This window comes from Acomys minous (genome assembly GCF_964271855.1).
Source record: "Acomys minous genome assembly, chromosome: 2".
Classification (NCBI taxonomy): domain Eukaryota; kingdom Metazoa; phylum Chordata; class Mammalia; order Rodentia; family Muridae; genus Acomys; species Acomys minous.
Genome location: NC_140484.1, coordinates 132943391 through 133230270, shown reverse-complemented (window position 1 = coordinate 133230270; position 286880 = coordinate 132943391). Strand labels below are relative to the sequence as shown.

Genomic DNA, 286880 nt, shown 5'->3' with positions numbered 1-286880 from the left:
CTCAGCAGTCAAGAGTGCCCGCTGTTATTGCAGAGGCCCCAGGTTCAGGCACCCACATCAGGCAGGTCACCATTTGCCTATAACCTTAGCTCCAAGGGATCCAATGCTATCTTCTGTTCCCCTCAGGCGCGCGCGCACGCGCGCACACACACACACACACACACACACACACACACACACACACACACACCCTATTTTTTAAAAGCAACCCTTAGGCTAGAGAAATGGCTGAGGGGATTAAAGCACTGGCTGTTCTTCTAGAGGACCCAGGTTCAATTTCCAGTACCCACATGGTGGCTCACAACCATCTGTAAATCCAGTTTTGGGGTCTGTTTCCAGATCCAGGATCTTCTGGCTTCTACAGGCACTGCACACAAGTACACAGACACACATGTAGGCAAAAAGACTCATACACATAAAATAATAAAATACATTTTAAGCTGGGCAGTGGTGGCGCACACTTATAGTCCCAGCACTCAGGAGACAGAGGCAAGCGATCTCTGAGTTCAGTGCCATCTTGGTCTACAGAATGAGTTTCAGGAAAGCCAGAGCTACACAGAGAAACTTTATCTCAAAAACAGACAAACAAAATAATAAATAAATTTTGTTTTTTGTTTTGTTTTGTTTTGCTTTGCTTTGAGAAACAGGGTTTCTCTGTGTGGTCCTGGCTATCCTGGAACTTGGTCTGTAGACCAGGTTAGCCTTGAACTTAGAGATCCACCTGCCTCTGGCTCCCTAGTTATGGGATTAAAGGTGTGCACCACCAAACCAAGCCACTTTGTTTTGTTTTTTAAAAGATTTATTTATTTTATGTATATGAGTGCTCTATCTGAATGCACACCTGCAGGCCAAAAGAGGGCATCAGATGCCAGTATAGATGGTTGTGAGCCACCGTGCGGTTGCTGAGAATTGAACTCAGGACCTCTGGAAGAGCAGATAATGCTTTTAACCACTGAGTCATGTCTCTTGCCCCCAAGCCAATTTTTAAACTTGTTTATACAGATGTTCATAACAGCACTATTCATAGTAGCCAAAAGTAGAAGTAATCTAAATATCCACAAATTGATAAGTGAATAACAAAATATAGCATGTCCATATGATGGAATATTATTCACCAATGAGACTGAAAGTCTGATCTAGTTACATGAATGAACCTTGAAGACACTGTGTTACGTAAATAAGCTAGACAAAAAGAGACACATGTATGATTTCAGTGACATGAATATCCAGAAACAATACATCCATAAACACACAATAAAAGCTTACTGGTTTGGAGGGGAAGGGAGAAAACAAAATAGGGAGTAACTTATAATGGACACAGGGTTTCTTTTAGGGCAGTGGTTCTTAACCTTCCTAATGCTGAGACCCTTTAATACAGTTCCTCATGTTGTGCTGACCCCTAATCATAAAGGTATTTTGTTGCTACTTCATAACTATAATTTTGCTACTGTTACCAATTGCAATGTTAATATCTGATAGTCAGGATATCTGATATGTGACCTCTGTGGGGGTCACAACTCACAGGTTGAGAACCAATGGAGCTGTTTACCCATGGTCACTTGGTCCTGCTGCCTTTAGGCCTGTGGTACGACAGAGCACCAGGGCAGGAATGCATGGTGGAGCAGATGTCAAAAGAGAGACAGAAGCTGGGCTTGGTGGTACACGCTTTTAACCCCAGCCCTCAGGGAGGCAGAGGCAGGTGGATTGCTGTGAGTTCAAGACCAGCCAGGTCTACAAAATGAGTCCAGGACAGCCAAGGCTACAGAGAGAAACCCTGTCTCAAATAACAACACACACACACACACACACACACAGAGAGAGAGAGAGAGAGAGAGAGAGAGAGAGAGAGAGAGAGAGAGAGTGTGTGTGTATGGGGTCCCCAGTAACTCCTCTGAAGGCACTCCCCTTTCCCTGTGATCTGCTTTCACCAACTAGACCCCATCTCAGGAAGCTTTCACCACCTCCCATTAGTGCCATCAACTAGGGGTCAAGCCTTCAAAATACAAACATTTAAGACCCAGACTGTCACACAGAAGGCTGAGACAGCCTCTAACCATAAGACAGGCAGCTTGGAGCTTCCTGGCAACTGCCATGAAAAGGGAGAAACAGCCTCCAGGGGGAGGATCGTGATGGGTCCTTTCAGATACTGACCTTTCAGGGGCGAAGAGTCCTAAAACTTGAGTTGGGCCACTGCATCATAAAAACATGTTCTGCTGTCGAAAAGATCAAGACCTGTGAGGGGCCTATATGTTACCACACACGTAAGCCACCATGCTAGCCTGCTCCTGTTCTGTGAATGCTGGCCAAAGACATAAAGCTGGTAGTTAGAGGTCAAGAACTTTGCTCTTCACAGCAACAGGGATGGACAGACTATCAGCCCTTGGGCCAGCTCTCAAGTTCCCACAGGCCAAGACAAAGATGGTGGCCAAAAATACCTGTGTGTGTCATGGGCTGAGGGGCAAAAAAAGGAACCGGAAGCTTAGGCGCTGTGTCTTTTGTGATGGGCAGTCAACTTGCCTGAATTCTGTCTCAGAGGAGGAAGACACTGTACTGTTCCAGACAGTCAACAGACACGACGCTAGCATTATCTTCCAAGGCTGTTTGCTCAAAGACAGCCGTCTCTGCTCATCAGCTCTGCCAGGCTCTGCTGAATCGATGGACGGCTTCCCCAGAGCACAGATGTGCTATGCTGGGCTAGTAGCCTTTCCCCCTTTCTCTGTTTAATTTGTTGGGAATCCGTTTACAACTATATACAACAAAATGTGTGCTGCAACAAAATATAAGCCTTATTAGCATTTTGTCTGTTTTTGTTTTGTTTTGAGACACGGTCTCACAACATAGGCTCAGCTGGCTAGAACTTGCTAAACAGATCAGGTTAGCCTTGAGTCTGCAGTAATCCTCCTGCACTGACTGCCCAATTTTACGAGATTACCCAGGCCACCACACCCAGCTTAACCCCTTTTAAATTAAAAAAAAATTAGATTGTATTTATTTTGTTTTCTGTGTGAGTGTTTTGTTTGCACATAAGTATATGCATTACATGTGTGCCTGGTGCTTGCAGAGGTCAGAAGAGGGCATCAGATCCCCTGGAACTGGGTTCATGGGTGTTTGTAATCCACCATGTGGGTGCTGGGAACTGAACCCAGCTCCTCTACAAGAGCAGCAAATGCTTACTGCTGAGCCATCTCTCCACGCCTTCTTGGCAGTGCACAGCTAAGGTCACATTCAGAACATATGTGTTACTGCTTAGTAACTGCCAACAGCCATCTCTAGAATCCTATCAACCAAATGGCAACCAACCAAGCTGGGCCACAAGCCTGAGACCAGCCTATCCACACAGTGAGACTCGGTCTCAGGCACAAAATACTCTGTTCCCCACCCCCACCCCCACCCCCACCCAGCCCCTGCACCTCTGTTCTATCTCTGGATAAGCCCTTCCTGTAAGTACGAGTGCCCATTGTTTTACTTGGCACAGTATGTTCAAGGTTCACCCGTGTTACTTGTCACTCTCAGAACTTCCTCTCCTCTTCAGGGCTTTGGATTCTAGAGGTGGGGCCACTAGACGATCTGCTAATTCTGGGGTGTGTGTTTACTTATTCTAAGAAACCTCCATAGTGCTTTTCACAGTGGCTGTACCATCTTACATCCATGTCGGTAATGCAGAGAATTTGGACATCTCTATCTCCTCACCAACCCTTGCTATTTTCTAGCTTGTGGTTTGGGCTTTAAAAATGATCTAGTTATTCACTTACCCCCGTGTGTATGTGTGTGTGTGTGTGTGTGTGTGTGTGTGTGTGTGTCTGCACACACGTGTACAGGTGGGTGGAGGTGATCCTGTACCACAGCACACGTAACTCTGTGGGAGTCAGTTCTCTCCTCCCACCATGCTTTGAGGCAGAGTCTCTCTTGTTTCTGCTGCTGTGCTGCACAGAAATGACCTTCCCGCCCATTCTCCTGTCTTCCATAGGAGTGCCGGGACTACAGGTGCATGCCACCACATCTGGCTCTTTATATGGAGTCTAGAAACAAGCACTTTGACCCACGGAGTCATTTCCCTGGAGCCCATCCCCTTTATTAGTAGTCTCTGCGATGGGCATCTCTTGGCCATAATTCTCATGTCTCTGATGGTTAGTGGGGCTGAGCACCCTTTCAGAGTGCACTGGCCATTTGCTTTACTTCTTTGGAGAAATGATTTTTGTTTTGTTCGTGTGTGTGTGTGTGTGTGTGTGTGTGTGTGTGTGTGTGTGTGTGTTGTGTATTGAGAGAGGGTCTCTCCCATGGACCCCTGGCTGGCCTGGCACTCATTAGTCATCCTGCAGACCGGGCTGGCCTTGAACTTGTATTAACTCCTAACCAGACTAGATTTCCAAATACTTTCATTGGAGGGTGTGGGGTGTGGGGGGCTTTCGACTCTGATGATAATGTCCCTTTTTACACACAAAGACTTTTAGCTTTGATGAAATCAAATTAATTCATTTACCGCCATTGCCTGTGCATTTGGTGTCATGGTGGTGAGGATTGTTTTAGTTGCAAATATCCAATCCATTTAATTCCAAATGTATCCAATTTCTTTCTTGAACAAAGAAAAGTTTATCAACTCATGTAAAAAAAAAAAAAAAAAAAAAAAAGGTCGGGCCTGACACAGCTAGACCCATCACTTACATCATATTCTTTTTATGTTCTTTCTCTGGGTTCCTACACACTCACTTAAATTCTTAAATTCTTTCTAGACGTGCCAAGCCTTCACAGTCCTCACTGCTGATAACTAGGAGAAAGGAGGGAAAACCTTCCGTGCTGGTCACATTAAAAAAAAAAAATCCTGAGGCACAATCTAATTGGTTAGCTCCCAAAGCAATTACTAATGACAGGTTTGGATGCGTGCTCTGATTGGTCAGCTCTGGGCCACGTGGAGTAAGATTACCACTGGATAGGCAGAGCCAGAACAGGCAGCTATTCCTCGCCAAAAGGTGTGCAGGAAGCTCTGCTTCAGAAGACGTCCTGCACATCGGGCTTCCCATGGGTTTCCCTTTTGTTAGTTCTGAAGACTCCCCGGAGGAGGCGGCTGCTGTGGAGATCTGTAACTGATAGAGGGCAAGCCCCCGGATGCTTTCTCTGCCACCCCAGATCCTCCCTAGCCCAGCCGTGCTGCTGTTGTGATGTGGACTCGAGTTCACAGCCAGTAGCCCTTCCTCTGTCTACACTACCTCGGGCTAACCTCGCGATGTCTTGTTTTCTCATCCTGAGGAGGTAGTGCCAAACCAGTCCTGTCTCACAGGGTCTTTAGGAGGCTTGAATGGTGACACATAGGCCTATCGCTTGTCTCATGATCCTCACCAGCTCTGCCTTTTCTAACCATACACTGGCACCTCCCGCTCTCCTCACGACCTTCAAGGGCCTCGCCTGGCCTCTGCTCTGCCCTCTCTGTTGACGCTGCCTGAAATACCCTTGGCCTCCAGATTCCCATGGCGGTTTTCCTTACCGCTTGCTCCTTCTCTGCCTGCAGAATCCCTTCCTGCTTAAGTCTCCCGGAGGACTCAGACACTGACATCTCCTTAGGATTATGGAAAGTGTCCCTGTCCACATTGAGCTCCTGAGGGCGCGGGACCTGCTTGTCCTGTCAATGCCTTTTTCTTTCAGTGGGAGTGGGCCAGCTACCGGTATGAGAAGAGGACAGGCTAGGGACCGAAGCAGCACTGGCCAGGGAACAAAAGAAAACACAGCTGGTCCCAGAAACGGAGGGCAGATCCGGTGCATGCGTGCGTGCGTGCGTGCAAGAGGCAGGGTGGGTCCTACGAAGAGAGAAGTCAGCAGGCCTAGCTTCTGTGGAGCGGGACTCTAGGAAGCTACAAAGGCCAGGGAAGACAAATGAGGATGTGGGGTTGTTTTTGCTGAGCCAGCTCTGCTAGCTCATGGAAAGAGGATGAGCTGACAACTGAAAACACAAAGGACTAGCAGAGCTTGGGGGCTGCTGTGGAGCAGGGCTTCAAGCCTCCCAACAACATAAAGACAATGAACAGGCTTTTTATTGGTAGTATTGGTAGCATTGAAGGCTGTCCCTGCTTTGTTTGTTTGTTTGTTTGTTTGTTTTGTTTTGTTTGTTTTTAATAGGGTATCATGTAATCCAGGCTGGCTTCAATCTCACTGGGTTGCTGGCGGTAATGCTGAGCTCTGGATACTCCTGCGTCTACCTCTTAAGTGTTAGGATCGCAGCTGTGCACCACCACACACAGTTTATGCAGTGCTAGGGAGCGAATACTTTACCAGCTGAGCTGCTGGCATCTAAACAGTAACCGTCTTTCACACCAGAGTCTCTCTCAACCTTCTCTCCACCCTGCGTAGGGTCCAGATCAAGTGAGGACCTGAATATATTCGGGGGACTCAGTCAGGTCTGTAGTCTCTAAAACCAGGGCACACATCCTCACCCCAGGAGAGCTGAGGGACGCAGGACCAGGACAGAGTATAGCTGAGCAGTGTTGATGAGACATATCCCATGCCAATGGGCTGGGTGTGACCCTGAGCTCCACCACCCAAGAAGAAGAAGCAGACCAGGTCCACCGCATTCCAGAACAGACGGCACATGGTGCTCGTGTTTTGCCCTGTCCAGCCTGGTGTTGCTGAGACACAGTCCATCATGGGAGGAAAGTGCCCCTTGGGGAGCCATGCTGGATACTACAGCCAGGCTGGGGGCAGAAGTTCGTACTGTTCAAACTCTGCCCTGACCAAGATGAATGTCTTTGGGACTCATGAGCCAGCTCCCCAACAACCAGATGACAGTGCTGTCCCAGAGCCAAATGCCTCTCCTCTCTTGGACTCAGCTTCCTGTCCTGCAAAAGTGGGTGTAAGGAGAACTCACGAGTTCTAAGGGCATCCGTCTGCTGTCACAGATGGGACAACCTATATGGGCTTGAAGGGGGACCAAGTTCTAGAAGCCTCGCAGTTCCCGGAAACCTGGGCCAGAGCCTTGCGTTTCCAGAAACAGGGAGCCAGACCAAAGTAAGACAGTCCCTGCAGGTTGACCAGAGGGTACTACAGAGTCACCTAGTCCCATAGGTCCTGCTGCACCTCTCTCTCTCTCTCTCTCTCTCTCTCTCTCTCTCTCTCTCTCTCTCATTAATGTTGTTTGGCTTTTTTGGTAGTTTTGTTGTTATTTTGTTTCGTTTGAGACAGGGTTTTTCTGTGCAGCCCTGGCTGTTCTGGAACTCACTCTGTAGACCACAAATCTCACAGAAATCCACCTACCTCTGCCTCTCTAAGTTTCCTTTTCCCTCCTATGCCATCCAGGCAGGGGTCAGGTCCTTTCCTGGAAGTCGCCGAATCAGTCCTCCTCCCCTGGCCCTGCATCAGCTTCAAGTGGTTCTGGGATGGATGTCAAACCACAGTCACCTGCAGTCCCCAAGTCCCTCGACCCTCCGGGGTTATTTGTCAGATCATTTCGGAGGTTTCTTTATGAGGTCCTCAGTCTTGTCTTGCCAGCCTCATCTAGATCTAGGATATTGGGGTGCCTGCTGCTCCTCCTCACTCTGCCCTGTGCTTAACCACAGGGTGTGAGAAGTGGGTGCAGACGGGAAGTGGTGGGCTCGCCCGCAAGTCTGACTATGAGGGAGGAAGAGGCACAGCTGGGGAGACATGTGAGGTCAAGGGAGAGTTTTTGCTGAGAGAAAAGTGATGGGTGAGGGTAGGGAGCCAGCATAGGGGAGCTAAGGAGAGGAAGGATAAGAGGAAATGTGTCCCTATAGGACTGCTGGGGGGAGGTGGGGAGGAAAGAAAGGAGCAGGTGGCTCTTTAGGCAGCAGGAAGTAGACGCCGATCCATCTGAGGGCTGCTGGGATTGAAGATGTACAAGTGAGGACAGAGATAATGTAGGCTTAGAAGAGAGGGGAGTGAGGCCATGCCAGGTCAAGCAAAAGGTAGGAGAGCCAGCACAGGGAGGGATACCAACTCCAGAGGTGTTTATACATAGGCCTGGGCCCTGGGGTGGGTTGCGGGGCGGGGGGGGGGGGGGCGGGGCGGGGCGGGGGACAGAGAAGCCAGAGTGCTCCTGCACCAGAGCCTGGGTCAGAGGCCCCACACAGAAGAGGCAATCATGCAAAGCCGGAAGCTGGCCAAGCAGACGGAAGCCAGTGTGGATGCCCAAAAGAGATTCAGATCAGAGAGGACAGCGGCCAGGAGGCAGCACAGCACAGCACAGAGCAGGGAAGCGAGCCAGGCAGGCAGCCTCTTCCACATTTCAGCCAGGGCTATTCACACCGAACCACTCAGAGAGAAACAGCTCCAGGAACATCCTGTTCATACATTCATCTCTGCTGCTCCTGATCCCTTCAAACCACATGCTGGAAGTCAAATGGAGGCTCGCCATACAAAGTTCAAGCCAAAGTCCCTTGTCCCCCATCTGGTTTCTGCTCCTAACGCCAGTGTAGACGTGCTTGAGCTGCTCCTGGAATTCAATCCTCCCACAAATATTTACCGAGCATCTACTGTGTGCCAGGCACCATCCTAGGACTGTGGATACGGCAAAGGACAGGTGAAAAACCTGGTCATCTCACCAACAACAAAGAAGTGGGACAGTTGTTCAAAGATGGTGCGTGCAGACAAACACAGCAAGGCACACCTGGAACCCAAGCCCTTGAAAGGCTGAGCCAGGAGGATTGCCATGCCTTACCCCGTGTGGCTACCCAGCAGCTTACCTCTCCATCCAGCCTTAAGCTGGCTTCCTGATGCCAGCCTCTGGCACGTGGAGGACAGTGGACAGAGGACAGAATCCCTACCTGGACAGTTCTGGGCTACAGAGTATAGCTCTGCCTTAAAAACACAGACAAAATGGGCCTGGTGTGTAGCTTAGTCGGTAGAGTGCTTATCTAGTGTGCACAGACCCCTGGGTTCATCCTCAGACTCTGTAAGCTAGGTGTGGTGGCACATGCCTATGATCCCAGAACCTGGGAGGTGGGGGCAGGAGGATTTGAAGTTCAGGATCGTCTTCAGCCACATAGTGAGTTTGAGGCTAGCCTGGGCTACAAGAGAGAGGAAGGGGTTGCTGATGAGATGGCTCAGCAGGTCATGGTGCTTGCCCTAAAACCCGACCTGAGTTTGGTGTCTGGGACACACATACTGGGAGAAGAAGGAGAGCACTGACTCCTCTGAGTTGTTCCCTGACCTCCGACGCTTGCCCCATGACTCTCAAACATGTGTGTGCACACACGGAAACAAATATTAGAAAGCACACATGTAAATAAACGAATGCAGTAATTTAAAAAAATGTAAGGTGCTGAGGAGAAAAATCTAACAGATCAGGGGAAATCCCACACGTATGTAGGAGGTTGTGGTTTTAGCTAGGGTGGCAGAGGAAGGACTCTCAGGGAGGGTGTCCTTTTAGTGACACAAGGAAGAGAGGTCTGTGTTCCTCATTCATGTCACATATGTCCATCCCAGCAGCCACCTGTCGCCCTCCAGCCTCCCGCACTCTGCTCACGTTGATGCCCTTCTAACGTCCCTCCCAGCCAACCTCAGACACCTATAGAAACCCTTGCCCACCTCCATGGGTGGGCCCCAGTCCCACAAGGCTCATCTTGTGGGTGAGTTGTTTAATGGAAATGCAGCGCTGCAGGGCCTCTCTGGTGCTGGGACGCCAAGTATGTACCACACAGGGCTACAGGCGCCGTCGTGGCATTTTGCTGTCATACCATATGTGGTCCAGCTTTCCCTGGATCTGGATGTGAGCTCAGGAATCGGGCGGTGGGAATGAAGAACAGTTGATGAACGGTCTCAGGATGATCCCCCACGGGGTGTCTCAGGTCCTAGAGGCAGGCTGCACTAGGGCAGAGTCAGTAACCGGAAGTGCATCTTGGGGCTGTGACGAAGCCATCACCAGGGGAGCTTTCCTCGAGGTAGGCAATGGCACCCCTGGGAGGAGTGAGCTCCCCGTCAAGGGAAGTATGCAAACAGGGGCCAGACTAGCCACTGGGGAGGCCTCAAATTCTCCTCTTTGGGGAGAGGAGGAGCTCCGAGTCATGTGATGTTAAGGTCTGTCTGGTTCAGTAGGCCCAGAACCCAGAGTCCTGCCACAGACCCCTGGCTCAGGGGAGGGGGGTCAGAGGGATGTCTTCTCTCCATCAGATGGACTCAGGCCTCAGGAGATGCTAGGGATGGTTAGAGCAGGACCCATGGCAGGGGTCTGCTTCTTATGATGTGAGGAGTCCTCTGAGGCTCCCCATAGCCCAGCCTTAGACGTAGAACAGTGCACAGAGCCAGGTACCTTCGGTGTCTTGTCTCTAAAACAGTCAATAAACACTCAGATGAGCAGGTCTTCCTAAGGTTGAGGCGGGGGCCAGGCCCACAGCACCCAACAAATACATCATGGGTCAAGATGGCTCAGTGGGTAGTGGTGATTGCCACCAGGCAACCTCAGCTCAATCTCCAGTCCCCACATGGTGCTAGCAGGAAACTGACACCCACAAGTAGTCCTCTGGCCTCCACATACATGCTGCGGGGCACACACACACACACACACACACACACACACACACACACACACACACACACACACACGGCAACTGGTTGAACTCAATAGCACCGTGTAGCTTGTCTTCACGGACTGGATTCACACCTAACCTTTCCCAGGGTTAACAGGGAACTGGAGACCTAAAAGCAAAATAGATGTTGTCGTCAGTGTCTCTCGGAGTTAGAAGAGGGAGGGACTTAGTCTGATCCGGACCCTTGGGCCCTGCCTCTTAACTCCATTGTTTTAACCTATTCCTAGGAACTGGTGCGGTGCTGGCTCTATTGTGTACACTGGCAAACTCTTAACCTCTCTGGCTTCAGGTTTCTGGTAGGGAAATGTCACCCGACTTCCCAGCACAGGCTTTATCACTACTCAGATCTTGGGCATTCAGCTCCCAACCAGCCACTGGCTCCCTGTCACCTTGGACAAATCACCACTGTGTCTGAGCCTAGTCATCCCCGGTGAGAAAAATCTGTGAGACAGTCATTTAAGCGTTTGTTTTTGGTTCATGATTTCAAAGATTTCCATCTCTCAGCCTCAGAGCTATGGGCCTGCAGCAATGCGGGAACACCAATCACAGTGAAAGGCACGGTGGGACAAAGCAGCTTGCGGCAGCTGGAAGTTGAGAGGGGGGAGGAGGAAGAGGAGAACAAGACACACCCTTCCAAGTCTCGCCCTCCTGACCCACTTCCTTCAACCGGGCTCTACCTCCTAACATCCCAACCAACGGGAACTATGCACGAGCGGATTCACTGGAATCAATGGCCCGATGATTCAGTCACCACCTGTCCCATAGTGTTGCCTGCTGGGGACAAAGCTTTTAACATATGACCTTTTGAGGGAGACCTTTTAACATATGACCTTTTGGGGGTATTGCTACACCCAAGCAATAGCCACCTGACTCTCTGCAGTGGGACAGTGCTGCCCTTTTCATGTAAGGCCCTAGTGCCAGAACCCTGAGCCCAGCGCCATCTTCTACTGAGCAGCCAAGAGGTTAGCAGTGAGTATCGGAGAAGATGGGGCCTCATGGATGTAAAGTAACCTCTCTAGGACCCTCGGCACATGGAACCCAGATTCTACTGGGTTGACACGAGCTACTGGGATAGCAGTGGTCACTCTGAGAATCTCCCTGGCTGTCACCACTCCACCAGACAGCCCCTCTGTCCCCACCTGCCCTCTAATTCCCCATGCAGAGATGGAATTCTGGACCAAATCTGTACGAGAGGCTGTTCTGGTCCTACTACAGACCAGAACTACAGGCAGATGGCTGGTTAAAAAATATATATATTTAGGGCTGGAAAGATGGCTCAGAGGTTAAGAGTACTGTCTGTTCTTCCAGAGGTCCTGAGTTCAATTCCCAGCAACCATATGGTGGCTCACAACCATCTATAATGAGATCTGGTGCCCTCTTCTGTCATGCAGGCACACATGGGGGCAGAATACCGCACAAATAATAATTAATAAAATCATATATGTGTACACACACACACACATTTAAAGCCGAACGGTGGAGTTGCACACCTTTAATCCCTGCAGTGAGGTGGTAGAGGCAGGTGGATCTTTGTGAGTTTGAGGCCAGCATGGTCTACAGAGTGAGTTCCAGGACAGCCAGAGATACACAAGAAAATCCATCTAGAAGTGTGTGCGTGCGTGTGTGTGTGTGTGTGTGTGTGTGTGTGTGTGTGTGTGTAATTTGAAACTATGTTTATATGTGTGGCTACGTGCTTCTGAGTGTGGGTACCTGTGGAGGTCAGAGGCGTCAGGTTTCCTGGAGTTAGAATTCCAGGCAGTTGTGAGATACCTGATATGGAGTCTGGGAACCGAACTCTGGTCCTTGGGGGGGGGGGGTAGGGGGGGAGAAACAGCATAAGCACTTAACCACCAAGCAATCTCTCCAGCCCCTTCTTTTCATTCTTTCTTTCTTTCTTTCCTTCCTTCTTTCTTTTTTCTTTTTGTTTTTCAAGACAGAGTTTCTCTGTGTAGCTGTGGCTGTCCTGAACTCACTTTGTAGACCAGGCTGGCCTTGAACTCACAGAGATCCACCTGTCTCTGCCTCCTGAGTGCTGGGATTAAAGGTGTGCATCACCACGCCCAGCTTCTTTCTTTTCTTTTCTTTTCTTTTCTTTTCTTTTTCTTTCTTTCTTTCTTTCTTTTTTTTTTTTTTTTTTTTTGTTTGTTTGTTTAGGGTTAGGGATAGGGTTTTTGTTTTTTGGGTTTTTTTTTTTTTTGAGATTTCATGAATACCAAGCTGCTTTAAATTCACATAGCTGAGGATGACCTTAAACTTCAGAACTTCCTGCTTCCATCTCCCTGAGGCTGGGTTATGCAGTACTGGGGACCAGACCCAGGGTTTTGTAAGCATCAAGCAAGTGTTCTGCTAACAGCTACATCCCAGCTCCTCTTTCCAATTTGCTATGAAGCTGAGGATGACCTTGAACTCCTCATACCCCTGATTCTACCTTCCAAGTGTAGGGATTACAGACCTACACCACCATGCCTGGCTTTGGAGGGTTGACATCACGGAATAGAAACACAGGTCTAATGAACTGAGGCAAAACAAGAATATGTCAGCTTGGACCACCAGAATCCAGGGGGAGGTTAAAGCCTCAGGCAGAGCTGGATCCAGAATTCCATAGTTCTCAGGGGCCTGTGTCTCTCTACTCTGCCACTCTTGGACTGTGACAGTGCCTCCCTCGTGGTTGTATCTCCAAGACGTAGGGCTATGCCTGGCACTCAGTCCAGACAGCTGTGGCAACTCCAGCCCCACTCCTCCCGCTTTGCAAGCCCAACAAAACAAAAAAACAAAAACACAAAAGAAAAACAAACAAACAAAACCCCTCTCCTCCTCAGCCATCTAGCAAAACTCCAGTCTGGACTTGTTGATGTCCGGTAGGGGATGCTCACCACCCCTGAGGTGGTCAAAGAGCCGGAGGACGCCCTCCTCTCAATGGTTGGGTCACTCTTCCACATCCGCAGGGCTCTGAAATGAGGGTCCTCGAGATCCCCCTGTATGGCAGGCCGCGTGCTAGGCCTGGCCCATCTCTTCCCAGCAGCACCTAGAGCCTGGTTATTGGAGGACAGACAGTTCTGGGCACCAGTGCTCTGCAGCCAACTGAAGTCCACGCAGCCGAGCAGCGGGCAGTTATGGGAGCCCGAGTAGCCAGGTCCACAGGGAGGGGAGGAGCTGGAAGAGCCTGGGGTCCAGGGCCAGGCTTTATTGGCCACTCTGGGTGGAGGCAGTGGTCCCAGAAGGAGGGCTATGAAATTCCTACCCATGGAAGCAAAGGAAGGGGCCCCCAGGCCCAGGCTCCAGCTTCTCCTTCATACTCAAAATAGAGCTTTCGGTTCCACATAGTCTCTGCTGAGCAGGAGGGGTGAGGGGAAGTAAAAAGGGAGAAGAGAAAGCAGATCCCTGCCCTCCCTGCAGCCGTGTGCTGGGCTTTCCCTCTGTAGCCTGGTGGGACCAGAACGGTCCAGGTAGGGATTCTGTCCCCTGTCCACTGTCCTCCACGTGCCAGGGGCTGGCATCAGGAAGCCAGCCTAAGGAAGCTGCAGGGCACTCAGGCTGGACGCCACACAGGGTAAGGGCACAGTGGTTCCTGGAACGGAGGGCGTAATGTCTCTGTAAGGAAGGGAACACGGCTACCATAAGGTTCTCAGGATCAGAGAGGGTGGGTAGCTAGCCCTAAGGCACACGGCAGGCTGATGGTGAGTCTTAGCCTGATTCAGACGGAAGCCTTGACCCCTGCCATCCTGTACCTTTGCTGCTGAATTCACGGGCCAGGGGTGAAGGCAAGGGGCTTTCCCAGATCGGGTTCCTGGCAGGCCGGCAGCCCAACTTGGGAAGTTTCTCTCCAGGTCCAGCAGTGGCAGGGGACTGGTAAGTGGTGACTCAGGCTTCCAGCTCCTGCCTCTGTCCTACAGGCTTCCTCATCCCCGCTAGACATGAAGGGTCACGCAAAGGACACCCTGAGACCCCAAGATCTAAGTAGCACCAAGAGCATCGAGCCCGTTCTTCCTGATGCCTACATTCTGTTGAGATGATGATGCAGAGCTTGTCCCTTGGTGAGGTGAGGGGCTGCGGCACTTTTGCTGGTGGTATTGCCCAGGTAACTAGAGTAGAGCTGGGTGGAAGGGATGGTGATGCTCCTCGCCTGAAACTCAGATGACTGCTGTGAGCGTTATTGAGAGGGTGAGGATCAGACAGAGGCCTGAGCTTGTTGGGGTGGATAAATAGTTGGAAATCTGAGGGGAGCCAGAGGAATGGGGCTAGAGACACGTTCTGGGCTTGCTCAGTGCCAGCCTGGCAAGCATGGGCACCAGTCTTGCCCTCATCCAGGTCAGCTGTACACTGGCGCCATCTCATGGTTGCAGGCTCTCATTACAGGGAAGACTCTAGTCCGTGGAGAAGCCACAACCATTTAGAGGTCTGACCCAAGCCTTGCCCCAGGGCTAGCACCTCATCTTCCTTTAAGCCTTCAGAGTTGCCTCCATCCTAGGACTGACCCTGGTGCCACCGGAGACTGTCCTAGGAGAACTACAAGAAGCTAGCTACTGGAAGGTGGCCAGGTCACTGTGCTCGCTCGGATCTCCTGGCACATACCCAAATAAACTACAGATACCCAGTTTGTACACAGCTGGCCAAGCGTCTACGTGCAATTCTATCCTGACCTCACTTTGGTTCAAAGTTTCAGTTCCTCCTTGGTCCCTCAGTCCTGTAAAGCGGGCTTGGGAAGCCTTCTCTACAAGTGACAGAGTGAAAAAGAGTCCTCAGTGTTTATGGTATTTCAACATGCAGGTGGCAACTGGGACATTGTAGCCAGCAGCTAAGAGAGGCAGATGGGAGTGGGAGCAGAGGGAGGATATGAGCTTGGCCCTCACTTACCAGCTTGGCATTTATTCCCTGCGCTGCCCTACCCCCACTCACCCGCCTCAGGGACTTCCCACCAAAGCCCCCTGTATGCCGCCCCCACCCTGAAAAACACCTCTCATCCTTTCATTGTTCCAACAGCTACAAAGCCTCATTTCTGTGCCGAACCACCACACTCACCCTCACGAGCCTGGGTGTTTGCGTAGAAGGGACAGTGACTGCTAATGGGGGGAATATTAGGGGAGCTGATGGCATACAGTAGGTGCCTAATAAAGGCATGTGAAGAAAAGGATCCATGGGAAGGAAAGAGTGAGAAGTAGCTAGGTAAGGCAAGTACCTAAGTAGAATGTCACGTCCGAGGGAAGTGCAGACAGGCATGTCAGTAGATGACCTATCAAATGAGCGGAGGATGGGTACAGGAGTACAGGATCAGAGAAATGGATGGATTCCTGGTGGCTCAGGTGTTATAGTAAGGGAAGGACAGGGAATTCAGGTAACCCACCTGCCATGTAACAAAAGAGGAAACTGAGGGAGAGCTGGGTAGAGAGTGACCAGCTGGGTGTGTGAGGCTGGGTCTGCTCATCCCTATGCCTCTTTCTGTCCCCTTGCCCTGTCCCCTCCTCCCACAGCTGGAGAGGGAGTTCTGGGAAGGATGCCTTTTGTTCAGCTCCATGCTCCTTCAGACTGTTTCCGCCAGGCCAAGGTGTGGGGGTGGCAGGGAGGAGCACCCCCCCCCAGGGACTATTTCAGTCAGAGCCAGCAGGGCTAGGAAGCAGAGGAAGCTGTCCAAAGCCACACCAGAGATGCGGCAGTGTGGCTGAGGACAGGAGTGTGGGCAGCTCTGTGTCTGAGTGTCCTCTGCCCCAACACACTTGGTACCATCAACCCAAGACTGTGATGGGACGCTGCATGTGAGTGCCTGTGACTTAAGGAAATGGGCCAATATGGGGCAGGATAGGGGCGGTTGGACATTTTAGCAAGCTGATTGGAGTCTGTTCAGGATTCAAAGGAAGGTAAGATGGGCTCTTGAGCTTGAGGGCGGGGAGCTTATGTTCTGAGCTTGAGGGAGCTTAAGTTCTGGCTCATAAAAGGGGACCAAGAGCATGTCTGTGCAAAGGTCAGCAAGGATGGACAGGCCAGAGAGGGCACTGGGTCTCAGTTGCCAGTGGCTGTGCAATGTTGAGAACAGTGTGATGAGGGAGGAAGAGCAGGAATGAGGGGACTGTGGAGAGGACTTGGTGGCCTTCGGACAAAGCCAGAGGGCTGGACATGGGGCCTTGAAGGCCAGAAGAGGGGCTTAGGTGTTTCCCTGAGAGCAGAGGTCCCTCTTAAAGGATTCCTACTGATGGCGGCTTAGCTGGAGTCCAGAGATGAGCTGCCATTTGCGCTAGTCTAGGACTTAGGGTACAAGAGTGGATGGCAGATAAGATAGCCAACATCAGCTGCTACCCACAGTTGGGGTCAGAGGATTCCCTCCCCCCCTCTAGTCATCCCCTGCAGGAGTGGGAGCACTCCGCCTCCCTTGGTCCTCAGGGACAGAGTGGCTGGGGGGGAGGGGCAGATGATGCCTGAAATCTATTCAAAGTCCTTTTCTGTAGCTCTTGCTCCTTCCAAAGGGAAGATAGAGTCTTGGAAGGGCCTGTCTCCTCAGAGTGTTGGGTAAAGAGGAAACCATCGCAGTTTCATCCATGTGTTGCCAAACACTGTCTCTCTGGGAGTGTGGTCAGCCAGCCATAGGCCTCCCTAAGGAAAGATAGGGACATAGGTCCCTCCACCCATGCCTGCCCCATCTGTCCCCACTTGGGGTATCCTTCCTCCTTGCTCTACTGATGAAAAGTCTCCTCGGCCACCAGGATTGTCATTCTTCTCGGAGAGGTCTACTTATTTATGTATTTATGTATTTACCTTCTGACATTTATTTACTTATTTTGTGTGAGGACAGGGTTGCCGTGGTGAACCTATGACGGTCAGAGGACAGCTTGCTGGAGGGTCAGTTCTTTCCTTCCAGCATTTGGGTCCTAGGGCTTGAACTCAGGCTGTCGGCTCTAACCAGCAGACGCTGCTGAGTCCTTTGCATCCTGTGGGTCACTCTGGTCTCTTCCCTCAGACTAGCACAGTGTAGCTCTGCTTGCAGCACCGTCTCTGCTTACATGGTAGATCTCTGTGTACCTAACAAGACGTTAGTGAACTCCTGGTGGGTAAAAGTAAGAGAATGAATACAAAAAAAAAAGATCCTAATAGTGAATGTGATTTTGAATGAGCCAGCCCCTCCTGCCTGTCCTGACCTTGACTTCACAGTCACAGCGACTTTCCGTCCGTCTGTCCGTGCACACTCTGTCTCAGCTGAACTACAGGACTAGATCACAGACTGAAATCCACGAGTTTCCTTTAATAATCAAAGGCAATGAGGGAGGTGGGCTGTGGGTCAGAGACTCTAACACTACCATTTTGCCCAGAATGCAGGGGGAAAAACGTATTAATATCAAATTTCAAGTTAGAAAGAACAATTTGACTCTATACAGTGTTCTAACATACTATAAATTTATTTAGCAGGTCTGTTCACACTGACAGTTAATACACTCAGGCTAGTGACACATGCCTGTACTCCCAGCTGTTTGGGATGCAGAGGCAGGAGGACCATAATTCAAGGCCTGCTTGCATTACAGAGTGATGTCAAAGTCAGCCTGAGAAACGCAGTGAGACTCAAAATGCACGCCTTTAATCCCAGCACCCAGGAAGGCAGAGGCAGGCAGATCACTGTGAGTTCGAGGCCAGCATGGTCCAGGGACAGCAAGGCTACACACACACACACACACACACACACACACACACACACACACACACACACAAACCTTCTCTGGAAAAACCAAAAAGAAAGAGAAAAGTGTGTGTGCGTGTGCGCGCGCGCGTGCGTGTGTGTGTGTGTGTGTGTGTATGAAGCCTGGTGACCTGAGTTCAATACTCAGAGCCTGTGTAAAGGGAGAAGATAGCTGACTCCACAGAGCTGTCCTCTGACCCCACATGCATGCTGTGGCACTTGTGTTATATAGCATGGGCATGCGCGCATATGTGTGTGTGTGTGTATGTGTGTACACACACACACCCTGTTTTTAAGGCTGGAGGCCTCGTTCAGTGTAGAGTGCTCACCTAACCCATGGGAAGGCCCAGGTCTAACCCCTGGCCTCAATCCCTAAAACAAACAAACGAACAACAAAGCTAACCCCTGGGCCTGGGCCTCGAGCTGATCCAGGCCAAATATCAGATTACTCTTTACAAGTGGGGAAACTGAGGAACTAATGCTGAGTAATATTCCCAAGGTCACACATCTCATACATGTCAGGGCTGATAGGAGATGGGGCAATGATGTAGGATGTAAGGATACCATATTTATTGAGCACCTACTGCATTCCAGGCACATACACACACACACACACACACACACACACACACACACACACACACTTTACTCCCTAGGAAATGAGACTGAGAAGGCCAGTGTCATGGCCAGGGCCATGCAGTGTGGCAGCAGAGAAGGCACCATCAGAAACCAACTCTGTCCAGCTCCAAAGCTACCCTTGTAGCCTCTGTACTCAACGTCTGCGGATGGTAGGTTCTGGCTCTGCCTGTCTCTAATTCACTGATATTGATCGTGCCTGCCCCTCACCGCATCCAGTTTCCATCTCTGCAAAGCTTAGCCAGCTTGGTTCCTGATTGGTGGCCACCAGGGAGCACCTCTGGATTCTTCTTCTTCTCCTTCTTCTTCTTCTTCTTCTTCTTCTTCTTCTTCTTCTTCTTCTTCCCTTTCTTCTTCCTCTTCCTCCTTTCCCTCCTTCTTCTTCCTCTTCCTCCTCCTCCTCTTCCTCTTTCTCAGATTTATTTTTATTCTTCTTAATTCCGTATTTTGCCTGTTAGTATGTGTGTGTGGAGGGTATCAGATCCCCTGGAACTGGAGGTACAGGCAGTTGTTGAGCTTCTATGTAGGTGCTGGGAATTGAACCTGGGTCTTCTAGAAGACCAGCCAGGACTCTTAACTGCTCAGTCGTCGGCATGTGTGCTTGTGCGTGTTCATATGTGTGCAGACGCCGCTGGACAGCAGAGGCATCAGATCCCCTGAAGTTGGAGTTACAGGCAGTTGCGAGCCTCCCAACTTGAGTACAGGAGAGTTACCCGCCCTCCACAGCCTGACATCCACACAGCCCTCCATCCTCATCCGTACAACTCCACCCCCTCATGCCCTCATCCATGCAACCTCCCCCAACCCAGCCCCTAAGGCTAACTGGAAGGAAGCACCTGAGTCACCGCCCTGTTTTACAGATAAGCCGTGACTGAAGGAACGATGGCTTTGGAAGACGGAATGCAGACTGAAGACAACAGTGCTTCCTTCAGTGAGCTCTGGGTGTGTGCACTGTCCACAGCAGTAAACTAAGAGCTACCAAAGTTCTCTGTCCTGGACCCAACCTGCCTTGAAGACACGGAGGAACACCAAACCTGGCACTTCCTCAGAAAACATCTTTCCCCGGCACGAGACAGGTAAATACACCATTACTACATTCCTACCCCTCAGGGAGCGCGGGGGAAGCCCTGTGTGTGCTTCTAACCTACTGACAGCATCCCCTTACTGCTCAGATAGGGAGTCAGAAGGTAAATCCCTACCCCAAGTTCAAGCAGGCAGTAAGTAACTGATGTGAACACAAGCCCATCCCCCACTCTCACAGATGAGACATTTGACTAGGGTTCTGGGGGATGAACAGAAGTTCATGGGAGAAAGCTGAGAGGAAATGAACAGTAGCAAAAGAAATTGACTTGGTCCAGGCAGTGGTGGCATATGCCTTTAATCCCAGCACTTTGGGAGGCAGAGGCAGGGAGATCTTCTGTGAGTTCCAGGCCAGCCTGGTCTACAGAGTGAGTTCCAGGACAGACAGGTCTACACTGTGAAACCCTGTCTTGAAAACATTGATTTGGATTTCTCTCAAGCTTGAGCTTTACTGCAGTACACAGTATGAGATCTGTATGGATCTTTACGGGGTGACTAAGAGACGACAAAGTTAAGGACTTATTTGTTCAGACAGTGTATGGCCACTGATAGGGTGTGTGTTGCTTCCCAGATTCCCCAAGCATAGGAAAAGCAGTCGCCAGGGAGTTATGGAGCAAGACAATGGCACCACCCAGGCTCCAGGCTTGCCACCCACCTCCTGCGTCTACCATGAAGAATTCAAGCGACTGCTGCTACCCCCGGTATACTCAATGGTGTTGGTGGTCGGCCTGCCACTGAACATCTGTGTCATCGCCCAGATCTGCGCATCCCGCCGGACCCTAACCCGCTCAGCTGTATACACCCTGAACCTGGCACTGGCAGACCTGCTATATGCCTGTTCACTGCCCCTCCTTATTTATAACTATGCCAGAGGGGACCACTGGCCCTTTGGAGATCTCTCCTGCCGCCTTGTACGCTTCCTCTTCTATGCCAACCTACACGGCAGCATCCTGTTCCTCACCTGCATTAGCTTCCAGCGCTACCTGGGCATCTGCCACCCTCTGGCACCCTGGCACAAACGTGGAGGTCGCCGGGCTGCCTGGGTGGTGTGTGGAGTCGTGTGGCTGGCTGTGACAGCCCAGTGCCTGCCCACGGCAATCTTTGCCTCTACCGGCGTTCAGCGCAACCGCACTGTCTGCTACGACCTGAGCCCGCCCATCCTGTCAACTCGCTATCTGCCCTACGGCATGGCTCTCACAGTCATCGGCTTCTTACTGCCCTTCACGGCATTACTGGCCTGTTACTGTCTCATGGCCCGCCGCCTGTGCCGCCAGGATGGCCCAGCAGGACCTGTAGCCCAAGAGCGGCGCAGCAAGGCAGCCCGTATGGCTGTGGTGGTGGCGGCTGTCTTTGTCGTCAGCTTCCTGCCTTTCCACATCACCAAGACAGCCTACTTGGCTGTGCGCTCCACGCCAGGTGTGTCTTGCCCTGTACTGGAGACCTTCGCTGCTGCCTACAAAGGCACTCGGCCCTTCGCCAGTGCCAACAGTGTACTGGACCCCATCCTCTTCTACTTCACACAGCAGAAGTTCCGGCGGCAGCCGCACGAGCTCCTACAGAAGCTCACGGCCAAGTGGCAGAGGCAGAGAGTCTGAGGCTCCAGGGCTGGTCCTGAGGCACTGGCTGCAATGTGTTTGCCATTGGGGCCCATGGTGCCTGAAGCTTCCCCCCCCACCACCACCACCAACTCCAAACCATACAGAGAAGCAAAACTTGCCTCAACAGCCTGGGTCTTCCAGAAGTCCTATGTCAACCACAAAATTAAGACACCTATGTTTCAGGGACTGATCTGGTCATGTTTGTTATCCCAGACTCAGAATGCTGTGAGGGAGGGATAACAAGTTCCAGACCAGCCTGGTCTGCATGGTGAAACCATGTCTCAGACAATCACGGGTTGGGACTACAGCCCAGGAGCACATGCCTGGAGAATGCTGGGCCCTGGGAACCCCTAGCACTGTAAAGTCCAACAAAGGTCTTCTCCCCTGGCCCTTTTTGTGTTTACAATGTGGAAGGGACCAGTATCATGCCCGTGAGGGCAAGGTCTCTTCTGTATGGCAAGAAGCTGGAGAAGCTCACATTCCTATTCGTTTGCCAAGACTTTTTCATAAGAAAGAGAAATAAACATGTTTTTGTGGTTGTTGTTGTTGTTTTGCTTTTTATTTGTTTTTTAAGCCATTGCATGTATGCAGGTGTATACACACACACACACACACACACACACACGCACACGCACACGCACACACGCACACACACACACACATTGCCAAACCAAAATGAATTATTTAGTCAGATTCCATCATCTTCTAGGTGAAAACCAGGCAGTGATCTAGCTGGGATAGGGGTCAGGATGTAGGTGGAAACTAAAAGCCAGGGCTTGGAAACACCCAGGAGGCATCTTCAAGATGGCTGACCATGGGGGGAGGGTCAGCCCCAAGGTAGCTTCTGGCTGAGTCCATGTGTGTTATATAATAGAAAACCCAGATGACCCAAAACCACAGCAGGAATGTTCCGTCCTGGCTCTCACAGTCCTCCTAATGTTGAGCCCTTACACACTTCTGTCACAATCACTTTTGTTCATGAATCCAATGTCATGCAAAAGTTCATCAATACTGCCAATAGCTGAACACCCATTAAGACAATGGCTCGATACACTAAAATAGTTCATACATCTAGAATAAACACTTAAACCTTAGCAGTATTACATCAAGGAGCAAGAAGTCCCTCCAAATTATATGTCCGGTGGCACAGGTAGGCAGATCTCTGAGTTTGAGGCCAGCCTGGTCTATGGTGAGTTCCAGGACAGCCAGAGCTGTCACACAGAGAAACTTTGTTTCAAAAAACAAAACAAACAACTCAAAACAAAGTGAAAAACAAGGAAACAAACAAACAAAAATCCAATGCATGCCTATAATGATTCTAAGAAATCTACAGGCTGAGGCAGGCGAACAGGAAGGTGAGGTCAGCCTGGGCCATATAAACTAAGACCTTGTCTTAAAACAAAAGAAAACAAAAGCAACAACAACAAAACCAACAAAAATACTAAAATGAAAATAGTTTGGGGACTGTGTAGATGCAGAAAAAAAAAGCAGGAGTTGGAGAGATGGCTTAGCAGTTAGGAGCACTTACTGCTCTTGTAGAGGACCTAGGTTCGATTCCCAGGACCCACATGACAGCTCAAGTGAACTTCTCTTTTGGTCTCCTCAGGCAGTAAGTAGTCACACACATGGTGCATATACATACATGCAGGCAAAACACACACACACACACACACACACACACACACACACACACACACACTATTAAAACAGAAAAGCCAGGCACAGTGGTGCGTGCAATCCTAACACCTGGAAGAAAGGTCAGGAGTTCAAGGTCACCCTCAGTTATCCTCAGTTGAGGATACAGCTTTCTGTAACTCCAGCTCCAATACACGCAAGGCCAAAAAAAAAAAAAAAAAAAAAAAAAAAAACCACCCATACACATAAAACAAAATAAATAAAAAGAAAAGAGGCTGGAATGGATCTGCCTAGCCACGATCCTTAGACAGCCTCCCTCCTCACACGTGGGGCCAGAGGCCAGCAGGCTTACTTCAGCCAGGTATAGGTGACCTTGGGCCTCTTGGGCCTATGACTTTAGCCTCCGTACTGTCCCATCAATTTGCCCATTTGTGGTGTGAGAGAAAGACCTGTCTCAGAGTGATAGGAAGGCAAATTTTAACTCCCAGCACTCGGGAGGCAGAGGCAGGCAGATCTCTGTGAGTTCGAGGCCAGCTGCTGGTCTTCAAAGTGAGTTCAGGGCAGCCAGAGCTGTAACATAGAGAAACTCTGTCTCAGACCAAAAAAAAAAAAGCACACACTTTGGGGCTGGCACTGTCGAGTGACTGCCAAGCATGCCCAAAGCCCTAGGCTTGATTCTCCCACAAGAAAAGAACGCACCAAGCCTTAGGAGCCATCATTTTGGAGAGAGACAGACTGGATACACCTCTAAGCTTGCTTAGGGGAAGCCTGACTCACTCCTCATTTTTCAGACAAGGCAGCTGAGGCCCAAAGAAGCATAGAGGTTTGCTCAATGTCACCCAGCAAGGCAGAGCAGAGAGACACAAACCTGGCAGGGCTGTCTTCCCTTGCCCACTAACTTGCCAGCGGAGAGGGCAGGATTTACCTCTTACACCCTTTGAGGGAGGCAGAGCTAAGATACAATCGGGCCAGGGACTTAACGGGACTTACAAGAGGCTGGTCTCAATTCAGAAGGGCGATGTTTCACACCAACTAATGGGTGGACGAGAATGAGGAGAACCGGCTTCTTATCCTGGGGATTATGGAAGCAGTAAGGCAGCCTGCGGGGCTGCTAGAGCAATGGTTCTCAACGTGTGGGTCGCGACCCACTAGGTGGTTTGAATGATAGTTACATTATGGTTCATAATAGTAGCAAGTTTATAGTTAAGAAATAGCAACGAAAATAATTTTATGATCGGCGTCACCAGAAGAACTATTAAATTAAGGGTCGCAGCACTAGGAAGGTTGAGAACCACTGTGCTAGAGGCCGCCTTTCCTTATTCTGAAACTCAGCATTCTGTCCTCTCCCCATCTTGCTCCCCACATTGTTACTGGAGTTGAGTGTCTTTGGCTATGGCCGATATGGCCCTTGGGATTGCTTGGGTAAAGCATGCACCACTGATCGTAAGTGCTCACCAAGTGGGCATTGGAAGAACGGAAAAGGGGGCCTACACATAACAGAACTGAGAGAGTTTGAGGCTGACTGGACTGTCCTCTATTCCCAAGGAAGCTGAGTTCTGCACACCGCCCCCGACAAAGAAACAGGCTAGGGGGAGGCGGGGAGGGGAGGGCTTAAAGGAGATAGAGCCTTCTTCTTTATCAAGACCTGAAGCCAGAAATAGCTTTCTGAAGGAGCATGATGATTTACCACACTGAGAACTGCCCTTTTCCTCCGACTTCCGCAGTGGCCTTTGTTACTCTTCCAATAGGACCTATCCCCGAGGATGGCTGGTGGATCAGAAAACACTTAAGATATTTCCCGTACCTCCTAGGCAGTTCATACATATTCATTCATTTAGACGCAGAGTCCTACATTTAAACCGTCTGGGCAGAGGGACCTAACAGAAGCAGGTGAGGGGAGGAAGAAGTTGACGCCCCAGTAACCAGAACAACTTTAGACTTGCCAGACTGCGGTAAGGGGGGTGACGGGAAGGGGGGGGGATGGCGGGCGGTTGCTCTAGGGTAGATCATTGTTGCCGCAGGAAAGACTTAGGCCTTCCTGGTCTGAAGGGTGGAGCAGCCACAGGTAGGAGTTGGAGGTGGTGGAAAGTTGAGGGCGTTCCCGTGCGTGCAGCACCTTTTGTGCGGGAGGCCAAAGAAAGGGCAGAGTGTTTGGCAAAGCAAGCGGGGAGGAAACGCCAGTAAACTAGTAAAATCTTCCTAACTTACATGGTTGGTTGTGGGTGGATGGGTTTTTATTTCTACAGAGCTCGGGGACAGCGGGGAATCCGGCCCGCAGGGGGCGCAAGAGCCACGTACCCTGAACGCCCATACCCAAGAAGTGGGGGAGAGGAGTGCAGAAATGAGAGGTTGCCAGGACCTAGAGGGTAGGTGGGGGCGTGGCAAATAGGGAAATGACAGGGGGAGTAGTGTGTAATGATCTAGAGAGGTGAGATTTCTAGAGCAGCATGGGGGCGTGGCGGGAGGGGAGGCGGTTAGGGACAATCAGAGAGGGACAGGACACAGGGAGGTGGGATATAGGTGGAGCTTTTGGGAGAGTGAGGGGCGGGACATGGGCGTGGTACAGCGGGATTCGCCGCTGAAGGATGGGTAAAGGGCGTGGTCTGAGCAAGGTGGGGAGCCACAGGCGCTCGGGTGGGCCTGTCCCGCCCACGTCTCCCCAGGTCCCACCTCTTTTCCGGCCAGATGAGTTTGTGCGTGTACCTGAGTATCGGTGTGTACCTGAGTTGTGGGTCTTGGGTTGCCATGTTGGAGCCCCTGGTGGCAGAAGTCCCTGCGTGAAAGAGGCTGAACCGCGGTGGCTGCATTCTGTGAAGTTGTCCCCTCTCAGAGCTCCCGTGGGTCTGAATGAATCCCCGGAAAGGATCAGCCCGAGGCTTTCCCTACGGACTCCTTTAGAGGGTCGTTTCGGTCTACAAATGTTCAAGCATCTTGTTTCTCCTTCGGCTCCTCCCCAATCCCCCCCCCCCCTCCAGTGTTCCCAGCCTCGCGCGCTCTCGGAGCCCACCCCCTCTTTTGGGCGCCAGGCCCCGCCCCCCGCCCCCTTTCCTCTGCCTCAAAGTTTATTTGCAACAAAAGGGAGCAGAGAGTGAGCAGCTTAGGGGGAGGGAGAGAGATCCGGAGCGGGAGCTCAAGGTGGGGGCCAGTCGGCCGCTTTGCTTCTCAGGCGGACTTTGAGTACAGGAACCCAGCCTTGGGTGCCTCGCCCGCCGGGCTGCAATGCTCCTGGGCGCTCCCGCAGAGGCTAAAGCTGGGCCTGGGGTCGCCGCTGGGGCGAGAGGGGCCGCCCAGGATGGAGCTGCTGCGGCCCGCAGCCGCAGAAACTTGATCCTCGCTTGATTAATCTCCGTTCAGGACTCCGCACCCTCCCCCCCAGCCGCCGCACGCTGCGGGTGCAGGACCCAGGCCCTCGGACCGCGGCCACTGCGCGCCCTCGGAGCGAGGGTGCAGGGGGGGTTGGCCGCGGCGCCCCGAGGCCAGCCCCCCCGGAGTAACTACCGCCACCATGGCGGACGGGTCACCCCGGCCCCCACTTTATCGCAGCGTTTCGTTTAAACTGCTGGAGCGCTGGAGCGGCGGACCCGGGCCGAAGGAGGAGGACGCGGACACCCCTGGGTTGCGGCGCCGAGCTTCGTGCCGGCCAGCCGCGGCAGTCCCGGGCCAGCCCTCCCGGCGCGTGTCCAAGCTGGCGTCGGGGCCCCCGGCCGCCCCCGCGCAGCCGCGCCCGCTCCGCAGCCTCTCGCCATCGGTGCGCCAGCTCTCCCGACGCTTCGACGTCCCGCGTCTGGACGACGACTCCACTGGTGCCCGGGACGGGGGCTGCTCCCCAGGCACCCCAGAAGAAGCAGCGGAAGGCGCTGAGCGTGGGGCCTGGCCCAGCGTCACCGAGATGCGCAAACTCTTCGGCGGCCCGAGCTCCAGGCGACCCAGTGTGGACTCTGAGGCCCTAGGGACGATCAGCCCCGACGGAACTTCGTGGGAACCCCCAGTTCGCGAGTCCCGGCAGCCTCCGACGCCGCCTCCTCGAACGTGCTTTCCACTAGCAGGCCTGCGTTCGGCTCGGCCGCTGTCCGGGCCAGGGATCGAGGGGAGGCGACGGCAGCACCAGCAACAGGAGCGGGCGCAGCGTCCGGCGGATGGTTTACATTCTTGGCATAGCTTCTCCCAACCGCAGGCCGGGGCCCGGGCCTCCTCCTCCTCCTCCATTGCCTCCTCCTATCCTGTCAGCCGCAGCCGGGCTGCTAGTTCCAGCGAGGAGGAAGAGGAGGGACCGCAGCCGCAGCTTGGGCCTCAGAGTCCGGCCTTCCACAGCGGCCACTCTTCGGGCAGTGATGAGGACCCAGACGGTGAGGATGGCCATCGCTGGAGAGGGAAAGGGCTCAGGCCGGAAAGGTCTCTGTTGGTTCAAGGCTGCAGCCAGGACAGTGACGAGCTAAATCTTGGGGGCTTGGGATCAGCAGAGGGTGTCAGGAGTCCCGAACCTCCGACGTCTCCAAGAACCTCTATGGAGGAGGGACTCCGGGAATGGGGTCCTGGCACGCAGCCATGCGTCTCAGGTCCTCAAGAGAGCATAAGGCCTATGTCCGACACTGGGGGGGCACCTTTCCGTGTGGCTAAGGTGAGCTTTCCTGCCTACCTAGCCAGCCCGGCTGGCTCTCGAGGTAGCAGTCGCTATTCCAGCACTGAGACCCTCAAGGATGATGATCTATGGTCTAGCCGCGGTTCTGTGGGCTGGGGTGTATATCGCTCCCCAAGTTTTGGAACCGGAGATGGGCTCCTTCTGCGGCCCCAGACTAGGTCCCGCACTAAGGGACCTGTAGGCACCACCAGGCCTCTGAGGGATGGAGGATTGGAGCTCCACAAGAACCGACAACGCAAGTCCCTGTCAAATCCAGATATCGCGTCCGAGACCCTGACGCTGCTCAGTTTCCTGCGCTCAGACCTTTCAGAGCTGAGGGTCCGAAAGCCCAGTGGGGGCCATGGCAACAGCCTCCTAGATGGCAGAGACTCACCAACAGCAGGCAGCCCAGTGGAGCAACCTGCGTCTATGCCATCCCAAAGTCCAGCATCACCCACCACCCGACCCACCCTCAAGGACCTGACAGCCACCCTGCGCAGGGCAAAGTCATTTAGCTGCTCAGAGAAGCCTATGGCTCGGCGCCTGCTCCGCACCAATGCCTTGAAACCCAGTTCCTCTGAGCTGCTTCTGGCAGGCTCTGGGGCAGAGGACGATCCATTGCCACTCGTGGTCCAGGATCAGTATGTGCAGGAAGCCCGTCAGGTGTTTGAGAAAATACAGCGTATGGGTGCACAGCAGGATGATGGAAGTGATGTCTGCCCTAGAAGTCCCAACTGGGCAGGGGACATGACCCAAGGGCAACGGTCTCAGGAGGAGCTCTCTGGCCCAGAGTCCAGCCTGACAGATGAGGGCATTGGGGCAGACCCCGAGCCTCTTGGTGCTGCCTTTTGCAGCCTAGATCCTGCAGGAGTGTGGCGACCTCTTTCTTCAACCTCAGCTCAGACGAACCACCACCATGGGGCTGGGACAGAAGACAGTCTGGGTGGGAGGGTCCTTGTGTCTCCTGAGACCCCTCCAACACCAGGTGCCCTCCGCAGGAGACGAAAAATCCTGCCCTCGGGCCCTAGTGGAGCTGAACTGAGCAATGGGGAAGCAGGTGAGGCTTACAGATCTCTGAGTGACCCTATTCCACAGCGCCATCGGGCTGCCACCTCTGATGAGCCTTCTGGGTTCTCTGTAGACAGCAATCTTCTGGGCTCACTGAACTCTAAGACAGGGCTTCCAGCGACCCGAACTATGGATGAGGGCCTGACCAGTGGCCACAGTGACTGGTCTGTGGTCAGTGACGAGAACAAGGACTTTCAGGAAGTCATTCAGAGTATTGTTCAGGGACCTGGTGCCTTGGGGCGGATGGGAGAAGACAGGGTTGCCGGCAAGACCCCTAAGAAGAAATCTCTGAGTGACCCCAGTCGCCGTGGGGAGTTGGCTGGGCCTGGGTTTGAAGGCCCGGGAGGGGAGCCCATTCGAGAAGTGGAGCCCATGCTGCCTCCATCCAGCAGCGAACCCGTCCTTGCAGAGCAGTGGGCAGAACCAGAAGACCCTGGTCCTGCCAGGGGCAGGGCACAGTCCGAAAGGGTTCTTCCTGCCCCGCCTGCCTCCTCCACTGCCCACCATGACTTCCATCTTGACCCCAAGCTGGCCAATGTTCTCTCCCCTCGCCTCACCCGCCGAGGTTCCAAGAAGCGCCCAGCCCGGAGCAGTCACCAGGAGCTTCGGAGAGAGGATGGCAACCGGGACCAGACTGGTACCCTGACACAAGTCCGGTCCTCCTCCAAACATGTTCGCCATGCCAGTGTACCTGCCACCTTCACTCCTATTGTGCCTGAGCCTGGGACATCTGTGGAACCCACTGTAGCTGTGCCAGAGCCTGTGGGCTTTCCTGCTCGAGGCCATCCCACACTGCAGGCACCATCCCTTGAGGATGTCACTAAGCAGTACATGCTGACCCTTCACTCTGGTGACGTTCCTGCCCCAGGTCCTGTGGACCTTCCCTGCTTGCCTCCCCCTACACCAACCTCTGCTGAGACCAAGTCCCCTGGGCCTGCCAGGCCAGCTCCAGATGAGCCTGCCCCAGCGAGCAAGTGCTGTAGCAAGCCACAAGTGGTAAGTCCACTGGAGGGGAAATTTGGGGAAGGGGTCCTGAAAAGTCACAGGCACCAATCCGAGAGGCGCTTTTGTGTGTACTCAGTGGACTGGTGTCCAGGCCCAAAGGTGTTTATTTGTTCTGAAATAGCATTAATGCCACCAGGTTCCTGTTAACTCAGGACCTGAAGAGCCTTCAGGATGCTGCCAGGGTCAAAGGGTCTGTTTGCCCCAAGGTGTTCTGGTGGTGGTTGTAGAGGTCCTTGGGATGGTTCATTTGTTATAAATGCGCTGGAAGTGGGGGTGGTGACATTCAGCCAAGGCTCGGGCCTCAACATCCAGCTCTCTGCTGATCTGGTTTTCAGGTCACGGTTAACATGCTTTTGCCTTCTGGTCTTTTCCAAGGCCTGGGAGACTTACGAGTGGTACCGGCCTTGCTTTAAGGAGCAGCAGAGGCTCTCGGGGTTCCAATGCCAGTCTTGTCTAGTTTTCTGACATTGGCCCCTCTTGTGCCTTAACCTTCCCCATCTATAAAACTGGGGTGTGGGTGAGTTCCACCTAGGTGGTGGTGTGCAGAATTGGGAGAGCCTGTGTTGTGAACGTGGGTGGGCTACGGGACCAGCGCCAACACACCCCTCTTCAGTTAGAGGGACTTGAGGCTAGAGTCGCGAGGGAAGTGTGGTGACAGACAGGTTCTGCTGAGGCTAGGCAGCAACGGTCCTTCAGAGGGTTTGAGAGCAGTTCTGGTCCCTGTACACAGGCCTGCCTCCGTGAGTCAGGGTGATGCTCTGGCCCCTCATCCTGCCTGCCTGCATCTGTTCACCTTCCCACCTCCTGCTTCCTGTTAATACCAGGCCTGGAGTGGGGGAGTGTAGGGGGGGGAATGGATTCATTCTCATCCCCTACAAAGCTCTCACTTCTCTTATCTTGCCTCAGCTATGCCTGGGTTTTTGGCTATGGATTCAGACTGGCTCTAGGCAACATCTGTCAGCCCTGGCATGGAAGAGTTGCAGCTAGATTTGCCGCTCTGGGCTGGAAACTGAGCTTACGGATGGCCTGGGGTTATGTCAACTGCGGCCTGCCTCAGCTCCCACTGCGTTGCTGACTTCAGAAGCCGGGAAACCCTACACCCTGGACTAATTTGGTCACTTGGCTCCTCAGAGCTCTTAAGGGCCCCCTCCAGTTCCCTGTCTCAGACTTTCTCGCCTCCTTTCTATTCCCCAGGTCCCAGCTCGGCTCTCCCTCATGGAGGTGGCAGGGATGGGCAGACAGGGGGTGGGCAGGGGGGAACTTTTGGATCTGGCTTTCCTTCTGACACCCCATTAGGGCAGCCTGAGCACCAGAGCCAGCTCTGTGCTTGGAGGATGGGGGAAAGGAGTCCCGGATTTCTTTTCCCCGGATTTCTTTTCCGTGCGATGGTTTCCTATGGGAGTACAGTGGAATTGGAGCAGCATCCAGGAAATTAGGGAGTCTGAGGGACAGACACTGAGCACAAGGGGGAAGAGTGTCACAGGGCTGGCTTCTGTCTCCTCTCCCAACCCCCCCCCCCCCATTCTCCAGTGATCTCCCTGCCTGGGAGCTGTGATATGGAACAGTCCTCTGTATACAGGCTCCTCCTGGCCCTGCAAGAGGCCTTCTCTGACATTTCAGGTCCTCCCACTTCTCCAGGCCCAGCTGGGTGTCCCCTGTCACCTGTCAGAAGAGAGGAGGCTGGGCCTGTAATTAGAAGAACCAGACTAGGTAATCTATCCGCAGAACCTGTCCCATCCGTGTCATGTGGGTCACTCTCCTTTTCTGGAAAACGGGGATAATAGGCTATGCCCATAAGGCTCTGTAGGTGGGTGGTGGTGTGACCATTCTCAAACAGGCTTTGCTGCCCCAGCGGCTCCTCGGTGACCTCCTCCTTCCACTGCTGTCTAAGCACAGGTCTCAGTGTCACCTGGTGGACTTCATTAGGCTCAGGAAGCGTTTGGCGTGCTTCATCCCCCACCCCCTCGCGAAGCCTGGGAGTCCTCTCATCTGCTACCTTGAATCTCTTCTTGCTCTCCTTTCCTTCTGACGTCAGAATGATGGGGAGCAGATGTCCTCTCCCCGCCCCCCCTTCCTGCTGGCTTTTCTTGAGCAGACAATGTTCCCTTGTCTCGGTCTTGGGGCTCCAGTCACGATCCTTGCACTGTGGGTGGACATGGTGTGGCTTGGCCTTCAGAGTGAGAGGGGACAAGAGGAGTTGTCCTGTTCTGCTTACAGAGCATAAACCAATGTAAAGTGCTGAGAGGAGAGAACTGGGGTCTCAGAGAACCCCAGACTGGCTCTTGAGAAGGGGGGAGTCCCTCACACTCATGTCTTTCTCAGTTCAGAACCTCCCCCCCCCCCCATGTTGTAAGGAGGCAGGAAGCCTGGTTCTAGGCGGTACTTACCCTCTGGCTCTATGTAGACCTGGGCAGTCCACATAGGACTCAGTTTTTTCCCATTTTTGCCCTGGGGAATTGGACAACCTGATCTCCGCAGCTTTGTAGGCTCATTCTGCAGCCTGGCTAAGGGAATGGGGTTGGGAGAGTAACTAGCTAGCGGGAGAGAAGGCATGCTCTCTGTGTACTGAGAATGAAGGGCAGCTCCGCTATTGGCTCTCCAAGGCTGTGCTGCATGGGCCTTCTTCTGTGTCTTCGTTTTCTTCCAGTTAGGTCCATCGTTGCTGCTGCGTCGTCCATGGACCGCCCTTTGCACCTAGGCATTCCTCTCTGGGGCTTCAGAGTAACCTTAGATAGTTCTTTTCTTCTGCCTGGTACCCCTTTACACTTGGACTGTCTGTAGCCCAGAAGCTGGTGGTGACTTATGGCCAAATTCACGAGACTTTGCCATACTGCAATAGCTGTAACAGCGGCTCCTGCTCATCGCATGCTCGTTTTGTGGCCGACACCAATGGTTTGTTGTCCATGAAAGATTGCATATCTTACTGTTAGAGTCACCGAATCCTAGCTTTATCAGTGTCCTAAAAAGAAGGGATCGATCAAGGGGTCGTTCCCAGTTTCCGAGTGAGACTGGCCTGCTGTCTGAGGAGGGGCATTAGTGGGGAGCAGTTGGGGGGGGGGCATCACTGACACGATGTATTGTAAGCCTGAATGTGTTCGTAGGGCCTGGTGTTGGGTAGGAAGAACTCTGAGACCCAGAAAGAAAGAATGCTGAGCCCAAGGTCACACATACAACAAGACCAGGCAGAGCTGGACCCAAGCCCTAAAACCTCTGGCCTTGTCGCTCTCCCACTTAGCAGCAGCCCTGGCACCCCACCTCAGCCTGCCCAGCTGCCCCTGCCTTCTGCAGGCCTGGGCTGCCACCCTGCCCACCACTTCTGTCTAGCTGGCTCCCCTTTGGCAGGGACTTGTGAAGACAAGTTTCCCTCTTGCCCCTTCTTGGCTCTTTGCTGTAATTCCCCCCCCCCATGGAAACTGCTTCTGTGGGGGGGAGGGGGTGGGGTGATAAAGGACATTTGGAATTCTGAGCAGTACCAAATATCTATAATTAATGTCTTGTCACCCAGCAGGAGGGTGGGATGGGGGAGGACAGCAAAAGGGTTGTCCCTTTTCAGGGCTTATTTCCTGCCCCACCTTCTTTCCTAGGACTCTGTGGTATTGGGAGGGGTGGGGGGAAGGGGGTGCTCTCCAGGAATGAGTCTATCCAGCAGGGAAGGGTGGGGGGAGGGAGCAGAGTTGAGTGTGACATTTTCCAGCCCAACATTTCTGGGACCAGCTGGATCTGAGATGCTGCAGCTAATCCTGTCCCCAGCCCCCTCTCCTGATGTAGGGACTTATTCCTCCTGCTTTTCTCCACCCCACCCCACCCCCCATCTGATTGCTAGGGCGGCGCATGCTTCACAGCAGTGAAATGGCGCCATCCCCTGATCTTAGTCTGCGGGCTGGTAGAGGATGCTCCCTGGAGGCCACTCAGCCTGCTCTGAAGCCTTGGAAGCTGGGAGCAAAGACAGGGTTCTAGGAGGAGGCCATGGCATGAGCAGGGGCCAGGAGGAGGCTCTCCCAAGTCAGGCTGTTGCAGTAGAAGTTTGAGTTTAGCGTCATCCATGCACTGGAAAGATGACTTCCCAAACTGCTGGGTCAGGCACCGTTCTAGTGTAGGAAGGGCAGCAGCTGCCAAAGCAGAGGCTTTTATGGACCTTCCAGACTAGCAAGGACACGTGTCTGCAAAGGAGGACACTGTCAGGAAACAGAAGGTTTGGGGGAGAAAGATAAAACAGGGTAAAGATGTTGAAGATGACAGGCTGGGCTGCTATTTTAGATCATGGGGGGTCCAGAGAGGCCTGTGAGAGGAGGTGGTAATGTCTGAGGCCCAGGAGAAGTGAGAGAGTCAAGTAGTATTCTTGGCGTCAGGGTCACACACTGTGGGAAGAAAGGAACGGCAAACTCAAAGGTCCTGAGGAACTGACACTGCGTAGTGTGGAAAGAGTTGAGTAGTAAGAAGTCAGAGGTCAGTGAACAAAAGGTAGAGCTTGTAGGCCAAGTGGGAGGACTTGGCATCTACCTGAAGTGAAAGCCAGGCGGTGTCAGAGGGCTGTGAGTAAGATAATGACCCAAGCTGCTGTGTCACTAGATAGCAGGGTCCAGCGTGGAAGCAGTGAGACCATTCAGGAGGCCACAGAAGAAGTAAGCAATGATGCTAGCCTGGGCTAGCCAGCCATGTGGGAGGAGCCTGAAGCCCAAGCAGTGTAGACATCTAGAACACAAGAGAACAAGGCGCTACTATCTGCCAGGTGTAATGGTGCACGCCTTTTATCCCAGCACTCAGGAGGCACAGGAAGGCAGATAGATCTCTGCGAGTTCAAGAGCAGCCTACATAGTGAGTTCCAAACTAGACAGGGCTATCTAGCAAGACCCTATTTCAAAGGAGCAGGATGGGGGAGGTGGGGCAGGGGTAGCAGCCGGCTACTACCTTCTAGTCCAGCAGCCAGCTAAGTGTGAGACATGGATCACTGAAGAGGGCTGGATGACAAAGCTATCTGCCTGCTGCCCTGGGTAGGGGCGGGGCTTAGTTCAAAGACTAGGAGGGGCACCTCCTGGCCCCAGTGAGGCAGATGGTGGCACTGTGTATAGCAGGTGTTTCCCTCTGCAGCCACTGTCACCCCTACCCAGTTCTAACTTGTGTTAGCTTGTGCCAACCATCTAGTACCAAGCTGGGTGAACTACAGAAGCAGGCTTAGAGCCAGCAGAGGTTTGCCCAGGGCCCCACGGCTCCCTAGGAGTCCTGTCTCCAGGTCACACATCTGCCCCAGAATTCCCAGTGAGTCAAGTTGGCAGAGATGGTGGTAGCAGTCGCGGGGGAAGGGGGAGCCTGTGCTTCCCAGAAAGATTCGTAACCCTGGCACACTCATTGGGAAATGTGCCCAGGAAGCCTGGCGCCTTGCTGGCAGACCCTGAAATGGGGGCCCTGGGTCCCCCGGGAAGCACAAGCTAATCAGAGAGGATGTCCTCCCCACAGGGCCTGATACCCCCACCATTACTTCTCGGGCCTCTGGGGCCTCCCAGGGCTGCTGGGCTCTGAGCCCCAGTTCATGACATGCAGGCCGTTTGAGCCCCCAGATAGCCCTCCAGTAGCTCTAGGGTTCACTAGGGGTGACATGGAAGAGTATGAGGAGGTCTGCCCAAGGAGTTACGACGCTAGGCATGTAGCCAAGTCCCCCCTTTTCCTCCTGTCAGGCCTTAAAGAGTCCCATACCCCTGGAGCCACAAGTGCCTTCGTGGCCTTGAGCCCCAAGATTAAGCCTCCTCCTGGGGCTGCTGGGGCTGTAGCGGCAGTTCTGTGCAAGAACATCTCTTGCAGACCAGGAAGTGCTGTCAGGCTGGGCCTTAGGCTGCTGAGCGCTCTGCCCCACTCACTAGCTGCTTCCTTGTGGGTGTGCCAGGTTCACTCATGGCTTCCCCTACCACAAAAAAGGGCTTTTTTTCTTCCATGGGGCAAGCCATGTGCTCTCTCTGGGGCCTGTTCCTCGGCTAGTGATTCTTATGTATGCGGGGCATTACAGCTGCTAGCTCAGCTTGGGAAAAACACTGTTTTGTTTTTTTTTAAATAAGTTACTTATTTTATGTGCACCGATGTTTTGCCTGCTTGTATGTCTGTGTGAAGATGTCAGAGCTTGGAGTTACAGACAGTTGCGAGCTGTCATATGGGTGCTGGAAGTTGAACCAGGGTCCTCTGTAAGAGCAGCCAATGCTCTTGACTACTGAGCCATCCCCTTTAGCCTCCACTGTTTTGTTGTTTTGTTTTCTTTTTTAACCAAGGGTGCTGGGAACCGAACCTGAGTCCTCCACAAGAGCACTAAGTGCTGTTAACCACTGAGCTATCATTGGGCATGGTGGTGCACGCCTTTAATCCCAGCAGTTGGGAGGCAGAGGCAGGCGGATCTCTATGAGTTCAAGGCCAGCCTGATCTACAAAAAGAGTTCCAGGACAGCCAGGGCTACACAGAGAAAACCCTGTCTTGAGAAGTCGGAGCGGGGGGAAGCAAACCACTGAGCCACTGAGCTATCTCTCTGTCCCAAATCAGCAGACTTTTAAAAGGATCCATGGGCTGCAGAGAGACTTGAGGTGGGAAAAGCACAAACGGGCTGCTGTGGGACAGTGTATCAGTTTCCTGTTGCTTCAGTAACAGAGCACAGGGTCAGTGGCTTCAGACAACTTATTCAGAGTTCCTGAGGTTGGGAGTCTGATATGGGGTTCGTGGAGCTGAAATCCAGCTGCTGGCAAGGCTGTTTCCTTCTTGGGTTTAAGGTAAAAAATCGGTTCCCTCTCCTTTTTCTAGTTGCCAGTGGGTGCCGGTGTTCCTTGGTGTGGAGGACTCGGGTTCGGTTCCCAGCACCCTCATAGTGACTCGCAACAATTCATAACTTCAGTTCCAGAGCATCTTACACTGTCTTCTGCCTTCTTTGGGTACCAGGCATGAACATGGTGCATATGCATACATGCAGGCAAAACACTCATTCCCAGAGCCAGCAGCACAGCATCCTTACACCTCCTCCACCCAGATCTTCTGCCTTCCTCCTTAGGGACCCTGTGATTATGTCCGGCCCACCTGGGCAACCCAGGACACTCAGTGGCACTTGCGAAGTCCCCCTTGCCTTGTAAGATATCATGTTCACCAAGTTCTGGGGACTGGGACATGGGCATCTTGGGTGGAGGGGTGCGGGGGGGGGGGACTATTATCTTGCCTACCTCACAGTTAAATAAGGACCAGGCTGTCAGCTTCTGAAAGGGCCCCAGCAGGTGCTGGTCCTGGGGCTATCTCAGGCCTGAGTCATTCAATCCTACCTTCGCTCTTTCCATGTTTGTCATCTATTTATGAAGCAGTCAACACTGAACCCTTGATGGCCAGTGAGGACACACGGGGAAGGTTTGGATCCAGGGAGTTTTCAGCAAGTGTCCTAGTCCCTAAGGTAGGGTGGGATTCACAGGAAGGCTCAGCCTAGGCCCAGAAGGGCAGGGACAAATGTGTCAGTGAGTCCTTTGGGACTAGGCCTGGCCTCTTGAAGTGGCTATCGGGAGGTTTGCTGACTAGACGTTGAAATGCGGCATCTCCCAGGAGGGCAGTTTGCTGAAGAGCTCAGAGCCAGGGAAAGCAGGGAAAATGAGAGCCTTGGGCGGGAAGGCGGGGGGGGGGGGGGGGGGGGGGGGGGGGGGAGCCGGAGTGGAAGCCAGATGGAGCCAATCCCTCACCAAAGGCAGAGCTGGGCGCTGGGAGTGGGGGGTGGGGGGGTGGGAGTGCGGATGGGGGGGAAGGCAGATGAAAAACTGGGAACTACATGCTGGATATCTTTGCTTCATCCTGAAAGACAAGCACTTAACCACCACCATCACCCCCGCCAGCGCCCCCAGTGTACGAAATGGGGCGAGCTCCGCTCTGCAATGTCATATCGCTAAGATTAAGTGAAGTCATTCAAGAGGTTTGCTACCTAGTAATGCTTGAGAATTGTTAGTTCCACCCAGCTGGCAAGATAGCTCAGCAGGTAGAGGCGTTCGCCACCAAGCCTGACGGACCTGAGTTTGATCTCTAGACCTCCCACTGTAGAAGGAGAGAGCCAGCTCCCACAAGTTATATCCTCTGACCTGTATAGGTGGCTATGTGTCACGCGTGTGCACACAAATACCTCAACGCGATAATTTTTTAAAGACAATCCCAGCCCCTCCCTTTGTGTCTGAGATCCTAGGATATGAGTCTGAGATTCTGTGATTCAGCCATGTAACAGAGGACAAAGCACCAAATGGCTCAGTAGCCTGGACATTTGGAGTTGGGGAGGAGGGACAAGGGACTGCCCTGAAGAGTTGCCCACAGGCCCCCTCTCTCTCTGGTTCTCCCTCTTTTGTTCCCAGCAATCTCAACTACAGCTTGCCTGGGGTGCCTGAGCATCTTTGAGAGGCCAAGCTAAAGCCTTCCCTGGCTAAGAACTCCAGGCCCCCAAGGACTCTCTGCTTTCCTTTTCTGGGACCAGAGTCCGTATGCCTGGTGGGCCAGCTCTGCCTGGCTCGCTGGGTGATATTCAATAATGTTAATATTTAACATTGGGCCTCAGCCGTGAGCCTCAGGTGGAGTTATTGAGGAACTGTGAAAACAAAAAGATGATGTTCACAAAACCTTCAGCCAGGATCCCAGGACTAGACAGTTCACAGAGATGTGGCCGTTTGGTGTGTGCTTGGCGTTGTCACGCGCAGAGGCTGGAACCCTGTAGTCACAACATGAAGTGTCCTGACCACCACCGCCACCTCCCCTCCCCCCAAAGAACCCAGGCCTCTTAACTTGATTTTGTTGGTTAATTTGAGATTGACACCCTTTGTCTTGGGATTCTGGGGCCAGGGAGAGGCAGGCAGGTCTGGGCCAGTGGGAACACTGGGGGGGACCAAGGCAAGGGAGCAAGTGCAAGGTTGGTGTCGGTTTCCTGTTTATTGGTTCCCAGGGGGTGACAGGCCCTGCTCTTTACAGCACTGTGGAGCAGGGGAGAAGGAGACCATGCTCCTGGCTGCCAGCCAGCCCCAGAGCTGGGCCTCCTGGGACTGCCGAGACCCCGTTCCCCCACCCCTGGACAAACATTCAGTTCTTTCCCAGGACGGGGCACTGGAGGTTAAGGAACAGATGTGGAAGGGAAGGGAAGATGAGAAGGACCCTCCCCCCCACCTAATAAAAGTCCTGCGCACTCCATCTTTCTTGCCTGCTGGTTCTGGTTCTGGTTCTGGTTCTGGTTCTGGTTCTGGTTCTGGTTCTGGTACATCGTTGTCCCCCTGGGTAGGTGTGCTTCAACACCAAAGCCTTGGCACACCAGGAGGCCAGAAGGAAGAAAAGAAGGGCTAGGGCCTTGGGTGCCAGGGTTGCCCATCTGGAAAGACTCTAGACATCAGCTTTGTCTTCCTCCGCCCCCACCCCCATCCGCACCCCACCCCAAACCCCATCCGCACCCCACTCCCACCCCAAACCCATCCTTATCCCCCCCAACCCCCACCCTAAACCCCATCCTTTTCCCACCCCAACCCCAAACCCCATCCTCACCCCACCCCCACCCCAACCCCCATCCTCATCCCCACCCCCACCCCAAACCCCATCCTCTCCCCACCCCCACCCCTGCCCCAACCTCAACCCCCACCCCCACCCCCTGCTTTATTAAGAAAGTGAGACCCTTGACACCCTGTGGTAGTGAAACAAATTCAGGAACCCTCCCTATGGCTCTCACCATTGCACAACCCAGCCTGTGGATTGCCGTGTGTGTGTGTGTGTGTGTGTGTGTGTGTGTGTGTGTGTGTGCGCGCGCGAGCGCGTGCGTGTGTGTGTGTGTACAGTTACCGAGAATTCTGGAGGGGAAGTGATGGGGTCCACTGGCATTTGAGAGAATTGGTCAGAGCCAGGGCAGGAAAAGAAAGCCATTGTATGTCTCGGAGGCCAATGGAGCTCTCGTGTGACCAGCACATGGAGAGAGACTGTGTATATGTTAAGGCCAGCTTGAAGGCCTTGGGTTTCAGCCCCAGCCCGAGGCAGTAGGAGCCATGGAGGGTAAGGAGCTGAAGGCTGACTGCCAACTTTGCTTCCTGATGGTGCCCTGTGTGTGTGTGTGGGGGGGGGGGTGACAAGGCTGAGCCAAGGGGTACGGGGGATTGCCAAAAGAGGCCTGTGGAGAGAGAATTTGGAGGTCCAGTCTAAGGGTTTGAGTTCTGTGAAAAGCTGGAATGGGGAAGTGGCACCCCCCTTATGTACCTGAGTCAGGAAATGTGGCAGTGGGGTGAGATGCCCCTTCTCCCACGTAGAACTTCTCTCTGCATTCTGGGAGGGTGAGGGGCCTGAGTCCAGCGTACCCACCGCCCAGCTTCAGACTTCTGCTGGACAGGAGTCCCCTGCCACTCAAAGGGTTCCCAGGCTACACCTCCAATCCTAATGAAGGGAGTTATGGTGGGGAGCAGGCTGACTTGCCCTGTTGGCTCTGATCTAGGCTGTCACTCGCTTCAGTGTTCCGGTCTGTGAAGTGGGAATTCGAGGTATGGTTCCTGAATATTCAGGCTCTCAAGAGGTGGGGGGGGGGTGGAGTAAATTGTGTGGCGATTAGTAGGCGGCCTGGCAACACTATCCGCAGTGGGGTCACAGGTCAAAGCTAAGAACCCTTGTGAGATTTGTCCTTGGACCTCAGCAGTGCTGGGCTGTGGCCCTGAGGAGGTCTTGGGAGAGAGCCGGGTAGACGCTAAAGGGAGAAGAATGACTTAGATTTGCCGTGGGACCTGAGCCTGTTTCCCCATCAGAGGCCTGAGACCCCTGATAGCTCCTTGCTGCTCACAGAGCCTCCTCTCCACTCTTGCCTGAACCAGCCGCTTACAGGCCTCTCCCCAAGGCCAGCGGGGGCGTTGCCTGGGGCGGGTGCGGAATTTCCGAGGGAATGGCTAAATTCAGCCCCAGCTAAAAATAGTCCAGGGCCTGGCCCCAAAGCTGGAGGAGGAGGAAGGAGAGGAGGAGGAGGAGGAGGAGGAGGAGGAGGAGGAGGAGGAGGAGGAGGAGGAGGAGGCGGCGGCAGACCAAAGTAATTCCCAACTACCTTCTTGTTTTATCTATATCATCACCTGAGTCTGGGCCTCTTGTGGACTCCCAAGCTCCTCATCCCTTCCTCACACCACCTTCTCTTTTCTGGGGGTTCCTTCCCCGCCCTCCGTCCTTCACCTACTCTGGCTCCTGAGTTTGTGCCTTGTTTGTCTCTGACGAGACCCCTGTATAGGACGGCATCTCTCAGCTTCCCACCTCGGGGGGGACACACAGCTGCAGCACCTCTACCGAGCCAGCTGGGCCACACACTTGGAATGTTCTAGGGTACGAAGATGTGAGTGGGAGCCCCTGGGTCACCCAGTGACTCAGTGCTCAGCTCTGGTCAAGTGGCTGCCCATGCCAAACCTTCCTGTTCCTGGCACACAGTGAAATGTCAGTGTACATCTATTTATTAAATGAATGATGTGTACAGGCTCGAGGAAGCCAGCCCAGCCCAGCCCTGGGGATGCTTTGCCTCAAGCTTCCCTGAGCTCCCCTATACCTATGTCAGCCTTATATTCACTTTTTAGTGAACCAAGCTGGCACAAGGGCTGTAGGGGCATGATAGCAATCAAACCCTAGGGTTAGAGAAGGCAAGATGCCTGGCCCGGATCTCAGAGGCATGAGTAGTGGGATTTGGTCTAGGTCGAGGCTGGGGTCGATTCAAGGCTGGGGAGTTAGTTTCCTCAAGTCCACAGCAGCCGACTGTGGGCTCAGGTCAGGGTGAGAATGTCACAGCAGAAAAGCTTGCCAAGCGTTTGGCCAGACACAGGTCTGAGCACTTCTGTTCTTCCTAAATTAACTTATATTCAATGCTGGGGATCTAACCAGGGTCTCCTGCACGCTAGGCAAGTGCATTTTGTATGTACTTATTCACAACAGCCCTGTGGGCAACCAGGACTGCCGCTCTGCGTGTGGCTGAGCCTTAGCACAGCACGATGACTAGCCCACAGCTTGGGACAGCTGCGTAACTGGCCAAGAGGGAGCTCAGCCCTAGAGCTCTAGCATCTCAAGGTGTTCACTGGGTTCCTGACTTCTAGCACTGCTGTCGCCATGGTGAGCTCAGGATGGGGCAAGATGTGTCCACTGGAGCCCGTGGCCCCAGCTCCAAGGAGCTAGCAACACAGCAGCTGCTCCGTAAATATTAGCGACTGACTCCCCTGTCCTGACAGGCTGGCGACAGGCTGCAGAAGGAATGTGTGGGCCCAGGGACTCTTCTGTTGGTGCTGGGGCATCGCTGAGTGGTGTGGGGTTCCCTGCTGGCGGAGACAGCTCTGGCTCAGGAGGTTTTTGGGAAGGTGCTGAGATGAGATAGCCAGCTAGGGGAGAGAGCGGGTAGGCCCAGCAGGGCTGGCACAGTCCTGTCTGCAGTATCTGGAAAGCAGATCTCTTGGGCCATGGCCGGCGTGACTCAAATGGAGACCAAAAAAACCTTCCATATTTGGATAAAGAGCCCAGAGAGGCCCAGGCTGACTCCCCCACTCAGGCCTCCTGCCCGGCTTCTTTTGGGCCCCCAGGCCTGAGCCCTGTCTCTCACCACATACTCCCCTCCTCTCTGTCTTCATGCTACCTTCTGTGTGGCCAGGCCTAGGCTGCGGGGGCTGGGTCCCGTGCTAGGGCTGGACACGAAGAGAGGAGCCCCCCCCCCCCCGCCAGGAAGCCCAGGCTGGGAGGGTAAGCATGACCCCCAAACCGTTCCCTCACTGAGGGGTGCCTTGACAGCAGATCCCATTCCCTTCTTCAACACGAAGAAAGCCAGAGATAAACAGCATGTACACGCATCAAGTACACATTCTGTACACTCCTTTTAGGTCCCCAGCAGGTTCCCAGACCCACAACCTCTGTCAGAAGTAAGGATCCAGCCTGGTTCTCCTCAGATCTTCCTTCCAGCATGCTCAGACAGCAGCAATATTGGAATAACTAGACACCATGCAAGCACGTGACACATCCTTTTGGAGGGTACCTATGGAGTCATTTGTCCCTCTGCAGAAGTCTCTGGACACTGGACAGGGTACTGGGCTGGGCAGTAGACTCCAGAGCCAGGACAGCGTGGAAAGGGGCCCTCATTCCCACGGGGGAGCCCCGCTCGTTCCCCGTGATTGGTGGGCTGCCTCACTGCTCACTGCACTCCCACTCGTGACTTCTCTTTTTTTCTCTTTTTAAGTTTTTGAAATGAGAGCACACCATGTAGCCCTGGATGGCCGGCAACTCCGAGTAGACCAGGCTGGCCTCAAGCTTGCAGAGATCTACTTGTCTCTGCCACCAGAGTGCTGGGATTAAAGTCGTGGGGCCACCATGTCTGGTTTACTCCTAATTTTTCTAATCAGTCCTGGTAATTAACTCCTGGATCGGCTTCAGCCGCTGTCCACTGGGTTAGCCTGTGGCTACAGCTTGAACAGAAAAGGACTCCAGTCCCAAGGAACCTGAGAGGCCAAGGCAGTTAAAATAGGGGCAGCAGGGGCTACTTTGAAGGGCCAGCGGGTCTTGCAAGTCAAAGGGCCCTCAGAGCAGAAACAACTCTAAAGGCAGAGATCTAGGCTGGAGCAGCTCTGGTGTGTTTGAGGGCTATGCAAGCCAAGGTCCCTGCTCTGGAGACGGGGTCTGTAGGTCCCGCCGAGACTCATCGGCCAGGCCTGAATATCTGGACTTGATCCCGGGCCAGTATTCCTTAGTTTTCAAAAAGAATAAGACCCTTTCTCTAGTGGAGTCCTGGCACAGAGCTGGGAGACAGGCCAGCCATTGAGTTACATGAAGGGCGGGAGTGTGTCTTTTTCGCTGGACCACTTCTCCCCATGCAATGTCCCAGAACTGCCTTGGCTCAGTGGAAGGAAGAGGGAAGAAAGCCCTGGTTGGAGTGGAGAGAGCGAAGCAACCCTGAGCGCAAATCCATCCCTCCAGGTGCTCCAAGTAGGGAGCATGCGGGACTAGGTCCCCTGAGGAGCCTGGCAGAGTACTTCACTTGTTCTTGGGGCTCCTCTGAGCAGGCAATGTCCCCAACCCAGGCCCTTTTAGAGCTAACCTGAGCCAACATGGTCAGGAGGACTGCCCGTGAGAGGGATAAAAGGGTCTGTGTGAGACCCACCACCGCCACCTGGGAAGAAAGCCTTTGTGGGTGGCAGGTGTTGGGCAGCTATCCACACTTTCAGAGCAGGTAACCCGCCTCATTAGAGCTCAGGGGGCAGGCAGTGAGTGACAATATTCTTTAGAAGCCTCAGGAATCTTGGCTTCTTTCTCCTGAGGTGACTTAGGTCAGAAGCTGGAAGGACTTTGTCAGAGTTGAGAGTGAATGAAGTCTGTATGAATGAAGGTTTCTAGGAACCAGCCCTGGGTCTGGCAAGCATGTGGCCCTTTAGGATATGGGCTTTGCTGTCTCAGACGCCTGCCTACCCTACCCTGTTGCCACACAACCAGGCCCCTATTTCTTTAACATTTAACATTGGAAGAAGTTGAGTTAGTGATATAGTATTTTCTTTTAAGATTTGTTTGTTTGTTTGTTTATTATGTGAGCCAGCAGACCAGAAGAAGGCACCAGATCTCATTATAGATGGTTGTTCGGCACCATGTGGTTGCTGGGAATTGAACTCAGGACCTCTGGAAGAGCAGGCAGTGCTCTTAACCTCTGAGCCATCTCTCCAGCCCAGTGATGTAGTCTTGTTGTTGTTGTTGTTGTTGTTGTTGTTGTTGTTGTTGTTGTTTGAGACAGTTTCTCTGTGTAGTTTTGGCTGTCTTGGACTTGCTTGTAGACCAGGCTGGCTCGAACTCATAGCGATCCACCTGCCTCTGCTTCCCGAGTGCTGGCATTAAAGGCGTGCGCCACCACTGCCCGGCTGTGACGTAGTCTTATAATCCCAGAACTCTGAAGGTAGAAACAGAAGGATGAGGAATTCAAGGTCATCTTGGCCAGTAATATAAAGTTATTACTTCAAGGCCAGCCTGAGCACTAGAGACTCTGTGGAAAAGAAAAGAAAAGAAAAGAAAAGAAAAGAAAAGAAAAGAAAAATGCTGGAGCCAGGTGGCTTCCCCCCCTCCTTTTAAATTTTTTTTTTTCAGTCATGTTCATCTTCAGTGCATGAGTGTAAGTCCTTAACCTCACTGTGGTCCCATGTATGGCGTAGGTACACATAAAATGATGATAATGACAGCACCTATTACAGGGTTGCTAGGGGAATTAAATGTGATAATGTCTGGTGGCTGGGCTGGAGGTCAGTGGTAAGCCATAAAGCAAGCTGGACAAGGAAGAGAGTGGTGGCCTGGCCTGCCCAAGGAAGCATCACAGGGCTGGAGAGAAAGACTTTGAGATGGGGGTACTGACCGTGAGTGGCCTAGAGCCATTCGCTAGGGGGGTGAGCAGGGTTTGTGGAAGGCTCTGAAGTCCCCCATACAGCTGTTTCTAGGACAGGGGTTCAGAGCAGGGATGGGACCCTGTGGCCTTGGAGCACTGCCTGACTCTCACTGGTAGACATCCTCACTCTGCTGTGTAGTTACCCATTCCTACCTGGATTAGCTGGCCCACACTCCTTGCTCTGGGGGCCCACAGGAGGGGCATAACTGTCAGTGTCACCGCGTAAATTCTGACTCCAAGGCCTTCCTGCAGTCTGGAGACTCACCTCGAAGCACCAGCCAGTGCAAGCTCAGCCCTGAAGTAAATGGGGATGACCCTTTGGCCTGAAGAAGGCTTCTACCTGCTTCTGAAGAAAGGGCAGAGCCAAGCCTTTCTGCTTGCAAAGTGAACAGCTAGGCTTTCTGGAGAGACCGGGACTCTTAGAGAAGGGACCAGAGACACCAAAGACAGGCTGAGCCCTCAGGTCTGGTGCTATCATTGGTACTCAGTGGCAGCCACCATGGGACCTGGTTCTGTGTATAGGCTAGAGGCACAGCTCCATGCCAGGGATACAGGGGGTGGTGAGCCAGGACAGACATCCTTTAGACTGGGCATCCAAGCAGTCCCTGGCCAGGCGGAAGGAGTGTGAGCAGGAAGAGGCTGTTCACTGCGGAGACCAGACCTGAGCGGCCTTCCATATTCCTTTAGTGCTACACAGTGTTTTTACCATGTGATTACCCAACTGTGTGGTGCCACAGATTAAAGGATACGTAGCTGGGTGTGGTACAGTATGCCTGTAATTCCAGCGCTCAGGAGGCTGAGGCACGAGGATAGTCTTAAATTTGAGGCCAACCTGGGCTACGTAACAAAACACTGTCTGAAAAAACGAAAACAAAACCTGCATAAAGCTGGCCATGGTTGGTAAAGGCACTTGCTGCCAAGTCTGATGACCTAAGTTCAGTCCAGGAATCACATAGGAGAGAAATGTCCTGCAAGTCATCCTCTGACCAAGCATGCGCGCACACGCACGCGCACACGCACACACACACAGAGCAAAACAACAACATGGTAATAAGAATAATAATGTTTAAAAATACAGACTATTTTCAGGTCTTTTGCAAAGGATCTGTAATATATCCTGTTGTTGGAGGAGGAGAGTCCCTGGAGCATGGAATTGCTAAGACATATGTGGATATGGTTTGCATTTTGATGCTTCCTACATGCCACCAGCAGAGTGGAAGGGGCATGACCTTATGACCTTACTAATCTGACATCTGGGAGGTTGCCAGTCCAATAGGTACACATGACGTCACTCTATTCTGGCCCACATTTTTCTCATACTTTGCCTCTGTCTGTTTCTCTCTCTTAGTCGCTGGCGGCTGGCTTAGGCATCTCTAGGAACTTCTTAAACTCCGGAAGGGAGGGCTCTCGTTCTTTGAGTGATGAGTTGCAGATACCTTTTCCTGACTTCGCACCTGATTTTGGTTTTAATTTTTGTAAATTTTAAAAAGTTTTTATTAGTGTGTGTAAGCACATACCAGCGTGTGTGTGTGTGTGTGCGTGTGCGTGTGTGTACACATGTGGCAATCAGAGGGACAACCTTAGCATTAATTCTCCTTTGTCTCCTTTGAGTGGGCTCTGGGGATCAACAGGCTTTTGTCAAAAATTGACATTACCCATGGGGCCATCCTGCTAGCCGGGAAAAGCTTTTATTGTTGTTTTTAAATGTGGTCCAATTTATCAAGCCATTCGTTTTTTTGGCTGCTAGATTTGAAGCCATGGTTAGAAAGTGTCCCATTCCAAGGCTGCAAAACAGTTCTCAATGTTTCTCTGATGGTTCGTGGATTTATTGTTGTTGTTTGTTTGTTTGTTTTGCCTTGCTTTGCTTTGCTTTGCATCCCAGTCTTTGATCTACATGGATTTATCCCATTGTGCCGTGTATGTGAATCATGGCGCCCACTCTCATCTTTGCTTTCCCCCTGTGGCTGTCGTTTTAGCTGAGGAGTCGTAGTGGCTGCGTTATCTTTCTGAAGTGGGTGTGAAGGTCAGTGGGGGAGTGAGTGAGGCTGACTGCCCGAGGGCCAGGGACAAGAAAGATGAGGAAGGACCTGGGGTGGCAGGAGACTTTAGTGGCATTTGGAGGTAAGGGCACAGGTTGGCGGTGCAGCGTTCTCAGCTTCTTAAGTGCTGAATGGTTTTGGATGCATTCCAGCTCCTCTCAGAGCCTCCAGCCCTGTAGCTGGAAGCGGTGGGGGGGGGGGGACCCTGGATGCACCCAGACTGCTGGGCTGACTGTGAGGGAGGAGGTGGGGCACAGAGGGCGGCTTGCTGGGACTTGGCGCAAGTGCACAGGAGGCTGGCAGCTGAACTCATTGTGTTCCTGGGGTGGGCAGGTGGGAAGGCCAAGGGGCGGGCACCTGTTTAAAAATACCCACTGCAGCCTGGCACAGCAGGCCGGGAGGGGCAGGCCCTCTGCCCGCCCTTCAGATCCAGGAATGGCAAGAGTTACCAGGAGCAGACACATTATACTCTGTCTCAGGAGAGTGTGCTCCGTCCAGCCATAGCCATTTTTGGGGTGTCCTTTTGCCCCACCCTCAGTAGGCACCCTCATCTTCTCCAGTGATGCAGGGATGACAGTAGCTAACCCTGCCACTGCTCTGGACTTGGCTTTTGATTTCTAGTGAGTCCTTGTTCCTTGGAGTCCCTAGCTGTCTATCAAAGGGGACAACTGGCCTTGCCCTAGTTGTCTCCCCTATCCATCAGTTAGAATGAAAAAGGGGGATCCTAAGAACTGTTTCTCACTCCCTTTATAGATGGGGAAACTGAGGCCATGGAGGGGCTCTGGATTGCTATCTCCTACTTCTGGGCTGCTGGGCTCTCCTCTCTGCCCCCCAGGATGGCTTATACTAGCTCCCCACCCCCACCCCAGGGCCCCAGTGGTCAAATTCCAGGGCTGCCGTTGCCATGGCAACAACCAGCTCACAAGGCCTCTCCTCTGGGGTTTTCCACAAGGCCCTTGTCCAGAGAGGAGGCAGGAGGGCCTCCCTCCCCTAGGGACTAGGGAGTCAGGAGAGGGGTGGGGAGGAGGTCAGACCCAGCTGGTTTCTCATTTGTTTTCCAAACAAGAAAATGGAAAAGGCAGCTAGCACTGCCAGCAAATGGTTCTCTGTTGTGGCACCGAGTGGGATGGACAGAGGTGACCATCTAGGCAGGGGACTTGGGAGCCACCCAGAAAACCTCCTCCAACTTTACTTGGAGAATCACCCCATAGAGAAACCCTAGACTGGGACTGGAGAGATGGCTCAGCAGTTAAGAGCACTGTTTGCTCTCCCAGGGGTCCTGAGTTCAATTCCCGCAACCACATGGTGGCTCGCAACTATCTACAATGTGATCTGTTACCCTCTCTGGCCTGCAGTATACATGCAGGTGAAACACTGTATACATAATAAATAAATAAATCTTCCCCTGCGCCCCCTCCCCAAGACAGGGTTTCTCTGTGTAGCCTTGGCTGTCCTGGACTAACTTTGTAGACCAGGCTGGCCTCAAACTCACAGCGATCTGCTTGCCTCTGCCTCTGGAATGCTGGGATTAAAGGCATGTGCCACTACTGCCTGGCTATAAATAAATCTTTTAAAATGGGGGCGGGGGGCGGGAAGGAAGAAAAGAAAAACCCTAGACCAAAACCCTTTGGAATGGTAGGGGGAGGAAGATCCTCCTCCTGAGGTTCTATCTTCCAAGGGATAGACAGCCATCCCGTTGGCCTTGACAGTCTAAGCTGGTACCCAGAGACTGGAGGGTCCAGCGCCCCTTGACCTTTCTCCCAGGCAGAGTTCTCCGTAGGGTGAGATGTCCCTGTAGTACCAGTGTGAGCACTTGAGTTCTAGGGGTAGGCAAGCAGAGACTGCCAGAGACTGTCCTGGGGGAGCTGAGCTGGCCATTCTTAGACACCTGCTTTCCAAGAGTCTCTCAGAGCCTTCTTCCTGATGTGATGACACAGCTTATTTATAACAGCCAGTATTTGCTGAGCACCCTCTCGGTTCCTGGCTCTGTGCTACAGAAGTGCTTTCTGTTCTTTGCATTATGGATGAAAAAAACCTTAGTCTTCCTGAGGTCAATTAGCCATCAATAGGCGCCCCTGGCTGTATCTTCTTCTGCCCTGGGCCCTGCTCGCCATCGACACTCTGGTGTCTTCTTCTAGGTGCGCCCAATCTTTCTCTCTCTGTGTATCTCTGTCTCTCTCTCTTTTTTCGAATGACAGCATGACAGTGCTCTATGTGGCTACGAGTGCCTTTTACTTTCATTCGGTAACATAACAAGCCTCCTTCTCTATAGCATCTTCGGGCTCCTCGTAAGTGCCATGACTCAGGAACCCTCCCTGTGGTTGGACTTGACGCAGGCTGTGCGGGTGGAGTCCCTGTGCTGGGAGCCCAGGCTGGTACTCTCAGGCTTGCCCTCTGGCTGGAAGGAACCCTTCTCCTGGCACTCTGGACAGATACAGCTATCCCAGTGCTCCTCTCCTACCCAGGGTCCCCTGGGGATGGAGTCCTGTCTGCTTGAGAGAGCTTGAGTCCTGCCTTGTCCTCGGTGACACAAGATAATAGCAGGGCCCACCCAGGAGCTTATTTTGAGGTTAAAACCAACACCTGTGGAGTGCTTAGCAAGCAGAGAGAGGAACCCCTCCACAGATAGAACTGCTATTTTTAGATCTTTGCTGCCCTTCCTGTCCTCAGGCTTTGTAAAGTTAAGTGATTTTATCCAAAGTCCCAGCCATTTAGTGGTCAGTGGCAAAGGGAGGACGCCAGTCCCAGCCCACTGCCTAGTCTTGAGAACCCAGCAAGTTAGGACTTGCTGCCGAGTCTCGGTGTTGCCTCTGAGTCGGTGTGAAAGCCTAACGAGATTTGGTGCTGTGACTTTCTGTAAACTCAGTGGTACTCAACAGTGCCACTCGCTATCAACAACCATGACAGTGAAGCTGTCAGGATGGCTTGCTTCCTAGAGGTGGTGGGGTTTGGTCCTGGGGACATGAGGAGCAACCCCTCTCTCTCTGTCTGACACTGGCAGACCCGCTTCAGACAAGAGTCTCCTAAGAGCAACTGTCTGTCCAGCCTTAGGGCTGGTCACTAATTGGTAGGAAACGCACAGAAAGGGCTAGAAGCACACAGTGGTGGTCAAGCAGTGGTCACTTCTGCCAGTGTGGCTCAGGCCTCGTGATGGCCCTTGGCCTACAGGAATCTTTGAGCCCCGTCTGGGTAGGAAGTTTCTCAAGCTGGCCTGGTGTAGCGACAGAAACTGCTGTGGGTTCTGGCCTCAGCCAGGCACACCAGGGTTGATGTAGCCAGTAGTAGCAGTGTTCCCTGGAGTGCAGAATTGGCGTAAGTAAGGTGGAGCCACAGTACATCCTAGCTGCTTGAGTATGTATGTCCAGTAGAAAGAAACGTGCGTGGTGGTGCACACACCTTTAATCCTAGCATTTGAGAGGCCAAAGCAGGCAGCTCTCTGTGAGTTCGAGGCCTGGTCTACAAAGCAAGTCCCAGGACAGCCAGGGCTACCCAGAGAAACCCTTCCTTGAAAACCCAGAAAAGGAAAGAAAAGAAAAGAAAGAAACGGTCCTTCTGTTCCTTTGTTTCAGGATACGGACATCACGGTGTCACTGTGCCTATTCATGCCACTGAGTGTGCACCCTGTGGGGACTGGGCTCTGGGCCTTAGTGGTGCTTTCTCTACCCTCTGGAGCTCCCTCATCTCGTTCCTGTCCTCTGACACCAGGGGTAGCATCCTAGAGTGGCACCTCACAGGTTCATAGCGTAGTCAAAAGGATGGACTAGCTGGGGTGTCATCACAGAGCAGTTGGCTCTTGCCCTAGCCTGAGGTGGGGATGATCACCGAGGAACAAGAAGCTAGTGAGGGGGAAGATTTAAGGCTCCCAGGAAGAAGGAGAGCACTGTAGATAAGATGGGACTCAGCCCAGCCATGAGCAAGGAGCAGCTGACAGCAGCTGGGACAGACACCTGGTCCTGAGGAGAGAGAACCTAACACTGGAACTAGGAAAGACTGGCTGCTCACTGGGCTGGGAGGGCACACAGCGGCTGGCGGAACTAGTCCTCCTCATCTCTGGATTTCTGGTGTTATCGAAGTAGGGAAGATGGCCTCTTTTGACTGTTTGACTGTGGGGCTCTGAGAGTCCCTAGGATTTATACACAGCTCAGTCGGGCCCTGTCCTCTGCTCCCTGGGGCTCTAGCCTGAGGCTGGCTTGGCCTTTCCCAGGGTGCCGGGCTCATGGCCCAATGAGTCATCTTCCGCCCTCCAGGCAAGACACCCCATCTCTATCAACAGTGTACAAATGGAACCCCCCCCCATATGTGCCTGAGTCTGAAGGAAGGAGGGGATTGGAGGGGTTGGAATTAGACCCTGGAAACTTCCGTTCCCACGACCCCTCACCCCAGCCTCCCTGCATGCTACCGAGATGGGTGGAGAGATGGGAGGGAGCTCTCCTCTCCAGAGCAGCCACTGATCTGTAGTTCTGGGAAGTTCCAGGCAAGGAAACTGAGGTGGAGGTTCAGACCGCGTGGGCCCCTGCTGACCTGAGGAGTATTTTGAACAACCTTTGGAAACTTGAATGAATTTTTAGAGCCATTAAGGGAGGCCCTCTGGAGGTCATCACATCCAGGGGTTCTAAGCCAAGGCAGGGCACAGAGGGTATGTGCAGGGCTGGCAGGGATGTGTATATCTTAGGAGCCCCTAAAATTAAAACTTGGCAGATTTTCCAAGTCACACTCCCATTGCCAAGGTGTGGCCTCACCTGTTCCCTTCACCAAGGCCTCACACTCAGTTATGGCTGGCTCGTTACCTGGAAACTGGTGGGGAATGGGCAGGAAATGGGCAGAGAAGGTTGCTTTCAGTAGCTTATCAGATGCTTTTCACGTATATTTAGCTCTGACTTACCCATCCGGCTCCCATCTCCTGATTCTGACTATTATCTGGGACAAAAAAAAAAACAACAACAAAACTTTTCCTTCTCAGCTGCATCTTCGTGAAACTTAAAGGGGGCGGGGTGACAGAAAAACGAAAATGGGAGGGGGAAAAACACACTTAAAAAAATCACAGCAGTTAAATTCAAACCACATGCTCTACAATCCCAGTCCTGCAGGCCTCTGCTGCCATCTATGGGTACTTAGTGGAAGTGCAGCCTTGGAGCCCCAGCTTCTTCACTTGGGCTTCACTTCAGCTGTACTTTCCTTCTGGTACGACCTCATCATCGTCTAGGGAACAGAGTGGGGAATTTAAGAGCCCCCTCAGGAACAGTCATAGGGGAGGGGAATAAGGGGAAAATGGGAGGGAGGGAAGAAGGGGAGGATACAAGGGATGGGATAACCATTGAGATGTAACAAGAATAAATGAATTTTTAAAAAAAAGATAACAAATTTAAAAAAAGAGCCCACCTGAACCTTCCCGCCTCCCTTGTTTGTTTACAGATAGGGAAACGAAGTCAGAAAGCAAGAAGACCAGTCAATAGATACATGTTATGTACCTAGTGTGTCTATTAAATACTAGTCCCTGTTTTTATTATTTTTGTAGCCCTGGGGGCAGGCAGACATTGAGATCTCCCTTCAGTTTCCATCTATTCCTTAGCCATCCAGGAAGGGGAATACAGCCCTCGTCCCCACTTCCTGGCTGAGGGTGTCCCAGGCTCGGTCTGACTTCTCATTCGTGTCCTCTGCACGCTGGTGAAGTCACTCGACTGCTTTGATGAGCCATTTGCTTGGGGTCCTCTTTCCTCATCTGTAACACGGTGTCAACACACATGCTGTGGGAACTGGGCTCTTCTCTCGACCTTGGTGCCATCCCACCCCCCAGCCCCCGCCCCCCGGCCCCTCCCCGCCCCCCCTCCCCCGGCCAAGTCAGAGAGGTGCTCTGCATTCTCTTACTGTCCTGCAAGACTGCCAATGTGTAGATCGGTAACGTGTTGAAGAAGAACGGACCGGGGAGCTATCACGGGGCGCTCAAGAATAGTGTGAGGTCTGCACAGGGCGATAGAGAAAACCTGGACCTCCTTAAAACATTAGCTAGCTGTACAAGTCCCCACTGAGGACCCGGCAGGGTGTGCTATACTCTGCGGTCTGTGATGGGCCTGAAGTCTTGCGGCCAGGGGGTTTCTTCTAGGCTGAGAGATGGGCCTAATTGGTTTAGCCATCGGAAGGCAAGCTTGAACCCAGCCTAGGGAGGGGGGGACGACTTCGTGCGCCTCCTTACAGCCGGTAGGTCTCTGGTTTTCTATGAATGCCCATGCTGGGGTCCCAGGCTGACCCCTCTGGGCCAACAGGTGAAATGTGGGTTCATGCAGAAATCACCCTGGCTTCACTCCTCTGTCAGTCTATCGAGAACTCTGGGTTTGAGCTCCCCGGCCGCCCCCCCCCCGCCCCGCCCCCCCCCCCCGTACTGTGTGCGCATGCGCTCTGCCCCATACCGGCCGCAAGGCCCTGGCACTCTTGTCTGGTTCCCTGGTTCCTTTTCATTTTGAGTCTTTCATGGTGGTCGGATGATGCCTGGGCTGAAGTCCCCATGGAGAAGCACTCCTCTTAAGTTTGGCAGTTAAAATAAACAAATAAATAGGAGCTGGAGATATGGTTCAGTGGTTTAGAGCACTTACCGCTCTTGCAGAAGACTTGGATTTGGGTCCCAGCACCTACATGGAGGCTCCCACCCATCCATGCCTCTAGTTCCAAGGGACCCAACACCCTCTCCTGGTTCCGAGAGCACCAGATATGCATGTGATGCACATACTTACACACATACATACATACATGCAGACAAAACACTCACGTATGTATGAAACTTTAAAAATGAATAAATCAAATAAAAACAAAAGAACAGAGGCAGGGCTCACTGGTGGAGTGCTTGCTCAGCATGTGAGAAGCCCTGGTTTCAATCCCTACCACCACAAAAAGGGGGGCAAGTTTTAGGAGGCCTCACTTTTGCCAGCTTTCTGTGTCCAAGAGAATAGTAAAGGCCCGCCTAGTCCAAAGGGGAGGGGCCCTGGGCCTCACCCCTATATGAGAAGATTGTCAGCACCATATTGGAAGAAAAGCTGCCAGATGGACAATTTTGTGGACACCAGCTTTGACAAATATCACCTGCCACACACACCTGGGATGAGTGTGAGAAGAAGGTGACACAGTCATGGAAAGGACTCGGGTCACCTCTAATATGTAGTAATTCCTTGTGAGCGAGAGCTGGCTGGTTTGTTGTCATTTTCTATTTGTGATTGTTTTGAATGTGGCTTGTTTTTAACCTCTGCCACAGAACCATGTGGAAGGTCACCCCAGATTGCTGTGTGCAGTCATGTCTTGCGATGGCCACTGCCTGAGGAGCCACACAGACGGGACACTTCATGTCCCTCATAGTCCTGTGTCCTGTTGCACACAGACCCACGCGTGCAGGAGGACTTGCCTCTGAAACAAGAAGGTGCTTCTTAGGCTCCTTAGGACTCAACCTCCCATCCACAGAGCTCCTCCACCAGTCACAGAGCCGCACCCAGGGTAGCCGGTCCCCAGAGAGCGTTGTGGCTTGGACACTTCCCTTCCAGCTGCTGATGAGGCCTGGGAACTGGGAAACCTTAAGAGGCCTCTCCTTCTGGAAAGGAAGAGGAGAGAACAGGAAGTGACCTAGAAAAACAAGAAGAATGGATGGGTGATGTTGGGAAGGGGCGGGGCAGGGGCCCCAGGAAATGAAGTGTCTTGCCCAACCCACACACTAAGGAAGTAGCAGAGTGAGGATTTGAACTTAAAATTACCTGGCTCTGGAGACAGCCATCTTGGTCTCCATACCATGAGATCCTTTTGGAAACTTGTCTCCTTGGTGACTCAGGGTCAGAGGTAGCCACTGTGGATATAGATGGCCTGTTAGGTGGAGAACATGTTGTGCCAATTCCCGTTTCATGGAATCCCAGACAGCCCACGTGCGTTCCCAAGGATTGTTGTCATTGGTCCTGGCATAGCCTGTGGCAGTATTGTATTCACCTTCCTGACTCAGGGGAACCTGCTGACGTCGTTGACTTGGAAAAAAAGAGAAAGATGGCTCAGTGGGCCTGCGAAGTGCATGTGGGCTCAACCCCACAGGCAGCCAGTTGGGCTCTTAGCCCTTACCAGCAAGATGGCCTCTGTAAGCATTGCTTTCCTGGTTTATAAACTGGAGAGTTAGAAGAAATAGAGCCCTGAGGTAGGTTGGGGGTTGAGGAGCTAGCACGTGCAAGGCAGTGATGAGACCTGGCCCTGAAAGCGGCACACACAGCATCTGTGATGGTGAGAGGTCCTTCATCAGGCTCCCTGCTTCTCAGTGCGGACAGCTCTGGGATCCAGAGATCTCTTGAAGGGCAGGTCTGGAGACCCTTCCCATGCAGTCTGATGAGACCTGCTCTCCAGAACTGTGTCTCTCTCTCGGGAGCTGCCTTCAGCTCTTTTTGATAAAGGGTCTCATGTGTCCCTGGCTGGCCTCCACCTTGCTTACTGAGAATGACCTTGAATTCTGATCCTCCTGCCTCCACAGTGCTGAGCTTCCTACCCATGAGACTACTGTGTGTGGACATATACCCTTCCTCCGTCCTTCCCTCCCTCCCTTCCTTTTTTTATCTTTCTTCTGGTGGTCCGGTAGCATGTGCACATGACACAGCATGCATGTAATGGTCAGAGGACAAGTTTTTGGTTTTGGGGTTCGGTTTTGGGTTTGGTTTTCTTTGGGTTAGCTCTCTCTATTTTGGTTTTTTGAGACAGGGTTTTTCTGTGTAACCGAGCCCTGGCTGTTCTGGACTCGCTTTGTAGACCAGGCTGGCCTCGAACTCACAGTGATCCGCCTGCCTCTGCCTCCCGAGTGCTGGGGTTTAAAGGTGTGCGTCACCATGCCTGGCTTCCATCCACCTTCCTGAGGCATCGTCTCTTCTGTTCTGTTTACGCTGCACTGTGCATTCCGGGCTAGTTGACCTTTGAGCTTCTTTCTAGTGACTTCTCTTGTTCCTGCCTCCTATCTCACAGTAAGAATGCTGGGATCACAGAATCTGGCTTTTTGTGTGGGTTTTGGCAATGGAACTTAAGTCAGCAGGCTTCAGAGGCGAGCACCGTCACCTGCCCGGCTGTCTCCCCAGCCCAAATCCTTATTTTTAAATTCCAAGCACATGCGCAAGAGAGACTGGCTCATCAGTTAAGAGCACTAGCTGCTCTTCCAAAGGTTCCAAGTTCAATTCCCAACAACCGCATGGTAGCGCACAGCCATTTATAATGGGATCCGATGCCCTCTCCTTGCATGTAGGTGAACATGCAGACAGAACACTCATATTAAAACAAACAAAAAACATAAACAAAAAAATTCCTAGCACAGTGCTTGGCACCTGGTACTTGGTAAGTACCCAGTATTTATTCCACTAATCAAGTGGGTGATGTAAAACTCACAGCAGCTGCCCTGCCCATCCACCAAGTGCATCCACTCAGGTGTTTGTCTATCGCCAAGTCTGTCATCCATCCATTTATTCGTCTTTCATCAGTCGGCTACCCAGCTACTACCATCCGTCAGTCTTTCATCAGTCCATTCGAGGTCTAGCCTTTGTCACGGCTGGTCCTCTGATGGGTCCAGCATTAGCTGCAGGACCACAGGTAGGGTCTTGGTAGGTCTTAGGAGGCAGGTAGAGTGGGTGGCGTCTGTGAGCAGGATGCCAGGATTCCCTCAGAGATGAGGAAGTTGTCAGCAGACTTGGTGGAGGTCGGAGGGCCAGGGTAGCCTCAGAGCCAGGGTGCCCAGTCGTCTACCCTGCAGTGAGTGTTGGTCTGGTGGAACTGGGCCCTTTCCTGCCCACTGTCTCTTGCCTTTTCCAACCAAGGAGGGAGCGGGCAGCTCTACAGTGGGGAAGGTAGATGTCTGAGGCGAGCTATAGATGCAGTATGGGAAACAGGACAGGGCTTCACGATTACAAAAACTTCTCGGGGAGGGCAAGATGGCTCCGGTGGTTTAAAAAAAAAAAAATCTCTTGCTTCCAAGCCTAAAGACCCGAGTTCAATCTCCAGGATCCATGTAGTGAAAGGAGAGCATCTGATCTCTACACACGGACTATGGCGCATGTGCCCACCCACCCCCACACACATATAATTGACAAATAAATACATGTAAATTAAAGAACAAAACTGTTCTGTGACCTACTCCAAACATCTACAGAGCTCTAATAGGGGGATTAAACCAGCACCCCAGATTGACTCTCATAGGAAACACAGAACCATACCACCACTGGGTGCTGGGTACGTGACGCCCTCTGGTTCACCCTAGCTGACCCTGTCCTGGCAGGCCTCTAATGATTCGGTGCCTCAGCCCCTGTGCTCTGAGCCCCACGCTCCTTTCACAGTCTCTGCTCCACCAGCATCTCCAGTGCTATGGCAACAGGCTTGGATCTAACCAGCCATCCCCAGTGAAACCTCCTGGCACTCACTGCCTTTGGCTCTAAGTCCCACCTGTAAGGGGGCAGAAGCCTCGAGGGACCCTCTCTCCCTACACCCATGTCCTCCTGTGTCTCTAGACCCCCAGGCCAAGCCTGGAGTGAAATCATTCTCAGAATTCGGTCCTGCAGCAACTAGTGAGGGATGGGTGAGTTGAACCTTTGCCAAGACCCCCAAACTAAATACTGCCCCCCCCACTCCCGGCAGCCACTAAGAAGAAATGAGGCCACAATCAGGTTGTTTTAAGAAAAAGCCAGGTATGGTTGGTACACACCTTTAATCCCAGCATTCAGGAGGCAGAGGCAGAGGCAGGCAGATCACTGTGAGTTCAAGGCCAGCCTGGTCTACAAAGCGAGTCCAGGACAGCCAAGGCTACACAGAGAAACCGTATCTCGAAAAGCCAAAAAAAAAAAAAAAAGCCAATAGGAGGAGATACTCTGATAACCGAAGGTGGCTTACAGTGACCAGGAAGTCAGCCCTCAGGCCATGGGCCTGTGTGTTCACGAGAATTTACCTGTGAGCCCTGGCTGCCCACCCTGAACGTGGGCATACTCTTGCTGTCCTCCCCCAACGTGTCCACCCTGATGAGGAAGAGGAGGAAGTACGGGCAAGGCAGTCCCTTGGGAAGGGAGAAGGCAAATGGATTCAGCTGGTTTCCGGTTTCTCTCCAACCTTGGGGAGAGTCTGAGATCCCTTGGAGGAGGGGTGAAAGTGCTTTTCAGCACATTCCTCGGAGGTGCTGGGCTCTCAGGGCAGAGGCCAGTAAAGAGCCTGCCACACTCGCTGCTGTATTCCTTTCTTCCATCCAACAGACTGAATGAATGGTTATTCTGATCCAGCGGGACATGGCGGGCACAGCCGAGTCCACAGATTGTTCATTCACTGACCAATACAAATTTATTAAGCGCTGCCTGGTATTGGCTCTGACCCATCTGTGTTGTACCTGCTGCCCTGGGATCTGAGCCCCATGGCCTGCTCTTTTTGGGAGTAATTGAGGTAGTTGTTTGTGCCAGGCACAGGGGTGCATGCTTGTAATGCCAACACTCAGGAGGAGGCAGGAGAATCACAAGGCTTTTTGTGTGCTGAAACCTAGGGCCTTATCCCCCAGGGCTGAAACTTGGGGCCTTATATCCCAGGCAAGAGCTCTACCAAATGAACTATATTCTCAGACCTGTTTTGTTTCTGAGACAGGGCCTCTTGTAGCCCAGGCTAGCCTTGAACTTATTATATAGCTGGGTATGACCGTGAATTGCTGAGCCTCCTGCGTTCACTTCCTAAGTGTCGGGATTATAGGTGTATAATCTATAGGTGTGTACCATCTTGCCTAGCCAAAAGTTATAAGCACTTAAAAGAGGGGGCATGGTAGCGCCTGCCTTTAATTCTACCACTCAGAGAGGCAGAGGCAAGTGGATTGCTGTGAGTTCAAGGCTGGCCTGGTCTACAAATCAAGTCCAGAACAGCCAAGGCTACACACAGAGAAACCCTGTCTCAAAACAAACAAACAAACAAACAAACAAACAAACAAAACCAAAGTTCTAAGGCTTTTTCTCAGTTTCCACACGAGCTGGGCAAGCCCTCTGCCACTAAGCTACATCCCTAGCAGGATCATAAGTTTGAGGCTAGCCTGAGCTGCAAAGGAAGACCCGGGCTTAAACAGCAATATCACAGAAAGAAAGGAAGCTCATCCGCCCCCCTGCTTGGCATTCAGGAGGTCCCGAGTTTAATCTTCAGTACCGGTAGCAAAACTTAGAGGTGCTATCGATGAAAACTAAGTTGGTGGAGTGCTTGCATGGCACCAACCAGGGGGATGGGCCGGGCGTGGTGGAGCACGCCTTTAATCCCAGTACTCTGGAGGCAGAGGCCGGTGGATCTCTGTGAGTTCGAGACCACCCTGATATACAAAGCTAGTCCAGGACAGCCAAGGCTACACAGAGAAACTCTTTCTCAACAACAACAACAACAACAACAACAAAAACAAACAAACAAACAAACAAAAAACAAAAAAAAAAAATCAACCAGAAGCATGATACAAACCGGGCATGGTAGTGCATGCCTGTAATCCCAGAACTGGGGCAGTGTTTACAGAGGAGTCAGAGGTTCAAGACCATCCCCCATTACATAGCCAGTTTAATGCCACAAGGAGGAGGGTGTTAAAATCCAGTTCCTGGATTGGAGAGATGGCTCAGCTGCTTTTACATGGGTCCCTGGTGCAGGTGCCAGGATCCAGTACCCTCCTCTGGTCTCCGTGGGCACCAGGCAGGCAAAACACTCATCACATAAAGTGAAAATAAGTAAGCGTTAAAAATTTTTTTATCTTAGCATGGGGTATGGAGTGGGGGCTAAGGAAGCAGGACTGGCTAGAGGGATGCAGAGGCCTCCATGCTAAATGGGTGCCAGGAAACAAGTCTCATCTGGACTTCCTGTATCCTCTTTCTCTGTGGCCTGGTAAGGCCTCCCTGCCAGGGGGAAGTGACCAATGAGTGGGCCCCAGAGTCCCTGCCAGAAGTAGCCCCTGCTCTCCATATTAGGGGGACCCACAAGGAGACTGTCCGCTACATCTGAGCAGGAGGTTCAGGTCCTCAACTATGCGTGGTCCTTGATTGGTGCAGCAGCCTCTGCAGCAGCAGCACCACCATCCCACCCTCTGCCCAGATTTGTTGGCTCCTTTGGTCTCTTTGTGGAGCTCCCGTCCCATCCAGGTCCTTCTATCCCTCAACTCTTCCATAAGAGTCCCTGCGCTCCACACCAAAGTCTGGCATCTGCTTCGACCCTCTGCTCAGTGGAGTCTTTCAGGGGACATCTATGGTAGGCTCCGTCCTGTTCCTTCTCTTCAGCCGCTACCCGTGTCTATTCTGTTTGCCCTTATGAATGAGAATTAAGCATTTTCCCTAGGGTCCTCCTTGTTATTTAGCTTCTTCCTTCTTCTTTTAAATATTTATTTTTTTGTTACATATACAGTGTTTTGTTGTTGTTGTTTTTTATTTGTTTGCCTGCATGTGTGCCTGCAGGCCAGAAGAGGGCAGCAGATCTCATTATAGATGGTTGTGAGCCACCATGTGGTTGCTGGGAATTGAACTCAGGACCTTTGGAAGAACAGACAGTGCTCTTAACCTCTGAGCCATCTCTCCAGCCCCCGTGGTTTAGCTTCTTTAGGTCTGTGTATTGTAGTGTGGTTATCCTGTATTATGTGGCTAATATCCACTTCTGAGTAAGTATATACCATGCATGTCTTTCTGGGTCTGCAAGTGTAAAACAGTCTTAAAGGAAAAGAAAAGGCATCGATTGCTAGGGGAGGGGGAAAAGCTTAGGTCAAGGCTCTGAGGCACAGAGAGTTGGCGAGGGTGCAACAAAATAGGGTGGGTGTGGGTAACAAGGTAAGCCTGGCTTGCTGATGGAGGGCCATTACCCCATTGCTCAGGAAATCCAGAGAGAGCAGCTTGGAGAGAGCGAGCTGGGAGCTTTGTGAGTGTGAGAACCGCCAGTGTTCAAGGAGATGGAGCTAGCCTGGGGTTTGGCACAGCTGCCGGGTGTATGGACCTCCTTCCTAGTGCCCAGTAGGAGCTGGAGTCCAAGTTGCTTCTCCCCGCACCCCAGTCTTATCTAAGTGGGTCCTGGGGTAGGTCCTGGCCTTGTCCTGAGATTTGAGGAAGGGGCCTGCGGATCAAGGTCAAACACCAGAGTATTGGGTGGAGGGAGGGCAGATGGGAGGTAGTCGGAGCCCCTCCCCAGTGGGGATTATGGGGAGAGGCGTTGGAAGGGAATACTGACTAAGCCGGGTGAGATGGTGGTAGAGATGGGGTGACTCAGTGTGAGTGCTTGGGGTGATAGCCCCTCTCTATCACACCCAAGTTCCCCTCCCAGAGCTGGGGCCAGTGAGGCTTCCGGCAATCCGCACTTGATGCCCCGCATGGGTGGGTGACTGCTTCTGTCATGCTGTAGTTGTTGAACAAGGAAGTCCGCATCATTGTGAGGAGTGGTGGGTCAGGCCTCCTGAGTGTCAGATTTTGGGATCTGTATGGTAACACTGTTAGTGCAAACGCACATGACCCTGAACTACTCTGATCTACCCTGCAGCTGGGCCTGCTCTGGCTCCTGGATGTCAATCTGTGCGTCTGCGCGCTAGATGTAGCAGTGGGCGCGTCTTTATCCGCGGGTGTGTGTGACTTGTGTCCTGAGGCGGGGGTGCGAGGTCCCGCGGCGCTGGGCTTATTGCGGGAGAAGGGGCGGGCGGCGCGCAGAGGGCGGGACTCATCCCCCTGCGACGCCGCGCGCACTCACTCCCTGCGCGGAGGAGGCCGCAGCGCCACCGCCGGCTGCGCTCACACCGGCGGCGCTGCTACGAACGCCGCCTCCGCCACCGCGGCGGGGCTGAGGCCCCCTGAGGAGCGCGAGTGGGAGGGGGCCCTCCCGACTCTGCGCAAGTCCCCGCCCCGGCGGCGACCCGGCCGCATGCTTCAGATGGTGAAGACCCTGGCCCAGTTCACTATCGCGCTGGAAGACATGCGCGATCTGGGCCCGGCCGCCGCCTCCGGGGAGTCCGCCGGGGGCGGGGGCTCTGACACCGCGGAGGAGCCGGGGGAGGCTCAGGTATGGGGAAGGGGTGGGGCAGCCGGGAACCTGGGTCTTGGCCTAGGATGCTGCAGACCCAGGAGACCTGGGAAAGCGTGGGCAGATGCTGGAGAGCAGGGCCCGGAACTTGGATCAGGCTTCGGGAGCCTGCCTGCCTGCCAACCCTGGGCTTGGGGAGGGTTGACCTCAGATGAAGGCAGAAAGGTTAATGATGAGGGGCCTTGGCCACGCTCCTGGGGTTGGTCAAGGCTCAGTACAGTACTCTTGTCAAGTGGGTCAGGTAAAAGCAGATTTGTTCCCGGGGCACACTGGGTCTCCAGGAAAGCCAATTTTCCAGCCTCCTTCAGGGTTGATGGGCCCCAGCTGTATGTATGTGCTGGGGGGTAGTCAGCGTTGCTTCCCCTTTGCCATCACCCCCCTGGAACTACGGGGCCTAGCGATGTCACACTGTGGTGCTGTGGGAAAGGTGGTGTCCCCATTCCTGCCTCCAGCTGCCTGTCTGGAGGGGGCAGCGACAGGGTCCAGGGATGCTGCCTTGTTTTTGTGTGTTTGTCTGGGCCCGGACTCTGTTCCATGCTCTAGGCACAATGGGGACTCTGCCCTGATCCGGGTACTGTACTGTGTCCCCAGCTTTCTTGGGCAGGAGGGCCTAGCTCACAGCGGGATAAACTCGGCAACGTTTTTTGTCTTGATCCAGGGCATCTTGCCTTCACGGCTTCTCTGTGTGTCTTTCTTCATGCCTGGTACATCAGGGTCTCAGTTTTGGGGGCTAATGATAGGAAAGTCCCTCTCACCGTCTTCCTGCAGTGACCACCTCCCCACAGGTTCCCCCTGGTCCCCATACCAGGGGCCTGTCTGTGGCTATTGAAGGGGAAGGGGATCTGGAGGGAAGCAGGCTGAAGGGCCGGTCAGCCTGGAACAGGTGGGCCTGCTGATCTGGTTGACAGCTGCCTCGTCCCTCCATCTCCTGTTTCCCCTGCCCCCCCTTTCCCGCCCCCCCCCCTTCCCCTGCACTGCTCCCGTGTCTGGACACGTGCAGAGGGTGCTCCATGCCGTGACAAGGAGCCGGCCTTGTTTTCTGTGCTTTTACCTGACAGCTGAATGACAGCCCACTGTGCTCTGCAGCAGGGAGGGGGCTGGGAGAGGCGGCGGCATTGGCATTGCAGCGTCAGCTCCCTCTACCACTCCAGCCACCCGCCAGCAGGCCCAATGCCAGCCCCGCCTCACGGGGAACTTCTCTGACCATGACCCAGGTTGGGGCTGGCTGGCCAGTATGAATGTGGGCAGGGGACAGTAGCAGTGAGGCCCAGAGCCTGATCTCGCTGTCCCACAGTCAGTCAGAAACAACTTCCCCATGAAGTCTCAGTGAAGTGGAATGTGAAGGGACAGCGAGGACCACCGTGCGTGCTTGCGGGCAGGCGGGCGGGCATGCGGGTGGGACCATCACCGAGCTTGTGTGGTACCAGGAGCAAAGGGTTTTGTTTTGTTTTGTTTTGTTTTAATTCCAGTTCCTAAAGGAGAATGGAAGCAGGGTCACAAATAAACATCACAGAGCCAGGAAGAGCAGAGCTGGGGAGCCCTGTGTCCCGAGGATGCTGGGGAAAGGGAGCATAGGGTGCTGGCACCCTAAGGCTCTTCTGCATGAAGCATGTAAAGAGGCTCTGGGCCTCGTTTTGTCTCTCACTGGCCATACGATCTTGGTCAAGTCATGTCACTTCTCTGACTTGACTCATCTGTATAGTGGGTGACCAACACCTGTGTCTTAGAGCTCTGTAAGGTTGAAATGAGTTGCACATACTTATGAGGTGCTGGAGTGTTCTGGTTGCTGCCAGCACCGGAGTGGACATGGGGGACCCAGAAGCACCCAGTGTAAGTGGCCTGCTCGTAGTTGAGGGGGTCTCTGAGGTAGGGCCCAAAGAACACATCACCACACAGAGCCTGCAGAGACAGAGTGAGCTAGCCTCCTGTGTTCCAGGGAGATAGTGCCCATGCCTCAGTAGAGCTTAGCGTGGGAGTCCACTTTCTGAGTGTGCCTCCCTGTCAGTTATTGAGGGACAAGACTGATTCCTCCATTCCAGGGTCAGAGGAACAGCACCTGAGCTTATCACAGCCAGAAAAGTGAGACATAAACTGGCCATGGTGGGAATGCTTGCAGCATAAGGGAAGCCCAGTTATCCAGAGCCACAGCACACGGTCTAGTCTCAACAAACAAACAGTCCTCAAGCAGTCCAGGGACCCTGGGCAGAGCGTCTTGAGGCTGCAGGCCTTGATGGCTGGAGCCCCAGGCATGGCCCAGCCAGATGTGTGGGCCCCACACCTTGCATAGGGCCAGTCTAGAGTCTGTTAGAATGAAGTCGCTGCCAGGGCAGAGGCTGATGGGACAGGTGCTCCCTGGGAGGGTTTCCTGCATGAGGCTGGGGACTATTGAACTCTGCCTTGGGTAGCAGCCAAGCCCGGCCATTCCCAAGCTTGTGTCTAACGAATTCTTCCCTTGACAGAGGCAGGAAGCTAATTCCTCGTGATGTGGGTACAGATGCTGACCAACCCCTAGGGAACTCTCGGGTCCTCTGTATGTAGGTGTCAGTGTGTTCTGAAAACAAGGAGACTAGGCTGAGGAGACTAGGCAGGGTTGTAGCTCAGTAGCCTAGCATGTGCACAAAGCCCTGGGTTCCTCTCCAGTAGTGCATGAGCCAGATGTGGTAGTGAGTCCCTGTAACCCCTAGCACTAGGGAAGTGGAGGCAGGAGGATCAGGATGTTTGCATTCCCAGAATTGTAAAAGCTGGGCACAGTGGTGTGCGTCTGTGACCCCAGCTGTGTGTGTCTGTGACCCTAGTGGTATGCGTCTGTGACCCCAACTGTGTGCGTCTGTGATCCCAGCGGTGTATGTCTGGGACCCAACAGTGTTGCCTGGGACCCCAGCAGTGTATACATCTGTGACCCCAGCAGCGTATGCATCTGTGACCCCAACAGTGTCGTCTGTGACCCCAGCAGTGTGCATCTGTGACCCCAGTGCTAGAGAGCAGAGACAGGCAGATCTCTGAGCTCCCTTGCCAGTGAGCCTAGCTGAAAGAGTGAGTTCCAGGTTCAGTGAGAAACTCTATGTCAAAAAATAAATTAATTAAATAATAAAATAATGTGGAAGACACGTAACATTGACCTCTTGTGTCCATACATACATGCCTGGGTGAGCGGACCTGAGCACATGTGCACACAGATCCATATCTATCTCTCTCTCTTACACACACACACACACACACACACACACACACACACACACACACTCGATATGGATCTGAGGGGGGGGGAACGGAGAGACTGTGTACCACACTGGTGGTCAGGAGGGGGCCTGGGAAAATTAAGTGCCCAGAACTGGGTCTGAGTCTGGTGCAAGCGAGAGCTGTCCAACCTTTTCATTGAGAATTGGGATCAAGCCCTGTTGGATCTGTGACATTTCTAGCTCTGCAGCTTCTAGATCCAACTCTTTTTCCCTGGGCTGCAGTGAATTCTTCTATAGCAGGAAGTGACAACGTCACTCTGAGGGATGCTGTGACACACAGCCAGGTTGGGCACACATGTCCTCATAGCAGCAAGCCGGAACTTGGCATTTTCAGAGTCAGTCTCTAGAGTGGGCGTAGCCGGGAGGCATCTTCCTTTGTAAATACGGGGGTTTATTGTTGTTAGCTTTTTGTCTGTCTCCAGAACCTGTTGGGGTGGGAGAGCAGAGATCGACCTGGAGGGGAGTGTGTTTGAGACTCAGGGGAGCGTTCCCAGCACAGAATGCCAGGCAGAAAGGAGGTCCGAGGTGCTTTGGGAAGCTGTCTCGCACAGAGAGGAAGCCAGCAAAGAAAAAGGATCAGGTGGACTCTGTGTGCGCAGATGAGCCTCCATATAGCTGCAGGTGACAGAGACTAACTGACCTTCTACCTCTGTCCCCACAGGACATGCGAAAGCACGTGACCATGACCCTGCTGGACACGGAGCAGTCGTATGTGGAGTCACTGCGCACCCTCATGCAGGTGAGGCCCGTGCCTAGGCCTGAGAGCAGACTTCCGTGTGTGGGCGGCAGACAGGTGGGATGGCTCATATGGTCAGGGACAGAGACCAAAGAGCTGTGACCCTGGATGTAGCCACCCCAAAGGTCGCCTCCTGCAGGATAGGTGAGTAAAGAGAGGGTCCTGGGAAGAGCAGGAGTCTCTACACTATAATTTTCATGTCCCCTCAGTAGCCCTGAATGCCAGTTTTGAGCTGTGCATCTCCTTGAACACGCCCTTTCTGTGACTGGAATTAAATGCTGAGTATATGCTACGGGCAGGTCCCGGTCCAGATACAGCAAGCCCAAGGATGAGGGAACGAAGAACCGTGCTGAACACACGGCTCCTCTAGAGCAGCTGTCCTCAACCTTCCTAACGCTGCGACCCTCTCACACAGTTCCTCGTGCTGTGGTGACCGCCCCCCACCATAAAATTATTTCGTTGCTACTTCATAACTGTAATTTTGCTGCTGTTACGAATCACCAAGCAAAAATCTGGTGTGCAGGATATCTGCTGTGAGATCCTGTGGGGGTCATGACCCACAGATTGAGAGTCACTGCTCTAGAGCCCCGGAAGATGCCTAACAGTGTGCCATCAGGGAAAGGTCCCTAGAGAGGGCGCAGTGGGGACGGCTTCTGCAGAGGGCTCGGCACTTAACGTTTAAAGAGCCGTGTGGTACAGAGTATGAGGGGCTGGGGCTGGTTCTTGGGTGATGTTGCAGGAGCCAGCAGGGGTCATGCCATGGGGTCCTCGATCCCCGGGAGAAGGATTTGGACCACAGTGGGGTTCCTGGAGAGTCATCAGAGGGTTTTGAGACAAGTAGGCATGTGGTTGGTCTCCTGCTTTTGGGAAGTCAACGCGTCTGCTGAAAAGACGGATGGCAGAAGAAGGAGGCTGGGCCAGGGCCACAAAGTTCTAGTAAGGGTACAGGCTACGGGAGGGACAGAAGGGGACAGATATTTAAGAGGTGAGCTGCTCAGGTCAGGTGGGCTTTAAGAACTGGGCGAGGTGGGGGGTGGGGGCGGGGGCGGGGGGGGGGGGGATGAGTTGGGAAGACAGGGCTATCTATGCCAGGCCCCTGGCCTGGGAGAGGTGGAGCACAGCGCAGGGAGAGGCACATCTATGGCAGGATAACGAGCCGAGCTCGGCTCAGCTCTGTGGGTACTGCAGAGGCCAGAGCCTGGATGTATGTGCTGAAATGGCGCCCATGAACACAATTAAAGATAAGCTTACACATCCCAGGAAATATCCAGAACCAGTCAACCTTCCTTCCTCCCTCCCTCTACCTCTTCCATAAATCTGCACAGGGCCCTTGTGTAGACCAAACACTATCCTCTGGGCAGTGCAGGGGTTGTCATTCAGCAGAGAGCCCGAGGGACATGAATGTGTGCCCTGCAGCTCATGGGCTATTCCAGAGAGCAGCAGTCACCAGCCAGACAGGTCACAGCGGATGACACATGGTGACACAGAACTCACGGGTGTATGTACATATACGGGTAGTACTCCTCTTGAAAAGGGGGGTGGTTCTGGCACACGCTACAACACAGACGAGCCCAGAGGATGCTGTGGTAAGTGAAACAAGCCACTCACCTAACAACTGATGCCGTGCGTTCTGAGGGGCCTTGCAGTACTTACGCTTTCGGAGATAGAAAGTGGAGTGGTTGGTGGCAGGGTCCCGGGGAGGCTGAGGCTGGAAAGGAGGTTTGTGTGGAGTTAGTAATCAGTGGTCCAGAGTTGTCATCTGGAAGGTGAAGCTGGTATTCACACAACAGTAGCAATGTGTGTGTACTCATCTGAACACTTAAAACTGATTAAAATGGGGCTAGGGATGTAGCTCAAAAGAGGGCTTGTCTGGTGTGCAAGAAGCCCCGGGTTTGATTTCCAGGACTGCATAAACCAGGTGTGGTGGGATATACAGACCCGTAAGCCCGGCACTCAGGAGGCAGGGACAAGAGGACCAAAAATACAAAGTCACCTTTGGCTAATAGACAATTCAAGGGAATTCATATTTTGAAAAACAAATACAAGAAACTAGCTAAAGTGACAAGTTATATCCGCTGTCTATTTTGCCACAAAGAGTACATTGCCTCTGTTTTGTTTTTGTTTTTGTTTTTGTTTTTATAAAAATGCCCATAGAGGTAAGAACACAGAGTGAAGACTTCCTTGTGGGCTCAGGGAACGTGACTGGGTTTGGGGGTGTCCACAGAGACCTGAAGTGTGGATAGGAATTTTAGGAGAGAGCCCGTTGAGGGGAACAGGCAGAGATAGCACAGCAGAAGCAAAGAGCAGGACAGCGGAGGAGCCACTGTCACCACCAGGAGTAACTGGTGTGGCTGCCAAGGAGAGAGGCAGAAAGCCAGGCGAAGGCCATGGTCTCCCACAGGCACAAGAAAACCTGAGGAAGGATCCCCAAGATGTCAGACTGGAAGAGTAGCCATGGCAACAGCCCATCCCTTAGTAAGAGTTGCAGGCGGTATGGTCAGGCAGCCCTGGCTTCATCACTTGTCTCCTGCTGCCTAGTAGGATTTGAGTCTCTTGGCTTCGCTAGGCATTGTTTCACTGACAACATGAAGTTGCTTGCATATTCTTTCAGAGTAAAGATGGAAGTTGGTGTGGCCCCTTATAGCCTGTTGGAGGAGGGAGAAAGGAAGAGGAGCCGTGGCACTCAGATTCAGGCAGGCTGAATCCGCCGGGCCCTCTGGGGCAAGCAGGACTGGAGCAGAAGGCACCAAATTGAGATTCCTGGGTGGGAGGAGGTGGAGGTGAACAGGAGTGGATCACCCAAGGGCAGCTGTGGAACCTGGTCAGGTTGTGGGCCCAGTTGTGCCTCACCTGCTCTGGCTGGAGGGTGGGGATCTTGATAGCACATGTCCCAAATGAGTCTCTCAGGAAGATGTATGGAGCATCTCACATGCCACCTTGTGTGTGTTAGTGTGTGAGCGTCTCACATGCCACCTTGTGTGTGTTAGTGTGTGAGCATCTCACGTACCGCCTTATGTGTGTTAGTGTGTGAGCGTCTCACAAGCCGCCTTATGTGTGTTAGTGTGTGAGCGTCTCACATGCCGCCTTATGTGTGTTAGTGTGTGAGCATCTCACATACTGCCTTATGTGTGTTAGTGTGTGAGCATCTCACATACCGCCTTATGTGTGTTAATGTGTGAGCGTCTCACATACTGCCTTATGTGTGTTAGTGTGTGAGCATCTCACATACTGCCTTATGTGTGTTAGTGTGCGAGCGTCTCACATACTGCCTTATGTTTGTTAGTGTGTGAGCGTCTCACATACTGCCTTATGTGTGTTAGTGTGTGAGCATCTCACATGCCGCCTTATGTGTGTTAGTGTGTGAGCGTCTCACATGCCGCCTTATGTGTGTTAGTGTGTTAGCGTCTCACATTCCGCCTTATGTGTGTTAGTGTGTGAGCATCTCACATACTGCCTTATGTGTGTTAGTGTGTGAGCATCTCACATGCCGCCTTATGTGTGTTAGTGTGTGAGCATCTCACATACTGCCTTATGTTTGTTAGTGTGCGAGCATCTCACATGCTGCCTTATGTGTGTTAGTGTGTGAGCGTCTCACAAGCCGCCTTATGTGTGTTAGTGTGTGAGCGTCTCACATGCCGCCTTATGTGTGTTAGTGTGTGAGCATCTCACATACTGCCTTATGTGTGTTAGTGTGTGAGCATCTCACATACCGCCTTATGTGTGTTAATGTGTGAGCGTCTCACATACTGCCTTATGTGTGTTAGTGTGTGAGCATCTCACATACTGCCTTATGTGTGTTAGTGTGTGAGCGTCTCACATACTGCCTTATGTGTGTTAGTGTGTGAGCATCTCACATGCCGCCTTATGTGTGTTAGTGTGTTAGCGTCTCACATTCCGCCTTATGTGTGTTAGTGTGTGAGCATCTCACATACTGCCTTATGTGTGTTAGTGTGTGAGCATCTCACATGCCGCCTTATGTGTGTTAGTGTGTGAGCATCTCACATACTGCCTTATGTTTGTTAGTGTGCGAGCATCTCACATGCTGCCTTATGTGTGTTAGTGTGTGAGCGTCTCACATGCCGCCTTATGTGTGTTAGTGTGTGAGCGTCTCACATACTGCCTTATGTGTGTTAGTGTGCGAGCATCTTACATACTGCCTTATGTGTGTTAGTGTGTGAGCATCTCACATGCTGCCTTATGTGTGTTAGTGTGTGAGCATCTCACATGCCGCCTTATGTGTGTTAGTGTGTGAGCATCTCACATACTGCCTTATGTGTGTTAGTGTGCGAGCATCTTACATACTGCCTTATGTGTGTTAGTGTGCGAGCATCTCACATGCTGCCTTATGTGTGTTAGTGTGTGAGCGTCTCACATGCCGCCTTATGTGTGTTAGTGTGTGAGCATCTCACATGCCGCCTTATGTGTGTTAGTGTGTGAGCATCTCACATGCCGCCTTATGTGTGTACCTGCACATGCACAATTGCTGCAACCTTTGTTAACCTTGTGATGTAGGAACCATGAGTTTCTTTGAATGAGGAAATGAAGACTCAGAAATTGGTCACTAGTTCAGTGGCTGCTGCCACCCAAAGTGGGTTGGTAGGATTTCCTGCAAAACAAAGATTTAAGTAAAGGTGTCAGGTCCACATGTGGTGGCCGCTGTGTTTTGGAGGTAGAGGTAGAATGGGGAGTTTAGGGCTAGGCTGGGCTGCAAAGCAAGACGTCTCAGAAACAGAAAATAATGCTAAACAAGCCAGGTGTGGTGATGTGTGCCTACAACCTCAGTGCTTAAGTGGGAGACAAGAAGACCAGGAGTTCAAGGCCAGGCTTGACTCCTTAGCCAGTTCAGATAAAAACAAAATAACAGAAAGGAATCCCATGCTGAGGTCAGCAGACAGAAGGAGGTGGGATTTGAACCCAGGCTCTAAGTTTATGCCTTTTCCTGCGTTTCACCTGTATTCCTGAGTCCTGTCTTGAACCCTGATACTTTCAGCTAAGACGGTGTCTTTTCCCTAAGCAACCTCTCTCCCCTTGGCTCCCTGCGCCCTCTAGTCTGCTGTGTTCAGAGTTCTTCCTCCCTCCCCGCACACCGTATAACATGCTGCTTGGCGTGTCTGCCTACCTTCTGGCTTTCTGATGCGGGGCTTCGTGGCTCCCACTGTATGCCTGCTCCTCTGCAGAGTGACCCACAGGTCAGTGGTGTCACTTCTGAGGAAGACCTAGAGGAACAAAAGATGCTGACCCATCAAGGTGCTGGTTGGTCCTGGCCAGAGAGCTCTAATGTAAGGAGGCCAGCTGCTAGCTACTCAGTCACCCTGAGCCTTTGCAGACTCTGCAACCAGCCAAGAGAATTCTGTTAAGCTTGACTTTTTCAAGCTTGTTTTACAAAACAAGCCAGATTTTAAAAAAATGTTTAATATAAATGTTATTTTATAAATGTAACATCACATATGTCTTTTCAAGAGCCGCCTTCATTTTTTTTGGCCTGCAGTTGCAGCATTGGCCAGTAGAGGGCGATCTCTCCATAAGAATGCTGATGGAGGACTTGGGAAAGGCCGCTAAAAGCAGCTTGGTGGTGAAAACAGAAATTTTAGTCACACACTGCCCAGGAGATTCAAAACATTTTAAACTGGTTTTCAGTGCAGGTCCCCAGTAACTTCAGAGTTGGCTTCCAGCGCCCTGCCTGCCACCATTTTAACTTAGAACCCGAATTCCACATGCAACTGATCTTGAGATGAACAGCCTTTTCATTTCAATGAATCCAGAGCTTGCCAGATAATGGGTAGCATATCATAATTTAATTGGCATCAGGGTTTTGTTTTTACCCTAAAAGTTAACTAAAAGTAATGGTATATCTTAGATTTGGTGAAATGTGGTTTTGTTTTCTGTATTTCTTTCATGTGTGTGTTCATTTGACTAGATGTAAGCTATGTTAGGTCTTTTGATTGACTTTTTTTTTTTGAGATAAGGTCTCACTATATAGCCCAGGCACTGGCCTTGAACTTGTGGTAATCCTCCTGCTTCAGTCTCCTGAGTACTGAGGTTACAGGTGTATACCACCATGTTTGCCTTTTGGTTCTTCTTGTTCACTGTTGCCTTCTAGCTCTTAAAACAGTGCCTGGCATGTAGTGACAGCCCAGTAAGTGTTCGCTGAGCTATTGGGGCAGGGGTGTCCTGGAAAGCATCCCCACTCTCCCAGTCTCCTTGCTTTCCTCCCCTCAAGCAGTTTGGGGGCCAGAGTCTTCCTCTCACTGCTGAGCTCCTGCTGTCCAGGGTGACACAGTGGCAAATCACTGAGCGGCAGGCCCAGGTGGCTCCTTGTGCAGGTGAGGAAGGAGGATGCACTGACCCTGTGGGCCCCCCACCCCCAGGGCTACATGCAGCCGCTGAAGCAGCCGGAGAACTCCTTGCTGTGTGACCCGTCTCTGGTGGACGAGATCTTTGGCCAGATCCCCGAGCTGCTGGAGCACCATGAGCAGTTCCTGGAGCAGGTGCGGCAGTGCGTGCAGACGTGGCACGCCCAGCAGAAAGTGGGGGCTCTGCTCGTCCAGTCGGTGAGTGTCCCTGCGGCACAGGATCCAACTGCAGACCTTGGCGGGGGGGGGGGGGGGCCTGACCTGGTGGCTGGCACTGCTTCTGACCTGGACCTCACATTTATATGGGCTTGACATCGATACCTCATTCTGGCTGGCTCTATTTTAGTAATCACAGTTCATACCCTCTGGCAATTTTTGCATGCTGAGCGTTATCTTACATAGTATGTATAATATACGAGGGGCCCTGGCCCTTGCTTGTCATCTGCCACATACTCCTCATCCTAGGAGCTTTTCCAGGTCCTTCAGTGGTGGCTCAGAATTCCAAAAGAACCCCAAAGGCAAAGTTTAAAAAAAAAAAAGAAACAAACAAACAAACAAACAAAGGCCAAAGATGGGTGATGGTGGCGCACACCTGTAATCCCAGCACTCAGGGAGGCAGAGGCAGGTGAATCCTTGTGAGTTCGAGGCCAGCCTGATCTACAAAGTGAGTCCAGGACTACACAGAGAAACCCTGTCTCGAAAAACCAGAACAAAACATTTCATTCCATTACATTTCTGTAAGCGTGGCGTGCTGTTTCTTCTTAATTTGGCACTTATTTATGTACGTTTAATTATATTTGAAAAACTTCTAATTTATATTTTTTTAATTCCCAAGAATTCTTGATGATGACTGACAAATCATAGCTGGACTCAGAAAAATTGCTACTTCCAGCCACATAATTACAAAAGCAAAACTGTAGAGAATCCTTCCAGAAAACTCTATGAGCCAAACCCAAAACATGGTCTCCGTAGGCAGTTAAAAGCTAGTCAGGGCTACATAGTGAAACCCTGTCTTAAACCTTGGGGTGTGATGTGTAAGTCTGAGATAGGGTGGGCTCCCTAACCTACACAGGTCTCAGCTGGCCCTTGCTGCTTAGAACCAGATGCCACCAGGTGGGATTACGTGCTCTCGTCTCCACCCTCAGGGTCACTCACTAAGCTCAACCTCTGTCTAGACCTGGATGCTGACTGTGGGCTGACAGAAGGCTCAGCCCTGTCCTGTCCAGAGTCGGTGACAGTTGGCACCTTACAGAGTCAGGGCCTCTAAGATCTGTGTCTTAGCCTGTCACTGTGTGCAGCTGAGACAGGAGCCCAGGCAAGTCCCCTGACCTAGCACTTCCCACCAGCCAACCAGCAGGATTAGCCACCAGCATGGACCCTGCCCTGGGCCAGGCTTCACTGTGTGGGGGAGAGCGCCCCCTATCTGTAAGAGCTGGCTGGGCTGATTGGGCTGGGAGGGGCGTTCCTGATGGAGGAAGGAACCGCACAAGCAGTCCCACCAGTTAGAATGGGTGTGTTCCCTCCCACCACAGGAAGGGTGGGAGGCCTGCCTGGCTGATTTGATGGAGTTAGAGACTTGGTGATAGACTGTCCAGAAGCAAAAGACAAACAAGTCTGGGCTTAGCACACATCTACACACACACACACACACCCCTGCTCACTCAGTCCATTTCGCACATGCAATGTGTACATGTTCAGAGAAAGACAGAAAAGGTCAAACCTGACCATTTCAAGTTAAATGGATGGACGCTAGGATGGGGTGAAGTGGGTGAGGGACACGTGAGCCTGCCTAACCTGCCTCCTTACCCACAGTTCTCCAAAGACGTCTTGGTGAACATATATTCAGCCTATATTGATAACTTCCTCAATGCAAAGGATGCTGTGCGTGTGGCTAAGGAAGCCAGGCCAGCCTTTCTCAAGTTCTTGGAGGTATGTGGACTGGGGTAGGGGTGGCGGTAACCTCACCTCAGGCTAGCTCTGGGGCATCCCAGGAGCTCTTGACCGAGCACTGTGGTGCTAGCAAATGTGTCAGCCTCCACCCTGGGGCTCAGCCTGTCTCTCCCCGGCACGTCATTGCTCACGTGGCAACCCCCTCCACTCTGCCTCGGGTTTCAGCAAAGCATGCGTGAGAACAAGGAAAAGCAAGCGCTGTCCGACCTCATGATCAAGCCTGTGCAGAGAATCCCACGCTACGAGCTTCTGGTGAAGGTAGGCATGCTTGGGCAGGAGAGCCAGCGTGGAGGCAGGGAGGACGCGCGTGCCTGTTCTGAGACCCCAGGCGGGAAAGAGACTCCTCCTCCGTGACGCCGTGCTGTAGCCTCTCCGCTCCAGCCGTCAGGTTAATGGCTCCAGGGCAGCTAAGAGGGTTCCATTTCCCACCCCAGGACCTTCTGAAGCACACACCGGAAGACCATCCAGACCACCCACTCCTGCTGGATGCTCAGCGGAACATCAAGCAGGTGGCTGAGCGCATCAACAAGGGTGTGAGGAGTGCCGAGGAGGCGGAGCGGCACGCCCGAGTGCTACAGGAGATCGAAGCCCACATTGAGGGCATGGAGGATGTACGTGCCCCCACCCTGCCACACCCCTGTCTGTCTGTGTCTGTGTCTGCGTCTGCATCTGTCACCTGGATTATGGCCATCCAAGTCCGGGGTCTGTGGTGTACTTGCTTCTGTGACCACAATGACCCATCCTTCTGGGTCCTCCTCCTCATCTGTCTGACCTTGTTTGTGTCTCCGGCCTGGCAGCACAGCCATGAGAGAGAGGACAGGATGTTGCTCTGGCTGACCTTGTTCATATGGGCCAACCAATCACTGCAAGGTTAATGGGTTAATAACTAGTATTTAAGGCCTCTTGCTCCTCCCACTCACAGCTCCAGGCTCCCCTGCGGCGGTTCCTGAGGCAGGAGATGGTTACCGAAGTGGTAAGGGGGGGTCCCTTGGCTGCTTTCCGCATGTACCCCCAACCCACCCAAGTTCACTCTTCTGGTGCCTTCTGCCCTCAATTCTCTGCTGTCCCCCTCCCACAACGGGAGCCCTGCATGAGTCCTGACTCCTCATAAATGGCGGAGAACCCTCATCCCTCTCCGGGTGTTGTCCCTGTGGGCACTAGGGTGATGTGGGTAGGCCTCTGAACAGTGCGCACCCAGCCTGAATCCCACTTTGGACCCTACAGAAGACAATCGGAGGCAAGAAGGACCGATCCCTCTTCCTGTTCACAGACCTCCTTGTCTGTACCACACTGAAACGGAAGTCAGGCTCCCTGAGACGCAGCTCCATGAGCCTGTGAGTGGCCAGGGTGGGGCTGGGTGGTGCAGGCAGGAGAGCCGTTGATGTATCTTGGGCTCTACTCTCTGCCCCAGCCAGAGCACCCCATTGGCTACCCACAGGTACACAGCCGCCAGCGTCATTGATACAGCCAGCAAGTACAAGATGCTGTGGAAGCTGCCATTGGAAGACACAAACATCATCAAAGGTGAGGCCGACTTGCCAGAGAGAGAGGTTCTGGTGTTGGGCTCTTCCCCTGAGAAGTCTCAGTATGTTTGATCTCTTGCCAGTCTGGCTGCCTGTCCATCCATTTTTCTGTGTTTGTGTTGCATTTGCCATCCCGTGTGTGGGGCTGGTTTTGAAGGACTAGGGTAGTGTATCCATGTAGCCAGATCCAGGTATCCATACAAATCATCCTGTTAGTGCCCTGGCAAGACCCATGAGGGGCTGCCACGCAATCACCCACAACTGTAGTCAGCTGTTGAGTTAGCTGTCATTTCAACACCTGGTGTTAGCTCGCGTGCTACCACCATTCCCACTTAACAGTGGTGCACCCAGGAGCAGAGCCCAAACCAAGGCTGGTGAAGAAGATCCTGGTGGCTCCTGGTGGATCTGAGCACCCCAAGGACCTCTTTTTTCATCCCCTCCTGCTGTGAAGTGGCTCCAGTCTCTTCAAATCCTCTGCTGGCTCGTCACTCCGGAACTGTCTCTAAGCCTACCTGAGAGGTGGTCTCAGATGAACCAGGTTGTCCCACAGGGTCCCATAGTGAGGACTGAGTCCACCTCATCTCTTCTCACTGGCAGACAGATCATTTGACAGAATGACCCACTCCTGGTTCATTCAACTGTGTGGCCAGGAAAAGAGCAGGATTGTAATAGAAGAAAGCATGCCTTTGGGGCAGGAGAGTGTTTTTGTTGTTGGTTTTTTGTTTTTTTTTTTTTTTTTTAAGAAGCAGTAAGAGACTGTTTCGATCTGGGTCCATGTAACAATAACAACAAAGCAAAACAAAACAAAACAAAAAAAGACCAGGGAATACGTAAGTAGGAATGTATTGCTCCCAGTTCTGGAACATTCCAGTGTAAGACAGGCCAGTCTGGTGTCTGCTGAGGGGCCTCTTCCTCAAATGTGTCTTCACAGTTGAAAGGGTTAAACAAGCTGTCCCAGGTTTGGTTTTGTTCAGACACAGTAGCCCTGACTGGCCTGGATCTCAATGTATAGATTGCTGTAAAGATGGCCTTGAACTCACAGAAATCTGCCTGGCTCTGCCTTCTGAGTGCTGGGATTAAAGGCACGAATCCCACTTGTGAGGTCACCATCCATTTGACCTTGCCACTTCCCTATACCAACATTGGAGAGGTATTCCAATGTATAAACTCTGGGGAGACACAAACATTCCACTGTGGCTAAGTACCCGAGGCTTGGCCTGCTGAGTTCACAAGGACTGCTCTGCACATACCCTTCTCTATAGCAGGACCTCCTTGTACTCCTGTGTCTGTGCCCGTGTGGGTATACCTTCCTGCCAGCCCATTTCCATCTCCAATGGGCCATCCCTGGCCACAGCGCCCTTCCAGACATCGCTTGCCAATCTCAGAACCCGTTCCTCCTGGAGTGCTGTCATGACCCCGTGGTCTTTTCACCCTTCTGTGACCTGTGACAGCTGCTATGTGTGTATATGCCACCAACACACTGTATAAACAGGACCAGAGGGGACAGCAAAACTCGTCACTTAGGAAAGAGCAAAGAGAAAAGAGGTTCCTGTCCCTTGAATTTAAAGACAGCCTAGCAGTGAGGGGACAGCCCCTCTTAGGGGCTACTTGTCTAGAGAGGATGGACGTACATGCCAGGCAGTGAGGTGGACGCTCTGAGCTGGCCTGTCGGCTAACAATGACTTAGAGTGGTCAGCTGTGGGTCAGGGCACCAGCTCATTGTGGCCCCCCTCTCTGAGGAGGCAGGTCCCTCAGTCAGCAGATTGGGCTGCCGAAAAGTGTCTGTCTATTTGGCAAGTCCCCCATGAGGCCGCACCACTGCTGTCCCTCGGCGTCGGCTGGCCAGAGCTCATATAACCCACTGAGCCATAATTACTCACCTAGCAAGTTCATTCAGTGACATGTGGCCCTAAACCAGGCCCAGTTCCCTCCTCCCAGGCCTGGTTTTGGTTTGTTTTTTTTTTTTTCCTGGAAGCTGCCTGTTAACCTAGTTTCTGAGAGCTTGGGGTCTAGAAGCTCTCCGGCTGCCAGACCCATCCCACGTGCAGCTGCAGGCTGTGCAGTAAGGGAAGTGTGTCTGTCCAAGCTTGACCTTATGTGTCCATGGCTTTCCTCTGTCCTTGCCAGGGGCATCTCAAGCCACCAATCGGGAGAACATCCAGAAGGCCATCAGCCGCCTGGATGAGGACCTGGCTACCCTGAACCAAATGAGCAAGCTCTCTGAGAGCCTCGGCTTCCCCCACCAGGTCTGTGCCTTGAGCTAAGTCAGGGTTGAGCTGGGACTTCCCCTGACCTTGTCTGAGAGAGAGAGAAAGAGACAGTCTTGGCTTTTGCCTGAAGGAGCAGTTGGTCCTGTCACTTATCTGAAGGGGAAAATTATAGTCTCCGATCCTACTTAAGGGAAGTGACAGTTCCCAAGTCTGAGGGCGGAGACATGTGAGGGGGAGCAAGGCCCAGCCCTGTCTGTGGCGGGTGGAGGCATCCTTCTTCCACTGTCTGAGGAAAGAGGCAGGCCCTGATAGTCCCAGGTGCAGGTGCCCACGTGGTGAGACCTTGGCCTGAGGCCTGGGCTCTTTTCCCTCAGAGTCTGGACGACGCCCTGAGGGACCTCTCTGCCGCCATGCACCGGGACCTGTCGGAAAAGCAGGCTTTGTGCTGCTCGCTTGCCTTCCCACCCACCAAGCTGGAGCTGTGTGCCACCCGGCCCGAGGGCACCGACTCCTTCATCTTTGAGTTTCCCCACCCCGATGCCCGCCTGGGCTTTGAGCAGGCCTTCGATGAGGCCAAGCGGAAGCTGGGTGAGCCAGGGTCCATGCTAGCGTCTGCTCTCACAGCCTCTGGGCAGTCCTAACTGCAGAAGCCAGAACTCCCAAACTCCAGCCTCCTGTCCTGCAGCAGCCGCAACAGCGAAACAGCCGGCCGGCCTTTAGCTCTGGCTCCCAGCTTCTTCCTGGCAGGCAGGAGGCTCCTGGGCAGAGTCGTTTTAGGACAGGGACCCCAGCATAGGCTTGAACAACCAAGACTTTCTCCTCTTCCTCAGTATGGACTTCAGCCAAGTCCTGAAAAGTTATCAATAAGTCTATAGCTTAGAAGTCCCAGGGCTGTGCCTTCATTGTACAGAAGGGAAAACCAAAGCCAAACTCAAACAGGTTGTACCCCCCATAACCTCTCATTTTAGCAGAGCCGGCATCTCCCTAGGAAGACTGACAGACGGGAAGAGATGGGATGGGGTGGGAACTAAGCCAGAGGTGGGTGGCTAAGCAGGGTGCATCTCCTTTTGCCCTGTCTCCTCCACTACAGCATCCAGTAAAAGCTGCCTAGACCCTGAGTTCCTGAAGGCCATTCCTATCATGAAAACGCGCAGTGGCATGCAGGTGTGTGTGTGTGCACGTGGGCCATGTAGGTGCATCTATTCAAAGCTACATTATGTCTGAATTTTTGTTTTGTCTACCATCTCTCATATGTATTTTAAACATTGTGATTGCTTCCTGTGTCTGAGTATATGCACATGCACACTGCATGTAGATCGTATGTGTTTGGGCATGTGCACATGAACAAAGGCTGTATGTAGATTTGAGGTCTAGTTCATACACTTGTATGAGTTTTCATACCTAACCAATAGTACCAATATCACATATTAACTAGATGGATACATCCATGATCCTATTCAGACTACATGTATGTGTACATATGGGTTTGGATGTCTTGTGTCACAGGCATAGTGTATTTGAGGTGTTGCATGGTGTGGAGGTATATGCAGGCCTGCCACCCCTCTGTGCTGCTGGGGGGTCTGTGGTAGAGCAAGATGCTGGCACAATTCTAACATTCACCTTTCCCTGTCTGTTGGGGCTTCCCACAGTTTTCGTGTGCTGCCCCGACCCTCAGCAGCTGCCCAGAGCCAGCCCCAGAGGTATGGGTGTGCAACAGTGATGGCTACGTGGGTCAGGTGTGCCTGCTAAGCTTGAGGGCGGAACCAGACGTGGAGGCCTGCATCGCCGTTTGCTCTGCCCGCATTCTTTGTATCGGAGCCGTGCCAGGCCTGCAGCCTCGCTGCTCTCGGTAAGGCACTGGTGGTGAGCCTAGGATGCCAGCCTTTGTCCCAATACACCTTGAGGTTTGCCAGGGAGGTTGGTGGGCGGGGCCGGGAGGTGGGCGGGCAATGTAGGTGAACTGTCCGTGGGCGGGGCCGGAGTAGGGGGTGCTCTCTCGGGCGCCTCCTAGCGGCAACTCATTTTCCTTTTCCCTTTGTCTCTAGAGAGCAGCCAGAGCCCTCGAGGAGTCCCCGGGAGACCACCCTAGAGTCTGCTGGGCCTGAGCTAGATGTTGAGGCCACAGCCGATGAGGAAGTAGCAACACTGGCCGAGCCAGGGCCTCAGCCTTGCCTACACATATCCATCTCAGGATCTGGCCTGGAGATGGAGCCGGGCCCTGCCAAGGGTGACCCGCAGCCTGAGTTGGTGCCCTTTGACAGTGACTCTGATGATGAATCTTCACCCAGCCCCTCTGGGACGCTACAGAGCCAAGCCAGCCAATCTACCATTTCTTCCAGCTTTGGCAGTGAGTGTGGGTGGGAATTGAGAGAGCGGTGAGCGAGGAGACGCTGGAATCAGTTCTACCATGTGGGGTACTGCAATACGGAGGACTCAGAAGGCAATGAGGCAGACAGGTGTGCTCCTGAGACCTTGGAGTACACTATTAATTAGCACTGGGTAGAGTGGCTGGTCCCTCCATCCAGGTGTGGTTGGACTTAAGATGGCCAGGTGAGGACTAGCAACCCTCAGTGTGTGCTGAAAATGAGCAGGGCAAAGGCCTTAGCAGCTACAGGGACCCAGGGGCAGGAGGGCTGTGACCAGGAGGGACACAGTGAGGCCTAGAAAGATGTCAGATCTCTGCCTGGTGGAGGAGAATGGGAATAGAGATTTTTGTCCCTTCAGATGAGGAGACCCCAAGCTCCAAGGAGGCCACTGCAGAGACGACCAGTTCTGAGGAAGAACAAGAGCCTGGCTTCCTGTCACTCTCTGGCTCGTTTGGGCCAGGTGGTCCCTGTGGCACCAGCCCAATGGACGGAAGAGCCCTTCGCCGTTCCAGCCGTGGCTCCTTCACAAGGGGCAGCCTTGAGGACCTGTTGAGCGTGGACCCTGAGGCCTACCAGAGCTCCGTGTGGCTGGGCACTGAGGATGGCTGGTAGGGGCAGGGGAAAGCCTGGGACGCAGCTCTGGAAATCATGTGGTGTCCTAAAAACAGAAGTGAGGGTGTAGGGGTTGGATCTGGTCTCGGGAGCCCAGCTAGCTGGGGATACCAGAGGGCCTGAAACCCATGAGAAGCATCAGTCCTTGGTGGAGGCAGAGAGGTGAAGGGGTGACTCGAGGGGCTGGTAGGTTTGACCACTCGTCACAGATGCTCCCCCTAACCCACAGTGTCCACGTCTACCAGTCCTCCGACAGCATCCGTGATCGCAGGAACAGCATGAAGCTCCAGCATGCAGCCTCCGTGACCTGCATCCTGTAAGGCCCCGGGTTGCCCTCCCCACCCAGAGTGTTCTTGGCCACCATGTAGGCCTCCTCTGTTCATCTGCCCCTGCTCTGCTGGCTCCTCTTTTCTGGGGAAGATGCAGAACAGAAGCCTAGACCAAAGCCAGCTGTGCATCTTCTGCACTGTTAGCTTGGGTGCGTCACTGCGGCTTCTCAGCCTCAGGCTCCCCTCCCCCCCCACACTCCCAACTTTGACAGTAGAGAATAAAAAGAGGTGATTTTGGGGACTGGGAGAGATGGCTCAGAGCACTGACTATTCTTCCAGAGGTCCTGAGTTCAATTCCCAGAAACCACATGGTGGCTCACAACCATCTAGATTGTGATATGATGCCTTCTTCTGGCCTGCAGGAATGCTTGCAGGCAGAACACTGTATACATGATAATAAATAAATATTTTTTAATCTTTAAAAAAAAAAAAGTGGTGATCTCTTGGGAGCCAGAGACATTTTACCCTTGGCCCCAGGGTGTCTGCTTCAGCCTCTGGAAGTATCTCATTATTTCCTCTTTCTCAGGTATTTGAATAACCAGGTATTTGTGTCTTTGGCCAATGGAGAACTTGTAGTCTACCAAAGGGAAGCAGGTGTGTGCCCCATACGCCCCTCCTCCCTTATCCCTTGATGTTAATTGAGCCCCCCTCTAGGCAAGTGGGAACTTCTGGGCCACAGGTCTAGATTTGTAAGAGGTTCTGGGCAATTCCTAGGGCCCCATATCTTCTCTTACAAATGGGAGCGTTCATGTCTCTTTAGGAACTGCACTGAATTTTTGTTATATGTTTTCTTTGACCCGTTCCTTCCCCAGGGCGTTTCTGGGACCCCCAGAACTTCAAATCGATGACCCTGGGTGCTCAGGGAAGCCCCATCACCAAGATGGTATCTGTGGGTGGAAGGCTGTGGTGTGCCTGCCAGAACCGGGTCCTTGTCCTGAGCCCTGAAACGCTGCAGCTGGAGGTAGCGGGGGTGGGGACACTGCAGCTGGAGGTGGAGGGGGGAACAATTGGTGATTGGGGATGAGCTGGGGGTCACAGGAGAGGGAGATAAGACCAAAGGGACAGAGAAGCATCCAGCTGAGGGGTTAGGACCTTTCCCTGAGCCCTCTCCCTTACCAGGCCAGTCTCTACCCTTCCCTGGTCCTCATTTCTACTCTAGCCAATGAGAAAGATGGCAAATTCACACATACACTGGAATTCCTCTTTCGTGCTCCTCCTGTACCCTCTCAGTGCAATATTGGGGTCCTTGGAGGTACAGAGGGTCCTTCCTGTTGTCAGCATCCCCTACTATAAGCCTCTAATCTTTAGTCTTACTCGTTAACATGCAAACCCTAAGCTTCCAGCCTGGGCAGATCCCAGGGGGCCCCAGATTTCCTTGGGTATCATTGACTGAGTTGAAGGTTAAAGCCTGGGGCCAGGCCCTGGCTCTGTGACTAGCCTGGTATGTGACCATGGGCCTTCTTAGGGTGTGACTTTTTCCTCCTAGGCTAACAGTTCCCCATCTACCCAGGGAGAGACCACTGGCTGGTCTTAACACCCCCACAAGCTTTAGTCACTCAAGTTTCATAGGGAAAGGGCACCCCTTTTTACTTCTGGAGGATTAAGTGGGCAAGCTTTGAAACTGATCATCCAGACCCAGCACCAAGACTGCCTCGGTTGTCAATCCGGGCAGGTATCTAGAGAGGTTTGTGGGCAGCTATGTGTGGGATGGACACCAGTGAGATTCAGGCAGGGGGGCCCAGAGCAACTTTGCCAATTACCGCCTGCTCTCTGTCCTCCTTCCTTACAGCACACATTCTACGTGGGGCAGGATTCCAGCCGAAGTGTGGCTTGCATGGTCGACTCCAGCCTGGGTGTGTGGGTGACCTTGAAAGGTAGTGCCCATGTTTGTCTCTACCATCCAGACACCTTTGAACAGCTGGCGGAGGTAGATGTCACCCCTCCAGTGCACAGGATGCTGGCAGGTACTGACCTAGCATTCCCATCCTCGGGGAGGCCTAGACAGAGTCAGCCTCCAAGGCCAACGATGTGTCTCTCCCGCCAGGCTCTGATGCCATCATCCGGCAGCACAAGGCGGCCTGCCTGAGGATCACAGCGCTGTTGGTGTGTGAGGAGCTGCTGTGGGTGGGCACCAGTGCTGGGGTGGTACTTACTATGCCCACCTCTCCAAGCACTGTCAGCTGCCCACGAGCACCTCTCAGCCCGGCTGGCCTAGGCCAGGGCCACACCGGCCATGTCCGCTTCCTGGCTGCAGTCCAGCTGCCTGATGGCTTCAACCTTCTCTGTTCAACCCCACCACCTCCCCCAGACACAGGTGGGTCTGCAGGTTCCACTCCCATCCAGGGGCTCTGCCAGGAGAGGCTTTAAGAGGGTGGAAAAGCAGAACGCTAGAAGTTAAGCCTGTCACAAGAAGCAGGCTGCCGAGCCCTCCAATGAAGCTACGTGCACTCGTGTGTGTGTGTGTGTGTGTGTGTGTGTGTGTATGTGTGTGTGTGTGTGTGTGTGTACAAAGTTGTTGGCTAGGAAAGTCATAGGAGACAGGAAGTGAGCTATAAGTTAACACGGGACAGATATATTCATAGAAAATATATCCTGTTGTGTGTGTTTCTTAAGTGTACCAGGAAGTAGAACAGAGCTGGAAATGAGGTATAGGGCAAGAAATGGACTCAGGAAGTGATGTCCAGAACAGGAAATAGAAATAGAAAAAAAGGACATAGAAAGGCGTATAGGACAGGAATTAGGATTAGAAAGTGACACAATAGGAAAATGACTTCTCAGAGTCAGGATGAGCGAAGTCTCACTTTAGAGAGCAAGAAGCCTTGTTCTCCAGAGGAGGCGGCTGTTGGAATCGGCAGGCAGTAAAGCCTGAGTCGGGAGCTGTGTGGCTTTAGGAAGAGTTGAGCCACGTCACCCAGGAATGGGCATAGGGTACGATTATGCATCACACAGCAATAGCTCATGTTCTGGTAGCTGAATGCTTGGACGACTCCATTGCTGTGTGTACAACATAGGTCCTTACAGATGGTACAAGCCCACGTGGCTGTGCTGTATCGCATATATAAATGGTAGAGGCTGTTGCTCTTAGAGCCACGATGAGGGAAAGCACAAGACTAAATCAAGGACAAGAGAAATGATGCAATAAGGAGCTGCTGTAAACACAGGCTAGGCAAGGCCGCTGCTGCTCACCCTGGCTTGCTATTTACAGGGCTGTTTTGTTTTGCTTTTCAAGGCAGGGTTTCTCTGTGTAGCCCTGGCTGTCCTGGAACTCACTCTGTAGACCAGGCTGACCTCAAAATCAGACATCCATCTGCCTCTGCCTCCCGAGTGCTGGGATTAAAGGCGTGTGCCATCACCACCCAGCTAGTAGACGCTTAATGTATACTTTAATATATAGGCATATACTCCAGAACAGCTAAAAAGCATAGTGTATTCCTGTTATAAGAAAAAGTCTTGGCCTTGGGATCAGTCCCCAAACAAAACGAAATAAAACAAAATAAACCAGAAAAGATAGAAATGAACAAATATGTACTACACTTACAACATATGTTCTGCACATAAGTGAATGTGCTACACTTTTATGTGGCTGGTTACACAGTAGGTCTGGTTATACCAGCATTGCCCAGACATGTGAGCAGTGTAACATGTTGCCAGTAAGATGGCTGCAACTTCCCTAGGTGATAAGGATTTTTCAGTTTCATTAACCAAAATTTCATTGTGTAATCACAATAAGGAGGCCCTTATGGGCTGGAGAGATGACTCGGAGGTGAAGAGCACTGGTTGCTCTTCCAGAGGTCCTGAGTTCAATTCCCAGCAACCACATGGTGCCTCACAACCATCTATAATGAGATCTGGTGCCCTCTTCTGGCATGTAGGTGTACATGCAAGCAGAATACTGCATAAGTAATAAATAAATAAATCTTAAAAGAAAAAGAAAAAAGAGGCAATAAAGATGAAAAGTAGCCAGGAAGTGAATGTGATCCCTGATTGGAGCAGAAGTTGGGGTGCGGTGGCTGGAGCCAGGGTTCAGTCTGTAAAGCCCTTGCAAGGCAAGCACGAGGACCTGAGTTCACATCCTGAGCACCCACATAAAAGCCCTGAGCACAGTGGGCACGAGTCTGTAAGTCCAGTGCTGGGGAGGCAAAGGCAGGAGGAGCCAAGGGCTCACTGGCCAACCAGCCTAGCCTAATGGATGAGGTCCAGGTTGAGTCAAAGACTGTGACCTGTAGAAGAGGAAGAGGAAGAAGAAGACCTACAGAGATGGCTCAGCAGTTAAAAGCACCTGTTGCTTTCATAGAAGGCCAAAGTTCATAAGGTGGTGGTTGCTGACGCCTTTAATCCTAGTATTCAAGAGGCAGAGGCAGGCTGATCTCTGAGTTTGAGGCCAACCTGGTCTATAGAGGGAGCTCTAGGACCGCCAGGGCTACATAGAGAAACCCTGTCTTAAAATTAAAAATTTTTTTAAAAAAAGATGGTGAACGCCTTTAATCCCAGCACTTGGGAGGCAGAGGCAGGCAGGTTACTGTGAGTTTGAGGCCAGCCTGGTCTACAAAGCAAGTCCGGGATAACGAAGGCTACACAGAGAAATCCTGTCCCAAAAGAGATGGGGGGGGGAGAGAAATGGTAGGCCAGCCTGATCTACAGAGCAAGTTCCAGGCTAGCCAGGACTACCTAGAGAGATCCTGCTTCAAAAAAAAAAACCCAGATTGCCAGCCAGGCAGTGGTGGCACACGCCTTTAATCCCAGCAGTTGGGAGGCAGAGGCAGGTGGATCACTGTGCGTTCAAGGACAGCCAAGGCTACACGGAGAAACCCTCTCTCGGGAAAAAACAAAAACAAAACCCAGATTGATTCAGGAAGACACTTATCCAGTATAGACCTCTGGCCTCTACACACGTATACTGTATGACACACATCTATAGGAATATGTCTATATTTCTTTAATTTATTTAAAGTATATGAATGCTCTATCTGCATGTACACCTACAGGCCAGACGAGAACATCAGATCACATTATAGATGGTTGTGAGCTACCACCGTGTGGTTGTTGGGAAATTAAACTCAGGACCTCTGGAAGAGTAGTCAGTGCTCTTAGCTGCTGAGCCATCTCTCTTGCCCAGGATTATGTATATTTACCACACAGAGAGAAAAAGCATAAATGCACACACATATAAGAGATAAGTGTGTCTGTCAAGAACACTTCAATTTCAATACAGAAATTATTGGTTAACAGGAAGTGGGAATTCCCACAGGAAGTGTGTGTGTGTGTCTTATTGTCTCCTGGGATTCCAAGTTCAAGCAATGATAGGACATGAAGCCACAAGTTGCCTCAGGTTGACCCATCCTCCTCTTCTGTTCCCCAGGCCCTGAGAAGCTGCCATCCCTGGATCACCGGGGCTCCCCTCGGCACCGAAGCCCCACCTCAGCCAGGCCTAAAATGCTGGTCATCAGTGGTGGCGACGGCTATGAGGACTTCCGACTCAGCAGTGGGGGCGGCGGCAGTAGTGAGACTGTGGGCCGAGACGACAGCACAAACCACCTGCTCCTGTGGAGGGTGTGAGCCTGCCCTCTGTGGCCCAGGAACGGACTCAGCTGTCCACTTGCCCTCAGCCTGCCTGTCTCTTCCCAGGCCACACGCAGACCTTGAGCAGAGAGTGTCCACGCAGGGCCATACCGCGTGGATTCTGTCTCATCTTTGTGGAAGCGTTCCTGGTAGAACGCTGCCAGCTAGGTCGAGGCCTCTCTTCCCCATGGACTGCCCTATGCTCCCATCTGGGACCAGGGTAAAGATGTGGGGGCTGCCCAGGACCTCTGTCCCTGAAGCTTCTACCAAAGACACAGCTGAGCCTGGACCCCACAGGGCTGGGGAGGCCATGTGCAATATGTGGAGTGTTCTCTGGGGCAGTGGGAAGGCGAAGGGATGGCATCCTTTCCTATGTACAGTATTTATGTTACTTTTTAGATGGATACTTTCCAAAGCACTTATTTATGCAGTGACCTGGGGCAGGACATGAAGTGAGGAAATGACAGGAAGATAAAAGCCTGTTCCTGCCTGAGAGGCCACCCTGGAGCCCTGGGTATTCCGAGCTTGCCTGGAAGGACCAATGCCCACCCATCTCACACACACATACACACACACACACACACACACACACACACACACACACACACACACATCACTCAGCACGCTCACACTCACTCTGCATGTTCAGGCCACTAAGACACTGGCCCTTAACATAATCCCCAGCCCTCCCTTAACAGGGCTGCCCATCCTAGTCCAGAAGTGAACTTTGCTCACGTGCCCTTAGACAAGATGACCAGAGGACAGTGACTCTCACTAGGAAGCCTCCTGGGACTTAGCATTTCCAAGGTGTTGGTGGTGCCGGAGGCTCCTTATGTGGGAACGTTGGTGGGTCTGGGACAGGGCTTTCTCAGGTAAGAGAAAAGGGCGCTAGCTCCTCACAGCTTCTGCCTCCCCATGTCTTAAGCACTGGCACAGTGGTCACCTTGGGGGTGGACCTATGGGTCCCCTTTCTGTGACCACTGAATAGAATCCCTCTCTAAACACCCCCACCCTGCCACAGGCAGCCCTTTCAGGAAGGACACCCCTCCTGCTCCCGAGGTGAGGGGCTAGGCATAGCCTTTTCAAGTGAGAAGGTTTCTGCTTTAAGGCAGTCTCTCCTTCCCCACCCGGCTGCAGGGAGCCTGACCCTCAGCCCCTTGCTTCAGCTACAGCTCCAAAGGTCTGGTTTCAGATAGGGTTTGTTCATTCTGTTTGGCTTTGTTTTTCTTTGGGGTGGGTGGGTCATTGCGGTCGTAGATTATGTTTCTCTCACTACCAAACAGTCATGTATTAACTCTCCTGGGATGATGAAATTTAAAGAGTCAATAAATAGAAACACCAAATGATGGCTACCCCCACCCCCAGCCCCAGCCCTTGGGCCATAATGGCCTACTGCCAGCCACTAGGGGTCTGTCTCCCCAGGGATGAGAGCTTTCTGACTCTGACTCACTTGGGCAGAAGGGAGGAGGTAAAGAAGGATGCTGAGGATGACCGTGTTGGCACTGACATGCTGTGTTGTCGTGGGCAGGCCACTCTACCTGTCTGGGCTTCCAACTCCTCATTAGAAGAACAAAGGGATTTGACTGTTAGAATTCCCTACAACTCATAAGCGTACTACTGGTAGTGTATCAATCGAGAACTTACGCATCAGTCTAGGTTTTAGGCTCAGAAGTCTGAAGCAGACATGCTGCAGGCAAGGAGCCAGGTCAGGAAGAGTCCCTATAGCTCCTGTGGAACAGAAATAGAACCCAAGTCTGGCTGGTTCTGGCCCAAAGATGGGTACCATTAGACTGCAAGCAATGCAACACGGGGCCGCTCTGTAGGGACAAAGAGCCCCTCACGCCCTGGTCCCCACAGGACTTGAGGCAACCCTCACGACAAAGGGCAGGTTATGCCTCATCTCTGCTTAATTCAACCCAAATGGCTGCCTTAAAAATTCAGTTTCGAGCCGGACGTGGTGGCGCACGCCTTTAATCCCAGCACTCGGGAGGCAGAGGCAGGCGGATCACTGTGAGTTCGAGGCCAGCCTGGTCTACAAAGCGAGTCTAGGACAGCCAAGGCAACACAGAGAAACCTTGTCTCAAAAAACAAAAACAAAAACAAAAACAAAATCAGTTTCTGGGACTTGGGGCAATTATAGTTTAGTGGTTAGGAGCACTGACTGCTCTTCCAGAGGACCCAAGTTCAACCCCCAGTATTCCCAGCTCACAGCCATTGGTAACTCCAGTCCCAAGGGATCAGATGCTCTCCTCTGGCCTCCAGGGCCACTGTATGCACAGGGCCACAGACCTCGATGCAGGCAAAAAACCCACCCATACACACAAAATACATTTTTAATTTAAAAAAATTATGTTTCTGCACTGAATGTGCAGTTCAGTTGCCAGACTGTTTGCTTGGCATGTGGGAAAGCCGAGACAGGATAATCGTGAATTCATAACTAGCTTGGACTAGGTATGACGGTACATGCCTACAACCCTAGCACTTGGGAGTCAGTGGCTGGTTGGTCTCTGAGTTCAAAGCCAGCCTGGTGTACCTAGCAAGTTCTAGATAAGCCAGTACCACATGGTGAGAAACCATCCCATCACCACCACCCCCATTTCAAAACAAAACTAACAACTTAGGCTACATGGCAAGGCTTTGACACACACACAAAAGTGTTTTACGAACTCCCACACCCCTTAGGGCTGCTGGGTCTTCAACACCTAGTGCGTGTTTTAGGGCATCTTGCTAGCATCGTTGACTCTGAGGAGCCAGTCCGGCTTGTGTGGAATTCAGGATGAAATGGAAGGAGCACAGGCTTTGAACTGAACAGCTTCTGTTTGCAGTCTTGATGGACACTCGGCAGCCATGTGAGCAGGCTGAATTATTTCCTTCTCAGTAAAGGATCCTGTCTCCCCTGCAGGGTAGTTGGCTAGTATATACAGTTCTTGGAATGTTTACTCTGGCCCTAAAATCTTCCAGTAGGGTGCCCGCTACCAGAGGCCTGAGCTGGCAATCAGAGGGTCCAATGATCTAGACATTGCAAGGCCCACCTCAGGCCCCTACCTCCCTGCCTGTTTTCCAGTAATTGCGTTTTTGTCAGTGGCTGCCACCTTCCATGCTTCAGCTGTTTCTGCTACCCCAGGATTTCTGCCCTCCACAGAAGCCCAAAGCACACTTCCTTTTCAGCACTAGACACACAGGGCTGGGCTTGCACCATCCTCCCAGCAAGCACATTACATTACCACTTAGAAGACTGCCTTCCAGGGCATGGGCTGGCCTGAGGGCAGGTGCCCTTCTGGGTCAGCCTGTGCCAGTGTGCTGTGAATAAGGAGGTCCTGAGGGAACAGGCCTCAGGTTTAGCCCCAGGGGAGGCTCCTGGAAGAATCACCTCCTCTAAAACGTGGTTTACAACCTGGGCTGTTCATTTTCGTTCTCCAGGGGACACAGGTCCATTGAAGGCCAATTAGATTGGAATCTTAGGCAGGACCCAGGTATTAGTAATTTTTTTTGTAGGAAGCCACTGATACACAGCGTTTGTATGAGGAGGCACACACACTACTGTACAGCTCAGTGGGTGTATGTACAAGCCAAGAGGCACCCATCACCCCAACAGCTCTCCTTACACACGTGGCCACCCAGACTTGAGACGCTTTGGGGTGTGGTTTTCCCATGCAGCATCGAGAACTGCTTTAAATAAGGGCGTGGTTATGGGCGAGAGGAAGTAGGACCAGGGTTTGATGTGAAGACAGAACTTGCAGGGAAGGTGCCAGAACCTGGTGTGAAGGGTTCATTGTCTAGACCAGGTAGGGTGAGGGAAAGGAGAAAGCTCAGATGGGTGCTCTGAGGACATGGCTTGTCCTCATTCATTCCCAAGCCTACTGTGGCACTCAGCACACAGCGAGGTGCTCAGTAAATGTTGAATTCGTGTTTAGTGAAATAAATGTTGGAGAATCCACTTGAGACACAGCTCTGTGTCCTTTTGCTTTTGTGGACAGGGTCCGTAACTGAGGATGACCTTGAACTTCTGATCCTCCTGTCTCTACCTCCTGGGGTTAGAAGTGTGTGCCACCACAACTGGCTTCATGCAATGATCAGAATAAAATCCAGGGGCTGAAGAGATGGCTCAGAGGTTAAGAGCACTGCCTACTCTTCCAAAGGTCCTGAGTTCAAGTCCCAGCAACCACACGGTGGCTCATAGCCATCTATAATGAGATCTGGTGCTCTCTTCTGGTGTGCAGACATACATGCAAGCAAAACACTGTATACATAATAAATAAATCAATCTTTAAAAAGAAAGAAAGAAACCCAGGGTGTTGCTCCTGCTAGGAAGCATTCTACCACTGGGCTGCGTGCCTGAGCTGTTGAGAGAGAACATTAGACCCAGCTTCCTTTTGCTGGTTGCTGGAAGCCACAGCTGGCCTCTTCCAATCCGTAAGATGGTTCTGGAAGGTTGCTGGCAATACTTCCCTTTCTGATAAGGAAACCAAAGTTCAGAGGCTCAAAGTCTTTCTCGGGGTCACTCACCTATCAGACCTAGATTCACACACTCAGGTCTTGATACTTCCTGGGGGAGAGGGAGGTAACCACACAGGATATCAGGAGAGAGCAGAGCAGCCAGAGCCATGTGTAGTCACATGTGGGGCTCATGTACGAACTGCTCTGAGGAGTAACTCCTGTTGACCCCAGAGGAGGGAACCAGTCACAGCCAGGGGCTGTCTCTTCAAGGAACGGCTTCTGCAGATCCCTTGGGCTAGAGACAAAGGTCAGAATTTAGCTAGACTGCCTCATAAGGAAGATGAAACTTAGGGATGGAGACTTCCTAGCCACCACACAGAAAGGCAGGATTGACACGGAATAGACACTAGGCATGAGGGTTTCTCATGGTAAGAAAAGTCAGGAAATGTCTCTTAGGATGAGGAGAGGCAGAAGGCTAGATTAACTGGTCTCAGGCTCACACTTGGCGCGAACCTCAGCACAATAGTCTGTAGGTCCAGGGAGCTTGTCCCGGGAACAGAAAGTCCGGCTAAGACCCTGTCTCAGTCCTGAGCTGGGCCTGGGGAGGGGACAGAGGGACTCAAGGATCAGAAAGCAAGCTCCAGCCCTAGCCAGCCTGTGCTCACTGGTACCCAGAGGCAAGTTTTTGATTCTGTGCACCCCACTGACCTCCGAGAGTCCTTCATATCTTTTGCATGCTTGCCAAACACTGACTCTCTGTCTCTCTGTCCTTAAGCCACAAGATGGTTGCAGGAAGTGGCAAGGGGAAGTGCTATTTTGGGCCCAATTATGGCCAGCGAGGAGCCTTGATGGGCAAAGGCAAGTAGACAGGCATCCAAGGCTGGTCAGCGATAGAGTGCAGGACAGACCTGCCGAGGAGGCCAGGGAGTAGATTTGGAGATAAATGCAGGCAGAGCCCCAGATGCTGTGTTTTGGGAAGGTGCCCAGAGCAAGTGCTGAGGTTGGAGGGAGGAGGGGAAGGCTGGTACTCCAAATCCCAGTGGCCCTCTTGAAGCTGATGCTCCTAGCATGGGTCTCTGCAGAGAGTGTCCTCAGGGAAGTAAAGTCACTTGCTTAAGGCTGCCCAGCCTGTCACTGATGCATTTAGGGCTTGATCTTTATCCCCATGACAGCAAGGCATGCATTCCTCAGTTCCTCTTATCCTCTGCTCTGGGCTGCTTAGCCTCAAACACTTCAGCTAGGTTAACTCCCTCCTAGGCATGGCCGGCCTCCTCCTGACCCTTGATCTGTGCCATGTAACTGGGGTGCAAGTCTGACCTAGGCAGATAGAACCCCAACAGCCCCACAGCCTGCAGTCAGTTCAGGGCTCCAGATTCCTTTCAGACCCCTCCCCTCACCAAGGGGCAAAGAGGCCCCTCACCTTTTCTTTACTAAGCACAAGTCAGGTGGGTCACAGGAGAGCCCAAGACCAGGAAAGACATAACTGAGACAGCTGAGCCTCCGAGGAAGTCAGTGAGGCAAGAATCAGGACACAATCCCACCCAGGGGGTTCTGGCCTGGCCTGAGGTCTAGACCTAAATGTAGGCCTGAGCCAAGTGAGTCCCCAGCCCCAGTCAGCCCCAGCTTAGCATCTGCCCAGCGCCAGTCCAGGCCTTACCGAGCCCCAGTTCTTTCTTGGCCTGAGCCCCTCCCATTGGTCTAGGACACGCCCACAGGATCTAAGGCATGCCTAGTAAGGTAGGACAGAGCCTACTGGAGTTTCTGCTTAAAGCAAAGCATTGAAACTTCACCTTGGGGGCTTGAGGGATGGTTTAGCGGTTAAGAGCACTGGCTGCTCTTCCAGAGGACCTAAGTTCAATTCCCAGCACCCACATGGTGGATCAAAACTGTCTATAACTCTCTGTAATCCTATGGAATCTGATTCCCTCTTCTGGTGTGCAGACATACATGCAAACAAAGTACACTAGGGTCTGAAACTTTGTTTGTTTGTTTGTTTGTTTGTTTGTTTGTTTTTTGAGACAGGGTTTCTCTGTATCCTTGGTTTGGCTGTCCTGGACTCTCTTTGTAGACCAGGCTGGTCTCCAACTCACAGTGAGTGATCAACCTGCCTCTGCATCTCGAGGCTAGAATTAAACGCATGTACCACCACACCTGGCTAAAGCCTGAAACTTTAGTGGTAGTCTTTGGTATCCATGAGTTCCATATCCTCAGACTCAATCAACTATGGATGGAATTTTTTATTATTATTATTATTATTATTATTATTATTATTATTATTATTATTATTATTAATTTTGGTTTTTGAAACAGCATCTTTCTATTTAGTCCTGTGCTGGAACTCACTATATACATCAGGCTGAGCTTGAACTCACAGAGATTCTCCTGCCTCTGCCTCTTGAGTGCCGTGACTAAAGATATGCGACACCACACCTGGTGGGTGAAAATTTTAGACTTACAATAGTTGCATCTGTCCTGAGCAGGTCCAAACTTTGCCCCTGCATTAGTCCCTAAATAATATAACTGTTTACATAGGATTTATGTTGTACTGTGTATTGCAAGTAATCTAGAGAGAATTTAAAGTATAGAAGAGAATAGGACAAGGTACATACAAATATTCTGTGCATTTTATACAAGCGACACGAATTTCTGCAATTTTTGCTACCTGCAGCTCTAGAACTGGAAAAGCTGGGATGACAGTACTTCCAGTTTGGATTTCCGGTACAGCCAGAAGGGGGCGCCTGCAGCCACCTGTTCGAAGATGTGCTCTGAAAGTGTGACTCGGGATTTCTTGGCAGGCCTGACAGGGACTTGGAGCACCTACCCCTGTCCCTGCTTCTGGGTCATTCTGAAAACACATTCCAACCTACTGAGGTCTTAAAGTCCTGTGGTACCGACGAGGAAGCGCAGGAGCCTTTTCCGGTCGCAGTGTGAGAGGCTGTGATGCCAGGATTTTAGAGACCCTATGATTTTTGAGTCTGTGCTGGAGCTGAGTGACTCTCTAAGCGACATAAAAAGGCCAGCCCCGAATGTGTGGCTGTCACTTTCTTTCTCTGTCTGCCAGCTGCAGACTCCTGGGGAGGGCTCCTGTTAGGAAGGGCTTGAGAGTCATTGTCAGCTGGACAAGGAGCCAGAAAGTCCAACCAGCAGTAAATAATAATTAGGCTCCTTCTGAATGAAGGGTGAAGGCATGGGACGTGTACTCCTGGGAATCTGTGTTGAGAAGGTAGCTCCCACAGAGAATGAGGGTGACCTTTGGTGATAGGTTGAGTACCCCAGTTTTCAGGGGTGGAGACTGACTGGGTGGGGGGTGGATTTGACCAAAGCTTCCTAGAGAGTTGTTTAGTAGAGATGGGCCTGGGCCCTCTTAAAAAAGTCAGACTAGCCGTCGGTACAAAGCCTACATCCTTATTGGACTATTAAGTGGGACCTGAAATACCACCATTTGGAATTTAAAAATTGGGATATAGATTGTCCTTATACCAAGAAACCTTTTCAAAAAGGGCTGAGAGCTGGCTCAAGGGTTAAGAAGCCTGACTGTTCTTCCAGAGGACCCCGGTTCAATTCTCACACTGACATGGAGGCTAACAACCATGTGTAACAACCTCAGATGCCCTCGTCGGCACTGAGCGTTCAGGTGGTACCCAGACATGCATGCAGGCAAAATGCCTATACACAATAACTATAATAAAATAATTAAAATAAAATTTAGAAAGATGGGCGTGGTGGAACACACCTTACTCTCAGCATGCAGGAGGCAGAGGCAGGCGGGTCTCTGTGAGTTCGAGGTCAGCCTGGTCTACATACATAGCTAGGGCTGCATAGAAGGACTATGTCTCAAAAAGAGAAAAGAAAAAGAAAAAAAAATCAAAAGTAGAGGACATCCAGGCTACTCTAGGCACTGCACTGTTCCCCACTATGGGTCTCCTCCATGGACTGTGATGTGGCCTCTATGATAGTCCCTGTCACCAGCTTTAGGGGGCACCAGATTGGGGTCTTTTTTTTTTCCAAGACAGGGTCTCTCTTCGTATCCTTGGCTGGCTTGCAATTCACTCTGTAGACCTGGCTGCCCAGAACTCAGAGAGACCTGGTTGGCTCTATCTCCAGAGCCCTGGGATTACAAGCATGTTGTCGCTAGGCCTGCTGAGCTCATGACTTTGACATCAGTAACCCTGGAACTTTTTCTGCCCTGTGCCCGAAACCTGGGCTCAGCCCAGGGAAATGGAAACTCTTCCCTCAGGTGTCCAGTTCCCCTCCTGGAATTTCTCAGACTCTGGGGACCTGACCTTTCCCCTTCCTTTCTATGGCTCAGATGCTATGACTTCAGTTTGTTTCGAATCCCACCCCAACCCCAGCCTATCTATTGCCGGCAGACTTATTTACTTCCTCAGGCTCTTTCATGAGCTGTGATTATCCTGATCCCAGCCAGGCCTCCATCCATCCGTCCCCACCTTTGGGTCCTCGGCGCTGTCTGAGTTTCTGCCCAGCTCTGCTCTCCTGGCCACTTTGGATCTCTTGAATGAAGCTGGGTGGATGGAAGAGGAGACTGTGGGAGCTAAGCTGCTACTTCCACCACCGACACACCATGACCCACATGGGCACAATTTGCAGAAGCAAGAATACAATGGACATGGTGCCCTGGGTGATACAACACTGTCTCAAAGCCCTGGGCACTTTGTCTCTGTTGTTTTTGTTTGCTTGCTTGTTTGTGAAACAAGGTCTCAATATGTAGCCCAGGCCGGCTTGGAACTCAGGAGCCTCCTGCCTCAGGATTACACTTCTATTCCTGGCCTCGCACAGGGCACTCTAGTGGCTGGAATTGGTGATAGGAAGCGTGGGACAGGTTAGGGGAGAGGAATGTCACCTGTCCTACCTACTTGGGGGCCGGGACCCCTACTCAGGAGGAGGAGGGGGTGTTTGGGCCAGCTTCCAAAGGAGTTCACCAGGTGAGCATTCCTTACAGCCTGCGCCTCATCTAAGACACTGAGGTCGTTTTCATCTGCAACAATTCCAAGAGAAAATTCCCAGGAAGTGGCAGCTGTGGCCCTAGTTACGCAGGCAAAGGTGACAAGACCTGAGCAGCATTCAAGTCTCGAGCATCTTTTCACTGCATCACACAAGGCCGGATTTCTTGGTTTTAAGCACACGCGCGCGCGCGCGCGCACAGACACACAGACACACAGACACACACAGACACACACAGACACACAGACACACACACAGACACACACACAGACACACAGACACACACAGACACACACAGACACACACAGACACACACAGACACACACAGACACACACACACACACACACACACACACACACACACACACACACCCCAGCCCCGCCTCAAGGGACGCGTCCTTAAAGCGTCCTGGTCGCCAATAGTCCGTCCTGCGCAACCCCTGCAGTTCCTAGGAGGCTCGAGAGGGGGCGATGCAGAGCAGCGTGGCCTGGCGGGAGAATCAGGAGCCCTTCGCCTGCTGAGGGGCGCCGACTAAGGGTCGCAAGTCGGGGCTCTGACGTCGGGGGCGGGGCCAGAGGCCGTGACGCGGGGGGCGGGGCCGCTCAGCTTCCCGGCTGGGCCGGCGATTCATTCAAAAGGCGCGCAGGTTGCGCGGCCTGCCCCGAGCGTTCGCTAAGCGGGGCCCGGGCGCCGCGTCGGACGCGAAGCGAAGCTGGTGCTGCCGGCCAGGTAAGGAGGGCTCACGCGGCCTGCAGCCCGGCTCCGCTGCTCTGAGGAAGTTCTCCCGCGCGGCGGATGCGTCAGCCCCACTCTCCTGCCCGGGTCCTGTCCCATCCCGGCGCTCGCCGGCGCGTCCTCCCGGCACCCGTGGGCTGCGCAGTCTGTCAGAAGGTGCCCGAGAGAAAGCAGCGGAACTTGACGTGCGAGGGGTCGGTGGAGCCCGGGAAACTTGGACTGACACCAGGGCCTGCTGCGGGACAGGACGGTGGCGCCTCGGTGCGGCTGCAACGCGGGGCGGCAGGGAAGGGAGGGCTCTGAACGGTGTCAGCCCGTGACTGTGGGTGACACGGCGCATGAGGCGGCCTGGCCCGGGCGAACGTGTGGCTGGGACACTGGGCGGTGACGCCGAGCCTAGCGGGTGACACAGAGGGGCTCTGTGTGTGAGAGACAGGCAGAGTGTGTGTGATGTGTGTATGAGAGACCCCAGGTCACTGGGGTCACTGTGTGTGTGGCCTGCAGCGTGACTGGGGCTAGTTGTGAGTATAATGTAGAGGAGAGAAACCCTGAATAACTTGAGTAAGCCCTGAATCACGGGGTCACCGGGTTTATGTGGGGCCATGGGGGGGCATGGAGAGAGGGGGGGCGGCATGGGGAGACAGAGAGAGAGAGAGAGAGAGAGAGAGAGAGAGAGAGAGAGAGTGAGAGAGAGTGCTTGACTCAGGACAGAGCAAGGAGGAACCTGACACCTTCCAGCATTTGAGGGGACAAGGAAGATCAGGTGTCTAGGGAATAAAGATCTCTCCCAAACACCCTTTAGGAGTTCATTGTAGTGAGTTGTTTGCACCAGGACGTGACCAAGCAGAGGAAGAGGAGGCCAGAGCTGGGTGGCATTGGGTAGGACAGCACCTCTGTCAGAGAGGAAGTCAGATGGTCTCAGTCTCCACTCCACACTACACACACACACTGAGGTCCCCAACATCTAGCAAGGTGGACTGTATTCTCTGTCTTTGTTATCCGAGTGTGCCCCTGCTGGGGCTTCAGTCTTGCAGGCTGCACAGAGGTGTGAATAGCCAGTGAATCATCACTTTGGGATCCTCTATTGTTTTTGGGTCAGTCTTCTCAGCCTTCCCAGTCGTCCAGGCAGAAGGCTTGCAGGGCAGTTGGGGGCAGGCTTCCTGCTGGTGACACAGTGGTGGAAGGTTCACACCCACGTATGTGCTGCTGAAAGGTTGGCAACAGTCTTGCCCAAAGCTGGTCAAGAAGATGTCAGCCTCCCACTCAAAAGCCACCTGGTCTTTTTGATACTGAAATCTCAATCTACTCTTCAGCTCCCTGGCTGAAGACAGAGGGAATGTTTGTTCTCCAGCAGTGAATGGTCTCTGGTCTGATCTGATCTTGGAGTTCTTGCTTAATCTCTGGGAAAGATCATTCTGAGGTTCCCACAAGAGGGTCGGTCAGTGCAATCAATGGGTGCAAGATTGGGTGGCAGCCGGGCTCCCTAGCTCCATAGGTGGCAGTAGCCGCGGGGTGCCACATCTGGTATAAGGAGTATGTAGAGATTGTTTTCTGTGACCCTCTGGAAATGTTGACACCTGATCTCCCTCGTCCCCTCAAAAGTGACAGGTTCTGCTTTTGTCACAAGTGTTTTATTGAATACTTACAGTGGTTGTGATGTGTGGTGACGATCATAGAGAATGTAACCCAGGTTCAGAGAACCACAGTGCCTTGTCCAAAGTCACATAGAGTCAGGACAGTGCCAGGACTGGAATTCAAGTCTTCTGATTCTGTGAGGTGCTTGGAGAGGATTACCACTTTGCTGGTCATTGCTCATGGCATATCTGCTGAGCTCCTATCTATCACACGTGGGCTGGCAGGCCTGGCACAGGTGCCCCAGTATGAGTTTGTAGTGAGATTTGTGTGCACACACAGCTGGCAAATTCCAAGTGGCTGTTTTACATAGTCTTCCTGTTCCCCCCCCTCCACCCCAGGCAGAGACCACCAGACAGACTTGTCTCCTGCCTTTTAGAGCCTACAGCAAGCCTTGCAAACATCTAACCAGACTCTGGGGTGGCAGGGGTAGTGACCTTCATCATACTTGAGGGGTCCCTCTCTCCCTGTCGTTGACTCTCCCATTTGCTGAGGTGGGGAGCAGATTGGGGTGACCCTGTGCTTGTACCCTGCTCAGTCTGGGTCTCTGGCTCCCTATTCTTCCCAGACACCCTTTCTAATTCTGCTCATTGCTGATGCTTGCTTGGCCTAGAGCTGGGACTGGGGGTCATGGTATCTGGAGTGCCTGGAGTTGTGCTTTTGGGGCTGATGAAAATAGCTAGCTTGGTCTCCAGGGGCTGAGCCCAAGTTATTTCCATCCCCAGCATAGAGGTAGAAATAGCTCAGGGCCAGGAGAAGGAGCGAGGGGGAGAAGGGCTAACTAAGGGTTAACCTTCCCTTCTAGCCCAGCTTCTGTGGAGCCCCCCAGCTCTACTCTATGCCCCTGCCCAAGCCAAACCATTCCGGGAACTTGGGCCTCTGGGGATGGCGGTAGGGCCAAGCTGCCTCTCTGGTTGTGGTAGCTGCTAGAGGGAGGTGCCTGTGTCAGCCGTTGGTAGGAAACATAGAGGAGACCCAACTTACAGAGCCAGCATGCTCAGCACCACTCTACACAGGGGAGAGACTAAGTGTCCAAGAATACTGGCAAGGCACACTCAGCCCCTATCTTTGCAGCTGTAGCTCTTTCCTCCAGGTTCCATCCTGCCACTTGATCCCTGGGCGCTTGGGCAGACAGGGCAGCAGGTTCTACCCACAGCTTTGCAAGCTTCTGTTCCGGCTTTGCCTCTCTCTGTGTGTCCAGCTGTTTTTTATTTTTATTTTTTTGGGGGGGGTGGTTTTGCTTTTTCAGTACTATGGATCGAACCCAGAGCCTCCCACATCCTAAGCTGGTGCCTCTAGGTAGGCAGGGACAGAAGGAGTCAGTGTTGCATCCATGCTGTGTGCTCAGCCCCTAAGGCTATCATCAGATCTTTGCCCCAGTCCTCCAGAGAGTCTTCAGCCCTTGTGGACAGCCAGGGAAAACCAGGAATCAGAGGGAAAGGCACTTCCAGCACCCCAGAGCCCTGGGATCCAAACCCAGGTCTATGGCCTTGAAGTTCAGACTTCTTTCCTGGGCCACCCTGGGAAAGACGAGCGCTCTATAAATAAACCGTCCTTGTGTGCCTGGTTGCTTAGCACATTGGAGGGGGCTGGAGGAGCCTTCTGTGGCCAATTAGGGGCAGGGTCCAAGCACGTGTTTGAGAGAAGGAACTGAACTTGGCCCTGTGTATACCCAGGCTGAGAAGGAACTGAGAGCCTATGGGCCCTGCGCGCTGCCTGCTTACCACTCCCTCAGCCCCCTCACTGTTGACAAGGGTCAAAGGAGATGGCGAGCTAACTGATGGTTGAGTGGGTCCCCTGATAGGAAAACTTCCCGAAGGCTGGGGTCGGGGCTGGCGTCTGGCCTGCTTGTAGACTTGCTGTTGTTAGCCTGTGTATTCTGGATCTTCCTCCCACAGCATGAGGTCAGCTGAGTAGGCACAATCGCCCCAGGTTGTGGGCAGGTCAGGCTGCGTGTGAACTGCTGAATCTGTCTCTCTGTTGAGGCCTCCACTTTTCTGACTCTGTGGTGGCAGCTGGTGTGGAGGCGGGCACACACTGGCCGCCATTGCATGGATACCTGCGCTCTTTCTCTCTTGCTGCTGAGACTCACTTGGGGTTCCTCACCCAGGCACCTGGGTGGCCTTGACTGGACTGTTTGACTGGAGCCTGAGTTGGTCAAATGACCCTTGTGAGGCCGTGGTGTGAGAACTGGTGCCTCTTGGCCAGCATTCCATATCTCCCCTCCGCAGCCTTTGAGGCCCTGAAGCTCCAGAGAGGTTAGGTGACCTGTTCAAGGTCATAGATACACTTAGTGACGGATCCAGAGCTTCAGCCTAGATGGACCGTTCCAGAGCCTAGCCTTACCCTTGCTGGCCCAATGGTCACACGTATGTCTAGCCTTCAGCACACACGGTTCCTCTAGGTAGGAACCCCAGCACCCAAGCCCAAGGAATTGGGAGAGTGGGCAGGAGTCCTGGGGTTCCTCCTTATCTGCTCCCTAAATTTCTGCTCCAATCAACCAAGTCGGGAAGATGGCTTGAGGGCTTATGCTGAGCACTCTCTGGACCATCCTGCCTTATTATCAATCCAATGCCAAGTGGAGGTATGTGGCCAGGGCCATAGCCGGGCTGACTTCTGGGCTGGGCTAGGCGGGGGAGGGGGGGACGGGGACGACACAGATAGCAGCAGGAATGAGGGAAGAATTGGGTGTTTTCCAGCACCTCCTGAACCCTTGCTGTCCTGCCTTAAGGCCGGAGGAGGCAGTCCGGGAATGACCCGTGGCTCCTAAAGTTTGGGGTGGGCTAGTGTAGGCTCTTGGAAGCAGTGGGGTGTCAGGTGTGGGTTACACCAGCAAGAGCCGACCAGGACCAGTGCTTGTCGCCTCTCCAGGGCTGGTCAGCCTTGTTACCTTTGAAACAATGATTACAGTTGTTTGTTTATTGTGTGTTGATGGCGTGGTGGTGTGGAAGTCAGGACAATCTGAAGGAGTTAGTTCTTTCCTGTGGGTTCTGGGTCCTGAACCCAGGTCGCTGTTGGTGGCAAGTGCCTTACCCTACTAAGGTGTCTTGGTGGCCCTAGCCCAAGTTCTTACAGGCCACTCAGCTGTCTCAGCCTCCTTTCTGCAAGTTTGGATCGTGGAAGCCTGTGTTGAGAGATCCAAGAGGACTCAGCCTGGAGAGGAAACAGGACACGTGAGAGGGCCGTAGTGGAGCTCCAGCTCTGTCCCAGGGCTGACTGCCTGGTCTCAGACACCGTCTTCCCTATCTCCAGACTTGTAGGAAGGAGGGGGCAGGTTGCCTTCATTTCCTACTCTAGACTGAGGAGCTGCGAGAGCCAGATCTGGCTGCCTCAGCCCTTTTCTTAGCCTTAAGGAGCCAATTAGCCCTTTCAGCTCCTCGTGCCCACCTTACTACCTGAGCTGCTGACATGCAGGCCTGGTGGCAGCCAGGAGGTCTGAGGACAGAACCATGCCCAGCTCCTCCTGCCTGGAAGTGTGGGTGGCACAGGATTCCAGGAGTCCTGCAGAGACCTAGATGGTGGTCATGGCTGCCCAGCCATGGAAAGAAGGCAGGGAATGGAGCTACCCTTCTTTCTGCATCGCCTCTAGGCAGCTTTTGTTTATCTCTGGGCCTTCAGCCTCAACAGCAGCCCTAGATGCTGTTCTTCCTGTCTCTGGGAAATTCCCAGATTTCCCCAGTCTTCTTGCTTCCTATAGTTTCCAGTGCTCTTTCCGGTACAACCTGGTATAAATTAGCACAATATTCCAAATGAGTATGGGTGCAGGCAGATCTCAGAGGCCCTCAAGGCTACCAGGTGAGGACCACACCTGTTCCGGGCCTTGCCTCCTAGGTCTTTCTAGAAAACCTTCAGATGAGCCACCCTCCACACACTCCTGCACTAGCTTTCCTGCTACAAGACTGGCAAGTCCTGCAGAGTCACGACTAGACTCCGGAGTGGGGAAGGCAGGGATGATGCGGCCCTGGCCTCCATTCCTGCCTTTGTACTTCTGGGCTGTGGGACCCCCAACAGGTGACGTCCCTCAACCTGTTTACTCAGGTCTGAAACGGGAACAGTCACCTCTTCTGTGTGGATTGGAGGTGAGCCTGGGTGAGGGATAGTCCCCCACTGAGGTCAGCCCCCTTCTGTTAGGGAAGCCGGTGATGCTTAGCAGCCTTAACTGGCGCTCAGTGTGGGCACTGCCCTACTTCAGCCCCAGTTGCCAGGGAACCACTGGGTCCCTTGCTAACCTGGATTTCTCTATTGATGTTGCCTTTGTTGCTGCCTGGTGCAGCCACTCCTGAGGAAGGCCTGTGTCCAGCTGTGTTTCCAGGCAACCCTTGCCTCTAGAGGCTGCAGGGAAGGCCACAGGCTGCAGAACCTGCCTTCTTACCTGCCCTACCCCAGGTGGGCCCTGGTCCCACCTCCCTCTCCCTACCTGCACTCGCTTGGCTGGCAGCCTAGCTCACCTGCCTGCCCAGAGGTGAATCACTCACTGCTTTGCTTTCTCTGCTCAACTCTTCAGGGTGCCCTGAGGCCCTGGGAAAAGTGCAAGCTCAGCATGACCTGGGCTCTGCTTGCCAGCCTTCCCAGACTTCTCGCCTACCCCTGCCTTGCTAATCACTGATCATAAATACAAAAGAGAATCTTCCCGTGCGTCACACTTGCTGGTCAGACGTGGGCTTCTTTAAAGTTTACACATCGGGAAACTGAGGCATGGTGAAGTATAGTGCATACTTATTGAGGGCTTGCTTTGTGCCAGTCCTGTGCTGAGAACTGTGAATTCTTATCTCACCCTCCCATGAGCCCTCTACGCCTGCGCCTGCGTCACAGCCTCAGAGCCAGTGAAGAGCAGGCAGGCTTGTGTTTAGTGATGTCTGCCGGGTTTGCTCCTCTACCAGTAGTGTGTTGTCTCTGGCCTTGCTTCTCTGGCATAGCTGGGTACTCTACTGAAGGCATCTCTTCTGCATCTCATGCCCAGCACAGCAAACACCCAGCATAACACTGGGCATAAAGGACAGCTTGTGGTGAGAAAGAGGCTGGGCAAATGTTGCCATGGCTCAGGGGAGGTGGTGGTTGGGGAACCTCCAGGAGGAAGTGACTTTGAGCTGCGCTCTAGAGGAAGAGTAGGTGTTGGCCAAAAGGGATAGGAGGGGTTTCTGAGCAGAGGAAACCACAGGTAACACATACACACATCTCTGTGACTTGAAAGAAGTTTCAAGCAGCTGAGAAAGAAACCTAAGGCTGGCGTACGTGTGCATGTTTGTGCAAGGAGGTTTTCAGGGTTGTCTTGGATTGCCATTCTGAGGGTGGGGGAGCTGGTTCTGGTCACACCCCCATCTGTCAGGACACCTAGGCTACAGGTAAGGTGGACCTAGAGGTCAGAAGAAGAGGGCAGAGGCTTTGGGAGGTCTCTGGGAGTGTCCTTGGGGGGCCTTGGCTGGGGCCAGGGGTAAACCCACAGATTCAGTTCTAGGAAAGAGGAAGCTGCCTGAGGCCTGGGCGGGCTGTACAGCTGGCTTCCTCTTTGTGTGAGGCCTCTAGGCCTGCCTGCTCCTCCCCAGAGCAGCTTCCCCTGGCAGCTTCCACTGCTGTAGCTTTGCTGATTGGTTTATACTCAAGGAATTTCTTTTCTAATTGTTTGGGTACTTTTTAGGAGTGTTTTCTGGAGGTTTAAGAAAGGCCCTCCCTCCCCCAGCCTCTGAGCCTATTTGGTAGAGGCATCCAGTTCCCTGTCTGGGCTGGGGGCTGGGCTTTGTGGTGAATAAAACAGACATCCCTTCCCTGACTGCTGTCTGCTTGGGGGACAAGCCTTGAACAAGCAAGCCAACAAATTCTTAATTACCACCCCCATGGGGGTGTGGGAAGGAAATCCCATGACCCACTTGAGGCCCATCACCTGGGTTAAGCTTCATGACAGGCTTCTGCCACAGGAGATAAACAACCTGTCCTTGCAGATGAGGAAACTGAGGCTAGGGAAGCTGGGGGCTCAGGTCCCACAGGGAATTAGTGGCTTGTGCAGATGCTCAGGGGTAGGAGACTGGGAGGAGTGGCCTTTGAGCTAACTTCCTTGTCTACTTCTTCAACCCTGTGTTGCTAGTGTAGGCCTTTGTGGGTAGAACACTCTTGCGCTGCAGTGTCCCCATCTCTGGCATCTGTCTCCAGGCAGCCCTTAGGAGGTGTTCCACACTGGAGTACCATTGACTGTTTGCCTTTCTAGACCAGAGAAGTATGGGGGGTACGCTCCATTGACCCCCTCCTAGCCTAGGAGCTTCTTTGAACTTGTTTTCCCATGGGTCTCCAGGGCAGTGTTTTGGATTCTAGAGGACTGGGGGGCGGGGGGAGCAGAGGTTGCAGCAGCAGGTGTGCACATGTGTACACGTGCCTGAGCAGGCAGATGGGGGTGTGGGGGGTTCAGTCTGGTTGAGACTGGGGGCCATGCAGACAGACTGAAGTAAGTGCCAGTTTTGTGGTAATTAGAAGGTGCATAATTAGAAGGTGAGGGGTGCTGGGCGGCGGCTGCTGGTGGATATGCCTGAGTGGGCCCACTCTGGCTTTGAGGCTGGGCCTCTGGACCCTCGCGTTCCTTCTGGAAGTCTCCAGACTCTTGGTTTCGGGCCTGCCTGCCGATGAGCAGCCACATAGCCTCTCTTTGTGGCTCAGGTCACCCAGCAGGTGCAGCTAGGGTCTGGGTCGTCCTGGGCTTCTCTTCTCTGGGGTTTTGCCTCTTACTTTTCACCCCTTGTCCTAGCCCTCTGGACTACCTGGGAACATGAAGGGCTTCTGGCCCTGGGAGCATGCTGTGGGGACAACCCGAAGACTTGGGGTTTGTGGTCAGGTCTGTGATGGCGAGATCCTTTGAAGCCCTGGAGGGGCCATAGGAGATGGTCTCGAGGGCACACAGAGCCCCGGAGGGTTAAAGGACACTCTGGCACAGAACCTGGAAGGCAGCTTTGTGACCGAACTTGAGGAAGGACAGTTCAAGGCATGAGTCAGGAGTGCCACCTGTTGAGTGTTGACTGCCACATGCAGCCATTACCTACTCTGGAGCCTGGCCTTTTCTGTCTCTGGTTTTCCCCTGAGTTGGCCTGGAACCCAAGAGGGGCCCGCTGCCAGTGACCTGGAGAGTCCCTGGATGATGTGATGGCAGCTCCTCCCCCTCCCCTGGGTGTAACTCAAACCCCTGGCCCTGGTCTCTGTGGGGCCAGGTCCCGGTCAGGCGGCAGATAGGTTTCCTCTGCTCCGCTCTTGTTTCCAGCCGGCAAGCCTGGCTACCAGCAGAGAGGGGGTTCTGTGACCGGGAACCTCCTGCAAGCAATAAGCCCTCTGCCAGGCTTGGCAGCAAACAGCCTGTGACCCCCATGTCTGATGGTGTGGGGAGGGCTAGGCTTGTGAGCCCCCTTGGGTTTCAGAGCTTGCTCATAGCTTATGTTGTGGCCTAGTGAGCACCCTAGCCCAGCCTGTGACCCTGAAACCAGGCCTCTGGGAAATAGGCCTGAGCTTTCTGTTGTCTGATCTCAATCCTTCCTGCCATCCCAACCTTGTCTACTAGCTAGAGACTTCTCTGGAGGTACTGCTGTCTGGGCCCAGGAGCCTCACTCAGCCTGGGGCCCGTGGGCTGGGGAGATGGCATTGATGGTCCTCTGAAACATCTCACAGTGGGACCATTGTCTCTTCATCTGTTTGCCATAGTGCCTTCTGTGGACATTGGGGTTCCTAATTCCCCAGTGCAGAGGCATGCCTGGCATACAGGAGCTGCTGGAGAGGCGCGCTATGGTGATACTCCCTCCCAGGTCTGCCATGACACACGAGCAGGCAGGGATGCAAGCACATATGCCCAGGTCTCCCTGGGGGAGGTATAGACGAGGAACAGCGAGCAGAGGTTATAGCCTGTGAGCCAGGCTTTTAGAAGTACTTCCACATAGAGATCTTTGAGCTAACTTTGAAGGATTAGGGCCTTCCTGTAGCAAAATCTGCAAGAATTAAGGCAGAGTGTAAGAGTGGTCTGGGAGCTGTGAGAGGTTAGAGTAATAGCAGGGCAAGAGGCAGTGTAGCCATCTTAGCCCCCAGTCCCGGCCTTTCCCAGCTTCCTTCCTCTTGGTCCCCGCTGATACCTCGGGGCACCTGGCTGTTTATGGAAGGGGAAGGAAGCACTTCCTCTGGGAAACCTGAGCTACAGAGCCCTCAGCTTCCCTCAGGCCTTGGCCTATAAGGCTGGCCCCAAACAGGCCAGTTCCACCTCTTCTCAGACCTGCATCCTGCCATGTGGGGCAAATGCTTGCCCAGCACCCAGCAGCAGGCTAGGAGGGGACAGCAGCTGCCTGGTCTGTTGCCCTGAGCTTCCTTTACCTGCCCTAGGTCAATGTCACTCCAGGGCCTGATGATGAAGCGGACCTTGCTGTGCTGGCCTCTGTCATGCCTCTTTGTGGTGAGTTGGGGAAGGGCCCCAGAAAAGCTAGAATATTTGGAATCTCAGGGTGCAGGGTGCAGGCACTGCTCAGGAGCCTCAGGCTCTCTCTGGGCCTGACAGACGTGGTCTCTTCTACTCATGACATTTAAACCAGGGGACACTAGCATTTGCAGGCATGGCTGAGGACAAGGTGCTTGCCTCTGGTAGGTGTGGGATAGAGCCAGGAGGACAGGCAGTGGACTGGAAGGAATTGAGTACCTCATGTGCTGGTTGTACAGCCTGTATGAGCTGAAGAAAGGCCCACTCCTGGCACTGGAGTCAGAGCACCTACAGACTTGTAGCTTCAGGCAGCACCTTGGGGTCTGATCTGTGGTGGCCTTTCTGCTGTAACTCTGGAAGCTCAGTGGGAGCAAGCTGAGGTCTCCAGGAGGCACCCTTCAGCCTTAGCAGGTGCTGTGGACCAGGTTTGACACTCTGCCTTCAGGGTAGGTGGCTGGCCCATGCCTAGAGCCCCCTAAGTTCATAGCTGGGCCCACACTGGAGGACAGGGTCTTCCCACCGCAGGCATCAGGGCGGGTAGGCCATTTGACTGTGTGGGCAGCCGAGGGAGGTCACCAGACAGGGGGCTAGTAACCCAGTGTTCCCTTGGAACGTGGCATGCCCAGCTTAGGGGCAGGGTATGAATGGGGTGGCTTTGGCACAGGGGGAGGTCACAGAGGAGGATGTGGTCTCAGACTCAGCCCAAGGCCCAGAATAGTAAGTAAGCACCAGCTGCAGACTTGGCTGTAGGCATGATAAACAGAGGGTAGTTAATGACATGCTCAGCTTGGGGGGGGGCACAGCAGGAAGGGAGACAATCTCAGAGGAATTCGGAAGCATTTCCTCCTCATCTGTCTGGGGTGAGGAGGTGTAAGTCATCTGAAAGGGCTGTAATTCAGAGGCTCAAGGGCTTGAGGTCCTCCTGATCCCGTCTGGGGCTTTCCAGTATTTTCTAGAAACATATATATATATTGTCTCTCTCTACCTGGACCCTGGCAGTGTGCAGAACTGGCTGAGGCAGGCCCTAAGAGTGCTCCTGAAGCCTGAGTAGGGAGCCTGTATAGTCTGTGACTCAGTTCTGTTCAGGAAGATGTAGCGAGCAGATGCCCCCGCAGGCCCCATGCCTAACCCTTTCTTTCTCTGTCACCATGTTCTCTGTGTTCTACCTGCATCCTTCCAGCTGCTGCCCTGGCCTCTGGCCACTCCAACATCAATAACTCCTTGGCTGTGTCCACCGGGCAAGGAGCCTGACCTGGTGAGCGAGGTGCTGTCCTGTCCCGGGAAGACTCCTGAGGGCAGAGGGGAGGCCTGGATGCCCAGGGGCCACTAGCCTGGCTCCTGGGCTTGTAATCTTCTTCCTCTCCCACAGGACCCAGGGCAGGGTACTTTATGCAGAACCTGCCCCCTAGGCACCTTTTCAGCCTCATGGGACTCCCATCCATGCCAGCCTCATTACCGCTGCAGCCTTCAGAGGAGGTTGGAGGTCCAGGCTGGCACAGCAACTCAAGATGCCATGTGTGGAGCCTGCCAGCCTGGGTGAGCACAGGGTGAGGGTGGGGCTCATGCTGGGTTCTTGCCACACTGTTCCTTGAGCATCTCTCTTCCCGTCTATGACATGGATGGGTGGGACCATTGAGGGCACCTGGAGGGAAGGAATACAGTTCTTCCTGAGGTCAGGCTTTTACTTCTGGACCTCAGTAACATCTTCCCTCCCTACAGGTGGTTTGGGCCCCAGGGAGTGCCCCATGTTCCGTGTCAGCCATGCTCCAGGGCACCTCTGAGTACTGGTGGCTGTGATGGTGAGTTGTAGATGGTGAGATAGGAAAGGGTGTGTGTGTCAGTGAACTTGAGCCTGGGAGTCCCTGCAGCATCCATGGAGGGAATTAGGGTCCTCTTCCAGCCCAGAGGAGAACAGGCAGCCAGAAGATGTCCAGCAATACATGGTCAGCCACCTTGGCTTTTTAAAGAATATTTTGAAATTTTATTTTCACTTCCTGTCCGTTGGTGTTCTGCCTGCGTGTATGTCTGTGTGAGAGTGTCGGATCCTCTAGGACTAGAGTTGCCGGAAGTTGTGAGCTGCCATGTGGGATGCTAGGAATTGAACCCAGGTCCTCTGGAAGAGCAGCCAGTGCTCTTAACCTTTGAGCCATCTCTCTAGCCCCACCACTTGGCTTTTGAGTAGTAAAGACAATCCAGTATCAGGCACCCCCCATTGCAGGTTCATGTCCTGTAAGGTCCTGCTGTTCTTATCCTCGCCATAAGAACCCTAAAGATGCATGTGAGCATGCACATGGGCCTTCACACATACCTGTGAACATGTACACTTGACCTCTTGAGGCTACTAATTCATGTCCAGTTGTGAGAAGGCAGACTCCTGTGTCCTTTTGCCCAGGGGTGTATGTACCAGTGTGTCTGTTTACTCCATGTACCTTGCATGAGGGGTAGATGTAGGCTGAGGCCCAATGAAGCCTCACTGGATAGTTGGTTGGATGGTGAAGGAAGAAGGGCATGAGCTGGACTTTATCTCCCTAGTGTGGTAGGGTGGGCCATACGGGGACATCAGCTTTCCCCCAGCTCTGTGCTCAGGTCCTTGGACTTGCCACTCCAGACCTACCCAGGGCTCCCAAGGCAAGGGCAAGGCAGGACATCAAGGCAAGATCACCACCTTGTCTGTGGTAAAGTGGGCAGACATAGCAGGTCAGGCAGAGAGACTCTGGGGCTGAGGAGGGGCAGTGCTGGCCTGGCAAATTCTTTGTATGTTTCTCTCTGATTCCTTGCTTCTGTCCTCTGTGGTGTTCAGAGTCGGGGCAGCGGGCCCGGCGTGGCATTGAAGTGGCAGCAGGCACCAGTAGCAATGGGGAACCTCGGCAGCCTGGGAATGGCACTCGGGCAGGTGGTCCTGAGGAGACAGCTGCCCAGTATGCAGTGATTGCCATCGTGCCTGTCTTTTGTCTAATGGGGCTTCTGGGCATCCTGGTGTGCAACCTGCTCAAGCGGAAGGGCTACCACTGCACAGCCCACAAGGAAGTCGGGCCCAGCCCCAGAGGAGGAGGCAGCGGTAAGACTGGCTGGGTTTAGGTAGAAGGTAGGGACTTTGGAGGGGAGGGACTGGCAAGGCCACTCTTCTGGCAGGCACATGCAGGGTTCAGGGTTCAGCTCCTCTGTGGTTTGAGACAAGTACTGGAAGCAGAAGGAGAGGGCCTTGGGCCCATTTCTTCTCGTGCTTGCCAATGCCCCCTGAAGGATAGCGATCTCATGGGCATGTGTACTGCTCTGGGCCCTCAGGAGCCTTCTGGAGTCAGGAGTGCTACGACATCTCCCATGCCAGATTTCCTGGGCCCCTTCCAACTCCTAACACTGAGTTATGGAGTGAGCAGGTAGGAAGATAGCCAGTCAGGGCTGTTTTACCCAGGACTGTACTTTGCTAGCCTAGTGTCTCTAACTGCTGGCCGCTGCATGGATACACAACTTTAGAAACTTGCTGCTGGCTTAGGACCCTTCACAGCAGCCCATCCTCACACACTTGAGGATTAAGCGCAAAGCTGTTCCATGGGCAGAGTGGTGTGCAGAGGGCTAATGGGCTTGTTCTGAGCCGGGAGAGCCCATAGCTCCGGGAGGCCAAGGAAGTCCAGTGTCTACCCAGAAGAGGCTGGTGCAGTATGCAGGGATGGGGTTTTCAGATGGTCCTGAGGCCACTGAGCACTTGGAGTTGCTGGCTGTAGGTTAATAAAAATGACAGCATACTTTTTTGAGTCTAGGTAGCCCACTGGTGATGGGCCTATGTATGGGCTTTGTCACCTGAACTCCATCCACAGCAGCTGCAATTCTGAGCAAGGTCTGTGGCGCCCTCTGCCAGCAGATCCTGGTATAGCTTGGGAGCCCGGAGTCCCATCGCCCCTAGAATCATGGATTCCTTTTCTTTTCCCCAGGGATCAATCCTGCCTATAGAACAGAGGATGCCAATGAGGACACCATTGGAGTCCTGGTGCGCCTTATTACAGAGAAGAAAGGTGAAGAGACGGCCTATCTGTCTGACCCTGTGTCTGAGAGTGGAGAGTCTCCTAGAGCCTAAGATAATGCTTGGGGGAAGTCCTGCCCAGCTCTGCCCGCTCCCCAGTCCAAAGCCTCAGTTGGATGGGTGCTTTGACCCTGGCTTCTGCCCTTTTGCCTCTGACCTTGACTGGTGAGGGATGGAAGACCAGCACCTAGTTCAGGCCTTGGGACAGGGATGTGGGAGTTGGCAGGGGCTATCTGCTGAGGTGTGGGCTGGGGTGCTCCTTCAGTTTGGAGCTGGGTACTGACTCCACCTGCCCACAGAGAATGCAGCGGCCCTGGAGGAGCTGTTGAAAGAATATCACAGCAAACAGCTGGTACAGACAAGCCACAGGCCTGTACCCAGGTGAGGGGTGGGGCCTGAGGTAATCAGCTGGCCTCCTGGGGATCTCCACTTGGGTCTGCTCCCTTTTGTGTCTCTGTGTCCCTTTTCTTGACGGAATCTTCCTCCCCTGGCTTGCCCCCATGACCATTTCTCCTCTTCCTCCTGCAGGCTGCTGACGGCCTCCCCCAGCATGCCACACATCTGCCCGCATCGCCACCACCTCCACACTGTGCAAGGCTTGGCCTCACTCTCTGGCTCCTGCTGCTCCCGTTGTAGCCAGAAAAAGTGGCCAGAGGTGCTGCTGTCTCCTGAGGCAGCCGCCGCCACCACTCCTGCTCCTACCCTCCTGCCCAACCCATCCAGGGCTCCCAAGGCTAGTGCCAAGGCAGGGCGGCAGGGCGAGATCACCATCTTGTCCGTGGGCAGGTAAGGTGGACGGGTATAGCGGGGTCAGGGAATAACTTGACAGCGCAGAGATAGGCAGGCCCACGTGTCAGCTTAGCGCTGATGTCTCTGGGTAGTGTAAGTGGCCAAAAAGTCATGATTTCCCAGCAATGCTATCTCACACGGAGCTCTTGGGTCCCTGAGGCATGGTTTTGGTGTTGTACTTGGGACTTCTTAGGACAAGGGTCTGTCCCCCTCTAACTAGATGGGAGGTAGGCACAAACAGCCTTGTTTCGCTTTGCAGGGGCAGGGCAGGGGTCTGGGGGTTGAGAAGGGCTCTTGTGTAGCATAACAGGCTCAATCTGTGATCTTGGGAATTGCAGTGTCTTGGTAGGTGCTGCCTTCTCTGCCCTAGGTGCCCCCTCTGATGGAGGATGTTGGTACCATCTCTCCCTACAGGTTCCGTGTGGCTCGCATTCCTGAGCAGCGGACCAGTTCATTGTTATCTGAGGTGAAGACCATCACGGAGGCTGGGCCTTCAGAGAGTGATCTCCCTGATTCCCCACAGCCTGGTCTTCCCCCTGAGCAGCGGGCTCTGTTGGGAAGTGGTGGGAGCCATACTAAGTGGTTGAAGCCTCCAGCAGAGAACAAGGCTGAGGTGAGAGCTGGGGGCAGGAAATTTTCTGTTAGCACTTGGGTCAACCCTGACAGAAGAAAGGCCCAAGAAAGCAGCATGGGGAGCTCTGGGTAGATGCCGTATTTCTGAAGCCCAAGTGGCCTCCTCACTCAGCTCTGACCCCTCAATCCTAACCCCCAGGAGAACCGCTATGTGGTCCGGCTAAGTGAAAGCAACCTGGTCATCTGAGGGGCTGTCTACAATTAGACAACTCTGCCCTTCCCTGGGAGGTTCTGAAGGCTTCCTGCAGGAGGGAGAGCTGCAGCTGGGACTAAGGACCAAGATGCAAAGGCGTAGCAGACAAACAGCAAAGGCCAAGTCCTGGAGGTGGGACCGTCAGCCTCATTGAAGAGGCAGCCTGCAGCACAGCACGTGAACAGGAGATCAAGAGCCCGCCCCATCCCGTGGCCCAGTTACTACCCTGCAGGGTGCCCCTACCCTGTGCCTGCCCTGAACACATCATAGGAGCCCTCTGTCCCCTGGGGGTCTTGTTTGGTGGAGGAGTGGTGTCTGTACTTGGCCCCCAGCTTGTGCCTTGGGAACCAGCCACTCTTGCTCATGTCCTGGACCCTGAGTGTGCCTCCCTCTCTTCTGGCAGGCCCCATAAAGGGAAGGGGGAGCAAAGAGCCCTAGACTACTGGCAGAGTACCTGGGTCCCAACCCTGGGCTCATCCCTAGGTTCTGACTGTGAAGTGGGCAGAGGAGAGCTCAGTTCCCAGGATCTCTCTAGCTTCTGTGGATTCTGGGCTGAGTCCCGTTGGGGGGAGCTTGACTTTGCTATCCTCCCATTAGTAGCTTTATCTAGCCTGTTTTTGCTGCTTCCCGGGCCTTGGCCTTCAAGGCTCCAGTGGGACTGTCTATTATGGTGATGCCTACAGAAGGGGCTTAATGCATGTGCCCGCCCCTACCCTGCTATTTTTAATGAAACTGAAAAATGACTTGACTTGGACAGGGCTCTCTGGTGCAGAGCCCCAGTCCACCCTGCTGCCCTCAAGCTCTGGAGCCGTGGGGAGAGGAGGCTGGTGGGCTAGAGAGTGCCTCTGGCCTATGGTTTCCATGCCCCTGTGGTACAGCATCTGCCTGAGTTTTGTGGTAGGAGGAGTGACTGCCAATCCAGCCTGTCTTAGTCCCTGATCTGGCTTAGTGCCTCGTTATTTATGTGGGGCCGTGCAGGCGCGGGGCCCACTGCCCATCCCATTTCTTATTTATTGAAACCTGCTGTTGCCCTGTCCCTACATCTCTAGCCCCACACACTTGAGTAATAAAAGGTGGAAAGTGGTGTCATGAGGTGCTTCCTTTCCCTGTACCCTTTCTGGAAAACTGTTTGCTCATCTCATGCGTCCAGGGAACTGGCCAGGCCTGCTACACACTGTCCTTTCCCTCATCTGCATCTCCCTATGAAACCAAGGAAATAGGCAGAGGTGGCTCCTCGCCTTATTCTCACTGAGGTCCCCAGAGGCTAGGCTTCCCAATGGAAATACAGGCTGAGCGATATGTGTGACTAAAAGTGTTATAATAATTCCAAAAAGTTAAGGGGGGCGGGGAGTAATTTAATTTTACTCTTTTTAAACCCAGTATATCCAGAATATTTTCACTGCAATATAAAATCATTTTGAAAAATATGGACGAACTTTTTTTCTTCAGTTTAAAGTCTTATGTATTTTGTACATCTTAATATGAACTAATATTTCAAGGACACAAGAGCCATGTGGTGAGTGGCAACAGCCCTGGAGGAAGCAGTCCTGTGGAATCTCAGGGAGTGTGGGAGAGGGATGTGATCCATGAAGTGGGAGCAGCATGTGCAAAGGCCAGACCGGTAGTAAGGGGGAAGGGCTAGAGGGTCCTCTATAGCAGTTAGGAAGAGGCAGCCTTGGCCCTCCTGGCCACAGGGTAAGGTGCAGGAGCACCCAGCGTAGCAAGTTGTTACAGCTGTCTGGGTAATAGGTCGGGGGTGGAGTGGGGTGGCAGACAGACAGAAGGACCCAACAGATTCCTAGGGCAGACCTGCCGGCACTCCTCATGGGATGTGAGGTAGGGGATTAGCCTCTAACGGTGTCCAGCGTGTTTTGATAAGAAGCCCTAGAACTTTTGAGAGACAGATATGGGTGACAAGACTATCTTACAAACACTCAACTGGGCAGGGAGGGTCCATGTTTGAGAAAAAGGTCTCAGGGCAGACCCCAGGGCCTGGCAGTAAGAAAGCCATCGCATCAGGTCCTGGTGGTCAAGAATGGCTGTACACTGCATAGTGTGCCCCTCCCTTTCTGCCTCCTCTGCTGCCATGGCACCCATCAAAAAGCTTGTGGCAAAGGGGCGGGGGGCAAAGAAGCAGGTCTTGAAGTTCACCCGTGACTGCACCTGTCCTGTAGAAGATGGAATCATGGGTACTGCCAATTTTGAGCAGTTCCTCCAGGAGAGAACCAAGGTGAATGGGAAAGCTGGGAATTTTGGAGGGGTTGTGACCATCGAACAGAGCAAGAACAAGATCAGTCACTTCTGAAGTGCCTTTCTCCAAAAGGTATTTGAAATATCTTACCAAAAAATATTTGAAGGACAATCTTCGAGACTGGTTGTGTGTTGTCGCCAACAGCAAAGAGAGTCATGAATTGTGTTACCTCCAGATTAACCAGGATGAAGAGGAGGACGATGAGGATTAAGACACATTGGTCTGGAATATTTTGTATTAATTCATAAGTAAAACTTAGGAACAACAACAAAAAAGAATGGGTGTACAGTTTGGGCAGAGTTGGCTGAGAGGCCAGGAAGATTGTTACATGCCCTAGGGGGTGGACAGGGTCTTGGTGAGTTTCCTAAGGGATGTAGTGAGAGCGGGACCAGTACCAGGTAAATCGAGACACTAGTCCATATCAAAGTCACTGTGGCTGGTGGGACCTTACGTTAAGGTTTTGTTAGTGTGTGATATACTGTTAAATATGATTGGGAGTGACACATGTAAACACTACTGGTTGGCCCACGGAGGCTGAAGGACTAGAAACTGATAGAACTTGTGAGGTTATGGAAGCCTGGCATGGAGGAGGGGCCCAGGTGGCTGTGCTGGAACTTTGGAAGGCAGGGTTTCATTTTGGACAGAAGCTTTCTGGGAAGAAACCAAGGAAGGTGGCTGGCTTAGCAGTGACAGAAAAGGGGTATGGGAGAGAAAAAAGGAAGGAAGCCTGCCAACTTTGACAGGATGGGCAAACGTTTTGAGATCCCACCTATTCCTGCTTCTCCCTACGTCCTTTGGGTGCAGGGTCCTCTGTGGGTCTGTGGACTGGGAGTAGACAGGGTCTCCCTCTGTGCCCTGTGGCTGCAGTGTGCTTTTGGCATCCATTTACTGTATCTCAGGGTTTGGCTACTCAAACTTGCCTGTCCCTTCAGCCAGCCAACTCTTGTACCCCACTTATCTAGGACTTGGATAACACAGCTGCTTGGGTGGCATGTGAAGATAAGAGTGTGTCCTGGAGAGTGAGGCAGGAGGTGGGACCCCATCCATTCCCTGGGAAGGCTAGATAAGAGGCACCTTCAGTACCAGTCAGGGTGGAGAGGTATTGTGCCTATGGAATTCTCAGAATGCTGTGTGTAGTTCCATTCCTTTTTAAAAAGGTACTATCGCAAACAGATTAAGATAATTAAAGCTTATGGTTTTGTTAGGTATTAGTTCAGTTAATCACAGGTATTTTCTAGGATAACAAATATATAGCTAAAAACAAGGAATTCAGATATACTCAAATTAGGCAGATGTGGTCCTCTAGCACTTATCTGCAGATTATAGATTATAACATTCTGTTTTATGTTTGTAAGATGTAGTTTAGAGCAAATAGCTAAAGACAGACAAGGATTGAGCACAGATATGCTGGTCCTCAAGCCTATCAGAGATCTGCTGAATACCATTAAACATATTTAAACTAATTATGACAGAGAATCCTACTTCCAGGCTAGTGAGGCTGCTCCTATCACTATGAACATACGGTACTCTGCTCCTGCTTGCTGAAAAGGAGGACTCCTTTCCTCACCTGCTTCACGTGTCAACTTCTCAACACAAGGGCAAAGAGAGGATGCAGATAGATGTGTGACATTCTTGATCTCCACAGCCCTACCCTCACTTGGAAACTTCCTCACAAACCTTTGTAGTCCTCTCAGTGGGTAGAGGCAGGAGTTGAAGGGAAGAGCAGGTATTGGAGTCTAATCTCTAGCTCCCTGCCAACTACTAGACGGTCCACAGTGCCCTGCCACTGTGACCTAGGGATGAGCCTAAGATGTTCCATCCTGTCCTCCCATCACCAGGTCCACAATGGGTCATAGACACGATGGAAGGCTGGGAGGATATCAGGAGGCAGAGTGCAGCTTGGTGTACCAATGTTCAGTTCCCACTGGTCCAGCAGGTTGCCTCTGCCTATCCTCACCCCTTGGAAGGTTTTACTGATTCTTGCAGTGTTGGGGATGGAACTCAGCTTACCCAGCTAAGCAAGTTCAGTGTCTCTGCTGCACCTCTACCCTTGGAAAGTCTTCCAACATTGACCTGAATGCAACAAACTGTGTTGTGTAAACCTGGCTTCAGTCTTCTGGAGTGATCACTTTTGGCCAGTTTTTTCTAGTTGAACATGTTGAGTTTTTGGCCTATCAGCTGTGGAGCATGAACTATGTGGGCCAGGCCCTGGGAAAGAAAGTGGTTGGATGCCCAAGTCTGGTTTGAATGAGAATCATCCCCATAAGGTTCATTTATTTGAATGTTTCCTCCCCAGTTGGTGCAACTGTTTGGGGATTAGGAGGTGTGGCCTTGTTTTAGGGACAAGCTTTGAGGGTTCAAAAGCCCATGCCTTACAGAGCAGGGTGATGCACACCTTTAATCCCAGCACTCAGGAGGCAGAGGCAGATGGATCTCTGGGTTCAAGGCTAACCTGGTCAAGAAAACAAGTTCCAGGACAGCCAGCACTCCACAGAGAAACCCTGTCTCAAAAAACCATGCCATTTCCAGGTAGCTCCTGTGTACATGTTCTCTGTCTTTCAGATAAGGATGTGAGTTCTCAGCTACTGCTGCAGTGGTTATGGACTCATCCTCTGAAACTTTAGGTGCCAATAAACTCTTCTGTAAGTTGCCTTGGTTATGGTGCCTTCACAATAAAAAAGTAACTAAGACAAAGCCTGGTGAGCACTGGCACTGGTATCACCCAGAAGGGACAGCAGATTCAAATGTACGGGAGGAAAAAAAGGAGTCCTTAATGACTGGCTTGCATGAGGCCCTGTAACTTGTAGTAAGTCCTGTACTAAGCCACCAAGCACCTCTTGGTTTCAAGGAGAGCAGACTGCATCCTTTAAGAAACCACTTCCTCTGCAATGGGCCTGGATCTAGAACCAGACAAGTATGATTTCCAGCTTCATTGTAGCCAAGGTCCTTCCCTCCTTCACTGCCTTCCCACATGAGACAAATAGAAGAGCTTCCCTTACAGCAAGGTATGAGGACCTCAAAGGTCAGCAAGCCAGACATGAATAATAACCAGTACCAGCCACAAGACACTCAACAAGCAGCAGCGTTTTTGTTACTGCTTTTCCTTCGTTTTCCTTTGGATGCTGGAGGTCTCTCCCAAACAAGTACACTACCACTGAGCCATACCCCAGCCTTAATAGATGTTTGCTCTTTAACAGCTTCCCTGGATTTCCTTCACATTATCTGGTCCAGGTGCTAAACCTGCCACTCCACAGCTCCCATCCACTGTGCCCCATGCCAGGCCAGAGAAGACATGGGACACAAGATTGCTTGTTTTCACTTATATATATACATATGAATTATATATAAAAATGTGTATGTAAATTTTGTGTGTATGCAGTCACATATAAGTGCACCCCCTATGTGTGTGCTGGTGCTTCGAGGCATGGTTCCTCTGGAACTGGAGTTCTGGATGGCTGTGAACCACTCTAGGTCCTTGGACTCGAACCCTGGCCCTTTGTGAGAGCAGCCTGTGCTCTTACCACTGAGCATCTCCCCAGCCTTTGAGGCAAAGCCTTCAAGTTGCAATCCTAAGCCAGCTTCCAAAGTACTGGGGTTCCAGGTGTGTACTCAGAGCAGGTTAAAAAAAAAAAAAAGAAAGAAAAAAGAAAAAAGAAGAGCTTAGAATTCCAGGGGGCAGGGGGAAGGGCAGGGACTCACTGGCTGGATGTGGTCTGTGCTTCCCTCACCCAAGAACCACTTTTTGTTGTTGGGGTTTTTTTTGGGAAACTTTTTTTTAATAGTTGTTGAATGTTCTACAGCTTACAGTAAATATCATAGTTACAAACTCTTGGCTTCAACCTTTCATAGTGATCACTATCTGATCTTCAAAACAAAACAAAACCCAAAGGAATCCAAAACAACAAAGCCAGATTTACACTTCATACACACAAGCGTGACCACGGGGCTTTCCAATCTTTACACTCCAGGCTGTGTTTTGAAAACACCTATAAATTATCTGTTCAAACTACTTGGAAGACACCGGTCAAAGGTTTATTATTATAATTATTATTATTTTAAATGTTTTTATTTGTTTTTAAAATGTGAGTTCCAATAAAATTTAAAAATTAGATTCCAACCTGTAGGTTAAAATGAATTAAAAAATACAAAATCATACACAACGCTCTCTTCACAGGGACGTAACATGCCATGAGAACAGGCTTCTCTGTCATGTGATGTGAAAGAGGGATGCAGATGCCTTGAAGACAGGAAGGACACAGGCCCTGGGCCTTCAAAGATCAAAGACAACTCCAAGGTGCAGGAGGCCTACCTAGCCTTGCATCACCCTGTAAGGAGCTTGGTTCACAAGATGGATCCAGTCGATCTGGCTGACCTGAGTTCTCTGGGCCAGTCCTATTCTTCATTTAATCTGACTTTCATGCATGAGGAGGATGGCTGGAGCCTGGAGGATGCCTAAGCTGGGGTCAAGGACAGAGGATGCTAGGGTCAAGGCCAAAGCAGATTCCTGTGGGCTGCTACTGCCTGCAAAGCTGTTTTATCTCTTCTCTTGGGAAAGAAATTGTCCCTCAGGCTAGAATAGATAAAGGGACACACTGCTGCAAACAGTGATACCTAAGGACTATTGATGTAGCAGCCACAGTAGTGAAGCAAGTGCTTTTTTGCCGTCTATGTCCCTCTTTGGCTCTGTGGCAACCAGTTTTAACTCCTATGTTCTTGGCTGGCCATCTGTCTGGCACCAACAGTATGTAAATTAGGAAATAACCACAGGAGAAACTGAGGGAGTGGGACCCAAGTCTGACTCAGGACGTTTGGCCATGGAATGTTGAAGCTGGCCTACTGGGAATTTCGAAGGCTGAGTCCTGGAACCACATAATGCCAAACTTCTCGGGTGTTTTTTCTAGAAGAGGGAACAGGGGCAGGAAAAGGACAAGCCTTGCTGCCAGCCTGGCATATCCACAAAAGTCTGTTTAGAGGCTCAGGCATTGTCTGACCAGTGAGCCTGACTAAGTTTCTTCCACTGATTTGCTCCCCTGTGTCCACTTCAACCCAGGCTGCCCTTCTCTAATCTCCCAAGCTTGGCAAGATCCTGGGGGCCCACACACTCAGCAGTGATATGGTTAACACAAGATGGAAAGGCAGACCTCACTCAACATGAGTCACACATGGAATGATGACTGATTCAGCCAGAACGCTATGAAGACCAGAGCCCATAGTAGGGCAAGATATTTGATATGCAGGGAACCAATGCTGTGTTTGATGTGTCATGTCTGCACAATGAGGATGCCAGAACTTGTGACCAAGGGACTTGTCCTACTTGCACGCTCCCCATGACTCATTCCTGAAGGTCACTTAGAAGAGAGCATCAAGCCTTCCAAACACCTCTAGGTCTCAGGCTGGGAACCAATGGGATGGCCAATACACAGGATACAAAGCAGTCTCTCTAGGAGCTGGTTCTCCTTGGTGAACAAGCAAGCCTGGGGCCTCTCATGCTCACACACTTTCAGCAGTTCAGGCTTATGCCATGTCCCTTTGAAGTACTTTGTTGGATCTGGACAGGAGTCAGATAGCCAGAGTGTGCAGGCTTGAAGGATGGATGATAGTGTCCTCAATCATCTTCAGTTCTGGGCGGAGTCACCTTCAGTGTGTTGAATCTCATCTGTGCCATCAGCTGGATCTACCTCTGGGTCCCCAGGGCCCAAAGCAGAAACTCTCAACAATCTGCTCAGCTCCCCAAGTCTCCATGAACTCTTCTTCTGTGTTGGGGAGCAGGCAGCCCTCTCCTTCTTCAAACAAGTTTACAGCCAGGAGACCCAGCAGGAGGCAGCAGGAAGAGCAGAGGATCAGAGTTCAAACCTTGGCTTCCACTCATGACTTTGGCAAGTCTCACCCCTCCAGAGCACCATGGTGCACATCCCCCTCCATCTTTAAAGTAGAGCTTTTGGCAATCAGTATCAAAGTACTTTACATACAAATAGAGGTCTGGACAGATAGATGTGTGTGTCTCTGATGGATACTCAGGGAAAGGGGTATGCACTTCAGGGCATTGTCAGAATAACAAGAAGAAAAGGTGTTTTATCTCATATGAATAAAAGTAGGGTGCTTTTTGTTTTGTTTGTTTTAAGCATGGCAAGAGACTTTCTGGTTTTCACTCACTAGGAGTAGTCCAGTTTCCAGAATTCCTAGCCCAGGGTGATGAAGATGATCAAATGGTGATAAGGGAGGCTGGTGAACAGAGCCACCTCTCTCTCAGCTCTGCATTGGGGAAGACATGGGTGTGGACAAGGTGTGTGTGTGTGTGTGTTATTTTGTGTGTGTGGTGATGCCAGTGTGGCAGTTCATGGTGTCATTGCACAACCAGTATCCTATTGTGTGGAGACCCTCCCAGCTCTGGTCTCATCTTCCTTGACCACTGGACCATGCAGAATCTTTAGATGATACTAGAGTTCCCCTGTCAGCTACCTATGACCTTGCCAGAAGCTGTGCTCACCTAACCTGAGGCGCACACCACCCTGCGCTCTGGAGCTCAGTCCCTTTGCCATGACTCTCTAAGCTTGGCCAGACTTGTGGACAATAGGGTGAGGCCAGCTGACCTGGGGCTCGAGGGTAATGGGTCTGGTTCCTCTACACTCCAGCATGTCACCTTGGGGTCTTTCTGATCTTGAATCATAGACGAGGTGTAAGGTGGGGTGCAGAGCATCGGTGCTTCAGAACACGAGCCTGCGTGTGTTTCAGGCTCAGGGAGACTTGAGCCAGCAGGGGATTCCTTACCAGAAAGTCCCTGTACTTTTCTGAGCCTTGGATTCTGTAGTGATTAAATGGCAGGCGCCATGTCTTCATCTCTCAGGGCTAACCCACACAAACAGTAAGGGGCACAAACAGCGTTTACTTACTGATGTGGAAAAAAACAAATGTTAAAAGGCCATTCCTAGATCTCTTTTTCTCCTGTACCAGGTCACCTGGAGACTGCAGGCTAGGAAGCCTGCCAGGATTGTAACATACAGCTCACTTTGGGCCGTTTCATTTCCTTTTAGAATCTATTTCCTCATTTGTTAAGTGGGTGGAATAACTGACCCTGCTGCTTGCTCTCTGAGCCAGTACACTGAAGGTTGTGACGTGCTTTGAAATCGATGAAGCACCTGACACATGCAAATGTATCCTATAATGATTACCACCATTATTAGTTTGGCATTTAAAAAAAACATGTAAAACATGATCTCTAGCAACCTCCACCCACCTCTACAAAACCACAGAGGGCAAGAAGGGGCATTTAAAAGCAGATTAACACTGGAAAACTTTGTTTTAAAATGAAACCTTATCAGCACCCCAGAACAGCTGAGCTTTCCTTTCCTGGTTCTAAAATTTCTGGAAGACCAGAAAAGCACGAGACCTAACTTCTGGCTCTCTGCCATGGACACTGATGAACCCTGACCTCTTGGGAACAGTCAGACTGTTTCTGGGATCATCCAACTCAAGGGTTTCCTTTTTTTTTTTTTTCCTTTCTTTTCCTTTAGAGGAACATGGGAAATATGAAGGTGATGTCCAAGTTCACATGAATTTAAAATGGAAATAGTTCAAGTTTCAAATGTTATCAAGGACTCAATTTTACACAGTAAGATATTCCTGCTCCACCCAGTGAGGCTGTTGGCTCTGCTGGCTGGGAACAGGAGGGTGGCCGGCCAATCCATTTCCTTGTCCCAGGGTCCCTCTTCATCTCCCAATGTGGTTGTATCTGCTTGGCGTCCTCCTTGTCCTCCTTGTTTGGTGACTCCCATTCTTCCTCTCTTCTTGGATAAAGGGCTACTATCCTAAGTGGATGGCCTCTCCTTCCAGCCAGCCCACCTGCTCCTGTTCCTCGAGGTGGACTCAGGTTCAGGATGAATGTTCCAGATGTCTTCACAGGCTTTCCAAATATAATTTCTGCTCCTGCCATCTGCCCTATGTGGCCTCTGCCTAGACTTCAAGCCCCACCTTTGGAGTCCACGAGGGAAGACAGCAGACACAAGCCCAGAGGTCATTCCAGAGCTCACCAGATGTGGGCACTGCTGACTTAAGTTTCACAGAGCCAAGGCCATCCATCCTAGCAGTTTCTATAGGTAAAATGCCAGTAGGTAGGAAAGCTGCATTGAATGCTAATTTACGATGAGGTTCAGAGAAGTCCTCTCTGCTTCTCTGGGCCTCAGTTTCCTCATCTGTCAAATGGGGAATGGGTGAGATGATGGATGCTAAGGTCCTTCAGTCCCGTGAGTATGAAATGATTATTGCTATTGTTTCTCCTTCACTGTCCTGACCTTCAGAGCCGCCAGCTCCCACCTGGAATGTGGCTCCTTCACTTTGGCCGTGAAATGGCACAAGGTAACCAAGAGCTTAGCCTGCCTGCCAGCCCCACAGACAGACATGAGCGCCCTGGCACTGGGAAGGATGAGGGTGGGATTATGCAGACACTGGGCCTCCCGGAGCCTCTTGGATGCTGGGATCCCACCACCATGCAACTGTTTGGCAGGTCTGAGGTCAAAGCATCTCTGGAGGAAGTGCCTGGTCAGTCAACACCACTGTGCAAATCCAAAGGTCCAGGCTCACAATGTGGCCAGAGACCTTTCAAACTAGAGCTGAGCACTTTCCAGCTCCTTCTTCACACTACTTCCCCAGTGTCCACCCTCCCTCTACCCTTCCCCAAATTCTCTGCTTTCCCAGTTCTGAGCCTGGGGACACGAAGCTGCTGCTAACATTGCTACATAACCAGGTGGGTTTGTTCTTGGTCTGTTGTGATGGTTCTTAGAATATATTTCTTTGTATTTGAACTAATCTTGCTTTAGAAAACGACAACTTGACAGAGATGTGGCCTTCTCAACAACTCTAAGCTCCTACCCGAGACCTGAGGGCCACATCTGTTATGCTCTCCAAATAAAATCTAGCCTTTAGTTGAACCATCACAATAAACCTCACTCTCTGCGTGCTAATAGACTGGGATCCCAGGGACAGGATGCTCAGGGAAGGAAAGAAGTGCAGAGAGGACTGGGCCTGGTTAGGTAGGAAGAGGGATCAGAGCCAGGAGGGCAGTGGCTAAGAGGGAGGCATGAGGGGAAGGCTCCTAGGATATTAGAAAAAGCAGCTTTTACAAAAACCAAAAATAAAAATCAAAACCATTAAAGATGCATAAAGTGACCCTTGCACTTCCGTTGTCTCTTCTTGCAAATAGAGGTGGTGCTGCTAGGGGACTGCTCCAGCACCGGTGTAAGACTTGAGTAGTTGCATACAATGTGACTCCGGATCTGAGGGAATAAGGGGCAGCATTAGAGAGCGACACTCCACAGGCTGCTCCCCAACCTGGGAACCCTAAATGGAGCCCTCCATGCCCTCCCAGGGGAGCAGCAGGTTCTCTGTCCATGGACGTTATGTTGAGCCCCTGAGAATAGTGAGCAAGCTGGGGTCAGGGTCCCTGCTAGGCTACAATTAGAACTGAGCCTCTAAAAGACCTCATAAAGAGCACAGAATTCAATAGTGGAGGACAAGAGCGAAAGCCCCAGCCTAATTTTAATAGGCTGAGTGATTTTGAACTATTTATCTTTTTTTTTTTGGTTTTTCGAGATAGGGTTTCTCTGTATAGCCTTGGCTGTCCTGGACTCACTTTGTAGACCAGGCTGGCCTCGAACTCACAGGGATCTACCTGCGTCTGCCTCCCGAGTGCTGGGATTAAAGGCGTGTGTCACCACGCCCAGCCCTGAACTATTGATCTAAAAAAAAAAAAAATAGAGCTAAAGATTAGAGCTATGATGAGAGTTGTAACATTTGTAAAGTGATAGTGACTGCAGCCTGTTTCTATGACACCAAACTCAAGACAGGGCTTTGAGGCAGTTTCTGCATGTGTCCCTTCCCTTCTCCCTTCTCCCTGGCCCTACTCACTTGGATGGGCGGCAGGCTTTACCAGTGCGGGGGCACATAGCTGTACGCAGGGGTTCCTTGGGCCCTGTACGTGGGCATGGAGACAGGGTGCGCCCCAATTGCAGTGTGCTGGGGTGTGGTCAGCAGGGTACCTGAATACGGAGAGAGAAGAGGAAACTTGAGGAGGCTGTAACCTGGATACAGGGATGGAGAGGAGGAAAGCAGTCTTTTGCACAGCTGCCCTTCCTGTCCGTGTCCCTATCACCCTGGACTGCCTGGCGAGCATGCCAATCCTTCCTCTACCTTGCCAGGCTTCCCCTCTGTAGGGTCCCCTCTGTAGGGTGCTGGAAGACAGAATTATTATTCTTAGGACCCCCCTCCTGCATGCTTCTCTTACTGCATACACACTGGGTGGTAACTGTTAGCTTTCCTGGTTCTGTCATCTATCTATACTCACCTAGGTGTTTAAGGGCAGGGCTCTGTTCTGCCCTAAGGACCTTAACAACAAGCTGGCACTTTGCAAGTATCCAGCAGCTTGCTTTTATACTAAGTAGCCATGACCCTCTTCTTCCTTCACATGGCAACTTAGTTGGTTCTTTAAAACTTGGGTTTCTGTAAGGTAGTCGAACCCTCTAGTTTTATGCCCTTCATGGGAATGCCATGTTTCTTTTTTTTTTTTTTTTTAATAATTTATTTAATTTTAGTCTATTTGCATTACAGACAGTTGTGAGTTACCATGCTGGGGACTGAATCTGGGTCCTTGGAAGAGCAGACAGTGCTTTTAACCACTGAGCCATCTCTCTAGCCCCCAGATGCCCATGCTTCTAAGGCTGCACTTCCCACCTTTATCCTCAAGGTTCCTTGAGGGCAGGACTTATCACTAGGAAGGGTCTTCAGGGACTCCTATTTCTCTCAGCTTTTACAATTAATTATAGGAATCGTCCTTATGCTCCTGCCTGCTAATTAACAGAGGGCCTAGGTGCTTCACCCTGGACCCCTGCTGCTACCAGAGGCCTACTGTCAACATCTCTCCCCTAAACTAGACTACTTCTTTCCTGATCTAGTCTACAGCCAACCCCAGTTCTTCCTACTGAAGACTTAGCTCCCTCACCCGAAAGCATTCAAGCCTTTCCATAACCAAGCCCTCAGCAATGGTGCCAGCCACCCTTCTACTCTCACCCCGGATTCTCCACACACCTTAAAGCTTCCCGTCCTGTATGTACACTCTGATCCATCTGCTTGCACTTCCCTTCCCACTTTCACCTGTTTAGCTCCCATTACTGAGGGCCTCACTCAAAATACCCATTTTGTGTGTAATCTTTCTTATCCCTTCAAATAACTTAGACTCTAAATTTCTAAAGTTTAGAGCACTTCTCCTTGGCTTCCTGCAAGCCCCCTGCCCTGGGACAGGATTTCTCATGCTGGGCTGCAGCAGTTCTATGACTGCTCTCCAACGTGAGGAATCCCTGAAAGACAGCAAAGGATGCTTAGGCAGATGTTGCCTTTACCTGCGGACATTGCCATGGTGGTGCCTGCCACCATGCCCATGGCCACGCCGTTGGTCCTGGGAGCAGCAACAGGAGCTGGGTAGATGGCTGAGGGAATGCTGTTGGGCTGGACAACCGTGGTGTGGTGGATGACATGGGGCTGCGCGGCATACACGGGCTGTGTGTAGTAGGCTCCCTGGGAAGAGAGGATAAGGTCACATGGGTTCTTGGAGAGGGCAGGAAGCATGAGGAGAGGCAGGTGGGGAGCTGCTTTTCCCGGGCTTTAGGCAACTGGGTAAGGCAGGCTCTGGCCTAGGGATGCGAGTCTAGACTGGGGCTCTGCTTTGTCTCACTCTGTAATTGGGATTAGTTCAGTGCTGTGGCTCAGCTTGGTCTGAAAAATAAGGCCCTCTTCACTCCATCTTGCTGCACCCCTAGGGATGCTATGAACAATTATTGAGTAAGAGATTTTCTCCTTTAGCCCTGGAGTTAATGTTTAAGATTTTAAAAAATTTGATTCCAAGATACTACCATAAACTGCCCCTAATTTAACAGTAAGGAACAGCCAGTTTCTCAGCTGGGACACCAGAGCACTGCCCTATAGGTTCATACACTGGTACAAATGTTGTTGGTTTATGTTCGTTCTGTCATCATGGGTGACATTTTCCAAGATGCCTCTTTCTAGTTCTCCTTAGACCAAATGTGAGAATGGAGACAGTGATCTGAAGTGATGTCCCACTTCTCAGATCTCATGGCTGCTTAGACAGAAGAATCAGAGATTAATCCAGAAATTCTCTAATCTTGATAGTAAGTAAGCGCCTTACCTCTAACCTTAGAGGTTAGCGAGCATAGGTCATACGGAGAAAGGCTGATTCAAGCCTCCTGTTTTCTTTATTTACTTACTTACCTACTTATCTTCCAGGTAGACTGGCCTTGAATTCACTATGTAGCTGGATAACCTCGAACTTCTTCCTAATACTGGGATTAGTGAGCAGCACGTAACACAGGTCATGCCCCAATTTGAAGTATACTCTCAAACATAGCTAGTTTTTTTTTTAATGTTTTACATTAGTCGTTTAAATGTGTGTGCATGTGTGTTCTGCCTGTATAGAGGCCAGAAGAGGGCACTGCATCCACTGAAAATAGAGTTATAGATGGCTATGAGCTGCCGTGTGGGTGCTGGGAATCAAACCTAGGTCCTCTGCAAGAACAGCTAGTGCTGAACCATCTCTCTAGCACCAACAGAGCTATTTTTTCCCCAAGACAGGGTTTCTCTGTGTAGCCTAGGCTGTCCTGGGCTCCCTTTGTAGACCAGGCTGGCCTTGAACTCAGAAATCCACCTGCCTCTGCCTCCCAAGTCCTGGAATTAAAGGTATGTGCCACCACTGCATAGCAACATAGCTAGTTTTTAAACTCAAAAAATAATCTCCTTATCATTTATACCTCATGTAATTGTCACTCTAGAAGGAGGTGCAACAGGCATGCTGGAGCCTCATACAGTTCTACACTTTCCAGCACAAGAAACCCAAATGGGGCCAATAATGCACACTAAAGAATCACTCACCTCAGATCACAGAGGGCACTGGTAGCACACACTGGGTATATATATGTGCGCGTACGCGAGTGTGTGTGTATGTGTGTGTGTGTGTGTGTGTGTGTGCTCATAGATTGTATCAATGGAGATGTGGGATCAGATGTGGGATCAGAAGAGGGGAGATCTAGACATGTGATAGCACAGCCTGACCTAGCCACTGTGTGACCTTAAATAAGCCTTTCTCCTCTACAGTCTCAGCTTCCCCACTTGTTCAACAAAGGACTTGGACTAGATGACTCCTAATGGCCCTCTGGTATTTGGGGCTCTGTTAACCTACATGACTTCATGTTTCACCCTTTGGGAGTGAGGCAGAGTAGGCAGTCTTGCAGGAATATTGCTTCAGCGACACTATGGTGATTGCTGGCCAGATCCATGAATTCTCTCTTCTCTTCCTCATCCCATGCCACCCCATCCTGGCTGGAGGCTCCTGCAGAAGAGGTCCTCCATGTGTACCTACCTGGGCATACAGATTCTGCTGGGGATAGGCACTTCTGATTGGATACATGGCCGTCTGATAGGGGTTGGGTGATGGGGAGTAGGGGGGTGGAGCAGTATTACTCTGGGTCGGTGGGACTTTGTATGGTGTCCCTGCAGTATATCCTGTACCAAGGCAATAAAAGAGACCTCTAGTTAGTAGGCAGAACAGCATTGCTTGAAGGCAGCAGGTCCCAGTAACAATTCCTCAAACAAGAATGGGTTGAATCCAGCTGGAAGCACAGATGAGGACAGACAAGAGAACAGGGTTCTACTCTCAGAGCTCTGGCCCCTGGCTCCACCCCCGCCCCCCCCCGTCCTGGTGCCCTTGGCTGCAAACATGATTTGGGTATTTTAGTACTCTGGGCTCTTCTCCAAAAATGAAACTAGAACCAAATAGTCTCTCCAGGGCCCTTTCAGCTGACAGACAGCCTGGGGTTCCAAGCTGCCTGTGAGGAAAGGTAAGTATGTACTTACAGATGCCCCACCACCACCACCAAGGCACCCATTTCTAATTGCAGTGTTCTCCTTCTGGTTCCTCACTTGACATCTCAGGATACCTTCTGTTGTTGCTTTTATACGTCTCTGTTTTGTTCCCCCATTCTTTCCTAACACCTTTGTTTTTCAGTCAGAGTCTCATTATGAAGGCCACGCTGGTTCACATGTATAGCCAGTGTCTGTCTGTCTGTCTGTCTGTCTCTCCTTCTCTCTCTTCTTATCTACCATTTTTGGGCTTCATCAATCACAGTCTCTTCCTCTTCACCAAGTTTGAAAATTAAAAAAAAAACAAAAAACAAAAAACAAAAAACCAAAAACCCAACAACTCAAAGATCCTTATCTTCTAGAACATTGAAAATTTTGCTCTATAGAGCTGGCCTTTTACTGCTTTCCTGTGGCTTGGAGAAGGGTCACCTCTGCCCCAAATACCTGAAGTTAGGGATCAGAAAGATAGACATTGACCTGGAACCCAAGCTATGTCCGTATCTCAGAAGGCTGGACAGAAGTGGGGCTCAGAAGTTAGGCCTGGCGCCCTTACAGTGGTTATCACACTGTTGCCTTTGATTCATCTTGAGTAAGATCTTAAGTTCACAGAATAACTTGACAAGAGATCAGCAAGACTGTGTTCTTAAGAATCACCACGTGGAGGGCTAGAGAGATGGCTCAGAAGTTAAGAGCACTTGTCTGTTCTTGCAGAGGTCCTGAGTTCCCAGCAACCACATGGTGGCTCACAACCATCTAAAATGAGATCTGATGCCCTCTTCTGTTGTGTAGGTGTATATACAGGCAGAACACTGTATAAATAATAAATAAATCTTAAAAAAAAAAAAAATCACCACATGGAAGACCCTATGGAAAGTGCTGATCATCAATCTCTCCTTTACACAGAAAATCTAGAGGTTGAATGAGGCAGTTCTTTTTTTTTTCTTGTTGATTGATTATGTATACAATGTTCTGCCTACACATATGTCTGCAGGCCAGAAGAGGGCACTAGATCTCATTATAGATGATTGTGAGCCACCATGTGGTTGCTGGGACTTGAACTCAGGACCTTTGGAAGAATAGACAGTGCTCTTAACCTCTGAGCCATTTCTCTAGCTCGAGGCAGGTCTTTTTAAGAACCTCTAGAGACTCTAAACTCCTCTATGGGGAGCTTAGTTTTGGAGCCACAGTCAGGAAATGTTGCCTTTATCCATTGGTTCTATCCTTGTTACATCTGGCTGCCATCCCTGAACTTTTTCCTGGGCTTTAGCTCTGGTCCATAGGACATGTACCAAGGACCCTGCTAGCAGCAGAGAGCTTTTTCTACAAAAAGGAGCAGGAATGGGGATGGTGCAGGGTGGCACAGGGCTTTGTTGGAAGAGAAGAAGTGCGGGCTTAGGTCTGACTTTCCTCCAAATTTGGGTAAACAATGTCAAATTGTTTTTAGGAGAGGAAAGGAGAAGTTTTTAATAATAGTGTAAATGGTGAATTTCTAAGACAGGATATGCACAAGACTTTACTTTTCAAATTTGTTTTACCACAGAATGTGTGTGTGTCTTTTTGTGTGTGTACTTGTGTACACATAGGGTTTTCTGCATTCTAGACATGCACTCTACCACTGGACTATATGCCCATCTTATTTTTGAAATAGGATCTTATTAAATTGCTCAAGCTGGTCTTGAACCCACTTTGTGGCTTGGTCTAGCCTCAAACTTTCAATCTTCCCATTCCAACTTACCAGTAGTTAGGCTTGTGCTAACCACTAGGCTAGACAAACCCATTCCTGCCACATAGTAGATACAGAGCCTATATGACCTTTGAACCTTAAGTATCAATTATTTGGTTCTCTATAAGAAAGTTTATTGATCCTTAATTTAAAGGTAAAAACCAAGATGTGAGGGTGCTGGGGATATAGCTTCCGTGGCAGAACCTTGACAAAATGATGCTTGATCTCAGTACAGAAAACAAAACAAAACAAAACAAAACAACAACAACAAAAAAGACACCCCAAAAACAAAAGCCAAAATAAAGATGTGGAGGATTCTGCCAGCATTAGTGTCTTTTCTATATAGAACACCATAAATTAGAAGCCACCTGTCTCCAAATGCCCTACCTACAGAGCGCTGCTTATAAGCAACACGGGGACTGACTAACTGAAGGAATGGCTGGGTCCATATAGATTAGCTATTCCTAGCTACTCTAGGAAGTAGAGACACAGAGACAGTAGGAAGCTTCCACTCCTGGGGCTACAAGCACAGGCTGCTCTTAAAAACTACAAGAGGCAAGAGCTAGACTGTGACTATGGTTTGTTCAAGGTGGAACACAACTCCAAGGCTCTTAAGGGTCTAAACTTTAAGATTCTTTAACAAGCCAGCAATACAGGCAGCTGTCTTTTATGTGACTGCAGAGCATGCTCGGAATTTCTAGCTTTCCCAGGGAAGGTGCATCACCCCATCTAAGCCACAAAAGCATCCATATTACAAAGTATAAGGGCTGTCCCTCTGCACAGAATCAAAAGGTTCCAGGAGACTGTGGTACATTTGTTTTCTACATCTAAGAATAACCTTGTAGGAGAGTGTTCTCTCTCTTCATGTTAAGAAACAACACACGCACACTCAGAATCAAGTCAGTATCTAAATACCAGCAAAAGAAAGGTTGGCTATAGCCTGTTTTGCATCTCTAGAAGTCTTTTTGGTTTTTGTTTGTTTGTTTGTTTTGTTTTTGTTTTTGTTTTCTGAGACAGGGTTTTTCTATGCAGCCCTGCCTGTCCTGGACTCTCTTTGTAGACCAGGCTGACCTTGAACTCACAGTGATCTGTCTGCCTCTGCCTCCCAATGCTGGGATTAAAGGCATGCGCCACCACGCCTGGCTGCATCTCTACAAGTTTAGGATGGGAAGCAAACTGCAGAGCGGGAGGAGATCTTGGAGATCTCTAAGATGAGAACTTCAGAGATGAGAGATACTACGTAGAGAGTGACCACACACAGAAGCACACTGTAACCACAGTAATCTCAAGATTACCTTCAGGGGCTGGAGGATCTCCCCTGAGAATGCAGAAGCCACCCAAGCTCAGGCCTTTGTCCTGAGATCTTTTCCAGTCAGCTTCCTGTCTCGAAGTATCTTCATTTTACTAGATCATTTCAGAGGGCATTTCTGAGTCTTGAGTGTTTCAGTAGGACTTTTATGAGGACATCACCTGTATCCTGCCCGCACCCCTGGGGAACACTGAAAATCTAGTGCTAATATTCTGGGCCTAGATATCATAAAAGTTAGGGTTTATTACTTTAGGTATCTAAGTAAAAGAAGCTGTTGGGCTTGTTGCAGAATCATCTCATGGATTTTTACTCAAGTAAGTTCAGACCTAACTCATTCCCTGGATGCCTGGCTACTTTGAAGTGACCGCTAAAGCTGAAGGTTACATAATGGGAGCTTCGGGATGCTATACCCTTAAAGACACTTGAGGTTTACATTCAACCTGCTCCCTTTCAGAGGAAGAACCTGTAACTTGCACAGCATATCTATAGTCATAAAGCTGGCTCCAGAGTTCAGAGCTGATATTGCCCTGGACAGAGATGTTTCCGCGTTAAATGTCTCTACAGTACAATCTTGGGCACCTGGTGTGCTGGCCTTTATATTCCCACTTAACTAAAGGCAGTGTCATGACACAAGAGGTTTTATTTATGATGCCTGCCTGTTGTTTGTCTCAGGTTCCTAGGTATCGGTTTAGGTTTAGGCTCTATCAAATGGGAGAATATAAAGAGACTGTGAATTAGCAAGATAAAGGCTTTGTAGCCCTCTCTTCAACTCTGCTTCATGGTCATAAATCTTTTTCAGTGGTAGAGCTCCCACCTTCAAAGGCACTGATCTTCACATGAAGGATACCTTTTATACTAATTGGTTTATTGATCATCAGATTTACACATCTGGACAAAGTCTGGACAAAAAAAACACTGTGTGTCTAAGTCTTGCCTTGACCTCTATGTCTCCTTGTTGGTAGTTAAATAATGACTGGAAAAGTAGAAGGAATACCTAATCATGAACAGTATTGGCTTCCGCAAGTATTGGCTAAATTGGTGTGAACTTGTCAAAGTGCCCTGAATGTACTGTGGTACTAAAAGCAACAAAATCTGAATGCCTGGAGGAGCCTTTATGAGCCTGCATGAGTTCATCAGGCAATCCCTAATCCGTTTAAGCAATTACATCCATTCATATATTACTAACTTGAAAGGAAGTGATACATTTTGGCCCTATCTAGAAACTTGAAGGGAGAGCAAGATGTGACTACTGGACATTTCTGTGGGACTTTTAGAATATACCAGCACAGAAGGCAAAGCACTCAAGACTGCCTTGCTACAGGAAGGGCTACCTCTGGAAAGAATGAGACCTTATTTCCAAAGACATGTGAGCAAAGCCTTTGAAGGCTGGCTTACCAATGAAGGCAGCCAGAGAGGGAGGATTTTGTGGGAAGGATACAAGTACAAAACTATAGAGGGAGAGACTGCTAGCAACTGCTAGCAAAGACTTTAAAGGTGACTTAGTCCGATGCCACCATTTTACAATTCAAGAGACTAATGACCAAAGCATCACCATGAATTATCCAAGGTTATATAGAATCAAGTCTAGAGGCCTCCATCTTCCACCCCAGGCCTTTTTCTGCTGCACTGTAGTATCTTTACTCATCTACATTTGTGAAATATGTACAAAATCAATTTACATGATATGATTTTACGTATGTTCATTCAATTCTACTTGAGACACCTGGAAAAACTCCCCACGGCCTCTCTTTACTTTCAGATCAAGTCTCCCTGTGTAGCTCAGGTTGGCCTTGAAGCTGTGAGTCTCTTGCTTCAGCCTCTTGAGTGCTGGGATTACAGGTGCTGAGTTACCACGCCCACCTCATTTGTCTTTTGAAAGAGTAAAACCAACCTCATGAAGAACGAGGAACAGAAGCTTGACCGCTCTTTTCCCAGCTGTACCGCCATATTAATTACACAGCGATGGGCATATTACCTTTTGGAAACTTTGCTTTCAAAGTGGAATGAAAACTCATCCAAATTTTATAGGACTATAATTCTGATCGAACAAGGGGCTGATTCTGAAAACAGAATCTATAAAAGGTACACCATGCTAGAAGATGTTGACAGGCAAGGACAGTGACTATAGAGAAAAATGTCATTTTGTTGTTGTTGTTTGTTGTTTTTAACACAAGGGATTACAATGTAGCCTTGGTCGGCCTGGAAATCACTATGTAGACCAGGCTGGCCTCAAACTTAGAAGAGATCTGCCTGCCTCTTCTTCTTGCATGCTGAGATTAAAGATGTGGGCCTGGCTTTTTTTTTTTTTTTTTGACATTGGATATTTAGTTTATTTATTTTTAAATATTTATTTGTTCTTATTTTATGTGTATGAACTTGTCTGTGTGCATGCACGTGACCCACATTTGTGCCTAATACACAAGGAGGTCAGAAGAGGACACTAGGTCACCTGGAACTAGTCACAGGTGGCTGTGAGCTGCCATGTGGGTGCTGGGAATTGAACATGGGTCTTGTGGAAAGAGCAGCCAAGTGCTCTTTACTGCTGAGCCATCTCTCCAGTTCCAATACAGGATATTTTACACTTGACCTCTACCAAAAGGCTGAGAAGCAATGATGTTGGATATTTAAAAGAAAAGAAAAGAAAACCAATTCACTGAATTTTCTTAGCCTACCTAGTAGTTACTTTTCTACAACATCCTGCTAAAGGCTTGTACAGGTCCTGCTGGCATAAATTCAGAAACCAGTGTTCCTCATATCCAAAGCCAATCATTCCCATGGGGGACAGCTGCCACAGGCACAAGTTCTTCCACTTACTGGAACCATCTGTGTTACTAATTAGCTGTAGAGGTGACAATGTCAGTTACCCCACTGAGCCTCGGGATGAACATGACCAATCGCACTGCTGGCTTCTGTACACACCATACCATGCTCCCATAATGCAGCTCTCATGAACTAGGGTAGTGTTTCTTACACTGAGGACAGTTTTCTTTTCCAGAGGAATACTGAGCTATATCTGGAGATATTTTTGGGTGTGACAGTGGTGCTTTGTTACTGGCATCTAACAGGGAGAGGCTACAGGTACTACTAAACATCTTACCACACACAGAAAAGAGTTTATCTGACCAAGATGCCAACAGTACTAAGGTCAGGAAACCCCATTGATGGGAAAAGCTCTCTCTGTTCAAAGATACACAGGGTGAGGGCCCTGGTCCTTTCCCCTAAAATGCAATCACAGCCTCTCACAACTCCAAGTTCTTGGCCCAGGAGTGCTCCTCCCGTACTGTAGTGGGCATCCTGAAGGCATGATCAAAGATGAACACTGCTCTTGAATGACAAAGGCCAATTTCTTGCATGAGTAGGAGGTCCTCTTAAAACAGTGTTTATATTAAAAATGTCATTTAAATAATTTCCTTTCCTTTCTCGCTAACAAGCAAATCAGTCCCAATTAAGGGGAACAAGAAAAGGGGGAGACGGGCTGTATTTACTGAAAGCTGCAGAGGATGCTTGGTAAGTTCGGTTCTCGGTCCCGGTGTCCACTGGGAGGTGGAAGGTGCCTTCAGTGCCACAGGAAGATGAGTTCTGTGGCCAGGCCTGTTTCATCAGCAGAGTGGCTTAAGGGAAGACACAAGAATCGCATTAGGCAGAAATAAGAAGAGGGCACCACCAATTACAGACACAAAAGCAAGGGTTTTGTGCTAGACAGAAACATAACTCAAGGAGTCTACTCAGACACACAGAATGATTCAGCCTTTTTGAGATGGGATAGTGGGTTGGAAGGAGTGCTGAAGGTAGCTTCCGAATTACTTCAATCCGAGGAAACCTACACTTAAAAACTGAGACTCAGGACTTTTCTGCCTATGATTAAAACCATGAAGATGCCCACGAATATCACTATCTTCCACCTGGCCTTCTAGTCTAAGACTAGGTTATATTCCTCTACTACTCTCTCAACTTGCAAGTCTTTGACTGTGTATTGGGCCAAATTATCTGAGTCTTTAAGAAAATTCCCTCTGGTCTGAAATCTTATCTGGAAGTATGGTTAATAGGTTGTGAGTTACTTCTAAAGAGAAACCAACAAGTAACTATCACTTGACATGAACCTCACTGGAACAGCATCTCCTCTAACTACTGAGTTATGGTCATGGCAGCCCAAAGGCCTGGGCTGTACTGTGGCTGTACTGTTACCTAGGCAACGGGGGACTCCTTCCAACTCCTTCTGCATACCAGCCATGGCGAGATAGACATACTTCTTGCATATGCCTGAACATCTCCTAATAGTTGGTACAGAATGCTCCAATTGAGACAGCGCCTCACAGTTAAGAGATGATCCTTCGGCCATTATAAAAGTACATGTCAAAACTGGGGTATGCAGGTATATGTTACAGAAATTAGTTCGAGATCTATAGAAAATTTCCAGGAGAGCTTGAAACTCAGCTTGAAAAATTTCATTAAGTGTTTTAGAAGTGGGGAATGACTCAAAAAACTTACCGTCATGGTATCCTGAGGGGAAGGAGAAAGGAAATAGGGGTAAAATGCCTTAAAAATAAAAATAAAAAATAATAAAAAAGAAGAGACAAAGAAAGAAAAGAAAAAACTATCCTTTCAAGCAACAGAGGAGACATATTTTTTAGTTCACATATCTATTTCAGGTTTATTTTAAAAAAAGGATTCACTTTTTTCTTTATACTATCCTTTCCATTCTAATAAGATCTTGGGAGTCTTGGGCACAGAGCGCTTTAAAGTATATTAACAGGAAGTGGGGCTGGACTGGTAACAATCAGTTGAACCTGAAGTATTTTATTAAGGTGGTAAGGATAGACAGGGAACCATAGTAACAAAGTATGCGGGTCTTACTGATTCCTACAGGGTTTGCTACCTCCAGAGAGATTCTATAATGCCTTTTACAACTGCCATCTCTGTTCCTTCTACCACAGAATTATAATGGCTAGAGAAGGTGCTAGATTCTGTTGTTTTCTCCTGCACTAGAATCAGAATGTAGCTCCATAGGCTGACTCTACTTGCATCAATGGCCCGCAATATATACAGCAAATGCTGAGGAATGAGAAGGAAATCATGGGCAGGAAAGTGACACCAAAAGGAGAATCTGGCAAAAGAGATGGAGACAGCACAACTCCACGCAGAGCACAGAGTCCTTGCCAGACAGCTAGACACAGCTCTGTATGCTCTGCAGGAGAAGGGAATCTGCTTGAGTAAACCTCTTGGGTGTCTTTCGCCAGAGGGTGAGATGCTAATATGAAGGGAATTAATAAATAAAGGATCCAATCAGTGTTAAAAAAAATCTTATCACAATGTCTCCAAATTCAGGGATTGAAGGCTGGCGGCCACAACCATCCCCAAAAAATTCCCTGCTGTATAGAATATGTAGCTCTGAGAAGTCAAATAGAGAAATTCCAGGCTCTAAGAGCTCAGTGGGCCTCTACCAAAGACCAAGAGGTCTAAATTTGACCATAAGAATTTGGGGAATTTTGAGGTCCCAATTTATTCTGTTTCTCTCTCTCTCTCTCTCTCTCTCTCTCTCTCTCTCTCTCTCTCTCTCTCTCTCTCTCTCTCTCTCTCTCTCTCTCTCTCCCCTTCTGAGTGAGGTATACTTATAATTTTCATTATAAGCCAAAAGTCTGACAATTGCCTGAAGGACTGTGTGACAACTGAAGTTAAATCAAAACTAGCTAACTAGTTAGGCTGAGAGCCTAACTGCACTCAGCACTGAGGGGAGAGCCACGGTGGACAGGAACACACGTGGGTTACATCACTGCACACAAGGTATTTACAGTCTACTGGGGATGCAACTCAGCCACACGCCAACCAGGGAGTGAACAAGACAGCACATCATAGTAAAATGATTACTCAGGGAAGAAGCAAGTGTCACTGTGTCATTGACTGTCTTTCCTAAGTGATCACTTAGGCTAGACTTTGCATTTCCCAAAGAGGAAAGTTTCTTCTGGTTTTATTATACAGAAAGCAAACAACATTTTCTGTATTTTTTTCCTTTGGATAGTGAATTATTTAAATAATTAGATAGATATGAGAGCTAAATGAAAATAAGTTTTTAGCCGTCAACTTAACCTCATTAATTGTATTATTCTGTATCTCTGTTCAACTCTACAGTAGTCCTTTCTGATGTGGTAGCAGTGCAGAGCTCAGCTGCTGGATGAAACTAGTCCCAACTGAAGCCTTTAGCAGCATGGCAACAGAAAGAGCTCACTGCCAGGCAGGCCTGTTTTGGGTGCCAAAAAGGAAATGCCTCCTAAAAATGTCTTATCCTTTGAAGTAAGTGATAGTTAACTACAGGTAGACCACATGAGAACATCACTAAACTGTTCATTTAAGACTGTGTAGTTCATACAGATGTGTAAAAATGACAGAGAGGAGAAAAACAAAACAAAAGCGTGCTGAGGCTGATGAGCCCTGGCACAGCAGGCTGCCCACATCTAGCTGCTGAGTTGTTCACTTCCTGGATATGGGACCTTCACACCCTCTGACACTAGAACAATCTGTTAAGCACATTTACAAAGACAGGCAGCAAGGGACCAACATCCTGAACCATGTACTGAGTCAGGAAATCTGAGATCTAGCCTGGGCTCTGCTACTTACTAGCTGTGAGACCTTGGGCAAGTCACTTAAATTGTCTGAGCTTTGGTTTTGTTGTATTGTAAACTGGCAGTGCTAGTCGCTCTCTGGTTGTTTCCCAGTGCTGACATATCGGTCTTAAAGGGTTCTAGTTCTGGTAGCTGCATGTTTCCATCTCTACAGTTGTGGCCAACTCCAATTCAAGCTCTAATCATCTCTTAACTCCATTACTTCAACTGCTTAATGCTTTGGGTCTGTTCTTTTTAACTGTCCCTTCTAACCTCCAAGCAATAGAGACACTGGTATCTTAAAACGTTCCACGGTTCTCTATGGCTTAGATTCAACTGTGCATTCGAGCTTCCTCTGCCCTAACACCAGTGATCTCTTGCGGGTTGAAATGAAATGGCCTGCATTGTCTGATGAGCCTGAGCACTTGGTCTCTGGCTGGAGGTGATATTTTGGATGGTTGTGGAACCTTAGGAGGCCTTATAGCCTGGTCCTACTTCTCAGCCACTCTCTTCTTCCTGACTGACAAATCTCACTCTCCAACCCATACTATTGTGCACAAACTGCTTACATTCCCAGAGTCTGCTGAGGAGCTTTACTTTTGTATGGTTTTGTAAAATCTACTTGTACTTCCGGCATCTGCCTCTTCACATGCCATGTGGTACGTGTACTAAATAATCAATCATGAGCTTAAGGCTTGACTCTACTACGAAGCCTTTTCCTCTGCCCACTCTCTGACCACACCATCCTACATAACTGACTATCCTGGTTCCTGTGAGTCTTAGAGGTGTCGGTACCTGGCTGAATGTTTCCCCAATAAATTGTGAGTTTCGAGAGAATGAGGACCTTGTCTCACTGGTCTTGGGATCTTCCCAGGGCCCATGTAGGGCCAGGCACAGAACACTCTGAAACGCTGCATCCATACCCCTTCCCAGGAGATATTCTAAGGCAGTGGTTCTCAACCTTCCTAATGCTGCCACCCTTTACGACAGTTTGTCATGTTGTGGTGACACCAACCATAAAATTATTCCACTGCTGCTTCATAACTGTAATTTTGCTGCTGTTATGAATTGTAATGTAAATATCTGTTTCCGGATGGTCTTGGGTGACCCCTGTGAAAGCTCAACACAGGTTGAAAACTGCTGTTCTAACTGAAAGGGCAAGGAAGCATGCAGCCTTCTCTAACTTTTTAGAGTACTTTGTTTGAGTGCACATATCCTGCAGCAAACAAAAGCCAGCCTCTCATAAATGGTAAATGGAACAGTTCTGGAGCTAGCACTATTGAAATACTAAAAATTGCAAAAGGACCTTGAGATCATGTGACATGAAAAACTTTATGGCCTGAGGATATTAACAAGTTGCCCAAGATCACACAACCCACAGCAGTAGCAAAATAAATTTCACAGATCATCTTCTGAAAGATGTGCCATGTGTATGAAATTCACTTTCCAACAGCAAGATTGAGAAAGTTGAGGAAACATTCAAAGATTTTACAAAAGCATCCAGGTGAGTGTGGTAAAAGTGGCAAGCTCTCCTATGGTCCCTTACTGTCTACGACAAGAAGGACCTAGTCAAGTTACACCGCTGGGACCCTCACAGGTGGTGCCTTGGGCCTGGAGTCCACACTGCACAGAGAACTCAGCTCAGATCTCTCATCCACTAGCACACTTGGCCCGTACCTTTCATTGTCCAGAAAAATGCTCCGAAAATGAGTCCAGAGCTCACAATCTGGATGAAGGCAACAGACTAGGTCAAAGTCAACCAGATCTTCAAACATGTCAGACTGATAATGAAAATGGAAAATCTGATCCTGGGGCCACCTGACTGGTATTTTAGGGTCTGATAGGTAAAAATCAAGGTGCTCCTCAGAGCCTACCATTAAACCAACAGAGGAGCCATACATAGGCCCTAGAATTTTTGTTGATTCGTTTGAATCAGGCAGCCAGGTTAGGGTGTGAGACGCCTTTTAGTGCCATGATCCTTCATTACCGCCCTATGGGAATGGTTCGTGTGTGTCTCCAACCCATGATTTTGCACCATCAGACATGTTCCTGCATGCTATAGGAACTGCTGCTGAGCCACCTGGGGGAGCCCAAGCCTAGGAGATGGGATTTGGGGAGGAAAGGAAAGGGAATCTACCATTGTTACAAGATAACACATTCATAGGCCATAATACAGATGAGGAAAAATAGCTCTCCTACCATAAGCTGAATGCAGGAACTGAAACTCTGTTGGATAGAAATGTTAGTTGAAATTACCACTAAGAATTTGTGCAAAGTTGTACATATTGCAGTTATATAACAGACTTGTTTCAAAACAGCAGTTTCCCCCAGGCTGCATAAGAAGCAGTGAATGCGGAGGATGGGAAGCACCCCCTTCTGGAAAGGGTGGTAGACTTGCCATCCAGGAAAGTTCATTAGCTGCAGAGAAGCGCTACCCTGGATGCCACAGGATCTTCCAGAGAAATGGTCCAACACTGCCTGGATATGAACAGGTATAAGGTTCTGTTCTTTGCTTGACCATATAAAGGCTTTTTCAATTCTCCCAAGAGTTGCAGAGGGATTTCAGGCATGATAAAGACTTCACAATGAGGAAGAAATGAAGGCCCAGTAGATAACCGTGGCCACCATTGTCCTCTCAGAGAACTAGGTCCAACGCAGAGACACCCGATCTAGCACCGTGTTGTGCTGTAGAAGAAACAGAGGCTATGGGGTTGGACAAATGGGTTTGAATCTTAGATACATGGCATCTTAAATTTAATTCTAAAAGTTACTTTAACCTTCTCTGAGCTAAACTGGAGGCAAGAAACTAGCTTACAGACAAAGGTAAGGAGGTGATTTGTACCTTGCACAGAGATTCTTTTCCACTAGGCTTCCCCAGGTTTGTAATTTCCAAAATGGGAGTGGGAAAACTAATGTATACTTCAGAGGGATTCTAACTCTAATGACAAGAGATGAGGACTTGCTTTCCATGAGAGCTTGACATTAGTTTCCTATTTAGCATTCTTTTCATTTTCAAGTTACATTACCAGGAATATGCTAAACCCTTTGCTCCCTGGATTCTGCAAAAGAAGTCTTGGCTAGCTCTTGCCTCCTGTGAGGTTAAATATCTAAATATGATTCCTAAAATTGGTAAGCACTTGGGAAGAAGCCCGGGTACCCACACAGCTTTTCAGAACCAATGAAAGAGTGAGTTCTCTCCCTGTATCCTGGACAGATGAATCTAAAGGAGCACAAAGCTGCTAAAAATAGCTGTCTCTGAGCAATTTCTTGGTTTCCTTGAAGTAACTGAAGGAAATTTAAAGCTCAGTGCCTGGTTCCTTGCATCACAAATGGCAAGCTCCAGCAAGAATCACCTATGCTGTTCCCTCTGACCTTGAGCCTCTATGAAAGGAACTTCCTTGTACTACTCAGACTTACGCAGATCAGCAGCAGCACACAACATGGAACAGATCCAGCTAGGAGTATGTGAGTATAAGCATGTGTGTCTCAAAAGGGAAAGGCAGATCTCCCTGAAAGCCACAGAGACATCTGAAACAGGGTTAATTTCAGTTTGATAACTTTTCTTTCATTCCCCCCCTCCTTCTTGTTCTTTTGTTTGTTTGATTTGGTGTGTGTGTGTGTGTGTGTGTGTATTTGCTTCTTTGAGACAGAGTCTCCCATGTGGTCGGGATAACCTTAAACTTACTGTGTAGCGAAGGATGGCCTTGAATTCTGATCTTTCTTGCCTCCAGCTCCGAAATGCAGAGATGACAGGTATGTGTCAACATGCCTGGCCAGTGTGGAGTTTTCTAACACAATGCTACAGTACTATCCTTTATTGTGCATTTTGGTTTCTGAGTAAATGGTCTGGCTTACTTTAATCATCGCCTAGAAATATGTTGACTTCTTAAAGCATTACTCCTTAGGTAGAGGCTTATTTTTTATTTTAATGGAAATGTACTACTCTACCTAGAGCAGCAGCTTCCCAGGCTCTCCGTGTTGTTAATGTCAGACTCCTCTCTGCACTGTCTTCTTCTCCAGCCCAGCTCCTCCTGTCTAACACGCCAGCGCCTGCCCACTGCCTCAGCAACGGCAGGCAGTTAGAGCTCTGGTGCAATGGCAGGGTGCTGAGTTTCTCTAAGTTTCCGTTTTCCCAATTGGAAATTGGGAAAAACAAACTATTCAGTTTTTTGTAATATGAAATAAGCTAATATCCATAAAAAGCTTCAAATTGTTGCGCGCACGTGCACATGCACGCATACACACACACACACACACCATTAAATTAATTGTAATTTTTGTTTTTTGAAACAGGATCTTCTGTAGCCCTAGCTGGACTGGAACTCACTAACTATATAGACCAGGCTGGCCTTGAACTCACAGAGATGCCCCTGCCTCTGCCTTTCAAATGTTGGGATAAAAGGCATGCGCCACCATGCCTGGCCTAATAGCAGTTTTTATTCCTTACCCTTCCAGTTACTTGCCAAACTGATCCTTAAATAACCCTAATGCTCTCAGCAGAAGTGATGAATACTCTGCGAAGGTAGCTCACTGCTAGGGATTAGAGCCTGAACCAACGAGGTCTTCAGCTTCAAGCACCTGCTAGTCCTGAGCCAGCCTGCACTGCCAGGCACTCCACCTCCTCCTGTCATTCAACTTCCCAAAAAAGCACAGAAACCGAACACAGGAGTCCTCGTTCCCACCACAGCTGCTGGGAGACCTAGCTCTGTGCTATTCTGGCACCTCTGACTTGTCTTCTACTTGCTCCTTCCCACAGTGCACACTCAATCACCCCGACACCTGGAAAGCCCCTCCCCTGCACAGTCCTTCTACACTGTGCCTTGTTTTTCTGTTCTTGGTAGCTGTGTTTCTGGAAGGCATACACCGTGCTATACATCACTGCTCCTTTCTCTGCTTCACTGCGCTCCACTGTCCACTCTCATCCACTCCCTGACTACAGCCAGTGAGGTCATTAGGATTCCTGACTACAAAGTAATGACTCCTCCTTTTTAGGCTGATTTACAAAGCCCACTCATAGTGGCTTTACAGTACTTGGATTGAAATCACATATGTACTATGACATTTCATAATACCTCTTGGTTTTTAAGATAGAACTCATTAATTTGATTACTTTATCAGATAATTTGTATAGCAGTTTACTGTTGCTGCTCACTACTACATATTGGGGCAGGGGAATAATGTACCTTACTTATTAAAAGAAATAGAACAATCAATACTGAGCTGTCACTTAAAGACATTAGTCCATATGTCATTATTCCCCATAAAAAACTCTCTCAGGGTAATAATGGCAGCTTCCTCAAGTGAGCATCACCTATAGTACCTTCTAGAGTAAGGTTTGTATAATTAACTAATAGGGCCCAAATAAATACCTGTTATGATGGTTAATTTGGCTGAATTAAGAAACATCTAGAAACCTGGTAAAGCACACCTCATGGTGTATGTGTAAGGGTGTTTCTAGCGATGCCTGGGTCAAGAGAGCCTTGACCTAATGAATCATTTAATCTACTTACACATTCCAAATTCGAATAGATTATGAGGAAGTGGTAGACTGCCCTGTCTGAACGGAGGAAACAGGTCATGGGTGTGTCCTTCAGGACTGTATCTTGTCCCAGCTCTTTATGTTACCACTCTCTACTTCCTGTCAGCCATGAAGTGAACAGCTCCCTCTGCCACACATTTCCAGTACCAGGATGTACTTCCCAAGTGCAAGGGACCAAGACACCATGAGCTGAACCTTGGTGAAATGGTGAACTAAAACATATTTGTCTTCTCTGAGTTATTTTTTCTGGTGTTTTGATCACAGTTGAACAAAAGTAATAATGCAGGACATAGCTATCATTATTTATTATGTATAACAAGTTCTCTGTGGGGATGGTAGGCAATGGCAGGGTGCTGAGTTTCTCTAAGTTTCTGTTTTCCCAATTGGAAACTGGGAAAAACAAACTATTGCTTTTTGTCTCATATAGCTCGGGCTAGCTTTGAATTTGCTATGTAGCAGAGGCTGCATTTCAGCTCTTGATTCTCTGCTTCTATCTCCAACTACTGAAATAAGAGATGCACACCACCATGCCTACCTAGAATATTTTGTGGTTGCACAAATAAGCCAAAGAAAAATAAATGAGGGAGCTGCCTGTAACTTCCCATCATGTGTGTCCTATGACAGTAATTCCTGGGCTCACGTATAGGTCTATAAATACAGCCATGTTCTTTTCTGCCTTAAATACCTCAGAAGAAAGAGACTAACTCTATGATGAATACCAGATTGGCACAGAGAAGCGCAGACTAGGAAATCTACCCAAAGTCCTTATCTATAGTCAGTGTCAGTTAAAACAGGGACCGCGGGGCAGAACGGCTCTTTTCCAGGACGTCCTCACCCAAAGGGAGGTTGAATTAAAGAATCCCTGAGGGATTTTCAATAATAGTCACTAAATAAGAAAATGGAGGCAGGGGGTGTGACATTTAAGGACTCTCCAAATGTGTTCCTTGTAATCTGTAGCTCCGGCTCATCCAGTCCCTCTCAGTCTATGCTTCAACCATTCCCACTAGTTCCAGCTCAGCAGCCAGGCTCCACACCTCCACCCTGCCTTTGCCATGCTCCGCCCTGTAATGTGCCTCAAGTCTCCACTGCTGCTGCTGTGTGACCTCCCCCTGCTCTCACCTCCAGGTGGGCTGTGGTTCTGCCTCTGTTCTGTGTTCTTCTTATAATACTTACTACTGTACTTTAGTACAATTTATTAATATGCCAGAATCCAAAATTAAATATAAGCTCCTTCAGGCAAAGATGACAACTTCTACTTTTTTTCTATCCCATAATAGAGGACATTCAACAAGATGCTTAGTGAGTGAATGAAGAACTCAATGAAATCGCCTGCAGCCCTGGGGTAAGTGACACTTGGAAAGGTGAGGTGACTGTCCAAGGTTGTGTAACCAGGGAGAAAGCACACTGGGATTCAAACCCAGGACTTGCTAACCAGAAAGCACATTCCTTCTCCTGATCGTGGTGTTAATACTGACTGAGGCCAGTGGTTAAAACATCAGTAGTGTCCCTGGCCACAAAACAGGAGGAAAAATATCCTCTCAATATTTTCTTTCTTTCTTTTCTTTTCTTTTTTTTTTTTAGGAGGAGGAGGCGTGGGTTCTTTCTTACTATGAACTAAAGCTGGTTTCAGACTGTGGCTTCAGCCTTCAAGTGCAGGGATCAGAAGTGTGCGCCATCATGCCTCACACCTCCTCCTTCAGTATTTCAAACCCATTTCAATCTCTCAGTTCAAGAAGTGTTATATGTCTTCTATTTCTGAAAAACAAGTAACTTGTCTCAGCCTGAAAGGAGGCTGTTTGCTCTGGTGGCAAGTCTCTCACTCTATTCCAGATTTACACCCCAGAAGGAGAGGGAGGGAAGAAGGAAGGGAATGGAGGGAGGAGGAGAAACAAAGAGAAAATGAGCCCCATTGGCAGCCTCAGGCAACACTGAGTCAAAAATTAATGTGGACATCGCTTGAGAGATGAAGTGGTTCTCAGAGGTGGAGGTGTGTCTCATATATTCCAGCATAGGAAGTGGATCCTACTCCACTCCCACCCAGAGGCTGCTGCGCCCCAGTTCCCAGAGAGGATTCTACAGAGAGTCAAGCCAGGACTGGCTGACTTCAGGATGGTCTAAAGAGAAGGACCAGCTGGTGAATTTGTTTTTCACAAATGAAGGCCTACTTCCACCCTCTTCACCACTGCTGCTCCCACCTGTTGCTTACCTGGAGCGTAACTGGGGCTATTGGTCGGGTACAGGCTGGGATTGTAGGCAGGGGCAGCTGCCGGGTAGGCTGTGGGGTAACCTACAAAGACATAAGAAAAGTCTCACTCAGTTAGGCAAGGGGATAGGGAGAGCAGTTTTCTGAGGAAACAATCTAAGTCACAGGCGTGGCTTTCAGTGTCTTCACATACTATCTCTGACGTACAGCTTTCAAACTTTAAGAGAAAAGTTACAAAATAGTGCAACTCTATTTTAAAAAAGTAATCCATGAAATATGTCTGTCTCCTCACCATAGCAAGGCAGAAACAGTATAAACATTCACACAGTAAAACATATAAACTTACTGTCACATTCCTGCCACAATATTATTTTCTTCCCAAAAGGTAACCTCTCCCATACTAACAGTTTTGGTATCTATTTTAAAAGATCACAAGGTTTTCTTTTATTATTATCATATTTATTTTATGTGCATGTGAAGGCATGTTTTTTACCCACTGAGCCACCTCACTAGCCCTCAGATAGTTTTCAATGCATTAGTTTTTCTAAAAAATAAATTCTATTTAAAAAGTTTTAATTTGTGTGCATGTATGCATGCAGGCATATATGTATATGCACGCTCACACCACTGCACATGCGTGGAGGCAGAGAACAACTTGGTGGAGTCAATTCCCTCTTTTCTTCTGTATGTGGATTCCAGGGATCAAACTCAGGCCAAAAGGTTTGTGTGGCAAGTGCCTTTAGCCCACTGAACCATCTAGCCAACCCTATACACTGTTTTGTTGTTGAGAGTCTCTAATGTACTAAACATAAATTTTGACCACTCATTATCATTTAAATGTTTCATGCCCCTCCACAGGTTAATGTGTTTGATACCTGGTCCCCATCTGTTAGCACTGTCTTGGAGGTTGTTAAACCTAGGAGACACAGGGCCTAGCTGGTGGCCACTGGCCACTGGGGGGCAGGCCTTAAGGGTTATAACTTGGCTCTGTTTCATGTCCCATCTTGGGTTCTTATCTGCTGCCACAATGAGACCAAGTGCAACCTCTGCCCTCACAGATCATGCCAGGAATGCCTTCACTAACATGATGAACTAAATTAAATCTGCCCTTAAATTATTTCTCTGAGCTATTTTGTTACAGTGATCAGAAAAATAACTAATATACTATTTGGGCAATTCAGAACACTTCATTACTTTCCTAGTGTTGTACAACTAACTGTCCTCTGTGTTTCTAAAATCTACTATCTCAAATAGAAACTGACAACTCCCTACCCTCTAGTCCTTACTGGTAATCTAATCTACTTTTAAAAAGCTATTTCTAGCTGGTGTGGTGGCACACATGTGCCTTTGATCCCGGGAGGCAGAGGCTGGCGGATCTCTGTGAGTTCGAGGCCAGCCTGATCTACAAAACAAGCAAGACAACCACAGCTAATATACAAAGAAACCCTGTCTCAGGGGGGAAAAAACCCCCAAAACAACAAAAAAAGTTATTTCTAGAATTCATTTCTAAAGAAATAATCAAAGTTTCGGCTAGAGAGATGGCTTAATGGTTACAAGCACTAGCTGCTGTGCCAGTGGGCCTGGGTTCAATTCCCAGCACCCACATGGCAGCTAATAATCATTTATAACTCCAGTCCTGGAGATTTGATATCCTCCTCTAGTCTCTGTGAGCACCAGGCATGAACATGATGCACAGACATGCATGCAGGCAAAACAACTACTTACATAAAAATAAACGGAATTTTGAAAAAAGGGTATTTCAAAGATTTTGGTTTTAGTCTGTCATCGTCCCCCCCACCTCCCACCGCCCTGGTTTTAAAACTTTTTTACTTGCAAGTTCTTCTCCTTCCCTGCCAGAGTGGCAAGCCAGCCTTCACTGTCATTGCTACTTGATTTTTCAATGTGAAAGGAGTAGCACAGTCATTTAAACTTGACCCAAACACTTTGCTTCGCACAAAATTAAACAGCTATAGGAAGTAAAATCAGAGGCTGGAGAGATGGCTCAGCAGTTAAAAAGCATAGATTGGCTGCTCCTCTAGAGGACGAGGCTTCAATTCCTGGGACCCAATCAAAGCAGGCAAGCATCTGTAGCTCTAGTTCCAGAGGATCTGATGCCCCTTCCAGCCTTGCAGTGCACAGACACACACAGGCCAAATATCCATACACACACACTTAAGGAAATAAAATCAGGAGGCAATGCTTGTGGGGATGTACAGGGCACACTGACAGGATCTGTCTTCTTATAGTTTGCTTATCTGCTTCTCCCACTTTCTTTTGAAGGCAGATTTTTTTTTCCCCTTGCATTTCTGTCTCTTCAATTTCAACTTATGAAATTTCTCAATCTCAGGCATGCTGGGTTTGTCACACATGGCTAACAGTAAGAAGTATGAAAGAGAAGAGTCTCAAGTGTACAGTGGCCATCAGTGAGTGCTGTTTTTTAGTTTTTAGTTAGTTTGGTTTTGGGATAAGGTCATCCCATGTAGCCCAGGTTAGAAGTCATACTCCTCTTGACAACCCCTGTGCTGAGACAGCATGTGAGACACTCCACCAGCTTCACAGTGAGAGCTCTAGGGCTAGTCCCAAAGTTCATCCATCCGATAAATGCTTGAGTATCTACTCTGTGTCAAACACTGGATTGGAGGCTTGTATCAATGCATAAAACAAACATGCTTGGGGCTGGAGAGATGGCTCAGAGGTTAAGAGCACTGACTATTCTTCCAGAGGTCCTGAGTTCAATTCCCAGCAACCACATGATGGCTCACAACCATCTATAATGTGATCTGTTGCCCTCTTCCAGCATGCAGGTGTTACATGCAGACAGAGAATTGTATACATAATAATAAATAAATAAATCTTTTTAAAAAACCAAACCAAAAAACCCAAATATGCTTATTCTTGTGGAGTTTATATTCTAAAGGGTTGGAAAAGGCACTGGATACATATTAAAGCAAAATCCTTAGTGTGGACAAAAGAAAATCTTCAGGCAAAGTATATACAAGAAAAATGGCTGGGTAATGGTTGCATATCCTTTAATCCCAGCATTTGGGAGGCAGAGGCAGGCAAATCTCTGAGCTCAAGGCTAGCCTGACTCCAGAGCAAATGCCCAGATAGCCAGGGCTACACAGTGAAATCCTGTCTCAAACTCTTCCCTCCCCCCAAAAGAATATCAGAAATGAACAGGAGTTATCAGTGCAATATATTAAATAATAATCAGAGTAAAATATATTGAGAAGTTTCATATCCAAAGGCTTGAAGGAGTTATGTGGCAGTGGTAGGAAAAGCCTTTCAGAGTAAACAAAACAAAACAAACACACAAAACCACTCAATGCAGAGGCCCTATGTTGGGAGGTGTATTAGTTACTTTCCTCTTTGCTGTAACAAAATACCCCAGGAAAATAGTTTAAGGAAGGGCTTATCCTGGTTCACAGTTAGAGGGTACAGTCCTTCACTGTGGGGAAATCATGGCAGCAGGAGAGTGAAGCAACTGGTCAAACCTACATGTTGTGGTTGGCTTGCTTTTTCCTTTTTATTCAGACCAAGACTCTGGGGTGCCATCCACAGTCAGGGTAGGTGTTCGCACCTCAGTTAACCCAGTCTAGGACATCCATCCTAGATGGATCTATTTCTAATCAAGATGACAATATTAACTATCAAAGGAGCATGGAGACTCTATCTGGAGGAAAATGAAGAGGCAGCGTGAGTGGAGTGGAACACACAGGAGACACAGTAGCAAGGGGAGTCAGAAAGAGAACATACTTTTGGCCATACAGGCTACCGTGAGGACTTAAGGTTTTAGTGAGTGAAACAAGCAGCACACAAGGGGTTTTGAGCAGACCAAACAAGACTAATCTTATTTATGTTTGAAACAAGTCATTCTGATGGTTGTGTTGAAAAAAAGACAGGCAGCAATGGTGGAGAAGCTAAGAGCCTATAGCAAACTCTGGCAATTAAGAAAATAAGGCTCAGACAAGGGCAACAGCATGGAGTGATCTGGGAAGAGTCCCCGCATATTTTATCTCAATACATCCAGTAAAACAACCAAGCTCAGCTTGTATTATAAGTGTCTCCCTCTCTACTCCCCACAGCTTTTAGAGGCTCACTGGTACTCTAGCTGGCTTTAAAAGCCAAAGATTAACACCCTAAACCACTAAAATCTCCTTTGGGATCTGTAAATATTGGATCTTTAATAATGTATCTTTGTTAATATGCTGTTAAAGAAATCCTCTGAATTCCAAAGAAAATTCATCATTCTATCCTGATCTGTTTTAGAACTAAAGTAGCCAACTTGTCACTTAGCAATCTAGAGACGTGTCACTTCAAGAAGAAAGTCAAGGATGTAATCTGGGAAGCTAAGTGATCCAGCTCATGACACCAGTACGCAGCTTCCTGTGAGAGACTGTATGCCACAGTCTTATTTTGTCATTTCAGATGACATTTACTTTAGAGGGAAATTAGAGGATCATCCTTCAACATTTCTCAATTTTTGTTTATTTGCTTTGTGACAGGGTTTCACTATATAGCTCTGGCCATCCTGAAACTCATTATGTAAACCAGGCTGGCCTCAAATTTACACTCTGTCTCCTGAGTACTGGATTAAAGACATGTACCACAATGCCCAGCTAAACCCTTCAATGTTGCTAATGAGAGTTAGTACTTACTTTATTTATTTCGAGGCAGGGTAACCCAGGCTGTCCAAGAACTCATGGTAGACCAGGCTGGCCTGAAATTCATGATTTTCTTGCCTCAGCCTTTTGAAGGCAACATAAGCAAAAGTGGTAAGAAATAAAATATTAGAAAATAATGTGTGCTCCCTTCCACCCTGTGTGTGCACCTGTGTGTAGGTTCCAACAGAGGTCAGAAGAGGGTGTCAGGTCTCCTAGAGTTGAAGTACCAAGCAGTTGTGAGCCACCTGATGTGGGTGCTGAGAATCAACCTTGGGTCATCTGGAAGAACAGAAAGTGCTCTTCACCACGGAACCATCTCTCAGCCCCTTTTAAATTAAGGGGGAAACGTGTATGTGTGTAAAGTGCATTGTAACAGCATATATATGAAGGGCAGAAGACAGCTTTAAGGAGTCAGTTCTCTCTCATTCCACCATGTGGCCCACAGGAATAAAAACTCAGGTGTTCATGCTTGACTGCAAGTGCCTTCACCACTATGCCATCTCACTAGGTCCAGGTCTGGAGTCTTAATCACAACACTACAGAAGAGAAATAAAAAGTGTCCAAATCATAAAAGAAGAGCCAAACGATCACTGTTTGCAGGAGACATGACTATAAATAGGAAAAAAAATCTACCAAAAAAAAAAAAAACTAGTAGAGATAATTTAAAAAGCAATCTCATTCACAATAGCTATAAAAATAAAATATAAGAGACTGAAGAATCATCTAGTAGCTTGGGAGTTGACTGAAGTGCACCATGCAACAGCAGAAGCAACAAAAAAGGCCATGCCTCACAAGTGACCTTCTCATACAAGCATACAGTGGCTCTTGTGCTCCCACACTACCCCTATACATCACACACATACAATATTTTTTTCAAGACAGGGTCTCTCTGTGTAATAGCCCTGGCTGCCCTGGAACTCTCTTTGTAGACCAGGCTGGCCTTGAACTCACAGAGATCCACCTGCCTCTGCCTCCCAAGTCCCGGGATTCAAGGTGTGCACCACCATGCCTGGCTTTTAATGTTTCCCCCCATATCACTGTTTATCATCAAAGATAATCTCAGAACTTAGGAGGCAGAGGCAAGCAGATCTCTGTGAGTTTGAGGCCAGCTTGGTCTACAAGCAGGTCCCGGACAAAAAAAAAAAAGAAAAAAGAAAGAGAAAAGAAAAGAAAGAAACTGAAAAGACAGGAACTCAAACAGAGCAGGAACCTGGAGACAGAGCTGATGCAGAAGCCATGGAGGGGTGCGGACTACTGGCTTGCTTCCCATGGCTTGCTCAGCCTGCTTTCTTATAGAACCCAGGACCACCAGCCCAGGGATGGCACAATGGCCTGGGCCCTCCCCATCAATCATTAATTAAGAAAATGCCTTACATCTGTATCTTTTTGTTTTGTTTTGTTTTTTGTTTTTTTCAAAGATGTATTTATTATTATACAGTGTTCTGCCTGCATGTACACCTACACACCAGAAGAGGGCACCAGATCTCATTATAGATCGCTGTGAACCACCATGTGGTTGCTGGGAATTGAGCTCAGGCCCTTTGGAAAGGCAGACAGTGCTCTTAACCTCTGAGCCATCTCTCCAGCTTCTACAGCTGGATCTTACAGAGGCATTTTCTCAAGTGAGGCTCCTGATGATTCTAGTCTGTGCCAAGTTGACATAAAACTAGCCAGGACAGGAGCGGGTAGGGAAGAGGGTTAGGATGGGCTTTGTTGCACTCAGACCTTAATTGGGTCTCCAGTCTACTCATTAGCTGTGTAAGATTTATCTTCGTCTTCATTCTCAGAAATGGACCTACTAGTACATTTTGTAGAGTTGGGGTGGATGTTAAATAAGTAAAGAGGTACCCAGACAGAACATGATATTCTAGACTATATCTTTTTTCTCTTGCTCTCCCACTTTTTTTTTTTTTTGAAAGAATAAAGAGGGTTATTTGTAGTTGTTTTTAAAGGCTTCACATTGAGGATACAACGGTGGTTTGGTTTCCACTTTTTAAAAAATTGTGTGTGAAGCCCGGCATGGTGGCACACACCTCTAATCCCAGCACTCAGGGAGGCAGAGACAAACAGATCTCTGTGAGTTTGAGGCCAGCCTGGTCTACAAAGACAGTTCCAGGATAGCCAAGGCTACACAGAGAAACCCTGTCCTGAAAAAAACCAAACCAAACCAAACAATAGAAACAACGAAGAACAGTGATATGGAAGTGTAGGTCAAATAAATCCTTTCCTCTCCAAGTTGCTTTGGTCATGGTGTCTCATCACAGCAAAAGTAACTCTAACCCATTTCCTAAAGCATGAGTCTACACGGTGTAAAGCTCTAGATTTGACTGCTGTCTACTTGCCAAAATTGTTTATATTTTATCTTCAAAACTAGAAAAAACAGGGAATTACTTTGGAGATAAAACTGGGGGGAGGAGGAAGAAGCTGTTTTGAGACAGGGTCTCTTTATGTCACCCTGGCTGTCTTGTAACTCTATATAGACCAGAGTGCCCCTGCCTCCCAAACACTGGGATTAAAGTCATGAACCATCACACCTGGCTGGAGAGTCAGTTTGTTCAAAGATACTTCTGTCTTTTGTTGTTGTGGTCGTGATGGTGGTGGTGGTGGTGGTTTTGTTTTAAAAGCTAGTTTGTTTCCCACTTGGAGTCTTTAATACATGTCATGCTGCTATTATCGAAATATACAAGTACTGAATTACAGAGTTGAAAGAGGTTTTGAAAATGAGTCTAATTTGCCACTAGCACAGGAATGTAACACAGCCTCTGCTGGCATCCTTTCTTTCCTTTTTCTTTCTTTTTTTTTTAGATAGTTTCTCAACTTGCTCTGTAGACCACACTGGCCTCAAATTAACAGAGATCCACCTGCCTCTGCCTCTCAAATGCTGCTGGCACCCTTTCTTTCCCCGAGACACAGTTTCTCTATGTAGCCTTGGTTGTCCTGGACTGGCTTTGTAGAGCAGGCTGGTCTGGAATTCACAGAGATCCACCTGCCTCTGCCTCTCCGAGTGCTGGGCACTCAACAGCCGCACCTGGCTCCTGGCACCCTTTCTAATGGGGGTGCTAAGAACCTCTCCAGGCAGTCAGGCCTGTTGGAGAGTTCTGGAGGTTGAAATTCTTTTATGTGGAGAATCTTACTCGGAACACCCCCTCTGCCACTGGTCCAGTTCTTCTCTCACAGCACACTTATTCTCTTTGCTTTCAAATAGCCTCCCAGAGACACGAGGGCACCAATTAGTCTTCCTTAGTGCATTTTAGTACAAATATGTAACACCCAGTTCACTCAATCTTGCCTCCTCCTGGTTCCTCACCTCTGATTAGATTTCAAATTTCCATCCTATAACAATTAAAATTTTGTTTCTGCCTCACTCACTTTTCTGCTAGTGTTTTCCCTCCTGGTTTGAAAAAACTTAGTTGAGCTGACATAACAAAGCTCTGCTGATGATCAGTGATGACTTAACATGATTTGCTCCGTATTTCCTCATTGTTAGGATTAATCTCCACTGTCAATCTGACTAGATTTAGAATCACCTTGGAATTTCACCTGAGTATGTCTAGGAGGATATTTCCGGAAAGGTTTATGTGAAGAAGAGGTCCTACCCTGGGGGTTGGATGAATAAAAGGGAGAGTGCAAACTGATGACTGGCATCCATCTCACTCTGCTTCTGGACTGAATATAATGTGTCATCTACCTCACACTCCTCCTGCCCAAATCTGCCTATCATGATAGACTGTACTCTGGAACTGACAGCCAAAAAAAGCCCTTCCTTCTTAAGTTGCTTTTGTCAGGTGTTTTCAAGTAAACACACACAATCACAGTCTCCACTACCACCACAATATTTAGCATCTACCAAATGCTTACTCTATACCAAGCATGGTACTAGGCTAGGCACTTCCTTTCTAGAGCATCTAATAGTCTAATGGGGAAATACTATGGTCCATCTAAAATAACCTAGGCAAAACATATCTAATAGTCTAATGGGGAAATAATATGGTCCATAAAATAGCTTAGGCAAAACATATCATCAAGATAGAGCGGAAGGGGCTGGAGAGATGGCTCAGAGGTTAAGAGTATTGTCTGCTCTTCCAAAGTTCCTGAGTTCAATTCCCGGCAACCACATGGTGGCTCACAACCATCTATAATGAGATCTGGTGCCCTCTTCTGCCATGCAGGTGTACATGCTGGCAGAACACTATATACATAATAAATAAGTAAATAAATAAATCTTAAAAAAAGATAATGCAGAAATGAAAAACAGGTTTGGGAGAATTGGGAATAACTTATTAGTGATAAGAAATTTATCCTTTTAGCTTGAAAAGTAAATGGGAGGAGGTTGTTAGGCATATGGGATAAAAGGTGTTTTGCCTGCATATATGTTTGTGCATCATTTGCATGCCCGGGGCCGAAGGAGGCCAGAAGAGGGATCCAATTCTTTGGATCTCGAATTATTGTTGCTGTTATTGTTATTGTTGTTGTTATTATTATTATATTACTGCTAGATGGTTGTGAACTGCCATGTGACATGTGAGTGCTGGGAGTTCAACCTCGGTACTCAGTACTCTGGAAGAGTAGCCCATGTTCTTCTGAATGAAGAGGTCCTTCTTATAAGCTGAGAGACCAGCTGCTGAGAAAGGCTAGACAGAGGAGAATATAAGTCAGACCTAACAGGTGGAGGCCTGTAGCCTTTGGTCCCGTTCACCAGACCTGAATCTTAGGCAGCCAGTATATGGGATTCAAGGCCCACCCACCCAGCCTCACACAGGCTCTAGCACGCTCTAGAGCAGCAGTTCTCAACCTTTAGGTCATAATCCTTTTTTTTAAAAGATTTATTTATTTATTATTATGTATACAGTGCTCTGCCTACATGTATGCCGCCCCCCAGAAGAGGGCATCAGATCACATTATAGATGGTTGTGAGCCACCATGTGGTTGCTGGGAATTGAACTCAGGACCTCTGGAAGAACAGTCAGTGCCCTTAACCTATGAGCCATCTCTCCAGCCCAGGTCATGATCCCTTTGAGGGTCAAACGACCCTTCCACGAAGTTGGATATCAGATATCATGCATATTTACATTTATAACAGTAGCAAAATTACAGTTTGAGGAGCTGTAGTAAAGAGTCTTGGCAAAAGGAAGGGTAAGAACCACTGCTCTGGAGGAACTGTAAAAGGTGTTAACTGTGAGTGCTCACAGGAAAGACAAAGATACTGATGCTGTGCTGTACTACAATGGTGTTACTTCTTCAAGAAAAAGCATGTTCTCCCATGGTAAGAGCCACCCGCTTCCTGACCACTCACTCCGCTGTCTCAGCTGAGAAGCTGCTAAAGCCAGAGCACGCTTACATGGCCATGTTTTTGATACAGACAATCACTACCATTAAAATATACAGAAAATAGTCTGCTTAGACAGTCAAAATATAATTTTTCTAGGTAAGTAAGTACAGAAGGCCAAATGTGTGCTGCTCCTCAGAGGAGAAATTCTTTAACCAATCTAAAAATATCTAGAGTTCTTATCCACTGGAATGAAGAAATTTTAATAGAAAGCAGATGGCCTTTTATTCTACCTCTAAGCCAGGATATGTCCCCCCCCCTCCATATACTAAAGCACTTGAGAAGTACTCAACAATTTATTTTCTAAACAGATAAAAGAACAAGGTTAAGTCCGGCATAGTGGTGCGCACCTTTAATCCCAGCACTCGGGAGGCAGAGGCAGGTAGAACTTTCTGCGTTTGAAGCCAGCCTGGTCTACATAGTTAGTCCAGGAAGGATAGCCAAGGCTACACAGAGAAAAAACAACTCTAAACCAAACCAAACCAAACAACAACAACAAAATAACTCCCAAGGTTAATTTTACAAATTGAATTTCTTTTCCCTCAGAGGTTAACTACTCTACTTCATTATTCTATTTAAAGAGATGCAAAGTGGAAACTACTCTTCCTATTTAATAAAACACAGTTTTCCATATAAAAAATAAGTTAGACCTCCACCCGCACATCTTACTTCTCTAATTTTAGAAATCAAAAAGCACACCTGTAATCTCTGCAATCAGGAGGCTGAGGTAGGTGGATTACAAGTTCAAGACCAGCCTAGGTTATATAGCAAGAGTCAAGCCATCTGAGCTACAAAGCAAGCCCTGTCTCAAAAGACAAAATAAAACAAACAAAATCCTTAACCTGGTGGTATATGCCTATCCCATAACCCATAAGGCTGAATGAAGTAAGGCAGCTGGGAGTTACACAGTGAGACTTCTCAAAAAACAAACTAAAAATCACATACAAATGAAAACCTTGATTGAAACCATCAAAAAGCGAGGTAGGAAAATAGTACTTCTTGAATAAGACAAACAGGAAAAATCATAAATGAGTGATAAATCTAATTTACCAATATATAAAAGTGAAGCCCCTGGCATGTTTGTAAAGATGAGAGACAACTTGCAGAAATCAGTTCTTTGCTTCTACCATGTGAATCCCAGGAACCGAACTCAGGTCATCAGGTTTAGTAGAAAGAGCCCATCAGCATAGTGTTTTAAGGAAACACTGAACCCATTGTGTGTGCGTGTGTGCACACACGTGTACACTGCTATATGTGTTTTTACACTCTTTTGTATACTTAAACTAAATGCAGGGCCTTATATACTTAACCGACAATCTACATGCCCAGTGTTTTTATTTTGTTTGTTCAATTTAAGACAGAGTTTCACTACGAAGCTCTGGATAGCCTGAAATTTGTTGTGTAGAGCATGCTGGCCTGAATCACAAAGATTCGCCTGCCTCTGCCTTCTGAGTGCTCAGATTAAAGGCATCACCAGCCTGGGCCCTTCTTTAAAACTCAATGGTGAAGCCCCAATAAGAAGAATGTGTCCCTTTCAGTCCTTATCAAATTTTCAATCTGCTTCCTCAACTGACAAAAACACAGCTCAACATAACAACAACAAAAATTTCATGCTGGGCGGTGGTGGTACAGGCCTTTCATCCCAGCACTCTTGAGACAACAGCAGGCAGTTCTCTGAGCTAGAAGCCAGTCTGGTTTATAGATTAAGTTCCAGGACAGCCAGGGTTACATAGAGAAACCCTATCTCAAAAAACAAAACAGAACAACAATAAAATATCTTATAGCAGTTCCATATTTTGTTTTACATGTGAAAAAAACATGAGGCCCTGAAATTTGTTCACAAAGTAGACAGGTAAGACTCGAACCTTGTGTATCTGATAACAATAAGAACAGGGGCTCTTCAATTTTATTTCTGTGAGGTTTTTTTTTTTTCCCCATTTACCCCTTAAACACTTAAGGAGGCATCAGCTGAGCTGACTTTGTATGATGCAAATGATACTGTGCACCGTGCTGGATAGAACTAAAGGTACACTGAAGTACAATTAATTCATGGCTTCATCTTAACAGTTGAGTAATTAGATCAATCTAATCTTCTGAATTCTATTGCTTGGTTTACTATAACTTAATCAGCTGAAATTGCTACAGGAAATTCAAGAGTTCTGCACAAAGGCAATATGCTGTGTAGAAGAGAACAGCTCACTCTGAGTATCTCAAGGACCCCAGGCAAGTTACCTAACCACTCCATAGATTTAGAGAGAAGGTCTAATCCCAACTTTGTCACTTGAAACAAATTTTAGCAAAGTTATACTCATGTTCTGAGCCTCAGCTACTTGACATTTGAGGTTTGTTTTATTTTTGTGGCTAGACCCCAGGGCCTTGTGCATGCTAAGTGTTCTAGCACTGAGTCATGTCACAGTTCACACCTCTTATATATGAAATAGGTTTGTCATTTTGTAGAGCTAACATAACAATCCTAATAAATCAATAATCAATAAAATCAACTAATGTTACTTATTACACAGTGAGTATTTATGCTAAACCCTTTATGTAACGATCATTTAATCATCACAATGCCATTGTGAGACAGGCACTACCATTATTTTTATTGCACAGATGAGGAAAATGGCTAGAAAAGCTAATTTACAGCTTGGACTATACAGCTAATTTAAGGCTAGCCTGAGCTACAAAGCAAGATCCTGTCTTTAAGACAAAAAGAGAGCCAGAGTAAGAGTGAGACAAACACTAATTTACTTGCCAAAGCATTGTGGTTGCTACTATGGACTGGCTAACTCATCATTCCTTCTCAACTAATTTTGCCTTGTCTGTCCTTACCACTGAGGCTAAAATACTCCTTTTCCCAGCTTTTCTTTTCTTTTTGTTTTGTTTGTTGTTGTTTCGCTTTGTTTTTTGAGAAGCCCTGGCTGTCCTAGACTCATTTTGTAGACCGAGATTGCTTTGAACTCACAGATTCGCCTGCATCTGCCTCCCTGAGTGCTGGGATTATAGGCATGCAACACCAAGTCCAGCTTTTCCCAGCCTTTCTAAAGCCCAGGAAAGGCACGTAGCTTAGTTCCAAATAATGACACATACAAAAAAATTCTGCTGGCCAGCTGGAGATGGCTCAGAGGTTAAGAGTACTGACTGTTCTTCCAGAGGACCAGAGTTCAAAGCCCAGCATCCACATGGCAGCTTGCAACTGTCTGTAACTCCAGAATCAGACACCCTCACACAGACATACATGCAGGCGAACTACCAATGCACATAAAATAAAAATAAGTAAAAATAGTAAAATAGTAAAAAAAAAATTCTGCTGGCAAGGTCGTTGCTTTAGTAATGAAAGCGAGTGTTGTTGATATCTCCTTATACTCTTTAACATTTTTATGCTATTATTAATTTTATGTGTATGGGTGTTTTGTTTAATGTATGTTAAGTGTACTGCATGTATGCCTGGTACCTGGGAGATCAGAAGAGAGGACTGGATCCCCTGGAACTGGAGCTAAGGTTGTGAGCTGCCATGTAGATTCTGGGTGCCAGGAATTGAACTCAGAGCCTCTGGAAGAGTAGCCAATTCACTTTACCACTAAGCCATCTCTTTAACCCCTACTCTTTTTTTTTTGTATTTTTTATTTTAATTTTTATTAATTCATTCATAATACATCTCAATTGTTATCCCATCCTTTGTATCCTCCCATTCCTCCCTCCCTCCTGCTTTCACCCTATTCCCCTCCCCCATGACTGTGACTAAGGGGGACCTCTTCCCCCTGTATATGCTCATAGGGTATCAAGTCTCTTCTTGGTAGCCTGCTATCCTTCCTCTGAGTGCCACCGGGCCTCCTCATCAAGGGGACGTGGTCAAATATGGGGCACAAGAGTTCATGTGAAGGTCAGTCCCCACTCTTCATCCAGCTGTGGAGAATGTCCTGTCCATTGGCTAGATCTGGGTAGGGGTTTGATGTTTACTACATGTATTGTCCTTGTTAACCCCTACTCTTAAAAACAAAGAAACAACCTTAATTACACAAAACACATAATGCCTAGAACTATCTTAGACATCTCAGATCAAGAAGGAAAAGCTCAAAATCATGAGAATATTGGTTTTGAAATCACTGGTTTATCTAAAAAGTCAATTCTGTCTGCATTAACCTCATCTCTGGACTTTAGCAGGGGTATGTGTGCTCCGGTTGGAGCTACCCAGGGCCTTATATGGGCTAGAGAAGCCCTTTAGTTTTTAGTCATCTAGATATTGCTAGTCAAGTTTCCCAGAAAGATCTTCTGGTATTTAACAGACATATTGACCAAATGATGGGGCTGAATTCAAGCCTAGTCTGACTTAACTAATGCTATGTAAAGAGACAAGGCACTAGACTTGGTAGGAAATGAAAGCTCAAATGAAGCAAATGATTATAATAATATTGGTCACTCAGCCTGCTTGCTCCATACCCCAAGTCTCTGGGAACTCATAGTATAAGTGGCCTAAAGAGCTAATTGTGAGTAGCTCCCAGCTTAGAGTTCAGGAAGGGAAGGCCTGTGCTCTCTGTCCATCTACACCTGTATCATAATACTCCACGGCGTTTTCCGGCCTCCTGCCGTGCAGATTGTAAATCAACAGAGTTCTCATCACAAACTTACAAAACTTCTCTCTCTAGATACAGACTGTTGGAGGCAATATGACATTGAGTTTTGTACCTTAAACAGGACCAAGTACTATTGATTTTTCAGCTTCTTTTCCTGCTGGGATCAATAACAGCAAAACTCCAATTTGGACACTTCCAGTACCTTCTTCGCCAGCTGAGCAATTCTCAAGTAACCACACTTTTGACTTTATGCAGTAAGAATCCTTTACAACCAATTTCAGGGGCTAAAAATTTAGTTTCCCAAAAATGTCCAAGGGAAACAAATAGAATTATTAGCTGTCCTGTTGGAAACTGCAGCTTCCATCAATACCCAAGGTTTTGGCAGCCTGCTCACAGAGCTTGTAATCTGAGAAAGGGTACCTTATAGGACACAAGTACACTCTAAAAGCTGTTTTAACTCAGAGGAATTATGATAATATTGGAAAAGAGAGCAACTACCAAACACTTACTAAATTGTAGCCATCTATACAGAGTCTGTGATGAACAGAATTCTCTAAGAACCATCCCCAGAGGTTTCCATTCACTGAGTCTGGGTTGAGTCTCAAGATATCTCTACCAAGTTCCGAGGCTTGGATGACAGAAAACCACTGCTGTAAAGTGCAGATCAATCCAGAACCTGGATACCCACAACTGGGCATATCTAGGTGTTGGAAACGTCTCTCCATCTCTCAGAAGTTCAGTAATTATGATACGTACCCCATTATAACTCCCAGCACTCTTTTTGCATGTTTTTCCTGGCCTTGCCTGGGGCCTCAGCCTGTGCAAGCCCCTACCCTCCAGTACTAAAGCACACAGAAGAAGCACTAATGTAAGTCAGCTTTAGAGAAGGGCCTCCAGACAAAATGTCTACTGCAAACTCTGAGGTTGATTTTCAGATACTTACAGACCTCTGAAAAGGCTTTATTTTCAGCAGTTCAATCACTTGGTCATTTATTCATTCAATCAACCTAAATTCACTGACAACTCAGTAGTTAACAACATGGAGTACCCCAGTGTAAGCACTTTCTGGCTCATGACAGGGTTAAGACTTTGTTTTTCTTGCACTTACAATTAAAACTTGGATAATACAACCCAAGAAGGAAAGGGTCTATATTTCAGCTTATAGGTCAACTATCCAAGGAAGTCAGGGCAGGAGCTGAGATGCAGAGGCCACAGTGGAGTGCTGCTTACTAGTTTGCTTATAATCCCAGTGCTGGGGAAGTAGAGACAGGTAGATTCTTGGGGGCAGGTGGCCAGCCAGTGTGGCCCACTTTGCAAGTTCCAAGACAGGTGAAAGACTGTCTCAAAAAAAAAAAAAATCAAGGTTGACAGCTCCTGAAATATGAAACCCAGGGACGACCTCTAGCCTCTGCACATACTCATGTAAGCATGAAGATTGTTTCTCAAAAATGAGTAAAATGGGAAGTTTTGTACTGTGTGTGTTTTCCAATGATGATTTTTTAAAAGTATATATATTCTGGGCATGGTGGTGCATGCCTATAATTTTAGCATTTAGGCTACATAGCAAAACTGTTTCTCAAAGGAAAAAGGTTTCTGTGGGGGGTCTTTGCAAACACCAGCGTCGGGAGAGTTAACAATCTTCATGAGGCAAGGACATCTTCATGACCCTGGGCAGTTTATTTTAGCCATATTTAAGTACAGTGCAAGTTTTAAAATGAAGTTTCCTGGTAACAATTATCACAATAAAGCTTAAGGCATAACTACATCAAAACTCTTTTGCAAAGTATGTGTGCCCTCTTCCATAAGAATGGGTTCTAGGGGGCTGGAGAGATGGCTCAGAGGTTAAGAACACTGAGTGCTCATCCATAGGTCCTGAGTTCAATTCCCAGCAACCACACAGTGGCTTACAACCATCTATAACGTGATCTGATGCCTTCTTCTGGCCTGCAGGTGTACATGTAGGCAGAGTACTGTATATATAATAATATATAATAAATAAATCTTTTTAAAAAAGGACAGAAAAGAAATTAAAAAAAAAAAAAGAATGGGTTCTACAGCTTAAGGGCTTAGGAAAGGATCTGGTGTTGTCTAGGTCACTGTAGAGGTCACCAAGCTACAAACTTTATGTGATATCTCCTCTAAGGATGGGTTCTATTGACTGAGAAGCAATGCTCAAGATAAAGGCCTAGAGAGAGAAAGTCTGGGATAAAATAATAGTCTAGAGGATTCGGGTTTGGCCAGGCCCTACAGCCAACATAGATTACCAGGCTATTTTTTGTTTGTTTGTTTGTTTTAGGTTTTTCAAGACAGGGTTTACCTGTGTAGCCTTGGCTGTCCTGGACTTGCTCTGTAGACCAGGCTGCCCTCAAACTCACAGCGATCCACCTGCCTCTGCTGGGATTAAAGGCATGCGCCACCATGCCCGGCGATTACCAGGCTATTAACTGTAGGCATAAGGTTATTGTGTAAATCAAATGCTGATTTCTGTACCCCCCCCCATATCTGGTTGCAAGCCTTGTTCTGAGAATCTCCTGTCTCAATGCTGTGTAAACTCTGCTTCCCAATTGTGCCCTTATATGCCAATAAAGCAGCTTACAACCAATCACTGAGCACAGGAGAGAATAGGTCTGGACTTCCTGCCGGCCAGTGAAGGAGGAGTTAAAAGAAGTAGGGGATTTAATAACTGGCAGAGGTCCAAGAAACATCAGGAGAAGAAGCTGGAACAAGAAGAACTACAAAATTTAAGTATCTCTGAAATGTATGCTGGGAGGAAACCAAATTAGCTTAGCGGGTTAAGAATAGATTAATAACTGCTCAGCTCATGCTCTATGAAAATTATTATTAAACAAAGATAAAAGATTGTTCAGGCAGCAAACTATGTCTTTTTTTTTTTTTTTTCACTTTGGAAGCTGCTAACCTGTATTTCCTGTATACTCAGGTAATTAATTTGATTCCGTCTCAAGTCTCTGATGGGGTTGAAGACCAGATAGTTTAGTTTTACAATTAGTTGTTTAGGGGTTAAGATGTTTTTAGGTCTAGATAGATGTTTTAAATTGATAGAGATGTGATATTAGAAATATTGATTTATATTCAGAATTTTAGACTCACCAAGATAGGAAAGATGTTTTCTTCAAGGCTGCCAAATACAAATAGCCAAAACACTATGTAACATTAATATAATTCTTGATTGTTTCCTGGTTCTTCTTGCTGTATGTAGCTTCTTATGTATGTATAATAATATAAATATGTGTAAAAAATAAAAAATATTTTTAAAAATCTCAATTATTTGTGTGATAGCTGGGTTGAGAAATAGAGAAACAAACACAGTTATATAAAAATAACTTTTAACAATTAATTACATCCACTCCTAGTAGAAAACAGGTATCCATCTCTTCTTTTGAAGAGACAACACTGCATGTTTAATATTCCTGGTATCCCTAGTGCTTATCTGTGAACACAAGGACCTTGTACCCTCTACAGGTTTCTTTATATTTTGCTTAAGGTGACTTTCATAAGCTGAAAGACCCTGGGAACTTTGCTTAGTTGAAACTAAGTAACATGAGTAAGTAACTAAGTAAACATAATTACCAGAAAAATTGCAAATAGAGACAATGTTTATAAAGTGCCCTACCCACTTTAATGATAGCTACTAATGGTAGCTACTTATTACTGTAATACCTAACTGCAGCAATGATTAACGTAAACTAATAATGACATCCGAATTTTATTATGTTTTTACTGAATTTTATTTAATTTTAAAGATTTTCTTTGTATTTATGTGTGTGAATATTTTTGCCTGTCTGTATGTATGTACTGCCTGGGTGCTTGGTATCCCAGAGGCCTGAAAGGGTGCAGGATTCCCTAGAACTGGAGTTAGGTGGTTGTGAGCTGCCATATGGGTGCTGGAACACGAACCCAGGTAGTGCTCTCATTGCTGAGCAATCTCTCCAGCCCTTATAGTATTATATGGTATGTGTGTGTGTGTGTTTATGAATGTTGGCTCATGTGTGCCACACAGAATGTGTTGTGTAGGCATACACATGAGGGGGGGGGAAGGGGAGGTGAGGGAAACACAAACAAGAGAGAGCAGAAAGAAGACTTAAGGCCAAGAGTGGTGGTACGTGCCTTTAATCCCAGCTCTCAGGAGACAAAGCCAGGCAGATGGGCCAATTAAGTCTAATAGATTTCTACTAAAAAATCTTTTGTCTTCACTAAAAAATAAAAAAAGAGAAACTGAAGGCTCTGGCCACCAGAAGAGTTACAGAGAGCTGTCAACTCCTCAGGAGAGATGCAAGATGGGCAAAGAGAGAAGGAGCTGGGGATATAGTTCAGTTTTACCCTCAATGGTCCTGATTCTTCAGGACTTTAAGGGGGCTAGAACACCTACAGAGCTAAAGTTACATGAAGACTGTAACGATCCTTCTGCTTCTGTCTGCACCCTGCTGCTGAGTGCAACTGAGGAGTCTTTCCTTGCCTACTCAGGATTTCTATATCCTAGCAAGACACACACATACCCATGTGCATGCATGAGAGAGAAAAGTCTATCAAGGTCAGTATTTTCTGATGTGAGAGAACAGGTGGAGGGCAGTAAAAGCCACAGACTGTAAAAGGAAAAGACGGGTTGTAAGGGAAAGATAAAGTAATACGCTCAGTTTTAAACATAGGTCTGAGCACTGAGACAATCATGGAGATATTTGAAAGACAGCTACCATAAACTAATCTGGAGTTTAGAGAAAGTGTCTACCTCACTATAAATCAGTCTCTAAATAGCAAGCAACTGAGCCTTTAGGCAACAACTTTCAATGGGTGAACAAGAAACCCCTGAAAGGAGACTACAACTCAGGAACAGCAGAAGTAAAATAAAAACAAAAAATAAACAAGTTTTGTAGCAGTTTCAATAAAAGCAAAGGAAGCTTGCTTTAAGGAGGAAGAAGGAAGAGGCCGGTGAGATGGCTCAACGAGTAAAGGCACTTGCCACCAAACCTGATGGCCTGAGCTCAATCATGGGACGGTTCCTGCATGCTGTCCTCTGACATGTGCCCCACCACAACAAATGCATGTTAAAAAGATTTTTTTTTTTCAGGGAGAGAGAGACAGAGAGAAAGAAAGGAGCTGGAAATATAGTTCAGTTGGTAGAGTGCTGGTCCTCAGCTTGCCCCTCAGCAGGACATAAATCTAGGCATGGTGATGTATGCCTGTAAGTGGAGGCAAGAGGATTAGAAAGAAGTTCAAAGTCATCCCTTGACACAGCATGTTTGAAGCTAGCCTGAGATACAGGAAACTGTCCTGCCCTCAACCCCCTCCCCCCCAAAAAAAAGAAAGAAAAGAGGCAAGAGTAAAAAAAAAAAGAAAAGGAGGAAGTAGGCAGTAAGGATATCAGGTGAAATAGAAGCGTCAAATTAAGATGAGCTCTAAAAACAGTCCATTAGGCTTAACAATAAGGAGAGCCCATGACTACAGTAAAGACAGTTCGTTCCATGAGGTTCTTCTTCAATGAAGTTGAAAAAGTTAAGTGATTTGAGGAGTCTTTTCTGAACAGAGAAAACCAGCTTCAACATCAAAGGAGTGTTAACAATTTCAAGGGATTTGAATTTGATTTCCTGGCTCATCTGAGATGCTAATTACTGTGGTGTCCAAGATATGGCCACCATACTCCAAAGCAGTAAAAGCATTTACTTTGTAATTCACAAAAATCTGTGGTTAGTTTAGGTTTTGCTGTACTATATGACCTTGAAGCTGATCCCCAGTTGTTTTACTTGGAAAATAAGAGAGCTATCTTTCTAAAGCTGTTTTTAAATTAAATGAGAAAGCCTTGGGGGAAGTTCTGGGTAAAGAACAGAGCACCTTTCAATCCCAGCACTGGGGAGGCAGAGGCAGGTGGATCACTGTGAGTTCAAGGCCAGCCTGATCTACAAAGCAAGTCCAGGTGGTGCACGCCTTTGATCCCAATACTCAGGGAGGCAGAGGCAGGCTGTCAGTCAGAAGCTAGCCTGGTCTACAAAGCAAGTCCAGGACAGCCAAGGTTAGACAGAGGAACCCAGTCTCAAAAAAAACAAAAGCAAAACCAAAACAAAACAAAAAAAGAACAGAGCACCAGACAGGGGAAATGGCTCGATCAGAAAGTGCTCACTTTGCAAGTGTAATGACCTAAGTTTGGCACCCACATAAAAATCCAAGCATGGCTGAATGCTGCTATCCCAGCTCTGGGGAGGTGGAGATAGGGGGATTCCTGGGGTTTTCTGGACAGCCAGGCTAGCTGAAAATCAGTAAGCTCCATGTTCAGTTAAAGAGCCTCAAAAAATAAGGTAGAGTGCAGTTGAGGACGACAACTGACACTGACATATATCCTCCCTTACATGCATATGAAGTACAGCTGCCAGATAATCTTAAAAGCTCTACTAGGTAATCACACAGACAGAGAATTGAGCATTGTGCTGGTTACTGAAGAGACTATTTTCTTAGTCATACTGACATATCAGATCATGTGCTGAACTTATAGGCTGACAGTTTCATTAATTATCAAGAACTTCTCATTGATAAACTGATACATCTTTTTTATTTGAGACAGGGTCCCTATGTAGTCCTGGCTGACCTGTTAGTGAAAAAAAGGAGGAGGAAGAGAGGAATGGGAAGTTAAGAGTATCAGATTGTGGGGTTTGTTTGTGGGCTATTTTTTTCAGTTTTGTTTGTTTGGGGGGGGGGGCAATGGTCTTTAAGCTGGAGCTGCCCTTGAACTCCCAATACTACTGCCTCTGCCTCCAGAGTGCTGAGATTATTGTTATGTGCTATCACACCCAGCTGAAGTATTTGTAGCATATGGACATGTTGTTTGCTACATACTGTTTGAAACCAGAAAGTTCCCAGAGCACTGTAACTGGATCTAGGCAGCAAAGGAGTGGGGAGTACCCACGACAGAATATGGGAAAAAGAAGACGAACCCTTACTTGTTACCTTGTGGTAGAGAGACAGTAAATACACAGCCCAGAGCGGGATGCCCTAGGTATCAAACCCAGCTCTTCAGGTAGATCACTTTCTACATATCACTGAATTCTCTATCTTTTCATTTATATAACGGTAGGATAAAGGCTTCATATGTTCTTAAATCTTGCAATTATTTTTTAAATGGGTTTTGGACCTACATAGCAAGTTGATGGCTGGCACAGTTACACTTATTACTCTTTGCCTTCTTGTGAAAAAAGCTTCCAAACCTTTTATTGTGTTTTTATTGTAGAATATATGTTGAGGCACAAAAGTGTAATAGCTTATCAGATATTATCACATTCACATAGTGGATTTGGTTTGGTTTTTCTCTTGCAGCACTGGAGATCAAACCCAGAGCCATGTGCATGCCAGGAAAGCCTTCTGCCATTGAGCTACGCCTCCAGCCACCGCACAGTTCTAACTAACCATCTCTACATCCCAGTCTCTTTTCTCTACAAAGACATATTCATTGCTATGCTTTACAACAACCATTAGCTAGGGACTGTGCTGGGGCTAAGAAAGACCCATGAACCAACCACCGGTTTAGGTCATTATCTCATTTTACAGTTGAGAAAACTAAAATTCAAAAAGGTTAAAATAGCTCTACCAATGTGCCACAGCCTGGTAGTAGTGGAATTTTGATTCTGGAATACAGTCGCTTACATCAAACCTAATAAAATGGAGCCAAGAATCCATGAAGACGGAGTCTATATGGACCTGCTGTCTGTAGCAGGGTATATCATAAGAAATTCCTGCACACGTGCTTTTACAGGATTTACTACAAAATGTTCTTCAAGACTGCATTATTCCAAATAAGCATACCACACAAGGACTTATGTAGCAACACCTCTCTCACCAATGAGCTCATATCAGCCTCTGTAACAGGTTCCTATAACCAATGGTCTTTGTTTCAAAATAGTTTCTGTAGGCCAGGGTAGTGGCACACACCTTTAATCCCAGCACTGGGAGAGGCAGAGGCAGGAGGAGCTCTGTAAATATCAGGCCAGCCTGGTCTACAAAGTGAGTCCAGGACAGCCAAGGCTACACAGAGAAACCCTGTTTCAACAAACAAACAAACAAACAAACAAAAACCAAGAATCTCATTGTCAGTTTCAATAAAATAAATTAATAGGGCTGAAGAGATGGCTCAGTACCTTAGGAGCACTATCTGTCTGCTCTTCTAGAGGTACTGAGTTCAATTCCCAGTAACCACATGGTGGCTCATAACCATCTATAATGTGATCTGATACCTTCTTCTGGCATGTAGACATGTATGCAGGCAGAGCATTTGTATACATAAAATAAATAAAAAATTTAAAAAGAAAACTATGAATAAAACAAGAAGTATAATGATATAACAGGAAAATGAAACCGGGCAGTGGTGACACACGCCTTTAATCCCAGCACTTGGGAGGCAGAGGCAGGCTGAACTCTGTTAAGTTCGAGGCCAGCCTAGTCTACAGAGAGAGTTCTTGACAGCCAGGACTACACAGTGAAACCCTGTCTCAAAACAGTAACAACAAACAAAAACAAAAATAGGAAAATGAGATTAAAAGAAAAGTCTAAGAACTTGAAAGTTTAGTTAGTCTAAGCAAAAGCTGAATGTGTATTGCTTGTGTGTTATTTAAGCTACCTGCAGGGTTCCAGACTAGCAGAAAATTTTAAATCCAGGATAATAATATTCACTGATTAGTAGACACACAAAAACTTCTTCTCTCCCTCAAAAGTATAAATTATCTAATTTAATTCTCACAATCATCCTAGTAAATATCCATAATGTCATTTTTAGAGAAGATAAGCAACTGTCTAAAGTCATCCAGGTATTCACTGACAGAGCTGAATTTTGAACTTAGCTGTTCATTCAATTAAAATGCACTACCATATTCTAACACAAGCCAGCAGAGACAAAATTTGTTCCCTTTTCCAAAATAACATGCTGCCTGATCTTTTTAGTGCAAATCAACAAGTGTAACTGTTTCCTTCCTTCTCAAGCTTAGCAATTGCTAAGAATGAAGTTAGCCAGAAAGGCAGCAGGCCAAAACAGCTTAGTTGCTTCTGGCAAAAGAACTTACTTTATTGGGAACACCCTGAACTGGGAAAAGAAACAGCAACAAGTTCCCTGAGCTAGGTCTGCCCCATGTGTCCTGGCTACTGGAAATAAATTTATTAAAATAAACATACAATCTAGTTCAAGCAAAATATTTAACTAGGAAAATTAATAAGAACAAGAGAGATGTGATAAACACAACAGGTGAGATGAAAAGATAGCTGCTACAATCCTATCAAACTGAACTTTCAATATAACTCAGAGTACTATTCGGATATATATTATTGCGACCTGTTTTATTAAATGAAAAAACATAAACAGCTGATTCGTCCAGTATGTACAAGGCTCTAGATTTATTCCTTAGCACAATAAAAAACAATGGAGAGATAGCTTAGTAGTTAAGAACATGACTCAACTGGGACACATGCTTTTCACCAGGCAGGGGGATCTAAAGGAGGAATACAAGGAGAATTTAAAGAGAACTGACATAGTTCACAGCTTCCACTCTGTCAGTGGCTCTATGCTAGAACAAAACTCCCACCATTCTTCTAACTCCAATCCTACTACCAAAATGTTTAGCTACTTTTTCTCCTCACCACCAGTCAAGAATTGGCTATACGTTCGCTTTTGTGCCGGGGGTTCCAGCACTTCTCACACTGGGTCTGATTCTACCAGTGAGCTCTATCCTCCAATCTCAACCACACCTTGTAACAATGTCTTTATTCATAACATTACTTTATCTTGATTTCTATTCAATATTTTTGAAGGCTGTGATGTGTAAAATACATTTTTTTCATTCAATTCCATTGCTGCACATCCTATCTACCTTTACCTAGAAATAAAAGTAACTGTTACCAGGCACTTACTTTATGCTGCCTGCCTTACAGTAGCCCATGCTAGCCTCAAACACATGGAAAGTCTCCTGTCTAAGCTTCCCAAGTGCTCCCAACTGTATGTATGAGCTACCATGCTTGGTTTCAAGGTTAATTTCTTGAGGAATAAGATGAGATAGTCAGAGACTAACTAACATTCTAAACAAAATGTTGGAGGTTGATCTGTGCTATGTATTCTAATGTTAAATACTGGCACCCAAGATCTCGTTGTCGCCAAGACAAGCACATTCTCCCATATATGTGTCTTTGTTGTGTAAACCTTGCTCTACCTAATTTAAAGTTGATTGGTTAATAAAAATGCTGAAGCCTAGCCAGGTGCCCTATCATATGCTTGTAATCCCAGCACTCAGGGAGACAGAGGCAAGCAGATCTCTGTGAGTTCGAGGCCAGCCTGGTCTATAAAGCAAGTCCAGGACCACTGAGGCTACACAGAGAAACTCTGTCTCCAGAGGGGGTTAAAAAATCCTGAGGCTTGTGACTGGGCAGAAGAGAGGTAGGCAGGGCTTAGGTTCCCAGGCTTGGGGTCTGAGAGGGATCACAAGGAAAAGAGGAGAGAGGAAACAGAAGATAGATATAGCAGGAGAAGAAGAAGCTGGAGAGGAGGAAGTCGCCATGGGGCAGAAAGAACCGTGAGCACGTGGCCATGAGGACAGACTGATGGAAGAGAAACGAACCAGGTAGAAACTATTATGGCAAGTACCTTGGCATGTGTAGCTGGGAAATAGCAAAATAGCTTAGAGGGTTGATACCTGCCCAGTTACTGTGCTTTAAAGCTTTTATAAATCCAAGAGGTCTCTGTTTCAATTATTTGGGAACTAGCCAGGGTAGAGAAGCCCTCTAGAATCTAATAGCAACATTCTCCAACAAATATATATATAAAATATATAAAATATATAAAAATATATAAAATATTTATATAATATATAAATACATATACAATATATAAAAACAGAAGAAAAACAAAACACTGCAGTGTAAGAGTTTAAAAATAAAATCAGTCAGCTGGGTGCAGTGGCGGATGCCTGTAATCCCAGCACTTGGGAGGTAGAGGCAGGAGGATCTCTGTGAGTTCGAGTCTGGTCTACAAAGTAATTCCAGGACAGCCAAGGCTACACAGAGAAACCCTGTCTCGAAACATCAAAAAAACAAAATAAAATAAAAAACCAGTCTTCAGAATCAACTGACTTGGGTTCAATTAACTAATTTTGTTTGATTCTGTGGTGCCACTATGACTATGACTTTTTCATCTGTGAAATGGTGATAATAAGCTACATTGCAGGATTTACTTTAAAATGAAAGTGAGGGCCTAGAGAGATGGCTCAGCAGTTTAAGACCCTTGTAAAAAGCTCAGTAACCTGAGTTTGATTCCCCAGAACCCATGTGATAGAAGAACCAACTACACACACACACACACACACACACACACACACACACACACACACACACAAATATCCATTTTCAAAATAAATAAATGAAATAAAAATGAAATGAGGTACTAAAGGTACCTACCACAAGCTAGGGCCATGACATGACAGGTGCTCAGTAAAAGCTAAGTTTCCTCCATCCTACTTGTTGATAACCTTTAACCAAGAAAGTTACTTCTGCCAGTGACACAGTTTAGTTCCAGCATTCAGGAAGCAGAGGCTTCTAGGTCTCTGTGAGTTCCAGGACAATGTGGTCTCCATAGTGAGTTCCAGGACAGAGTTACTTACTGAGACTCTGTCACTTCCACTTCCATCACTACTGGACCTTAGCTATATTTTCTAGCTTCTCAAGTTTTGCCAGGGTTTTTGGAGCCCTGTAGTAAATTGTAGGTCACTCCACAAGTTAGATCCATTCGTGGAAGAGGGGGTGAAGAAGGGTATTGGGGGTAAAAACAACTAAAATTCACTAAATATATATTAGAAACTATCAAAGCATTGAAAAACAACAATCCATTCTTATACCACTCACCAGTGTAGGCCATGTTCTTAGGGTTGCCATAAGGAGCCCCAGGTTGCACGGGGCTGTAAACGGGGTTCATTGTGGAAGACTGAGGATCCTACAGAAAGTACAAAGAAAACAGCATTGATTATTAATTGCCCATTCCCTGTGTATCATTCTCTGCTAAAGTCTTCAGTTATGCTCAAAGGGAAGCATCAGGATTAGGACCAAAAGGACTAAATAGTGTAATACTTTTCCCATTTTACAAATGAAATGGATGAAGAATGAAAGGGCAGAGAAGTGATATAACATATCTAATGTCAAGTCAGCTATTTTAGGCCCTTAGTTTAGTATTAGTCCCAGTATTCCTTAAAGAGTTCTGACATTAGTGAGGCATTGGCCAGATCACTTTTCCTCTTTCAGCTTCAATGTCGTGATGTTAATGGATTAGCTGACCTCTCAGGTCCTTTCTATTCCTAATGATGCTAACTCACAAAGCTGGAAAATGACACACTCTACAGCTCACCAAGGGAGTCTGGGTGTCTGGTGGTGAGCATCTAGCCCGTTGGAAGGAGGAAACAGCAAGTGTCTTGCCTACCCCTTGTGCCTGCAGAGGATAAGATAAAAGCTACTAACAGCTTTAAAGAAAGAAAGGAGTAATTTTTATTACATCTCTTTGTGTGCTCATGCATGCATGCACACACATGCTATAGTGCCATGTAGAGGTCGGAGGACAACTTGCAGAAATTGGGTCTCTTCTTCCATTATGTGGGTCCCAGGGATAGAATTCAGGCTGTCAGACTTAGCAGAAAGCATCTCTACCTATTGAGCCATGTTGATGGTCCCCAAAGAGGGAATTTGATGCCACTAACCATCTTAAGCAAAAAAAGAAGCATAGGTAAGACTTCTTGCCAAATGTATTCAAGGGAAAGAAATAAACTTGCAAATTTGTGTGCAATAATTATCACCTGCACAAATGCTCTGTTAATTATCTTAATGAAGGACATTCTCCATTCTGATTAATGGAAAACCTGCCATTAAGCTTATTAACCAGCCAATTTGTCCCTTCTTGTTTAGAGAGCCATATTTTACACATGTTTGAATATGTGTCTCCAGATATATTACTTACACTCCATAAAATTAAACAATTCTCTCCTAACTAGGTTTACATGATAGATGGGCAATTTTTTAGGTCATTAACTTCTGTTGCACCTCAGGTTACGAAACAAGTTAAATGCTGAAGGCAGGCAGTGAACATCTGGCTTGATGACAATGGCTCTGTGATTAATTAAATCTGTTCAGGGTTCTGGAATAAAAGGTGGAGAATTGATGGGTCCCAAGGACAGGACACTAGGACTATCAAACAGGCAAACAGGAAATGCCACTGGTCAATTTCAGAATCTAAAACCTTCATAAATCTAAACAATAACTGCAAAGCCTCGGCTAGGACTAACAGAGTCATTATACTAGTCTACAAACTGAAGCTACAACTTGAGGATATATGTTAAAGAAGGTATGTGGCTCTTTCAGCTCCATTTAGCAAAAACAGCATTTTCACAACTAGAGCTGAGAATTAAACTCTGATGTTAAACTTACTTGCTAATTATAGCCAGGCAAGGTAGCGCACGCTTTTAATCCCAGCACTCAGGAGGCAGAGGCAGGCAGATCTCTGAGCTCAATGCCAGCCTGGTCTATAAAGCAAGTCCAGAACAGCCAGAGCTACACAAAGAAGCCCTGCTTCAGAAAAACAAATAAACAAACAAAAAACCCACCTCACTTGCTAATTGTAAAATGATACGCAGATGTAAACAATGATATGTGAGAACAGTGCTGCTATGCTTGAACAGACAACTGCTTGAACACTTTCCCTATCTTGGACCTTCTCCGTAACCAGTTCTCTGCCTAATAAGCCAGTGTTAAGTAAGGCTGTTAACATGCCGTGATGGCACGAATGCAGTATCCACTGAAAACCATGTGTAGGAAACTTAATGGCTGCTGTAACAGTAAGAGGTGGGATGTTAAAGACGCCATGAGAGATCTGCTCTCATGGACTGATCAACGCTGAGGGAGGGGTCATCATAAAAGGATGAAAACAGTTTCTCGTGCTCTTGTTTTGTTCTTCTGCTCTTCTACCACGGAATGGCACAGCAGGGAACCCCTTGCCAACCACCTGCACCTCATTACTGAACTTCCCAACTCCAGACCAGTGAGCATATAAATGTCTCCTTGTTGTAAGCGATTCAATCTGTGGCACTGTTACAGCAGCATGAGACAGACTAAAACATGTGCTGGGCAGCACAGCTGGCCCTATAAACATCTGCACACTCTCCTACTGAGAACACACCCCGTGCTGCTCATTGGACAAAATGTGAAATGCTTTTCATAGTCAAACTCATCAGCTGCGAAACAAGTCTCCTGCTGTCCCCAAATGAGAGCCACAGACAGACACAGGCGACCATGACATGAACTTAACAACATCAATTCAAACCCAAACCAGTAACTGACAGAAAAGACATTTGCCAGGGTCTAGTATTCGGAATAAGCCAGGTATGGTGATGCAGAGCTACAATCCCAACACTGAGGAAGCTGAGGCAGGAGGACTGCTGTGAGTTCAAGGCTAGACAGGGGTACACAGTAAGATTCAGCTTCAAACGTAAAGAAGCAAACAAAAAGTTAAAATAAGGCTACAACAGCTGTATCTGGGGAACTGCTGAAAGCAGAGTCCCCGATTCCGAGGGATTAGCCTTTTGCCACAGAATCTGTACATGGTCATGACTTCAAGGACAGACCGAAGCCAGCGGCTAAATCTTAAGTTCTACTGTCACGCAGATTCAGGTTCAAGTTCTGCAACTACCACTCGTTAACTGGAAACCAAAGAAAAGTGTCTTAACCATTCTGAGCCCCCAAACAGAAAATAACAGTATATTAAAAATATTGAAGTAGAATTTACATAGAGTAAAATTTACTCTTTTTAGGAATATAATTCTGAATCCTAAAATAAATACTCAATTAAACAAGCAACTACAATTCCATAATCAAGATATAAAAGGTTTTCTTTCTCCTTTCTTTCTTTCTTTCTTTCTTTCTTTCTTTCTTTCTTTCTTTCTTTCAGACAGGGCTTCTCTTTGTAGCCTTGGCTGTCCTGGACTCTCTTTATAGACCAGGCTGGCCTGGTCTCACAGAGATCCACCTGCCTCTGCCTCCCTAAGTGCTGGGGTTAAAGGTGTGCGCCACCAGCCCCAGATAAAGATTTTCATTACTTCCAACTATATCTTTTTGGGTAATCTCCTGCCTTTCTCCCAACTCCTGACAATAACATATATTTTTGTTGTTATAAGGATTTTCTTTACAGATTAGGCATCTATATATACAGTTCTTTATTAAATAGTCAACTAACATTATTATTATTTCAGAAGAAATTAAAAGGAACTACTGAGAAAAACATTAATAATCATAAAATTTAACAAGGCTGTACATTTTTAACCTTCATTTTTTTCTAGATGGACAGTCTAAAGCAGTCGTATCCAATAATATGTCTTGCACTGATAGAAATATTTTAAAGATTGATTGATTTATCTATTTGTTTGTTTATTGCCTGAATGAGTTTATGTGCACCATGTGAGTGCAGGTTCCCACAGAGGTCAGTCAGAGGGCACAAAATCCCCTGGAACTGGAGCTACAGTTGAGAGCTGCCTGATGTGGGTGTTGGGAACCAAACCCAGGTCCTCTGAAAGAACAATAAGTGCTCATAACTGCTCATAACTCCAGCCCCAATGTATCAGGTAGGGATGTACTGAAAGGCAGAACATTAAACCAAGTATGGTGGTACATGTTAACTCAGCACTTGGGAAGATAGAGGAAGGCGGATCTCTGTAGAGGAATATTAATCAAAACATCTCTCTGGCAAGAGATCACATCCAAAGACCTTCTAGGTCTGTGTCATCCAACTAGAATACAAACATGCCTTTAATCCAGGAGAAAGAGGCCAACAGATCTGAGTCCAAGGCCAGACTGATATAGAGCAAGTATCAGGTAAAGAAAAGCTTAGATCTAGGCATGGTGACACATGCCTTTAATCCCAAACAAAGGTAAAGTTAATTTGTAGAAGGAAGCACCCATGTTTGAAAGTGATGTCTAACTGAGTGGCAGGAAAGGTGACGAATCAGAGAGGATTTGACAGAATAGGATACACTCAACTCTCACAAGAAGTGATGGAAAGGAGAAGTACTTAAGAGGCAGTTTTTCAGAGACAGGAGGCAGTTTTTACCAGGACCACAATAGAGACATGGGGTGCAGAGAGAGAACTCAGGTAAAGACAGAAGAAGCTAGAAAACGAGAAGCCATATTACAGCAGATTGCTGAGTTAGTTTGAGGCCAAGAGAAAAGCCAGATTAAATAAGTCAGCTTATTTAAGAGTCTGAGCAGGAACAGCTGAGTTGAACCAGCCAGCTGAGAGCGCAGAAAGAACAAGCAAGAGTGAGCTTATTAAGCAGTAAATCTTAGAGGCTGAAAACATTCTAGGCCTAGGTAGATTGTACAGAGGCTAGAAGCTTCCAATACTAGGCCTAGGTTAGCAGAAGGAGGCAGTGAGCCTCCCAGACTACAACTAAGACAAGAATAAAAGTTACTTTTACAGATCTGTGTGAGTTCGAGGCCAGCCTTGTCTACAAAGTGAGTCCAGGACAGCCAAGCCTATACAAGAGAAATCCTATCTGGGGTGTGTGTCGGGGGGAAGAGAACATTTACAAGGATAAGGATTTGAGTTTGTGTGTCCCATATCCCTCCCCAACCCTGCACTAAGAGAGGAAGGAAGGGAAAGAGAGCAGGCTCTTCTGTGTTGGCTATTAAGCTCCTGAAATGTAGCCTTAGATGAAAAGGGAGTTTTAGTTTTAAAGATGTATTTATTTGTTTTATATATAGGAGTGTTATCTGCATGTTCACCTGCATGCCAGAGAGGGCATTAATTCCCAGCATAGATGGTTGTGAGCCACCATGTGGCTTCTGGGAATTGAACTCAGAACCTATGGGAGAGCAGACAGTGCTCTTAGCTACCGAACCATCTCTCCAGCCCCAACAGTTACATGTTACCATCTATTCAGAATAGTATTTAAGTCATAAAATACATTTTATGTATATATTTTATAAAAGTAGCATTCAGCCATACTTGGAAGGTTCCTTATACATCTAAGTGTTTTCCACTATATCACTTCATAAACTACAGATAAAAGAATTCAAGAGTTTGAAGTAACCACATTTTAAATGAACTGATTCCACTTTACAGATGAAAAACGAGTCTGAGAAAGAGCAAATGAACCATGCAAGACCACAAAGCAAACAGAAGGAAGAGTATAGAATAGCATCCAAAAGGATCAAAGACTTAAGAGCTAAAAATATTAGAATAGGGAGGAAGATGGAGGAATGCACCTTCATAATCTTGGATTGATAATAATTTCCCAAATATGTTACTGACAGCACACACGCACACGCATGCACACACACACACACACACACACACACACACACACAAAACAAAGGAAAGAAAATAAATTGAACTTAAGTAAACTATTAATATTATTAATATTAATATTATTAAAGAGGAACCACCAGCCAGTGTGGTGGCATACCCTGCAATCCCAGTAGCTCAAGAAACTGAGGCAAGAGGATCTAGAGTTCCAGGATAGAACTGGACTACATATATAATATAACCATGTGTTCAAAATAACATAAAAGCCAGGCTTAGTGGTGCAGGACTATAATCTCTGCTACTTGGGAGGCTGAGGCAGTAGGATCACAAGCTGTCCTGGACTGCCAGAGCTGACCTTGAATATGCTCTGGCAACTTAACTCAAAAGTAAAAAAAGAGGGCTGGGTACATAGCTCAGTGGTAGAGTACTTGCCTGCCTTGCTTGATAGCCAAGGCTCAATCTCTGCACCACAAACAAGAGTACCATCAAGAAAAGCAAAAAGACAAGTTACAGGATGAAAGAACTTTTTTTTTCCATTTTCCTTTTTCCCCAGGGGCACCCAAAGGGGAGGCTCCCACCCCACCCACAACCACAGCCTCCTGAGTGGCCCTGGAAGGGGGGAAAGGGGGAGAATCTGAGAGAGCTGAAGGAGGGAGGGAGGCAGGCAGGGAGGGAGGGAGGGAGGGACCTCTCTCCCCCAGGCATTTTCAAAGTATATACTAGCTTTTTTCTTTGAAATAGGATGGCACTTACCCCAAATGAGGAACTCACTACAAACCGAACTGAAGTTGGTAAGTCACTGAGTTTATTGGTGTGCCTTACAGTAGTACAGCTGAGAGGATATCAGCAGCAGCAGGGAGGGTCAGAGACAGCCCTATCACTAAAAGCCTGCACACCAGGGACAGCACAGGAAGGCTGTGTGTCCTAGGCTGGCTGGCCTCAAAAAGCCTGTGTAGTATGACATGATCTTCTGATCCTCCTTCCTCTATAGCCCAACTGCTAGAATAACAGGTGTGCACTACCACATCTGGTTTTCAAATCACAAGTCTAAAACAGGATTAGCATTTAGAATGTGTGAAATTTTTATACAGCTCAAAAGTACAAAAACAACCTTGTTTTTAAATGTATTTATTTTATGTGTGTGAATATTTTGGTGGCATGTGAGTATGTGCACCACCTGCATGCCTGGTACTGGCAGAGTCAGATACCCACGGGATCTCCTGGGACTGGAGTTAAGGGTGTTGTAAGCCACCATGGGAGTGCTGGCTATAAGTGTTATAGAGAAACAAAATATCTCTCAAGCCCAAGTGTTTGAGTTTTAGGGAGTAGGTAGAGAAGATCAGCTTATGTGGGAAGGCATTATCCAGCTGGCTGGCCAGGAAAGAACAAACATAAAACTGGAGCAGACTTCTTTTCCTGCTGCTTTGGACATCACAACTCCAGGCTGTCTGGCCTTTGTATACCAAAATTCAAACCATCACCTTCCTCAAACACTCAGGATATGCAAATTGAATCCCTCCTCATTTTTTAATACTGAGCTCTCTGCTCCAATATTACCTTATCAGGACTGCCATCTTCAACATTTAAAATAGCTTTTCCATAGGTGGTAATTCTTGGTCTTCTCGCCCTGTATTACTTTTCCTATTGACACTTACCTCTGTTGAAAGCTTCCTACTGTAACAGAATACTGGAGACTGAGTCATTTATAACAAACAGAAATTTCTCTGTTCTTGAGACTGTAAGGTGCAAGACTGTACTGGGAGTTCATCTTGGGCTGAGTAAGAGATAACACACTTTCTCTCCTGACAAAGTTGGGTTTAATTCCTAGACTTCCACAACAAAGATGCTGGATATAATAAAAGGAGGTAAAACTTTTGGAATAGCCACAGTTTCTCCATGAAAAATTATTTTAAAAGGTGCTGGCAAGATTGCTCAGTGGGTAAGGTCACCTGCCGCCAGCCTGATAACCTGAGATCAATCCCTGGAACTCACACAGTGGAAGGAGAGAACCAACTTCCACCATAGCACGTTCCCTCCTAAAATAAATTAAATGTAATTTAAAAAATTAAAATATCTGGGTGGTGATGTCGCATGCCTTTATCTCACTCAGGAGACATAGGCAGGAGTTTGAGGCCAGCCTGTTCTAGACAGTGAGTTCCAGAACAGCCTGGGCAACACAGAGAATCCTGTTTTGGGAGAAAAAAAATTCATCAAAAGGGATAAATAAGTAACTCACTGACAAGTATTTGCCTAACACATGCAAAGCCCTGAGTTTAATCCCATCCTAGGGGAAATACTGCAAGACAACCCAGTTAGGTGGGTCAAGCAGAACTCATCAGGCCCTGCTGATGAAACGCAAGTGCGATGCTCTGTGAACCTTCTGGGAGGGCTGCTAAATCGAGTGGCACTAGCTAAGACCGAGTCCTTCCTTTCTGCCTTCTTCTCCCTAGACTCTGTCCTGCTGCTCGAGTGCCGACATGATGACTGGAGTTTAGCAGCCTTCATTTCCTTGAGGTGACCTTGAAAATAAATGCCTCAAGCCAAAGATGGCAGAAGTAGCTTTGATTTCATGGAACAATCGTTTCAGCCCTGAGCCACATACTTCTGTACTTCTTACACGTGAAAAGAATAAAACCTTATACTTAAAATGTTCAAACTACATTTTATTTGTGGAGGGGAGAGGTACATGCAACAACATGAATGTGGAAGTCAGAGGAAAACTTACAAGAGTCAGTTCTTTCCTTGCACCATGTAGATCCTGAGCCATCTCACTGGCCCAAAATCCTGAACATTTTAAATTAATTTATTCCCTGTAGTTTTTATTTTACATTTATTTACTCTTCTTTCATTTATTTTGTGTGGGTGCACTATGTATGTGGAGGTCAGAGAACAACTTGTGGGAGTCTGGCTCTTTTTTCTTTCTTTCTTTCTTTTTTTTTTTAAACCGTGTGAGCTCTGAGGATTGAACTCAATGGCTTCAATTCCATTAAAAACAAACAAATAAACTGAACTGAAGAAAACTCAGTTCCAGTAGATTTTTCCTTAATATATCAGTATGATTTACAAAGCCCAGATTTTAGAATGGCTGTCTGTTCTATTGTTTTGTCAAATGTAATCAGACTACACATTTGATTTCTGCATTCAAAAATTCTGTACACAGTATTTCACTTCAATAAATTCTTTAATTTAAAGATGAAATGGAGAATTCTGATTTCTACAAATCTGCCAAAAACAATCTCAATGTGGGAATGGCTTTTACAGTTAACAGAAAGATCTTTTTATGTAAAAGCTCAACAACTGGCTTTTGTGCCTGCCTATAAAGGAGATGCTCATCTGCAAAATGTCAAATTCCAACTACCACGGTATTTAGCCCATTAAAGTAACTAAGAAAATGGCTTTTTAGCTAACAAAAAATACGACAAGGGGCTGGAAAGATGAAAAGATGCAAGCATGAGGACCTTTAAAAGTCTGACCCTAAAAAGCTGGGCATAGCCACACATGCATCTATAAACCAAATGCTACAATCATGGACAAGTGCAGAGACAATGGGACCCACCAGAGCTTGCTGGCCACTGGCCTGCTTCCAGGTTCATTGAGAAAGCCTGTCTCAGAGTAAAGGGGAGAGTGATAGATGGATATACCTGATATTCTCCTCTTGTCTCCACACTGCATGGGCATATATGTCTTCCTCTCTTCTCGCTTCACCCCCAACCCAGAGGTGTGGGGGAGACACAAGACAGGCAACTAACTGCTTACCAAATGCTTCTGCAAATAATACAGAAGTCTCCTCAAGGGTTATGGCTTCTTAAAAAGAAAGAACACATTTTATAGAGAGTCTCTCTAAATACAGACTTAATTATTCATTAAAACAAAGACACACTGGCAAGATGCCTCCGCAGGTAAAGGCTCTGCTGCAAACTTGACATGCTGAATTTGACCCCAGGAGCCCATATGGTGTAAGGAGAAAACCAATTCTTGAAAGTTGTCCTCTGATCTTCACACATGCATCATAGTGTGCACATTCACATATTAACTAAATAAATAAATACAAAAAAAAAAAAAAAGACTAAAAGGCACAGAAGCCCTGGGGATTTACTATGTGCTAGTTCTCTTGATTAAGAAAGTTCATCTTGCTGGGCAGTGGTGGTGCATGCTTTTAATCCCAGCACTCAGGAAGCAGAGGCAGGTGGATCTCTGTGAGTCTGAGGTCAGCCTGGTCTACAGAGCAAGTCCTAGGACAGCCAAGGCTACACAGATAAGTGTGTCTCAAACACCACTCCCCCCAAAAAGAGAGAGTTCATCTTTTATTAGGAAGACATGTATGTAAGTAAGATTTACTATAATTTTACTATTACAGTTTCTGTAGTGCTTGAAACTCAGAGATGTCATTTTCCTTGGTGGAAGATCAAGAAACACTTCCATGGTGGAGCATTTTGAGTTTGCAGGGCAGGTACAAGAGTTAACAGCAATCTTTTTGCAGAAGAAAAGAAAGAAAGAAACAAAGAGAGAAAGAAAGGAAGGAAGGAAAGAAAGAAAGAAAGAAAGAAAGAAAGTTCTTTTGCTTAAGGCCCCACACAGGAGAAAACTAGGTACACAAATACAAAACATTATGCTTTTTTGCAGCTCAGACAAAAAATGAATGATGGACACATCTGAATCTTGAACCAATTCTTGCTCTAGTCACTAGGAAACTCAGGTTTGAATCTGCTTCTAATCCTTAGTAATGAACAAGAACTGGTATTAAACTTACCCTGGCTTCATTTACTAGGCCATCTTTGTTTTCCCTTCACTGCTAATCCATTTATTTTAGAACCGTTTATGCATTTCTGTTGAGACAGGGTCTCTTTACATTGTCCAAAACAAAAACTCTTATAGGATATAATGTCTATGAGCCCAATACCTTCCCAACTCTTAAATACTGGGATTGTGGTCATATGCCCTATGCCCAGATCCTGGAATCAGAATTTTAAAAGGCAAACTCTTTCTAATAACACTGAACCTACTGGCTTTAAATAATAAAGTCCAAACTTTATTTTGGTACCCAGTACCATTATGGGGTCCTGTTTTATAGCAATTCCTCCCTATAATGAGAGACCAAGAGCCTCTTTCCATATAAGTTTCCCTTCCTAGCACTGAGATCTCTTAAGTTCAATAACTAAACAAGCTGGGTCAGTGGGTTAGCTGAAATGATTCAATGTACAGGTTATTAGCTTATCTGCCACTTTCATATATACTCACTAAGTAGCTCTACCCCAAGACCTCTCCAGGTTGAACACAGAACACAGGTATTAATCAAAGTTAACAAGCCTCAAACACTAGGAAGAATAAATAAATTATACATCATAAATGAAGGCCACTGCTTTCAACCAGGCCTTTAAGGTGAAAAGCTCTGCTAGAGGTGCACTGTGGGGCAACTAAGATCAAAAGTTAGCTTCAATCTACTGAACTTGTTGTGATTAACATTAGTAGACAAGACAAAGACAGTCAGGAACCTGGAGGCATAAGCCGATGTAGAGACCATGGAGGGGTGCTGCTTTCTGGCTTGCTTTGTAGTCAGAATTTTGGTTTCTTTAAAAACCTTTATTTTACGTGAATATGTTTTTGTTTTAATCCCAGGTGTGGGATATAGGACTGCTTCAGACTGTGCACAGCCTCGATGATTTATCTCGTGCTCTAGAAGGGGTGTGATTTTTGCCACCTGAGGATAGTCATTTGGAATTCTGGGGGCTCTGGAGAGGATATAAATGTGAGACAGCCCCCCCCCCAAGAGGACCTGTGGTAGCAGCTGCTCCCTCCGTTGCTCCTGGTTCCTGCTGCTGCTTTTGCTATGGCTAGATTGCTGGATGGCTTGCTTGCTGGACTGCTGGTTGGAGATGTCCTAAAGAAGATTAGATTTGCCCCAATCAGCAGGAAGTAGTCTAAAGAGCTCTTTTCCCTCTAACCTTCTTTCTCACCTACCTAGTATTGGGGGGGTTGGAAAAGATTGGGGTGGAGAAGAGTAGTAAATATAGGAACCCAAAGCCAAAAGGCCCAACTACATTGCTTAGCCTGCTTTCTCATAGAAGCCAGGACCACCTGCAATGGGCTGGGCCTTCCCACACCAAAAATTAATTAAGAAAATGCCCCATAAGCCTACCCTCAGGCCAATCTTTTTGTTTGTTTACATCTCAACAGCAGTTTCCCCTCCTCCTTCTCCTCTCAGTAAGGACTCAGGAGTCAGAGACAGGCAGACCTCTGTGAATTTGAGGCCAATCTGCTCTACTTAGCAAGTTCTGGGTTGGCCAGAGCTGTATAGTGAGGCCCCGACAGAAAAAAACTGAAGAACCAAACAACAAAATTCTGTATCTGTTTTGCTGGTGGTAACAAACACAAGGACTCTACTACAACTTCTTAGTGCTGCCTTGCTGAAGGTCATCACCATCTTCCAAGCCCGAGCTTCCTAAATTAGAAGCAGCTAGACTAGCTATTCTTTAAAGGTCCCCTTCCTTAGCACACTGTTATAATGACACTGTATCCCTGCACGTTCTCACTCAGGTGCCACCTCACTCGCTCAGTAGAGACTAAACAAGGGCTAATAGTAAACTAGACACTGGAGAAACAAATACTCCAAGTGACAGACTCATGAACACCTTCATATAGATCAAGTTCTCTCACCACATATACAAACATTTCAGAACTTTGTTCCAACTAACAACAAAACTTGATTCCAAGATTCTTTGGTTGCTTTTTTTTACTTTTTCCAAATCACACTGAAATCCCTGTGCCGTGGTACATGTCTGTAACATAGCACTTAGAGGCTGGGGCAGGACTACAGTAATTTTAAGGATAACTTTGGTTACATAGAAAGTTCCATGTCACCCTAAGAACCCATGTTTTAAAAGATTTATTTATTTATTTATAAGTGCTCTGTCTTCATGCACATCAGAAGAGGAAATCAGATCCCATTACAGATGGCTGTAAGCCACCATGTGGTTGCTGAGAATTGAATTCAGAACCTCTGGAGGAGCAGCCACTGCTTTTAGTCGCTGAATCATCTCTTCAGCTCCCATCCTGTGTTTGTTTTTGTTTTTGTTTTGAGACAGAGCTTCACTGTGTAGCCCTGACTGCCCTCACTTTGTAGACCATGCTGGCCTGGAACTCACAGAGATCTGCCTGCCTCTGCCTCCTGAGTGCTGGGATTAAAGATGTGCACCACCACACCTGGCTTTTTTTTTAATTGGCCAGCAGGTGCATTGGCTGGGAAGTATACACTTTTAATCCCACCAGCATTTGGAAGGCAAAGGCAGGCAGATTTCTGGGAGTTCAAGGCAGACCTAAGCTACAAAGCAGAACAGCCAGGGATACATAGAGAAACTCTGTCTCAAAATAAAAACAAAATATGAACTCTAGAAACATAAAATGGAAAAAAAGGAAAATATTCAAGAAGTCTTTTTATTAATAGGAACTCCTTCATATGCAGATAAGCTTATGTGCAGCCTCTGATATAACTATCTTAGTGCATCATAATCAGTGTGTATACAAGTGTCATAAAAAGGCTTACCTATGCCCCATATACAGAAATAGAAGAACACTGAATAATCCGGTCCAACATTATTCTTACTGTAGCTATAGGAATGAAGGACTTGAATAGGAAAGAAGCTGATCCATAATCACAGTCAAACCGAAGAGCAGAGCTGAAATCAGACTCAGGAGCAGGCTGATGCTTGAGTATTAAGTGTGTAGGAAGGAAATCTGTGAAAAACCTTATCATTTGTGAACAAATACCTGGAAACAGCTAAGAACACCCACATTTCTGCTACTGTCCTCGCAGACGTATGTTCTGAACACTCAGTCCCAGCTTGTGATGTTATTTTGAAGCCTCTGGTGCTTCCTGAAGGAGGAAGGGCCTGCCTAGAGGAAGAATGCCGCAAGGAACAGATATTTGATAGTGGTCTCCACCTCCAGTTCCAGGCTGCATACTCTGCTTCCTGTTGGTGCCATGTGAACCGCACTGCCTCACAGTCCTGTTGCCATGAGCACCAGGGCTACTACAGCCACCATGGCTCAATGGGTAAGACACTTGCTGTACAAGTGTGAGGACCAAAGAGTCCAAATCCCTAGCATCCATGCAAATGTCAAGACAGTGGCAAGCCACCTGTAAGTCCAGAGCTAAGGGGATAGAGATAGAGGGTTCCCTGGAGCAAGCTAGGTAGATCAGCCAAATTGGCAAGCTCTGGGCTCAAGGGAGGGACTCTGTCTTAACATATATGGTGAAGACACCAACAATCTCCGGCCTTTACAGCACACGACAAACCTTCACATGAAACTATTTGTGCCCACCACATGTGAACACTTATATATACATGCATGAACAAAGGACACATATTATTTATACTTGTTATGCACAACTCTAAGTATTCCTTTGTTTAATTGTAGAGCTTAATCTTTAACCTAGGCTGGTTTTGATTTTACTCAGTCCTCCTGCCTCAGCCTCCAGAGTGCTGCAATTACAGACATGTGCCACCACATCCTACTTTAGATGCCTTAACAATTTTTCCTCCCACATTACACATTCAACAATCTGATAAGCATTATCACCTTTCCTTTTTTGATGAGAAAACTGAAGCACAAGAAGGTTCAGTAACTTTCCCAAGTCTAGATTGGCAACTTCATTTAAATATACATATAAGGAGGGGGCCAAAGTAAGGAGTAAGTGCTAACAGTACAAGGTTTTTCTTGGAGGTGGCTAAACTGTTCTAATGTGCAAGCAAAGGGACCTGAGTTCTAATCTTTAGCACCCACATGGAAAGCTAAGTGAGGTGGTATATGACTGTAACCCCAGAACTAGAGCAGCAGAGACAGGAGGATCCCTGAAACACCGCCAGCACAGCCAGGGCACCACACACAGTGAGCTTGGCCCTCCCACATCAAACATCAATAGAGAAAACAAACCAGCAAAGCCAGCCAGCACAGACACTGAGAATGACACTATGTGATACTCAACCTTAACCCTGTCCTCACAATCTACAAGTGTGGGTGAGACATACTTACGTATCCTGCCATTGCAGTTTATACCAAATGCTCATATGGAAGAGGGTTATTCAAGAACAGTTATGTCAAAAAAGGCCAGTTCAAAGCAGCAGCATTTAAGCAGCCATAACCAAGGAACAGTTACAGTAGTGAGAGGAGGAAAGAAAAGCAACCAAACATTTTAGGGGGAAAACAATAAAGAAGAAGGTACTAAAGCGGAAAGAAGCTTGACAGAACTCAGAAACCGAGAGGCAGTAAGTGTGGCTGGAACATGATGGACAGAGGAAAGTGGCACAGGGTCCAGGCACAGATTTTTAGAAGTAATACTATTAGTGTCAATCACAGCTTAGTAAGAGGAGCATATCAGCATATTTGCTTCTTAAAGTTAAAATGTAAATACCACTTAAACCTAGTTATCTATAACTTTGAATATAACACAAAGGGTTCAATAATAAATGTAAATATTGACTATTGTGTATCTAGACATCATTGCATAGAAAGCATATTACACTAAAACTGGGCTGTTTCCAAGACAAGAGAACATATGGCTCCAGGGCCTTACTGTAATTAACCTCTTTAGAATTTTAGGACACAAAAAGGCAAAATTGACTTTCTCAGTGACTCATTAATAGTTAATTTCACACACAAAAAAATACCTGCTTTAACCTAGTTTCATCAGCAGTCATCTCAAAATGCTTCACTGAAATCATAATCCTTAAATGCAAAGAATAATCAAGCCCATCACCAAAAGACGCCCTGTCTAAAATGAAACAGTCCCTTTATGTAATTCAGATGTCCTGTCCAATGACTTCATCCTCTAATATCAGGTACCAAGCCCATGAAAAAGAAGAGATAGAGGTATACATTATTCCACATTATCATCATATATCTGTTTTAGAACTCAAGCATATATAATCAGCTGGAAAAAACTACTACTGGTCCAGCATAATGTAAGCATATAATACCAGCACTTGGGAGACAGAAAGATCAGAAGGACCCAAGTTCAGTACCCAGCACCAACGCGAGGCAGCGCATAACCACTTGTAACTGCAGTTCTAGGGGATTCAATGCCCTCTTCTGGTCTTCCTGGACAGACAGACAGACAGACAGACAGACAGACAGACAGACAGACAGACACACACACACACACACACACACACACACACACACACACACGTCTTTTTTAAAAAGAAAGAAAGAAACTTCAGAGAGCTTGTAGCTACTTACCTATGGAAAAAAACATTTTAGTAGTAGTAACAATGGAAAAGGAGACCACCTAGTATTTAAAGTGCACCCCAAAGCTGGGGATGTAGCTCTGTTAGTAGAGTGCTTGCCTAACATGCACACACCCTTGGTTCAGTCTCCAGTACCTCATAAACTGGGGATGGTGCTACACACCTGTAATTACAGCTCTCTGAAGGTAAAGGCAGGAGGATCAGAAGTTCAAAGTCATCTTTACCTATACAGTGAATCCTGGGTCAGCCTGGAATAATATGACACTCTGTCTCAAAAAAGAAAGGCGGGGGTGGGGGAGGAGAGTCTATTAGCCTGAGGCATTCACTGTCATCTTGAAACTTGTTGGCCTATGAGGGCAAAGAATGATTCTCCCAACAACAGACAGTAAGATTCTTCACCAAGAGTAAAATGTCCATGTATGATAGGTGACTAACAAATCATTTTCAGAAGTGACTTAAACAAACATATAGAGCAGAGGAAAGTTGGAGGTGCTAGAATTCAACTAAGAGGTCAAGGACATGATTCTCAGGGAAACTGCAACTTAAAAACCACTCAAGGAAAAAACAAAAAAAGCAAAAACCAACTAGCAAACAAGATAAATAAAACAAAGGTGGTATTGGATTTATAGTTTGTATTAAATTCTCTGCTTTCAATCTCAGGCTGTGACTTCCTTCTCTAATGAGAGGGGTATAATTTGTTGGAGGCTGTGGTAGTTTGACTAATAATAGCCCACAAAGGTTCATATATTTGAATGCTTTAGTGACCAGGAAGTGGTATTATTTGAAAGAATTCAAAGGTTTAGGAGGTGCTGGCACTGTTGTAAGAAGTATGCCACTAGGGCTGGAGAGCTGGCTCAGAGGTCCCAAGTTCAATTCCCAGCAACCACATGGTGGCTCACAACCACCTGTAATGAGATCTGGTGCCTTCTTTGGTAGGAAGGCACACATGTGGGTAGAATACTGTATAAATAATAAATAAATCTTAAAAAAAAAAAAAGTGTGCCACTAAAGGTGGGCTCTGAGGTTTTAAAAGCCCACACCAGGCCCAGTCTCTCTGACTGTCCCTCTCTGTTCCTCTCTCTGTCTACAGATCAGGATGTAGTTCTCAACTCCTTCTCCAGCACCATGCCTGACATACCTGCCACCATGTACCCCACACGATGATAATGAACTAACCTCTGAAACTGTAAGCAAGGCCCCAGTTAAATGCTTTCTCTTTTGTGAGTTGCCATCGTTGTGTTGTCTCTTCCCAGCGATAGAACAGTGACTAAGACAGGAGATGGTATCAGGGACTAGGGTGTTGCTGTGACAGGCTTGACCATGCAGTTGGGGACAGGATATGGAAGACTTTAGCTTTCGACTAGAAAAGTGGTTGGATGTTTTAAGTGGGACTTACAGGGCCATCCTAGTAAGACATGGAAGACATTGTTGAGGACAATTTGAACTGTGGGAGATCTGCTTAACAAGTTTCAGAGGAAGAAAATATTAGTAGTAAGTGACCTAGATAGCATTCTTGTGATATTTTAGCAAAAAAAAAAAAAAAAAAAAAAATAATAATAATAATAATAATAATAATAATAATAATAATAATAATAACGTGGCTGTTTTTTCCCTTGTCCTAAAAATCTGTGAGGCTAACTTGAAGAGTTTTGAACTAACGGCATTGCCTGAGGAGATTTGAAGACATCCTAGTATATTGGCTGTGTCCTGTGGTTATTAGTAGCCACTTTTATGCAGATCTATAATGAAAAGTAATAAACTGGATAAAAATAAATATAAACTGTACAGTTTGAGGAGAAAAGGAGCACCAGGAAATGTTTTGTTAGAGCCAAGTTCAGTGCTCAAGGAGATAAAAAGTTTAAAGAAAAGCCTGATGTAAAACCTGATAAAGGGAGCAGTGAGGGACCTCAGGACAAAAACCCTTGGAAGTCAAGCTTACAACTTGTGAGAAGGAATTAAAGAAAAGCTTAAGCAATAAAGAAAACCAACAACAGAAAGCTGATACAAATGTAATTGAAGGAGGGAGCCATATTCCAGCCCCACCAAGCAGCAAAACTTGGCAGCTTCAGCCACCTGGTTCTGACTTTAGAGTCAAGACTACAAGAAAGAAGTTGTGAAATCTCCTTCCTCAGCTTAGGAAAGCTAGCTCTGTGTCAGGGGCATCCCTGTATGGAAGCCCAGAGAGGCCATTATATGTTAGAGATCCCATGGTGTTGGAGATGACAGGGTGTGAAACCAGCCCAAGAAGTGTGTTGCAGTCAACAAAGCTGAAAGGAGTTGGAGATCTAAAATGCCCTTTGACATCAGACATGGAAATGGAGAATCTGGAGTTTACCTTGATGGTTTTAGGTCTTACTTTGGCCTAGTATTTCCTCACTATGCTCTTTTTCCTCCCTATAAAAATGGTAATATACAGCTGTGCCATTGTATGTTGAAAGTATGTGATCAGCTTTTTCATTTTGATTTTACAGGAGTGATGGTTAAGAGATTGCCATGAGTTTCAGAAAAGACTTTGGACTTTTAAACAGTGTTAAGACTGTGGAAGGTTATGGAGACTTTTGAAGTGGGACTGAACGCATTTTTCCATTATGATATAGCTATATAAGTATATGGGGGCCAGAAAGTGCAATGTGGTAGTTTGAATAAGAAGGTTTCATATATTTGAATGCCTAGTGACCAGGAAGTAGCAGTAGCTGAAATGATTAGATCTCCCTACCTACCTATGGATCAGAATGGATCACTATGCCTGCTATGCTTGCTACCATATTCCCCACCATGATAACATGATAATAATGGACTACGCCTCTGAAACTGTAAGCAAGACCCCAATTAAATGCTTTCTTTTATAAGAGTTGCCTTGGTCATGGTATCTACTCACAGCAACAGAACACAGACTTAAGACAGAGGTCAACAATACATTCTGGAAACAGGTGCTGGAGAATGAACACAAAACCTCACACTAAGCACATACTCTCTCACTGAGTTTTGCCCAATCCCTAAGATTACAAGAGCCTTAGATTTACAAGAGCATGAATTCATGGTCTACAAAAGAGTTAGCCCTAATGAATGAGAAGGGTGTATATGTGAAGGGAAGGGATAGGGACACATACTACCATGCTACTAAGCTGGCAATTCTGAAGGCAGCTTCATGGTGCTTTATTTATTCCTCCAGCCTCAGCTATTCAGGAATTGGGTCATTAGGACTCTTGTTTGCTGTGTCAGAGACTTTCCAGTATCCCAAATGCAAAGACTATAAAGGACTGTCTTGTTTGATTAAGGTTAATAGCTTCCAAATAAGGCTAACTGTGGTGACTTGTCTCTGTGATCTCAGCAGTTAGCAAGCTGAGTCAGGAAGATCAATCACTAAAGGCTAGCCTGGGCAATACAAAAGTACCAGACCAAGCTGGACACCAGTGTCTCCGAGGCTTACTGCCTCTGTCTGTTAACCTAGGCCTAGTCCTGGAAGCTTCTAGCTCCATAGAATCTAATCTAGTCCTAGAATGCTTTCAACCTCTGAGATCTACTGCTGAATGAGCTCACCCTTTCTACAACTCTTGCTGGCTGGTTCAACTCAACTGTTCTGGCTCAAACTCCTCTCCTAGCTGACTGATTCAATCTAACCTCTCTCTCAGCCTCTGACTGAATTGTTCTGTTTGGCCTCATATGAACTTTAACAGTCTGTTCTAATCTTCTGGCTCCCCACTTTCTAGATTATTCTGTCTTCTGTTGAGGTTGATCTGGAGCTACACTGTATTCAAGTGCTGGTTGCTTGGCCGTCAGATTCCTTGTCCTATGGGCAGATTCTCCTGTATTCAGGTTAATGGTTTGTGAACTTTGCCTCCCAAACTGTTCATGATTGAATAATAAAAGTTGCTGACAGCCTATAGTTGGGCAGAGAGAGAGAATAGGAAGGCAAGACTTCCTAGGAGAGAGAAAGGAACTCTGGGAAGAAGAGTGGAAGACTTTTTGCCAGGAGACACGAAAAGAGATAGACATACTACAGGCCTGGAAAACCATAGCTAGCCTCATGTCTGGATGGGGCCAGGTAGATGGGTTAATTTAGATGAGCTAATTAAGAGTCTGCCCAGCTAAGGCCTAAGCTTTAAAATATTAAAAGGTCTTGGCATCTTTATTTATATGGCCTAAGGGCTACCCTGGGTCTTAGGCCTTTTTACCAGGAGACATAAGCCACTGATCTTGTAAAACAGTCTTTACCTCTTTCTAGTTTGTTCTCTCTCAAACTCCTCTCCAAGCTGTTTGATTCAAACTGACTTCTCCTTCAATTTCTCTATTTGGTCTCAGCTAACTCTGGCAATTTGTTCTAACTGGCCCCTTCTAATTCTCTGGCTTCACCTGCCTCTGCTGAACTGCAATGAACTACACTCACAAACTTCATGAACTCACCAACCATCTCATGAACAAACTCAACCCCACCGCACTGCATGAACTCAACTGAGCCTCCCTACTTCTGTCTCTCTCTGTGCTGCCCATAAGCAGCCTCTCTTTCCTGTTGGGCATATCCTATCTCTGACTCATCATGTCAAATCTTTCTCTGATTCACCACTTTGTCTGCCCCTCAATTAGTCCCTTTCAAACATAGCTGCTTCCTTCTACAGACTAACCTTACCTCCACTGTTTGGTATTAAAGGTGTGCACTAAGGGTATGGCTGTATTCCAGTCAGATCCTCAAAATCCATGTAGAAATGCTGTGGCAATCGGCTTTGTAATCCCAGAAATGAGGAGTTGAGAATAAGAGAATGTCTGAGGCTCACTGGCCAGACAGTATAGCAGATTATCAGTGTTCTCCCAAGCCAGTGAGAATTTTGTTTCAAAGAAGAGGCTCCAATACTGGAGGCTGTCCTCTGGCTTCTACATCAACAGGAATGTGTGTGCGCGCGCACAGACACACACACACACACACAAAATTAACCTCTTTAAACTATTGGTGTGATTGCTAATTCCTCAACTAGGCCATGACTGAAAGTAGAATAAATGCTATGGAGTTCAGCTTCCTATTTTATATATCAACCAGACCTATGAAAAGACTAGTACTCCTGTTTCCAGCTCCAGGGAAACACACAGGTAACTTAAGCTCTTCCTATCCAGACTGAGAGTCCTCTACAGGCTCCTCCCTCCCCAGTGCCTATCACCATGCCTAGGATACGTCGCGAGCTTACTAGATGTATACCAATGTTCTTCAAACTAACTAAATACATCCAGCCGTGTAGCCTGAGAGCGACTGTCTCAGCATTTTCCCTGATTCACAAGGAAATTCTGGAACTTTTCTAGAAACTTACTTAAGCTATACTAGAAACCCAGAAAACATTTCCATTTGACAATTTAAGCATTTTTTGCCAAACTAGCAATGCAAATACATATCTATAGTATCCATTACAGAAATTGGCTAGTTGCAAGTCCAAACATAAGAGTTATCTGCTTCTTTACTTAAACTGGAAAAACAGACTGAGCTCTCCAGTCTAATGAAACTTTCCAGGGAAGACTGTCTACTAACACTTCATAGCATTGTTGTCTACTGTGCCTATTATTGACTTTGACTTCTTTCCCTTTAAAAGATCATTGTTATTTAAGAAGCACTATAACCAAAGAATAGTAATTGTGTCTAAGGAGAGAATGAGTCGCCAGGCTCTGACAATCTTACTTTTCCATACAAATATGGACAACTCGTTTACTTTCTCAAGCCCTCAAATTCCTCAGATCAGAAATGGAAAAAAGGCTACTGGTCTATTGGGCAACAGGATTAAATAAGGTTCATTCCTCGCTGTGTTGCTCTCTGATCTTAAGAATTTTGACCTCAGACTAGGTGGTGGCACACCCCTTTAATCCCAGCAGAGAAAGGTGGATCTCTGAGTTTGAGGTCAGTCTGGCCTACAGATTGAGTTCCAAGACAGTCAGGGGTACATTCAAACTCTCTCAGGAAGGAAGGAGGGGGGAAGTAAAAAAAAGAAAAAAAGAATTTGACCTCAAGAGGATAAAGAAATGGCTTTGTGCCTAAGAGCCCATGCTGCTCTTCCAGAAATCCCAAGTTCAGCTCTCAGCACCTACATACATAGCAAATAATTGCTTGTAACTACAGCTACAGGGGTCCCAACACCCTCTTAGGTCTTCCATAGGCACCTGCACACCTATGTCATACACTCACACAGAAACAGATACATAATTTTTTAAAAAAATATTTGACCTCAGCTGGGTGTGGTGGTACACACTTGTAATTGAAGCTACTTAGGAAAACAATGTAGGAGAATTAAACGCATGTGTTCAAGGCCAGCTTATGCAACTAAGAAACTGTCTTCAAAAAAAAAAAATAATAGAGCTGAGGAGATTGTTCAATGGACAGCACACTTGCACAAAAGTGATAGATTGGCTGGTAAAGGCACTCGTTGCCAAACCTGATGTCTGAGTTAGCTCCACGGAACCCACACGGTGAAAGTGTCTCTGACCTCTGTATGCAATCATACACATTACACACACACACACACACACACACACACACACACACACACACACGGACACATCTCACAAAATGTAAAAACAAAAATATATTTTTTTAAGTAGTTAAAGGCTGAAAAGACGGTTCAATGATTAAGAGCACTTGCTGTTCCTTCGAAGAACCAGGTTTGATTCCTAGCACCTGCAAGTTGGCTCATAACCAACTGTAACTCACGTTCCAGAGAATCTGGTGCCCTCTTCTGGCCTTCACACCAAGCAAACATATGGTACACAGACATATGTACAAACAAAGCACTCATAAAATAAATTTAAAAATAAATAAAGCAGTGAAAAACTTAGATTCCTGTCCAAATCCAGAAGACTCAAGATTTTCCTTTCTCAGGAAAGAGTAAAACGGAGGGTCTCTGAACAAAGGAGTAACAGACACAATTGAGGGTGAGGTTACTATACTGAAAACGAGACAGCAAACACACTGGCCAGGTGTGGTGGCTGAGGCCTCTACTTCCAGCTTTCCAGCTGCCTTGAACTAACCTAGGGATGACCTTGAAGTTTCCACTCCTCCTGCTGCCGCTTCTGGAGTGCTTCGGTTACTCAGGGTAGGAGGTGCTGGGTATCGTGTAAGCACTTACCAACTGAACTCAATCTGAGTTTGTGCTAGGCTACCCTCTACCAAGCCACATCTCCAGCCTCCCACCCAAGTGGCATATTTTACTGATTGCTATTTGCTTCATCAAGAATGATCATATGAGTTTTGAGCCCAGCAAGATGAGGTACTGTTTCTGTGTATACTTACTTCTCTGATTCATGGCTCTACAATGAAAGCACTAACGTGAAGAAACCAAGGAGTTATAAACAAAAGCATTAGGAGATACAACACCAATGCTACAACACAGATTTTTTTTCAAAGTTCAAAGTTCTAGAAGAACCTAAAGAGAGAGGGCTCTCATCCTTGTTAGAATTCAGAGAAAATAGTGTCTGAGAGATCTTTTTTAAAAGCAGAAGTTTGTCAGGCAAGGACATTCAGCATAAAGGAAAGCTTAGATAGGCCAGAACAAAAATGAGCATGAAAGGATTGAGAAACTGGAAAAAAACAAAAACCAAAAACCAAAAGAACTGGAGTACAAACAAGGGCAGGGGGAAATGGGGCTGAAAGGGCAGGAGGAGACCAAATCGAGGAACACCTTATATGGAAGGAACGTGAGCACTAACCTGAAGGCAACAGGAAGCCACAGAGGACTTGCAGCAGCAAACTGAGATGAGCAGGTTCTATCTTGGGAAAGATCGCCCTGGCAAGGAGATAACCAGCTTGGGAAATGAAAAGGGGAAGGCTGATGGCCACAATCTTTCATAATATATACTATTCTCATGTCATTTCTCCTGCTTACAAACCCCAGGTTCTACTCTTAGCTTACTGTAAAGCAGAGTGCTCTATCTCTATGAAACCTGTAGCTATCAGGGACATTGTAATGAGTCCCCTGAGGAAACTAACGTCTTAGAGCCTCTATTTTCCTGTTTCTTCTTTTCCTCCTCTTTGGCCTCCTTTAAGACACAAAGATTGTGCTCTGTTGCCATATCAGAGTCTCAGTCTTGATTCAAAGAAGACACGGATCTGCTCAAGTCCTTATCCTCCCAATTCCCAGTGGGTGTGGTAAATTCCAGCTACTTTTCAGAAGTAAATGAAACCAGCACATTGATTTGTATAAATGTCTGATTTCTGCTCATATGCTTCTCAAGGAGATGGAAAGTAAACTAGAAAAGACTATTTAATGGGAACTGACTTACTCTGAGCTTGGTTTCCTAGTATTTACTCTCATCTGATCTCACTACAACTTTAGGCAAGGTAATATTTACTGCCTCATTTTCAGAGATGAAACTATGTCTCAACCCAGGTATGGTGGCATACACCTATGATATCAAAACTTGGAAGACTAAAGCAGGAAGAGTGCAAGCTCAAGGCCAGTCTGGGCTACAAAACAAAATCCTGTCTCCAAATTTCCCCATACAAAAGTATATATATATATATATATATATATATATATATATATATATATATATATGAAAATAAACAAAGGCTCAAAAACACAGAGCTAGTATAAGGCTATGCTGAGATTTGAAGCCACATATCTGGAGGTTCAACACTATTCCACAACCTCAACCAAGTTCCCACAACAGCGCCTATCTTACTTTATCCACTACTGAACTTGCCACAACTGGCTGACTGTATTACATAATAAGCCACTTACAGATCAGATCAGGAACCAGGAAAAAGAACCAAACAAGAAAATGAAGAACAGGATGGATGTAGTAGCTCACACCACTATATGATTCCCAACACTACAGAGACTGACACAGGAAGATTACTACAGTTCAGGACCAGCATGAGCAACACAGTAAGTTCCATGTCACCCTGGTGACCAGTGTGAAACCCTTCCTCAGAAAGCAGGGGAAGAGGAAAAGAAAAAACACTTGGATGATAGATCGATAGCTGCAGGCACCAAAAACAAAACAAAGCAACAAAAACCAATTAGAGCAGAAACGTCAATTCTTATAAACTCTTCAAAGCTACGTCAATTCTAGCAAGAATTAAAATAGTCAAAATGCATGTTGATAGACTTCCATTCCAAAATTGAATATCTTGATTCAGCTCAGCAAAGGACCCAGTAAAATACTGCCTTCTAAGGGCACAAATCACAAATAAATTTCAACAGGCAGGTGCAGTATCTCCCTGCAGCCTTTCCATTATTATAAAACCACCAGGAACTACAGAAAATTTTTTGTTTTCCTCTGAACTGGCTGCCTGTCCTTGCTGATAAAAAAGAAAGTGGTTCAGAAAAGCAAACGGCTTGTTAAAGAGCCTAAACCCTAAGGTGAATGGGAAGCAATTCATTAAGAACAAACACTCAGCCGGGCTGTGGTGGCGCACACCTTTAATCCCAGCACCCAGGAGAGAGAGGCAGGTGAATTGCTGTGTGTTCGAGGCCGGCCTGATCTACAAAGCAAGTCTAGGACAGCCAAGGCTACACAGAAAAACCCTAACTCAATTAGAGAGAGAAAAAACAAACAAAAACTCAAAAGAAAACCAAGTCAAGCCTCTCTGAGGTGAAAAGATTACAGTCATAGATTCGCCCACTAAACAGAAACTCCCAAAGTACCGATTAGGAGGGGCGCAAAGGATCAGACTAGCCAGCTCTCCTGTGCTCATACTCTTGACACTGGCTCACCACCCCCAGTACCCCACCCCACCACGACCAGGGCAAACTCTGCTGTTACTGCCCAGGCATGGTGCCAGCCCTGTTCCCTGAGTGCAGTAACTGCTGAGGCACAACCCTCAAAGGTCAGGAGAGCTGGCCCTTGCCTGGGCAAAGTGGGAGAGCTGGCCGTGGTGGTGAGGATGCAGGAGAGATGGTAGGCTGACCAACTGAGCTCCCACCCAGGCCCATATTCAGGGTCTTGAGTTGGCTCACTCCAATATCCACTCTATGAACTGCTGGAGCGAGCGAAAGGTCCAGCCAGTCTTGCAGAACCAAAGCTGCAAGATCCCCATGACACAGGGCAACAACAAGGCATCCAAGAAGAGTCACTGAGAAGACCCAGTACTGATAGTGTAGCAGCAGCCAGAGGCCTCAATCCAGACCAATGACTCATTGCACTGAGCACTTGTAAGTAACGCTGTTTGGGCAAAGGGTTATATTTGTGACACACATCAGCTTCTAATGCAAGATGTTTTGTTTTGTTGTTTTCTTTTGGGGTAGAGGTTTCAAGGGCAGGCAGATATGAAGAGACAGAGAGATAAGAGGGATTGAGGTGCATGACATGAAATTCACAAAGAATAGGAAAAAAAAATCAGACTGGCCCCAAATTGCATTCCCTCTTATATATTACAAGTTCATACTAATATTCTAGATTTTTCTGGAAGGACTGATTTGGGGGGGGGGTCTTGGGTGGGATTTTTTGATTGTTTCTTTTTGTAACAACTACTCCTGGTTAGAGATCTGATTATAAAACGATTTTTGTCATGGAGAAAAATACTACCACTCTAGTATAAGAAGATACAACAAGAAAGTAACATGGTAAAAAGACAGTGTAAAAGAGCCTAGAAACTGAACTGGTACAAAATAGGTGTTTAATCACTATTTGCTGAACTGAACTGAGTCAGCATTTGGCTAGTGCCTTCTGATTATTAAAAATTACCTAAGTGACTTCCATGCATTTCATTTACTACTCAAAACCATTTATAATGAGTATTACATATTCTCACATTACAGGTAAGAAAGGTTTGAGGCTGAAGAGATGGCTCAGCAGTTAAGGATGCTTACCAGAGGACCTGAGCTCACAATCACCTGCCCCAAAGCACCCAATGTTCTCTGCTGGCCTCATGAGCACCAGGCATGCAAACACATATACACAGACAGACAGACAGACACAGACACACACACACACAGACACACACACACACACAATTTAAAAATAAGATTAAATCTTAAAACAATAAACAAGGTCGGGCGCACACTTTAATCCCAGCACTTGGGAAGCAGAGGCAGGAGGATCACTGTGAGTTCAAGGCCAGCCTGGTCTACAAAGCAAGTTCAGGACAGCTAAGATAACACAGAGAAACTCTGTCTCAAAAAACAAAAAACAACAACAACAAAATCAACAACAACAACAATAAACAACTTTGTCATTTGGTTAAAAGGCAAAAGATTTGTTTGTGGTATCTGAGCTCAGAGCAAGTTATCAGCTAAGCAAAAAAGAATGATAAAATGCTACTTCAAATTTGGATAATGATTTAAAGTTTTACATTATACAACAAAATATGGGAAGGTAAGTACAGGGCTTGTAATAGGAATACACAGATCTAGTTTTGGCTGTACATTTCAAATTGCTATATAAATTCAAACTAAATCCATGTCCTTCTCTGGGTCTTAATTTCCATTCCTAAAATGCACACACTGATATACTAAATTTAATCAATCTTTGGATCCAACCCCTACAGTGATACACACCTGTAATCCCAGTACTTGTTACGCTTAGGCAGATAGGTAACAATTTTGAGGTCAGCCTCAGCTACATAATGAGCTCCTGCTATTCAAAAAATAAATATAAGATTAAAAAGAGGGTCATTGCCTAGGCAAAGAATCACAGTGAGTTCAGGGTTAGTCTGGACTATGAAGCAAGGCTCTCTCTCAGGGGAGGTCGGGGGAAGGGGAAAAGAGACAGAAACATAGCTCCCCTGTTTTGTCAGTAACAGAACTTTCTATTACGTACAAGGGTCTACGTTTGATCTTTAGTACCAATTATAAAAAATCAGTTGTTTTAATGATCTTTTTATTTTGTTTTTTTTCAGACAGGATTTTTCTGTGTAGCCTAAACTGTCCTCGACTAGCTTTGTAGACCAGGTTGGCCTCGAATTCACAGTGATTCACCTGCCTCTGCCTCTGCCTCTCCCCAAGTGCGGGAATTATAGGTGTGCACCACTGCTCCCAGCTGTATTAATGATCTTAAGCACTCCAGAGTCAAGACCCTACTGAATATAAGTTCTTATTGTCAAGGTTCACTTGCTTTCTCTAGCTGTATCTCAGGACTAACAACTTATCGCTGCCTGTCCATCAGCCATTTCTAAGCCAGAAGCATCCTTTACAGCACAGCTTACCACCTGTGCCGGATGCTTCATTATGTATAAAGCTGATACCCCACTTTGCTAGAAGGCTGGTGCACAAATGTCACCTGGGGATGAATAAATCATTCCAGTTGTGTTGGGTTGCAATTGCTAAGGGCAGCATCTGCAGCTACGAAAGCAGATGGTCTTATAAGGATAGAGGACTTGGCTCCTAACTGATTTTCCTATGGCAAACAGCTTTAGGCCAGCAGGAAGTCTGGCTAGGAAGTATCTGGGTAGAGGTAATATGCAATGATTAGCAAAGATGGCAGAAATGCTCATTCAGTTCCTTTCCATAATAAATGAACACATCAGAAGCTGCAATGACCAAGATCCCAAGCTCTCATTTTTATACCTACTCATCAACTTCTAAATTGTTCTTTTTAGTTCACCACTTCTTTTCTTGATTACAATACCTTATAGGTACGCTAGTTCAGCCCCGGCACAAAACAAGGACATAGGGTTGTCTCATTAGGAGCTAGAGCAATGATGGTGGTTAAAAGATACCTACTGCTCTTGCAAAGGCCTCAAGTTCAGTTCCACTCACAACTACCTGAAATTCCATCTCCAGGGGGATCTGACATTCTGTCCTCCCAGAGCACTAGATTCTCATGCACAAACCCACACACAGAAATACACAGAGGTACATAATTAAAAGTAATAAAATATTTTTAATTTGCTGACTAAAAAAATTAAATTAAAAAATCATATTGCACACAACTGATGACAGTAGTCAATGTTGTGTAGACAATATTGTCAAAAATGATAAGACTGGCATAAATATGGGTTTAATTAATAAAGTTACAAACCAGACCTCATTGTGTTTTATACATTTCTCTTATTTTATTCTCAAAACAACTTTCATTTTATTGCCTTCATTTATAGATAAATTAAAGTTCAAAAAAGTAGGTAATCTGTCCAAACCACACATCAGATCAACTGACAGACGTCAGAACCAAAACCAGGAATGGTGGTGCACACCTTTAATCCCAGCACTTGGGAGGCAGAGACAGGCAGATCGCTGTGATTTTAAGCTAGTCTGATCTACATAATGAGTCCAGGACAGCCAAGGTTATACAGAGAAACCCTGTCTCAAAAAACCAAAAAAGAAAAAGGAGGAGGAGGAAGGGGGGAAGAAGAAGAAGAAGAAGAAGAAGAAGAAGAAGAAGAAGAAGAAGAAGAAGAAGAAGAAGAAGAAGAAGAAGAAGAAGAAGAAGAAGAAGAAGAAGAAAACAGAACCCAACCTCCTAAGATAAGATGAATCCAAAGCTACACATGTTTGTTTGTCTGCTTCCTGTCCTACCAATGGTCTTCTTGCTATTCCTTAAAACCTGGTTAGTTCCTAACTTGAAATCACTGTTCTTTGTATTTTCTCTGCTCTCAACTCTCTTCTACAGCATCTTTTAGGCTATTTCCCATCCCCTTTCCAGTGTTGAAAATCAACCAAGGCCCTCACACACTAAGGATGCAATCTATCACTGAGTCAGACCTCCAGTCCCTTTAATTGTTTTGGTTTGTTTGGGGATTTGTTATTTGTGGAAATTTTTGATTCTTGTTCCCCTACCATGACAGAGATAGAAGCCAGGGTCTTGCACATAGAAGTTTCCTGAACTACATCCCCAGCCTCCTCCTACCACATCTACACATGGCTTCCTACTTCAGGTCATTCAGATCTCTACCAGAACAATCCCTTCAGCGAAGCTGTTCTTGATCATCCTCACTAATCTCGTTTGTTCTATGATGTTATTAACACATCATTTAGTTTTATTTAGTTTGTTTACTGCCAGTCTCCTCACTAGAATGTGAGCTAGGACTTTGTCTTGGTCAACAGCTGTATATCTAGCACTTACAACCTGAATGACAGGTTCTCATCAAATATTCATTGGGTAAATGAGTGAATTCCATGTGCTCAGAATCACAGGACTCTAGAATATTAGTGAAATGATATAAGTGTTGCATATTAGAAAAAGCAAATTTTATAATCAGGCAGTCCTGCATTCAAATCTCCAAGTGATAATGATCAATGACTTTGGAAGTCTTGAAACTTCCTAAATCACCTCATCTGAAAAATGTACACAAGAGTATAAATGGCAGAGTGACGGGGCTGGAGAGAGAGCTCAATGGTTAAGAGTACATACTGTTCTTTCAGAGAGCCCAGGTTCCCATACAGTTCAAAGCACCCATATCATGCAGCTCACAAGCACCTGTAAGTCCAGTTCCAGGAGAGAGATCTGAAGCCTCTAGCCTCCACAGGCACAAGCACTAACATGTATGAGTATACACACATCACCAAAAATAAAATAAATCTTTTAAAAGACTATACGTGACATCAACTTGCTCTGGTTAGATCAGTGTGTAATTCTATGAAAGTACTTTGTGCAAACTATAAATGTCTGCTATAATGATGGGAAAAAATAACGACCAAATCAAACCCTTCACTTCAATACCTAAGGCCTAAGAAGGTGAGGTTTATTACCCAATTCCAATTACCCAGAATCAAACCATAATTAAACTCTAGGCCTTCAGGTAACCTACTAAAACCCCTGGTATTGTCCTCCAGCCTCTCCCTGCCCCTTCCTACCTCTCTTTCTCTCAACTTCTTCACCTCACTGCCCATTCTTTTTTATCTCAACTTTCAGTGTCAGTGTACTCAAGGCTAAATCATTGGGTCTGTTCCATCTACAAACATTTCCCAGGTGATCATATTCATAACTTTACCACTACTAATAACTACAATTTGATTGAATATATCCCAAAGGTCCATATGTTAAAGGCTTGGTCTCAAGCATGGCACAGCTGGAGAAGTGGTGGTGCTGTTAGGAGATGCCCCAAGTAACTCAAGGGTGTATCTCCAAAGAAGCTGAAGAGCCATGGTTGCATTTTCTATTTTCTCACTCTGTCTCCTGGTTCAATACATAAAAGCTTACTCTGCTACATGTGCTTCTCATATGGTGTCATCTATAGTTAGTACAAAGCCAGATTTTGGAACTGCTGGGTTTTGAACTGGAATTGTGAGGAACATAAACCAATAAGTATTTCTTCTTTGTAAGTTAACTGCTCCAGGTATTTACCACTGTAATATGAAGCCAGCTAAGACAACTTCAAGTCTGTATTTCCAGTCTTGTCTCTTCTAAATTTCAGACTTCTATTTCCAGCTGCTTACCTGACATCTTTTGGTCACCTAACAGCTATCTTAAAATGTAATACAGTATCATCACTTAGTAAGTACATATTCAAAACATGTGACATTATATGATTTCATAATTATGTAAACAGTATATTTACAGAAACTAAAATAACTACAATATCACTAGTCTAAGTAATCTTACAGGATGATCACTGCTGTGTATGGGATGGCAGCATCAAGTACAGTATGTTTAACAGCAAATGTCTAATTCCCTCCCTACAAACTTACTCCTTGCAGGATTTCCCATCTATATAAATGGCAACTCTGATTTCATAGTTGTTCTATCAGGACATTCTGTCAACTCTGCCTTCAAGATATACCCTGATTCTAATCCTTTCTCAACCACTTCCCAGTAATACACTCAGGCCTTTACTGTTGCTCTTTGGCTGTTAGTAAGAGCCTCCTCTCTCAACCTCCTAAACTTATCATCCACCCACCTACCCATTCACCCATCCATCTATCCATCCATCTCAGCCCTCTTTACAGAAAATAAATGACACCTTTAAATTCAATTCAGAGCATGCCATCCCATTCTTTCTAAAACTTTCCATTGCCTTCCACTCATACGTATCACAGCCATCATCCACAGCACCCTAACCCAACTCCCTTCCACTTAGCTCTTCTTACCCCTTACAATTCTTCTTGTTTACTGCATTTGCCATCTTTCTCCTTACTCTATACTGCAAGAAATATTAAATTTTAGCATGAACATGTTATTTAGAAACCATTCTGGGCTGGGCAGCGGTGACACACACCTTTAATCCAAGCACTCAGGAGGCAGAGGCAGGCAGATCCTTGTGAGCTTGAGGCCAGCCTGGTCTACAAAGTAAGTCCAGGACAGCCAAGGCTACACAGAGAAACCCTGTCTCGAAAAAAGAAAGAAACCATTCTGAAATGACCAAAGCATAAACTAAGAAAAATATGTGTAAAACCACATTCATAATCCCAGTACTCAGAAAACTGAGGCAAGAGAACTGCTTTGAATTTAAGTCCAAACTGGGCTACCAAATAGCTTAGCTACACTGCAAAACCCTGTTTCAAAACAAACAAAAAGTGGAAGTCTTAGAGCTCTACATATGAACAGCAGAGACATTCTTCCTTCTCGATAGACTAGGCACAATCTCACCTCCCAATTTCAGCATCTACAGTTCTTTACCCAAAGCATTCTTCCCTTAAACTGCTAGTACGACCTTATTTCATTAAGATCTCTATACAGGGGCTGGCGACATGCTTCAGTTGGTAGAGTGCTTGCTCAGCATACGTGAAGTCCTGGGTTCTAGCCTCAGCAGCACCCGTATTCCCAACATTTCAGGAGGCTGAGATAGGAGATTCAGAAATTCAAAGTCATCTTGGCTACATAGTAAGCTACTCAAGCAAATTTGCATTAGCAAAAATCTAAAGCCAGTGAAGGCCAGTTAACTGATGGCTTCCTCCCTTCCAATCATTCCCTTTCTCCACACATTGATTTTTTTCTTTCTACTCATTACAACTCAATTTACTTACTTTTTTCTTTTATCTTTATTTTATGTGGATGAATGTTTTGTCTACATGTATGTCTGTGCAGTGTATGTGTGCTTAGTGGCCAATAGGGGCACAAGAGAAGTTGGAAACCCTGGGACTGGAGTTAGTTAGAGATGATTGTTAGAAACCCTGTGGATTCTGGGAACTGAACTTAGGTCTTCTGGAAGAACAGCCATTATTCTTAACCCCTGAGGCACCTCTCCAGGCCCTACAACTCAATTTAAAACAAGTATTTCACTCTATCCACTGATGAATTCCCACTGCCAAGATTAAATTGTAAGTACTCTGTAATCAACACCAGCACTCAATTCATCCATGAACTACTGTTTAATTATACCTCTAGGCTTCCTTCTGACCTTCCCCTAAACAGACTATATTTTTTAAACATCCTTTTTCCTACATATCCCCACTGAGCACCTAAGAGAAGTTAACTAATAGAGGAAAGAATGAAAGATGAGGCCATATACCTTTTTCTTGGGTCTCTCTTATAATCACTCAACAAATTAGTATTGATAAGCACCTCTGGGTAGAGACCATCCTACTAAAGATAAAGACTGCTTAGCTATACAGCAAAGCATTAAAAAAAAAAAGGCACAAAAATAGTACCAAGACAGGCAATAAACTCATGAAGATATTCAATACCATTAGCCATCAGGGACATGCAAATCAAGCCTGATAGATAACATGGCTAAAACCAAGACAACAAATGACTCAGTGGTTGTGGAGAAATTAGAGCTGCTGTCAAAACATCTGGAGTTTGTCAAAAGGATAAGCATACTAGGAGTGCTCAGCAATAAAAACATAAAATAAAACAGATATACATTGAAAACATTAGCATTCACTGAAAAAGTCTCCTATAAAAGGTCACCTATTACATGATTACACCTATAGGAAATGTCTGGAACAGGCAAAAAGAAAAAACCCACTACTGCCTCCTTTATTCATCTGTATACCATAAACCCTGCTCCCTTGTTTATCTGTATGCAATAACCCACATCCTTGTTTCACTGTGGCAATAATCCTGCTTCCCTACTCAACTGTATACAATAAATCACTGAGCTTCTGGGAGGGCTGCAATTTCTTGTGCAGAGAGTCTAGACCACCGAATGTCAGCTTCCTGTTGGTGTATCTGTGTATTCTTCATTCCCTTGTCACCCCAGTCAGGTTATCACTGAAGCTATGCTGGATGTGGCAATTATTCATGTGTTATAATTAATACAATTTCATTAAAGTGAAATTGATTGCTATTAATTTTAAAATAATATTTGAAGGGCGGGAGAGATGGCTCAGAAGTTAAGAGCACTTATTGCCCTTGCAGAGGACCAGGGTTCAGTTCACATGGTGGCTAACCGTCATCTTCACCTTCAGCTCTGGTGGACCTGATGCTGTCTTCTGGCCTCCACAGGCACTGCATGCACATGGTGTACACACATGCAGACAAAACACTCACATACACATAAAATAAAAATTAAGGTGGTACATTTTGTCATTTGTATGAAAATTTATAAATAAATGAACTGGCCGTGCACAGTAATATGACAGAAGGTACAATGACAGTGTTAACTTTTACTGCTTTCCATGAGCAAGCACCTTATCCTACCCAACTATGACCATAATCCTATCATCTTTTACAAATGAGAAGTCTAAGTCTAGAAAGGTCAAAGTGTGTAGCTCCAGATCACCTGGCTAGTAACAGAAACTGAATGCAATCTCAGGTGCTGGCACTACAAAGTTCAAGTGCTTTACTACCTCATAAACTAAACAGAAGCTGGTCAGGACAACTACCTGGGCCAGTCTTGATAACTTAATCCTGGAATTAGAGATAGTCACATTGGTAGAGGATACATTGTATACTCAAAGTAGCAGATTAGAAAGACTCTTGAAACAAAGACTACTCCTATAAAAGAAATTTACATGTGTAAATGAAGCCATTTCTATATCTGCCTTTGAAACTCTGTCCAAGTCAATTCACATTAAAAATAAATAAATAAAACAAACTAAAGAAATTACACAGGAAGACAGACAGACAGACAGACAGACAGACAGACAGACAGACACACACACACACACACACACACACACACACACGTGCACATGCCAACCCTAACAAGACTCCAGCCTTCAATTTCAACTTGGGGAGAAGTGGCTTATTTGTTTTAGGTTTGGCATACAATTAAATTATAAGTGATTCTTAAAGGAAGTTTTTAAATATTTGAACAAAATCTAGCTCAGAGTTGGGAATGATGGCTTATACCTGTGGTCCCAACATTTGGAAGGTGAGGCAGAATGGTCAGTTCAAGGCCAGCCTTGGCTATATGAGACACTGTCAAAAAACAGAAGGTTGAGATGAAGGGAAGTTGTCACAAATAGACAATGTCTCGGCTGAAGGTTTAAAGATGTGATCTGGGCAGTACATGGTAATTAGTTTAAATGGGCTGGAACAACATATAAGAAAGGCTTTGGATCTGGGACCAGTGAGGCAGACAAAGCCTGAATCATGCAAGAGAGATTTACAAGTTAAGGTAAAGGAAAGAGAGTAAATTTTATCCTCCAAATTACAAACTAATTCTCAGAAAATTTTAAATCAGGAAAGAAGGATAAAATTCGTATTTAAGGAAGCTCAGGGGAAAGCAATAAAGAAGCTACACCTGGAAGAAGGGAGACAATAGGTAGATACATCAGTTAGGAAGTTGCTGAAAAAAAGTAATGAGACAGGACCTATCTGATACAGTTTTTAACACAGCCTATTTTAAATGAGTTTCTGTTAGTCTATGCCTCTCAGAGCTGTAATGCCACCATTTAATTGGAAAACACAACTACAAAGCCAACTGTTAAAGCCAATTCCATAAGCTAAAAATTTAACTGCACTCCTTTGTTTAACAGCCATTCCAAATTCCTAACTGAAACAACTCACTCTTGTCTCTTCCATGGCACACAATTTTAGAAAAGCAATTTATCCAGATGGGCACATCTGTGCAGAGTACAACAAGTATAAACAATTTAACAGGCATTTAATGAAACATTTCCTATTCTTTATTGGGAAAAATTCTAACATGGCAACATCAGGTTGCAAATTGACATTTTAAAATTAGGGTGTTTTTTTTTTAATAATATGAACATGCCAATTTTAAATCCCATCTGGCTACATGGTGCAGCTGCCATGAATGAATTTCCAATTAGGCACATGGCTGAAGCATTCAGAACTGCCATGTGCCATCAACAGCAACAGTATGAATCTAGAAGCCCTTATACACCCATGCTAACAGAAGAGGATTTCTTAGTCTATCCTAGAAAGGAAGGGGCCTACAGGCAAATAAAAAGATGGACCTCATATTTGTAAATACAGGGATCTCACTTTCATGTCTCCTCTTTGAAAGGCAGTAGCCGGCCTATTTAGCCCAGTTCTCTCTTTAGCTTACTAAGTTTGCCCATCTCTATCCTCCCAGCCTTATACCAACAAAACCCAAGAGGCTTCGATTCCAATACTGGGTGTAGTGGCACATGTCTATAATCCCAGCACTCAGGAAGCTAAAGCAGAAAATCCTGAGAACCAAGGCTACATAACAAGACTCTGTCTCAAAACCAACCAACCAACCAACCAACCAATAAATATATAGGACTAGGCACATAGTTCAGTGATAAAACACTTGCCTAACATGCCAGAGGTCACAACGTTAATTTCCCGCACAGCCCTGGCTGTCTGGCCTTGAACTCACAGAGATCCGCCTGCCTCTACCTCCCTGAGTGCTGGGATTAAAGGCATGCATCATCACAGCCCAACGTGGCCAGGGCTATACAGAGAAAACCACTCTGGGGGTGGGGGGGGTGGGAATCATTTGTTTATTTGTTTGTTTTTTGTTTTGTTTTGTTTTTCAAGATAGGGTTTCTCTATGTAGCTTTCTTTGGCTGTCCTGGACTCACTTTGTAGACCAGGCTGGCCTCAAACTCACAGAAATCCACCTGTCTCTGCCTCCTGAGTGCTGAGATTAAAGGCACACGCCGCCGCCACCACCACCCAGCTTAAAAAAAAAAATCTTATTTTAAGAATGAAATAAACTAAATTCAGAAAAAGGACTTAGACAGTGCCTCACACATAATAGTCAATCATTAATTGTTAACAGTTGTCACTATTATCACAACATACCTCACATTAAGTCAAAAATAAATATATGCTATATATTTCATATAAATATATACATATACATATATTTATATATACATATGTTTGTCTATACATATATACAGAGAAAGCGAGAGATAAGATTTTGCTACATAACCGAGGCTGGCAGAGAACTCACTGTATGTCTGAAGCTGGCTTCAAATTCACACTCCTTCTGCCTCAGCCTTCTGAGTGGAGCCTTAGGATTACAAAATGCACCCCAAACCTGCCCTAAATGCAATCTATAGTTGCCCTCTTCCTCCTAATATAATCCTTACACATGTACTCAGTAAGTATCCATTGACTAGGTAAGTAATGGATGAATGACTGGATAAGTAAAGATGTCACAAGTCATCACAGAGGCTGGAAGTTGAATAGAGGATGGGAAGGTATCTATCTTAGTTAGGGTTTCCATTGCTGTAAAGGAACACCATGACCATGGCAACATTTAACTGGGGCTGGCTTACAATTTCAGAGGGTTAGCCTATTATCATCATGGCAAGAAGCACTGTGGCATGGAGACAGACATGGTGCTGGAGAAGCAACTGAGAGTTCTACATGATCCGCACAGGAGACCTCAAAGCCTGTCCCCATTGTGACACACTTCTTCCAATAAGGGCACACCTCCTAACAGTGCCACTGCCTATGGATCAAGCATTCAAACGCAAGAGTCTGTGGGAGCCAAGCCTACTTAAACCACCACAGTATCCCAAACAGAGGCAATGGAATGATTAAAAATAAAAGAATGTGAGTGGCCACACCAGACCTGGGCTCTGGACTCAGGGAGCTATGCAAAAGGAGTTGGAAAGATTGTAAGAGCCTGAGGGGATGGATGACTCCCAAGGAAACAGTGCTTTCCAGACACAACAGAACAGATGCACGGATGAACACACAGATCGTGACAGCATGCACAAGGCCTGTACATGTTCAAGCCAGACTGGGTCTTAGCACTGAGAAAGGACACAATCTCCTATCCCTAATCAAAAAACTGTCTCCAACTGACAATCACTTACAAAAGGAAAATCCATTTTCTCCAAAGGAGTTTCACTGTGTCTATAAAGCAAAATTAAGAGTAGACTACATGCCCAACAGAAAATGACCAACACGAAACAAATTCAACGGTGTTTTTGTATATTTTTCACCTCATATTACTTTGGGCATTTTTCATCTTATTCGCCTTTTGTATATTATGCCTTCTGATTTGGTGTTTTTATGGGTTTTGATTTGTGGGTGTTCCTTGTGCTTCCTCATTGTTACTGTTGTTTTTTAAATTCTGGTTTGATTTTATTTGCCTGTTTGTTTCCTAGAAAGAGAGAGAAAGGAGTGGAGTTGGATGGGGTGGGGAGGAGATGGAGCAAAAGAAACTAACCAGAATACATTGTATGAACCTTTAATTTAAAAAAAGGAAAAAAGAAGGAGGGAAAGATTAAAAATCATATGTGGAAAATAAACTAAAATATATAAACAACACACACATACACAAAGTGGGTCGGGGTGAGGGGTGGAATTTGACCAGGACAATAAATGATAAGTACTTTACTTTGGCTGAAACAACACATAAGAAACAATTTGAGGCTAATGAGACAGGCAGAGCTTGAATCATAAAAGAGCCTCTTGCAAGGTAAACTTTCAAAAATTCCAAAGGGAATACTCCTTTGAACATATACAATCTTTGCACAGAAACCATTTGGTAAGAATGTGCTATTGCACAAGTTAGGCCTGTGTGATAAGTAGGGAAGATACTATCGTGGGCCTGTTGTAATAATAAACAGAACCCCAGAGTCAATAAAGGTTACAAATTCTCATGTATACTAAGAACCACTATCCTAGGATTCTCAGGAACTAATTCTGGATTTCCTTTCCTCAAATTGCACTTTGCTGTCTGTCCACATTTTGAATATCACCTGTAAGGTTGGTCAAATATTTCAAATCTCTGTAGTCTCAAGGATGACTAAGAATCAGAATATATAGTAGCAAGAAAGAGTGGTGCAAGGGTGTTTGTAGAGACCATGACCAAAGAGAAAAAATAATCTCTCCTTTAGCAAAGCAGGGATAATGGCTTGATTTGATCTGCCCTAAGCTAGAGAAAGTAACACAGTATGAATGAATGTAACAAGAATAGGCCAGGTGTGGTGGCGCACGCCTTTAATCCCAGCACTGGGAAAGCAGAGGCGGGAAGATCCCTGTGAGTTTGAGGCCAGCCTGGTCTACAAAGCGAGTCTAGGACAGCCAAGCCTACACAGAGAAACCCTTTCTTGAAAAACCAAAATCAAAACCCAAGAATAAGCCCCAACTATGGGTAAATGAGACAGTGGAAACTAGAAAATCAAACATTAAAGGCAGTATGGGAGTTACAGGCATTCGGCCCCTCTGCAGAGTACAACTAGGTACAATTTTCCTGAAAACATTCATTCTTTCACTTAGTAAATGCTTTGTTCATGCAATGAACTACAGAACAATTCAACTGCTAAGTACCAAGATCCTTAAAAACTTAACTACCCAACTCCAATTGTCCTACTTATTGTCTTAAATATTTAGCTTAAGAAACCTATCTTAAATATAGGCCAGACAACAATGGTGCTACATACCTGTAATCCTAGCACAAGGAAGCTGAGACACAAAGACTGCAAGTTTAGGCCAACCTGAGTTATCATTAGACACTGTCTCAAAACAAAACAAACATATGGACCAAAATTTACAACCGAAGATGTTTATCACAGTGTTCCAGTAATATCCAAAGAAAGGAGAATAATCCAAATATATAACAATAAGTTTTACCTGGCCAGGCTTCAGTGGCACTTACATGAAATCCTGACACTCGGGAGGCTGAAACAAGAGGACTGAAAGGTTAATGCCAGCCTAGGCAACATGTCATGACCCTGTCTCAAATAAACAGCAACACAGAAGAAAGACACAAAAGCAAACAAACACACAATACAACTGACTATGTTGAATTTTCTATTTGCCTTTTTTCCAGAGATGATCTCATGCTATTGCCCTAGCTGTCCTGGAACTGCAAGTAGCCCAGGCTAACTTCAAACTCATAGAGATAAGAGTTTGCCTCTGCTTCCCAAGTGCTGAGACTAAAGACATGAGTCGCCACATCCTGCAAAGTTCAAAGAGTTTGAATGAAACTGAAGCAAATACTACACACAGAACCTCCAAGGGGCCACAGATAAGCAAAATAGGACTAATTTGAAAGTGCTATGAAAGGACGGGCTATACAGAGAGACCCTGTCTCGGATAAAAAGGGAAAGAAAGAAAGAAAGAAAGAAAGAAAGAAAGAAAGAAAGAAAGAAAGAAAGAAAGAAAGAAAGAAAGAAAGCGAACGAGCTATGAAGGGACTGTGGTTTCCCTAAGCCTGCCTAATAGCAATACAACTACCTTTTATTTGAATATCTACCATGTGTCAGGCCTGTGGCTGCAGCTTTATAAACTTTGGCACATACCAATAATTGCACTTAGGAGACTTGAATAGTAGGTTCATAAGTTGGAGGCCAGCCTGGGTTATATGATGAGACCTTGTCCACAAAAACATTCTAACCTAATAGCACTCTTGAAGGTTATCATGGCAATGCTATTTGCAAAACAAAAATACATGCAATAACCTAGGTGAACATCTCAAGGACATTATGCTTAGTAAAGTCAATCTCAAAAGATAACAAACTACATGATTCCACTTATGCATCATTCTCAAATGATAATGACAAATTATACAGATAAAGAATACACACGTAGTTGCTGGGGGCAAGGACAGAGTGGTGTGAGAAGGAAGGTATGTTCACAAATATAATGATGTAGTACAAGAGAGTTTCCTAATGAAGGCTGGTGGATCTCGACCCACGGGCCTGCACAAACTGTTGCACCAAACAAGGACAAACGCATGCAGTGAACCTAGACCCCTGTTCAGATGTAGCTAGACAGAGCATTCTCAATGGTAGTGGGGAGAGTGGGGACTGCTTCTGACATGAACTCTGATGTCCCAATTTGGTCACTTCCCTTTGGTGGGGAGGCCCAGTAGGCACACAGAGGAAAGGGAAGAAGGCCATCTGGATGAGACCTGATAGGCTGCGGGCATACGGAAGAAGAGGAGGTCTCCTTCTGTGAGAGGTCTAGGGGAGGGGAATAGGTTGGAAGAGGGAGGGAGGTTGGGAACGGGAAGATACAAGCAAGGGATAACAATCAGGATATACTCTGAATAAGTTATAATAAATTAATTTTTTAAAAGGGGAGTTTCCTTGTGGTAACAGAACATGTCAGTATCTTTAAATGTGGTAATGATCACACCAATCTGTACATGAAATAAAGCTATCCACATATATACACATGATTAGACAGAAAATAATAAAAAGCGAATAAAGTCTGTAGGACATTTAATAGTATTTCATTGGTGTCATATATCTAGTATTAGTGTTACTTTATTTTGTTTATGATGTCACAATCGAAAAAAGCTGGGAAAAGAATAGAAAGAACTCTGTGTACTGTTTTTGTTTTGTTTTCCAAGTGCTAGGGATTGAATCAGGCCCTTGTATAGGTTAGGCAGGGACTAGCCTATACCCCAGCCTTTCTATGTACTATTTAATGCAACTTCTTCTCAATCTATAATGGCATAAAAAGATTTTCTTTAAAAAAAAAATACAATACAACCAACATCTGAGTATCAACAGTATGTCAAAACACCAATCTGTACATGTTGAGTGTTATACATTCAACAATTAAATGACATTCACTGAACACACACAGGAGATATAGATAAAATCTCTGAAACTTTTTAATTTTGAATATCCATAACCTAGTTACTTTTAAAATTAAGATACTTTTGTTTTTTGTTTTTTCAAGACAGACTTTCTCTGTGTAGCCTTGGCTGTTCTGGTCACTTTGTAGATCAGGCTGGCATCGAAACTCACAGAGATCCGCCTGCCTCCCCCTCCCAGAGTGCTGGGAGTACAGGCATGAACCACCACGCCTGGCTAAAAATTAATATACTTTTTGCTAAGGCTTGTCTGCTAACTATGTTCTCTAACATAGCTATTATAATTACCTAAATTTATTACTAACACAATTAGGTACATATATAACTAATTATATACCAAAGGGAGGTACAGTGTGGAGTCTGTGTTTGTTTCTGTCAGCGTTTCTAACTCTGCAGCTTTGTGCAACTCTCTTGTTCCAGAGGCTTCTATTGCTGTGATAAATAGCATGACCAAATACAACTTGGGGAGAGAAGGGTTTACAGTTTGGCATATAGTTTACAGCCTATCACTGAGAAGTCAGGGCAGGAATTCAAAACAGGAACCTCAGAGAAGTGCTACTGCTTCCTGGCTTGCTTTCCATGAATACCTCAGCCTTCTTTCTTATACAACCAGGACCAAGTGGTACTGTTCCCATGGCTGCGCCCTCTCACATGAATCATTAATCAAAAAAAAATGTCCCTAAAGGCTTGCCTACAGGTCAATCCTATGGAGGCACTTTCTCTCAAGAGCTTCCTCTTCCCAGATGACTGTCAAGCTGACAAAAAATTAACCAGAATATCTGTTTTCTAACCTGAAGTTTCCTCACCTGTAAAATGGAGAATATGATTCCAATACCTTTCTTAGAACTACAATAAAAATTAAACAAAGGAAAGCAGTTGGCCAAACTGTAAAGCACTGTGCAAGCATTAGTTACTACATTCCTTACTCTTTTTTGTAAAGATTTATTTATTTATTATGTATACAGTGTTTTGCCTACATGTATACCTGCAGAGCAGAAGAGGGCACTAGATCTCATTATAGATGTTTGTGAGCCACCATGTGGTTGCTGGGAATTGAACTCAGGACCTTTGGAAAAGCAGCAAGTGCTCTTAACCACTGAGCCACCTCTCCAGCCTCATTCCTTACTTTTTAAGGAGCGATGTTTCAGAAATTTATTTTAGTCTACTTTTATAAACAGCAGTATTCTCAATGCTCCAAAACACAGACTACATTTTCTTTTGGACCTGAAACAATCAAAACTGTTTCCTGAGAAGGCTTATAAAAACAATACCACATTAAACATTGGTGATTTGTTTTAAAAGCCGGTATGCAATTAAGAGGATTCCACTGTTTCCCCACGCTCTTGTGGCATCCAATTAAGTAATAACATGAGCGAGGAGCTCTTAATTATGGAGGAAAACTTCCACAATCCAGTGACAGGTGTGCAGGCTCAAGCTGAGATCAAAATAGTTGACTCCAGCATTAATTCCTCCTTTTCCTTTTTCCCAAAGACACTTTACTTTGCATGTAATTAGTTGAAATGTAAACCAGACCAAATGACTGCCGTATTTCAAGCTTTATTACCTTTTATCACATTAACTTCCACCAAGTGAGTTTTAAAGGATTAACACCAAAACAGATGGTTTAAACCCACAATAAGTGAGCTTCAGTGATCAGAGAATATAACGGCCAGACTGAAGTTACACTTATCACTGAGATGTACACCATGTTTCCCTATATAGTGCCGACTGTAGACAAAAATTATCCCTTTTTTTCATTTTTATGTACTTTGTAAATAACCTTAAAAATAAAATCATCTTCGGCCGGGGATAGTGGCGCACACCTTTGATCCTAGCAGTCAGGAGGCAGAGGCAGGCAGATCTCTGTGAGTTCAAGGCCCCTTGTCTTGAAAAGTAAAACCATCTTCAAGGGATACCTTTTTTTTTCTTCTAATTTACTTACCTTTCTCCCAAAAATTTAAAATCAAAGTTTTTGTCTCTTAAAGTAATTATGAAAATAAGCCAAACATCCAACAATTCTTTATTTTCTAAATTATAAGCAATTTTTAGCAATATGAGTAAAGAGCCAAATAAAGTATATTCCCCAAATAGAAATCAGAAAAATAATTTCCCCACAGTTTGATTACCCTAAGATCAAAATCTGACTTTTCAAAGAGATTGACTTTTACAGGTAGTAATAAAACTATTCATATTAAATCTAAGTATAGACAAGAAGATAGTGATGCCACGAGAGTGCCCACTGGTTCAAAAACCATCTTCAAGCATCTTCCTGACTACCAAAGAAAAAAGATCCCAAAAAAATCAGATATCCAAATTTGGTTTTGGAAAAAACTCTTGAGAAATGTGTACACAGTTAACACAGAATGTGTCATTATGATAGGAAAAACTCAAGATTAGGATTCAAGTACCAATCTGTCACATTCCATTTCTCATTATTGAGTTGTCACTCTCATCAGAGGACTGAGTGCTGGCGACTAAAAGAGACATATTAACAATACAGGGCAACAGTATTACCAACGACAAGCATCAACACAGAAGCATGGAGCCGGCAAACCTTACCTGGAAAAGAGAGCAATAGCTTTACTGAGGAAGTAAGGCCAAGCTGAGAGAGGAACAGAGGCCATTTGAACAGAAACAAAGACATGAACCCAAGATCTAGCAACAGAAGAGTAAATGGTGAATATCAGAGACTGCAAGTGACTCGGCAGGCTTGGGCTGAGAAGGGGTGATCTTGGCAGCATGGGGGTGTGGGGTGGGGGTGGGGGTAGCAGGGAGAATGAAAGCTGCTGTCCAGACAAGAGATGCTGAGAGACTGAGCTAAAGCAACAGCTGTGAGGATGGAGAAAGGCACAGGTTTGAAAACTGCTAAAATGATCATACTTGCCCAGCTTAGTGATGGAGAACAGAAGATAATAAAACCCCAAGTTCTTGGCCTGAGTGAGAAAACAGTGGTGTCTCCCTGAGATAAGAAACATGAAGAGAAGGTTTGGAGAAGATACCGAGTTTAATTTTAAGATATTCTTGTGAGTCTAGAACAGCCAAGGCTGTACAGAGAAACCCTGTCAAAAACAAAAACAAAAACAAAAACAAAAAAAAGAAAAAAGAAAGAAAGAAAGAAAGAAAGAAAAAAGAAAAAGATGTTGTGACTTTAAACCAGCCATTTCATCCTTTGAATCCAGTTTCTCAGTTGACAAAATGGTTATTACATCTACTTCAAATGTTCTGGTGAGAATTAAATAAAATAATGGAAGGAAGAAAGGCTATAAAAATCATTGCCTACTAGCAATGACTCAGGAAGACTGCTAATAGTATCCAGTTTTCCTCTCTAAGTAGACACTCCCCACCCTCACTCTCTGCCAAGATTTAACTGGGCACAAGCAACTCTGCCAGAAACTACATTCCCCAGTATTATTTACAACTAGGTATGTCACAGTTCTAAATATAATGAATGAAATGCCAGAAAAACTGAAGAATATACTTTCTGGCTCTTTTAAGGGGAAGGTGTCCTAGAAATTGAACCCGGATCCTAACAGATATTAACCACACATTCTAGCACTGAGCTACACTATCAGCTCCCCACTCTTCTCTCTTTCTTTTCCCTTCCTACAGAGTAGAGGTGAACGTGTTAATAAGCTGCCCGTGACACGCAAATAAGAGCAATGGGAAGAAAGGATGGAGGTTCCTCTGAATGATTTCAAGGAGCAGAACCTCTGACTGCTTTGGCAATAACCATCCTACTTCTGAGTGCTGCATAAAAGATAAACTTCTACATTTGTAAAATTTTACTTACTTATTTGTTTTACATCCCAGTGGTAACCTCTCTCTCCTCCCCTCCAAGTTCCACCCTCCCTCCCCTATTCCTCAGAAAAAGGGAGTCCCTCTACCCACCCACCCCATCAAGAGCAAGAGGACTGAGCTCCTCCTCTTCCCCTGTGGCCTGGCAAAGCAGTCCTGCCAGGGGAACTGATCAAAAAGCAGGCAGCAGGATCCATGTCAGAGAGAGCTCCCACTTCCAGTTAGTAGAGGACCTACCACATGAAGCCTGAGCTACCCATTAGCTGCATCTATGTAGAGGACCTAAATTTGTATATTTTCTCAGCCACTAAATGTTTGGGTTCTGCTTCAGCAGTTAACCTGAACTCTTAACTATATAACATCAATGCTTATAATATCTTTAAAGAGATTTGGAATATTTACTTACACACACACACACTCTCTCTCTCTCTCTCTCTCTCTCTCTCTCTCTCTCTCTCTCTCTCTGAAATGAGCAGAATCAATAATATATGCTAAGTCATAGAGCAGGCCCCAACTGTAGCCAGCTATTCAAAATTCAAAGCTGTGGAGCTCAACAGTTAACAGTGCTTGCTGCTCTTGTAGGTGACTGGAGTTTGGTTCCAGCAGCACCCACTGCAGGTGGCTCACAACCACCTACAAATACAGCTCCATGGGATCAGACACCCTCTCCTGGCTTCTAAAGGCACGCACATACATTTTGTTTTGTTTTGTTTTTTAAGATTCAAAGTTCTGAGTTGGGCATGGCAATGCATGCCTTTAATTCCAACACTTGGAAGGCAGATCTCTGTGAATTCTAGCTCAGTCTGATCTACATAGAAAGTCCTAAACCAGCCAGGTCTACAGAGTGAGGCCCTAGCTCAAAAAACAAATAAAACAAAGCAAAATAGCAGCATCATCATCAACTACAACAAAACAAAACAAACTTACAAAATCTTGTAATAAACAAGACAATGACAAACCAATCTGCAAACAGGAACAACAAAAACTGTTGACAATCTTAGGTGAGGAATAACTTACCTGAACATAAAAAAACCACATCAAACTAAAATAAAGGCTTAGAATTTTTCAAATATTTTGAACTATAGTCATATACAAAAATAGTGCAGAACAAGCCATCTAGAAGAGCAAGTAGCTAGGCTCCGACATGACTGTACTCCCGATGTGACAGTGCCTAGAAGCTAAGTCAGTGCAACTGGCTTCTACGCAAGAATGAGGAAGACGGCTCTTCATGGAACTAGCCCTTGAGATGTTCTAATTAAAGCTCACAATTTTTCTTTTTTAAAAATAAAGGGATATGCCTTTAATCCCAGCACTCAGGGAGACAGAGGCAGGCAGACCGCTGCAAGTTCAAGGCCAGCCTAGTCTACAAAGCAAGTCTAGGGCAGCCAAGGCTACACAGAGAAACCCTGTCTGGAAAACAAAAACAAAATGAGCTTGGAGGCTAGAGAAACAGCTCAGTAGTTGAAGAGTTTTTGCAAAGAGCCCAAGTTTGGTTTCCACCACACATGCAAGGAAGCTCACAACTGCCTGTGACTCAAGCTCCAAGGGGTCAGACTTCCTCCTCTGGCTTCTGTGGAAGTGCATTCCCATGCACATAACCCACATACATATTCGGCGTAATTATAAATAATAAACATTTTTTAAAAGAGAGAGTAAGCAAGAGCTCAAGTGGGATGTGTTGGCCCATGCCTAAAACCCAACTACTTCTGGTAGGCTGAGGCAGGAGACACTCCCTGGGGGATCCATCCAATAAATACCGGGCGAGCCAGGGTTATAGAGTCTTACAGGGGGCGGGGTGAGAGGCAAGTAGCACAAGAACTCAGACTATATCACTTCAATTTCTTCATTTAAAATGCAGTTAAGAAAAATACTGGAAAACTAATTTGTCATTGTCTTATCTTCTTTGCAGAAAACAAAAGAAATTTGACAAGACAATCAAAAGGAGCACAGTACAATTAAATTCACCCAGACATCAGAAAAGAAAAATATGGGGGCTGGAGAGACGGCTCTGTGGTTAAGAGCACCGATTGCTCTTCTAGAGGTCCTGAATTCATTTCCCAGCAACCACATAGTGGCTTACAACCATCTATCCTGGAATCTGATGCCCTCTTCCAGTATGCATGAAGACAGAAAACTCATATACATAAAATAAATAAATCTTTTTTTTAAAAGAAGAAAAGAAAAATATAAACCCTTTGTTGTTGTTGTTTTTTATTTATTCTCTCATATATTACATCCCAAGCAAAGCTCCCCTTCCCTCCTCTATTCCCAGCCCCTCCTCCCCCACCTCCCCCTCCTCCAGATCACTTCAGAAAAGGGCAGGCCTCCCAGGGATATTGACTATACATGGCATATCAAGTAGCAATAAGACTAGGCACAAACCCTAACATTAACGCTGAACAAGGCAACCCAGTAGGAGGAAAGAGGTCCAAAAGCAGGCTCTCACTGCTAGGAGTCCCACAAGAAGACCAAGCTACCTATCTGTAACATATATGCAGAGGGCTACGTCAGACCCGCGCAGGCTCTCCGATTGCTAGTCAGTCTCTGTGACCCCTGTGAGCCCTGGTTAGTTGGTCCTGTGAGTTTTCTTGTGGTGTCCTTGGCCCCTCTGGCTCCTACAATCCCCCTCCTCAGCTTCTGCAGGATTCCCCGAGCTCCACCTAATGTTTGGCTGTGGGACTCTGTATCTGCTCCCACCAGTTGCTTGCTGGATGAAGTCTCTCTGATGATGATTTTGTTAGTCTTCATAAATCTCTCTTATATGAAGATTATAGACAGTTATCTTAAACTGGCTCAAATATTAAATGCCACTATAATTAGGGTTATTATAATTCCCAAATGTAATCAAACAGTGACCAAGAATGTTTCAGGAGAAAGCGAAGGCTATAAAAGTAACTAGCAATTTTGGCACTATCAGTCTCTAATAAAACTAGATTTGGCATCAACTCGTCCACTCATGCAGTCCTCCTAACTTTTACAAAAGACACTTGTGCCAAATAATAGGAAACAAATCTTTTCTCTCCTTTCAACTCTTAACATCACCTTCTCTAACCTTTAAACAGCTCTTACAGTTGACCTACTGGAAATTTTGCACCTTGAACTTGAAAAAGAAAGGTACATAGGAAAGATTTTTGTTGTTGTTTTGCAGCCAGGCAGTGGTGGCTCACGCCTTTAATCCCAGCACTTGGGAGGCAGAGGCAGGTGGATCGTTGTGAGTTCGAGGCCAGCCTGGTCTACAAAGTAAGTCCAGGACAGCCAAGGCTACACAGAGAAACCCTGTCTCAAAAAAAAAAAAAAAGATTTAATTTTAGCCAGGTGGTGCAAGCTTTTAATCCCAGCACTTGGGAGATAGAGGCAGGGGAAACTGAGTTTTAGGTCAGCCTGATCTACAGATCGAGTTCCAGGACAGCTATGGCTACCAAAAAAGCCCAAAATCACTTTTAACTACTGCGGTAACTCTCTAGCCCAGGAAAAACAAAAACAAAAACAAACATTTTTTGGGTTTTGTTTTTGTTTTTTAATGTGTGTTTTGCCTGAATGTGTGTTACACCATGTGTATGCCTGGTGTCATGTCTAAGGAAGCCTGAAGAGGACAACAGATCCCCTGAAACTGGATCTGATACAGGTAGCCATGAATGCCAGAAACTGAAGACAGGTCCTCTGAAAGAGCAGCTAGTACTCTGAATTGTTGAGCCATCTCTCTAGCCTGGCCCAGATTTTAAGGCTGATCCTTTTAATCATCAGTTAGCCTAAATGAAAGAACTGATTTCCCATACAAACCAGTATTATGGTGTATTTCTAAGAAAATAGCTCTAACCAACAGCTGAAAAGTGTGTGGAACAAAATATATACACATACATACATACATATTTGGAGTAGAAGTCCTAGAGTCTAGGGTCCAGATTCTGTGCTCAGGTTTTGTATAATTTCCTAATTTTTCTTACCAAAAATGGATACAAAATAATAAGGTAGAAATACATCATGGGCCAACAAGATGGCTCAGCAGGGCAAGGTGTCTATCATCACCCCTGATAACCTGAGCTCAATTTCTGCAACTCTTGGTGGAAGGAGAACAGACTCCTGCAAGCTGTCTTCTGACCTACACATACATTCTATGATACGTGGACTCATTCACACACACACACACACACACACACACACACACACAAATAAGTAATAAAAAAATTTAAATATATTGCATAGTAAGCATGGTGGCAAAGGCCTATAAGGTCAGCACTTGGAAGGCAGAGGTAGAAGGATTATGAGTTCAAGACCAGCCTGAACTACATAACAAGTTCCTATCTCAGAAAATGAAGGGTGAGGTGTGAGAGGGAAGAAATATATTCTATATATAACATCTATCATGTAAGCTGTTTATTTTTTGACTTTTTTTTTTTCAAGATAAGGTCTTTCTACGTAGTGCCTGGCTAGCTGGTACTCACTACGTAGCCCAAGCTGGTCTCTAATTCAGGTCAGTATTCCTGTCTCTGCATCCCAAGTGCTGTGATTACAAGTTTATGCCGTCACACCCACACTCGTATAAATTGCTTCTTAGGAAAATATAATTATAGGGGTTAAGTATTTAGGCTCTGAAGTAAGATTGCTACATACCTTCATTAACTGTAAGACTGAGTAAACCACTTCCTTTCTCTGAAACTCAGGTTTCTATAAAATGTGAATAATAAGGATTAAGACAAATGTTTTATTTGGCACAACGCCTGGCAGACAGGACAGTGTTAGCCAGCATCACTGTAATCATCCTTGGCTTGTTGCTGAATACAATAAGTATAAAAATGAAGAAGAAAAAAATTTGCCCTGTTTGAAGAAACAAGTCAGTAAAATGAAAATTATTTATTTAGGGGAACGGTGGTTTTGCTGTTGTTCTTGTTTTGAGTCAGAGCGCAGGTTCGCCCAGGCCGCAATACATGGCCCAGACTGCCTTCAAACTCACGGTGATCTTCTAGTCTCAACACCCAAACACTAGAATCACTGATAGAAATAAAATCTTACGTAACAAAAATTCTTATAAAGAAAAATGTATATAAATAAACACCGTTACACATGAAGTTAATACAACAAAATGACTCACATTCATTCAAATAGAGTCTGGTAAAGCTCATTTCCTTAGCCGTGGTGGCCCACGCACTTGGGAGGCAGAGGCAAGCGGATCGCTGTGAGTTCGAGGCCAGCCTAGTCTACAAAGTGAGTCCAGGACAGCCAGGACTACAAGAGAAACTCTGTCTGGGTTGGGGGGTGGGGGATCAGGGCACAACTCATTTCCTTAATCACTATACTTCCTTTATACAATGAGCAGAAGAAAGAAATCTAAATGTGCTATCTCAGAATCATATAAAAGGCAGACATGTAAACTGCTGCCCTGGAATTCAACTGTTACATCCTAAGACTCAATAGAGAAGGCAGTGGTGCACAACATAATGCAGTCACATTTGATAACGACAAAAGCCACACTGCCTGAAAGAAAAATAAATAAAACTGATGTACACGTAACAAAATCCAGATCCAGAGCCCCTCTTCATACAGAAAAAGCCTCAACCAATATATTGGAGCATTTAGATGCATCAATAATTCAGCACAATGACATCCCACTAAGAAGTATCATCTGCACTACCAAAATACTGTAAACAAAATCAATTTTCAGGAAGCAATAATCTGGATGTGGCTGCATAAAATTAAACTTTCTAATCTGCAAAAACAGATGCCCCACTTGCCAACCACCTGCACCTCTTATATAAATATGCCGACATGTCTCACCTGAAAGCCACCACTAGATTCCTGTGTAATAAATGTTAACTTCTGTACATAAGCCTCAAAGACTTTAAACTGCGGTTTCAACTTGAGCGTTCCTCATTAGACATACTAGCTGCTAACTCCAACCCTCCCTACAACCAACAGTCCACACATAACCCAGTATCAGGAGTTCTTCTAAGCAGGGCACCTCTTTCTTCCATATTCCATTCATTAAGGTTATGCCAGGAGCCAAGTTCTCCCTTACAAACCCCCTCTGCCTGAGTCACACGAAACCCCACTCTACCGCACTCGCTTTCACCACACACTTACACTTATGCAATACTTTCTCTCTCTCTCTCAGGCCCTCATTCTGACTTCTTTAATGACTCCCAAGAGCTACAATAAAATGTATCAAAATGTCTCCTTTACATAGTTCAAGTGAAAAAATTTAATATTCCTCATAAGATAGTTGGTAGTGAACTTTCACTAAACACCTAATTAAATTATAAAAATGACTCAATCCTAGATTGCCTAGCATTTTTCGATTTAAAAATCATTTTCAAAGCTGGGTATGGTGATGCTCGCCTTTAATCCCAACACTCCAGAGGCAGGCGAATCACTGTGACTTTAGAAGCCATCCTGGTCTACTAAACAAGTCCAGGACAGCCAAGGCTACACAGAAAAACCCTGTCTCAAAAAGCCAAAAAGCCAAAAAAAAAAAAAGGCATTTTCATACCTGTTCTCTCATTTGATTTTACAGTCGATGGGAAGTCAAGTATTTTCCCTATCCCAAAGTTTCAGAGAAAAGTCAGCTGTCCTAAGAAAGCAAGTAACAAAGCCAGAATTTCAACTAAATTCATATTATCACAAACCCATTACCCTTCCCACATACCCATTCAGTTTCTTGACCAAAGAAGTAGATGGTGAACCAAATTTCTAAATTTCCCTTGAACAAATTAACTAGCTACAGAAGCAAGCACAGAGAGAAAAATGAACCCTCACAAGCTTAATGCGTCAACACGCAAAGATAATAGCAGTAGAAGACACCATCCCGCCCCTCCTCTCTTTTCCTGATTTTTCAAGTTTCTCTGTGTAGCCTGACTGTCCTGGAGCTCGTTCTGTAGCCCAGGCTGGCCTCAAACTCAGAGATCCACCTGCCTCTGCCCCCAGAGTGTGGGAGTAAAGGCGTGCGACACCACAGCCCATCAAAGACACCCATTTCCTAGTGACAAAACTACTATAGCATCACTTGGACTAGTGAGTCAAGAAAGATGGAAATCATTTCATGAAACAGGAGCTGGAGAGATGGTTAAGCAGTTAAGAGCACTGGCTGCTCTTTCAGAAGACGCAGGTACAACTCCCAGCACCCACACAGCAGCAGCTGTCTGTCTTTAACTCCAGTTCCAGGGGACCCAACACCCTTACACAGACATGCACACAGGCAAAACATCAATTCATATAAAATGAAATAAAGTATTTTTAAAATTCTTTAACAGCATTCCTAGGAGCTGTGATTCAGTAGATAAAGGTGCTTACTTATACAAACATGACCTAGGTTTAGATCCTTACCACCCATGTAAAATCTAGCGCAATACCTACCTGTAACTGCAGAGTTATAGGATACAAAGAAAGGTGGATCCTAGGGTGGTCACTAGACAGTTAGCCAAACTAGAACACGGAGCTCCAGATTTAGTGAAAGACCCTGTCTCAAAGAGAGACACTAATGCTGACTTCTGACCTCTGTACACACATACACAAGGACACACACGCATACTATATATGGAAACAACAGCAGCATTCTTTCTTCTTTTTACCATAGGATTCTTGGTAGGAGTAGTGAAGGTTAATCCCAACACTCCAGCATTGAGAAAGCAAGAGGGAGGCTAGATGATGGCAAATTTCAGGTTACTCTGGGCTATATAGTAAAATTCTGTTGATGATAATAATAATAATAATAATAATAATAATAATAATAATAATAATAATAATAATAATAATAAAAGCTGGAGAAATGGCTCAATGGTTAAGAGCACTGTCTGCTCTTCCAAAGGACCCGGGTTCAGTTTCCAGCAACCACATGGCAACCCACAACTGTCGGCTCTGACACCCTCACATCAATGCACATAAAATAAAATTAAATAAATTATTTAAAAAAAAATAATAATAACAATAATAATAACAAAGAGCTGATGAGATGGCTCAGCAGGTAAAAAGCAAGTCTGACGACCACAGTGGAAGAGAAGAAGTAAGTACTGAAAGTTGTCCTCTGGCCTGCACACACACTTTAGCAAGTATAAACCTGCAGTCACACACACAGCATACACACAATAATAATAGTAAATTAAATCTTAAAAATAAAAAAGAACAACAGATATACACATCTGTTAATAGGGTCAGCCAGGTGGTGGTGGCCACACACCTTAAATCCCAACACTCAGGAGCCAGAAGCCGGCAGATCTCTAAATTCAAGGCCAGCCTGGTCCACAGAGTAAGTTCCAGAATAGCCAGGGCTATACAGAGAAACCTTGTCTCAGAAAGGCAAAAAACAAACAAACAAACCAAAAACAAAGAAACATTTGGTGATAGGTACTAATTCATGCATATTACTGAGCCACCTGCTGTATTATCTAAAAGTTTATTAGAAATGTGAATGTATCTTCAGGTATGTCTTATACTATAATTGAAAATCTTGCATGAATATTGAATTTGGTAAACAGCCTGTCACTAATTGGCTGGGATACCTTAATTTAGTTACTTCTCTGCACTAAGTTTCTCTACTCTTCCTTAAGGTTTTTGCATCGGTAAGATGGAAACAATACCTTCTACCTCTCAGGATTCTAACTAAAATTTAGAGATAATATATGTAAACCACCCAAGGCAATGTCTAGCACATAGTAGCTATAATCATTTCTTGACCTCTGTGGATTTTTCCAGCCAAAATACACAGCTCAAAATGTAAAGCACATATGATACTCTAAGCACAAAATAAATTGTTCATAGAAAATAAATATTTAGGTGATTTAAACTTTTAGTTTCCATCAGATATTCTGGCAGATAATCAAAACCAACCTTCCTTGAATCCCTAAGCAAAACCTCTTCCCTTTTCAGGAGATCCTCGAGCTACCTACTAACCACCTGCCAGGCCCAAACTAAAGAAAATTGGTTCTGCGTTGGGCTAATTACCCAACCAGCCTGAGCAATCTGAAATAAAGGGAATTGTCAGCTAGAATGTTAGTGAAATTATCCACAACAGGAGACCAGAGAATCCAAATACCACCAGGCAGTTATTTCCATGAGAATAAAATCACAATTTATGAGCCCTGCAAATTATACCATTATTAAAACAAACATCCCATTGGGACTACAGCTATCAGATAAATGGCTTTATTGTCCCCATTGTTTCATCCCCTGCCACAAAGAGGTGCAAACTGAATGAGCAGTTACCAGAAGCAGTAATTTCTAGGAAATTACAATGCAGACCTCCATCTTAAAGCTCCTTTGTGCTGGGGTGTACCCACTCTAGAGGGGGAAAGGGAAATGAAGAATCTGACTGCTCTTCACCTGCCACCAACTCAAACACCCTACAGCTTGAACCCACCATTTCCCCTGCTTTGTTTTCCCTCAGCAGGCCATTCATGGACTTGCCCAGGAGGAAGAATCTGAATGAGCAAATCACTCTATTCACTAGGAAACCTTTACAATCCTCCAACCCAAATAAACACAGAAGAGACAAGAAAATGGCCCCTGGTTCCCTTGGTGCCCAGCAATACAAAACGCCTCAAGCTAGCACACTGATAAAGTACAAACACATGGCAGAGGCCCTTTCCATCATTAAAAAAACAAAACAAAATCCCTTCACCCTGTAAGCCTCACACACCTCAAAGTGTATCTTCAGACATAAATAAACCAGAAACATACTACCGAATAACTACTCTGTGCTGATGTACACCATGGAAGGAGCAAGGCAAAAGTAACAACTCACTGAACGCACAAACACACCAATTTTGGAAATGGAAGGAGTACAGCTAGCCCTGCTCTATGCCAACCACTGCACACAGTAGTCCTAGTTCCCACAACCCAGGCACAACAGATCCATCCTTACTGAAAGGTAAGAATTGAAGACTCAGGGAAACAAAGTCACAGAGCTTCTAAAACTAAGATCTGAGTTAAAGGTTCTCTGATTTTAAAATCATGAATACTCTTTTCAAGTTTTTACTTTCTTTTTTCTTTCCATTTATTGTTTGGTTGGGTGGGTGGGTGTTTTGGTTTTTCATAACTGGGTTTCTCTGTGTGCAGCCCTGGTTGTCCTGGAACTTGCTCCATTGACCAGGCTGGCCTTGAACTCACAGAGATCCACCTTCCTCTGCCTCCCAACTGCTGGGATTAAAGACATGCACCAACAATAACAAAGTCCAGCCATTTTTGCTTTCTTTATCCCTCCTCTTAGTGGTACCTAATAAAATATTTTTTTAAAATAACTCTGAGCTATCAAACCGAAATTCTACCTGAAGTTCTAGCACTACATGAAAGATGTAGATGAACTAATGAACTTACTATAAAGCTCACTTTCTAAAACAAATTTATAAAGTGAATGACGATCATAACCTCAGACTCACGGATTTTACAATCTACTCAGGCAGACTGGAAACTAAATAAAACTCTTGGACTACAAACTCATTGCTTATGCAACTTTATCATAATGCCAGATTCACATCTAGGCATAAAGACTGCTTGAAGTTCTTTGCTTATTTATGAGGAACATCTGTTCATAATTAATAGCATGTGGGGCACCAGGCAAGGAGGGGCACCAGAAACCCCATAGGGCCTCAAGCTAGCTCAATCTAAACCTTCCTGCTTCTAACGCACTACAAGTTGGTTCACAAAAAAACATGAGCTCTAGGCAGAGCTCTAAACTCCTCAGTGTCCGTCAGACCACCAAAGGAAAACATGAAATGGTAATACTGGCGCCCAGGATCTCCCAGATCTTGAGCACCTTTAAATTTTGTCTGATTACACATATGCCAAGCCAATGAACTATTTCCTTAGCCAATATAGTTTCTAGTTTATATTAATAAGACATCATTGAAAGTTTTAAGTATTTATAAGTAACAAATATTTTTTTCTAAACAATAGGTTTTGGAATACATTTTCATATGAGTAATGTTAATTGTAAAATATGATTTGGTAAAGGAATAAAAAGTAAAGGTTTTTATATCACACAAACCTGGAAATGAACTCCACACTTGATTCCTACTAGAGGAATAGTCAGGTTTCTAAAGTTGTGTTGAGTTTTGCACTTACAAAATCAGAAGAGAAAAAAGCCGGGCGTGGTGGTGCATGCCTTTAATCCCAGCACTCGGGAGGCAGAGGCGGGCAGATCGCTGTGAATTCGAGGCCAGCCTGGTCTACAAAATGAGTCCAGGATAGCCAAGGCTAACACAGAGAGACCCTGTCTCGGAAAAAAAAAAAAAAATCAGAAGAGACTGGGCGCGTTCCGTGTGGTAAGGCCATAGTCTGCATTTACAAAATCAAAGTGAGCAAAATACATGCCTATAATCCCAACACTCAAGAAACAGGGACTGCAGAGCTCTATGAATTTAAGGCCAGCCTGGTCTACAAAGTGAGTTCCAGGCCAGTCTTTCTTTAAAAAGAAAGAAAGAAAGAAAGAAAGAAAGAAAGAAAGAAAGAAAGAAAGAAAGAGAGAAAAGAAATCACAGTAAGAGTCATAATAACGAGGTAACCAGTCTTAGTTTTGGCTGTTTATGTAACCGGATGCTACTAACATTCACTTCTTACAAGTCTGGAAGGTAAGCCGGGCATGATGATGTACACCTGTAATCCCAGTACTCGGGAGGCAGAAGCAGGTGGATCTCTGTGAGTTCGAGGCCAGCCTGGTCTACAAAGTGAGTCCAGGACAGCCAAGGCTACACAGAGAAACCCTGTCTCAAAAAACAAAAACAAAAAAGAAAACAACAACAACAAAAAAAACCAAGTCTGGAAGCTGGGAAGTCCAAACACAAGGTGCTAGGAAATGTAGTGTGTGCTGAGGACTGGCTTCCTGCGCCTTCCTCTATGGACCTAACCCATCACGAGCATTCCATAATCAAGATCTCATTTCCACGTACCATCACAGCGGGGATTAGTGCTTTGACATCTGAATTTGGAGAAGCACCAACAGTGAATGGAACTATCACTTACAGGAAATCATGCCTTGCACCAAGCTCTGAAGTAACCACTGTATTTCATTTAATCCTCAAAACAGCTACGTGATGTAAACACCATGATATCCTCATCTAATAAATGGAGATGGTCAAAAAAGATTAAATCACTTTGAAGGCCACACATCAAGTACATCCAACAATTAGGATTTAAACTCATTTGCAAAATTGTTCTCATGAATAAACTTGAATGACATAAAATATTATCAATGTCAGTATGAAATAAATGATAGACTCTCTACCATCCTGACCCTCCTTCCCCATACTGAGGATCAAACCCAGATGCAGTGCTCCATTTCTGAAATACATTACACACACACACACACACACACACACACACACACACACACACACACACACCGTGCAAACGTGCCCCCTATTTATTTATTAATTTAGAGATAGTGTTTCACATTTTAGCCCTGGCTAGCCTCGAACTCATGGTCAATCCTCTTACTTCAGCTTCCCAAGTGCTGGGATTACAGACGCAAACTACCATTCCTAGTAACCTCTATTATTTAAACCAAGATTCTCTAAACAAATCTAGTATATTAAAAAGAAAAAGTTGATATCTCATAAATTAAATTTTTAATTAGTTAAGATTAATCATATGACCAGACAGTAGTGGCTCACGCCTTCAATCTCAGCACTTGGGAGGCAGAGACAGGTAGATTTCTCTGAGTGCTAGATATAGCCAGGATAGACAAGTTACACAGAGAAACCCTGTCTCGAAAGCCAGAAAAAAGAAAAAAAGAAAGAAAGAAGCCTAGAAATACACTGACTAAAAGAATGTCAGTTTAAGCCGGGCGTGGTGGCGCACGCCTTTAATCCCAGCACTCGGGAGGCAGAGGTAGGTGGATCGCTGTGAGTTCGAGGCCAGCCTGGTCTACAAAGTGAGTCCAGGATGGCCAAGGCTACACAGAGAGACCCTGTCTCGAAAAACCAAAAAAAAAAAAAAAAAAAAAAAAGAATGTCAGTTTAGATTAAATTGAGGTAATGAAACCAACTGTAAAAATGCATACCAAGAAAACAAAAGCAACAAGACTATCCAGCTTCACTGAAGAGACATTTCTGATGAAGCCACAAGGAGTATTAATTTAATAAATCTGAAATCTCAATCTTTAGCTACACATCTTTTCTCATTCTGTGTGGTAAGACACATATATGAAGTGGTTTTGCTATGTTACGAAGTACATGAACTGACTCAAAAGCTCCAAAGCACCCATGCAGTGGGGTTGACAGCTGAACTAGCTGCCTTTTTCATAAAACTCCATTTTCACTTGAACAAACAACTGGCAGACAAACCATAATTATTCAGACTTGAATGTTTGGCAGACATTTTTTCAAAAATGAACAATATGAAACTGTCACTCAAGGAAAACAACTGTCAGTATTTGTTGTCCATGATAAAAAATCTGGGCTTTCAAGAGAAAATTAGAAAGGATTTGTCTGAGGGGATCAGTAGCAATATTAATAAATGCAACTTTCTACATTTACAGTAGAAAACATAGACATTTTTAAAAGATCTGAATCAATCTGCATCACTCAGTGCCACAGACTGAGTTGTGTAACATCTCAAATTCATGTAGAAGCCCTATACCCTAACAAGAGGGTGGCTGGATTAGAAACTGGAACCTCTGGGAGAGCCAAGTTTAGATTATTTATAGTGAGGTTTAGATGAGGCTGAGGGTACACTAATGATGAGATTAGCACCCTTATTAAGAAGAGACAACACGCCAGGCGTGGTAGCACACCTTATTCCCAGCACTTAGGTGGCAGAGGCAAGCTGCTCTTTGTGAGTTTGAAGCCAGCCTGGTCTACAAAGTGCGTTCAGAACAGCCAGGGCTACATAGAGAAAATCTGTCTCAAAAAAACAAACAAACAAACAAACAAACAAAAACAAAAAGACAATAGAGAAAAGGCCATGGTGTCATGAGCCTACAATCCCAGCACTTAAGAGGCAAAGGCAGAAGGATCAGCAAGTTTGAAGCCAAACCAAGCTACATGAGACCCTGTCTCAAAAAAATTAAAAAAGGAACCTGTAAGATGGCTTAATGAGTAAAGATGCTTACTGCCAAGCCTGACAACCTAAATTTGACTCTGGGAACATACATGATAAGAGGAAACCACCTCCCAAAAATTATCCTCTGGCCTTCATAGAGAATTTACACATACATAAATTTAAGACAGGGGTGGTACAGGCAGATGGAGGACCTCTGGATTCCAGACCAGATAGGCTCTATACACAATCAACAATTGTCATTTTTTTTTAATCAAAAAAATAGACACCAGAAAACTTGACCATGTTCTCATGAATGCAAGCACACTCACCATTATCAACCCACGTATGTGACCAGACAAAAAGAAGTCGCCACCTACAAGTAAGAAAACCCTCATCAAAAAACTAACCTAGGGGCTGGAGAGATGGCTCAGAAGTTAAGAGTATCGGCTGCTCTTCGAAGGTCCCAAGTTCAATTCCTAGCAACCACATGATAGCTCACAACCATCTATGACGAGATCTGGTGCTTTCTTCTGGTATGCAAGTGTACATGCAGGCAAAAAAAAAAAAAAACTAACCTAGTCCCAGCACTGTGGAGGCAGAGGCAGGCAGATCTGTGAGTCCAAGGCCAGCCTGGTCTGCAGAGTGAGTCCAGGACAGCCAGGACTACATGGAGAAATCCTGTCTCAGAAAAACAAAACAAAACACTAACCCAGCTGGCACCTCCATCTAGATTTTCTTTTTTCTGATCTAGATCTTCTAGCCTCCAGAACTATGTAATAATTTCCTAGTGTTTAAGCTATGTGTGGTTCTTGACATTTTGTTATCATAACCTGAAGGGACTAAAACACTGGATCAATATTTTTTAAATAACCAATGCATGGTACTAACAAATCATGAGTAGTCTAAAGAACTAGCCAGTGTTCAAAGAAGACAATTAAATTTTAATGTAACAATTAAAACTTTCAAAAACAACAGGGCTTAAGAAACTACAGTTGAATCCCAGCACTCAGGAGGCAAAGGCAGGTGGACCTCTGTGAATTTGAGGCCAGCCTGGTCTACAAAGTGAGTCCAGGGCTGCCAGGGCTCTGTGTAACAGAGAAACCTTGTGTCAAAAAAAAAAAAATTATAGTTGGCAGCTGGGCCATGGTGGCACACACCTTTAATCCCAGTACTCAGAAGGCAGAGGCAGGCGGATCTCTAAGTTTGAGCCAGCTTGATCTACAGAGTAAGTTCCAGGACAGGCATGACAGAGAAACCCTGTCTTGAAAAAATCAAAGAGAAAGAAAGAAAAAAACTCCAGTTGTCAAGCTTCTGTGCGGTATCAAGAATATCCACAGGTATCTAATAAACAGATGAGTACGTGACCCTGGAAGAATATCCACAGGTATCTAATAGATGAGTACCTGACCCTGGGCTGCTTGCTTGCAGTTCTGATACAGCGTCTCCTGGGTAACTCCACTCAGCCTCCCAAGGACTGAGCTTGCAGCAGCCCTTCCTTTCCTACCCATGTACCTACGCGGGACTGGGTTTTCTTTACATACACCACGCAAAGCAATCAATGTCAATGAACTGAATTCAGAAGCACACAAGAATCTACACAAATATTTAAAACAGTAGAAAAAATGACTTTTTAAAAACAGGCTCCAACTTGCTGTGGAACTGAGGGCAAACTTGCACTCCCCTTTCTGTCTCTACCTCCTAAGTCCTGAAATCACAAGCATGTGTGTGAATCCAGAACTTCTTTTCAATCAATGTTTTCTACATAAATATACACTACTGCTATACTTTACACATTTGGGCCCTTCAAAATTCCTGCTGAAACTAAACTCCATTATATAAGGTAATACTAAGAGGTAAGGACTGCGAGGGAAGTGATGAAATAATGAGGGCTCCACTCTGCTGCTGTGGCGGCTGCTGCTGCTACTGCTGTTGTTGTTTTGAGACAAGGTTTCTCTGAGTAGCCTTGGCTCTTGGACTTGATTTGTAGACCAGGCTGGCCTGGAACTCACAGCGATCCACCTGCCTCTGCCTCCCCGAGTTCTGGGGACTTATGTCATAGTCAAAGGAGCCTCCTACACCTGATTCTTTGGGCCCTTCAACCTAAAGAGGACAGAGCTTTGGTCCCTTCCAGAGGACACAACAACAAAGAATCATCTTGGAAACACAGAAACAGTCCTTTCCAGACACCAAATCTGTTGGCATCATGATCTTAGACTTCCTAGCCTTAAGAATTCTGGGAAATGTCTGTTTCTTATAGTATTACAGCAACAAGACAGGCTGAGACACCAACACCTACCTATGCACACCGTCTACCGACAAGGAGTCTCTAACACTGGTCCAGAGCTCAACACTTTCTTAGGTGACTCTGATAAACAACCAAGACATCATCTAAGCAGGTTCAAACTACAGTGAGTATTTGTTAGGGTTGTTTTGTTTTTTTTTCCAGCAGGGTTGGAGATCAAACACAAGGCTTCACACATGCTAGGCTAAGGTCCTACCACTGGGTGCAGAACAAAGGCTTTGGAACAATGTACACCGAGGTTTTTCGTTTTGCTTCATTTGAGAAAGGTTGCACTTTGTAGCTCTCATTGGCCTGGAACTCACAGACATCTGCCTGCCTCTGCCTCCTGAATGCTGGATTAAAGGCACACACTGCCCGATTCCTCCTAGACCAAGTTTTCAATACTAGCTTTTTTTCTTACTAGGTATTTAAACTACCTAATGCCTATGGATCTAAACAGTTTGAGTCTTTAATACATGGGCACAATTCTTTATCTGGTAAAAATGTGAGGATTAAACTATACATGTAAGACAAAAAACATCAAACATATTGCTTACAACAAACACTCAACAGTCACTGTTTTGTCTACTGTTAGCCCCTACTTATCCTAAAGCCTAAGAAATATTACTCTGGAGTTTTGATACCTTTATCCTTAAAGTGATAACAGTCTCATATAAGCAATGTATGTCCTACAAACAGTAATAATTTAATAATATTTTCAGAAGTATAACTAGCATATTTACATACTTTATTTGCAAATATAAACTGTATAAATAGGCATTTTGGCGTGAAGGCACATTAGAAAACTAAAATACATATAAAATTATAAAACAGTACTAGAAAAGAAATATGAACACAGGAAAAATTGTTAAGCTTGAAGGAAAGTCGCAAAATGCAAATTTAGATAATAATCTCAAGTCAGCCAAAGACTAAAATTTAATATGAAAAATATATCAGCCCACGTGTTCTTCAAAGTGTTTATATCTAAGAAAAACCAGCTGTGTCTGATGGTGCACACCTTTAATCCCAGTACTCAGGAGGTAGAGGCAAGTGGATCGTTGAGTTCCAGGACAGCCAGGACTAAACAGAGAAACCTTGTCTCAAAGGGCTTGGGAGATAGCTCAGTAGGTAAAAGCACTTGACGAGAAAGCAAGAGGACCTAAGTTCAAATGTTGTACAGCCACATAAAAGCCAGGCATGGCCACGCATGCCTAGCATTGCAGGGCTGGGGAGAGACGGGCAGTCCCAGAAGCTTGTTAGCTAGCCAAATGAGTGGGTCAGGGGAGGAGAGTATGAGCTTCAATTTCATTTGTTTTTTGTTTTTTCAAGACAGGGTTTCTCTGTGTAGCCCTGGCTGGCCTGGACTCCAACTCACATCAATCCGCCTGCCTCTGCCTCCCGAATGCTGGGATTACAGGCGTGCGCCACCACACCTGGCATGAGCTTCAATTTCAATGAGAACCAAAAATAAATAAATATAGATAGATAGACTGACAGCCTGACAGACAGATAAACATATTTCCAGTTATCATACCACTTGAGCCTAAATTGATACATAAGTAAAGTGATGTTCTAATAGAATATTGATGATAGATTACAAATTTCTTGAACAAACATTTCTTCACATTCAGGCTGCTAAGTTTCTAGTATCTACAACTGAGGATTTCCTATTTGTGCTACTCTGTATTTCAAATGAGAGATGAGGGGCTGGAGAGATGGTCCAGTGGTCAAGAGCACTGTCTGCTCGTCCAGAGGTCCTGAGTTCAATTCCCATCTATAATATGATCTAATGCCGTCTTCTGGCATGCAGGTATACATGCAAATAGAGCACTCAAATACATAAAATAAATAAATAAAATCTCAAATGAGAGATGGTCCTGTACAATCAGGTAAGGGCCAATGTACCAGGCAGACTACCCATCTGCAAAATGGAAGCTGTATAAAAATGTAACTGTAGCTGTATAGAAAAGTAGAGTGAGCTGGGAGCATGGTACCTACTATCAACTAAGGCGGGAGGACTTCAAGTTTAAGGCCAGCCAGAACTATGCAGCAAGTTCATGTCAGCTGAAAAGGTAGAAAGACCTTGTCTCTAAACAAACAAACAAACAAATAATAGGGTACCAAAACATGACAAGAAGCTTCAAGCTAATATAGCAAAGAATTAGAACCCAGGACATCTACAATTCCTGCCAATGACTCCCAAACGGTGCACTTCAGAGCTCACAAACACTACTACTAACATTACTTTGTCATTCTATTTCCAACCCTGATTTATCTACAGCTGAGTGACGTGATCATCCATGAAGACAAATTATGTCCCCAGGCTATCTAGACTACACATATTCCCTACTACCTGTATACATACATAATACAAAGTTTTATGGGCACTGGGCTCAATGTTTGAGTATATACAGCTCTGATCTGAAGGGAGGGAAGGAACAGGGAATTAGGAGGTAATACACACTAATTTTCCCTTTTTACATTTTCTAATTTCCTATTTATACCAAGGATATTTATTATTATAACAATAGAACAGTTAAAGCTCTTTATAGTTAAAAAAAAATAAAAGTAAGACAGAAAAGAAAATAAAGGAAAGGAAAGGTCAGTTCAAATAAAATTCAAGGAAATGGTTACTTTTTTTTTTTTAAGATTTTATTTATTATTTATTTATACAGTACTCTGTACCCCACGTATACCTGCAGGCCAGAAGAGGGCACCAGATCTCATTATAGATGGTTACGAGCCACCATGTGGTTGCTGGGAATTGAACTCAGGACCTTTGGAAGAACAGACAGTGCTCTTAACCTCTGAGCCATCTCCCCAGTCCGGTTACTTCTAAATAAGAAGGAAGACTTAAGGAGCAGGAGACAGGGCCTCCCGAGAGGCCGTAAGAACACTAACCCTGACTGGGGTATAGTTCAGTGGTACAAGGCTTTGCCTACCATGTTCAGGTTCTAGATTTGATCTGGGTAGAGGTAGGAAGCAAGGGTGTCAAAGACAAAGACCTCTGATCCTGTAACTTGAATCCAGGAGGCTGAGGCAGGAGGATCATTCCTGGGTTACATAACAAAGGCACCATCTTTAAGTAACAAAAGTAATAGAAATCTCCTTTTTATGAAGTGAGGTAGTGAATACACAAGTCTTCAAACTTGTTAGTTTTTGTTTTTGTTTGGTTTGGTTTTTGGTTTTTTGGTTTTGTTTTGTTGTTTTGTTTTTTGAGACAGGGTTTCTTTGTGTAGCCTTGACTGTCCTGGACTCGTTTTGTAGACCAGGCTGGCCTCAAACTCACAGTGATCTGCCTGCCTCTGCCTCCCTAGTGCTGGGATTAAAGGGCCGGGTGGGAATGAAGCTTTTTGTTTTGTTTTGTTTTGTTTTTGTTTTTGTTTTTGTTTTTGTTTTCGTTATTTTGTTAAGAAAGGGTTTCTCTATGTAACAGCCCTGGCTATCCTGGACTCACTAGACTAAGCTGGTCTCAAACTCATAGAGATCCACCTGTCTCTGCCTTCCAGTGCTGGAATGAAGGCATGTGCCACCATGGCCAGCTCCATCTTGTTATTCTTTAAATTATGGATCTAAATATGCCTTTATAATATGAACCATTTCATAATTTAAAAGGAAGACATGGTCAGGGTTTGGGAATCAGAATTCTAGGAAATAACCCAGAGTCTGGCATGTATTGACTGTATCCCTTAAACAAAACATTTTATTACTCTTAACAGCATAGTTTTATTTGCTTGATCATGAAGCTAGCAGCTAACTTTTTCTGACATTTAATGAACTGTTTAAAGTTCCTAAACTATAAACATACAAACTATAGATTAATTGTGCTTTCATAATAATGTAGCTTAATAACTTCTTTATAAACAAAAGAATGCCATAATACTAAGAACACAGTGGCAGGGTAGCCTAACTATTTACCATTCTAGCTCCTGCCTGTCTCTCTAATAATGAAAACTAATATTGTTTCAATGCACAGTATATAACACATTGTGTTCAACGATTTCTTAAATTATTCTGTTTAACCCACAAAACAGCCTTAACAAGGTTAATTTTATTATCGTCACTTAAGCTCTCTGTGCCCAGGGTCACACAGGGAGTAGCAATGAGTAAGCTCCAGAATCTACCCTTCAGCCACCACATTCATTTTGCCTCCTTTTTATTTTTTATTTTATTTTATTTTTTAATATGCATTGGTGTTCTGCCTGCCTGCATGTCTGTTTGAGGGTGTCAGATCTTGGAGTTCTGAGCTGCCATGTGGGTGCTGGGAATTGAACCTGGGTCCTTTGGAAGACAGTCAGTGCCCTTAACCGCTGAGCCATCTCTCCAGCCCCCCATTTTGCCTCCTTTCTAACCCTGAAACAGTCTATCCTTGCCATGACACTGAAAGCTGCCTGACAACTGCTTCCGGTTCATCTCCACCTCCCCTAGCACCGAGCAGGCATTAAGTAAGCAGTGGACATACATCTTATACATACACAGTGTATTTAAAACATGAACTCATTTGTCTCCTTTAGCAGCCGTTGTGAAGTATGAATGTTTTGTTTTGCCATTTTAACCACGGTTAAACGTACAATTCTAGACTTTTAGTGTACTGACAATATTGTACAAGCATTAGTTCTAAATATAAAAGGGGGGTTATGACTTTACTAAAATCACTCTGCTTCCAAATGTTGGAATCAGGATGTAAAGTCAAAACCCTCGACTCCTAAATTCAAGGGCACTTCATTTTACTGATGTTTCTGTCTACCAATCCTGTTCTCCACTTTTCTTTTTTTGTTTGTTTGTTTGTTTTGTTTTGAGACAGGGTTTCTCTGTGTAGCCTTGGCTGTCCTGGACTCACTCTGTAGACCAGGCTGGCCTCGAACTCACAGCAATCCACCTGCCTCTGCCTCCCGAGTAATGGGATCAAAGGCGTGCACCACCACTGCCTGGCCTGTTCTCCACGTTTCACAGCTGTGCTTCACGACTGCACAGGGAACCATGACTACAAGGAAAACAAATCCACCAAGACAGTTCTCCCAGGTGATTACTTCTCATTTTGATCTTTCAAAAACCAGGGCTCTAACCAAATAGCCCATCTCCAGACCATGCCTGAAAATCCATAAAAACAGTGTCTGGACCCCAAGGTAAAATTATGAAGAGAAATGGCCTCACTGGCTAGATTATGCTCTTGTTGAATTATAGGTAACTACTCAAGCTTTTTTTTTTTTTAAGATTTATTTATTTATTATTATTTGGTATACAGCGTCTGCCTGCATATTTATCCCCAGGCCAGAAGAGGGCATCCTATCACATTATAGATGGCTGGGAATTGAACTCAGGAAGAGCAGTCAGTGCTCTTAACCACTGAGCAGTCTCTCCAGCCCTCAAGCTTTTTTTTTTTTTAAACTAGAATATAGAAAGCATTCTTTTAAAAAATTTTTTTCCAATTCCAAGGATATCTACCCTTCCATGATTCTACTAATTTTTAGGGAAAAAAATTTAAAGACTGTAAGTGGACCTTTTTATGTGTTCAACTATGAAACCCAAGGAAATGGTTTGTCTTCTAGCTGAACACTAGAACTTTAACAAGAAAACCCAAAAACAAAAAACAAAAAAAATTTTTTTAATTCCTATTGATATCAATTTTATCTTCTTTCCATTTCTCCTCATTTTTCTCTAGATTGAGCTCTAATCAACAGGCACTACAAGTTCAACATATCATAGTTAATGCAATTAAACCCAGAAAACTGCTTCCCTAAAGATGTTCCTCTTAGCATTCCATTGTCAATATTATACCACAAGAATAAGCTTTATCTCTAAGCTTTAAATCAGATTTCTGATGAATAGATGGACTTACTATTTGGTAGTTAATGCAATGTGTCTATCAACAGCATCCCCTTAAAAATAAAATATGCTTGTATATACTTCATTTGTTCACACCTGACAGAATTCTGATCATTTGAATTGCTTTAGAAGAAAATTCAATCTATAGAACAGCCCAATTATTTTAAATCTTATCGTGTAATGTCAAAAGAGAATCAAATGAAGAACTCCATTAGTACCAAACTATCTTACCAATGAATATTTATTACATTTCCATATTTCCTGTCTTCTCTGTTTACATAAAGTGGTGGTGCCAAGACTCATCTCAGGATTATTAGCCTGCAATACAATGATGGGCCTAATTGCCTTGCAAACCAGGACACCAATAAATGGAGTCTTCAAGCAATCAATTTTATTGGGGGGAGGTGGGGCTTGCTAACCTCTTTCTGCACACATACACCTTGCCTGCCTAGAAAATAAATTCAGTCTTCCTATTTTTCAGTCTCATTAATCAGTTCTCAAGCAAGAATGCATCCTTAACAACCTCAAGTTCATCAACGTCCATTTAAATTCCAAATCCCAGGACTGGTTTCCAGTGTACCACAGGGATGGGGGTAGGGAGAAATCAGAGGCAATGTCCTCTTTGCCCACTTTTTCCTTTGAGAATGGGTCTCCCCTCCAACCCCGACTTTCCCCTTACAGCATAGGAATTCCAAGACAACCCCCACTCTCCTTTAATTCTACCTTAAATGGTTCCCTCAAAACTTTACCCTTGGGCTGCCATTTCCAGACAATAAACAACATAAAACAAGCAAGAAGGTCAAATTGACAGAGGGAGATATCCTCTAGAAGAATCCTCAATGTACCCTCTCTGTCCCCTGTGAAGACCCTTCTAATGACCTTATTATAATCATCTCTCGCAGAATGGATGTGAGTGCCCTAACCCATAAACCTCTGGTGTGTCTTGGAGGACATCTTAGCCCTTCCTTTCCTACATAAACCAACTCACTCCTTGCCGTTGCGGCTCCCTACCTGTCTCCATCCTCTCTGTCCCAAGCATACCTAAACGCTGGGTCTCCAGCGCCTTCCATTTCCCCTCCATCACCTCACCACAGGTAACCAGCTCATCACACACATTACTTCTGCAAAACTGGCAGAGAGACATTTTCTTTACAATCCTATCCCCTAACCTTGCTCACCACCTGCCAGGAGTCTTTCAGTGAGTCCAGCTGAGTAGTCTCACATGCCCTCTGCTCCAACCCAGGGGAGCGACTGTGCTCCCTCCAGCAACTCTAAACACACCCCAAACCCTTTTCTACTGTACCCTCATCCCCAGTTTCAATCCCTGTCCTCCCACTTGAGGCCCAACTTTCAATTTACATCCTCCTGTCAGCTTACCATCCATCTCCTGTAGTTGGAAGCCTCACCCCCTCCCAGCCCATATTGCAACCTCCAACAGCTTACCCCAAGAAAACCCCCAAACAAACCCTACCTCTTCTGTTAAGTATTCACAAATTCCACCATTCCCAGAAGACAACAGCCCACTTCAAGCTTAGGTCTCAACCCATGCCAAACCCCCATGGCCAGCTCCTCCCATCTCTACCAGCCTTCCCCAGGTCCACCCCAAATCCCACCTTCCAGAATTAGCACTCCCCGGAGTCTCATCCAACGTTTATGTCCCACTCGAACTGAAATCATCTCCTTAGCCCCCACCCCAGCTCTGATCCCAAGCTGTCAACTGCTTCAGGCCAACCCCAAATCATCACCTTCATTCAGTCCCCTCCCCCATTAAAAGACATCCCACTCCGGTCTCACCTTCCACCTCGCCCCAAGACAATCCCAAATTCCACCTCGATATCCCACACATAACCATGCTCCGGTCCCAGGTCTGGTTATCCCTCCATGTAAAGTCAGCCCCCCCCCTCCGCCTCCTGCCCCCCTCCCCGCTACCCTCCCCTAACCTGCTGGTGTCCCACCCTCACCCCACCCCCAGCCCGCGTTCGGACAAGTCACCCCCACCAGCCCGCCGTTCCATCGCCACCTCGGTCCCCTCCCCCCCCCCCCGAGCCAGCGCGGGGGCCCTACGGCCCCCAACCTCGTTCTCGCCGGCGCCACCAGCCCAGGCTCCACAGGAGCGGGCCGGGGGCCGGAGGGCGACCGGGGGGTGGGGGGTTCTCCTCACCGGCGAGCTGCTGCAGGCGAAAACCGCGGCGGCCGCAGCTGAGGCGGTGGTGCCCTTGTCTTCTCTGGAGGCTACAGCGGCGACGCTCTCGTTCCCTCGTCCGTGTCCAGTAGGGTGGTGGATGGCGCGCAGGGACAGAAGCCTCCTCCTCCTTCTCCTCAGCCACTGGGCTCTGAATCCTCTGCAGTAGCCGCGGTGAAACCCGACAGTGGGGGAAGGGACGCTCGGCTGCAGGCAAGAGAGGAGGAGGCGGAGGGAGGGGGCGGGGGACCGCTGAGAAGGGCGGGGGAGGAGGAGTCGGTGCGCCGTCCCGACACGTCCCACAACCTCAGAACTCCTGGACTACAGCTCCCGGCATGCTTTGCCACTGCCCTGCGCGGCCTGCTTCTCCCAACCTTTCGCTGGTCCTGGGGCCGCACCCTCTTGGGTCACAGACAATGGCATGAAGCCGACTGTTCGCCGGAGACTTTTGTAAACTCAAAGGCCGCTTGATATTTCTGCAGCCTCATCTCCATGAAGCAAAGCTCTCTGTCTCCAACCTATACAAGCACCGGCTTCCAGCCGAGGAACTACACCTCCCAGCATGCTGCACACGGTTTCCCATTCTCTGCTTCCGGACCCCTCTCAGACCCGGTACTACAGTTCCCAGGAGTGAGGTCCTTGCGAAATGCTGGGACGTGCCGTTCTCAGTCCTTCCTCCATGTTAAGAAAAAGAAGTGAAAGAGAGGAAAAGGGGAAAGACTATTCCAAGCCACAGCGCTTGGGCCTAGATAGGCTCCACCACCTGTAATTCTGTACGGTCCTCGACATCTCCGTTGTCACTGTCTCGCCAGAACTAACGCAGCAGCTGCCGCACTGGCTCCCATGCAAATTAGAGAACGATTCTACAACTTGAATCTTCATGTAAAAAAGACATTTGCTTACATTTACAATACTTATAAGTATTTAATTTGCAAAGACGATTGAAATTTTTGGAAAAGAATGCTCACGGTTATTATAGGAGGTTATTGAACACGAGATGGGGAGGATATAGATATCCATCAATAGGGGGCTGATTGAATAAATGGTGATGCATGCACACAACGTAGTGCTAAGCAGCCATTTAAAAGGATCGTAAATATCTTTAGACATGAAAGGCTTTTCACAGTTTGCTCTCAGAGGGGCAAATTGATTGCAAAAACAGCATGATTAGACAGGTTCAATTTATTTGAAGTTCAAGAATATAAAAGCATAACGATTTTAGCGAAGAGAGTCTCCAAAATGTTATCGGTGATTATCTGTAAGAAAGGATTGTTAGGCTCAAGTTCCTCTTATTTGTATATTGCCTGAATTGTTTAAGGGAGCACACCGTTTTTAAAAAACTGAACAGCTATTTCCATATATACACACACACACACACACACACACACACACACACACACATATACATACTCCAAATTCAACAACCTCTTTTTCCCACCTGGGAACTTTTCTTGGTTCTCCGTTACCTGAATGGTGTTTCAGGACTGTGTGTCTATCTTTCTGTAAACTGAGTAGATCCGTTATTAAAACAATGGTGATTATGTATTGTATAAGTTACTTCTCTGGTTGCTGAGACAAAAATACCTGACAACAGCAACTTCAGGAAGGAATGAGGCGTTTATTTTGACTTAGGGAAGATAGGTGACAGGTCCAAAAGAAACTCCGGGCAAATGGCTATCTGAGGTGCTTATTAGCATACCAAAGAGCATGCTGGCCTCCTTCATGCTCCCTCGGTATCACAAGAACCCATGGTTGCATCCGGGTTCTTCTCACCCCACCTGCTACCTTAAATTTCTCAGTTCATGGGCGCCCCTCCCCCAGCTGCTCATTCTTCTATAACCGGCTCCCTCGGTGCCCTCTCTCTTGCCCCTCTTGTTGGGAGGCTCCTGCTCTTCTTCTCCCCACACCCCTCCCCCTGGGCCAAGCCCATTCCACTGGGCATGATCAGTCTGCCACTTTGTCTCTCTGCTCTGGACTCTTCCAGATGTCTCTGGCTATCCTCTCCCTCATATGTACGATAAAAACCTTCAGCTTAACCATACCATGGCCCGTTTCTTCAGTTTATATACTATAGCTACTATGGCAGCCACAGCAGATCACGTGAGAGGGAGATGCTTGTTCTCAGAAAGCACCTCTCTCTTTTATTCAGTCTAAGAACCCCATCCCATAATACTGCTCATATTTCAGGTGAGTTGTCCCACCTCAATTAACCTAATCTGAATAGTCCCTCAGACATACCTAGAGATTTGAGTTTCAATAATAATTCTTTTTTTTAAAGATTTATTTATTATGTATACAGTGCTCTGCCTACATGTACACCTGCCCACCGGAAGAGGCACCAGATCTCATTATAGATGGTTGAGAGCCACCGTGTGGTGGCTGGGAATTGAACTCAGGATCTTTGGAAGAGCAGACAGTGCTCTTAACCTCTGGGCCATCTCCCCAGCTCTTCCATAATAATCCTAATTCCCATCAAAGTGACAAGGTTAGCCATCACAGTTGTAATTTATTAAGCAACATATCTCAATTTCTCTTTTCAAATTATTTCCTTTTCTGAGCTTTCTCCCCCTGCTCCAGACAAAGTCTCCCATGACCTAAGTTGGACTGGAACTGGCTGTGTACCTACCAGAAGCCGGACTTGAACGCCTGCTAATTCCTTCATCTGTTCCCCAGTGCAGGCTCGTACCATGTAGGAAGCAGGCTCTTCCTACTCTCAAACCCAAAGCTTCCACAGAACATATTTTATCTTTATTTTTATTTTTATTTTTATTTTCAAGACAAGGTTTCACTGTGTAGCCATGGCTGTCTGGACTTGCTTTGTAGACCAGGCTGGCCTCGAACTCACAGCGATCTACCGGCCTCTGCCTCCCGAGTGCTGGGATTAAAGACGTGTGTCACCATGCCCGGCTGACAGAGCATATGTTAGACAAACTGATTTTCCTTATATCTTTTTTGTTTGTTTGTTTGTTTGTTTGGTTGGTTGGTTGGTTGCTTGCTTGCTTGCTTTTTGAGACAGAGTTTCTCTATGTAGTCCTGGCTGTTCTGGATCTCACTTTGTAGACTAGGCTAGCCTTGAACTCACAGCAATCCTCCTGCCTCCTGAGAATCACCAAGGCCCAGTGTTTCCTTATATCTTTCCTTATGATCTGTGGGTCAGAGATGATTGTGCACAAGGTAAGTGAAGATAAGGGAACAAAACTATTGTAAAGGAGCTACCACACTCTACCTCACAAACCATTATCTGTGGCATGAATAAAATGTATTTGCAATATATATATATATATATATATATATTTTCCCCCCTGAAGCCAGGAGGTAATGGCACATGGCTTTAATCCCAACACTTGGGAGGCAAAATCAGGCAGTTCTCTGGGTTTGCGGCCAGCCTGGTCTACATAGTGAGTTCCAGGCCATCCAGGGCTACACAAAGAACCCCTGTAAGTTTTGGGGTTTGGTTTGGTTTGGTTTTGCAGGGGAGGGCTGGGGAGACGGCTCAGTAGGTAAAGGCACTAGCTAGGCAAGCCTGACAGCCAAGTTTAGTCCCCAGAACCTACCACATAAAAAGCCTGTGTGGAGGCAAGACAGGAGGCAGAGATAGAAACCCACCCAGAGGCTCATGAGCCACCAACGTGGAGTAGAAAAGCCCACAGCAGAGCCTCAAGAAGGTGGAAGGAGAGACTTGACTCCCCACTCTCTGGGGAGGCGGGGTTGGTCGGTTGGTTTTGTTGTTATTGTTGCTGGGGGTTTTGGGGAGGCGTGAGACAGGATCTCTCTGTGCAGCCCTGGCTATCTTGGATTCAATTTGTATACCAGGTTGGCCTCTGCCTCCCTGAGTGCTGGGATCAAAGGCACGTGCCACTGCCACCTGCTGCTGCTACCACCACCACCATCCAGCTGATGGTTAGTTTTTTGTTTTGTTTTGTTTTGTTTTGTTTTGTTGGTTTTTTGTTTTGTTTTGTTTTGCAGTGATAGACCTCCAAGTTAGGGCCTCATATATGCTACTTCTACTGAGCTACAACACCACCCTAATTTTTTTAAATTGAATTATCTTCAAGATAGACCCTTTTTTCTTATTCCAATGGTAAGTAAAACTTTTTCATGTATTTTTAGGCTGTCAGAGATAGCTGCTTTTCTCTAGTGCCAGGCATCGTGGCATGTACCTGTAACATCAGAACCTAGGAGGCTAAGGCAGAAAAGGTGAGACTTCATTGTCAGGCTTTGCTATGTAGAAAGACATTATTTCAAAGAAGAAAATAAAATAAAATAAAAGCCAAAATGGTGGTACATGTCTATGGTTCCAGCCATTGGGCAAGGGGAAAAAAAAAAAGAATCAGTTTAGGCTCAGCTTCAGCTATATAGCAAGTTTAAGGCTAGCCTGGGCTACATGGATCCTTTCTCAAAAGAAAAACAGAATCGATTTTTTTTAGCTATTTATTTTTTTCTGCCTGCATATGCATGTGCATTGCATGTGTCCTGGCGTCGCCAGGAGTCAGAAGAAGGTGTCAAATGCCCTGGAAGTGGAGTTACAGACAATTGTGACTCCCATCTATGTTCTGGGAATCAAACCCAGGTTCTTAGCCGATGTTCTTAACCACTGAGCCATCATCACTCCAGCCCCAAGGCTTTCTTTTCTCTATTTTTAAAAAAGATGTATTGCCAGGTGTGGTGGCATACACCTTTAATCCCAGCACTCGGGAGGCAGAGGCAGGCAGATCACTGTGAGTTTGAGGCCAGCCTGGTCTACAAAGTGAGTCCAGGACAGCCAAGGCTACACAGAGAGACCCTGTCTCAAAAAAACAAAAGAAAAAAAGATGTATTTATTTATTGTATATGAGGGCTTTCTCTGCAGAAGAGGGCAGCAGATCACATTATAGATGATTGTGAGCTACCATGTAGTTGCTGGGAATTGAACTCAGAACCTCTGGAAGGGCAGGCGGTGCTCTTAACTACTGACTGAGCCATCTCTCCAGCCCCCTTTTCTATATTTTATAAAAACAAATAATGCTGAAACTGGTGGCACATCTTTAATCCTAGCATTCAAGAGGCAGAGGCGAGGAGATATCAGAGTTCAAGGCCAGCCTGGTCTACAGAGCAAATTCTAAGACCGTCAGAACTACTCAGAGAAACCTTGCTTCAAAAAACAAAACAAAGAAGACCAACAGAGCCAACTAACCAGGACCCTGAGGGGCCTGCTGACCCTGAAGCACCAACCTAGGGCCTTGCATGGACTGGACCTAGGCCTCCTACAAAGACATGGTCGATGGGCAGCTCAGGATTCATATGGGTCCTCTAGTAAGGGCCTCTGACATAGACTCTCTTGCCAGCTTTTTGGTTACTTCCCCCTGGTGCGACTCCCTTGCCAGGCCACAGGGCAAGAAGACACTCTCAATCCTGATGAAATTTGATGAGCTCAGGTGGATGGTAAGGGGGGGACTCCCCTCTTCTGAGAAATAGGGGAGCAGGGAGAGGGAGAGGGAGGAAGCATAGGGCTTTTTTGTGTGTATTTATTTATGGTTTTTTTTTAAACAAAGTAGGTAAGTAGATTCCTCAAACAGCTCTTTTCTCTTTGTTGATTTTTATTGATTATTGTCTTAGCCATTATGATATTTCTTTGTTAGTAATTATTTCTGTCAAGGCTATCTTTTCCTTTGTGCAATTTTAGCCACCGTTGGATTTTGTGTTGATTATTTCTACTAAAAGGAATTTTCCCAGGGGCCAGCTTTGTAGTGTTCAATGTTATTGACAAAGACAGGATCATTCAGTCTGCTTTTCCATCCATAGAAAATTATACCACGTGGACCTTTAGCCACTGTCAGTTTTATTTTTATGTTGATTATTCCTACCATATGGAATTTTTTCTACAATCCCATGAAAACAAATTCAGAGTCAAGATGACAGTGTCCAAACACTATCCTTTGCCATTCACTATCTGATTAATTTGTGCTTTGTAATGAGTTTGTCCTAATAATGTTGATGGACTTTTTTGCACCTATCTCTCAAAACAATCTCTGGAAGCCTTGGTGCAAGTGTGAAATTTGCTTCTAACACTGCTCTGGGGCTGTACTGACTGTAGCTTAGTGGAAGGGTATTTAACTAACATGATAAACACCCTGAGTTTGGCCACCAGTACCAAAATTTAAAAAAAAAACAAAACAAAAAAAAATCTCTGAGGTCAGGCATGACAGCACCACACACACTTGAGAGGTGAAATCAGAAAGACTAGGAGTTCAAAAGGCAACCTCGGCTATATGGGGAGTTTGAGACCAGCCTGAACTGCATGAAACCCGCTGATGATGATGATGATGATGATGATGATGATGATGATGATTATTTACCCTGGAACCATAATAAAATAGAAATTAAAGATTACATTAGAAGAGGGAATGGAGAGATGGCTCAGAGGTTAAGAGCACTGACTGCTCTTCTAGAGGTCCTGAGTTTAATTCTCAGCAACCAAATGGTGGCTCATAACCATCTATAATGTGATCTGATGCCCTCTTCTGGCCTGCAGATGCAGGCAGAGCACTGTATAGGTACTAATAAATAAAAATGTAAAAAAGAATCTTTAAAAAAACATTACATTAGAAGAATTTATCTTTATTAATGAGCTGAGAGCTGGATTAGTGTCTAAATCTATTATTTTATTAAGTCCTTCAGCCTGTGCTTCCTCAGATATGACTTATTTTTTTCTGAGACAGGGTTTCTCTGTGTAGCCTTAGCTCTCTATAGACCAGACTGGCTTTGAATTCACAGAGAGAGAGAGAGAGAGAGAGAGACAGAGAGAGAGAGAGAGAGAGAGAGAGAGAGAGAGAGAGAGAGCACAGGTATGTGCACATGTGTGAGTAGCCACAGCAGCCAGAAAGAAGAAGGAAGCCGAGATCCCCTGAGCGGGAGTTACAGTTGATTGTGAACTCCCTCTTGTCGGTACTGAGAACCGAACTATGGTCCTCTGGAAGATCAGCAAATGCTCTTAGCCGTTGAGCCATCGCCTCAGTCCCTCATATACTCATTTTGTAGTAGAGGAAATTGAGACCCAAAGCAATAATTGGATTAACTAAACTGCAATTAAAACCACATCAGGTTTAATCCTCAGCTAGTGCAATTTGGCTGATTATAACTTCCAAAGTTATAAATTTATACATGTCTGCAATAGTCTTTTTGGAGAGGCAAACATAATGTTTTAGTTTTTTAAAGAGGCTAGCCAAGAGAAATCACATAGATATAAAGAAAATGCTCTGGCCAGGAGTGCTGGCACATGCCTTTAATCCCAGCACCCGGGAGGCAGACGTAGTCGGATTGTTGTGAGTTCGTGGCCAGCCTGGTCTACAAAGTGAGTCCAGGACAGCCAAGGCTACACAGAGAGACCCTGTCTCAAAAAAACAAAAAGCAAAACAAAAGAAAAGAAAATGCTCTGAAAGAGCTCCTTGTGACCACATTGAGACAAAAGCATGGAAATATTTTATAAGTGACCCAACACTGGGCAAATGGAAAACTGCCATGTATATTGGAGGCTGTTACATGAACCTGCGGTGCCAGCTTGCCAGAGTGTGGGGAAGTAAATAACATGCCACTGACATTCAGTACATGAGCAGCAAATAACCATTCTAATATTTCACTCCACCAGTGGCCGGTAAAAGAATAAATCTGCATCCAAGCCATGCTTCAAGATCTAGTGCGGGTATCACGAAGCCCGTCCTCGTCCTCTGGTTGTTTAGGAGTCTGCTCTGGGCTCCCACAGCTGGCTCCCACTCTTCACTGTCCACCCTCCTTCCTCAGTGACAAGGCCCAAGGGTGTCTGATTCATCTCTGTGACCTAGAGCTCAGGCTTCTTACAAGTTAGGAGTACAATGGAAGGTGGTTGAATTAATGAATCGATCGATCAACCACCAGGACAAGTACACAGACTATGTAGATAATCAATTCAAATGCAAAGAAAGTACGCATTGAATGAAGTGAATCAAAAGAGGAGTGGGGACTTAGGACACCGTCGTCGTAGCGAGGGACACTCCCACACGGTGACAGCAGCTGGGGGGAAGAACTGACCTCAGTTCTTCATTCTCACTTCCAAGCTACATGAGCTCTGTCGAGTTGCTGCCCACCTGCACCTGTTTTCTCATCTATAAACGCACTCAACCCAGCACCCCCCCCCCAACAAAGGTAACCAAGGTAACGGATGCTGTGCAGGTGTGAACTGCTGGCAGAGTGAGGATTGTCATGGACAAAGGCCGGAGCTGGAGGAAGTGGTTGGAGTTGCTGTCTAGCAGAATCCTTTATATAAAGCTGCTCCAATATATAAACCTTAAAAAATTAAAAAGTAGGATCTGAGTTGGACAGATGGCTCACTGATTAAAAGCACTGGCTGCTCTTGCAGAGGACCTGGGTTCAATTCCTAGCACTCACACGGCAGCTCACAACTGCCTCTGACTCCAGTTCCAAAGGACCCAGCACCCTCTTATGGCCTCCCTGAGCACTAGGCATGAGCATGTGCATGTGCACGCGTGTCCACACACACATACACACACTCACTCACTCACACACATACAGTAAACATTCACACATGCAGGCAAAACATTCATACACATAAAATAAAAATAAATTTAAAAGAAAGGAAGAGAGAGAGAGAGAGAAATGGAGAGGGAGGGAGAGAGAAATGTAGGGCACGGCTCAGCAGGAAAAGGCTCCTGTTGCCAAGGCTAATACCTGAAAGTTCAATCCCCAGGACCTCACATGGTAGGAGGAAAGACCTGACTCTTCTCACCAAAACACACACACACACACACACACACACACGTATAAGCACATGCAGACACACACACACATACACACACACACAGTGTATTCAAGTGGACACAGCATATACAAAATAAATAAAATGTAATAATAAACAAGTATTCTAATCACAATTCCTTGAAAAAAAATGCCCATGTCCATCCACATCTTGACCCTTATACTTAGCAATGTAACCTTATTTCTAAGCAGACAGGATTGAATAAGGAGTGTGAAATGAGATCATCCTGGATTTAGATGGTCCCTAAATCTAGTAATTTCATAAGAGAAAGTTCTGATTTGGTTTGTTTTTTTTTTCCAGTATTAGGCTTCAACCTAGGGCCTCTTCCATGTCAGCCAAATGCTCTATCTCTGAACTCAGTGTGGGTTCTGTGTCCTTGAGACAGAGGGCAAGGACATGGTTGTATTCCACTGGAACTCAGGTGCCCAGAGACTGACCAGGAAGCAGGGAAAGGTCAAGGCCAGCCAGGACTACCTAGGAAACCCTGTCTTCAAAGGGGGAAAGGGAAAGTAAGGCATGGTGGCCCATGCCTTTAGTCCCATTACTCAGGAGCCTGAGGCAGGCAGCTCTTTCTGTGCCACACTGATTTACGAAGCAAATTCTAGGCCAGCCAAAGCCACAGACCGAGACTCTGTCTCAGACACTAAGAGTAAGTAAGGGGGAGTTTGGCGTGGGGTAGTGAGAGATGGCCTCACTGGCTAAACGCACTCTCTGCTCTTTCAGAGAACCTAAGTGTGACTCTTTGCATCCACATGGTGACTCACAACCATCTATAACTCCAGTCCCAGGGATCAGACACCCTCTTCTGACCTCCGTAGGTACGAAACACACAAGCAGCACACAGACATATGCAACCAAAATACCCATGCACATAAAAAAAATTAAAGCAAGAAAATAACATAAAAATGTGTTTCATTCCTCTGGATAGATTCAAAGAAGTCTGTTTTGGAAAATGTTCCTTGGGTTCATTATTTAAGGACCCGAAGGGGAAATCGTCTTGAGTTTTTACTAATTTCTAACTAAAATGTTTAATTTCTGCAAGGTTTGTCTGTGTAACAGCCCCTGGCTGTCTTGGACTCACTTTGTAGACTAGGCTGGCCTCGAACTCACAGAGATCATCCCAAGTGCTGAGATCAAAAGTGTGCACCACTATGCCCGGCTCTTTCTTCCTTCCTTTCTTTCTTTCTTTCCTTCTAAATGAAATAAGCCCAGGAGGGTTAGGTAGGAGGCCTTCAGGGATAGCAGGATTTGGTGCAGTGTGGGCAAGATCCAGGGAAGAGTGAGTTGTCCCTCAAACCTAAAGCTTCCCGGAGAACAGACGCTAAGAAGCTCACCATGCAGGGACGGCAGCAGTGAAACAGGACCACTCCAAGGACAAGATACTTGAGGCCTGGACACTTACTGAGGCCGAGCTGAGCTCTGTTCAAATACCATGGTGTACTATGTATGCCACCTCTGCTGTGGGCAATGAGACCTGATAGACAAGTTCTGAGAAAACACAGACAACTACATCCTCACAGATCAGCTCTGTAAATCCCTAGTGGTTTTCAAGAGTATTTTATCTTTAGATTTAGCTAGTTGGTTGGTTGGTTTGTTGGTTGGTTAGTTGGCTGGTATGTGTGTACGGTATAGTATACTTTCATCGGGGGACATAATGTGACACGGTCTCTCTTCGAAGATGCCACTATCCATTGATGATTCATCCTGTCTAGAACTTAGTAAATGTTTCAAATGGTGATATTCTGGTTCTAACATTTGGGTGGCTGCCAGTTTTGTTTTGTTTTGTTTTTTCAGTCTGACAGATAAAATAAAGCAGACTCATGTGTAGGGTCTCTCTGTGTAGCCTTGACTGTCTCAGAACTCGCTTTGTAGACCAGGCTGGCCTCGAACTCATAGAGATCCACCTGCCTCTGCCTCTCAAATATCGTATTAAATATTCAGCTTCAGTTTTTAAACTTGTATCTGCTCCAATAGCTGTATAATTTTAATTTACATGGTTACTTTTTCTCTCTGTGTCTTTGCTTTTATTTGTATGTTCACACGAGGGACGTGCCTGCTATGGCTGTAGGTACACATGTGCCCCAGCGCCAGGTCAGCCTAGGCTGCTGGTCCTCATCTTGTTTGAGATAGGGTTTGTAGCTTTCTGCTGTGTATTCCAAGCTAGCTAGTAGCCCAAGAACTTCTAGGACTCTTCTGTGTCCGCCTTCCATCTTCTTCTCACAGGAGGCTCACACTATGCGTCTGCCATTTATGTGGGTTCTGGGGATTTGAACTTCCATCCTCATGCTTGCTCTGCAAGTGTTTTTACCCATTCAGCCATCTCTCCAGTCTTCTTCTTTTTTTTTTTTTTCTTTAGAAAGTCTGTAGATAATTACCCTTTGTCAGTCAACCCAGATTTCAAACGGTTATAAGAAATCTGTGCTTGGGCCAGGCGTGGTGGCGCATGCCTTTAACCCCAGCACTCGGTAGGCAGAGGCAGACTGATTTTTGTGAATTCGAGGCCAGCCTGGCTTACAAAGTGAGTCCAGAACAGCCAAGGCTACACAGAGAAACCCTGTCTCAAAAACGAACAAACAAACAAACAAAAAAACAAAAAAGGAAAAAGAAAGAAAGAAAGAAAGAAAGAAAGAAAGAAAGAAAGAAAGAAATCTTTGCTTAGGCTAGGTGCATGCCTTTAATCCCAATACTCAGGAAGCAAAGGTAATCAGAATTCAAGGCCAGCCTGGTCTTCAGAGTGATCTCTGAGACACAGAAAAAACCTGTCTAAAAAAAAAAATAATAAAAGAGGGAGGGCGCTCTTAGACCAAATTCATCCAGCTTTGAGGTTTTCTCCTAAATGTGAAATATATCTGTTCTAATCTGGATGATTTTTTTTGAGTGCTCTGCCTGCATGTACACCTCCATGGCAGAAGAGGGCATCAGATCACATTATAGATGGTTGTGAGCCACCATGTGGGTGCTAGGAATTGAACTCAGGACCTCTAGGAAGAGCAGTCAGTGCTCTTAACCACTGAGCCATCTCTCCAGCCCCTAACCTGGATGAATTAAGAAATGAAATATGTCTGCCCTTTACCCAAGTTAGTCTAGACACCGCTTTCTCTGTGAAGGCTAGGAAGCAACATCCCAGCAGAGAAAAAGCTAAAGCAAGCTTTTGAGACCAGTGAGTCTTCCAAACTAGGTAGGTCTGGGGTCTGCATGTGTGGCTTGCATTCTAAACGTGAGGAGGGGTAGCAATACAGCAGACCATAATACTCCGCATTCACCGAAGGTGGGTAATTCTTCTCCTCATAAGACCCCCAGATGCTTTGACTAGCCCTGAGGTAGAAGGAACCCAAACGAAGTGAGTAAAGCGAAGCCACACCTGTACTCCCAACACTTGGGAAATGGAGCATCAGAAGTTCAAGGCCAGCTTGAGCTACATGAGACTTCATGTCAAAAAAAAACCAAAAACAAAAACAAAAACCCACCACCAACAACAAAAGTAAACAAGGTATCACATCATTGCTTGGTCTCCTAAGTTTGTAACATAAGACTGATGCTCTGTACATAATCAACAAGAAAAAAAATGAGACTGGCAGCTAAACTGTACATAGTGAAATTACTTACCAACTAAAAACTGTTGGGAAATTAAATACCTCTTGTCAAGATGTACATATGTAAACATTGTCCCAGGAAAAGTGGACTTCTTTTTTTTTTTAAGATTTATTTATTTCTTATGTATACAGTGCCCTGCCTGTGTGCAGAGCGTGAAGAGGGCATCAGATGACAGTATAGATGGCTGTGAGCTACCATGTGGTTGCTGGGACTTGAACTCAGGACCTTCAGAAGAGCAGTTCATGGCTCTTAACCTCTGAGCCAGCTCTCCAGCCCCCAAAAAGTGGACTTCTATGAAGAGAAAATTGCAACAAAAGATAAATCAGGACTTTGGAAATGTCACTATTATCAAACTTGTGCTATGGATTTTTAAAATGTGCTGGTGATTTGCTTAGCAGCTTTGCCCCACCCCACCCCCATCTCGTGCTTCCCAGAGCACCAGGTGGCCCAATGGCCCCTTGTTTATGCTCATTTATTATTTTGGTATCCCTTCTTTTGACCCAATGGATATGTTTATCTTCATTATATTTATATCACCACCATTTTTTAGGTGAAGATTACTGGGGCTCAGTGTAAGTGAAAATAGATAAAGTTGGGAACAGAATTAATGAAACTGTTTAGCTGACCTAAACACATTTATTCTGGTAAATTAACTACTCGAGGCCAAAAATGGTTGATACGAGATGATTCCATATAAAAGTCTGGCTCAAGAAACACAAGACAGGATGTTTTTATCCTTGCGTTAAAAGGAGAGACACAAATATTGAAAGAACAACAAAAAAGAAGGGACCAGCTCTGCTGATGCTCTGGGAAACAAGGCATTGGGGAGCGGTTGTTAAGTCGGGAGTGGGGGCACACCTGCGACCCAGTGGAAGTGCCCTGGGAAGGCTGTGTCGGGAGCGTCATGAGTCTGAGGCCAGCTGGGGCTGTACATCCTTATGTCAAAAAGAAGGAAGGGTCAGAGAGGTGTCTCGGCCGGTGGAATGATTGCACAAATCCCTGAGTTCAGCCTCCAGTGTGGCATACAGGAGATATAGTGGTACAAACCTGTCGCCCCAGCATTCTTGAACTGACAAGAGGAGGAATTAAGCCATCCTCAGCTGCATATTAGTTTGAGACTAGCCTGAGCTGCAGGAGACCCTGTAAAGAGGGAGGGAGGGAGAGAGATTATCATCAAATCACCATCATTATTATTTTTTGTTTATTCAATCATTTTTTCATCAATACGTAATTTCCCTGTGTGTCTATTTGTGAGCGTCTTGATTATGGCTTAGCAAATATTCACTGTGCCTCCTTCTACTGAGAAGGAAGTGGAGGCCATTAAAGTCAGGCTGGGCTATCCAGCTTATTTTGGCCTGTGGAATGTTCCTAGACTTAACAAGAGCAGTGGCCTTAAAAGGGTTTCTGTTGTTTGACTTGGCTCTCACACCTCGGGGAGCTGCCACGGAAAGAACATGCCCTAGGGAGACTCTGATCCAAGTCGGATGAGTGCATGTGAAGCCAGCCCGCCGACTTCCAGTCCCAGCCTAAGGTTAACTCAGCCAGCCCACACAGGAGGCAGAGCTGTATGCACTTCAAGCCCGACCTGGATCTGCTGCACCACATGCAACCAGCAGACCAGGAGAGCGAGAGAAAGACTGAGTTTGCAATAGAAACTCTGAAGCAATGCAAAAATAAAGCTAAACTAAAACAAGAAGCCGGGGCTGGAAAGATGGCGCAGCAGTTAAGAGCACCGGCTATTCTTCCAAAGGACCCGGGTTCGATTCCCAGCACCCAAATGGCAGCTCATATTGTCTGTAACTCCAAGAGCTGACACCGCACACAGACATACATGCAGGCAAACACCAATGCACATAAAATAAAAATACGTTATTAAAAAAAAAAAAAACAAGAAGCCACAGCAACTATGATGGAGGATGTGGTGTAACCAGCCAGCGCACAAGGCTTCAAAGCATCAAAGAAGCTGTTTGTCAGACTGGGCATTGAGCTAACACATGTCCATCATATTCTTTACATATATCTGTTGTGTGTGCTATCATTTATTAACTTCATCAGGTATTAAAAACAAACAAACAGCTGGGCATGGTGGCCCACACCTTTTAATGCCAGCACTTGGGAGGCAGAAGCAAGTGGATCTCTGTGAGTTCGAGGCCAGCCTGGGCTACAAAGAGAATCCAGAACAGCCAGGACTACAAGAGAAACTTGGTCTCCAGAGTAAACAAAACAAAACAAACAAACAAAGGATATATAAGAGGAGACAAGCAAGACGGCTCAGCAGGTAGCTGGGAGGTAGTGGCCCACGCCTTTAGTCCCAGCACTTGGGAAGCAGAGGCAGATGGATCTTCTGTGAGTTCGAGGCCAGCCTGGTCTATAACACAGAGAATCCCTGTCTCGAAAAGAAAAAGAAAAAAAGAAAGAAAGATGGCTCAGCAGGTAAAGACACCTGCCGTGAAGCTTGACAACCCGAGTTCAATCTCCAGGACCCACATGGTAGAAGGAGAAATGAACCACCACAAACTGTCATCTGTCTCCAACACCCATGCTGTGAAATGTGCATGTGAACGCCCACCCACCCACCCACATCCACACAAAGAAAGGAAGGAAGGAAAGAGGGAAGGAAGGAAGGAGTGTGTGTGTGTGTGTGTGGGGATTTGAGGCCATAGCCTACAACCAATTTTTCTGTGCTAAACGGAAGGTGGTTTTGAAAAGTCAGGGGCAGACTTCAAGGACTGGGGCAACCTAAGAGAGGGTGGCTGTGGCCAGAAAAATGCAAAGAAGATGGATAAAACTGGTGCAAAGCTGATGAGACAATGATGGGGTCTAAGCAGTAAAATATGAAATACGATATTTCATTTTTCTCCTTAACTTGCTATGTAGCTGTAACTGAACTTCAAATCACCCAGCAGACACATCTGAGTGCTAAAATCTGAAGCAGGTACCACTGACCTTGCTTTGGGGGGGGGGGGTTTCGAAAGAGGGTTTCTCTGTGTAGCCTTGGTTGTTGTAGACTCTCTGTGGACCAGGCTGGCCTCGACTCACAGTGATCCACCTGCCTCTGCCTCCCAAGTGCTGGGATTAATAAGCGTGCACCCAGCTACCTTGCTTTTATTTAGTGCTGGCAATGGAACCTAGGGTGTAGTGCCTGCTAGGCAAGTGACCTACCATCTGAATGTCCTCCCCAGCATCTTTATTTTCCTCTTCGTCCTTTCTTGGATTTTTCCAAATGCCTCATAGTAAATATGTACGAGTTTTGTAATCAGGGAAACGTGAAAGAATATTATGTCAGACAGCCTGTCACTTCTCAGTAGGCATGCTCTCTCTTCTCTGTTGACAGCAATGAATCACAGTCGACCCAAGCCTGACCTGGAATGGCTCTCCTTCTCCGGTATCTCATTTATGCCCACACCCCATGGGGCTTGAATAAGAATGACCCCCTTAGGCTCGCATATTAGAATGCTTGGTTGTCACTTGGTGCAACTGTTTTTTTTTGGGGGGGGGGGTTGTTGTTATTGTTGATGGTGGTGGTTTGGTTTTTGGTTTGGTTTGGTTTTTGGTTTTTCGAGACAGAGTTTCTCTGTGTAGCCGTGGCTGACCTGAACTCGCTTTGTAGGCCAGGCTGGCCTTGAACTCACAGTGCTCCGCCTGCCTCTGCCTCCCAAGTGCTGGGATTAAAGGTGTGCGCCACCACTGCCCCACTGTTTGGAAAGGATTAAGAGTTGTGGCCCTTCTGACCAGGCCCCCTGGATGGGGAGGCCTGGAACCCTCAGAGGAAGGATAGCAAGTTACCAAGAAGAGACTCGATATTCTAAGAGCATATATAGGGGGAGGAGGTCTCCCTCAATCACAGACATGGGGGGGGGGAGAAGGGGGGGAAGTGGGAGGGAGGGAAGAATGGGAGGAAACAGGGGAAGAGCTAACACTCGAGATGTAATATGAATAAATTAATAAAAATTTGATTAATAAAAAAAAAAAAAGAGTTGTGGCCTTGTTGGAGGAGCTGTGTCTCTGGGGTATACTGTGAGGTTTTAAAATCCCAAGCCATTCCCAGTTAGCTCTCTGCCTTGTGCCTGTGGATCTAGACGTGAGCTCTCAGCTACTGCTCCAGCACCATGTCTGTCTGTCTACTGCTCCAGCACCATGTCTGTCTGTCTACTGCCATGCTCCCCACCATGAGGGCCATGGACTCGAACCCCCTGGAACTGTGAGTGCCAAATTAAACATTTGCTTTTATGTAAACGCTTCCAACATGCCTTGGTTATGGAGTTTTTATCACAGCAATAGGAAAGTTAACTAAGACATCACCTGACCATAAAGATAAAGGCTCAAGCATGCTGGAGGCGGGTAGGGAGGAGGCAGAAGTTTGAGACACCCTTACCTAACAAAAATAGGGCAAGAAGGAGAAGAAAAGAAATTTCCTAGGTATTTTTCCCAGGTTTCATACCATCACAATGTAGCAGCAGTCTTGCACTATCTGGGTGGATGTGGCTTGAGGGGAGACGTAGGAAGGCCCTGAGTGACAAATTGAGCCCCTGAATCAATCAATGCAAGGACTGTTTTTATAGGTGAGGCATAGAAGTTCTGTGGGAAGCCAGGCATGGTGGCACATGACTTTAATCCCAGCACTCGGCAGGCAGAGGTAGGCGGATCACTGAGTTTGAGGCCAGCCTGGTGTACAAAGTGAGTCCAGGACAGCCAAGGCTATACAGAGAAACCCTGTCTCAAAAAACCAATAAATAAATAAATAAATAAATAAATAAATAAATAAATAATCTTCCGTGGGTCACCTTTGTTTTCATGGTCTTCTTCTCCTGGGACCCTGGCCACAGTGCAGGAGGGCAGCAGAGTTCCCAGAATTGCTCCTGTCCTACTTGTCAGCTTGGATGTTTCTCCTTACAACAATCTATTTTACATCTGCACCTCTGTGCAGGAGTAATGTTATAAGAGGCCCTGAGACAGAGACAGTAGAGTTGACACGACGTCTGCATCTCCCAGTGGCACTTGATTCTGAAGCGGCCCTCCAGGTGTGAGCTGGCTGGGCGAGATTTGCAGGCCTACCAGCGCCATCTGCCGGCTAAGTCCCGCATAATCTATCGCATCTTCTAGCTCAAGAAACGGCTAGGTACTCCACCATCCACGAAAGCAAGCTGTCTGTACGTTGTACCTTTATTTTGTAATCTGGAAGTCAAAAGGCAGGGCTTTACACATACTAAGAAATTTGTTCTACCATTGAGATATACTTTCAGCCCCAGAGAGAGTTTTTCAAAAAAGAAATCACGGACACAACTTCCTGACTGCAAGGGGGACAGTGGCCCAATCTTGTCATCGCCCCTTACTCACGAGGTGGAGGCAGAGATCTCGCAAGTTCCAGCTTGCCTGGGTTAAATGATGAGTTCAAGGCCAGCTCAGGCAACTGAAGTGAGATCCTACCATACAACACAAGCAAAACATTTCTCCCAGGTTTTCCACCCCACACAGTATATATATATTTTTTTCCTGTCTTCCTGTTACTGTCCACGGTTCTTCCCGGCTTTCCCACAAACTCTCCTTCAAGGCTTAAGCAGAGAGAAGGGTTGGGCTTGGTGACATCAACCATGTAAGAAGGATCAAGGTCCACCGAGATGCTGTGTTTTGAGAAAGCCAAAGCTGGGTCTAGGGACTTCAGAAGAGCCTTCCATCCCCTTCCTCCACGCCCCCCATCTTAACCCATCTCTTCTTTATAAGGAACAGGCTGTTGGTCAGAACCACCCGCCAGGCACAGAGGTGCTGGATAGCTGACATTCAGGCTTGTGACTCAGATGATTGATATCCTGTGGGAAATAGCTATGAAGTGTCACAGAATGGAGCCTTGCTATCTGGGTCTTCAACATGGACTTTGGAAAAGTCTTGTTCTGACAGACCGGCACGGGGCTGGATGCAGTAACCAAATACTTCCACAAGGGGGCAGTAACACATTTCTCCAGCAGCTGGAGTTGGTCCTCAAACACCAAACAGGTACTTTCAAAATACTTTAAATCCTATTAGAGTAGAAGGGATAAATGGAGGTCTGTGAGTGAAGGCAGACTTTTAAATTGCATTCTTAGGCTGGAGTGTGGATCGGTTGGCGGAGTGTTTGCTGAGCAAGCACTGAGTTTGATATCCAGCATTGGATAAAATAGAATGTGGAGGTGTATGCCTATAGTCTCAGGGCGCAGTGAGGTGGAGGAAGGAGGATCAGAAGTTTAAGGTTATCTTCTGCTACATACTGTCCTGGGCTAAGTAAGATCCTGTCTGAGAGAGAGAGAGCGAGAGAGCGAGAGAGCGAGAGAGAGAGAGCGAGAATGAGAGAGAGAGAGAGAGAGAAGGAGGGGGGGGAAGGAAACATGAGAACAAAGGAGATAGGGAGAGAAAATAGGGCAACAGAAAAAAAACAAAAACCAAACCGGCGTGATGGCGCAAGCCTGTGATCCCAGCACTCTGGGAGGCAGAGGCAGGTGGATCTCTGTGCGTTACAAAGTGAGTTCAGGCTACACAGAGAAACCCTGTCTCAAAAAAACAAAAAAACAAATAAATAAAAAGAAAGAGAAAAGATAAGACAAGGAGAAGGCTGGGTTCTTTGAGGCCTCCTCTCATCCAGGCTCAGAACCCTGTATCCCTCTAGGCTCCTTCTATGGTCAAAGCGAGTCACGTGGCCAGAGAGACTGGACTGTAGGGAGAAACATATTCTATCACTTGAACTGAGGAACAGCAAAGTCACCTTGTAAAACATCATTTTTGCTGAGATGGCTTGCTGCTCTTTCAGAGGACCCGAGGTCCCATGTGGGCCTGTAACGCCAGCTCCAGGTGATCCAATGCTCTTTTCTGGCCTCCACAGGCTTAGGCATATATATATATATACACACACACTCTCTTTTGTAAAAATTTTATCTATTTTTTATGTACATTGGTGTTTTGCCTGCGTGTATGTCTATGTGAGGGCATCGTATCACCTGGACTTGGAGTGACAGACAGTTGTGAGTGGCCATGTGGGTGCTGGGATTTGAACCTGGGTCCTCCAGAAGAACAGTCCATGCTCTTAACTTTTGAGCCATCTCCAGCCCCGCCTCACACACACACTTTTTCATATTCTTTTTTTTTTCTTTTTTCTTTTTCGAGACAGGGTTTCTCCGTGTAGACTTGGCCATCCTGGACTCACTTTGTAGACCAGGCTGGCCTCGAACTCACAGCGATCCGCCTGCCTCTGCCTCCCGAGTGCTGGGATTAAAGGCGTGTGCCACCACGCCCGGCACACACACACACTTTTTAAAAATTCTTTTTTGTTTTAGGTCTAGAGAGATGTTTTAATTTGATAATGATGATATATGATAGATATTGATTTACATTCAGAATTTTAGATTTTTTTTTTTTTTTTTTTTTTTTTTTTTTTTTTTTTGGTTTTTCGAGACAGGGTTTCTCTGTGCAGCCCTGGCTGTTCTGGACTCACTTTGTACACCAGGCTGGCCTCGAACTCACAGTGATCTACCTGCCTCTGCATCCCAAGTGAGATGCACCAAGATAGGAAAGATGTTTTCTTCAAGGCTGCCAAATACAAACAGACAAAACACTAAGAATGTAACATTTATATAATTCCTGATTGTGTTGTGGTTCTTCTTGCTGTATGTAGTTTATTGTATATATGTGGAAACATAAATATATATGCAAATTTTTTTTTAAATGTTTAATAAAAAAATCTGAGGTGAAAAAAATTCTTTTTTGAGTCAGGGTCTTACTGTGTAACCCTGACTGGCCTGGAACTCACTATGTAAACCAAGCTGGCCTCAAACACATGGAAATCTACCTGCCTCTACCTCCATATATAAAGATATGTGCCACCATGCCTAGTAAAAAGAAAAAAATAAACTCCATGCACAGAGGGACAGGGCTATTTTTGTAATCTAGCATGCTTCTTGTGACACTTGTATACCTTCCAGAAATATATATTTTTACATATTTAAACACACACACCTGGCTCCACATCAAGCCAAAAACCAGGCAGTCCCTAGTAGAAGATAATAAATATTCATGGAGATTAAAGGGCAAGACGGTGACGTCATTCTATGGCTAGTACAGGGAGGCCGGGACATGGAGAGGCTGGAGGGAGCTCGGAGCTCAGCCTAGGGTTTTCAGGAGGCCTATTTTTGAGGGGGATGGGGAGGGGCAGCGAGGGAAGCTCTTGGGTTGTGTTCAGAAAGACACATCTGAACAGATGGATCTGTGGCCAGAAGGCCAGGCAACTCAGAAACCAGCTCAGCTTCATTTTGACAAGTGGGACAGACACCAACTCAAGAAAATGGCATTTTGATCTGGGATCCACAAACCCGTGTCATTGATGAGGTCTGTGACGTTGGATGTGGTGGCCAATACTCGTAATTCCAACACTTGAGAGACAGGCTCACAAGTCTGAAACCAGGCTGGGAAACATAATGAGATCCTATCTCTAAAATAAAACAAGGCTGGAGAGGTGACTCAGCAGTTAAGTGTACTTGCTGTTCTTCCAGAGGACCTGAGTTCAGTTCCCAGCACCCACATCCGGTGCCTCACAACTGTCTGTACCTCCAGCTCCAGGGCATCTAATACCTCTGGCCTCTGTGGGCACTTGTACTCATGTGCACTTACCCACATGCAGACATACACACCTACACACAAGGATAAAATAATAAAAACACCCTCAGCTGGCCATAGTGGCGCACACCTTTAATCCCAGCACTCTGGGAGGCAGAGGCAGGAAGATCTCTGTGAGTTCAAGGCCAGCCTGGTCTACAAAGTGAGTCCAGGACAGCCAAGGCTACACAGAGAAACCCTGTCTCGAAAAACCAGAAATAAAAAATAATAAATAAATAAATGAAATGCATTTAATGAATGAACCTTAATTTCCTTCTATTATGATTGGAGGCAGTAATAACAGTGACTAGTTGCTACTGTTACTCATGGAAATCACAGATATTTTCATACTACTATTGGCCAATGTAGACTCAATTTTCTTAACCAAAATATTTTATTAACAACTTATTGACCGAGCCTATGTCAATTATAACCTGATTAACCAAAACAGTAGGAAATGAAGATTAATTGACACAACAACAAAACCTTAAGGATATCAGTCCCGAAGAACGATTCTCCGATCGGGAGCTGCAGGATTTCTTCCACTGGAACTGGGCGTAACCAGACCCCAGAGCCTCAGCAGGAGCCGGAGCTCTGGAGCTTTCCCTCAAGCAGATTTCTCCAGGAGCGTTTTGAAGGGCAGCGATGAACAGCCAAATCTATCCCAAGTCTCCACTCCGCACCACCGCCTGTTCTGGGCTCGTTTATATAGCTCCTCCCAGAGTCTGTCCACGGAGTCTTTTTCATCTGGTAGCAATTAAGCTCCTGCACGAGGTGGTTGCTCTTCTAGTGAATTAACATCACCTGTTCTCTTACTAGACCGTTCGATCCCGCACTTGGGATCCTAAAGAACGAGTTTTTCTCCTTAAGGCCAAGAATAAAACCAACCCAGTTGAGAAAAAAGAAAATTGCACTCATTTTGGGTACAAATTTAAGTGTGTTTTCTTTCTTTTGAGATAGAGTAGCCCAGGATAGCCTCGAACTCACTAGTTAGCCATGGATAACCTTGAATATCTGATCTTTCTTCGTTCCTCAAAGTTTGGGATTACAGGTGTATACGACTACTCCCAGTTTTATCCAGTGCTGGGGATTGAACCCAGGATTTTATGTGTGCCAGGCAAGCACTCTACCAGCTGACCTACATGCCCAATGCTCAAGCATCCTGGAAGTAAGCTCTAGGTTTTACAAGATGGCAGCTGAATTTATAGCTTTAAGCCAAAAGACTTAGAAATTACAGTACTTCCTTCCCAGGTATCAGATGAAGGGATACAAGATGAGATATAGGGGTTTTTTTCCCCCCAAAGACATGTTTTTCTCCATGTAGCCCTGGCTGTCCTGGAATTCACTCTGTAGACCAGGCTGGTCTCAAACTGAGAGGTCTGCCTGCCTCCAGAGTGCTAGGATAAAAGATGTATGCCACCACTGCCTGGCTTGAGAGATAAATTTCAAGACATCAGAGCCCTGCAGAGCATGGCGCACGCCTTTAATCCCAGCACTTGGGAGACAGAAGTAGGTGGATTGCTGTGAGTTTGAGGACAGCCAAAGCTACACAGAGAAACCCTGTTTCGAAAAAACAAAAACAAATAAAGAAAGGAAGGAAGGAAGGCCATCAGAGCCTACATAACTGTGCACTGGTTGCTCCTCCAGAGGACCAGCACTCAATTCTTAGCACCTACATGGCTCACAACCTTCTCTCACTCCAGTTCCACCGACCTGATGCCCTTTTCTGTCCTCCTTGGGCACCGCACGTACATGCTGCACAGATACAGATGCAGACCCTATGCATAGGGTCTCGCTATATAGCTCTGGCTGTTCTGGAACTTCCTAGGTAGTGCAGGCTGGCCTCACACTAACAGAGATCCACCTGCCTCTGCCTTCCCAGTGCTGGGATAAAAGGCACGTGCCACTGTGTCTGGCTTAAATAAAATCTCAAAAAAATAAATTAACGTAGCATACCTGGGGATACTTCATATAGAAACTAAAAAGCTAGGGCTGGAGAGTGGACTTAGTGAAGGAGAGCACTGGCTGCTCTTCCAGAGAGGACCAGGGTTCCACTCCTAGCATCCTCATGGAGCTACAGTTGTCTGTAGCTCCACTTCCAGAGGACCTAGTGCCCTTTCTGGCATCCACAGACACCTAGACGCTGGTGGTCTAGAGAGGCATGCATGCAAAACACCCGTACACATAACATAAAAACCTTTAAAAACAAAAAGGAAGCCGGGCGTGGTGGCGTATGCTTTTAATTGCAGCACTCGGGAGGCAGAGGCAGGTGGATCTCTGTGAGTTCGAGGCCAGCCTGGGCTACAAAGTGAGTCCAGGATAGCCAAGGCTACACACAGAGAAAAACAAACATAAACAGACAAACAAAAAGGAAAAATTAAAATCTATTGTTTTACTTTGTTGCTGAGGGTGGTACCCAGAGCCTTTTTTTTTTTTTTGGTTGTTGTTTGTTTGTTTGGGGGTTTTTTGTTTGTTTGTTTGGTTTGGTTTTTGGTTTTCCAAGACAGGGTTTCTCTGTGTAGCGTTGGCTGTCCTGGACTAGGTTGGCCTCAAACTCACAGTGATCCACCTGCCTCTTCCTCTAGAGAGCTGGGATTAAGGCTCAGAGCATTGTTTTATACCACCATTAGCATGTGCTCTCCTCCCCATGAAACGGAACCTGGTCATTGGTTAGACGATGAACACAGGACAGAAGCTAGGCCAACCACTATCCTTCCCTGGGATTTTTCCTCCTAGAATTTGCAGGTAGGCGGGAATAAAACAGATACTGAGGCTCAGGACAAGAGAGGGGGACCTTTCTATACACAGAACCCGAATCCCTGCCTGACACTGGCTGATTCTAAAAGTTTTTCAGGATTATGTATACTTAGACCTGTAAAAAAAAGTTGGGATCGATACCATTTTATGACTGGAGGGTAAATATGTTAGAATTCATTTTTAAATTATTAATAGCTCTATGGCAAACACATAAAACTGAAGCAAAATCTCAAAAGTTGTCAGCTGCACTTGAATGTGGGATGGTTGCTCGGTGGATGTGTACGAGAGGGACAGGGCACGGGGGGGGGGGGGGGGGGGCTGACAACTCACTGCCTCGGGCAGCCCTGATTTGGGATTGAACACTGAGAGCCTTACTCCTTTCCTCCCCTCACTTTGCAGCTAGTATCTTAGCAAATATCCATGGAGACCCAGACAGTTCAAGCTGGGCTTTGAATCAGGTAGAAATGAAGGGGCCAGCAAGATGCCTAAGGCACGGAAGGCACTTGCGGCCAAGCCTAGAAAACCTGAGTTGAATCCCTGAGAGTCACACAGCAGTAGAAGATCCAATTCCCACAGCTGTCCTCTGATCAATACAAACTTACCATGCCACATATGTGTGCATGTACACAACGTACACACACACACACACACACACACACACACACACACTAAATAGATGATAGATAGATAGATAGATAGATAGATAGATAGATAGATAGATAAATTAAGGCAGTTAACATTTTTTCACCAGGTGTGGTGGTGCATGTCTTTAATCCTAGCATTCAGGAGGCAGAAGCAGGTGGAGAAATTTGAGTTACAGTCTGGCCAAGGTGACACAGTGATACCCTGTCTCAAACGAACTTTCAAATTTTTATTTACTTAGGGGCTGAAGAGATTGATTCAGTAGTTGAGTGTACTTGCTGTTCTTATACAAAACCGGGCATGCGCGCACACACATATTTTTAAAAATAAAAAAGTCTTTTAAATACATTTTAAAAGATTATTTATTAAATGATTTTAAAATTTTTCTATTGATTCTTTGTGAGTTTCATATCATGCACCCCAATCCCACTTGTCTCCCTGTCCCCTCTTATTTGTATTCTACACTTGTAATCTCTCCTCCCACAAATAAAAACCAAACAAACAAAAATAAGCAAAACAAACCATAGGAGACATCTCATCCTGGAAGCTGTAGTGTGTCACAACATGTCCCACAGTGTAACCCGCTGTCCACACATCTTTGCTTGAAAATGCTCTTTGCAGTGGGTCTGGTTTGGAGTCTCTGGCTTCTGTGACACCATCAATGTTGTCTGGATCCTCACCGGGACTCTTCCCGGTTATCCTGCAGTTGCCCTGTGTCATGGAGACCCTGCGGCTTCGGATCACCAGGGCTGACCCTTCACAGGCCCCAACTGTTCACGGATGATGCAGAACTGAGGGTCGGCCATCGCAGAGCCCTGGATCTGGGCCTGGGTAGTAGTTGAGTTGGTCAACGTATTGGAACCACCAGGGTGAGCTCTCCAGAACCGCTCAGACTAGGCCACACAATGCGACAGCCATTGGCAGGAGGCAGGGTCAGCCCTCCTGCTCTCATGCCCTGGGGGAGATGAGGAAGGGGGCTAAGGGGGGAGGGGTTGGGGGGAGGGCAGCTCCCCACCTCCAGAGCCAACTCCACTGTGCTGCCTAGTTGAGGCACAGGGCCCACTCTCCCAAGTGCCGTAGGCAGCCAGAGGTTGGGCCAGCTTTCCTCTTCTGCCATTCCACTGTGCTGCCCAGGTCAAGTTGCAGGGCTGGTTCTGCAGGTGGCAAAGGGTGAGTGGGGGGGGGGGGGAGGCATCACTCCAACACCCATGCCACTTCACAGCAGATGAGGAGTGGGACAGCTCTCACTCGCTCTCAAAGCTTTTAAGGATATATTTATTTTTATTATTATTTATGTGTATATATTATATATGAATCTATATCACATATGTACTTGGGACCCAAGTAGGTCTTTCAGAAGAGGGCATCAGATCTACTGGGGCCAGAGTTACAGAAGACTGAGAGCTGCCGTTGTGGGTGTTGGGAACTGAACCTGGGTCCTCTAGAAGAGCAGCCAGTGCTCTTAATTGCTGAGCTCTCCCTCCAGGCCAGACTCTAACCTCTTACTTGCTCTCCGTTCCCCAAATTTAGCACGGGTTGGTAGTATAATGGGGAGTACAGCTGCCTTCCATTCCCCCAGTGCATCAAGGGATTTCCTTAGCCCGTCTGGAACCACAGGCCCTGAGTGCAAAAGCACCGTGCTTGCTTCTTCCATTGGCCACAGGCTCACGGCTCCTTTAAAGAAGGCAGCAGCCCTAACTCGTGCTAAGGCTGCCACTCAGCGCTTTCTACTTAGACCTGGTTCAGCGCCAAAGACATGGCTCTTTCAACTCTGCGACACGCAAAATTACAGGCCTCTCAGGCACCCAGATTATAGGTCACAGCAGGGTTCCTCTCCCCCTCCCGTTCCCCCCAAACCGCCACCCGCCTCCACCAGGCAAAGAGCAGAAAAACCTGCTCCAGCTTGACTTCCTCTGTCTTTTTCCTCTCTCATAGGACTTGGGTAGAAGTAGCAAAATCAGAGGCTGGAACTATTTGGAATTTTCTTACCATTTCTAAACTCCATCATTACCTCTCATAGTAATTACCTCTCGTAGCTGCAGTCTCAGTATGGGGGAGATCAGCCTTCCCTAGAGAGGCAGCTAGTGCTGGGAGATCGCCCCATGAGACCGCATCTGCTGATACCCACAACCTCAGGCGGTACCTCTCATCCTCTAGTTAAATGTGGGATCACCCTGTACTTCAGTTTAATTAAGAAGATATAGTGGGCGCTGGAAAGATGGCTCAGAGGTTAAGAGCACCAGCTGTTCTTCCAAGTTCAATTCCCAGCATCTACATGGTTGTTAGCTCAAGATCATCTGTAATGAGATCTGGTGCCCTCTTGTGTTGGCCAGGCACATATTCGGGCAGAATACTGTGTAAGTAATAAATACATCTTTTTTTTTTTTTTTAAGTATAGTGACAGTGATGCTTGCCAGTTCTAGGCCTATGCCTTAAGGTCACCTAGCAATTTTGATTCTGCATTCTTGGGATCTAGTTATCACATAAGCTCATGTTTAAACAACATGGTCACAGCCAGGCATGGTGGCACACGCCTTTAATCCCAACACTCAGGAGGAAGAGGCAGGCAGATCACTGTGAGTTCGAGGCCAACCTGGTCTACAGAGTGAGTCCAGGACAGTCAAAACTACACAGAGAAACCCTGTCTCGAAAAAAACAAAAAACAAAAAACGAAACAAATTAACAACATGGTCAGAGAGGACACGTTTTGTCTTGTTAGCAAAGTCACCCTGGACACTTATCCTCAGGCACCATTTCACTGTGAGCAGACACGCGGAGAGAGACAAGGTTCCAGAGGACAAGAGAGAGGCTAGGCTAGTGAAAGGGAGGAAGTGGACTGGAGCTGATTTTCTTTGTTTTTGTTTTTTTGAAACAGAGTTTCTCTGTGTAGCCTTGGCTGTCCTGGACTAGCGATCTGCCTGCCTCTGCCTCCCGAGTGCTGGGATTAAAGACTTGCAACACCCCACCTGGCCTATTCTCTTTTTATTAGTCGTTATTTTCGATCTCTTACTGTGCTTAATTTAACCTTCTCACACGTGTGTACGGAAGCCAGCATAATTAGGGTTGGGCAGTTTCACTGCAGTTCTTGGAATGTAGCACCCACATAGAAAACAGGGGTGTTGATGCCAAATACAGATCTCACTCCAAAGGGAAATGAGATCGCTTATTCTGAGCCAAATTTGAATTATTACGGGCCACGAAACACACATTCAGTTTGCCTCGGATGCCATGTTACACCACGGAGACGTGAGCATTTATAGTCAGCTGACGTGACAGCCCTGAGCCGTCTCATTTATCAGTTACAGTGGGGGGTTGGGGGAGCTGGGGGGTGGGGGGTGGGGGGGAGGGGGGGTCAGCAGGTGGGTGGGCTGCAGAGGAACTCAAGGATGATTCTGAACTCACTCCTGGTCCTCAACCTCCACCTCCCAAGTGCTGGGATGACAGGTGTCCATCACCAGGCACAGCTGCTGAGGGTTTTAGGTGCCGTCTGATGACACTCTTGACTATTGGGTTGGTGGATGATGCTAGTCTGCCAAACCCATACGTTCCCAGGCTTTTTAGTCAAAGGGGTATTAGAGGCTGGGTGTGGTGGCACATACCTTTAATCCCAGGCCCAGGCAGGGGCAGACAGATCTCTGTGAGTTTGAGGTCAGCCTGTCTACAAAGAGAGCTCCAGGACAGCCAGGGCTACACAGAGAAACCCTAAATCCGATGTAGAAACGGACAGGAAGTGGCTATTAACAAGACTAAATGGTCCAAGGCCATTTGGATCGCAATCTGCAACATTCCAACTCTCCACAAGCAGGAAGCTCTAAGCCATCAATAGTCTTAGAAACCTTCAACATGTGTGTAGCTTTTTCAGGAAACTTCCAATCATAGTGGGCTGCTGTACATCATGTTTAATTTCTTAAAAACAATCAAACGTGTGTGGGGGAGTTATTCTGCCTTGGAATTCCGCACTCAGGGGTTCTTTCTCACTTTTCCTTAACAAAAGCATTTCGTTTTTAAAGTTTATTTCAGTTTTCTTGCCTAATTCTCTTATCAGTTCTAGTGGGTTTTTATTGCTTCCTTCTTCTGGCTGCCCTAGGCTTGCTTTGTAGACCAGGCTGGCTTCAAACTCACAGTGATTCCCCTGTCTCTGCCTCCCAAGTGCTGGGATTAAAGGTGTGCACCACCACGGCCCGGCCTACTTCCTTCTTTTAACTAATTTGTCCGTTTGTACTTACTTATTTCTTAATTTGAGGTGGGCAGAGATGTGTCTGACAAAGTTCACGTCTGTGTGCCTGAGCGGAGGCCAGAGGCCAGAGGCCAGTCTGAGAGGCCTCTGTGGGTTCCTGGGATTGAACTCAGGTCAACAGTCTTTAGCATATGCGCTTTCCCGCTGAGCCACCTCACTGCCACTAGCAGACACGCTTACTAGACACTGTTCTAACAGTAGTAAGGATTTTATTGAAAGAGCTACAGGAGCCACAGGCACTTGTGACAAAGGTAGTTGCCTGCCACCACAGAGGCGCCAGCCAAGGCTTAAGACTTCTGATGACAGGGAGCTTGCTGAGTCGACTTGGCCTCCTCCTGCCTCAGACAGCCACCCTTGGAGGTGCCAACATGGCTGGCACTGGATTCAGCATACTTTGGACCATAGCACCAAAGGCTGCCCAGACACTCTGCCTTCTGGCAGTCAGGAGCCCCACAATGCTTGTAGAGACTCCTGCCCGGAGACTCCTCTGCAAGCATGTGCTGTCCCAACAATGTCTCCCACCACCACCTTTGCTCAAACACAATGTCAGGAGGTTTGTCCTCACAACCGTCTGCCTTTGTTTCTACCTTCTCAACAACAGTACCCACAACTTAAAACAAATCTTAGCCCTTGGCAAATCTGGAATAACTAAACACCTGCTCAACAGAAGGGCTGGCAAATATCATGGGTGTGTTTGTCCAGCTGAGGGGGATGAGTGATGGGCCGGTGGTTGAGAGTGCTTTCTGCTCTTGCAGAGGACACAGGGTTGGTTCCCAGCACCCACATCAGGACCCAAAGCCAACTTAACTCCAAGTTCCAAGGGATCTGATGCCCTCTTCTGCCTCCAAAGGCCACTCACTAGGCTGGACGTGGTAGCATTCACCTGTAATCGGAGCATTTAGGAGGCAGAGTCGGGAGAATTGTGAGTCCCAAGGGCCACCTGGGGCTACATAATATGACCTTATTTAAAAACAAACAGACAGACAGACACACTAGAACACGTTGAGTCCCTTACATCTGTCTATCTGCCCTCATGCTAATTCTCCTCACAAGTGCTTTCCTAGGGTGGACAGCGCAGGCCCACCTGAGGGTGAGGAAAGAGGACTGACAGGCTAGTGTTCAGAGTCTCCTGGAGGGGGAGGGGTGAAGAAGTCAGAAGTTGGAAGAAAGGGGGTGGGGTGGGGGTGGGAGAGGGTGTGGGGCCGGGCCAAAGCAGCCACCAGCTCTCCTGCCACTCACCATCCCAAGGTAGGAAAGGAGCCTCTGCTTTGCCCTTCACGATGGCTCAGGGGGGCTGTCATTCCTCCTTCGTTTGTTCTCTCCTCAAACACACACAACAGCAAGCTCTTCCTCTGGGCCTTGCTCTGGACACTGGACACACAGAAACGGAGAAGTCTGGTAACTCTGGGTGGATTTTGTTGCCTATGTGGGCAGCAAGAGGAAGACAGAGGCTGTGGGAGCCATAGAAGAAGACACAGGCAGAGTGACCTGTCCCTGCCCCACGCCCACGCCCACACCCACGCCCATGCCCACGCCCATGCCCATGCCCACGCCCATCCTCTCTCTTCAGGTCCGCTGGGTGGGCACATGCTCGGCTCTGAATGGAATCTCAGTGTGTCTCGGCCCAGCAGGACTTGGGGACAGCCATCTGCTCTGTGTGGCCTGGTTGCCATGGAGATGCTTCATCCTCCTACAGATCTATACTGTGGGTGAGCACAGGAGGTGCTGAGAAGTATGTCGCTCCCTCCCTCCCTCCCCCCCCCTCCCTTTTAAGCAGCTTCTCACGATCTCCTGTAACCCAGGATGACTTGGAGCTTACTATCTAACCAACAACGACTTTGAACTTCTGACCCTCCTGACACTGCCTCCCGAGTTCTAGGATTCCAGGTGCTTGCTGCCAAGCCTGATTTACAGGGAAGAAACCCAGAGCTTTGTGCTTGCTAGGTAAGCAAGCACTGCACCATCTGAGCTACATCCCAGCCTGGTGCTCAGGAACACTATGCAGAAGTACCTGCTAATGGGAGACCAAAACCACTCTTGCCAGCCCAGAGGGAGGGAAACAGTTAGTGTGTGTGTGTGTGTGTGTGTGTGTGTGTGTGTGTGTGTGTGTGTGTGTTAGCAGTGCTCCTGGGCGGGGGGTGGGGTGGGGGTGGGGGGGGTGGGGGTGGGGCCGAGATTTCTGACCACTGAACCAAAGTATTTTCTGTCAAGGGTCAGGAACTCACTGTCCTCATTTCAGCCAAGTCCCAATGAGTTCTTGACCTCCCTGCAGTAAAAGCAAATTAAAGCCCAGACGTGCCTGACGTCCTGGACAGGCCCAGCACACTGGTTTGCCTGTCCGCCGTGCCCAGCCAGATTGACAGGTGAGGCTGTTACGTTCACTCTGTTCCAGGGAGCCTGGCTGAATCCTACCCAGGTGGCTTTCCATCAGGAGGCCATTGTCTGACCATTTACACAGAATGGATCTTTATTCCAGTACACTCACTGCTGTGACAAAGCCCCTGACAAAGGTGACTTAAGGAAGGAAGGGCTTGTTTTTGGCTCCAAATTTGAGAGTCCAATCCATCATGTGGGGAAGGCATGGCAGTGGGAGCCCGAGGCTGGTCACACTGCATCTGCAGTCAGGAAGCAGAGACTAACAAATGCTAGTCCTTAATTTGCTTTCCTCTTTTTAGTCGGCCTGAGACCCCAGACCGTGGGATGGTGTTACCCGTAGTTAGGGTGGGTCTCCCCACCACAATTATCCTAACCTCTGCTCATAGAGGATTGCGTCTAGGTAGTTCTAGATTCTGCCAAGTTGTCAATCAATTTTAACCCTGAGCGTCCGCAGGATGCTCATTTCAAAACCCTGAAACACTGAAGGCCTGTCCGTCATTTTGGAATGGGAGGAGGTGGGTGGCATTGAGACGGATGGAGGATTCCTGTGTCAGGTGGGGCTTTTACTGAGGGGTTAGGGTGCCGCACGTGCACTGCCACCTAAAACTCCTACTGAGCCAGTGGCCTCTAGGGTCTTGTGAATTTGAAGAATGAAACCCATGGACCACAAGGGATTTTAAGGATAGATTCATACATAGGAGTCTGAGGGCAAGACGGTAGTGTTCCCGTATACAGGAGTGGGGAACTGCGTACCCGCGAGGGTCACCACCTCGGAGTTAATTAGGCTTTACTAGATGGAGGCATGGGGGTGGAGGATGAACTGGTCATTGCCATGGGCCCACTCATGAGGTGTCCAGGCCCAGTGTCATCCAGGAAGTGATGATCTTTCAGGGGAAGAGAGGTAAGGATAGGCCATGTCTCTGGCATGCCTGACCTCTCTCTGGTCAGTGAGGAACCAGACACTATAATTTAAACCCTTCTGGTGTCTCTGGCCTTCAGGAAGGGCAAAAGGCTGACAAAGGCAAGGGCATTTCCAGCTTTTAGCCAAAAAAAAAAAAAAAAAAAACAACAACAACAAAAAAACATTTACACTTGGAGTCTTCTACCTTAAAACTATCTGATCAATTTTTGTCTCTCAGCTTCACCAATTTCATTATTAATTCTCCATATGTTTGAATTATTTATGTATTAAATTACCGTAAAAGCCTTTTTGCAGCTAAACAATAAAAACCAAGTAGCCCAATACTTAAAAGAGAGGAGAAGGAAGAGGAGGAGAAGGAGAAGGAGGAGGAGGAGGAAGAGGAAGAGGAAGAGAAGGGAAGGAACTAGTGAGATGGCTCAGTAGTTAAGAGCAATGATTGCGGGCTGGAGAGATGGCTCAGAGGTTAAGGGCACTGACTGCTCTTCCACAGGTCCTGAGTTCAATTCCCAGCACCCACATGGTGGCTCACAACCATCTATAATGTGATCTGGTGCCCTCTTCTGGCCTGCAGGTGTATGTGTAGGCAGAGTCCTGTATGTCAAATATAATAAATAAATAAATAAGTTTAAAAAAAAGAGCAATGATTGCTCTTGCAGAGGACATGGATTCAGTTCCCAGCACCCACAAGGCAGCTCTCAACTGCCTGTAACTCCAGTTCCAGAGGATCTGGTGCCCTCTCTTGGCCTCTGAGGGTTCCTGCATGCACACGGTACACATAGACTAATGTAACTATACAGACAGTTATATTAAATAAATACATAAATCCTTAAAAGTGAGCAGAAGAAGCCAGATGTGGTGGTGCTTGCCTTACTTACAGAGAAAAGGCAAACAACAAAACTTTGGTATAAGAGGTCTGACTTTTGTTCAAATTGCATCTTGAGTAGCCTAATGCCTCATGCCTTAGGCATGGCATAAATTTTGTGTATCCCTGAAAAAATTTTTGCATATTGATATAAACTTCTAGGGATCCATGGTGGTTTGAATAGGCACGGTCTCCATAGACTTGTGTGTTTGAACGCTTGGCCCATGGGGAGTGGCACTATTAGAAGGTGTGGTCTTGCCAGGCGTGGTGACACACACCTTCAATCCCAGCACTTGGGAGGCAGAGGCAGGCGGATTGCTGTGAGTTCGAGGCCAGCCTGATCTACAAAGTGAGTCCAGGACAGCCAAGGCTACACAGAGAAACCCTGTCTCGGCGGGGGGGTGTGTGTGGAAAAAAAAGAAGGTGTGGTCTTTTTTTTTAAAGATTTATTTACTTATTATTATGTACACAGTACTCTGCCTGCATGTACAACTGCAGGCCAGAAGAGGGCGCCAAATCTCATCATAGGTGGTTGTGAGCCACCATGTGGTTGCTGGGAATTGAACTCAGGACCTTTGGAAGAGCAGGCAGTGCTCTTAACCACTGAGCCATCTCTCCAGCCCTCAAAGGTGTGGTCTTATTGGAGGAAGTGTGTCACTGTAGGAGTGGGCTTGAGGTCTCCTATGCTCAAGCTCCACCCAGTGTGGAACACAGTCTCTTTCTGCTGCTTTTGGATCAAGATGTAGAGCTCGGGGACTGGAGAGATGGCTCAGAGGTGAAGAGCACTGTCTCTTCTTCCAAAGGTCCTGAGTTCAGTTCCCGGCACCCACATGGTGGCTCACAACCATCTATAATGAGATCTGGTGCCTTCCTCTGGCCTGCTGGCTCACATGAAGGCAGAATACTGTATAAATAATAAAGAAACCTTAAAAAAAAGAAAAAGATGTGGACCTCTTGGCTCCTCCAGCACCAGGTCTGCCTGCACGCTGCCATGCTTCCCGCCATGATGGTAATGGTCTAAACCTCTGAAACTGCAAGCCAGACTCAATTAAAATGTTTTTCCTTTATAAGAGTTGCCATAGTCATGAAACCCTAAGACAGGAGCTTTTAGTTGAGACAAACATACCCTCTACTTCTACTGTATTCTCTAGAAAATTTAGGTAGCAAATTTGAATTCAGACCTGATGAGCCTGTCCACTATTCCCTTAACTATATACAATCTGCGAGCTCTTCATCTACCATATGCATTTGAAATAGTGAAACGCTGAGGCCAGGCGTGGTGGTGCACACCTGTAATCCCAGCCTGGGTTTCACAGGAAGATCCTGTCTAAAACAAACCCAGAGACTTGACGGAGGCTATAGAAGGCAGCCCAATGGGCTGTGGCAGCTCTGCCGGGGCTGCCCACCATTGTGAGTCAGAAAGGTAAAAAGGTTTCTTCTCTTCGCAGAGGCTGAGTGTGCTTTCTTGCTCTCTCTGGTGGCTGTAGGACTTCTCCTCCCAAGCTCCCCTCCCCTCCCCCTGTATCTGCCACGTGGCTGACCTCATGTCAACTTAACTCGAGTGACATAACCCTTTTTTTTTTTAAGTCTCCTTTCTCTTCTTCTTGGCTTCCGCTCGTCTGCCCTAGAGTTTCTCTTTTAGACTTTAATAATATTGTCCTCAACTTTTAATAAAGAAAGAAGAGCTGTGGAGATGGCTCAGTGGTGACCCAGCATGCATTGCTCTTGCAGAGGTCCTGAGTTCAGTTCCCAGCACCCACCTTGGGAGGCTCAGACCTTAATTCCAGCTCCACAGGGTCTACAGGCCGTGGTTTCCTCTGGGACCCTCACTCACCAGTACACATCCACCACCACCTCCACATACACATAATTAAAAATAAAACTTTAAAAAAAAAAGGGGGGGCCGGGTGTGGTGGCGTACACCTTTAATTCCAGCACTTGGGAGGCAGAGGCAGGTGGATTGCTGTGAGTTCGAGGCCAGCGTGGTTTACAAAGTGAGTCTAGGACAGCCAAGACTACACAGAGAGACCCTGTCTCAAAAAACCAAATAAAATAAAATAAAGAAAGAAAGAAAAGAAAAGAAAGGGGGGGGGGTTGGAGAGATGACACACTTGTTACTCTCTCAGAGGACCCGGGTTCAATTCCCAGCAACCAAATAACAGCGCACAACCATTTGTAACTCCAGTTCCAGGTCCAACACCCTCTTCTGGTCTCCTCAGGAACCAGGCAAGCACGTGGTACGCAGATATGGATGCAGGCAAGACACCCATGCATATAAAACAAAATAATTAAATCTAAAAAACAAGAAAAAAAAATCGGGCACGGTGGCACATGCCTTTAATCCCAGCACTCGGGAGGCAGAGGCAGGTGGATTGCTGTGAGTTCAAGGCCAGTCTGGTCACTTTGTAGGCCAGGCTGGCCTCAAACTCACAGCGATCCACCAGCCTTTGCCTCTCGAGTGCTGGGATTAAAGGTGTGTGCCACTGCTTCCAGTTCCAGGATTTACATTAAAAAGAAATTTCTCTTTCCCTGGGGGAAAGTCTGCTTTTTTTATTTTTATTTTTTTTATTTTTATTTTTATTTTTGAGACAGCGTTTTGCTATATAGCCCAGCCTGTCCTGAAACTCCAGATCTTCCTGCCTCATCTACCCAGCTGGTGAGATTACAGGCATGCACCACTGCAACCTCAGCTTTTTAGTAACTTCTTGAAGCCAGTCATTGGCCAACAGTTCAGGGATGCATGCCAAGTCTGGCTGTGTTTAAATCCAGTATTGGTGCTGGGTGACGGTAGCACACACCTTTAATCCCAGAACTCTGGAAGCAGAGGCAGGTGCATCTCTGAGTTTGAGACCAGCTTGGTCTACAGAGTGAGTTCCAGGACAGCCATGGCGACACAGAAAAACCCTTTCTCAAAAAAACCTAAAAAACAAACGATTCAGTATTGGCATCTGTGGTTTTGGTTTTCCCAGCTTCCTTCTCCTTTTTCTTGTCTCTGTATCCGCCCTGCCCTGCCCCCCTCCCCCCCCCCAAACAGGGTTTCTCTGTGTAGCCTTGGCTGTCCTGGACTCGCTTTGTAAACCAGGCTGGCTGTGAACTCACAGTGATCCACCTGCCACTGCCTCCCTAATGCTGGGATTAAAGGTGTGCACCACCATGCCTGGCTTGCCTTGCCGCTTTCATGGCCTGGCTGTCATGGCCGGCTGATATGCACTACTGACAGTAGGTAAGAAACTGCAAGTTTCTATTACGTCTAATGAGCAACACCAGAGAAGGAAGTGCCCTTTGTTGACTAAATGAGCCTGAGCAACCCACTTATACAGCCCCAAGACACCGTGTTTGGACCAGTCTCTGCCTGGTTCCTTTAATACCAGCCACTGCCATGGAGGTTTGCTTTGAAGAGAACCGTTACAGCAGTCCCCCTGTAGGCCACCAGGGGGCGTGTTTCCCGACAGACGGTCGCAGCCGGTTCATCTAGAGTTCACCGAGCCTTGTAATCCAAACCGCTGGAAGCAGCCCAAGCTGAAGCAGCTTTCGGGAGCTGGCGTCATCAGCTGTCATCCTGCGCACTTTTTTTTTCAAGCCCACTGTGGAGTCTTCAAGACCAGCCCAGTTTACGGAGGCGTCAGGGTCGCCCTCCGGGCTGTTTGACTCACGGATCCAGAGCAGCAAGGGAGAACCTTCAGAGCTGCTAACCGGGGAGTCAGATCACCCCAACCCTAAACCCTTTGCTTACGTGCAGGAAAGGGAACATCAGGAGTACCTGAGTGAGAACGTGACTGATCACTAGCAACACTAGTAGCGATTAAAGCAATTATTTTTAGCAGTTTCCCCCCCGCCAAGTGTCCCAGGGAGAGATCGTTCCCTGTCTCCCTTCCTCTCGTTTCTTTCCGCTCTTTCCTCCTTCCTTCCACCGCCTCTCTCCAGTTTTCCTTCCTCCCCTCTCTTTCCCTCCTTCCTCTCATCCTGGCTTCAGGGAACAGAAAAGTTAGTAAGAGTTGAGTAGGGTTGCGACTTTCCAGAGCCCAGAGAGTGAGTTGTGGAAAAACAGCATGGTTTGGAAAAGATGCGTTTGCTGGGGCTGCTAAGAAGGGATAAGCCACCGGCTAATAGGATCTGTTGTGGTAAATCCCCCCCAGAGATGCACGCACACTCTGGGGTGGCTCTGGGTCAAGAATAAAGAGACCCAGGAGCCAAGAAGGGAGGCTTAAGGAGCCAGGCTGCACAGCCAGGACTGATGGGCACAGCCTGCTAGGCTGCAGAATGAATACGTAGCCCCGCCCTAAACTAGGGGCCGAGAACCCGCCCTGCCCCCATCTCCTGTCTTCGCTACCCCACCCTCCTCCCTACCCTGTCTTGAAGTCAATCCTAGGTCAACATCACCCCAGAATCGCGGGGTGACTTGGCCAGAATCTGAACGGCAGAGATTTGGGGAGAGGCCCGGAAAAGAGAGTGACTTTAGAGCTGGTGTATTCCCCCCCCCCCCTCTTCCCACTCTTGGTAGCTCTTTGCTGATCCCTTTATCTCTGAGGCTGCAGAGCCAAGCCCCGCTTCTGGAACCTTCTTGGGAATGCTGCTCTGAGTAGAGGAACCATGAGTCCTGCAACTCCGGTAAGGAGGAGTTCTCTGGGGCAGGGGGAAGTTGGGGGGTGGGGGGTGAGGGTGACCCCTAACCAAATAGGTGATGCCCTGATCCCTGGGATTCCCTGTCTGCTGGGACTTTCGACTGAGCTAGTTAAAGGAGTGACTCTGGAGGGTCGGATCCAGGTGGCAGGACCTGCTAACCCACTAACCACAGGACACAAGACAGCTTCCTGTCTTGACAATTTCACACAGGCTGGCATCCTGTCCTTGTTCTAGCCTGCACCCTCTGCAGCTTCGTCGCTTGCCAGCCCCATCTTCTCCCCGAAGCCCTCACTCATCTTCTAAACCTCCTCAAGACCCCTCAACTTCCTACCAGCACTTGTGTGAGGGTCTTCGGTCCACACTGGGGAAGTGTTACTCACCTTTTAAGGCTCCCTTGACCCTTTCTGGGAAGCCTTTCCCAACCTCTTGGGCAAAGAGCGACTTCTTTCCGGTTGAGTCACGCTCTTTACTTCTTTCGCCTCTGGTCCCCTCTAGTTGACTGGGAGCTAGGGATGGACTGGGAAGGCAGGGTCCTGCTGCCCTAGAGCACGGTGGTGCTCTACACAACTGGAAAACGCCAACATCCAAAGCCAAGACGGAGCGTGGCCGCTCTCTCTCTCCACTAGGAGAGAATCTAATATGTAGATTCTCTCTAATATGTGAGGAATCTAATATGTAGTCCAGGCTAGCTTTACAATGTTGTCAAGGCTAGCCTGTGATCCCCAGTCCTGCTTTGTCACCCTTCCAAATATGAGCGACCACACTCCGTCTTTTTCAACTCAAGTGTAATTTCCACCTAATTTTGTTTCCAGAGGGCATTCCTTCTTTCAGTCTGTAAAGAACTTGGGGTCTTTACATGAGTCTGGCCTTGGAGAGCACATGGCCACGGGGCTAAATCGTTTGCCCTTTGGGGCTCAGGAGATTGTCTCCTTTCTAGCTTGTGAACAGCACAGATCTCTCTCTCTCTCTCTCTCTCTTTCTCTCTCTGAAAGAATAGAGCTTCACATACAGTCTAGAAAGCACAAAGTTTCTGAGAATCACTTCCAAAATGTCTCTGGGGCTGTGGGTATGGCCTCTCTTATGTTCTAAATAACAACTTTTTTTTCTCCCCCAAAATAGAGTTTCTCTTATAGCCCTGGATGGCTGTCCTGGAGCTCACTCTGTAGATCAGATCAGGCTGGCCTTGAACTCAGAGATTCACCTGCCTTCCAAGTGCTGGGATTAAAGATGTGTGTGTTTTTAAAAAAAAAAAATATATATATATATATATATATATTTAGGGCTGGAGAGATGGCTCAGAGGTTAAGAGCACACTGACTGCTTTTCCAAAGTCGTGAGTTCCATTCCCAACAACCAGATAGTGGCTCACAACCTTCTACAATGAGATCTGGTGCCCTCTTCTGGTATGCAGGTGTACATGCAGGCAGATGGGGTCTAAATTGCACAGACTGGCCTTTTGTAGCTCAGGCTAGCCTTGAACCTCCTGCTCTTGCCTGCCAGGTATCTGGTGGCTATAGATCTGTACAACCAGGCCCAGCTTCTCCTGAACTTAATGTCTTGTCCTTGGGTATCATTGGGACAGTTTGTCCAGCAACTGTCTGTACATGGCTTTGGGATATGACCTTTCCTTCATTCTCTCTCTCTCTCTCTCTCTCTCTCTCTCTCTCTCTCTCTCTCTCTCTCTCTCTCTCGTTGACCCTCCTGCCTTCAGGCCTTGCCTTTGCCCCTTGAGGGGTACAGGCCAGGCTTCAAGCTACTCTCTCTGTCTCTATCTTTGTGTGTCTCTCTCTGTCTCTCTCCCTCTCATTTTATTGTTTTTTTTTAAGGATTTATTTATTTATTATGTATACAGTGCTCTGTCTGCATGCACTCCTGCACACCAGAAGAGGGCATCAGATCACATTATAGATGGTGGTGAGCCACCATGTGGTTGCTGGGAATTGAATCTGGAAGAAGAGGCAGTGCTCTTAACTTCTGAGCCATCTCTCCAGTACCAGCCACACATTCTTAAGAGAAAGTCTTTTATGTCAAGGGTGGAGTGTAGATCAGTATTTAGCAGGTCGTGAAATACATCTTTATTACCAAAAGAGGAAAAAGTATTTTATGAAAAGCAGGCCAACAAATATATGTCTTAACAGAAAAATAAATTGGGTGTGGTGGTGCACACCAGTAGTCCCAGCTGCTCAGGCAGACCTTTTGTTGTCAGCCCTGGAAATATATGCAGATCCCAAAAAGGAAGGAAGAAAGTGAGTTTACATGTATGGCCTCTTACCCCTTCTGGGGTCAGCACAGCACTGCTGTTCCCGCTTGCTTCTGCCCGATATTGGACTGCAGACTACAAGTCCCAGCGTATCTCAGTCATTGAATTTCTCCACGCCACGCCCCCTCCTGGGAGTGAGTTGGGTCTGAAAGGCGGGGCCTGGGGACAGCTAGGCCCCAGGCAGAGCCTGGGGGAGTGAAATGCCTCAGGCTCTCTGGGGTTCGCATAGCGCAGGTGCGACTGGCTGGGGTAGCCGCTTCATCCGGTAGCAGTAGCAGGCGTTTGCGGCAGCAGTATCCGCAACAGGTGTGAACAGGTGGGTGCATCAAGGGGGACTGGAGAGGGAGTGTGCACCCGACCCCTCTTGTAAAGAGATCTGGGTCTGAGCTAGGGGAGGGGAGTGAGCTTAGGAGAAACACAAGAGGCCAAGGCTTCCACTCTAGGTGTGCCAACCCTAGTTGCCCAGCAACAGGTGAGAGCCGGTGGGGGAAGGGCCGAGGCACCTGCTCATAAATAAGTCGTCCTGAGTAAGAGAGGGCACCTGGGCTCCAGTCCAAGCTCCATCACATATAGGGATGCGTCATTTGTGCCCCTTACCCTCAGTTCGACCACCTGTAAAGTACTCGTAAAGGTCTCCATTTAACATGGCTGTCTGGGGACGCAGAGAGGTTTGCGGTGGCTGGAAAAGTTTGAAATCACCAGGAGGGGTGGTGTGGGGTGTGGGGTGGGGTCTTTAGAGACAGACAGCGCTTGCCTCCACCTCCACCTCCACGATTATGATTCTGAACTGGCCTGGTCCTGCACTTTGAGTGGTGGCTTTTTATTTGGTTGGTGGTGTTTTGTTTTTTTCGAGACAGGGTTTCTCTGTGTAGCCCTGGCCGGCTTGGAGCTCACTCTGTAGACCAGGCTGGCCTTGAACTCGGAGATCTACCTGCCTCTGCCTCCGGAGTGCTGGGATTAAAGGCCCGAGCTACCACCGTCGGTTGGGTCTGGTTTTGTTTTTTTGGGGGGACAATCTCTCTGTGTAGACCTGGTTGGCCTGGAACTCTAGCTAGCTTCCAATTCACAGAGCTCTGCCTGCCTCTGCCTGCCGAGTGCTAGAATTTAACGTTAAGCCAGTACACTGGCATTGCGTCTTTTTAAAAGGTCTTGGAGAAAAACAGGTGGCTGGGTGTGGATCCTGGCTCCATTGCTTTGTAATCAAGGAGGCTTACGTAGTTTGGACTTCTCCAGGCCCCAGTTTTCCCCGTCTCTAAAATTGGAAGGATGGCGAGGATGGTTGGGAAGCTGAAAAGAGATGGTGGGAGGGAGGCAGAGAAGTGCAGCAAGCACACAGCGCTCAGTGGCTTAGCTGTTATTTCATGTTCTTCAAAAATGGCCCCTGTGGGGTCCGAATATGCAGGAGGCGTTTCCTATCATGGAAATCATGACCCTCATCAATATTTTGGACTGCTCACTTCCAAATCCCAATTTCTAACATTATATGAGCTTTAATGAGAGCCCCTCACTTCGGGGCTGGAGAGATGGCTCAGAGGTTCAGAGCACTGGGCTGCTCTTCCGAAGCTCCCGAGTTCCATTCCCAACAACCACATGGTGGCTTACAACCACCTATAATGGGATCTGGTGCCCTCTTGTGGTGGACAGGCACATGTGTGGGTAAGAATATTGTATAAATAATAAATAAGTCTTTAAAGAAGTGGGGAAAAAAAAAAAGAGTTCCTTACTCCAGTCTTTACCTGCCTCACATGGGCCAGAGGATCGTGGAGTCGAGACTTGCCAAGGTTCTGGAACACAGCCTGGCCTGGGCTCCCACCCCACCCCCACCCTGCCCTATTGGGTGGCTGCCTGCTGACCCCACTGGGACACAGTGCCCATTCTCTGCAGGAGCAGAGCGTCAGGAGGGGGCGGGAGGAGGGGGCCTGGCCTGTTTGTTTACTAACGCGCCTTGCATGGTTCCAGGCTCTCTAGCGAGGGAGGGCAGAGCTGGTGGGGGCTTCTCTCTCGGGAGCTACACTGAACTGTGGCTCCCCTGACAGGTCCCACCTGACGACTCCACCCTGGAAAGTCCTTTTGAAGAAATGGCCCTAGTGAGGGGCGGCTGGCTATGGAGACAGAGTGAGTGATTCTGGGTCAAGTCCCTGCCGCCTTGCACCTGATCCCGCGGGAGGGAGGGGGGAGGAGGGAGGAGGGAGGAGGGAGGACGGAGGAGGAAGGAGAGAGGAGGAAAGGAGTGTGCCCTATACATCACCGGGAACCTTTCTCCCTTACACCAGGACCTTCCGGCCTCCTCTTTTTTTCATGCTCTTTCATTTCTGACTGTTTACTAAAGCTGTACGCTTCAAGACCAATCAGACTTCCCACTCTGATGAGGCCTCTCTGGCTATTTCTTTAACCCCCTCTGCCCCAAGCGGGGTTCGCACACTAACTTACACAACTGTTTTCACCTGCCAGTCTTTCCATCCGCCTTCCCCAGCCCATACTGGCCCTAGACCCTAAAGTGTGCATTCCTTGGGTACAGATAAATTTGATGCTCTGTGTATCCATAGCACCTCCAACCTAGGCAGGACTCAGACGTACGCCTAAGCAAAGTGAGATACAGCACCACTTTAGAACCATAGCTCTAAAAAGCCCTCTTTTTTGGGGGGGGGGCGGTTTGTGACACATTGGGGCAGAATACAAAGTTTCATGTAGCTCTAGTTGGCCTCAAACTCACTGGGCGGTCAAATATGTCCTTGTCCTCCTGCTTCCACCACATGAGTGCTGGGATTATAGGCATGTACCACCATGCCTAGCTTTATTTCTTTATTTTCTCTGAGAAGGGTCTTACTCAGTAGTCCAGATTGGCCTTGAATTCCCTTCAGCCTCAGAGCGCTGGAAATATAGGTGTGAGCCTCCACGCCTTGGTTAAAATAACTTCTCATGTTTTGAACCGATGTCTAGAGTCACAGGGTCCACAGCCCCGCCTCCACCCTGACCCCTACCCACCCCGACCCCTCTCCCACCCCCACCCCTCCCCCACCCCTTCCCCACCCCCACCCATCTAACCCTTGCTGTGTACTGAAGAAGAGCTGTCCTGAAGACCTTTGGGCTAGGAGCCCCCATGTCCCTTGTCTCTGACTATTCTTAATTCATTTGGTTTGGCTCACACCAAATAACAGGCCCTGCTGGGCTTTAGGACCTCACGTGGGGAGGTGCAGATTCCCAATCCCATGGTAGAGTCAGAGCGGATACAAACGAGAATGTCACTCAAACCAGTTCCAAGAGACAAGATAGAGGCTTCCAGTGGGGGAGGTCTTGGCCTCTGAAAAGACTTGGGCTTGTCTTGGAAGCTCCCACAAGTGGGCACGAGTGGTCATTCACAGTTCGGCACTAATTGAGCCTCTCCGGTGTGTCAGGCCAGTAGCTGGGCCGGGATGAGAAATATAAAAAAAAAGAGGCCTTGTCCTCATTTTAGAGGTTGATAGACAAGAAAGCCGTGATAGTAATGGAGCCCAGGCTGAGGGGATTCTGGGAGCCCATCTGGGGTTCTTGCCCCTAGCAGGCTCAGGGTTCAGCTTTTCTGGTGGGTCTGGGATATCATGCAGGCTCCATCCTCCGCCGCTGGAAGCGGAACTGGTTTGCTCTGTGGCTGGACGGCACGCTGGGCTACTACCACGATGAGAGGGCGCAGGACGAGGAAGATCGTGTGCTTATCCACTTCAACGTCCGAGACATAAAGGTCGGCCAAGAGTGCCAGGGTGAGTAGAAACACTTCTTTGATGGACCTCTGCCCGTGGTCAGGGTCTGCCCACAAACACTGCTTCTGGGCTGTTGCCAAACGTAGGTTGGTTAGCGACGAGTTAAGAAACTGGCCCTTCATTCTCCACAGTTGAGTGGAGAGTGGGGTCTGACTTTCACACGTACTCTGGTGCCCCATATTTGACCGCGTCCCTTCGATGGGGAGGCCTGGTGGCACTCAGAGGAAGGATAGCAGGCTACCAAGAAGAGACCTGATACCCTATGTGCATATACAGGGGGAAGAGGTCCCCCTCAGTCACAGGGGAGGGGAGTAAGGAAAATGGGGAGGGAGGGAGGAATGGGAGGATACAAGGGATGGAATAACCATTGAGATGTAATATGAATAAATAAAATATATTTTAAAAAAGAAAGAGAGGCTTTTATACACACACACACACACGCACACACAAAGAAAAAGAAAAAAAAAGAAAAAGAAAAAAAAAGAAAGAAACTGGTCCTTGGTTGAGTTCCTACTTTGTGCCGTGCCCATAAGTAAGTCCAGATAAAACATCTGCAGGTACTATAGCATGGATGAAGGTGAAATAAGCTCAGAGAAGTGATGTGACTGGCCTAGAATCACACAGCGAGACTAATGCTTCAACCAAGACTGAGGCCACAGTATATAATACAGTAACTGAGGGATGTGCTAGGAAGTCAGTAATATGGAAAGGTTGAAAGGGGTTGGAGGGTACAGCAGACTCCCAAGAAGGTATGTAGGATGGGGGGCTAGCAATGACCAGCAAACAGGACCCACAAGAAGTCAATCCCTACCACTCACTGTGTGTGGTTTCCTGGGGTGAGGGCAGCTAGGGCCTATGTCCTCATGTCTCAAGAATCCCCATGTCTGTGTGTCCGCTCCCAGATGTGCAGCCCCCAGAGGGCAAGAGCCGAGACGGCCTGCTGACTGTGAACCTACGGGAGGGTTCCCGCCTGCACCTGTGTGCCGAGACCCGGGATGACGCCATGTAAGTGGATTCAGGGAGGGTGTGTGTGGAGTGGGATCTTTGGGTGCGACTAGAAGAGGCGGTTAAGACCA

At 47.2% G+C, this 286880-nt stretch overlaps 5 protein-coding genes and 1 pseudogene across 17 annotated transcripts in view; 5 read left to right on the top strand and 1 right to left on the bottom strand.

Annotated features, from left to right (window-relative positions):
* The window catches only part of P2RY6 (pyrimidinergic receptor P2Y6), a 40139-nt gene extending 18103 nt beyond the window's left edge, over window positions 1-22036 (top strand). For 2 of the 5 annotated variants that reach the window (XM_084772951.1, XM_084772950.1), the window contains exons 2-3: window positions 19680-19895; window positions 20471-22036. In XM_084772951.1, coding sequence (XP_084629077.1) covers window positions 20508-21494 — 987 coding nt within the window. In that variant the 5' untranslated portion in view covers window positions 19680-19895; window positions 20471-20507 and the 3' untranslated portion in view covers window positions 21495-22036. Of the gene's footprint in view, window positions 1-13811; window positions 14077-14419; window positions 14566-16216; window positions 16379-19679; window positions 19896-20470 lie in introns of those variants that run through there. The other 3 variants (XM_084772953.1, XM_084772952.1, XM_084772954.1) reach the window with 3 other exon arrangements.
* Window positions 22037-26177: 4141 nt separating this feature from the next.
* Window positions 26178-88458, top strand: ARHGEF17 (Rho guanine nucleotide exchange factor 17). The gene is made up of 21 exons (XM_084772936.1): window positions 26178-29814; window positions 66139-66216; window positions 72582-72764; window positions 74379-74495; window positions 74682-74774; window positions 74951-75127; window positions 75439-75489; window positions 75741-75850; window positions 75955-76040; window positions 78167-78285; window positions 78624-78837; window positions 79340-79413; window positions 79899-80098; window positions 80295-80596; window positions 80974-81223; window positions 81457-81543; window positions 82083-82150; window positions 82369-82517; window positions 83346-83520; window positions 83601-83870; window positions 86916-88458. The coding sequence occupies exons 1-21, from the start codon at window positions 26638-26640 to the stop codon at window positions 87110-87112; spliced, it is 6177 nt and encodes a 2058-aa protein (XP_084629062.1). The 5' UTR covers window positions 26178-26637; the 3' UTR covers window positions 87113-88458.
* Window positions 88459-97107: 8649 nt separating this feature from the next.
* RELT (RELT TNF receptor) lies at window positions 97108-114028 on the top strand. Of its 3 annotated transcripts, none has more exons than XM_084772946.1 (11): window positions 97108-97244; window positions 107220-107289; window positions 108491-108565; window positions 108680-108846; window positions 109030-109109; window positions 110111-110368; window positions 111240-111320; window positions 111628-111709; window positions 111857-112114; window positions 112532-112730; window positions 112890-114028. In XM_084772946.1, the coding sequence occupies exons 2-11, from the start codon at window positions 107224-107226 to the stop codon at window positions 112935-112937; spliced, it is 1314 nt and encodes a 437-aa protein (XP_084629072.1). In that variant the 5' UTR covers window positions 97108-97244; window positions 107220-107223; the 3' UTR covers window positions 112938-114028. The 3 variants fall into 3 exon arrangements, with proteins under 3 accessions (XP_084629072.1, XP_084629070.1, XP_084629071.1); XM_084772944.1 differs by having other exon boundaries at window positions 108491-108574; XM_084772945.1 differs by having other exon boundaries at window positions 97133-97511; window positions 108491-108574.
* Window positions 114029-114170: 142 nt separating this feature from the next.
* On the top strand, window positions 114171-118518 carry LOC311592491 (large ribosomal subunit protein eL22-like; annotated as a pseudogene). Its single transcript has one exon. The product of its transcript is annotated as a large ribosomal subunit protein eL22-like (transcript).
* Window positions 118519-125111: 6593 nt separating this feature from the next.
* Window positions 125112-242650, bottom strand: FAM168A (family with sequence similarity 168 member A). 4 transcript variants are annotated; one of them, XM_084772960.1, is made up of 8 exons: window positions 242370-242650; window positions 172920-173007; window positions 146485-146565; window positions 140939-140965; window positions 135629-135754; window positions 128612-128754; window positions 126582-126756; window positions 125112-125225 (listed from the first exon to the last, which is right to left on the bottom strand). In XM_084772960.1, the coding sequence occupies exons 2-8, from the start codon at window positions 172987-172989 to the stop codon at window positions 125113-125115; spliced, it is 735 nt and encodes a 244-aa protein (XP_084629086.1). In that variant the 5' UTR covers window positions 172990-173007; window positions 242370-242650; the 3' UTR covers window position 125112. The 4 variants fall into 4 exon arrangements, with proteins under 4 accessions (XP_084629086.1, XP_084629084.1, XP_084629083.1 ...); XM_084772958.1 differs by lacking the exon at window positions 242370-242650 and adding an exon at window positions 241250-241452; XM_084772957.1 differs by lacking the exon at window positions 242370-242650 and adding an exon at window positions 196275-196392.
* A 39574-nt stretch (window positions 242651-282224) lies between these two features.
* The window catches only part of PLEKHB1 (pleckstrin homology domain containing B1), a 14587-nt gene continuing 9931 nt past the window's right edge, over window positions 282225-286880 (top strand). Inside the window, exons 1-4 of one of the 3 annotated variants that reach the window (XM_084774038.1) lie at window positions 282225-282373; window positions 284104-284182; window positions 285652-285804; window positions 286707-286809. In XM_084774038.1, the coding sequence (XP_084630164.1) occupies window positions 284146-284182; window positions 285652-285804; window positions 286707-286809 (293 nt within the window). In that variant the 5' untranslated portion in view covers window positions 282225-282373; window positions 284104-284145. Of the gene's footprint in view, window positions 282384-284103; window positions 284183-285651; window positions 285805-286706; window positions 286810-286880 lie in introns of all 3 variants that reach the window. The other 2 variants (XM_084774037.1, XM_084774036.1) reach the window with 2 other exon arrangements.

What these genes read in the sequence shown, in the direction of transcription:
- FAM168A (XM_084772960.1), bottom strand. Translation starts at nt 172,989, where the DNA reads ATGAACCCCGTTTACAGCCCCGTGCAACCTGGGGCTCCTTATGGCAAC. An exon ending in TAGCCCCAGTTACGCTCCAG is followed by an intron (nt 140,966 to 146,484) that starts GTAAGCAACAGG and finishes TCTATCCAACAG; the next exon opens with AGTTTCAGTTCCTGCATTCA. An exon ending in CACCATGGCAATGTCCGCAG is followed by an intron (nt 125,226 to 126,581) that starts GTAAAGGCAACA and finishes CTCCGTATTCAG; the next exon opens with GTACCCTGCTGACCACACCC.
- RELT (XM_084772944.1), top strand. Translation starts at nt 107,224, where the DNA reads ATGTCACTCCAGGGCCTGATGATGAAGCGGACCTTGCTGTGCTGGCCT. An exon ending in GAGTACTGGTGGCTGTGATG is followed by an intron (nt 109,110 to 110,110) that starts GTGAGTTGTAGA and finishes TGTGGTGTTCAG; the next exon opens with AGTCGGGGCAGCGGGCCCGG. An exon ending in CCTTATTACAGAGAAGAAAG is followed by an intron (nt 111,321 to 111,627) that starts GTGAAGAGACGG and finishes ACCTGCCCACAG; the next exon opens with AGAATGCAGCGGCCCTGGAG.
- ARHGEF17 (XM_084772936.1), top strand. Translation starts at nt 26,638, where the DNA reads ATGGCGGACGGGTCACCCCGGCCCCCACTTTATCGCAGCGTTTCGTTT. An exon ending in AGTCTACCAAAGGGAAGCAG is followed by an intron (nt 82,151 to 82,368) that starts GTGTGTGCCCCA and finishes TTCCTTCCCCAG; the next exon opens with GGCGTTTCTGGGACCCCCAG. An exon ending in CTGAAACGCTGCAGCTGGAG is followed by an intron (nt 82,518 to 83,345) that starts GTAGCGGGGGTG and finishes CCTTCCTTACAG; the next exon opens with CACACATTCTACGTGGGGCA.